The 225,316-nt window shown below is 38.8% G+C and overlaps 8 protein-coding genes, 4 long non-coding RNA genes, 1 other non-coding gene and 9 pseudogenes across 13 annotated transcripts; 11 read left to right on the forward strand and 11 right to left on the reverse strand.

Moving 5' to 3' along the window:
• Nucleotides 1-3,914: 3,914 nt before the first annotated feature.
• Nucleotides 3,915-7,359, reverse strand: LOC126630685 (heat shock 70 kDa protein 4-like; annotated as a pseudogene).
• A 481-nt stretch (nt 7,360-7,840) lies between these two features.
• LOC126630684 (heat shock cognate 70 kDa protein 2-like) lies at nt 7,841-11,522 on the reverse strand (annotated as a pseudogene).
• A 1,282-nt stretch (nt 11,523-12,804) lies between these two features.
• LOC126630687 (heat shock 70 kDa protein 4-like) lies at nt 12,805-31,104 on the reverse strand (annotated as a pseudogene).
• Nucleotides 31,105-38,227: 7,123 nt separating this feature from the next.
• LOC126628267 (uncharacterized) lies at nt 38,228-38,796 on the reverse strand. The gene is made up of 3 exons (XR_007625335.1): nt 38,745-38,796; nt 38,565-38,640; nt 38,228-38,364 (listed from the first exon to the last, which is right to left on the reverse strand). It is a non-coding gene; the product is annotated as an uncharacterized LOC126628267 (long non-coding RNA).
• Nucleotides 38,797-58,712: 19,916 nt separating this feature from the next.
• LOC126627799 (dof zinc finger protein DOF3.6-like) lies at nt 58,713-60,746 on the forward strand. The gene is made up of 2 exons (XM_050297353.1): nt 58,713-59,074; nt 59,255-60,746. The coding sequence occupies exons 1-2, from the start codon at nt 59,021-59,023 to the stop codon at nt 60,272-60,274; spliced, it is 1,074 nt and encodes a 357-aa protein (XP_050153310.1). The 5' UTR covers nt 58,713-59,020; the 3' UTR covers nt 60,275-60,746.
• A 17,016-nt stretch (nt 60,747-77,762) lies between these two features.
• LOC126630506 (heat shock cognate 70 kDa protein-like) lies at nt 77,763-88,303 on the forward strand (annotated as a pseudogene).
• A 9,290-nt stretch (nt 88,304-97,593) lies between these two features.
• On the forward strand, nt 97,594-100,044 carry LOC126630512 (uncharacterized; annotated as a pseudogene).
• Nucleotides 100,045-109,116: 9,072 nt separating this feature from the next.
• On the forward strand, nt 109,117-111,084 carry LOC126630515 (heat shock cognate 70 kDa protein-like; annotated as a pseudogene).
• A 1,834-nt stretch (nt 111,085-112,918) lies between these two features.
• Nucleotides 112,919-123,485, forward strand: LOC126630510 (KIN17-like protein; annotated as a pseudogene).
• Nucleotides 123,486-126,863: 3,378 nt separating this feature from the next.
• LOC126630516 (very-long-chain enoyl-CoA reductase) lies at nt 126,864-130,002 on the forward strand. The gene is made up of 4 exons (XM_050300635.1): nt 126,864-127,186; nt 127,458-127,497; nt 128,430-129,184; nt 129,722-130,002. The coding sequence occupies exons 1-4, from the start codon at nt 127,118-127,120 to the stop codon at nt 129,788-129,790; spliced, it is 933 nt and encodes a 310-aa protein (XP_050156592.1). The 5' UTR covers nt 126,864-127,117; the 3' UTR covers nt 129,791-130,002.
• Nucleotides 130,003-135,779: 5,777 nt separating this feature from the next.
• On the forward strand, nt 135,780-138,729 carry LOC126630511 (actin). Its single transcript, XM_050300633.1, has 5 exons — nt 135,780-135,942; nt 137,041-137,110; nt 137,245-137,638; nt 137,818-138,431; nt 138,532-138,729. The coding sequence occupies exons 2-5, from the start codon at nt 137,051-137,053 to the stop codon at nt 138,595-138,597; spliced, it is 1,134 nt and encodes a 377-aa protein (XP_050156590.1). The 5' UTR covers nt 135,780-135,942; nt 137,041-137,050; the 3' UTR covers nt 138,598-138,729.
• A 3,824-nt stretch (nt 138,730-142,553) lies between these two features.
• Nucleotides 142,554-145,908, reverse strand: LOC126630514 (uncharacterized). The gene is made up of 10 exons (XM_050300634.1): nt 145,702-145,908; nt 145,552-145,600; nt 145,248-145,354; nt 145,101-145,146; nt 144,703-144,837; nt 144,487-144,576; nt 144,225-144,353; nt 144,039-144,122; nt 143,796-143,860; nt 142,554-143,107 (listed from the first exon to the last, which is right to left on the reverse strand). Exons 1-10 carry the CDS (start codon nt 145,818-145,820, stop codon nt 142,921-142,923), a joined length of 1,011 nt encoding a protein of 336 aa, XP_050156591.1. The 5' UTR covers nt 145,821-145,908; the 3' UTR covers nt 142,554-142,920.
• Nucleotides 145,909-145,997: 89 nt separating this feature from the next.
• Nucleotides 145,998-146,070, forward strand: TRNAK-CUU (transfer RNA lysine (anticodon CUU)). The gene has a single exon. It is a non-coding gene; the product is annotated as a tRNA-Lys (tRNA).
• A 9,074-nt stretch (nt 146,071-155,144) lies between these two features.
• LOC126630517 (uncharacterized) lies at nt 155,145-156,107 on the reverse strand. The gene has a single exon (XM_050300637.1). It carries the CDS (start codon nt 156,010-156,012, stop codon nt 155,335-155,337), a length of 678 nt encoding a protein of 225 aa, XP_050156594.1. The 5' UTR covers nt 156,013-156,107; the 3' UTR covers nt 155,145-155,334.
• Nucleotides 156,108-160,936: 4,829 nt separating this feature from the next.
• On the reverse strand, nt 160,937-164,083 carry LOC126630508 (glucan endo-1,3-beta-glucosidase-like). The gene is made up of 2 exons (XM_050300632.1): nt 162,974-164,083; nt 160,937-161,280 (listed from the first exon to the last, which is right to left on the reverse strand). The coding sequence occupies exons 1-2, from the start codon at nt 163,991-163,993 to the stop codon at nt 161,107-161,109; spliced, it is 1,194 nt and encodes a 397-aa protein (XP_050156589.1). The 5' UTR covers nt 163,994-164,083; the 3' UTR covers nt 160,937-161,106.
• Nucleotides 164,084-165,217: 1,134 nt separating this feature from the next.
• Nucleotides 165,218-166,655, forward strand: LOC126630247 (uncharacterized; annotated as a pseudogene).
• A 2,941-nt stretch (nt 166,656-169,596) lies between these two features.
• On the forward strand, nt 169,597-170,363 carry LOC126630518 (uncharacterized). Its single transcript, XR_007626019.1, has 3 exons — nt 169,597-169,653; nt 169,788-169,909; nt 170,301-170,363. It is a non-coding gene; the product is annotated as an uncharacterized LOC126630518 (long non-coding RNA).
• Nucleotides 170,364-175,253: 4,890 nt separating this feature from the next.
• On the reverse strand, nt 175,254-178,080 carry LOC126630505 (glucan endo-1,3-beta-glucosidase-like). The gene is made up of 2 exons (XM_050300630.1): nt 176,991-178,080; nt 175,254-175,855 (listed from the first exon to the last, which is right to left on the reverse strand). Exons 1-2 carry the CDS (start codon nt 178,008-178,010, stop codon nt 175,415-175,417), a joined length of 1,461 nt encoding a protein of 486 aa, XP_050156587.1. The 5' UTR covers nt 178,011-178,080; the 3' UTR covers nt 175,254-175,414.
• Nucleotides 178,081-185,173: 7,093 nt separating this feature from the next.
• On the reverse strand, nt 185,174-187,886 carry LOC126630507 (glucan endo-1,3-beta-glucosidase-like). Its single transcript, XM_050300631.1, has 2 exons — nt 186,783-187,886; nt 185,174-185,658 (listed from the first exon to the last, which is right to left on the reverse strand). The coding sequence occupies exons 1-2, from the start codon at nt 187,800-187,802 to the stop codon at nt 185,314-185,316; spliced, it is 1,365 nt and encodes a 454-aa protein (XP_050156588.1). The 5' UTR covers nt 187,803-187,886; the 3' UTR covers nt 185,174-185,313.
• A 2,370-nt stretch (nt 187,887-190,256) lies between these two features.
• On the reverse strand, nt 190,257-191,292 carry LOC126629976 (uncharacterized). Its single transcript, XR_007625913.1, has 2 exons — nt 190,563-191,292; nt 190,257-190,454 (listed from the first exon to the last, which is right to left on the reverse strand). It is a non-coding gene; the product is annotated as an uncharacterized LOC126629976 (long non-coding RNA).
• Nucleotides 191,293-196,119: 4,827 nt separating this feature from the next.
• Nucleotides 196,120-197,035, forward strand: LOC126628214 (uncharacterized). The gene is made up of 2 exons (XR_007625319.1): nt 196,120-196,212; nt 196,810-197,035. It is a non-coding gene; the product is annotated as an uncharacterized LOC126628214 (long non-coding RNA).
• A 17,718-nt stretch (nt 197,036-214,753) lies between these two features.
• On the reverse strand, nt 214,754-215,993 carry LOC126629362 (uncharacterized; annotated as a pseudogene).
• Nucleotides 215,994-225,316: the final 9,323 nt, after the last annotated feature.

The raw sequence follows: 225,316 nt of genomic DNA on the forward strand, positions 1-225,316 counted from the left end.
AAACATACACCCACTACTGGTCCAAATCTGTAATCCTTATTTTAGATTGCTAAAATGAAACTGAAAATGAACGATGCTAAGTATACATGTATGCTGTATTTGCTTGCGAAACTCAAGCAGTTTGCAAAAGCTAAGAAACTCTATACTGAATAGAATTCTGTTTCGGAGACACTAGGGTTTCAAATATACTCCTTGCAGCATACATCAAAGAAAACCAAACGAAAGGACTGAAACCTTTCATAGTCGGATGGAGCAAAATATACTTCTTCCGTATTTTCCCTATGAAAACAACTTCAAAACTGATTATACAAATTAAAAATTTTCAAACATTCAATTACCTAGAAACCACAGTGGTGGAAATGAATTGAGCCATTACATGACAGTGTGTCTTCGAACCCCATCGGTGGCTAATCTAATAAAACTTATCGTTTGACAAAAAAAATTCAATTACCCAGAAACCAAAAATGGAAATTTTATTAAATTAAATTAAAATAAACTCATTGGCAAAAGGAACATAAAAATGAAAATTTCTACTAAATTAATTAATACAAACTAATGCACAAGAGGAGCATAAACAACCTTTTGAATTAATCTAAAGAGATACAAACTAAAACTACCGGTCTTGCCAAGAATCATGCAATTCAACACCATCAAATTAATCGTCCCATTAGGTAAAGTTTCCGGCTTTGCAACAAAACTCTATAGTGGTGGAGCCAGAAAACCAGATTAGGAAGGGCCTTTCAGTCATAGAAAGAAATTAGCCTTTAAAATATAATTAATGAAGAGAAATTAAAGGTTTTGTTTTTTGTATTGGCATGGAAAATTCTAATAAAACAAGAATGGTAGAACTTTACATTTTGTATAGAAAACTTAGTATTGAAATCATTATATCATATGAACAAAACTTGTTTCAAGCTTTGATAAAAAAATAAAAAACAGATTTGAACAAAAATCAACGATCATGACTTAAATTAGATTTTTCTCTAGACTATTTAGGCCTTTGATTTATATCAACTAGCTAAAAAAAAGTATGATTTTTATATGGTAAAACGAAAGCAAAATTATAACAAAAAAAAGGAGGGCTTAGTTTTATTATGGGGAAAAATAAGGCAAATTATAAGGATTTTTGCTTCCAATTTAATCACAGATTGGACACGTGTCCATCTGTAATGTGCTAGCAGCAAGAGCTGTTGCTGATTTTTTTAGCAGCCAAGTTTTGTTCTAAAAAAAAAATCTCAAAAGTGTTGGAGCACAAGCAAGTCTCCAACCGAGACCATTTGGATATGCAAAACGCCAAAATCCAATGAGCTGCATGCTCATTTTGGTAAAAGCTTGTAGATAGCATGTATATGAGCAACTCCACCCTTGGAGCCCTCCCCCTAGCAATCCACTATTGAATCCAGCCTATTGAACAGTAATTGACTTTAATGAATAGTAACTGTCATTAATAAACAGTAATTACCTTTTGCATCTCCACCCTTGGAACCCTCCCCCTGGCAATAGGTAATAAAATATTACTTTTTTTTGTTTGTTTAAATAATATAAAATAGAAAAAAACATGGAAATGGGGCTGCAGGCCCTCGGGCTGACACAAAAAAAATAAAAAAATGCTTGGCCCTCGGGCTGCAGGCCTGTCAATTCCCCGCCCCCCTTGTGCTCGTGCTCCCACCCTCACTCGGGCTCTCCAAGGCTGGAGGGTTGTCCACCGGGCCTTGGGCCCTTTCCTGGTGCCTGTCCCCCGAGCAATCCACAAGGGTGGAACTGCTCTAAGACCTGAAATTTTAAGATAGGCATGGGCCATCACTAGTCTCTATCTGGCTCCGCCATTGAAACTCTACAAACATAAAAATCATAACCCAATTTAGACGATAAATTTATGGAGGCATATAAATAGAGAAATAATTCACTATTTTAAAAAAATTCTATCCATGTAATCATATAATATGTAGCAAACCTCGTTGAGAAGAAATTACGAATTTTGTAAGATGAAGACTTTATGCACATTTATTTTTTCTGATTTCCTGGATTGAAATGAGATTTGTGGAAAGATATATCGGCAGTTTAGTTTGATAGAAGCTACGTTTTGCTCAACGTGGGTGCAGTTTTTCCATTTTTCACATTCAATTTTTTTTTATTGAGGGTTCATCACGTCCCTTTTTTAATTTTATTTTCATGTTTACAATCATCCTGCGTTTTTTTTAATTGTATTTTCTTATTATTATACATTTTATGGGATATTAATCTCTCTCCTAAAATGGAGGAGTGGGGTTAATCTCTCCTTAATCAGCATGTGTTAAATGAAAGAGCAGTGGGGCTAATCTTTCCTCAATCGGCATGTCTTCCCCCTTTTTTATTTTTTATTTTTTTCCTTTTTTTCTTCTAATAAAACGATTTTTTTTTCTTTACACAATTGCCCTTACCTTTTTTTTTTTTGATATACTAGTATATGCCCACAAACAAATTGCGAGAACTTTTTTTACTTTTGTTTTCAAAATTAAAGGAGAGAGGAAGAGAGTGAAAGAAAAATGTGGGAATGCGGAGAGGTGGACAGAGGTTTATTTTTTTATTTTTTTTTAAATTAGAGATGATAAAATCACATGTAGGTGTGGTTTAAACAAAAAAAGCAAAATTTTTATTTGTGAAATTACGTTATTGTCCTTACTTTTTTTTTTTGTGATGGAAAACAAATGTCTTTTCATATTGTTTTAGTTGACAAAGAAAGTTTCAATAATGTGGTATAGATTTTGTATCATTATGATAATTCGGTTTACAAGAGTTTTTAGTTCGAGTGTAATGATTGGGTTAAAGCGTAAAATTTAAGTTTTAAATCCCCTAAAAGCATTTCCAATCATTAGGTTTTATTAAGTCTTGGTGAGAAAAAAAACCATTAGCCCAAATTCCGCCCACAATTCAAGCCATAACCGTTGGAGGAAAAAAACTGTGTATGGGTTATCGCTTAAAATTTTAAGCTTTAACTCACATCATTGCACCTGGTCTTCAATTGGTTTGTAATGCTCATAAGCGTTTGTTCTACAAGTGCTTTCATAGAGAAACATTGGATCTTTTATTAAATGTTCAAATGCTTATTGGAAAATCACTTGGAAGTGCTTCCTAAATCATCCCTTGCTAAATGCGTTTCTCTAAAATGCTTCTATGACACATAAGTAGTTCACACATGCTTCTAATTACAATTTTCTTTCTCGACAACCATAAAGACTTCTGATTGCCTTTGTCAATATAATTTATAACCGCTTACGGGTCTTAGAAGTGTTTTTCCTAAAGAAGCTGCCATGTGATTTTTTCATAAAGTAGTTGGATTTTCAATAAGATTTTTAGAAGAGTTTTTCTAAAGAAGCTGCTATACAGGCCGTATTCTTTTGGATGATCTGCATCTGTACCACATCGTCTGCTAGATTGAGACGAGAATAAGTCCTTGAATCCGCGACGGACTTATCTAGCTTTGCTAATGTTTACGTCCCGACTACCATGAAAGCATAATCAAGTTATGGCGGGCTCCCCGGTGAATGTATGAGTATCGAACAACTAAAGCATGCAGAAGTATAAGCCGGACTCACAAGTCGGCAAACGCTCATGCTTGTACTCCGAAGGGAGTCAAGGGACTGCTGCTACAGAACTAACAGCCTCCTTAGCCTCAGCAGACTCAACTGTTTTGCTGACTTAGTTCTGTAATCGACAGCTTCCTTCCGTCACTCCCGACTGCCATGTAAGTCTCTCGCGCTGGTGAAGGCAAGTTTTAATGGTGGCAGGCCATTCTGTCCCTCCCACCCTAAGTGGAGCCTCTGAGAATCCCAATTGCTTGTGCAGGAGGAAGAACAGAGAGGATGAATTTGGAGAAGGTAAACAGGTAAAAAGAACAGAAAAGATAAAATTCAAACAGTGAATCTAAGAGAGAATTTAGAAAGAAAATAGGCTTCATTGGCAAAATACTGGAATACGATGTTGAACAAAAAGACCAAGATCACCAAATATCCTACATCTTGGATTTTAGAATCCCATGAAAAAAGTACCCAATTCCAAACCTTAAGCTAAGAAACACATCTTGGCTCAACAAAAACAGCTACATCGACTTCTTCCATCTTAGGACCAGCACCGCTGCCACCAGCAGGAGGAACATCTTCATCCATGGCACCACCGACATCAGGTCTGCCAGCCTTGGTGCACCTTGGAAATGATTGGATTGCAGATGCTCTCCAGCTCTTTCAGCTTGTCCTCAAACTCGTCAGCCTCAGCAAGCTTGTTTTCATCAAGCCATTGAATAACCTGGTTGGTCTGGTCACTCGCATCCTTGATCTTCTTGATCGTGTTCATCATGTTGACGACATAAATCACCAAAGTCTTCCTCATGTTGTAGGCATAATTCTCCAAAGCAATCTTGGCCTTCACCCTCTTCTTGTGCTCCTCATCTTCTGACTTGTACTTCTTAGCCTCTTGAACCATCTTCTCTATTTCTTCCTTCGACAATCTTCCCTTGTCATTGGTGATGGTAATCTTCTGCTCTGTAGTCTTGTTTTCAGCCGAGACGTTCAAGATTCCGTTGGCATTAATATCAAAGCAGACGGTGATTTGCGGAACACCCCTTGGAGCAGGAGGAATGCCAGAAAGCATCAATTTTCCCAACAAGTTGTTATGGTGAGTCCTTGTCCTTTCACCCTCATATACTTGGATCAAGACACCATGCTGATTATCTGAGTCGGTAGTGAAGACTTTATCCCTCTTGGTTGCAACGGTAGTGTTCCTTGGAATCAACACATTCATCACACCTCCGGCAGTCTCCAAACCAAGGGACAGAGGATTGACATCGAGAAACAAGAGATCCTGCATCTTCTCGTTACCCTCACCGATCATCATCGCAGCCTGCCCAGCGGCACCATAAGCAACAGCCTCGTCTGGGTTGATGCTCTTACAGAGCTTCTTGCCATTGAAGAAGTCCTGCAACAACTGCTGCACCTTCGGAATCCTAGTAGAACCGCCCACTAGCACAACATCATGGACCGAGCTCTTGTCTATTTTTGCATCTCTCAAACACTTGTCAACGGGCTTCATACACTTTCTGAAAAGATCCATGTTAAGCTCTTCAAACCTACCACGGGTAATGGTTGAGTAGAAATCGACACCCTCGTACAAAGAATCGATCCCAATTGTGGTCTGAGAAGTGGATGAGAGAGTCCTCTTTGCGCTCTCACAAGCAGTTCTTAACCTCCTAAGGGCTCTTGCGCTGCTGCTGATGTCCTTCTTGTTTTTCCTCTTGAACTCTTGAACAAAGTGATTCACCATTCTGTTGTCGAAATCTTCTCCTCCCAAGTGGGTGTCGCCGGCAGTTGCCTTCACTTCAAAGATACCCTCTTCAACTGCGAGCAGGGAGACATCAAAAGTGCCTCCGCCAAGATCGAAAATCAAGACATTCTTCTCCCCAACGCTGGTGCCCTTCTTGTCAAGACCGTATGCAAAAGCGGCAGCGGTGGGCTCATTCATAATACGCAGAACATTGAGGCCGGCAATGACCCCAGCATCCTTCGTGGCCTGACGCTGAGAATCGTTGAAGTAAGCCGGGACGGTAACAACGGCATTCTTTATAGATGAGCTAAGATAGGCCTCAGCAATCTCACGCATCTTGAAGAGAACCATGGAGGAAATTTCTTCAGCAGTGAACTGCTTCTCTTCGCCCTTGTATGTGACAACAATCATGGGCTTGTCACCGGGGCCGGAAATGACCTTGAAAGGCCAATGCCCCTCTGAACAGAAGGGTCAGAGAATCTCCTACCAATCAACCGCTTGGCATCTGAAAAATTAACCAAGCTCGTTAAAAAATACTAATTTATTAATAATTCATAACATAGAACAAGCTACAATATCAAGCTAAATCCATTAAAACTTATCAAAAATAAAAGTAACCAAACAGATCATGCTACAAACACAAAAAACTCGGATAGCTTTTTTAAATGAGTTTTTATCACAAACGGTCCCTGAAATTGATTCAACTCATCAAGATGATCCTTGAAATTGAAAATCGATCAATGTGGTATATGAAAATGGGGGGTCAGAAATCAATGTGATCATTTTGTCACAATTCCGTCAAACTCTATTATGTGTTGATGTGGCAGATAAGTGGGTCTTACAACACTAATGAATATTGCCATATGGATTAGAAATACTTAAAATAATTAAAAATATATATTTTTGGATAATTAAAAAAAAAAAAAAAAAAACAGTCATCTTCTTCTCCCACCCAAGGAAGCTGCACCCCTCCACTTCGGCTCCGAATCAGAAACTTCATGCCTGATATCTAGAAGCCCCAAAGCCCTTAATATCGCATCCACCGCACAATGAAGTGACACATCCCCATAATTCGAATACAAAATTCAAAAATTAAATCGAAAATGTAATAAAATAAATTAAAAAATATGAAATTACGGGAAGAAAAAGCAGATTAATGGAGGAATACATTCATCTTTTATTTTAATTTTTATTTATTTATAAGTTTTTAATTATATAAATAATTTTTTAATTATTTAAATATTTTAAATCCACATAGCAATATTTAATTATATTTGTGCCACAAATAATTTTTGACGTAATTGTAACGGAATGACCAAATTGATTAGCGACATCAATTTTCAGAGAATATTAACCTGCAAAGTTCAAAAATAAAATAAAAAATAAAAAATAAAAAATAAACCTGCAAAATTATTTATCGCACCCAGCCTCAAAAAGATAATTGCTTTCAAGGAAATTGAACTCTTTTTCTCAGAAATTCAGGCAATAGAAATCTAAAAACAGCAAAGTTTAAACAACCAGCAAATATTGACAGTAAAATTCATAAAATCAGCAAGACAAGCAGAGATCAAACAGTACGAGGCAAAAAAACAACATCACATAAAAAAATTTCGCAAGAAAAAGAAGGTATCTCGATTCTTGCCCAGGACGGTGTTGATGGGGTTCATTGCGCCTTGGTTCTTGGCCGCATCGCCGATCAACCTCTCCGTATCAGTAAACGCCACGTAAGACGGCGTCGTGCGGTTGCCCTGTTCATTAGCGATGATCTCGACGCGGTCGTGTTGCCAAACAGCGACGCACGAGTAACTAGTTCCGAGATCTATACCGATCGCTGGCCCCTCTCCCTTTACCGCCATTGCAACCGCTGATATTCAATCAATCAAACAAGCAAAGAACCGCAGAGAAAAGTAAAGAGCTTTTGAGATTTTTTGAGATAGGTAAAGAAACTTAGCCAGGACGAAATAAATTCAGTTTGTAAAATATTCCAGACACTATGCGCGGCGTGTAGAATTTTATTTTCTTTTTACATTTGTTGGCGCGTAAAGACATTCTTATAGTTATGATACAGTTATAATACGCTAAGTGCACGTACAATGTTTAATTTTAATATTTGTACTTGTCAAGAGATATTCTTTAATTTTAATTTTTTTAGCTACAAATTTGTATGAACTTTTGCACCGTTAAATTTAAATTAAGATTATGCAAGTCTCTCAACTTGAGAAAATCACACAAAACCTGTTAAACCATTATTTAACTAATAAATTAGTATACGATAAAGAAGTTAATAGAAAGGTAACCTATTGTAAATACAAACAGAATGACTGCACCAAAGCCTATTAAACCAAAAAGAAATGAAAAGAATGTAGGTAGGAAATTAATATTAGTATATGGGAATTAATATTAAGGAAAATTAATGAAAATTGGTTAAAAACTTTGAGTTTTAACGATAAAAACAAAATAAAAGGGTAAAGTAAATAGTACCAGGATCATCATACATAAAGGATAAAATTCAAACAAGATCAAACAGTGAATCCAAGAGAGATAATTTAGAAAGAAAATACGCTTCATTGACAAAATACTAGAAATACGATGTTGAACAAAATAACCAAGATCACCAAACATCCTGCATCTTGGATTTTAGAATCCCATTAAAAAAGTACCCAATTTCAAACCTTAAACTAAGAAACACATCTTGGCTCAACAAAAACAGCTTCATTGACTTCTTCCATCTTGGGACCAGCACCGCTGCCACTAGCAGGAGGAACATCTTCATCCATGGTGCCACAGATATCAGGTATGCCAGCCTTGGTGCACCTTGGCAATGATTGGATTGCAGATGCTCTCCAGATCATTCAGCTTGTCCACAAACTCGTCAGCCTCAGCAAGTTGGTTTTCATCAAGCCATTGAATAGCCTGGTTGGTCTGGTCACTCGCATCCTTGATCTTCTTGATCGTGTTCATCATGTTGACAGCATAAATCACCAGAGTCTTCCCCATGTTGTAGGCATAATTCTCCAAAGCAATCTTGGCCTCCACCTTCTTCTTGTGCTTCTCATCTTCTGACTTGTACTTCTTAGCCTCTTGAACCATCTTCTCTATTTCTTCCTTCGACAATCTTCCAATGTCCTTGGTGATGGTAATCTTGTTCTTCTTCCATGTAGTCCTGTCTTTAGCAGAGACGTTGAAGATACCATTGGCATCAATATCAAAGCAGACAGTGATTTGCGGAACACCCCTTGGAGCAAGAGGAATGCCAGAAAGCTCAAATTTTCCCAACAATTTGTTATCGCGAGTCCTTGTCCTTTCACCCTCATATACTTGGATCAAGATACCAGGCTGATTGTCTGAGTAGGTAGAGAAGACTTGTTCCTTCTTGGTTGGAACGGTCGTGTTCCTTGGAATCAACACAGTCATCACACCTCCGGCAGTCTCCAAACCAAGGGACAGAGGAGTGACATCCAGAAGCAATAAATCCTTCACCTTCTTGTTACCCTCACCGCTCAAGATGGCAGCCTGCACAGCGGCGCCATAAGCAACAGCCTCGTCTGGGTTGATGCTTCTGCACAGCTCTTTGCCCTCGAAGAAGTCCTGCAACAACTGCTGCACCTTTGGAATCCTAGTAGAACCGCCCACTAGCACAACATCATGGACCGAGCTCTTGTCCATCTTTGCATCTCTCAAACACTTCTCAACGAGCTCCATACACTTTCTGAAAAGATCCATGTTAAGCTCTTCAAACCTAGGACGGGTAATGGTTGAGTAGAAATCGACACCATCGTACAAAGAATCGATCCCAATTGTGGTCTGAGAAGTGGATGAGAGAGTCCTCTTTGCCTTCTCACAAGCAGTTCTCAACCTTCTACGAGCACTTGGGCTGCTGCTGATGTCCTTCTTGTGCTTCCTCTTGAACTCTTGAACAAAGTGATTCACCATTCTATTGTCGAAATCTTCTCCTCCCAAGTGGGTGTCTCCGGCAGTTGCCTTCACTTTAAAATTACCCTCTTCAACTGTGAGCAGGGAGATATCAAAAGTGCCTCCGCCAAGATCGAAAATCAAGACATTCTTCTTGCTAACGCTGGTGACCTTCTTGTCAAGACCATATGCAACAGCGGCAGCGGAGGGCTCATTCATAATACGCAGAACATTAAGGCCGGCAATGACCCCAGCATCCTTCGTGGCCTGAAGCTGAGAATCGTTGAAGTAAGCCGGGACAGTAACAACGGCATTCTTTATAGATGAGCCAAGATAGGCCTCAGCAATCTCACGCATCTTGAAGAGAACCATGGAGGAAATTTCTTCAGCAGTGAACTGCTTCTCTTCGCCCTTGTATGTGACAACAATCATGGGCTTGTCACCTGGGCCGGAAATGACCTTGAACGGCCAGTGCTTCATGTCACTCTGAACAGAAGGGTCAGAGAATCTCCTACCAATCAACCGCTTGGCATCTAAAAAATTAACCAGGCTCGTTAAAAAAATACTAATTTATTAATAATTCATAACACAGAACAAGCTACAATATCAAGCTAAATCCATTAAAACTTATCAAAAATAAAAGTAACCAAATAGATCATGCTACAAACACTAAAAACTCGGATAGCTTTTTTAAATGAGTTTTTATCATAAACGGTCCCTGAAATTGACCGAACTTATTAAGATGATCATTGAAATTGAAAATCGATCAATGTAATCCATGAAAATAGAGGTCGGAAATCAATGTGTTCATTGTGTTACAATTATGTCAAACTCTGTTATGTTCTGATGTGGCACATAAGTGGGTCCCACAAGACTAATTCATATTGACATATGGATTAGAAATACTTAAAATTATTTTAAAAAATATTTTTGGATAATTAAAAACTTAAAAAAAAAAAAAAAAAAAAAAAGCCATCTCTCCCACCCGAGGAAGCTGCACCCCTCCACTTCGGCTCTGAATCAGAAACTATATGCCTGATATCCAGAAGCCCCAAAGCCCCTAATATCGCATCCACCACACAATGAAGTGACACATCCCCAGAATTCGAATACAAAATTCAAAAATTAAATCGAAAATGTAATAAAATGAATTAGAAAATGTGAAATTACGGGAAGAAAAAGCAAATTAATGGAGGATACAGTCATATATATATATATATATATATTTTTTTTTTTAAGTTTTTAATTATATAAATAATTTTTAATTTATTTAAATATTTTAAATCCACAGAGCAATATTTAATTATATTTGTGGGACCCAGTTATGTGCCACAAAGAATTTTTGACGGAATTGTAATGGAATGACCACATTGATTTGTGACACCAATTTTCAGAGACTATATTGATTGATTTTCAATTTCATGAACCATCTTGATAAGGTAGATCAATTTAAGAGACAATTTATGATAAAAACCCTTTTTAAAATTTCATCCAACAATTTACAAGAAACTTAAAACCCAAATTATAATTTTGAACAGATTAACTAAAACTCGTGGCCGTGACCACCAATTATAATATTTGATAGTCCATTAATATTAACTAAACAAATCCTGCAAATAAAAATAAAAAATAAATAAACCGATCAATTCGCTATAAAAAGATTCAAGGCACAACAAACCCTGCACAAAATTAACCTGCAAAGTTATTTATCAGACCAAGCCTCAAAAAGATATTTACTTTCAAGGAAATTGAACTCTTTTTCCCAGAAATTCAGGCAATAGAAATCTAAAAACAGCAAAGTTTAAACAACCAGCAAATATTGACAGTAAAATTCATAAAATCAACCATACAAGCAGAGATCAAACAGTACGAGGCAAAAAAACAACATCACATAAAAAAATTTCGCAAGAAAAAGAAGGTATCTCGATTCTTGCCCAGGACGGTGTTGACTGGGTTCATTGCGACCTGGTTCTTGGCCGCATCGCCGATCAACCTCTCCGTATCAGTAAACGCCACGTAAGACGGCGTCGTGCGGTTGCCCTGTTCATTAGCGATGATCTCGACGTGGTCGTGTTGCCAAACAGCGACGCACGAGTAACTAGTTCCGAGATCTATACCGATCGCTGGCCCCTCTCCCTTTACCGCCATTGCAACAGCTGAGATTCAATCAATCAAACAAGCAAAGAACCGCAGAGAAAAGTAAAGAGCTTATGAGATTTTTGGGCGATAGGTAAAGAAAGTTAGCCAGGAAAAAATTCAGTTTGTAAAATATTCCCTCCTTTCTGCATGTGCGTATGAAAGACGCTACGCGCGGCGTGTAGAATTATATTTTCTTTTTACATTTGTTGGCGCATAAAAACATTCTTATAGTTACAATGCGCTAAGCGCACGTACAATGTTTAATTTTAATATTTGTACTTGTCAAGAGACATTCTTAAATTTTAATTTTTTTAGTTGAAAATTTGTATGAACTTTTGCACCGTTAGATTTCAATTAAGACTATGCAAGTTTCTCAACTTGAGAAAATCACATAAAACCTGTTAAACCATTATTTAACTAATAAATTAGTATATGATAAAGAAGTTAATAGAAAGGTAACCTATTGTAAATACAAACAGAATGACTGCACCAAAGCCTATTAAACCAAAAAAAAAAAATGAGGAGAATGTAGGTAGGAAATTAATATTAGTAAATGGGAATTAATATTAAGGAAAACTAATGAAAAAGGCTTGAAAACTTTGAGTTTTAACGATAATGATAAAATAAAGGATAAAGTGAATAGTACTAGGATTGACTTCTTGGTGTGAAAATGTGGTTTTTCGTTAAAGTGAACAGTATTGGGAGATTTTCATTAGAGTTCCCTTAATATTAATGGTCCAAATCTGTAATCCTTATCTTAGATTGCTAAAATGAAACTCAAAATGAACAATGCTAAGTATACATGTGTATGCTATCTTCGCTTGCGAAACTCAAGCAGTTTGCAAAAGCTGAGAAACTCTATACTGAATAGGACTTTGTTTCGGAGACTCTAGGGTTTCAAATATACTTCTTGCAGCGTACATCAAAGAAGACCAAACGAAAGGACTGAAACCTTTCATAGTCGGATGGAGCAAAATATACTTCTTCTGTATTTTCCCTGTGAAACCAACTTCAAAACTGATTGTACAAATTAAAAAATTTCAAACATTCAATTACCCGGAAACCAAAAATGAAAATTTTATTAAATTAAATTAAAATAAATCATTGGCAAAAAGAACATAAAAATGAAAATTGCTACTAAATTAATTAAAATAAACTAATACGCAAGAGGAACAAAGGCAACCTTTTGAATTAATCTAAAGAGATGCAAACTAAAAATACCGGTCTTGCCATCAAACAGTGAATCTAAGAGAGATAATTTAGAAAGAAAATAGGCTTCGTAGGCAAAATACTGGAATACGATGTTGAACAAAATGACCAAGATCACCAAACATCCTACATCCTTCATCGACTTCTTCCATATTGGGACCAGCACCGCTGCCACCAGCAGGAGGAACATCTTCATCCATGGCGCCACCGACATCAGGTTTGCCAGCCCTGCTGCACCTTGGCAATGGTCGAATTGCAGATGCTCTCCAGCTAGTCCTCAAACTCGTAGGCCTCAGCAAGCTGGTTTCCGTCAAGCCATTGGATGGCCTAGTCAATCGCATCCTCAATCTTCTTCTTGTCAGCGGCGTCCAGCTTGGAGGCAATCTTATCATCCTTGATCGTGTTGCTCAAGTCGTAGGCATAATTTTCCAGAGCATTCTTGGCCTCCATTTTCTTCTTGTGCTCCTCATCTTCTGACTTGTACTTCTCAGCTTCTTGAACCATCTTCTCAATTTCTTCCTTCGACAATCTTCCCTTGTCATTGACGATGATAATCTTGTTCTTCGGCCCTATAGCCTTGTCTTCAGCCGAGACGTTCAAGATTTCGTTGGCATCAATATCAAAGCACACATTGATTTGCGGAACACCCCTTGGAGCAGGAGGAATGCCAAAAAGCTTGAATTTTCCCAGCAAGTTGTTATCCTTTCACCCTCATATACTTGGATCAAGATACCAGGCTGATTGTCTGAGTAGGTAGAGAAGACTTGTTCCTTCCGTAAAAACTCAAGTACACTCAAGGTTTACTTCAATTGCATACATTTTCAATGAGAGGCTGCATGTATATATATTCCACTTCAGATTACATCAAGGAATGAAATCCCTATTTACAAGACTATTCAAAATTCAAAACTACAATAGAAAAGATTTAAACTTTGAATACACAGTAAACAAATATTTGAAAGAGTTTGAAACTAATCTAACTCTTGTTGGAAAACTCTTCTACTCGATCACAAACTTCTGAAGACTCGCAGAGACTATGACTTGGTCTGCATCCCCTGCAATGTCACATCCTAATCCCGGCTCCATCGTAGCACGATATTGTCCGTTTTGGACCCCGGCCATGCCCTCACGGTTTTGTTTCTGGGAACTCATGCAAGAACTTCCTAGTAGGTCACCCATCCTAGGATTGCTCTCACCCGAACTTGCTTAATTTCAGAGTTCCAATGGAGTCCGAAGCTAGTGAGCTCCTAAAAGACCTCGTGCTAAATGAAGATGGGCATGTACGTATAAGGCACATCACCCCCTATCCGTTGATTGATGTAGGATGTTACAATTCACCCCCCTTAAGAGCTCGACATCCTCGTCGGCACATTCGCACCACACGACAGAGTGGCTCTGATACCATTTTGTCACATCCCAGTCTCGACTTTGCTGTAGCACGATATTGTCTGCTTTGGGCCCCGACCACGTCCTCACTGTTTTGTTTCTGGGAACTCATGCGAGAACTTTTCAGTGGGTCACCCATCCTAGGATTGCTCTCACTCAAACTCGCTTAACTTCGGAGTTCCGATGGAATCCGAATTTAGTGAGCTCCCAAAATGCCTCGTGCTAAATGGAGGTGGGCATGTACATATAAGGCACATCACCCCCTCTTCGTTGGCCGATGTGGGATGTTACACGCAAGCTGATAGGTGGAGAGACAACTGGAAGCTTGAATACAAGAAGTTTGAACCGTGAAGAAGACAGTCATTTTGTAAACAAATTAGCAATCTGATCTTGAGAACAAATATAATTCACAAGTAACTGACCACAAACCACCTTCTCATGAACATAATGATAATCTACTTCCAAATGGTTTGTTCTGGAATGAAACACAGGGTTCGAAGAGAGTGCAATGGACGAGATATTGTCACACCAAATTGTTGGACGTTGAAGATGTAAATGCGGGTCGCAGAAAAGAGACCTGAGCCAAGATAATATAGCAGTGTGTATGCCAGTTGCCTATACTTAGCTTCTGAACTTGATCTAGACACCATTTTTTGTTTTTTAGAGCTCTAGGAGACAAGATTAGAACCCAACTAAATGCAGAAACCACCAGTTGAATGCCATGTGTCAGGATTCCCAGCATAATCAACATCAGAAAATGACATGAGATATGCAGTATAAAAAAGATCATGGTTTTATATGGCCTTTATATAATGAAGAATCCTCTTGACTGCCATCCAATGTGTATTCTTTGGAGAATGCATGAATTGACATACCTGGTTCACTGCATAAAAAAGATCAGGTCTTGTGATAGTAAGGTATTGAAGTGCACCAACAACACTTCTATACAATTCTGGATTGTCATGCGGCTCACCATCACAAGCATTCAACTTCTGGCCATAAGGAACGGGGGTGGAAATAGGTTTGGCATCCAAGAATTTTGTGTGTTTCAACAAGTCTAGCGCATACTTTGCTTGATTCAGATGCATCTGATCACCTACATATTTAACTTCAACTCCCAAGAAATAATAAAGAGGACCCAAATCTTTCATTGAAAACAAAGTGCCCAACTTCTTGATTAAGCGAGCCATTTGTCTTTGACTATTTCTTGTCAACAATATATCGTCCACTTATATATAAAAAATCAAGTATATACCTCTGTGATTGTAAACAAATAAGCTATAATCACAAGTAGATGCTTGAAACCCTAATTGGAGCAAAAATTCTGAGAAACGATGAAACCAAGCTCGGGGAGCTTGTTTTAAGCCATATATGCTCCATTGAAATTTGCAAACATAATTAAGGTACTGCTTATCAACAAAACCAGCAGGTTGTCGCATATACACCTCTTCATTCAAAAAACCATGCCAAAATGCATTTTGTACATCCAGTTGTTTGATATGCCACTTTTTGAAACAACAAGGCTAAGAACAAGTCTGATGGTGCTATGCTTCACCACAGGGCTGAATGTTTCTGTATAATCAATTTCAGGCTTTTGATGGAACCCATTTGCAACTAGCCTCGCCCTATGCCTTTCAACCGAGCCATCTGCAAGTTTTTTAATCTTGAACATCTATTTGTTTGGTAACAAATTCATGCGTGGATGATACGTAACAAGTTTCCAGGTACCACATCGCTGTAATGCGTTGAACTCTTGAACCATGGCATTTCTCCATTCCTGTTGATTAATTGCTTGACTAAAACAAGTTGGTTCAACTGGAAAATGATCAATGTTAACATGCAAAGCATATTTAGGATTACGTTTTTGAATGCCAGATTGGGAATGAGTGGTCATTCTTTGTGGTTGCAATGACTATTGGTGTGAGGAAGGAGCACCGTGATTATCAACTATCACGGTATTATTTATATCAGCAGATAGTACTGCCTCTTGCTCATTTGAAGGGTTGGTAGACCTAGGATTCTCTAAAGGCATGATGGCTGGTGTATTTGAAGGAACATGTAAAGTGGTGGATGCGGTTTGGTTATTTGAATTAAGATTAGGTATAGTGGATGAGGTAGTATTTGGTTGGGTTAAGGACTCTAGTGGTTGGCTAATAGGCAGCGGATTGGCATTATGTGGTGGAGATAATATTAGAAAAGTAAATAATAATTCAGGAGAAGTAATACTACATGTGTATCCAAGGCTTTCCAATGAAGATGTGAGTTCCTTAAATGGAAAAGTGTTCTCGTTGAATAGGACATGGCGAGACAAGTATATTCGTCTCGTAGATAAGTCCAAGCATTTAAACCCTTGATGATTCAGTGAGTAACCTAAAAACACACATGGTTTGGACTTTTGTTGGAGTTTATGTTGTGCATAGGGCATTAACCAAGGATAACACTAACAACCAAACACTTTTAGAGTATCATATTTTGGAGTTTTGTCAAACAACTTTTCATATGGTGACTTATGAGACAAAACACGACTTGGCAACCTATTGATTAAGTAAGTTGCTATTAAACAAGCATCAACCCAGTATTTATTTGGTATATTTGTATGAGAAAGCATGACAATACTAGTCTCAACAATATGACGATGTTTTCTTTCCGTAATACCATTTTGTTCAGGGTGTTTTGGACACGAAAATCTTTGGGAATATCGTGAGTTTTAAGGTAGTTTTGAAAAACATGACTCTTATACTCACCTTCTTCATCACATTGAAGAGTTTTGATTGAACTGTTAAACATATTTTCGACCTGTGCCTTAAATTTCACAAATATTTCAAATACTTCAAATTTATTTTTCATTGGGAAAATCCAAGAATATCTAGAATAATCATCCACAAACAACACGTAATAACGAAAGCCTTCAATTGAAATAACTGGAGAACACCAAACATCTGAATGCAAAAGTTGCAAAGGAAACTGATAGACTAAATGATAAGTTAGTACTTTTTCCTAGTGGACACGACTGACAAAACGTTACATTTGAAGCACCAAGAATTGGTACTTTCTTATTTGAAATAAAAAACTTGACAATAGATGAAGTAGGATGACCAAGGCGTGAATGTTATTTCTGGGCCGAGACTCAAATGCCTACACACATTGAAAGAGGGTAATTGAATTGTCCATTGCCACCTGAAAATGGGTATAAGCCATTCTCACATCTCCCATGGAAAAGCATCTTCCGGGTCATGAGGTCCTTGAAAAGAAAAAAAATGAGGAAATATAACTATATAACAATGGTTGTCTAGGGTAAACCTATGCGCATAGATAATGTTTTTGGAGGCAGTGGGGCATCTTAGGATATCTTTTAAATCAAATGAGCAAGAGTTAGTTTGTATTTTATTTGAACCAAGATGAGATATATAAATTCCAAAATAATTACCTACACCACCAAAATTCTCTTTATCGTTATACTCATTTGGATTAACCAAATTTTGAATATCTGGAGTGACATGTGCGTTGGCACCAGTATCCAGCAGCCACTGCCCATTGTCCTGACGATTCAGTGTGATTGGAGACATGGCAATAGCAGTGATCCTTTTGGCTGGAATCATTCCTTCATACTCAGAATTCATCCTTTGCTAGCAATCTAGGGCAGGATGCCCTTGTTTTCCACAAATTTGGCACGTAAGCCTTTCACCGGAAGCATTAAACCTCTCACCATTGCAGGCAAAGTTGGGCTTGACATTATTGTTGTGGGAATTGAAAGATAGCTGGTTTCCAGCAGTACCTCTACGAGCAGACGGAAACATTCATCGTCCATTTCAACGAAGTCGTCCACCACGACCTCTTGCAGTGCCAAATGCATTCATAAGAGTAGCCTCCACGAGTTGAGCAATTTGCTCAATCTTTCTCCTCTCTGTTGTCAGTAAGAGCGCCTCAAGTGTAGGGTACGTGATTTGAATATCACGTGCCTGAGCAGCGTTCACTATCATCTTATAAGCAGGACCCAGATTACTCAAGATAATCTGGACAAGTTCATCATCATCCACAAGTTTTCTAGCTAAGGTAAGGTTATCAGAAATAACATTTATACGATCTAAATAATTAGCAATCGACAAATCAACTTTCTTGGTTTGCAAAAGTTCATTACGAAGAAATAGATACGATTTTGGGGCATAGAGGCATAGCGTTGCTCGAGAGCCTCCCAGGTAGCACGCGAAGTCTTTTTGCTGGCCACGACTAAGAGCACAGATGGCGTGAAAGAGCCATTAATCCAGCTTAGTATCATTTGATCGTGCTGCACCCATATTGTGTACGCAAGGTTAGTGGTTGTACTTCCAAGAAGCTGTTTGGGAGGGCAAACAATGGACCCATCGACATAACCCATCAGGTCACGACTCTTGAGGATTGGTAGAATCTGAGCCAACCACAAAAGGTAGTTGGTACAATACAGCTTAATCTTGACAACTGTAGTCATGGAAGAGAAAAGGTTCTTGGTGGGATTGGAGTTAGTGGTTGTTGTGGTTGCAGCACCGTTGCTATAATAAGCCATAGGAAAAAAAATTCAAGATATGTGTCGTTAGACTACTAGGGCTCTGATACCATGTAAAAACTCAAGTACACTCAAGGTTTACTTCAATTGCATACATTTTCAAGGAGAGGCTGCATGTATTTATATTCCATTTCAGATTACATTAGGGAATGAAATCCCTATTTACAAGACCATTCAAAATTCAAAACTACAACAGAAAATATTTAAATTTTGAATATACAGTAACAAATATTTGAAAGAGTTTGAAACTAATCTAACTCTTGTTGGATAACTATTCTACTCGATCACAAACTCCTGAAGACTCGCAGAGACTATGACTTGGTTTAACACCTTCTTGGTTGGAACGGGAGTGTTCAGTCATCACACCTCCGACAACCTCCAAACCAAGGGACATGAGAGTGAACATCCATAAGTAATAAATCATTCACCTTCTTGTTACCCTTACCGCTCAAGATAGCAGCCTGCATAGTGGTGCCATAAGCAATAGCCTCGTCTGGGTTGATGCTCTTGATAAAGTTTGTTTGTTTTTTTAGTGTTTTTGGTTGATTGTTTGGATTAGTTTCTTAGGGTTAAAATGGCAGAGAATAGATGGGGCATTTTGGAGTGTGTTTTACGGCTTCAAGGCTGTGCAAAATGCAGCAGCATTGATTTCATTAAGTAAAGGAAAATATAGTAGGGTATAGTGCACTGCCGTGACCCATACTTGTTTTAGGGAGTGATTGACAAGAGACCTAAACAACTATTTTAGCCTTACTACTCTAGATTAAATCCTAGCCCTTCATTTGAGTTTTAAGTGATCTAATCTGGAGTGTACATTTGTCACTCACACACTCACACATACATTTTAACAAAAAACTAGTTGTTTGAGGTTTTAACCCTTCATTTCTTCTTTCTTCTTCGATCCAGACAACAGCCATGCTCGGGAGCTCCTTGCGGCCTTCGATCCCTCGACTCTAGAAGTTGTTTAGCTTCCAACACTCCCTTCTAAATTTCTTATGAGAGTCATTCCAACCAATCCTTTCAGGTAATTGAATCTCTCATTCGGTAATGCTTTTGTGAAAATGTCTGCGATCTGATCCTCTGTGCTGCAATAGATTAGCTTGATTGTGTTATCCTGCAATGCCTCTCTGATGAAATTATATCTTCTTTTGATGTGCTTTGTTCTCTGATTAAATACTATGTTTTTGGTCATGGCGATTGCAGAGGTGTTGTCACACATAAGTGGTGTGGCATCAACCTGCAATTCCTCAAAGTCTTTAAGTATAAACCTTAGCCAAATAGTTTGAGCTGTAGCTTTTGATGCACTCACATACTCTGCCTCGACTATGGCAGTGCAACACTTTGTTGCTTCACAGAGACCCACGAGAAAACCCCTAAACCAAAATTGAAAGCATAACCCGATGTGATTCTGCTATCATCTTCACTGCCACCCCAATCACTGTAACAAAATCCAATTAAGATAGTTGACTTCCCTATTTCATACTTGATCTCATAATCAAATGTTCATTGCACATATCTTTGAACTCTCTTTGTTGTCCTTATGTGTATCTTGCTAGGATTCTGCATAAACCTGGAAAGTAGGCTTGCTGAGAACATTAGATCTGGCCTTGTTGCAGTTAGGTACAATAGATCGCCAACAATTCTTTTGTAGAGACTAGCATCTGAAGGTTCACTTCCACCATCCCTATTAAGCTTTTCATTTGCAATTAGGGGTGTAAAGACTGGTTTACATCCCTTTAATCCAAACTTTTCAAGCAAAGTTTCAGCATACTTCCTTTGATGAATGAAGATGCTACTTGCTTCTTGAATTACCCCACTACCAAGAAAATAATGCAAGAGGCCTAGGTCAGTCATTTCATACCTCTTCATCATCTTTTCTTTGAACTCTTCAATCATTGCAGCATCATTTTCAATGTAGACAATATCATCCACATAGATTGAGACAATGAGTGTCTTGTTGTTGCTTTCTGTCTTGGTGTAGAGTGTAGCTTCACTAGGAATTTTCTGAAATCTGAAATCTTTTCTCAATGAAATAGGAATCAATCTTACTGTACCAAGCTCTTAGAGCTTGCTTTAGGCCATAGAGAGTCTTCCTTAGTTTGTACACCTTATCTGGAAACTCTTGATTTGTGAACCTTTGAGGTTGTTTTATGGTGTCTAACCTTGTTACTGGAGCAAAGGTTTCATTGAAGCCTATACCAGGCTTCTGTGAGTGGCCTTTAACTACCAATCTGGCCTTGTTCTTTTGCACAGAACCATCTAGGTTGAGCTTCACTTTGTACACACATTTCACACCAATCACATGTTTGTCATTTGGTCGATTTACAAGTTCCCAAGTGTCATTCTTCTCAATCATTTCAAGTTCTTCCTTCATTGCTTTCTTCCAAACTTTGTCTTTCTCAGCTTCATCATATGCTTCTGGTTCCACTACACAGTAGTTACATATAACATAGATCTCATCCAAGCTTCTCAACCTCACTGGAGTTGAACTTGGAGTTGTTATCTGTGATTGACTTGGTTGTGGACTCATGCTTGCTTGTTGTGGAGTCCCTTGTATGTCACCATTCTCTATGACTTCTTCTTGAACTGAGGTCTCCATATGCTCCATTGTTTTGCCTTTTGTCGAGGTCAAGTTGTAGAGAGACAATGTCATTCTCTACTACCTTTATTTCCCAGTTCCATGTTAAGTCTTCATCAACGATAACATTCCTTGATAGAATTATCTTCTAAGTTGACAAATTGTAAACTCTGTACCCTTTCTTACTGGTTTCATTACCTACAAAAACACCCTTGTTACTTGATTTCTCCAATTTCTGCCTTAGTTGTTGAGGGATGTAGGTGTAGCACATTGAGCCAAACACTCTCAGATGATCCATAGAATGCTTCCTTCCATTGAACACTTCAAATGGTGTCTTCTTATCCAGTGTTTTAGAAGGGCACCTATTCAATAGGTACACTAAGGTGTTTACAGCTTCACCCTAAAATGTTTAGGGCATGTTCTTCTCATGCATCATAGACTTAGCCATTTCAACTATTGTCCTATTTCTGCAATCCCATTCTATTGTGGTGAATATGCCATATTGAGTTGCTTCTCCAACCCCACATCTTCACATAATACATTGAACGCTTGTGAGGTGTACTCACCTTCCATATCACTTCTCAGTCTTTTGATTTGATATCCAATTTGAAATTCCACCATTGCCTTGAACTTCTTGAATATTGTGAATACCTTAGACTTGAACCTTTGTTTGGGCCCAAAATAATAGTTTGGGCCGAGGGTAGGATCACTCTCGGCCCGGGAGGCCATGCGGCGAAAGGGCCATGGATCTTTCAGCTCATGGGCTTCCAAGCCTAGGTCGGTTAAATCAGAACGCAAGCCGAGTCCTAGTACAATAGGGACTCTCGACGGGATCAGTAATCCAGAAGGCGAATCCAGCTCAGTTAAGGACTAGATTCGTAGTCCTAGTGGAGATAGGATTGGTCGATGTGATGTTGATCCAGAGAGGGAAACCTAGTCCGAATAGGATTGTAACTCGGGCTCGAGGACCAGCGCTATAAATAGGGGAAGCTGTGCATTAAGGAAGCCCCCTGCAAATCAATACAAAATTGCCCTGCGCAAATTCTCACAACTTGTGATTTTTCTTTTTCTTTTTTCGCTGACACATCTTCCGTTGGCATCAACAGCACTGTGGAAGCAACCGGTGATATCTTAAGTCGGCATAGATAGCTCTGTCACCGTAGAGTCAGTCGGTCTCGCAGTACCTTCCGTTGGCATCAACAGCACTGCGGCGAGAACGATTGATTACCTATCCAAGTCTCGGTCGAGAAGGGTTTCTAAATCCTTATTGGTAGAGGTCATCTCATCAGCCTTCTCGGCGAAGTGAGGTGTTACAGTTATTACATTCGGCACATTGAAAGCCGAATTTGATATTGAACTTCGTAAGAATAGTAACCTTGTCTTCAGGTTCGAGAGCCCAAGAGGCCGAGACGTGTTCTTTTCTCGGCCGCAATCGCAAGACGCAGAAGTCAGTAGCGCGACCCAACGCAACATCAACAAATTTACTCCTCGGCCGAGCTCGGCCGACGAGTTGGCACGCCCCGCATTCACCGAATGACGTAGTTAGCTTATAGATTACTCGGCCTGCGCGCCACGTAGGCTTTGTAGTTTCTAGGGTCAACAACCTTATAAAATACACCCAACACATTCGTGAATAGTCATCAATGAAGGTTAAGAAATACCTATTTCCACTGATTGTTGTTGTTTGCATTGGTCCACACACATCCGTGTCAATCAATTCAAGTGGCTTTGTTGCCCTCTCAGCCTTTCCAGCTTCAAATGGATCTTTGTGATGTTTGCCAAACACACACCTTTCACAAGTTTCATTGCATTGATCCATTTTTGGTATCTTTTGCACTATTTCATGCATTTGCAAATTTTGTAAGCTTGTCATGTTTAAATGATCAAGCCTCTTGTGCCATAGCTTCATACAACCTGTCACACTTGCTTTCCTTGCCACTTCCTCTAGGTACTTCAGCATAAGTGGGAAATTTCTGTTTTTCACTTCCACTCTAGTCACTAGGTTTGATAAGGACCTGTCATCATAGATCTCGACCACAGTTCCCCCAAAGAGTAGGAAATGGCCATGCTCTATCATTTAACCCACACTAAGTAGATTCTCATCCAATCCAGGCACTAGCATCACTTCCCTTATGCATCTTCTTTCTTTCTTGGTGTTAATGACCAGAGTTCCTCTTCCAATGGCTTTGACAATGTTTCCATCCCCCATTTTCACTTTTCCAGTGAAGTTTGTATCAATATGAATAAGTAATGACTCATGTGCAGTCACATGGTTGTTGTAGCCACTGTCAATGTACCACACTTCATTGTTTTTCTCCATTTTTGCACTGAACACATTTGCTTATTCTTCTACTTGATTTGCACAGTTCACTTATTGTACATTCTTTGATATGCAATCCTACATGATGTGCCCGAACCTGTTGCATTTGTGGCACCTGGGCTTGTCCTTGAACCAGCATTCTCCAATATGGAATTTGTCATAGTGCTTGCATTGCTGCTTAGTTCTTGGACCTTCATTTAAGTAGCTGCCTTGGTTAGGTCTAGAGTTTTGATACCCATTTCTTTCCCATTTCTTGTTCTTGCGCTTCCACTGTGGTTTTTGTTACTTGCACTAACTTGACTACTAGATCCAACATTGTGTGATTGAAAAGCTTTCTCAGGTGCAAAATCAGCATGCCTCTCAAGCCTTTGGTCAAAAGCTCTTAAAGATGCCATCATATCTTGCATACTAAGAGTTTCAGTGTCTTTGGTTTCTTCAATGACACTCACTATTAAATCATAAGGTTTAGTCAAACTAATCAACAATGTATAGACAATTCTTTCATTAGGCAGTTCCTCACCATATGTTTTCATTTTGTTTACAACATCAAATAGCCTAGTAAATTAGTCTTTTAACAGCTCATTCTCCCTCATTCTTTTATACTCGAAATCTCTTCTAAGGGATTGGAGTTTTACCTTTCTGACTTTGGTGTCTCCTATGTACTCTTGTTGTAAAACTTCCCAAGTTCCCTTTGCACTCTCTTTATTTGCTATCCTCGAGAAAATGGTGTCTGAGACAGCACCTTGGATGATTCCAAGTGCTCTAACATCCTCTATCCGGTTTTGGTTCAGTGTTTGGAGTTGTGTTTCTGTGAGGTCCTTCTCTAGAGCATCAACCTCCATCTCAGGTAGTTCATACCCGTATTGAACCATATTCCATATATCATAGGACTTGAAAATGGTTGTCATTATTATTCTCCAAAAATCATAGTTCTCCTCATCAAATATTGGAGCTTTTAGCTCACTGCTACTGCTGGATCCCTTCATTTGCAGGGTTGTTTGTTGGTTGTTGTTGTTGAGGACACTACGTAGGTGCTCCCAAAGATCTCAACTTGCACATATTACACCCAGAAAGTTGTAAGATCAAAAACTAAACTTTGAGGCCATGATAAAGTTTGTTTGTTTTTTGGGTGTTTTTGGTTGATTGTTTGGATTAGTTTCTTAGGGTTAAAATGGCAGAGAATGAAGATGACCTTTTGGAGTGTGTTTTACGGCTTCAAGGTTGTGCAAAATGCAGTAGCACTGATTTCATTAAGTAAGGGAAAATGTTGTAGTGTATGGTGCATTGCCATGATCCATACTTGTTTTAGAGAGTGATTGACAACAGACCTAAACAACTATTTTAGCCTTACTACTCCAGATTAAATCATAGCCCTTCATTTGGGTTTTAAGTGATCTAATCTGGAGTGTACACTTGTCACTCACACATACATTTAAACAAAAAAATAGCCTTTGGAGGTTTTTATAGAAACGTGATATAGCAGAATGCTTTTCACTAGTATTCACCGAATGCTAGGGTTACAAAATATATAGGAAACAGATACATTCCTGATCCTAATCTAATGCCTACAATCAAGGAAACCAAACTATAATAGGAAGCAAATAACTAATTACAGATTTACAATATTTACTATAATTAATCTTAGATATCTTCCTTAACACTCCCCCTCAAGTTGGAGTGTATGTTAATGACACCCAACTTGCTGAGCAATGTTTCAAACTGTGTGGAACCCAACGGCTTGGTGAAGATGTCTGCTGGTTGGTCATTTGTGCGTATGTATGCCGTACGAATCAGTCCTTCTTGAACCTTTTCTCTCACTAAATGACAGTCAATCTCTATATGCTTTGTCCGTTCATGAAACACCGGGTTCGAAGCAATGTATATGGCTGTTTGGTTATCACAGAACAACATGACTGGTTGTGAATGACTCACCTTTAAGTCCCTCAAAATGTTCTTGAACCATGTGATCTCACAACATGTGGCTGCCATGGAACGGTACTCGGCTTCTACACTAGAACGGGAGACAGTGGTTTGCTTCTTTGTTTTCCAGGATATCGGTGCTTGACCAAGTTGAACACAATAGCCTGTTATCGATCTTCTTGTGTCTTTGCATCTAGCCCAGTCAGCGTCACAAAATGCCCTTAACTGTAAGGATCCCTTAGATGGCAAAAATATGCCTTGTCCTGGTGCACTCTTGATGTATTTGAGAACTTTGTGTGCTGCTTCAAGATGTGGTTGTCTAGGCTTTTCCATAAACTGGCTTAACATATGCACAGCGTAAGCTAAGTCCGGCCTCGTTATAGTCAGGTAGATCAACCTACCCACAAGCCTTCTATAGGATGAAGCATCAACCAGAAGTTCTCCTTCTGCCTGTGTGAGAGAAACATTGGGCTCCACAGGAAATCGTGAAGGTTTAGCACCCAAAAATCCTGCATCATCTAATATATCCAATGCATACTTTCGTTGACATAAGGTGATGCCATTGTTAGACCGTGCAACCTCTATCCCCAAGAAATATTTAAGTTGTCCCAAGTCCTTCAATTTGAATTGTTGCGAGAGGAACTTTTTCGTTGCTTCAATTTCTTGCAGATTATTTCCTGCCAAAATTACATCATCAACATATACCAACAAAGCAATGAAGTTACCGTGCTGACTTCGGACGAACAAAGAATAATCAGACCACGATTGATGAAATCCAGCAGCCTTGAGAGCATTGGAAAGTTTAATGAACCATTGTCTGGAGGCTTGCTTTAAACCATACAAGGATTTGTGTAGCTTGCATACACGAGTCTCCCCCTTTCGACCGAAGCCAGGAGGTAAGTGCATGTACACTTCCTCATCAAGATCACCATGCAAGAAGGCGTTGTTGACATCGAGTTGGTGCAAATGCCACTGACGCACAGCCGCAACACTAAGGAGCACACGAACAGTGGTTAACTTGGCAACCGGAGCAAAAGTTTCACGGTAGTCAACCCCTTCTATTTGGCTATAGCCCTTGGCAACCAACCTGGCTTTGTAACGCTCGATGGTCCCATCAGGTTTAAGCTTAACCTTGTACACCCATTTGCACCCAATCGCCCTTTTGCGAGGAGGAAGAGGAACGAGAGACCAAGTATGGTTGGCCTGAAGAGCAGCAATTTCGTGTTGCATGGCGTCACGCCATTGTGGATGTTGGACAGCCTGCAGGTAAGTGGTAGGCTCTCGGATGGTGGTAACGTTAGTGACAAAATGTTTATGCATGGGAGAAAGGCGATTGTAAGATAGGTAATGAGATAAAGGGTGAGCTGTACCTGAGACCTGAACCAGATTCGAGGAAGGAGCAAGTCGGGACGGGAGAGAGGTCTCGACGTGGAAATCCTGCAAGAAAGAGGAGGGTTTTGTAGGACGTGTGCCACGACGAGGTGGCGGTGGTGCAGTGGGGAAGTGAGCAGCGGGGGGGGAAGGTGGAGGTGAGGAGGATGGTGCAGGTGAGGGAGGCGAGGGGGTTTCAACAGGTGGAGAAGAGCCTATGTCAGGAGAAGGTTCTATGGGAGGTGGAGGGAAGAGAGGAGGTGATGTATCAAAAGATGGCGAGTAAGGTTCTATGGGAGGCGGAGTGGGAGTGGTAGAAGAAGTAGCGGAAGTAGGAGGTAATTGATAGGGAAAATGATCTTCGAAAAAGGTGACATCCCGGGACACGAAAATCTGTTTAAGTGTGAGATCAAACAATCGGTAACCCTTTTGACCATGGGGGTACCCAAGAAAAATACATCGTCGTGCACGAGGATCAAATTTAGAGGGTTTTTGTGCATGGGTTGATGCAAAACATAAGCAGCCAAAAACACGTAAATGCATGTAATTTGGTGCTGTGTTAAACAACTTGTGATATGGTGTTTTCCCTTGAAGAAGAGGTGTGGGTGTACGGTTAATAAGATAGGCCGAAGTGAGAATGGCATCCCCCCAAAATTGTTTAGGCAGGTTGGCTTGAAAAAGAAGTGCTCGTGCAACATTTAACAGGTGTATGTGTTTGCGTTCAGCAACACCATTTTGTTGTGGTGTGTTGACACAACTGGTTTGGTGTAGGATCCCTTTGAGTTCGTAAAAAGAGACAAGTTTGAACTCGGGACCATTATCACTTCGAATCACCTTAACTGTTGTGTTGAATTGATTCTCAACCATGTGTATGAATTGAACAAGGATAGCTTGTGTGTCAGATTTGTGTTTCATCAAGTAAACCCAGGTGCACCGTGTGTAATCATCTACAATGGTGAGGAAATATTTTGCGCCTGAGAGGGAAGGAACTTTATAACCACCCCAAATATCAATATGTATTAATTCAAGACATGAATGAGTAGATATAGAACTCAAGGGAAAAGACAATCTGGTTTGTTTAGCCAAGGGACAAATTAAACATTGATGAGAATCACACGTTTTATTGTGCACAAATGGAAGTAACGAAGACACTTTAGATGATGGGTGCCCAAGGCGTTGGTGCCAAAAAGAAGAGCTCATGGTGGATATGGTGTTGCAGGATCCCTTCCTTGGTGGTTCGAGATAGTAGAGTCCCTCTCGTTCAATTCCCGTCCCAATCATCTTCCCCGAACGTAGGTCCTGTATGACACAAAATTGTTTGAGAAAAATGGTGATGTAGAGGGAATCATAGGCTAATTTGCTAATAGATATCAAATTTAACCTAAACAAGGGTACACATAAAACATTGTCAAGGATAAGGTTGAGAGAGAACACCACTTGGCCGACATGGGTTACGGTAGCAAGGGAACCATTTGGTAATTCAACACTATGATTTTCAACACGTTTTGAGGACGTGAGGAACTCAGGACTGCATACGATGTGGTCTGTGGCACCACTGTCCAAAATCCAAATGGTTTGCTTTCCATTACGCATGAAGGAAAATGCTTTACCTGAAAGGTCTTCATGATTGGAAGAATTACCCACTTGATTGGCGAAAGAGGATTTGCTCTTGTTCAAAAGCTGAAGAATCTGCTTGCAGTCCTCCGGAGAAAAGGGAAAGTTGGGCATTGTGTCCTTCTTGTCACGACCCGTGACCTGGTTGCCCTTGGAAGGCCGACTTTGGTCAGTTTCAGCCGCTGCCTTTCGTTTGCGGCAAAAGTCGAAAGTGTGTCCCTTCCAACCACAAAATGTACACTTGAGATGAGCACGACAATTCTTGGTGCTATGATTGGTCTTGTTGCATTTGGAGCATCGCTGACCACCATCTTCTGTCTCAGGTTCTCGACCCACACCTTTCACTGAAAACACGGCAGCCTCAGGTTGCATGGTGCTGCTCTTTCCGTTTGACACCTCAACTTGTTTCTCATGACGAAGAACAAGCGCATAAGCTTTGTTAACAGTTGGCAATGGATCCAGCAAGAGGGTGTTGCTACGAACCGTAGCATATGAGTCACTTAAACCCATGAGGAACTTCATTGTTTTCTGAGTCTCCACATATGATGTTATTTCATTCCTTGCTTCGCAATGGCACGTCGGGATTGAACATAAGGCATCACGTTCATCCCAAAGGCTTTTGAGTTTGGTGAAATAGGAACTCACCATCATGTTGGTTTGCACACAATTATGAATTTCGTTTTCTATGTGAAACAGTTGAACGATATTCACATGAGAAAACCTTTCTTGCAGGTCAAGCCACATCTGCCGCGCGTCCTTGCAGTGTATGACACTTCCTGAGATGTCTTTTGACATGGAACCGAGCAACCATGTTTTCACCAGATTATTACATCGGTTCCATTGCTGTAATTCTTCAACCTGCGCATCAGTTGGCTTTGTGATTGTTCCATCGACCAGCCCTAACTTGTTTTTGACCATCAAGGCCATGGTCATGGATTGCACCCATGTGCCATAGTTGTCTTCCACGAGTGGCTGCGGAACAAGGATGGCGCCAGGCTGATCCGAGTGGTGAAGAAAAAGTGGATGGTTAGGGTTTTCCCACTTTTGATGTAAAGTCATGCCTGAAGAGGTTGACTTGTCTGGTTTGTCACCCATGGCTATGGTTGCTAGGGTTTAGATTTCTGTCGTGGTTTGCCCAGATCGATCACTCTGGTACCATATAGAAACGTGATATAGCAGAATGCTTTTCACTATTATTCACCGAATGCTAGGGTTACAAAATATATAGGAAACAGATACATTCCTGATCCTAATCTAATGCCTACAATCAAGGAAACCAAACTATAATAGGAAGCAAATAACTAATTACAGATTTACAATATTTACTATAATTAATCTTAGATATCTTCCTTAACAGTTTTAACCCTTCATTTCTTCTTTCTTCTTCAATGCAGATAACAGCCATGCGAAGAAGTCCTGCAACAACTGCTGCACCTTCAGAATCCTAATAGAACCGCCCACTAGCAAAACATCATGGACCGAGCTCTTGTCCATCTTTGTATCTCTCAAACACTTCTCAACCGGCCCCATACACTTTCTGAAAAGATCCATGTTAAGCTCTTCAAACCTAGGACGGGTAATGGTTGAGTAGAAATCAACACCCTCGTACAAAGAATCAATCTCAATTGTGGTCTGAGCAGTGGAGGAGAGAGTCCTCTTTGCCCTCTCACAAGCAATTCTCAACCGCCTACGAGCACTTGGGCTGCTGCTGATAACCTTCTTGTGCTTCCTCTTGACCTCTTGAACAAAGTGATTCATCATTCTGTTGTTGAAATCTTCTCCTCCAAAGTGGGTGTCTCCGGCGGTTGCCTTCACTTCAAAGATCCTTTTTTCAATTGTGAGCAGTGAGACATCAAAAGTGCCTCCGCCAAGATCGAAAATCAAGACATTCTTCTCGCCAACGCTGGTGACCTTCTTGTCAAGATCGTATGCAAAAGCGGCAGCGGTGGGCTCATTCATAATGCACAGAACATTAAGGCCGTCAATGACCCCAGCATCCTTTGTGGCCTGACGCTGAGAATCGTTGAAGTAAGCCGGGACAGCAACAACGACATTCTTTTCTTTATAGATGAGCCAAGATAGGCCTCGGCAATCTCACGCATCTTGACGAGAACCATGGAGGAAATTTCTTCAGCAGTGAACTGCTTCTCTTCGCCCTTGTATGTGACAACAATCGTGGGCTTGTCACCGGAGCCGGAAATGACCTTGAAGGGCCAGTGCTTCATGTCACTCTGAACAGAAGGGTCAAAGAATCTCCTACCAATCAACTAGTTGGCATCTGAAAAATTAACCAAGCTCGTTTAAAAATACTAATTTATTAATAATTCATAACACAAAACAAGCTACAATATCAAGCTAAATCCATTAAAACTTATCAAAAATAAAAGTAACCAAACAGATCATGCTACAAACACTAAAAACTCGGATAGCTTTTTTAAAATTTCATCCAACAATTAACAAGAAACTTAAAACCCAAATTATAATTTTGAACAGATTAACTAAAACTTCTAAAACTCATAGCCTTGACCACCAATTATAATATTTGATTGTCCATAAATATTAACTAAACAAATCCTGCAAATAAAAAATAAAAAATAAAATGATCAATTCGCTATAACAAAAATTCAAGGAACAACAAAACCCTGCACAAAATTAACCTGCATAGTAATTTATCACACCAAACCTCAAAAAGATAATTACTTTCAAGGGAATTGAACTCTTTTTCTCAGAAATTCAGGTAATAGAAATCTAAAAACAGCAAAATTTAAACAACCAGCAAATATTGACAGTAAAATTCATAAAATCAGCAATACAAGCACATATCAAACAGTACAAGGCAAAAAAAAAAAAAAAAACAACATCACATAAAAAAATTTCGCAAGAAAAAGAAAGTATCTCGATTCTTATCCAGGACGGTGTTGACGGGGTTCATGGCGACCTGGTCCTTGGCCACATTGCCGATCAACCTCTCCGTATCAGTAAACGCCACGTAAGACGGCGTCGTGCGCGGTTGCCATGATCATTAGCGATGATCTCGACGCGGTCGTGTTGACAAACACCGACGCACGAGTAAGTAGTTCCGAGATCTATACCGATCGCTGGCCCTTCTCCTTTTCCCTCCATTGCAACCGCTGAGATTCAATCAATCAAACAAGCAAAGAACCGCAAAGAAAAGTAAAGAGCATTTGAGATTTTTGGGCGTAGGGTATTGGGAGCGAGAGTAGTGAACGTTGGTATAGTCAATTTACGATTTTTAGTGGGAGGGTGTCCAAATGTTCGATTTGACTACGGCCGTTGGATTTGATTGTTGTGGACGGTGGCGATTGGATATTTCTCGCGGGGTTGGTTTTCCTTATTTTTTTATTGACTCTTCGGGTCTACTTCCATGGTCGTCGCAAATTCGTCTTTTTGTCATTTTCATTGAACGGTGACGTTTTGCATTTGGGCTAGGACTTGACTTTTGGGCTTTCGAAAGGCTTTGGATCCACTGCGGTCCATATGGTGTGTGTGCAAAACATGATGAGTCGGTTTAGAAGTTGGTGAGCAAGGAAAAACTTTGGGCCATATTCCCCCAAGAATTTAATCCTTGGGTTAAGTATTTGGGCCCACTCGCTTACCCTACGTGACAAAGTTGTAGCCGTTGGGTCCCCGCGTTGACACATTTTCCGATCACTAGTTTTGAGCCCAATGACTATTTCCTTGATCCAACGGTTGGCATAATTGGGTCGTTGGTTTATCCAATGATTCAGAACCAAATTTTTTTTTCTTTTACAATTACATTAAATTGGACGGCTAAGATGAAATATGAGCAAACTTAAGGTAAAAAAGATCCGACGGCCTAAAATTAAGCCTAACAGCTAAATCAATTAAAAAATATTTTTAAATCAAATTTCACCTAAAAACTTAAAAATACCTATGTATTTATTTAAACATTCACACAAAATTAGGATGATCTATATAATGTGTAGAAATAGTTTTTCATATGTGTATGAACTTGTGTTTAAGAATGGCGTGGGTTGCCACTTAGTAGTTATTATGGTCTAGTGGTATTCCTCTTCACTTGTAAGTGAGAGGTCTTAAGTTCGATTCTCACCAAAGACAAATTTAAACTACATTATTATGGCTGAACCATTGTGAGGCTAAGCCCACTTCTCCACCCTTAAGGTAAATAATATCATTTGTTAAAAGAAAAAAATGAATGGAGTGGGTTGTGTGATTTTTCATTGTTTATCATAATTTTAATATTTTTTTAGGTTACAATATTCATAAAAATTAATTAGGATAATCTATATAAATTTTTTTAAAAAAAATTACCGAGAAAAAAAGTTAGTTTCTACGTTATGGCTTAAAATTTTGAGCTTTAACTCACACCATTGCGCACGATCTTACAACTGGTTTTATAATGCTCATAAGCATTTCTTCTACAACTGCTTTCATAGAGAAACATTAAATCTTTTATTGAATGTTCAGATGCTTCTTGAAAATCACTTGGAAGTGGTTCCTAAATCATCATCTGTTGGATGCTCTCTGGTTCGCAAACGCTTCTAATTAGATTTTTCTTTCTTAACAACCTGTTTGGACCCAAATTTACACCATCAGCCCATGTAATCAAGGCCGTTGAGTGAGCATAGTTATCGACCGTCAGATGGAAAAGTGAAGATATTTTTGTTAAAGGATAATATTATGATTTTTTTATCATAATAAGTACTTTTTAATGATGAATTATCTTGATTTTTTCCTGGTACAAGATGGATGAGATGTAAATGTAGTTCAATTTGATTTGGGATTCTTGGAGTTAAGACGCGTGGTGGATTGGGAGCATCAGAGCACGTTATTAAGAGTCCTAATACACTATTGCATTGTTGGCAAATGGAAATTGGCAGAGATATTAATGCTTGCATAAAGATGAAGATGTTAAATTGGAGATGGATAGCCACGTGTGAGTGGATTTGGTGGAGCCATGCATGCATATCATTATTTCAAGTTAAGATGCTTATCGGCACTAATTGGTATATGCTAATATGCTATTAATTAGCAAGAGGTGGTTACATGTTGGTAAGTGATAACAATCTTTTTGCATGAGATTGTTATGAAGGAGGACTTTGATGTTGGCGGCAGCTTTACAACGCGAGCCGTCAGGATGAGGATGATACTTATAAATACAGAGTCGCAAACAACGGGGAGGACCCCCACAAGAATCAATACAAAATTGCCCTGCGCAAACTCTCACAACTTGAGATCTTTTTCTTTTCCTTTTTCGCTGACACATCTTCCGTTGGCATCAACAGCACTGTGGAAGCAACCGGTGATATCTTAAGTCGGCATAGATAGCTCTGTCACCGTAGAGTAGGTCGGTCTCGCAGTATCTTCCGTTGGCATCAACAGCACTGCGGCGAGAACGGTCGACTGCCTATCCAAGTCTCGGTCGAGAAGGGTTTTCGAATCCTTGTTGGTCGAGGTCATCTCATTAGCCTTCTCGGCAAGGTGAGGTGTTACAGTTATTACATTCGGCACATTGTAAGCCGAATTCGGTTCGTGAACTTTGTAAGAAATAGCAGCCTTGTCTTCAGGCTCGAGAACCCAAGAGGCCGAGACGCGTTCCTTTCTCGGCCGCAATCGCAAGACGCAGAAGTCAGTAGCGCGACCCAACGCAGCATCATCAAATTTACTCCTCGGCCGAGCCTCGGCCGACGAGTTGGCACGCCCCGCAATCACCGAAGGACGTAGTTAGCTTAGAATATATTCGGCCTGCGCGCCACGTAGGCTTTGTAATTTCTAGGGTCAACATTTTGGCACGCCCAGTGGGACCCAGTGCTAATACTACGAAGTTCATATGTTATATCAAGATTCCAATCTGGCTCAACGTAGCCGATTGTACGAGCTCCTGGAGGAATTGAAAAAACATAATGAGGAATGCAAAAAATCTTTGGAAGCAGAAAAAGTTCTTCGTGGCCATAGAGAGATGCAAAAGTCATTCGCTTGCATGTTGAAAATAAAAGCTCCTGTTACCCTGCAAGGGCAATGGGTAAATGAAGACAGGGCTCGATTTAATGCCTGGCTAGATGAAGAACGTTTTCCTTACGTTTCTGATTACAGATCAATTCCATTTGAAAAATGGTTAGGTCCAAAGGCCGGGGGGCAATTTTTCGCTCCGGCCACAATCAAAATTCGGCCTCAAAAAATTGTTAAGGCGGCCGAAGAAATACTTAGGCCACCTGTTGTTTCGGTCGAGATTCAAAGTGTGGTAGGCCTAGACGAAAAAGTTGAAGTTTCTGAGCTAAAAATCGACTCAGAAAATGATTCGTCAGAAGAGTGCTCCAATGACGAACAAGACCAATACACGACTTCAAACCATAAAATCACATCGATTGATATGGTAATTGAAGACATAGGTCTAGCCGAAAAAATCACGCCAATTGATATGATTATTGGTGATAAAGCCGATATGGAGAAATCCCGTTCGGCTAAGTTGCTCGAGTTAAAAGCCGAAATTGGTGAAATAATTATGCCCGGGGGGCATAATACTTGTTCCACACATTCGGCGGCTGAAAATGCAAAATATTTTGCCGAGTCAAAAATATTTGGGAAAAATTCTTTATTCGGCCTAGAACGAAATCAATTTGAAAATTTTGATGCAAAAAGATCTTGGCTTGGAATAAAACATCGTTGGCCTCCTCCTGATTATGGTTCGGCCACTTTTATTTTCGTTTGCTAAAATATTAAATAAATTATTTTCTTAACTATTCGGCTTTTTAGGCCGATGCATAAACATAAAAAGGGGGTAGTATTGTTTTGACCGATTTGTGTTCGGATTTAAGATTTATTCGGCATATAACATATCATGCAGAAATTAATCATGGCATGAACTGTTCTAGCACGAAGTGTTACAGTTTGGCGTCAAAGCAGGAGTTGAATCATGGCATCTGCAATTAGAGTCTCGGCCAAAAGAGTGGTTGCCGAGCCATTCAATGCACATGGGATTGGTTTGGCCGAATATATATATATATATATATATATAAAAGAGTTTAGCCGAACTCTCGACTACCTTACAAAAGCCTCGGCCTTGGCATATATAAGCCTCGGCCAAAGCTGCATATATATGATTCGGCCAAAACTATATATATATATATATATATATATATATATATATATATATATATATATATATATATATATATATAAAGAAAATGGGGATTCTCGGCCACAACTATATATATATATATATATATATATTGGGGGGTTGTTTTTATTGAGGGCATTAGAGACTCGGTGGACGTCAAATCTTGGTCGAATGAGTGGGTCTGAGTTTCAATGGCCATGTGGGGTCGAGGGTTCATGATTTATCTTGGTCATGATAGATGAGTGATATTCAACTGGAGGAATTCAGCACAGTATTTTGCCGAATAAGTTTTTATTCGGCGGTGGTTTCTCCAATAAATCTCGGCCATATGTTTTTCTCGGTCACTCGGAGGTAGTCAGTCATCGGTATTATTATTGGTAAATCAGTATTATTGGATGATCAGACTTGGTGCATACAGCTGAGCTATCAGGGATAGGGCCGAGTAATCAACCGAGCTACCAAGAATTAGTCATTGCTGAGCCTTGCATATAGAATGATGGCTACGAACAATTAATTTCCTTAAATATTCGGCTTATGAGCCGAAGTTCAAGGAAATTGGGGGGCAATGTTTGGACCCAAATTTACACCATCAGCCCATGTAATCAAGGCCGTTGAGTGAGCATAGTTATCGACCGTCAGATGGAAAAGTGAAGATATTTTTGTTAAAGGATAATATTATGATTTTTTTATCATAATAAGTACTTTTTAATGATGAATTATCTTGATTTTTTCCTGGTACAAGATGGATGAGATGTAAATGTAGTTCAATTTGATTTGGGATTCTTGGAGTTAAGACGCGTGGTGGATTGGGAGCATCAGAGCACGTTATTAAGAGTCCTAATACACTATTGCATTGTTGGCAAATGGAAATTGGCAGAGATATTAATGCTTGCATAAAGATGAAGATGTTAAATTGGAGATGGATAGCCACGTGTGAGTGGATTTGGTGGAGCCATGCATGCATATCATTATTTCAAGTTAAGATGCTTATCGGCACTAATTGGTATATGCTAATATGCTATTAATTAGCAAGAGGTGGTTACATGTTGGTAAGTGATAACAATCTTTTTGCATGAGATTGTTATGAAGGAGGACTTTGATGTTGGCGGCAGCTTTACAACGCGAGCCGTCAGGATGAGGATGATACTTATAAATACAGAGTCGCAAACAACGGGGAGGACCCCCACAAGAATCAATACAAAATTGCCCTGCGCAAACTCTCACAACTTGAGATCTTTTTCTTTTCCTTTTTCGCTGACACATCTTCCGTTGGCATCAACAGCACTGTGGAAGCAACCGGTGATATCTTAAGTCGGCATAGATAGCTCTGTCACCGTAGAGTCGGTCGGTCTCGCAGTATCTTCCGTTGGCATCAACAGCACTGCGGCGAGAACGGTCGACTGCCTATCCAAGTCTCGGTCGAGAAGGGTTTTCGAATCCTTGTTGGTCGAGGTCATCTCATTAGCCTTCTCGGCAAGGTGAGGTGTTACAGTTATTACATTCGGCACATTGTAAGCCGAATTCGGTTCGTGAACTTTGTAAGAAATAGCAGCCTTGTCTTCAGGCTCGAGAACCCAAGAGGCCGAGACGCGTTCCTTTCTCGGCCGCAATCGCAAGACGCAGAAGTCAGTAGCGCGACCCAACGCAGCATCATCAAATTTACTCCTCGGCCGAGCCTCGGCCGACGAGTTGGCACGCCCCGCAATCACCGAAGGACGTAGTTAGCTTAGAATATATTCGGCCTGCGCGCCACGTAGGCTTTGTAATTTCTAGGGTCAACACAACCATAAAGACTTCTGGTTGCATTTATCAAACTAATTTGAAACCGCTTATGGGACGTAGAAGTGTTCTTTTAAAGAAGCTGCTATGTGATTTTTTTTCATATAGTAGTTGGATTTTTCCATAAATATTTCGAACTGTTTTTCCAAAGAAGCTGCTATGTGATTTTTTCATAAAGTAGTTGGATTTTCAATAAATTTTTGAAATGTTTTTCTAAATAAGCTGCTAAACAAGTTGTTTGCACCTAAAATGTACCCATTTTTACTTATTTGGGCAATTTGGGTAAAATATGGCATTTGGAGGATTAATGAGCAAGAAGACTAACTTGGAAGATATTTAGCTATCAAGTAGGATAGGTTGGCACTATAATATTGTTTCTCCCATTTGTTTTGGTGGTGGAGGTTTGCCAAGAGAGTTGTTTAATCAAGATAAGTGCATGTTTTTTCATGCAAGTGGATGTAAAGATACCATGCATGCTTTCGGGCAAGAATGTGTAGTGAAAGAAGCTAGTTTGCTTCTTTTAATTATTTTATTGCAAGTGGGAAAAGGCATGTGGTGGAGATGCAACTTGCTTCTTTTTTCATTGTTAGTTTATTACAAGTGGGGAGACATGTGCTAAAAACATGTGATGGAGATGCAAGTTTCCCTTTTAATATTGTTTCTACATGCAAGTTGGCAAATGCAATGCAAGCTGCCCACGTAATGAAATGCAAGCTGCCCAAGCTTCTTTCGGGCAAGTACAAAGATCTCAGCAAGGGAGCTCTTCCAAACCTCTATATAAAGAAGCAGATGCACAAGGATTATGGACACTCAATCAAACAAATAAATACAAGCACAAACTCTACTCAAACCAGATTTGCCTTCACGAAGCTGTAGTCAGCCCCCAAGCCTTTATCCTTTTTAGGATCAGCCCTCACAAAAGCCATCTTTTGTCTAGTTTATTAGCTATGCTACTCACTTGTAGTATCGATCTCATTTGTAGTCTTTATGTACAACTCATTTTCAGTCATTTAAATTACAAGCAATCTGCAATATTAGTCACTTTCCTCTGCAATATTAGTCACTTTCCTCTGTCAATTGCCCAAATAAGTAAAAATGGGTACATTTTAGGTGCAAACACAAGTATCACTTTTGGCACAATTAGCATCCCCTCTATCTCTGTGTTTGCAACCTTGCCTTGCCTGCAATCAATCAAAACATATGCAAGCAAGAAAGGCCATGAGATTACAAACAGGTTACAAGTGTAATTTACATATACTAGTGAAAAGGGTAACTCTCATTCACTTTTCACCAACACGGTATAAGTGATAGATTCACAAATATAATCTTCTAGGCTTAAGAAATAAAATAAATCAAGTAGAAGCCAAAATATAAAACAGACATGCTTAGTCGAAGAGAGTAGGGATATTTTCTGATGACATGATCACCGTCGGAACTTCTCGAACAGCCATTGATTCCTGTTCATATCCAAATCGCCCGATTAATCTCTACGTCAGCCATCAAAAACTTGTAATTCATTTATAAATCATCTGTTAATGATGATTAACAAGAAAGGTCTAACCATGATTTTCTTTAGCAGTTTGTATTTATGATCGAATGCACCTTCTTGCCCTGCAACCACCCGAAATACTCAAAGGTCAATAATTTGTTGGAAAATACATGTCTACTAATTGAAATCATAATACCTATTTCTTACCTTCTTTAATACCCTAATCCATTTAAGTCATTTGGATCATACAGAGTCAAACAAAAATTTTTGGCACAAAAAATCAAATCTATCAACCGTATCAAATCCAAACATAGCATGACAAGAAGTAACCATATAGATATGTATGAAGTATGATCTCCATGATGTATCTCATGTTGAGGTCATTCTTATATACATAACTTGATCAACAATTATTTTGGCTAGAACTTTCCAATATGGATCTTTAAGTGGATTCAACAAATATCTCTTTTTATTAAATAATTACTAGAATGTGATGAATTTCTTATTACATATGAACACAAATATCATACTACTGGGCCCTGCGCAGCAGCGAAGCTTTGAGGTGAAATTAGTGTTCATATCTTAGCATAAGATAGCTATGATGAGATTGAAGAATTATTTGTATACTACATTGTAAGCTTTGTAACATTTAACATGCGGTATCTATACAAAATAAAAAATAAATAAATGATGACGAAAAAGAAGCAGAGGGAGAGAGAGGAGAGAGAGGAGAGACAGGTGGGCCATCCTCCTTTCTTTTTTTTTAACGGAAGGGTTGAACCAAGTGGACCCTACTTTTACTTTATTAGCAGGTTAACCGATTTTGTAGCTTTTCAACCTTCATCTATTTTCACAACCGGTTAATTGCATGGAAGATTATTTATTTATTCTATTTTATTTTATTTTATTTTATTTTATTTTATTTTTATATTAAACCACAATCTTTAAGCGGGAAAAGCTAAATAACGTGAGAAGATCAAGGTTGGGATTTGTCTGCATGTTCATCTCAGATTTACAGGTTCTCAAATCCCTCTCCTTCTGACAAAACACGTATTATATTACAATGATAAGCAAAATAATTATACTAAAAGCAATAAAATTACAACACCCCATGTAATTTTAATGTGTATAAAGTGGGAGAAAGAGTCGACAGCAAGTGAACAAGTAATGGGTGCAAAAGCTGCATGGCTGAAGGCTACAAGCTTACCTTTGCATTTGCATAACTGTTACAGCGAGTACTAGTTGCTTTTTCTGCATGAAAATGAGTAAAAGAAATATTCTGCAAAGATTGATTAGACAGGGGAATTAGATTCCTACACCACCAACCTTAAAATTTTACTAATTTCCTAAATCTGTCACATGCTTTCGTGCTAACTGCTATAGATGATGTTTAATAAAAGTCAATGAGGTCTGATTGGTATGTTGCACGCACAAAAGCAAAATACAAAACAAAAATATGCAATAATTACTAAATAAATAAAACAGGTTCTCTTTGAACTTTTTTTCTCCATATACAGTATGGAAGTTGGTGCAAATTTGAAGTCCGGCGATCGTTTTAACATAAGTTAAAGGGTATTTAGATAGGTATCCATCAATTTATCCTCTGAATTTGTAAGGATTGGCTAATTTTCCCCTTCAACTTTAATTTTGGCCAATTTCCCTCATCAACTTTCATAATTGGTCCATTTCCCCCCTCAACTTTAATTTTGGCCAATTTCCACCCTCAACTCTCATAATTAGTTAATTTGCACCCTACTGTTAATTTTTTTTTATTTTTCATCTATTTTTTCGTTAAGTAGGTAATCCGCATGATTGCATTTGAAGGGCAAAAAAAGTCAATTTTCACCCTCCTGTCATTTTTTTTTTCAATTTGCACCCTATTGTCATTTTCCATTGAGTAGGTTTCCCTACACCTTACCAGAGGTAGACGAGGCCGAGGGAGGAGGCGACAGGGTGTGGGCAGTTGCAAACTGCAAAAGCAGCATATCAAATGGATTGGGCTGCAAACAATGGAGGAGGGAGGGCTCGGCTTGGAGAAAAGGAAGAAGAAGAGAAAGTACGAAGAAAAGGAAGAAGATAGAATGTGTAGGGAAAATGACTTTTTTGCCCATCAAAAGCAGTCATGTGGATACCTACTTAACGGAAGAATAGATGAAAATTTTTTTAAAAATTAACAGTAGGGTGCAAATTGACTAATTATGAGAGTTGAGAGGGGAAATTAGCCAAAATTAAAGTTGAAGGAGGAAATTGACTAATTATGAAAGTTGAGGGGGGGGGAACTTGGCCAAAATTAAAGTTGAGGGGGGAAATTGGCCAATCCTTATAAGTTCAGGGGGTAAATTGATGAATACCTCATTTAGATATGCATTCAAATTGTTGTTGTGACAATCCATCAACAAGTTTCATCAGTTAAAGCTTGATTTGTGACTGGTTTGGGGCTCTAAATTTGTGACAATCCATCAAGAAGTTTCAGTAGCTATGCATTCCAACTAAATAAATTTCCTTTTTATGATATGAGTCAGCCTCTTTTTATGAAGTTATTGCAATACTTTTTAGATACCCATTGAGAACCTTGAGTTGTTTAGAATTTAAATCTAGTAACTTATTGCACAATGATTAGAGTGCAAGATTTATGAGGTTGTGTTTGTTTCAGTTTTTTATTTACATCGATTTGACTTCAATTGCGAGCAAAAAACTTTAGAATTGTATTATGACACTTAGAGCACCAGGCCATGTTCCCGATACATATAAAAAATTTCTCTTGGATTAGATCAATACAATATCATGAAATGGGACCGGAAATGAAGGCCCTCTTTTTTAACAGTGCAATTAAAATAGAAATTTATGACTTGATGAATATGACAATTTCATATATATATATATATATATGTGTGTGTGTGTGTGTGTGTGGATGAATTTGTGACAGATCTTAGACAATGAACGTAGGTTTGAAAGGTATCTTTCAGGGGTCAATTTTTGTAGCCGTGTAAACAAAGGAAAAGAAGCTGTTATACCTCAATTAGTTTTCTTTCATGTTACTCTCTTTTATGATACCCCATTTCCCCAACATTCTATTCAGATTAAAACTATAGTAATTAGTACTTGGAATATATGTCCCCCTTAACCTTTAGCAAAAGTAATCACTTTATATTGAGCTCCAATTAGGAAAGCCTTAAGACTAGCTAGGGACGACTAGGTTGTCAACCCTGTGGGTACAAGAAAAGGATGCTCATGTTCTCATACATAATACACTACACATACTACACATCAGAGGCGGCGATAAGGGGGGGGGTAAAATGTGCAATCGTACAGGACCTCCAAATTTGAAGGGTCCCCAAATTTGAAGGGCCCCCAAAAAATTTTGGGTATCTTATATTTATTTTTTGAACAAATGATTATTTATACTAAGGGGGTGAAAAATGAGCTAAACCTTACAATGGATTAGCAATAATGTGGTTAAAATTCGCTTTTGGCGAGAATCAAACTTAAGATTTCTTACTTACAAGTGAAGATAAATACTACTAGACCGTAGTTTTAAGTAGCGGTATCTTATATTTATATGTAATAATGTTATATATTAAAAAAATTACATTTATTAGCTCTTTAAAATCTCATAGTGCACTTCTTATAAGTGTAAATTTTTTTTTTCTAAATATAAAAATTTGGGGTGCACATAAGAGATTAGAAGTGTCAATAACACCTTAAAAATGATTTTCTTTTCATTTTATTATATAATAATGCTATAAATTTAAGTGAAACTTAAAGTTAGAGTTTTTGAAGTTTTGTTTTTTTTTTTTTGTTCTTATTTGGTTGCCTAAGATTGAACTGCTTTTGTGCATTTAGTGAAGGTTATGTTTGTAACTCTTTTTACTTATTATTTAATGACATTTGTAAACTTACAATTAGTGAGTTATAAAGTTTGTTTTTATTTAAGTTATTACTTTCTAGTACCAATATATTGTCCTAAAAAGGAGCTATTTTATAAATTTCGCACAGAGCCCTCGAAATCTCAGAGACGGCCCTACTACACATGTTTTGAAAAGGGTACTTCGTTTCAAAATTATGACCCTCCTTTCTCATTTTTGTACATCCGTTCCGATACTATTTCAAGCTCATGTGCGTATAACTTATTTTTGCAAAACTGGCTTACACGCCCTGAACCGGCCTAAACCTTATACCGCCATATATGGGACTATGACCGAGACTTTTGCAAGAATATATCTGGCCTTGAAAGCCTAGGTATGAAAGGTAATGAGAGTGAATGAGAACAGTGAATGCTCAATAAACTTGTTACCCTAGTGTGAATATGACTGAAAATGTTAACAATATGCATACGCGCACGGAATGTCAAGATCGATCAATAGTAATCACAGAGGTGGAGGTGGTGGGCACTATCTGCGCCCTTCTTATCCTAGCTAGCTAGCAGATACATCATAATATATATATATATGTTTATTTATTTTTTTAAATGGAAGCACCATAGGGAGTAAGGAGAACATGTGTGAATGACATGCTTTAACTTAATTCACAAAGAATGAGTCCGAGCATGACCGGGGTGAAACACCAAATTGTATTAAAGTGCTTATTAATTTCTTCATGGTCACACACAATATATCTTACCACTACTAAAATTTAAGGAGGTCCCAAAATCAATGTTTTGTTTTGCTTTGTTTTGTTTTTTTTTTTTTTTTTTTTTGCCGACCATGAGTTTAATATATACCTTAAAATTGAATTGAAGATATGGGGTTGAGTCTGGTGAACGTAGCTAAAAAGCTAAGAAAGCAAACTGCCCCATGCCCTGATCCTTTTCATAAGAGCACATGACTAGGGGTCTTTTTTTTTTCTTTTGTCAATGACTTGGGGTCCATTTTGTGCAGCCTGAAAACATAAGATGTTGCACCTTAATTATTTAATGTACAGGAAAACCATGAATATATAGATATCACTGGCTGTAATGCTAGATGGTGAACCACCACATCACGCACTAAGCTGATATATTTCTGTTGAGTGAGATTACTACTAACTTCATGCGTGAAATTGACGGTTACATGTGTGAAATTGATGGTAATTACTAAAGTAAAACTTGAGTATTTTGGCCATTACTACAATAAACTATAGGAATATGGTTTATTGATCATACCTTTTTCTTTGCAATAAATTCTAACTAGGAATATGGTTTATTGACCATACCTTTTTTGTATTATAGTTGAATGTAACTTTGGAGTCAGAAGTGTACTATATATATTCAACTTCAACTTTTGATGTTTGCTGCAGTTGGTGTTAGGACCATATGATTCAAGTAGCTTCTTTGTCAATGAAAGATGAACTGGGAAAGCATGAATCACTGTCTCCTTTTCAGCCTTATCATGATATACATGTATCTATAAATGTAACAATTAATAAATCAACTTTTTCCCAATAATGTGTGTGTGAGAGTGCCCCTAAGGGCAAACCAAACAATTTTTCCAATATTTGAAGTTAACACATGCCCGAAGTTGATGTTTTTAATATGAGAGTGCATATACCAGCTAGTCTATCAACCTAAGGTCCTAAACACGTATCTTGCATTCCAGCTGTCGGTGTTCAAACTGGACGGAGTTTGGACTATGTTCAATGTGTATTTGTCCTAAGTATATTTTTGGTCTCAGTGTCACAAGGTGGCTCGAGAAAACAAGAATAGGCATGTCATTGTTGGAAACAGACAGTGTTAGTGTTTGATTGTGTGAAAGTTGCGCATTAATCTGACTTCTTAACCGAATGATTGTGCACCTAGTGGGGGTGCTGATTCAGTTTCTCATGTGCCTCGAGCAAACGATCGAGTTTTGTTTATGTTTGCCTACAAAGTAAATGAAAGCGAAATAGAAACTAAAACGAGGAACAAAATGTAATTATTTCATGACAGAGTTTTACAATTGTTTACAAAAGTAAAGTCTAGGCTGATGGGCAGAGATACATGACTTGAAATGTAAATTGACCGGAAACGTAAGGAAAGCAATAAAAACTCTAGCAAGATTTAGGCCATGAAGGGTATGATAATGCTAGAGGAGTCCACCGAGATCATTGGTGTAGGATTGGACTTAGTACAAAACATGCACCTAGGAGGGGAAATCAAGGTGGTTGGAATTGCACACCAACTGAATCATACCCTAGGGTGGTAGAGTTGTAAAAGTTTTAGATCTCAGGGATCGTAGGTAGTGTTTGCTTTGAATGAAGACTTTGAGATTGTAGCTAATTCTATAAGAGAGTGTGGGAAGAGTTAGTATGGGAATGCAGATAAAGAGAAATAGATTGAAGCAGCATGGCTTGATAGAGAGACTGCCCCTGAGGCTTTGCTTAAACCTTTTGTGTCTGTATAAGAAAGTTGTTTGGAAAAACAATTGGGTTTGTGCTGAAAAGCAATTAGGTTGATTAAAGAATCACTCAAGATTTTTGTTTAATTGTAGAGATTGAATTTGACGAAAGTCTTAAGCTTGAAGGCATGTAGCTCTATTTATATGCATGGGAGAATGATCAACCTCGATTATATCGCTGAGCTGCAAGAAGGGTAGATTGGTAATTTTCCACTGATAGTGATTGTAATTCCTAGTAGGTGACCTTCAACTATATCTTGAGGCGATTTGCACGATCACAGCAGTGACCTCAGCGTGGCAGATGACACATGCCTATGCATTTAAAGGGTTAAGATATTCCCGGGCTCTGGTCGTCTGTGTGGCAAATGCACTTCCAAGGGACTTCTGTCTGATGCCTCGGACAAGCTGAAGTGAAGTGAGATGTTTGTCTGAGCTTTGGTCTAGGCTTTGGAGTTGGTGGACTGAATTTGTGCAATTTTTACGTAAATAAAAATGAATAGGCCTTTGTGAACACGAAAAATTCCTGAAACGAAAGAGACAAGAACAACGTGCACAAACAAATATTTGTATTTGATGATTTTGGGTTACAATCTCTCTTAAATTTGATCCTCTGATTCAATCTCCGTAAGGTGTGTATTTGTGGATGTGCGATTAATCCAAAGGGCCGTTGGGCTTGATCTAAAGATGAACGTTCTTCAAGGGCCGTGGACTTGATCTTGAAGGTGGATTTGAGCGGATCTTCAAAGGGGGCTTTTGGGCTTGATCTTTGAAGAACAGTGATGAACAGATCTCCAAGGGCTTTTGGGCTTGATCTTGAAGAATGGTTGGACGTATGGATTTGTTGATGTTGTTGATCCAAGGGCCGTCGGGGCTTGATCTTGAATTGGTGGAAGTTCTTCAAGGGCCTTTGGGGCTTGATCTTGAATTGGTGGATGGTTGATCCAAGGGCCGTCGGAGCTTGATCTTGGAAGAACGATGAACGAGGAACGAAGAACACTTTCTTCAAGGGCCGTCGGGGCTTGATCTTGAAGGTTGACGGATGATTGTTGATCCAAAGGGCCGTTGGGGCTTGATCTTAGGATGAACGATGAACGAATAACGAAGAACGAAGAGAGCTTTCTTGATTCTTCGGGAACCTGGATGCTTGAGAGCTTCGGAGTTTCAGAGCTTCAAGAATTTTGCCTAATGATTTTGGTTCCCCAAAAATGAATGAAATGGGCTTGTATTTATAGAATTTTCCAAGGCCTAATTTTGAATATAATATCCCAGATGAAATAAGTCGTTTCTGCCAAGTGTTGACACGTGTACTGTTTGATAACTTTTCCAACTTATTTCGATTTTTTGTTTAGACACACGCCACGTGTAAAATTTATGTAATACATGAGCGTTGAAACTTTGATTTATCGGTCAACATTTATTTACCAAAATTTCGATGTCTACAAATGCCCCCACTTCAAGGCGCGTCGTATACATGTGCTTGTCATGTGTAGGAGATGTGTTTTGAAGTCCCTTATTGTAGATGTCGATCCAAGGGCCATTGGGGCTTGATCTTGAATTGGGCTGGAAATTTCTTCAAGGGCCGTTGATGCTTGATCTTGAATTGGGTTGGAGATTTCTTTAAGGGCCGTTGAGGCTTGATCTTGAATTGGGTTGGAGATTTCTTCAAGGGCCGTCGAGGCTTGATCTTGAAGGTTGAAATTGGACCACAAGGAGCTTCATGTGGTAGATGATATTTGGCTTTGGTAGTGGATGAATCGGCACGTATTTTGTTACGCTTGTTGACTTTCCACAGCTTTGATCTTGAACTGGGTTGGAGGATTTTCTGGATTCCTCCAATTGTTGATTTTCCACAGCTTATTCTTGAACTAGGTTTTGATTCAAGGGTGGTAGACACTTGATCTTGAATCGGACTTGTGATTTCTTCAAAGGCCGTCGAGGCTTGATCTTGAATTTGGCAGGAAACTTCTTCAAGGGCCATTGAGGCTTGATTCTTGAAGGTTAACTCGAACACATGGCAAGCAGGCACGAGGTGAAGGTGACGACTTGTTGCTTTGTTCAATCTTTCTAATTCACACCTGAGCAGTTTGGTCAATGGTATGATCTTCAAGATTGATGGGCTCTTCTTCCAGTTGGTGACTTGATCTTTAAGGATTTGATTCAAGGGTGGTGAATCGGCACGTGCAGCCCACAACGCCTAATAAGTCGACCCAAGAATTTGAGGGTCAAAACGAGTTCACCGTCCAGAGTGATTGCAACCCTGATGATATAAGATACTTTTGATTTTGAAGAAGTAGCGGATGACTTAGCACGTGCTTTGTTGCACTTGTCTCCACATGCTTCAAGGTATCATTTTCATTTCCTTTAACTGTTCCTCAGGCAGATGCGGCATCTTCTCGAGTTCTTCATCTCAGACTCATTCTGCTGAGTTGACTGTGCATGCTGCATTCTTCTCTGCTTGTTTCTTCAGGCAGATGTGGCAGCTTCTCGAGTTCCTCAGTTCAGACTCCTTCTGCTGAGTTGACTGTGCAGACCGCATTCTTCTCTGCTTGTTTCTTCTGCACGTTGTCTCCACATGCTGCAAGGTATCATTTTCACTTGCCTTTATCTGTTCTTCAGGCAGATGTGGTAGCTTCTTTGGAAGTACAGCAGCAGTGGGAGACAAGTACTCGAGAGCAATGCTAGGTAGGCAATCAGGGAAGGGTTCCCAGCAGTCGGTTCCTTACCCGAGTTTGAGTGGAAGTTCCGGCATATTGTTTTCTTTATCCTTGTCTTTGTAGGTAGGAACAAGGACAAAGGAAAGGACAGGGAGAACGCATGATATGAGATACTCTTGCTTTCTACCCTGGTGATATGAGATACTTTTGCTTTGGAGTCATTGGCTTGCAGAGGTACCCCAAGGAATAAGGAACACTGAGTGACCCGAGAGGCTTCGTTGGGAAGGCATTCTCGGAGATGAAGAAAGGTTCTGTATGTCTGCCTTGCTATGGAGGGTGAAGGTGGACAGTTATAGGAAATTCTTTAGTACCTGTAGAGGTACTATTCTTTTACTCGTGTCGTCAACCAATGCGTGATTGATCAGCATGGCTTCACGTGCTTTCTTCTTTATCAGAAATCTTCGACAAATTGTCCGTAATTTTCGTCAAGCTGAGTGTGCATGTGACAGGTATTGACGAGGCTGAAAAAGACTGGCGCCTCTTCGATATCTGGGATCGGCGCTTCGACAAATTGCCCGTGATTTTCGCAAAGCTGAGTTTGCGTGTGACGGGTGCTAACGCGTCTGGAAAAGCAAGATGCTTCTCCGCTTTCTGAGCTTGCCTCTTTGATTTTTGAATTGGCCTCTTCGAATTATGAGCTCGCCTCTTCGATCTTTGAAATCCCGTCGAGTGTTGATCTTTATAGAGGCACGCAGTTCGTTTCAAAGCACACTTGAATTTTCGCTTGTAGAAACTCCCTTCTTGCACTTCTAAGATCTTGATTTGTCCGATCTTTTCTTTCTTCAACACTTTGAAAATGTCTGGACCCTCCGACCGTCGTTTTGACTTAAACCTTGGTGAAGAGGCACCCCCGCCTTCCCCAGACAACATATGGCGCCCATCCTTTATATCCCCTACTGGTCCTCTTACCGTTGGGGATTCAGTGGTGAAGAATGATATGACTGCTGCGGTGGTGGCCCGAAACCTTGTCACTCCCAGAGATAACAAACTACTTTCCAAACGGTCTGATGAGTTGGCTGTTAAGGATTCTCTGGCTCTCAGTGTGCAGTGTGCAGGTTCTGTGTCTAATATGGCCCAACGCCTATTTGCTCGAACCCGTCAAGTTGAATCATTGGCGGCTGAAGTGATGAGTCTCAAACAGGAGATCAGAGGGCTCAAGTAGGAGAATAAACAGTTGCATAAGCTCGCACATAGCTATGCGACAAACATGAAGAGGAAGATTAACGAGATGCAGGAATCTGATGGTCAGATTTTACTTGATCATCAGAGGTTTGTGGGTTTGTTCCAGCAGCATTTGCCTTCGTCTTCTGGGGCTGTACCGCGTAATGAAGCTCCAAATGATCAACCTTTGGCTCCTCTTCTTCCTGGAGTTCCGCCGAGTGGTGTGGCTTCAAACAGTCAACCTCCGGCGCCTCTCATTTCTGGAGCTCTGCCGAGTGGTGAGGCGGCACCTGATCGTCCTTGAAGATCCCCTCTTGTAAATTTGATTTGATTTGATTTGATTTTTTTTTTTAAGTATGTATAATGCAAATTTATGTAAAATTTCCAGAAAAAATAAATAAAAACGGACTTTATTTCTCTCAATGCATTTGTTTTGTTTTTTTTTTTTTTTTTATTATTTTTTATTTTTTATTTTTTGCTGTAAACATACATATATTATGCACACACACATACATACATACATATTAATTTTTCACATGGACTGATCCACCATTCCAAAACCTTTTCCCTTTTTTTTTGCATGGTGCTAGCCACCAAGGATCCACTTTCTTCTTTTTTATTTATTTATTATTATTATTATTATTATTATTATTAATTTTTTAATTTTTGCAGATGGTGCCTGATGCATCATCCATTTATTATATATATATTTTTTTTTTCTTTGCACATGGTGCCTGATGCACCATCCATATATATATATATATATATATATATTCTTTTAATATTTATTTATTTATTTTATTGTTTCTTTTGTATGGTGCCTGATGCACCATCCATATATATATATATATATATATATATATATATATTATTTTAATATTTTTTTATTTTTTTATTGTTTCTTTTGTATGGTGCCTGATGCACCGAAACCCTTATAATTTTATTTTGTTTATTCTTCTTTCTTTTTCTTTTTTTATATATGGTGCTCTCTGCAAGCTGGGTTCGTGGGTGAAAACCCAGGCCGAGTCCGAGAGACGGAAGAAGGAGGAGGTAGTGCGTAGCGTCGAGGAGGAGAGGGATGCAATCCAAGTCCCACGACACAGCAGCTAGGCAAAGAAGGACAAACTCGAACCCAAGACCCTCGAACTGAGCGGAGGTAAGGCAGGGACAACCTCGATGGTGGAGGAGATGGTGACTCGGGCTGCATTTCTTGTTGGGTGTCCTGAGGAATTCCCTGGTTGAAGATCTTCGCACACATACTGGTCTGATTCGAGTAGGGTCTTGATGTCCGTTTTGTCTTGGGCTTTGAGGTCCACCTGTTGGGCTTGGGCCTCTGACGCCATAGCCTGGATGCAGACGTAACGAAGATGCCGTCGTTGATCTCGACGACACCGTAGAAGCTATGGCTCTCCGTATCAACCCTGTCGTCATTGTTGCGTCTCTGAGTTTCGACAACATATGTAGCAGCAACCATTAAAGGGGTTCTCTGCTCGTCGTCGACATGCGGCTGAGCTTCAAGATGGCGGTCCGAAGGTTGGATGAGGACCTCTAACATCTCGCTCCCGGCGATGCAGTTCTTGACGATTTCCATTTTTATCAGACGGTCCTGAACCTGCAACTCCAGTCGCAACAAAATTGCCACCAATATCTCCTTCTGCCGCTGCGACCCTACCTCTATGATCTCCACCAGCACCGTGACTTTATTAGCATCGGGTCTGGTTTTCACCGATGGAAGACTCGGCGTCGAAGGGACGGATGGTACAGGCGATTTCGAGCAGAACGGCAAGGAAATGACTGGGGCAGGTGAACCCAGATCTGAAACCGACAAGTTGTCACTCAATACGGTTCGGAGACGACGTCGAGCCACCTGATTCGAAATCGCTGTCGCGAGCAAGAGTGTCATCGGAGTGACGGTGTTGTGACGACGGAAGTGCTGTGCAGCAACGTCGTGGGCCTTCGCATCCGTTCAGTTTCTTCTGGAAGACTGACGGAGACGACGGTTGAGAGTGGTGGTTGCGGCGTGTGCATCCATCACTGCTATTGCTGGTGTTTGTATGAACGTGCTGTTTCGACTTAATGTCACGTGTTCCACAACCAACTTGATTTATTGGTCGATGACACCCTGCGGAAGATGAGGATTGTGCTTGACTTGAAGTACCAAAACAAGGATTTACATTGGTTCGTTTTCTTGAATCACTTGTTATGTTGACGGAACTGCCGCTGCAATTTTATCAGCATCCATTCTTGACTTTGCAATTTCCATCATTTTCCATGCTTTGTCGATATCACTTAAGCCACAACTGTCTCGATTTCTCGGTTGTTGACCACTTGTGGAAGATGAGGATTGTGCAGGTACCTTGGATGGTGCTGATGAGAGATGATGAATGTCAGGTGAGGGGGTGATGAGGATTTGGGCTTTAAGGATATTAGCCCGTGACCCAACAGCCGGCCCAAATGGTGATTGCCAAGGTGGGTCTTCTAGTCATCGCGGCAATGAAGTCATGGGAGTGGGGTTTGCGGACATGGATCCTGGCGTCGCAGGCCAAGCAGAGAAAGGCCCAGTAGGCCGAGTGCGGAGAAAAGCTTCCATCTTCTGATTTTATTTTGTTTTTTCCTTCTTTTTTTTCCGAAGAAACTGTAATTTAATTTTGTACAAAGAAAATTGCAAATTTTCTTAACAAAATAAATTTGTAATAAAATTGACCTTCTTTAATAAAACATTTATGCTTTTTATTTTGATGTGACTGAACTCGAAAAATTTGAACATTCGAGCTGCCTACGTACCCCTCCAAAGAAGAGATCAAGTAGTAACGTAGTTCAAATATATTTTTTTTTTGTGCCGTTTGCAGTTTCAGCTCATGCAGGCAAGGAGCGTTGGTGTTGCCTTTTATGCTCGTGCAGACCAGGAGCTTTGTGCCATGCAGTTTAGACTCGTGCGGGCGAGGAGAATTTGTTAATTTTGTCAAGCAATCCGGGAGAGGCGTTCCTCACAATTTTCATAGCAGGGAGCTTTGACCGCGTGATTGAAGAAGTCTTCGAGCAAGAAGTCGCGCATCGTGATGGCAACGGACGATCTTTGTGTCGCAATTTCACGTTGCTTTGAAGGTTGACAAGAGCTGCTTTGCCCCCTTTCCGATTGGCGGACTTGTGGAGGAGACGTATGCTTCTTGTGCAATTTCTTAGGAGTGACTTGAGTCCATCCTTCAACTTTGCTTGTCTTGAAGGATGCCCCCAGCGGTTGAGGTGAAAACTTTGAGTCGGAAGAGCCAAAAGTGAAGGTGGTATAGTTTGACTTCACCACATCGTCAAGATCTAGCTCGATGATTCCTTTCTAAGCCAGTTTCATGATGAGATCTTTCAGCACGAAACATTTTTCTGTCGGATGACTGATGAAGAGGTGGAATTTACAGTACCTTGGACTGTTAGTGCGATTCATCTCTTCTGGCCGTTTGCACTCAGGCAAACCAATCACCTTCTTTTCCAGCAAGTCTTCTAACATGGCAACCACATCAGAGTCGGGGAAAGGATAAGTCCTCTCCTCAAGCTCCTTCAAAGTGCGTCTACGCATCTCTTGATCACGAAAAGCTTCGGTTTAAATCGCCTTGCCTCGTGTAGGGATTTTGACGGGAGCTGTGTTGACTGTCATTGCTTTTTTGGTGGATTTCCACGTAGCCTTCTCCACCTTGTCTCAAGAACTTTGTCGTTCTTGTAGTTGGCGATTGGTTCCTTCTTCCCATGATGGGCGATGCTCAACTCCATGTCATGGGCGCGGGTGGCCAATTCCTCGAATGTCCATGGTTTAATGCCTTGAAGGATGTATTGCAAACCCCATTGCATCCCTTGGATGCACATCTCAATTGAAGAGGTTTCCGAGAGCCTGTCTTTACAGCCGAGGCTTAGAGTGCGCCATCTGTTGATGTAGTCAATGACTGGCTCGTCCTTTCACTGCTTTGTGCTCGTTAGCTCTAGCATGCGCACAGTGCGGCGGGTGCTGTAGAAGCGGTTGAGGAATTCCCGCTCTAATTGCTCCCAGCTGTTGATGGACTCAGGCTCTAGGTCCATGTACCACTTAAAGGCATTTCCTTTCAGCGAGCGCACAAACTGCTTGGCGAGGTAGTCACCCTCCGTCCCCGCGTTGTTGCAAGTTTCGACGAAATGTGCAACGTGTTGCTTTGGGTTTCATTTTCCATCAAACTGCATAAACTTTGGTGGTTGATAACCCCTTGGCATCCTTAGGGCATCAATCTTCTTGGAATAGGGCTTTGAGTAAAACAAGGAGGTATGTGAGCTCCCTTCGTACTGTGCCTTGATGGTGTTGGTGATCATCTCCTGCAGCTGCTGGATAGAAAGAGATCCCATGAGTGCCGCTGCTTGGTCTTGCTCCGACTTTCCATCGATTTTCTTCACTGGGGGTTCTTCGTCTCCGCCAGCTCCTCCCTTTAGTGGATCATCCTCTGGGTCGGGTTTATCGCCGTCCTGCGCCTCCAGTCGGTTGACTAGTGCTGCAATTTGCAAGTCTTTTTCTTCCACAGTTCGGGTTAGCCTTGCGATTGCTTCATTCATTTGAGCCAGCTGCTCATCGATTGAAGTTGCTCCAATGGTCATGACTTACATGGCTGAACTGTCACTTGAATCGGCATCGGAGAGCATGGATTCGGAGTATTTCCTTGGGCTTTCCCCCCTTGGTGCCTTTAGTGAGGCTAAGGTGATCAAAGGCTCGTGCCTTGGGTGCTTTTGTTCCCTTGGAAGAGTTGATGCAGAGGTGAAAGAGGCGGCAAAAGTAGCTCTTGCCATGCTTCGAGTCGTGATGCCCAAAGTGACACCAGTTGCGACGATGACGCTTTTGTTCTTTACGCCGGTTGCGGGAACAGTTTGAGCCTTCCTTAATGCCATTAATTTTGGAAGTGCGCTTGAATTTCTTGAACGGAGAAAGAGATGAGAGGCAGAGATTGTCCCACTGGGCGTGCCAATTTGTGAACACGGAAAATTCCTGAAACGAAAGAGACAAGAACAACGTGCACAAACAAATATTTGTATTTGATGATTTTGGGTTACAATCTCTCTTAAATTTGATCATCTGATTCAATCTCCGTAAGGTGTGTATTTGTGGATGTGCGATTAATCCAAAGGGCCGTTGGGCTTGATCTAAGGATGAACGTTCTTCAAGGGCCGTGGACTTGATCTTGAAGGTGGATTTGAGCGGATCTTCAAAGGGGGCTTTTGGGCTTGATATTTGAAGAACAGTGATGAACGGATCTCCAAGGGCTTTTGGGCTTGATCTTGAAGAATGGTTGGACGTATGGATTTGTTGATGTTGTTGATCCAAGGGCCGTCGGGGCTTGATCTTGGATGAACGGATGATGAACGATGGTGCTTTCTTCAAGGGCCGTCGGGGCTTGATCTTGAATTGGTGGAAGTTCTTCAAGGGCCTTTGGGGCTTGATCTTGAATTGGTGGATGGTTGATCCAAGGGCCGTCGGAGCTTGATCTTGGAAGAACGATGAAAGAGGAACGAAGAACACTTTCTTCAAGGGCCGTCGGGGCTTGATCTTGAAGGTTGACGGATGATTGTTGATCTAAAGGGCCGTTGGGGCTTGATCTTAGGATGAACGATGAACGAATAACGAAGAACGAAGAGAGCTTTCTTGATTCTTCGGGAACCTGGATGCTTGAGAGCTTCGGAGTTTCAGAGCTTCAGAGCTTCAAGAATTCCCCAAAAATGAATGAAATGGGCTTGTATTTATAGAATTTTCCAAGGCCTAATTTTGAATATAATATCCCAGATGAAATAAGTCATTTCTGCCAAGTGTTGACATGTGTCCTGTTTGATGACTTTTCCAACTTATTTCGATTTTTTGTTTAGACACACGCTACGTGTAAAATTTATGTAATACATGAGCGTTGAAACTTTAATTTATCGATCAACATTTATTTACCGAAATTTCGATGTCTACAGCCTTATAGCAGACTTTATTTTTATTCATGGCCCAAACACCAATAAGAACATAATTAAAATAAAAGAGAGATTTACATTTGAGAATTTTATTGCACTTTTGATGTGGTAGCAGGTAGGTTTGTGATCATTTTTCGAAAAATATTTTCGGTTGGAGGAGGAGGAGGAGGAGGAGAACTTGGTGGTGGAGACCAATTTGGGACACCTTTTTAAGATTAGGGAAGAAAAATATATCATTAGATGATAATAGCTAATTGAGGGCATTAAAGTGAACAAAAAATTATTTTATTAAATTAGAAAAAAAATCCAGATAACTGTGATGAATACGAGATTATACAAAAACATTTTAAGAACTCAATTGATGAAAAAAAAACCTCTAATTGATTTTTAATTCTGATAAAAGCCCGTTCAATGGTTATTATATTATTTAACTTTTTTGTGTGTGTAATGTTATCAAGAATTTGAATAGTCCTAATTATATTGTGTTATAGGTGTGTAGGAGGAATATTACTGTAAGTAAACGCGTAAGGGATCGATAAATATTGTTAGAGTGCATCTGAATCCTAAATTATTCATGAAAATCAAATCATCAAGGGTCTCTTTCTTTCCATCATTATACAGTGTTCCATCTCATGATCATCATCAGTTCAGTCGCCATATTGATACTGATGGGTTAAGCTGAGTGTAATCAGCATTGCTAGCTAGCTGGGTGACTGGCTTAATTGATTTATATATTTAAGACTCCTGATTAATGCTAATGTGTTTTTCTCACTCCAGCTGTTCCACATCTTCCTTATCCTCATATTTATGTTCTCGATTAAATCTTGGCCGCGTGCCCCTTCTTACTTGTATCATACATATCTCTTCGTTTTTATTATTTTCATACTATAAAGTATATTTTGACCGTATAAATCTGAGAAATGAAATCTGTTCATTTTTTAGTACTAACTAGTTATCATTCAAAATCACATTTACACATCTCTAACATTATTATACAGTGATATTTTTCTTCACTTATAAGTGAAGGGTCTTGAGTTCAACTCATTTGGGAGCGAGTTCAGTACCAATTAGCCAAAGTTTCACGCCCCTAAGTATAAATAATTAACGTTGTATTAAAATAAGTTACATCTACAAAATATCAATCAAATTAGAGATTGTTTTATCGTACATAACCATAAATCAAATTAGACATCGTTGAGCTGTATATAACTATTACTAACACATTCTGTTCGTTAAGTATTCATTAAGTTGTTTGATACATATACAAGACTAATGATTGTCTATTTGATTAATATTTTTAGAAAATGATGAATTGAGAAGATAAACAATGCCGATTATATTAATAGAATTAAAATACATCAATGCCAATTAAATATGTGTGATACTTTGGCACTGTGCATTTCCCACGTACGCTCAATCCTCCTTTAAACAAAAGAAAAGAAAAATCAAAATCACCATCAAGACATAAATATCACGCAAATCGTCAAGAACATGCATTGCATATCCAAATAATAGATCCATGCCTTAGAAGAAATTTTTTTAATTAATTGCGGGTACATAATTTAGTACACTAAATGTTATATGCAATTGATTAAAAATTTAAATTTTTTTAACAAATTGTAATTTTTTAACAAATTGTAATTATACACTTAGTGTATCGAGTTGTGTGTCCAACATCCTAAAAAAATCTCTTGTGCCTTAGGGCCAAATATATACATCACCATTTTCGTTGGGTACATTCAACAAATTAGTGCCCATCGGACGGTCGTAATCTGATGCTCGTTACATGAATAATATTTCTTGTTTACGTGAAAACTTCAATCCGTGGGGACCTAAAATTTGGATGATGAGGTTGCTTTTATAGCGACCCAGCAGGTGGAGAAAAGAAAACCCTAGAGAAAGATCGGAGCTTGGCTGCCGAAAAATCAGCAGCAACTCCTGTTGCTAGCGAATCATGGATGCACACGTGTTTAAGTAATTTATTTTTTTAATCATAACTTGAACACGTGTTCACTTTTGATTCGCTAGCAGCAGGAGTTGCCATTGATTTTTTCAACAGCCCAAGCTTTCTTCTCAGAGAAACAGATAAGAAGGTGGGTATGGGACCCACTATTAACTTACGTGGCAAATTGGTAATATAAAGTAAGAATACCCCGACCGCGAGCATCTGATCTGATTACGACCAGACCATCCAGCCCACAACCGCGGCTGGCTAGGCCACCACCAAGGCACCAACCCCTAGTCTTTCTTGATTTGCTTATTTAATTTCATAGTATTTGTTTTATAAAATGTACAATACTTTTTTTATGTTTTTCTCTTATGTACAATGCTTTTGTTAGTGAGGATGAGAAATTCAAATTGGATTTTTTTTTGTTGAAAAAGATGTTTATTCGAAGAAATGTCAAACATTTAGAAGGGAAAATATCATTCTATTATAAAAAACTTTCCTCAAAACTCTTTCATTTTAGAGAAATTTATTATTGTTATTCTTGCAAAAGTCATCAGCTTCCTTCAACAAATAAGAGTTTGAATTTTTTTACAACACTCCTATTAAGTGGTAAGCATTACCATCTCTCTTAAATTGCGTCACGTGTTTGCGACTTAACTACCATTAACTAGTTTAAATTTTTTTTATATAAATAACTAAATAGTTTAATAACTAAATAATAATCATCAATGCTAGTTATTTATAACGTTAAAAATCACCAATGTTAAAAAGTTTCTTAAAGCAGAGAAAACGAAAAAAAAAAAGTTAAGAGAAAACGCTGCTCCTTTAAAGATCGAAGAAGGTAAATTAATATATTACTAGTATTGGCGTTGCATGTGTTTGCAGCAAGCTTACCCCATTATTAAACTAAAACTAAACCCTTCAAATTAGTAATGTTAGATACACCATCTATTTAAGTCATATTTTGTAAATCATATGACGTGTTAATTTGTTGATGATTGAATTATTATTTAAATATTGATTAATGTGTTTATTTCATATTGATAACACATCATATAGTTTGCAAATTTGGTCTAAAATTTGAATTTACCTAACATTTCTCTCAAATTAATTAGACTAGTGAAGAATCAAATTAGCTAGCTATGGCCTATAGCTAGAATAGTACTAATTTCTGATAGATAAGTTAATAGAGTTAATTATCCTAAAAGCTTCCACAAGTATTTATTTTTTTAATTTATTATTATTAAAAGAGGGAGAGGGTTCCAAATTATTACAATAATTTAAGAGAGAAGAGAGGGCATTTCGAACTAGAGACGCATGAGTAGAAACCCAACATCCTATCCTATACATCTTTTTACGTAATTATTTTGGTTATTTTTCCATCAATTTTACTTCAACCTTTGATGGATACGAAATATTGCATAATTCTACTAGCAATAATACTTAAATCTCTTTTCACACTTCTGGTAAGACACTGTTTCAGTGTACATAGGCATACGCTTGTAGCATACATTTTATCTTATTTTACATTGGACGAGCAATTGGTAATACAAATTCCAAAACACTAATTGATAATAACAATTATGCAATTAAAAAAGTTTATACAGGAGGATACATTGGTTCTGTCTCTTATATTAATCTACGTACGTAAAGATGCTCGAAAAAAAAATTTGAAAAAAAATTTAAATTATATAGTAGTAGTATACATTTCCATGCAAAAGTAAAAACTATGCAAGGAATACATAGGAGAAACAAAGGTACATTTGATGGTGACACTTCCAACCATGACACCCCCACAATTACTCCCCTTTTCATTTTTAAATCCATGTAAAATATTATTTAATTGCGTAACTCATATTATATTATTAAAGTTCTACTAATTAGGGCTTCTATCTCTTTCTCACTCTGCATGGCCATTGGTCACTGATGTTTTTGGGTTAAGCAGCGTCAAAAAGAAGCTTAAAGACTGAGAAAAATGGTTCCTCACCTTCAAACCCTAAAATTAATAAAACAAAAAGCAAAAGAGAGTAGTGGGGGAATCGATGGGATGAGAGAAACAAAGAACAAAATAAATAAACACCCACCTCTTTATCTTTCCGTCTCCTTCTGATCTTTTCTCTCTTTCTCTCTGCAGCAGCAACTATCTCTTGTGGATGTGATTCTCCAACAAAATTACATCCTCTAAAAACCCACATCAAACTTTTACAAAGGAGAAAGCTAGCCATGGTTTTCTCATCCGTTCCCGTCTATCTGGATCCACCCAACTGGCAACAACAGGTAAGGGTTTAATTTCTGCAACCTTATATTTTGTTCTTTCCATAGCTAGCTTCTTCACCAAAAAAGTTGATTTTAAAGATAAAATATATTCCTACCCTTTTTCAATCTATGTCTCCTCTCTTGAATATACCAATTATTGATTTTAGTTTTTTGAACCTTTTTTCCTTTTTGATTTCATAGCAAACAAATCATCATCAACAAGGAGGTGGAAGTGATCAGAATAATCCTCAGCTTCCATTGGTGCCTTCTTCAGAAGCTAGATGCACTTCTGTAGATGGCGGCGGTGGTTTGGGCTCGATTAAACCTGGATCGATGTGTGATCGAGCCCGGATGGCCAAGCTGCCGCAGCCAGAGACAGCACTGAAATGCCCTCGATGTGAATCCACAAACACAAAGTTTTGCTACTTCAACAATTACAACCTTTCCCAGCCTCGCCACTTTTGCAAGACGTGCAGGCGCTACTGGACAAGAGGAGGAGCCTTGAGAAGCGTGCCGGTGGGAGGAGGCTGCCGGAGAAATAAAAGAAGCAAAGGTGGCAACAGCAGCAGGTCAAAATCACCAGGCGCAGCTGGTAATTCTAGCTCAAGTACGGTTAATTCTTCCAACAGCTGCAGCGCTAGTGATAATATCATAGGCCATTTGACACATCCACCACCACCACATCAATTGCCGTTTTTGCCCTCCTTACACCATCTTCCTGATTATGGTTCCGGGGACATGCTAGGGCTAAATAATTTTGGGATTAATCAACCTGGTGATGTTGAATTCCAACACCATCAGTACGGTTCGGACCGGTTCGGTGCAAGGCCAAATATTTTAGGCATGAATAATATGAGTAGTACTGAGCATTGGAGATCATCACTACTTCAACAGCAATTTCCTAATTTCTTGGTTAATTTGGGACAACCAACTAGTACTACTCATGGGTTGTACCAATTTGACGGTGGAGATCATCAAAATGTTGGCCAGCTCCCGATATCTAAGCCGTTGGATCATTCTGCGGGTAACGGAGTTACTACTACTCAGATGGCTAATGTGAAAATGGAACAGAATCAAGCACTGAATTTGTCAAGGAATTTTTTGGGAAGCCTTGGAAATGATCACCAATACTGGGGTAGTAGTACTACTGGTACTGGTGGGAATGCTTGGACTGATCTTTCTGGTTTCACAACTTCTTCTTCTACCAGCCATCTCTTGTGATATTTGATCATGGTCACTTGTGTTTAATTCATTGAATTACTACAGGTTCCAGAAAGAAATGATCAGGTACTCTCCAAGATATTGGAGTTTCAACCAATCGATCGATCAACCATACCTTTTCATGGGTTTTGAAGGTTCAAGTCCAAAAGTACGTGTGAGATGAAATGGGAAGGCGGAACAGTCTCATCATATTTTGCCAAAAAATCTTAATTAGATGGAATGGTAGGATTTTTAGTTTGAAATCGTTCGTTGTTTTTTATTGCTTTAGCTTTTTGGGAGGGTTTGTGTAGCTTAGCTATATATATATATATATATATATATATATGGTTAATCATGTTTCATGGAGACTTGGAGTAGTTTGTATCTGATATTTTTAAGGCCAAATTGTTATCATTCCTCGAATGAATACTATATGTGTAACAAGTTTCCTTCACTAATTTTATGAAATTGTGTCCACTTAAGTTTTGTTGAATCTTTACTCCTACTCATTAATTAATTTCAGTGAAAGGGTGGACAATTATATCAGAAAATTACATGTCAGCTCCCACACTCTCCGTATGCAACCAAGATTTAGTTCCAACGGTTGTCTAATAAATATGTCACATGTGTTAAAAAAGTGCACTATCAATCTAATAGAAGATTGTCAAGTGATGAATTGGTCGTCGTACCCAGTGCACAAGGCTCCCGCTTTACGCAGGGTCTGGGAGAGGTGAATGTCGGCTAGCCTTACCTCCATTTATGGAGAGGCTGCTCCCAAGTCTCGAACCCGAGACCTACCGCTCATGGGCGAAGGCACTTGCCATCGCACCAAGTGCGACCTCTTGTAAGTACACACACTTCCAGTGGGAGAAGCAATATTATCATTTCGATTTTAGCCAAAATTGCAAGCAGACTTCTTGAGTCTGTAGTACGTATTATTTGAATTGTTGCTTCGTTGTTGTTTGATATTTGAGGACATGAAAGAGTGTTCACCATATCTCCCCACTATCGACCTTGATCAAGTTTCTTTTAATCATAGCGTTAACTGCAGATATTTCGACCACATACTTTTGGGGATCTTTAACTCTTGATAGTCATTGCCCTAAAGTTCATGGCCTAGTTTTCAATTTAGACCAAGATATATATATATATATATATATAGAGAGAGAGAGAGAGAGAGAGAGAGAGAGAGAGGAGGGGGGGGGGACAAAATAGGGTTTAGTGTGATCAGAAGATCGACTTACGTTTGTAGTGTGCTATGACTAAAATGATTGTGCAATTATAAAAAATTGTCCAAAACGAGACTCTTCTGTTGGATGTGATTACAAAGAAACTAAGAGAAACGCCAAAATCCCACTCAAAACCATGCAAAAGAGCAAGCAATGAGTCCTTGGAATTTTGTCGGAAAATACTAACGTAAAGAGGCTCTTGGACCATACTAGCTATCTACTCATATCAGTCAAAAGCATAAGAAAGAACCAAAAGGAAGGAAAAATTCGAGAGCCTCTTTAACATTTGTATGGTTTTAGTTTTTAGTTCCTCCTTTGTAATTAAGCGAAAACAAGGCAAAAACAAAAAAAAACAAAAAACAAAAAAACTAGTGATTGTTATTTCTAAGAGAATGGAATCTGGGTCTGGATTTGCTTTTCCACTAACCAAGGTGTAGCAAATAAACCCGTCAACAAAGCTACTCCATGTCTCTGCCTTTCTCACTAGAGTGCAACAGTCAATATTGTTAATTTGGTCGGTCGTAGACTGCGGTAGGACTGTGATGTTTGAATTTTATATAATAACTCACGTAACTTAATTTTCAAGCTTTAGTTCTGAATTTTTATTGTTCTATATTCATTCAATTGGTTACTTGTTGTCCATTAATTGATAATTATTAGGCTATGCACTCATTCTGGACATTATATATGAAGTTGAGAGATTTGAACTCAAGATTTCAGGTGCAAGAAAGAAAACTCTTAAACAGCTGATGAAACTTATTAGTTATTAATGGAAAGAGTATATTGTAACAACTAACAAGGAAAGTATTATCCTCATCGTTTATAATCGACCGGAGTAAGAAGAAAATGAGAGCAGAAGAAAAAGAAAGAGAGGGAAAAGGACGGGTGCGTGGCTCGTAAATCCATGCTGTTACTAGGTAAAAATGTTGATGGCCACATCACATGTGATGGGCGTGAAGATGTTCTCTCTGTTTCCATGGCAGCTTTCCCTTTTGTGACGTCCTTGTCCGCTCTCTCTCTCTCGGTATGCTTTCTCAGTATGCTTTTTCATCAAATAAGTATTAGTGTTACTATGTTAGATCATCCTTTCAGTATGCTTTTTCATCAAATTTCTGTGTTATATTAGATTTTGATTTAACTTGGTTTGTTAGTAGGTATATTTTTTTTGTAACATTTAATGTAACTACATGTATAAAACATAAAAAAATGCTACTCTTACTACATTTTTCATACGACATTCGTCCCACCTCTTTAATACAGGTATGATCCATTTGTATTGGTGAGGTCTACCCCTATTAGAGAAGTGATACAAATGTGGTATGAAAATGTGATAAAAGCTATATTTATAATACATAACACACCTATCTAAAGCTCTAAACTTCGTGACACATCTCTCAGCGGAGAAGATAGTATATTACTTTAGGTGTGTTATTATTATAGATGTGAAAAGAAGAAAGAAAGAATGAGGAAAAGAAGTGGTTTAAATCTAATTACCAACTAGCTTTTAAATAATGAAGGAAGTTTGAATCTCCCGTCATCTTTAATAAAAATAAAAATAAAAATTTAATCTCAAACCTACGCTCAGTGAAAATTCAGCTATTCAAATCATGTTTGATAAATAAGTCATTTAGTACAATGATTGAGTGATATTCGTCTTCACTTGTAAGTGAGAGGTCTTAGATTTGATTCTCATAAAAAACGATTTTGAACTACATTATTGATAGCCCATTGTGAGACTTACCGTTTATAAAAAAAAAATGATGTTTGATAATAGACAAAAAAAAAAGGATTTTATGGAAGACACGTAAATAACCTTGTTGCTGAGGGAATCCTAAGAGAAGTTTGAGAGCACTTTCTTTCGCCAATTATCACGAGTCAATAGGAAAGACATGAACCAATAAACTCGTATATGCAGGATGACGCTGAGAATAATTATTGTATTAATAAAATTGGTGATTGATTGATTGATATATTATACTCCCTGCAATTTTATCTTGATCATTACATCATCTATAGCATAAAAATTAATAAAATCATATATGGAAGCTTGCGTTACCAAGCACTAAATTTCATTCAAAACTTTATATTTGTTGTTGTTTATTGAATTTTATTGAGCGAGGGACAGAAAGAGAGTCACTTGGGGGAGGAATGTTTGGCTAATATCAAGGAGAGTGGCCGAGGGTAACTCAGCCTTTATAAAAGTAAGAGATATGATGTGTGTGTTGGAGAGAGAGAGAGAGAGAGAGAGTGAGTGTGTGTGTAGGGTAGGGTAATACTGCTTGTTATGGATCAAGAGGAGGTATTTGTCGAAATCTCTCTAAACTTGTAACTCACTGCTAATTTACCTCAAATTTAGTCCGGGTACCACCCCGCCCCACCCCACCCAACCCACAATCTTCAATGGCGGGTCCCAAATTCCCGATTCAAGCAGTGATCTCCCTTTCCTTCGGAGGTAGATTATCTGCTCTTCCACTTTCTTTGTCTTTTTATTTGTGTGGTTACAGTGAAGTCACGTCAATATTTTATATTACTATTCATTTTTATCTTATTATCTTTATAAAAAAATAATATAAAATATTAACATAATTTAACCATTATCGCACAAAATAAGAGAGCACGAAAAATGAAAGGCCAGCGAATCTGCCTCCCGTCCCTTCTCCCTGCAAACCCACCTTCTCGCATGCAGCTCACCTACCGCCACACCGATAGCTCCTTGTTGCCCTCTCTCTCTCTCTCTGTACTGTTTTCAAAGCCCACGCTCACAGCCTACAATGGCAGGTCCCAGATGCTAATTCAAAAAGGCAAAAAATGTTTGGTTCAAACTGACGATTTTGCCCCCCAAACTAATGGAATCATGGATGAATGTGTGAGATTTAACGGAAGATGGTAATTTAGCCATAAATAAAAGTTTATGGAGGGAGGTGGATAATTGGTTGAAATTAAAGTTCTTAGAAAAATTGGCAGAAGGTTACAAATTCAGGGGGATTTCAACAAATAGGCCTTGGATCAATCCCAGTTTAGGGTCCTACTGTCCTACTTTTGATTTTTTAATTAATTGCATTTTTCAGTTTAATTAATCATAAATTTGATGATTTAGCCATTGCCCATTGGTTTGTAAGGGAAGCATATTTGCTCACCATCATAAACTATGATGCATGCTTACCATACACCTAATCATTTACCACATATCTTTTGGTTAATTTTTTATAAAATTAGAAAAATGAACATTTAATAAGTTAACTAAAGTTAGATGAAATGACACCTAACAAATGATTAGGTGTATGGTGAGAATACACCATAGTTATGTTGATAAGCGAAAATGCTCCCGTTTCTAAGAGATTGACCACTTAAACTAGAAGAACCATGAAATCTTGATCAATAATACTTCATTTCAATACAAGTTTTAATTTACTTACGTTGTTAATTATTTGGGTAAATTACATAGTAACCCCTTAGGTTTGAGGTCTATTACAACCCTATACAACATCTTTACACTACTACAAAATGGACTTATTGTGTCACTGGGTGATGTCACTTTAATATAATATAGTGACGGATAAGACATTTGCGACACCTACTGAACATGACGTTGGATTTTCTGTCGCTTATAAGCGTCATAAACTATCTATGTCGCTTTTAACCGACGTAAACATTTAATGTCGCTTATAACCGATATACATTTTAATAATTTTTAAATAATGGTGTCACTTTAAAAAAAAATAGTGTCGCTTTTAAGCGACATAAAATATTGGTGTCGCTTCTAGCCGACATTAATTATTGTTTTTAAATATTTTAAAGCCTACGTCGGTTCTGAGCGACATAAATTTTAGTTTTTTTTAATATTTTGAAACTCAGTGTCGTTTGTAAGTGACAGATTGATGGTCTTTGTATACTCTTCCTCGTGTTTTCTTCTTCCTCTCTTGCATCTTTCTTAAGGATAAGTTTATGAGGTGGCACATAACTAGACCTGGCAAACGAGTTGTGTCTGTCGTTTCGTGTAACACAGGTTATCTTCATGGGTCGTGTCGCGTCTCATCCATTATCTTAACGAGTCCTTAACAGGTTGGGTCACTTTAAAGTGACCCGACCCGTTATGACCCGTTAAGAAAAATATATTTTTTTCTTAAATTCGCACATACCACACATTGCCACATAAATATTACTTCAAAACATTAAAACACATTTGTCGTTTAAGTACTACATCTACACTCGAAAATAAGAGTCTAACAAACAATCATCCATACACTACTAGTCTATTACAAAATGTTAAATGTGCAATGATATGCAAAATGAAAGATTTTTTGTTTTCAAGGTTGTGAATCCTTCATCAAAAGTTTAAACCTTACCAATGGAACTCAAAGCTTGCATGTTATTCCTTTTACAAAATCCTCAATTTTCATCGATCATCATGAAATAAGATTTTGTGGTATCCACTTTTGTAAATATTTTAAATTGACGATCAAATTAGTTCATTGTATTCATATCAGATCAAGGAGTGTAATTGTAAAAAATCATCAAAATTGGAGTTAAAATAACCGTTAAATCGTGATTTTTCGTTTATAACTGTCAAAAAGTTTTGTTTCGTTACTTGATCTCTGAACGTTTGTTTTTTGCAATTTTTTGGCGTATGCGATCTCGAAGCATATATAAACAAGTTTGACGGTTGGATCGTTGAAATTAGTTTCGTAGAATACATATCCCATCAAAACGATAGATTCACTAACATTTAGAGTTTATTTATATTTTCATTAGGTATAACATAAGAATTTGTGGTATCCACTAGTGTAAATATTTTAAATTGAAGATCGAGCTTATTCATTGTATTCATATAGGGTCAAGGAGTGTAGCTGTAAAAAATCATCAAAATTAGAGTTAAAATCACTGTTAAATCGTGATTTTTTGTTGATAACCGTCGAAAAGTTTTGTTCCGTTACTTGATCTTTGAATGTTTGTTTTTTGCGATTTTTGGCGTATGCGATCTTGAAGTATATATAAACAAGTTTGACAGTTAGATCGTTGAAATTAGTTTTGTAGAATGCGTATCCCATCATAACGATAGATTCACTAATACTTAGAGTTTATTTATACTTTCATTAAGTATATAGTGTAAATATTTTAAATTGAAGATTAAATTCATTCATTGTATTCAGATAGGGTCAAGGAGTGTAGCTGTAAAAAAATCATCAAAATCGGAGTTAAAATAACCGTTAAATCGTGATTTTTCGTTTATAACCGTCGAAAAGTTTTGTCCCGTTATTTGATCTCTGAATGTTTATTTTTTACGAGTTTTGGTGTATACGATCTCGAAGCATATACAAACAAGTTTGACGGTTGGATAGTTGAAACTAGTTTCATAGGATGCGTATCTCTCAAAACGATAGATTTCAATAACACTTAGAGTTTATTTATATTTTCATTAAGTATAACATAAGATTTTTTGGTATCCACTAGTGTAAATATTTTAAATTGAATATCGAAATCATTCATTGTATTCATATAGGATCAAAGAGTGTAACTATAAAAAATAATCAAAATCGAAGTTAAAATAACTGTTAAATCATGATTTTTCGTTTTATAACCGTTGAAAAGTTTTTTCCTGTTACTTGATCTCTGAATGTTTGTTTTTTGCAATTTTTGGCATATGCGATCTTGAAGTATATACAAACATGTTTGATGGTTGGATCATTGAAACTAGTTTCATAGAATGCGTATCCCATCAAAACAATAGATTCACTAATACTTAAGAGTTTATTCATACTTTCATTAAGTGTAACATAAGATTTTGTGGTATCCACTAGTGTAAATATTTTAAAATTGAAGATTGAGTTCATTCATTTTATTCATATAGGGTCATTGTATTCATATCGATGATTATGCCATACCTAATTTGGATGATCGGATACTTGACAATGAAAATTTCCATACAAGGGTTGGCGTGGAAGAGACTCATTTTCATAAATCATTACCGTATGTGATGATATTAATTAGACTAAATATATTAATTATTTTATGTATTAATCAGACTATGTTTCAATTCGTATGTGATGATATTTTATCATAAAATTATATTTTTATTTTTTATTACGTTTTTATTTATTAAAATCTTACAATATTATATGAGATAACATTTAAAAAAAATGCTGGTTAATTTTTTTCTTTGGGTAAACATTTTTTTTTTCAAAATAGTTTTCTGTCGCTTTTATCCGACACCATTGGTAGGATTATTTGAAATACTGAGGCGGGAATTTTCCCGCTTGTATCTCTTAATTCGATGCCATGTGAGTAGTGTCGATTAAAAGCAACGTAAAGTGACTTGGGAAGAGAAATTCAATCAGTCACTTGGGAAGGGGACCGTCAGTCTATGTCAGATGTGCAGTCATTTTTAGTCGACGCTGAATCCATTTAAATCGACGCTGCATGTATTTCAATAAAGTGTATCAGAATCTAGTGTCGGTTATAACCGACACCAATGTTCATTAAAGCGACGTCGCTGAACTTCAATAAAGTTGGTCAGGCTTCATTTAATTCGACGTGCATATAGTAAAGTCTGACAGAAGTTTGTGTTGGTTTTAATTGACACTAAGCTTAATTTATTTCGACGTCATGTAGTCCATGTTGGTTTTAAGCGACGCGAACTCAGTATCCATATTTAAACCCCTTCTTCCCCATTTCATCTGTGCCTTCATTTATGTCTTTCTCCTTCTTCATCCGCATTTCATCCTTGCTCCATCTTCCCCGTGCGTCCCTTTCTTCCCCCGTTTCAGTTTTTCTCATTCTCCTTCCAGAAACTTGTGCTATGGATCAACATTTTGAAGATCAACATTCTGAGGAACTCTAATTCGAAGAGAAAGAGTTAGAGGGTGGCTCATTTTTAAATTATTATAATTATTAATTTATGTTTCTGCTTTGTAGTCTAACTAGTATTATGCTTAAATTGAAAATTTATTTTTTGTTTCTTGGGTTTTAACTGTTTTTTCTGTATTTGTAAGGATCAACTCAACGGAGACGCGGACCCTCAATTCTCAATTGGAAAGAACATCCTTGTTCATTTGATTCATCTGGAGAATGCATTATTGATAATTCTAGTGTGTTTTCTAGACATGTAGCGGTAGAGGTTAGAGATTACAGAAATATTCCAATGGTGAGAGATTGGCGTTTGATCAAGGAAGAAGACAAGGAAGTGTTCTGGAATAGAATAAAGGTATAAATATATTTTTTTACTTGAAGATTGTAGAATAAGTCAATGATTATAATAATAATTAATTAGCTCGGATTTTTTTGATGAATTTAAGACAATGTTATTTTTCAAGAAGAAGATATAGTAAAAATGCCGATGATCCGTCACGTGACGCTTAAGATTGCGGAGCATGTACATAAAGAGTACAAAAATAAATTTAAAAAAAACGTATTATACTGATAAACCAGTCGAGTTTGTTATGGCATATGAGTTTTTGTATGTTATGTGTGATATAAACTGTTTGTTATGGTAGATAATTGTTATTAATTTTCATTAGTGTTTGCTTTGGCTTAAAATATGTTGGGAATTATGTTTTATATAATTTTATTATTATTATTATTAATTAATTTAATTTTTTTATCATTAAAATATTTGGTGTCGCTTATGGACGACAACACAAGAAATATTTTATGTAACGAAATGTTAGGTAATGTCGGTTTGAACCGACAATATGTTTGATTAATTTATTATTTTAACTGTTGATGTCGGTTAGGATCGATAGTAGGTTTGATATTTTAATTCTTTAATTGTTACTTGACGTCGCTTAGAACAACCATCATGTCAGAAATTAACGTCGCTTCTAATCGACGTAATGTTGGATGTCGCTTTTAAGCAAAGTTGTTATTCTTTTTATTTTATATTACTTTGCTTCTTGGTGGTGCATTAAAAGGACTAATCGACGTCAGTACCCTTTTGGTGACTGTAGCAATGGTGTCGCTTCACCTTTCCGACATTGCACGACTTTATGCCGGATTTTTACAAAAAAATGTGACAGTAATTAGGTTTTATTGTCGGTTTTAACACCGCCAATGATAGCCTATTTTGTAGTAGTGTTAAAACATTTCATTTTCATACCTTACGTACTATTTTATTTCAAAATAATACCTCCGTTAGATTTTCCATCTATTGATTCGTTAAATGTTGACGTGGCTGCCAAATGTGTGTCATGTGGCATAAAAATTTCAATTTTTTTTTTTAAAAAACTTGAATCTTCTTAAAAAAAAAAAAAAAAAAAAAAACCAAAAACAAAAGCTAAAACACACCTCTTCGCAACCCTCAAACCCAGAAACCTTATCCCCCCCCACGACCTATGCAGACGCACCTCCCTCCCCCCTCCTCCTCTTCCTTTCTTCTCCCCCATCTTCACTTTCTTCCCCCCTACAACCCAGAAAAAAAAAGAAGAAAAAAAACCCCTTCAGTTCGTCTTCCCCCCTCCTCCTCCCCTATCTTCTCCCCCATCTTCATCTTCTTCCCTCGACCCCCTAACTACAACCCAGAAGAAAAAAAAAAACCCAGATCTTGTCTACGCCACCATCGCTGGGTTCGTGAGGTGAAAATGGGTGTGGATTTAAGGAGTGGGTGTGTAGAGGAGGGAAGAGGGTGCGTGTGCCAAAGGGGGGGAGGGGTGGGGGTGAAGAGGAGAAAGGGCTCGGGGAAGGTGGGGGTGGGGTGGGTTTTTGGATGGGAGGGGAGGTGAAGAGAGTGGAGAAGAGAGAGGTGGTTGGAAGGCTTGGGAGGGAGAAGAGGGGTGGGGAGAGGTTGTGGGGGTGGGTTCTACGTTTTCTAAGTTTTATTTTTTTAGAAGATTCAAGTTTTATTTAAAAAAAAATAAAAAATTGTTTTTTTGACACGTGGCACACATTTGGCAGCCACGTTAGCATTTAACGGATTAATGGATGGAAAATCTAACGGATGTATTATTTTGAAATAAAATAGTATGTGAGGTATGAAAGTGAAATGTTTTAAAGATGTTGTATGTGGTTGTAATAGACTTCAAACCTGAGGGGTTACTATGTAATTTACCTTAATTATTTTGTTTCATGCAATTTACTTCCGTACTTGTCTTTCAATTTTTTATTTTAAGCGTTTTACTTTTGGTTTTCAATTCTATTTACTTTTAAAACACTTTTATTTAATGCAATCACCTTTAAATTTATTTATTTTCTCGCAGCTAGAATAACTTAAGGGATAGTTTAGTTGTGGTCCCTTGTCCCTAACTCTTATAGACTCAAATTTTATGCATTTTAGGTTTTTGATTGAAGTCCCTCTCCTAGTCTCCAACCACATAAATGATATAATAATAAAAGAGATACAATAATACCAAGATTCAATGGTTTTTTTTGCTTTCATTTACACTACCAATTCAATTATTCAAATTGCTTATGGATTTTGATATAAAAAAATAAAAAATTGCTTAGGGGTGCATTCTAGATTATGAAAAAAAAGGGATTTTATTTTATTTTTATAAAATATAAGTACATTTATGTAAAAATTTTGGCTACATTTTACATATATAAAAAATTGGTACACTATAAAAATGTGGATACATTTTACATACAAAAAAACTGATAGATTTTATACAAAAAAAGGGGCACGTTTTATATAACAAAAAATAGGTGCATTTTATATAAAAGACAGTGGGTACATTTTATAAAAAAAACAATGGTACATTTTAGATTTAAAAAATAAATAGATTTTACATTAAAAATGAGTACATTTTACATAAAAAAAGGGTACTTACAAAAAAAAGGATACAATTTGCATATTATAAAGTGTACATTTGTAAAGAAAAATGGGTACATTATAAATAATTTATTGGTACCAAGAAAGGGTTAAAAAAATTATAAGTACTAATAACATTTAAAAAAAAAAGAGACAAAAATAATTTAATATATGGGTACAAATAAAATTTAAAAGAAAATTGGTTCAATTTAAAAAAAGGGTTGCAAATTAAAAATGGGCACAAACTAGAAGTAAAATATATATGATAACAAGTTTAGCCATAAATATAAATATACCAAATGAAACATTTTTAATTCGAACACTAAATGAATATATTTAAAAATAAAATTTAATTGTCTTGACATGTAAATATTTTATTTTTGAAATAATTAATTACATTTATTAAAACCCAAAGAACCTTGATCAAAAATTGAAAAAGAATAATGTTTAAATCAATAAAGTAAAAAAAAAAAAGTATGAGAACCCAATTTCTCCTTAATTTAATCTCTTTATTTACAATTTCTTTTACTTTCACGTCTACTCGTCTACATCAACCTATACATTTTATCACTTGGTTGTTTGCTCATAGTCTTGAATCTGAGGTCCCTTGCTCGACCGCACATCATTTGATTAATATTAAATTTAATGTGCAAACAGAATCACACTCACATGTTTTCTTCGTCAACCAATCTGGCCACATGGTGGCACGCCCATGCTTCAAACCAAATGACAAAAAAAATCCTTCCAGGACGCTTGGTCTAGCCGAAAAGAGAGAAACATGGTGTAATTCATGGTTACAAACATGTGTGCAATCATAAAGTAATTTATACAGTTACTAGGGCAATATAATTATGTTTCCCTCTTTTCGGCCGGGTCGGATTAAGAGAGGGATTTATTTTGTCCTTTTTCTTTGGAGCGTAGGCTTGCCACCCCCAAACCACGGATTTAGCTTGGATGGAATATGTATTTGAAGTGCATCGTGAAGCTTCTAAAAAAACGATTGAATCACCCAGCAAGAAACCTCTTCTAGACCATCTCCAATGATGACCTAAAATCTAAAAATATTTAACCCAGAAAATTTAGGTTTTAGCCCAGAAACAGCTTTTCTGCTCCAACCCTTCTGGCCTAAAATTTTAACTCGAGATTATCAAAGAATGAATTAAGGCTATTTTTTTTTAAATTAATTTTTTAAAAAAAAATTATGTATTTTAAAAAAAATTATGTAGACTATCCTAAATTAATTATATGAACATTTTAATCTAAAAATATTTAAATTTTGATAAATTTTGAAAAATCACTAAATCAATGCATGAAAATCATGATAAACCACATAAACTTAATACAATCAAAAACTCATAAACTACATAAACTTAGTAATGATATCCACCATCTTGACTTGGTGATAGACTTGGGTGATAGTCTTGAGATGAATCATCATCTTGAAATATACTCCTTGTGACATTCCTTCGTAAAATGTCATTTTGCTTACCACGCAAGTATTTCTTCATCTCTGGAGTGTAGTTGTCGAGGTCATCCATCATCAAATTAACTTCGAACCTTTCTTGCTCCCTATCCCCTTCTTCCTTCATGGCCAAACGCATTTGGGCCAATTCTTCTTGTCGAGAGATATGGTTTTCGTTGAATCTTACCATTTCACTAGCAAATTGTGCACATATCGGATCTTGGGACTTCCCTTTTCTCTTTGCTTCCTTTTGCTTATCTCTATCCGGGGGGCCTTGCAAAAGGAGAAGTTGGGGTCATTTGTTTGACACCTTCATTGTCGGCAAAATTCACACCTTCATTGACATCATTTGGGGGTGGGGCTTCATTATGAAAGAATCTTCCACATTGTTGGTTTGCATCGGTTCCCCACCTCGGACAATTCTTGAGGATGTTCCAAGCATGATGCAACTTAAAAGCTTGATTTTTTTGGTGTAGTTCTTGTCTTGTAAATTGCCATTGCTTTGTCACCCTATGCAACAAATACATAAAAACAATTAGTTGCAAAATACTATTATGTACATGACAACTAAAATATCAACAAAGAAACTCACAATTTTTGAGGCGCCCCTTCCACTAGGCATGTTAACCATGGCTCTCTCTAAGTTTCCCTTCCACAAAGTGCACGCTTTGTTGATAATCTTCCACCGATCATAAACACCACAAACTTCCCTTCAACCGGCGTTGGAGTTTTCATGGAACTTATCAACGATTTTACCCCACAAAACTTTTCTATTTTGATTGGTGCCGATGGCACCATCTTCGCTAACAGAAATCCATGCCAAACATAAGGCAATATCTTCATCAAAGGTCCAATTACGACCTCTAACATACTCTTTTGCCATCTTGAAAATTTTGGAAATGAGAAGAAATGATAGAAAGAAAAATTGAAAGAATTGTAGGAGAAAAGTGAGTTTTGTGTGGATCTTTGAACAAATACATAGGTATTTATAGAGTTTTTGGTTGAGTTTTAAGGTAAATAATTTTTTTTTTAAATTATTTTAGCCGTTGGATTTAAATTTGGACCGTTAGATTTTTTTTTTTTACCGTTAGATGTGATTATATTTGATTTAAGATGTTGGATTCAATAAATATATAAATATAAAACTAAAAAAATAATTGGAACCTGGACCATTGGATTAACCAACGGCCCATTTAAATGGAGCCGTTGGATGAAGAAAAGTAGCCGTTGGGCTACTTATGGATTTGACATTGGGGGAACAACCCCACGTGGGTATGTTTTTCTGGTGGGAAAGGCCTAGCGCGTGGGTGAGTCATGAATTGGGCAGTGGGCTTGACAACCCGATTTCAATCTCATTTGTTGGGGTCCACTTTGCTTTGTGGCCTAAATTTGGGCTGGTATTTGGGTTAGTTTTAGGTTTTAGGTTAGTTTTAGGTCATGGGTTGGAGTGGGTTTTGGGGGGGGGAAACGGGAAATTTTAGGTTATAAGCCATTGTTGGAGTTGGTCTTAGGATCAAGAGTGGTTAGAATGGATTTGTATATTTTGTGATTTTTGGGTTTATAAATGCAAAGAAATTTAAGGGTGCGGGGAATTAAAGTGCGATAATATAAAGAACGATAAAGTAAAGAACAAGAATGTAAGTGTGTAAAGTAAATCGACGTGAAGTAAAGTGCAATCGAAATAAACAAACTCAGCTAAAATGGAATTCAAATAACAAGATAATTAAAAGTGCTTTAAACAATAAAGCATAAAGCAAAAAACTTATATGAACTAAGAACTTGAAAAGTAAACTGCCCCCGGCCAGAAATAAAAACCTAGATAAAAAATGGCTATTGTTTGTCATTTTAGGTCCTTTTTTTTTAATCACTTTCGGATAAAAAATATTAGTTCATCCTCTTGAAGTTGAAACTCTTTGAATGTGATTAACAATCAGTCAAACTAATTTGGGCAGGTTATATCAAATATATTAGCTACTGGAGCTGTTGCAGGAATTGTTATGACCGCACAAATACATAAGGAATCGGGAGATAAAGATTACTACGTAAACAAATATATCAAGAGGTCACTTGCAGCAGATAGACTTGTCTTCATTGCCTTCATCTGCACTTTCATATTATCCGTCCTCTCTTCGTATGCACTCCCCAAGAAGGTTTATTATAATTAGGATTGAAGGGATATGAGGATTGGTAATCTATATATATCTTCATTTTGTAGTACTACTCTATATATTAATGTGTAAGTTGCCACTTAATTTAATTCAAAAGACAAAGGTGGAAGAACTAAACTGAAATTTTATTGGCACTTGATCTAAAAAGTTATCATGCACTTGTGTTATAAAGTGGAACTGATTTTCAACTAGTTCTATTTTTCTCCTCGTATACTCTTTAAATCAAATGAGGATTTTTTTTGAAGAAAAATCAAATGAAAATTAAAAGGCAAAAATAAGTGGATATAAGTTCAGAATAGAAAACAATAGTGAAAATTAGTACCCTTATAAAAACACAAGGGAGAAATTAATTCCCACTCGGATGAATACAATATATTTTTCTTGGTGGGCTGATAACAGCTCCCATTTGAATTTCATCCTCCAGATCTCAAAATTGAAAACAAGAGACCAATCAAGTTATACTAAAGTTTGAATGCTGAAATTAAAATTACTTGCTTCATCGAGCAAGACCCCATATAATTGCTAGCCTTTCAAAAAGCAGATCAAATAGCAAGGTCTCAAGTTGCAGTTCCAAAAATGTTCCCTTTACTGATGTGTTTTGGTGGGGAAAAATGAAGCAACAATATTTCCATTTTTTGTTCTTTTCTAAAAAAAAAAAGAAGGATAAATTACATAGTAACCTCTCAGGTTTGAGGTCTATTACAACCCCATACAACATCCTTAAAACATTTCACTTTCATACCTCACCTACTATTTTATTTCAATATAGTACATCCGTTACATTTTCCATCCATTGATCCGTTAAAAGCTGACGTGGCTGCCACATTTGTACCACATGGCTACCACCTGTGTGCCACGTGGCAAAAAAAAATATTTTTTTAATTTAAAAAAAAAAAATCATGAATCTTCTCAACAAAAAGAAAAAATTAAAAATTAAAAAAATAAAATAAAATAAAAAATCCTCTTCTTCTTCCCCACCCAAGCACATCCCCTTCTCCCATCCTCATCACCCACCCCTACCCGAGCCCACTCTCTTCTCCCATCTCCCATCACCCATCACCCATCACCTACCCTTCACCTAGCTAAGATGCCATATGTAGTGGGCGTGAAGCCGTCGGAACCCGTCGAGAGCGAGGACCACAAAGCGACCCAGACTGTGGGGTCGGGCGTGAGTTCTTTTATGGGATCTGGGTGTGAGTTCTTTTGTGGGATTTGGGTGTGAGTTCTTCTGGGCATCTGGCGTCGGGATCTGGATGAGTTCTTTTGGATACCTAGCAATGAGCTGTAGAAAACCCTAAATGGTGAACATGGTGCGGCTCTGCATGCAAGCCCATTTCAAATCCACATACAGCCTCCCGTCAACAATCACCATGCAAAACATCTCGTATTGCTTGGTGGTCTCCAAATGGGCGGCGGAGACTAGGACCCGGGCCCAGGGCTCTAGATCGTGGTGGATCCAACGGAAGAACTCGGGCATTTCGGGGCTTTTTTGCGGGACCATGGAGGATGGGATCGTTCAGGGACTTCGTTGCTTTTGTAGCGGCAGGCGAGGTAAGAGCAGTGGATGAGCTTGTACGCTCGGTCACATAGGGTCTCGTCGGTGAAGGTTTTAGGCGGGAAGAAGTGCCACGGTGTCGGCCCAAGGTTGTGGATGGCCAATGTCTTGATCTGGGTATGAGTTCTTCTGTGGGATCTGATGCCTAGCACATCCCGGCTTGCTAGGATTTCATGTTGAATGTGGCGGCGGAGTCGGGGTTAGGATTTGTGGATATTTCAATTTGGAGGTCAGGGGGAACTGAACAGAGTGGAGGAGCGGGGAAAGGAAGGGGAAGGGGTGGGTTTCTTTTTTTTTGTTTTTGTTTTTTTTTTTTGTTGAAGATTTAGGTTTTTTTGAAAAAAAAATTAAATTTTTTTTTGCCACGTGACACATATTTGGCAGTCATATGGCACAAATGTGGCAGCTATATCAGCTTTTAACGGATCAATGGATAAAAAATGTAACGGAGGTACTATATTGAAATAAAATAGTAGGTGAGGTATGAAAGTGAAATGTTTTAAAGATGTTATATGGGGTTGTAATGGACCTCAAACCTAAAGGTTACTATGTAATTTACCAAAAAAAAAAAAAGGGTCAAAGTCTTGGGTCCGTTAGTATGGCAGATGAAGTTGCAGCTCCAAATTCTGTATACTATTTTTGGGAACAAATTAAACCTGTGCCTTCTCTTAAAACGATGGCAATGCAGATACAGGGTCCTAATTAATCTTCCTTGTTTCTAAAAATTAAAAAGGCTATATCATCTATGGCCAAGAAATCGGAACAAACTTTTGTTCCAAAGGCTAGGACCCTGGACGCAGACACAGAGACCTTGATGGTGCTGAGGAAGCAAACATGAGAACATTAATGCTATCCTCCAAAACTGCCCGGATTACTACTCTTGTATTGAGGGTCCTGACCGCCGTAATACTGATTACATATTTCGTGCTCCTGAGTAACGGTGGCGAACTATAGATGAGCCCCACAATTGAGAGAACTCAGCAAACTATAGCGATAGTGTTATATGAATCATACTCAAAAAATGTTTGATTCCAAAATGTAGGAATGAAACTCAACTATTGTGGAAGACCTTCATATGTAACCATGTGGGTCAATCTTTGCATCGGATTTGCTTTTTTGTTTTATGGTTAATACACTGTTTTGGATTATGATTATGGGTAGTATTTTTTGTTGGATTATAAACCTGTTTATTGATTCTACATTCCCGAGTACTAACTTAAGATAGACACCATTGTGAACTCTCTCTTCCCCCACTGCACAGCAATTGTTGTTCCCTGCCAACGTCACTCTCCCTATTACTCTCTCTGCAACAGTTTGTCTTCCTTTATTCTTCTCTGTCATGTTTTCAAGATGAGAATGGCGGGAGACGAAGGTCACGCAATTGGGATTGATCTGGGGACAACGTACTCGTGTGGGAGCATGATCATGTAGAAATTATAGTGAATGATCAGGGAACAGGACCACTCCATCTTATTTATATGCTGTTTGTGTAACATAGAGCTGGGTAGCATAATAACATTTTTCATTAAACCAAGTCAGTCATTAATTAGTAATTAATTTACAGAGGCAAAGCGGTTAATTGGTAGGAGATTCAGTGATACACTGTACAAACTAATATGAAACTCTGGTCGTTTAAAGTCACTGAAGGTCGTGGTGGCAAGCCCTTGATTGTGGTTCTCATCAATGGTTCTAAAAAAGATGCGGTAGATTGCTGAGGCCTACCTCCACTCGACTGTGAAGAATGCAGTTATCACTGTCCCTGCTTACTTCAATAATTCACAACGTCAGGCTACAAAAAATGCTGGTTTCATTGCTGGCCTAAAGGTGATGCGTCTCATCAACGAACCAACTGCTGCAGCAATTGCTTATTGATAGTGTTTTAAAAAGTTGATGTTTTGTATGATTGTTTTGGAAAGATTTTAGGTTTTGAGAATGATGATGATTGCATAGAAATTGAGAAGGGAATGTCGGCTATAATGTCTGCTATTGCAGTAGCTCATATCACTCATATATATATGACATCAGTACGTTTTTAGGTGTGCACAGTCAACCCTTATCTCCATTAGAGCTAGCTGACAAAAGCTTACCAACCTTAATGGTACAAAGCTAATCTTAGCCCTTCATTGGAGCTTTTAATCTAAGCCTTACACTTGTCAAAAACTAGCACTAAAAACTAACTAGTCGTTGGCTTTCCTAGTGTAGTTGCTGCATTCCTTCTCGATCAACAGAAATGGTTTAGCATCCAACACTCCCCTCTAAACTCTTTTTGGTGTTGACTCCAAGCAAGCTTATGAGGTACGTGAACCTTTCTTTTGGTAGTGCTTTTGTAAAGATATCTACAATCTGGTCTTGAGTTATGCAATACAGTAATTCGATGACATTCTCGTGTAGTGCATCTCTAATAAAATGATACTTCCTTTTGATGTGTCTAGTTTTCTGATGAAATACCGGATTCCTTGTCATTGCTATGGCTAAGGTATTATCACACATTAGCTTAGTTGGTTCAACATGCAATTCCTCAAAATCTTTGAGAACAAATCTTAGCCAAATTGCTTGAGATGTTGCTTCTGCAGCACGCACATACTCAGCTTCGGCTGTTGATAGTGCAACACTTTGTTGCTTGATTGAAGCCCACAAGAATACACTAGAGCCAAAAGTAAATGCATAACCCTATGTGCTCCTCATGTCATCTTCACTACCTCCCCAGTCACTATCTCAGAAACCAACTAATATAGATGACTGTCCTTTCTCATATTTGATCCCAAAATCAATTGTTCCTTGCACATACCTGAGAACTCTTTTAGCTGTTCCTAAATGTATTTTGGTAGTGTTTGTACCATACTTGACCAATCCCGAAACTACCAAGTACCGGTCAACGTTATACCGTCAAGGACCCAGAAGAGTTTCCCTTCAACCAGGAGGCCAATAACAGAGTGACACGTGTCGACATCAGAAGCCAATCATAGCGCGACACGTGTCAACATCAGAAGCCAATCACAACACGACACGTGTCAATGTCAGAATAAGGCTAGAAACTCTCTTCTATAAATAGAGATCATTCTCTCACAATATTTCCTAATGTCATTTGTACTAAATCATTCACTAGTACTCACTAAAGGAGAGTTTGAACCTATGTACTTGTGTAAACCCTTCACAATTAATGAGAACTCCTCTACTCCGTGGACGTAGCTAATCTGGGTGAACCACGTACATCTTGTGTTTGCTTCCCTGTCCTTATCCATTTACATACTTATTCACATTAATGACCGGAACAATCTAGCGAAGGTCACAAACTTAACATTTTCTGTTGTACCAAAGTTCTCACTGATTTTGTGCATCAACATTTGGCGCCGTCTGTGGGAAACGACATGAAAATTTATGTCGGTTCTCTCTTAATTTTCACCTCTGCCGTGAATCTGCAAAACCTGCAAAATCCGTAAAAACCCAACAACCCAAAGCTTTCCCAGAAAAACCCAAGAAACCAATCCCATCTCTCTCTTCTCTCTTTCTACAGATCAGGAAGCAAAAAGAGATTGGGGTGAGAAGAAAAAGCAAGGAGAGCGAGATCAACAATTGGTAAAGTATCTAGGGTTTAGCTTTGTGTTACTGGTGATCCGACGACGTGATGGCATTTCCACAGTCGGAGCTATTTGCTAGGACGCCGAGTTCCGGTAGGGCTCTACCTCACCGCCACCAACCTCCATTTCCTTCTTGGCATGACTGATAATAAAGTCATCCAGGCAGAGTTAGGCAAGCTTGTCAACTGGAAGTTCGAGTAGGAGCCCATACGCGACGGTTTCCAAGTCAAGTTGCGAACGTGGTGGTCAAAGACGGGTGGACGAGAGCTGCGATGATTGACAACGTGCTTGTCATCGAGCTACTGCTGTGGCTCAAGCAGGCGCAGGCGATGGGGCCTCCGTCTTCGACGTTGCAGTCCCTTTTTTGACGCTCAACCCATTCCAGAGCCAGCCCAGAACCCTTGCACATTCTCGCGGCCTACAGACCTTCTCGCTGCCCGACCTTCCCTACGACTATGGCGCTCTGAAGCTTGCAAACAACGGCGAGATTATGGAGCTCCACCATAAAAAGCACCACTCCTCAGTAGGCGGCGAACCCAAATTCAATCCGTGTTTCCTGCATTTCGACGTCAATCGCCGCCAAGATAAGACGATACGGAGAGCTCTGTTGGAGAGCGACATTCTCGAAAAACCGCCATTCTACTGCCAAATCACTTGACCAAACACCATCACCCACCACTCCAACATAACCAAATGGCGCTGCAACATGACTTCCGAGCTCCAAACTCCGGTGGCTGTCACCGACCGAACCGATGACTGCTCTCCTTCAGTCCCTACACACAAAGTCACCGTTCACGACAGACAACGAGGAGTCTCCCACCAGTTCCTCGTCCCCAAGGACCAATACATATTGCACACAGCAAAGTTGCAGGACATCACGCTTCCATTCGATGCAGGTACGGTTGTTGTACCAGTTGTGCAGTATGCGTAAAATCTGGAGAAATTAGACAGCCTGAGGTACTAGGAATTTCTACCAAATTGAAATCAAATGGATATGCACTTCTCTGTGTGGGTTGTCCATCGTTTGATCTTGAAGTAGAAACGCAAGAGGAGGATGAAAACGGTATCTTTCCATCTTCATGGACCTTGGTTTATGTGCCATCTTTTCCACTGAGTGTACATCCAATGCTAAATATGATCGTTGCTTAGGTAATGTTCTCTTATCCTTGCTTTGCTGTCGTATTTTATACTTGTTTTGCTGTTGTTACCTCGGTTGCCTCGTTACAGAGACCTCTCGGTGAATGAAATCACCCTATACTGGATCCGTGGTGTGGGCCTTACCGTATGATCCACCCCATAATTGAACGGGCAAAGCAACATGTTGTAAACCTGCAATGCAGTAGAAAAAGAAAAGGAAAAGCAAAGCAAAGCAGAAAAAGAAAAAGAAAAAGAGAAGAAAAGCAAAGCAGAAAAGGAAGAAACAAAAGCAAAAGGAAAAGCAGAAAAGGAAAAGAGAAAAGCAAAAGATCTTCCTATTATTATTCCTTATGTCTGCCAGATGAAGAGACAAAGAGAGTGCAGCAGAAAAAACACTGCAAAAACAAGGAATAAACACCCCACTAGAATTATGTAATTTATTTTCCTTATCTTTCGGAAACATCTATATAAACCCATCAGAGGGTAATATGTATAAACCCCATCAGAGGGTAACTAAAAAAAATAAAATAAAATAAAATAGCAAAGCCCAAAACAAATAGGCTGGCATGTTGTGGAGGGCGAAGGCCCATAAGCCCGAAATAGCACCAACCAAGTGATCTAAAGTACGCCTAGTACTCCATAATTATTCGGCAACCTGCCGCTATTACCACCAACCAGGTGATCAAAAGTGCGCCCAGTACTCCCAAATTATTCGGTAACCTGCCACTATTACCACCAACCAGGTGATGAAATGTACAACCCGTACTCTAATATCATTTGGCAACTAGTCATTCATACCACCAACCAGGTGATGAAATGTACAACTCGTACTCTCCTTCATGCCACCAACCAGGTGATCATAAGTACGCCCAGTACTCCAAATTATACATGAGCATTACTCATGTCATTCATACATAAACATTCATGAGCATCACTCATGACAATCATACATAAACATTCATGACCATCATTCATGTCAACATTCATGAGCATCACTCATGTTAACATTCATGAGCATCACTCATGACAACATCCATGAGCATCACTCATGTCAATCAGCTTCAAAAGCTTCATTTACAGAGCTCTAGCTTTAAAAGCGTCATTTACAGAGCCTTAGCTTCAAAGCTTCACTTGCAAAGCTTCAACTACAAAGTTTCAGTGCAGGGTATACAAATACCACCTCCGAACAACCGCCACTTCGGCCCATACATGGATTCAATTTGAAGTCTCCAACCAACAGACTCTATTGACCGAAAACTTGGGGGACTACAATATGTACCATATATTGGGCCTTAACTGGGCCTCATGAAAAATACTTGGGGGACTTAGCCCATTACTTATGTATTGAGGAACGAGCCATTATTCTATAAAAGGGACTCCCTCACTTTCATTAGAGAGCACCCATTATTCATGTACTGAGGAGCGAACCCTTATTTTATAAAAGGGACTCCCTCACCATCATTAGAGAGCAACGCCGCCATCTGAGCAACTGCCTTGCCGCGAGCATCACTCATAACCCATCACTTATGTATTGAGGAGCAAGCCCTTATTCTATAAAAGGGACTCCCTCACCACCATTAGAGAGCATCGCCGCCTACTGAGCAACCATCTCGCCGTGAGCATCAACTCTAGCCCATCATTTATGTATTGAGGAACGAGCCCTTATTCTATAAAAGGAACTCCCTCACCATCATTAGAGAGCATCAACTCTAGCCCATTATTCATGTATTGAGGAGCGAGCCCTTATTCTATAAAAGGGACTCCCTCACCTTCAAACGCCGCAAGCCGAGCCAACCAAGGCAACATAAGCCACAAGCCGAGCAGCCTCGCAGCGTGTGCTACTTCTAGTTGAGCATCATTTCAGATTGAGCACTGCCTCATATTGAGCATGAGTTCAAGACAACATCTAGTTACTTTGGCCCATACATAGATTGACTTTCAAGTCTCCAGCCAACAGACTCTCTTGACTGAAGACTTGGGGGACTACTATTTATACCATATTTAGGGCCTCGTATTTAGACCTCGTATAAATACTCGGGGGATTTAAATGTAATTATGTAATAAAGGAAGGGGTAAATATGTAATTAGGGGATGAGCCCTTATTCTATAAAAGGGCCTTCTCACCCTCACAAACCCTAAGTCTCTCCTATCTAGAGCAAAGCTCTCACACTCTCTCCCTCACTTCTCAGAGAAATACAATACAATCAGTGTGGACGTAGCCCAAACCTTGGGGTGAACCACAATACATCTTGTGTTATTTACATTACTTGCAGATTCACGGTCGAACTTACGTTATTCCAAGACCTCCGGTTTTGTGCATCAACAGGTAGGATTGTGCATGAATCTTGATAGTAGACTTGCAGCATACACGATGTTTTGTGTTGTTGTTGTGAGATATAACAGGTTCCCAACAATTTTCTGTAGAGACTTGCATCCACTGGTTCACTTCCATCTCAACTCTTGAGTTTTCCATATGCAATTAAGGGAGTGCTTACTGGTTTGCATGCCTTGAGACCAAACTTGTTTAGCAGTGTCTGTGCAAACTTCATCTGATGAATGAAAATGCAGTCTGATTTTGGATCACCCTCATTCTAAGAAAGTGATGAAGTAACCCCAAGTCTGTCATCTCATATTTTCCCATCATTTCATTTCTAAATTCATCCACCATTCTCTTACTTTTTCTAGTAGAGATTACATCATCCACATAGATAGATACTATGAGTATTTCAAACCTGTTTTCAACTTTAGTGTAAAGTGTTGCTTCACTAAGGCTTTTCTTGAACCCACACTTAGTGAAATGTGAATCAATCTCACTATACCATGCTCTTAGAGCCTGTTTCAAACCATAAAGTGCCTTCTTTAGTTGATACACCTTGTTCTCAGACCTTTTGACTTCAAAACCTTGAGGCTAGTCCACATAGACCTTTTCCTATAGCACATCATTCAAGAAAATAGACTTAACATCTAACTGGTATAGCTACCAACCCTTATGTGCAATTAATGTAATTAGAGTTCTAATTGTATCCAGTCTTGCCACAGGTGCAAATGTCTCATTAAAGTCAATTCCAGGCTTTTGGGAGTAGCCTTTAGCCACAAATTTAGCCTTGTTCTTTTGCAGAGATCTATCCAAGTTCAACTTGGTTTTATAGACCCACTTTACACCAATCACAAGTTTATCACTTAGCCTGTCAACTAGTGTCCAAGTTCCATTTTTCTTTATCATTGAGATTTCATCTTTCATTGCTATCTGCCATGCTTTGCCATTCTGATATTTTTCAAAGGTTTCTGGTTCAATGACACAAAAATTGCAAGTAGTATAGATTTCATCCAAGCTTTTCATCCTAATTTGTGTTAACCCTGAGCTTGAGTTTAAGCTTTATTATTCTCCCTGTTGGGATATTGAACCTGCACTTAAGCTCTGTGAACTCTGATGGGTTTAAAATGATGAGTTCTGAGAATACTGCAAGTTTCCTTCTTCACATTCATGGTTTTCACCAACTCCATTCTGTACAGTTCTTTGCTCAGTGATACCAATTTGCAGTGATACTATGTCTTGTTCTACTACATTTGTTTCCCAATTCCACAATGTTTCTTCATCAAAAATCACATCTCTTATAGAGATTAATCTTCTGAGTTTTCAAGTTGTATAATCTATAGCCTTTTTCACTAGTTCCACATCCAACAAAGATGCACTTGTTGCTGGATTCTTGTAACTTATGTATGAGTTATGATGGCACAAGTGCATAACACACAGAGCCAAAAACTCTCAAATGCTTGACTGTAGATTTTCTTCCACTGAACACTTTAAATGGAGTTTGTTTCTCTAAAGCCTTGGTGGGACATTTGTTCAAGAGATACACAGCAGCATTCACAGCTTTTCCCCAAAATGAATAGGGCATTTTTCTTTTCATGTAACATGGACTTTGCCATCTCCACTATAGTTCTGTTCTTTCTCTATGCATTTCCATTTTGTTGAGGAGTGTATGCCATTGTGAGTTGCCTTTCTAGATCGATTTCTTCACATAAAGCATTGAATTCCACTGAGGTATACTTATATCCCCTATCACTCCTTATTTTCTTGATTTGATGCCCACTTTGTAACTCCACCATTGCTTTGAACTTCCTAAAGATGTTAAAGACTTCTTATTTGAATCTCATAAAATATACCCAACACATCCTTGAGTAGTCATGAATGAAAGTAAAAAAATACTTGTTACCACTGATGGATGCATTTTTCATTGGACCACACAGATCAATGTGAATTAGTTCTAGTGGTTTTGCAGCTCTCCAAGCCTTCCCAATTTCAAAATTGTCCCTGTGTTGTTTCCCAAGTGCACAACCTTCACAAACTTCATTCATATCATCTAGTTAAGGCAAGCCTTGCACCATTTCATATTTCTGCAAGTTTTTCAAACTCTGCACATTCAGGTGCCCAAACCTCTTATGCCATAATCTTCCTGAATCAATTGTGTTTGCCTTCCTTGCCACTTTTTCCAAGCATTTCAGCATTAATGGAAAGCTCATATTTTTCATCTCAACTTTCACAACCAGATTTGACAGAGTCCTATCATCATATATCTCAACAACAGTATCTCCAAACAGCAAAAAGTAACCATGTTCCATCATCTCTCCAACACTGAGAAGGTTTTCATCCAGACCTGGAACCAACATGGCTTCCTTAATGTGGCTTCTATGATAAGAATGCCTTTGCCAATTGCTTCCACAATGTTGCCATTTCCCATCTTTACTTTTCCAGTGAATGTAGTGTCAATGTCTGTCAACAGAGACTCATGGGTAGTCATGTGATTGATGCACACACTGTCTATATACCATACTTTATTGTCTTTTACAACACTGGCATTAAAAACACAGAAGACATTTGTTTCCTCCTCTACTTGGTTTGCAATGTTCACTTGCTGAGTAGTATATGATCTGCAATCATTCTGTAGGTGACCAAATCTGTTGCATTTGTGACATTTTGGTTTCCCCTTGAAACAACATTCACCAAAGTGTGCCTTATCACAGTATTTGCATAATGGTTTGGATTTACCACCACCACTATTGTTTCCACTATTATATTTGTGCTCCTTATTTGATTTTCCTTCCCACTTCTTGTTTTTTTTCTTTCCAATCTTTCTTTGGTCTGTTTTGATGTTGATTAGAGTGACTAGAAGACCCTATGTTTAGTGACTGAAAAGCTTTTTCAGTTGCACCATCAGCATGTCTCTCGACCCTATGTTTAGTGGTTCATCTTTCTCTTATGCATGTATATTCAAAATCATGTCTAAGAGACTGGAGTTTTACTTTCTTTACCTTCACATCTCCTCTGTATTCTTGTTGCAGAGCATCCCAAGTAGCCTTGGCAGTTTCTTCATTTGCTATCCTGGGAAATATAAAGTCTTAGACAACCCCTTGAATGATTCCCAACGCTTTAGCATCATTCATCCTATTCTTCCTTAGCGTAGCTACCTGTTTCTCTATGAGATCCTCTTCTAGAGCATCAATCTCCATCTCTGGTAGTTCATATCCATATTGAACCATTTTCCAGAGATCATACGACTTGAAGATGGTTGTCATTCGAATCCTCCAGTAGTCGTAGTTTTCTCCATCAAAGATCGGAACATTGAGGTCACCACCCCTAGATCCTTTAATCTTCGACTCGTATCGACACTTAGGGTTTCAGCCTTTACCTGAGTAACCCCACAAACAGATTCCACAAACGCCCAGATTTTAGTGATCAAGAACTAATCTTTGAGACCATGATATTGTTTTATAAAGTTGATGTTTTGTATGTTTGTTTTGGAAAGATTTTAGGTTTTGAGAATGATGATGATTGCACAGAAACTGAGAAGGGAATGTTGGCTATAATATTTGCTATTGCAGCAGCTCATTGCACTCATATATATATATGACATCAATACGTTTTTAGGTGTGCACAGTCATCCATTGTCTCCATTGAAGCTAGCTGACAAAAGCTTACCAACCCTGATAGTACAAAGCTAATCTTAGCCTTTCATTAGAGCTTTTAATCTAAGTCTTACAATGGTAAAAAACTATCACTAAAAAAACTAACTACCCGTTACATTTTTAAAGAAACTAGACGTTGGCTTTCTTAGTGTAGTTGTTGCATTCCTTCTCGATCAACCCATATATGCTTTAGCATCCCACACTTATGGCATTGACAAGTAGGCCAGCTGGTATAGCAAGAGAAGTGTGATGATATTTGATTTGGGCGGTGAGACCTAAGATGTTTCGTTACTTACCATAGGGGATGATGAGCTTGAAGTGAAAGCCACTGCTGAAGACACTAGCCATGGAGGTGAAGACATCAATAATAGAATAGTGAATTACCGTGTTGAGGAGTTCAAGAGGAAACATGATTTGGATGTTAGTGGAAACTCGAGAGCACTTAGGAGGTTAAGAAATGCTTGTGAGAAGGCAAAGAGGAGACGGTCATTTACTTTTAACACTGACATTGAAATTGGTTGCTTAGATAAAGGTACTGATTTCTCTACTACTATTACTTGTGCCAAGTTTGAAGAACTAAATAAGGATTTTTTCAACAAGTGTATGAAGCCTGTTGAGAAATGTTTGAATGATGGCATGGACACAGACAGCATCCATGATGTTGTTCTCGCTGGTGGCTCTTATAAAATTCCAAAAATGCAGCAACTATTGTAGGAAATATTCAAGGGGAAGGAGCTATGCAAGAGCATTATTCTAGATAAGGCTATAGCATATGAAGCAGTAGTTCAAGCTGCCGTCTTGTGTGGGAATGGGAATGGTAAGCTTAAAGACTTCACGCTCATGTATGTTACCCCACTATCACTTGGAATTGAGAGTGAAAGACCCGGTACTTCTGAGTTATTCATGAATGTTGCAATTTCAACAAACTCTACAGTTCCACTCATGAAGAAAATTAAAGTAACTACCGCTTATGAGCAGTTTTCCTTGTATATAAGGGTGAAAGTAGCATAGCAAAAAACAATAACTTTTTGGGTAAGTTTACTCTCAATGATATTCCTCCAGCTCCAAAATCTGTTCCTTCATTTGAAGTTTGTTTCAACATTGATGCTAATAGTGTTAGTGTGTAAATTGTGATCTGATGTGGCAGTTGCATTTCCAGCTTATATTGCTAGGATGTTTAGCTAAATTGGTTGTATGCTTATTTGTTTAAGTCTCATAGGTCTTATGTAAGTAAGTAGATATGTATCTTCATGTCATAGGGTGTAAGATGGAAGGCTGGGATTGTTTTGATGTTGTTGATGCACAAAATCAGTGAGGACTTTGGTACAACAAAAAGTGTTAAGTTTGTGACCTTCGCTAGATTGCTCCGGTCACTAGTGTGGATAAGTAAGTAAATGGATAGGGATAGGAAAGCAAACACAAGATGTACGTGGTTCACCCAGATTGGCTACGTCCACGGAGTAGAGGAGTTCTCATTAATTGTGAAGGGTTACACAACTACATAGGTTCAAGCTATCCTTTAGTGAGTACTAGTGAATGATGTAGTACAAATGACATTAGGAAATATTGTGAGAGAATGATCTCTATTTATAGAAGAGAGTTTCTAGTTTCATTCTGACATTGACACTTGTCGTGTTGTGATTGGCTTCTGATGTTGACACGTGTCGCACTATGATTGGCTTCTAATGTTGACACGTGTCGTGCTGTGATTGGCCTCTTGGTTGAAGGGAAACTCTTATGGGTCCTTGATGGTATAACGTTGACCGGTGCTCAGTAGTTTCGGGATTGGTCAAGTATGGTACAAACAGTGCTCCCCTAAGTTCCCGAGTGAAGAAAGCTCCTCGGTTGGGGACTTGCAAGATCCAAGCCGTTGAGTAATCATGAAACTTCTAAGTACCAAAGTGTGGTATCATTTTCACTTGCCTTATCTTTCTCATACGTAGATGTGCCATCTTCTCTGGAAGTACTTTTCCTCCATCCAGGGGTGGTACCTTTAACCGATGAAGATGCACAAGTGCAATACAAAACCCTATAGTAGGAGTCCCTCAAGTCGTCGAGCTAGGAGATTTGCTGAAAGAGGTAACAGATAAGGTAAGCAATCAAACTTCCAAGCAAGCAACTTGGATCGGAGGTTCAACTTCGGCTTTCGGTTGATTGTTCTCCTTCTCTTTGTGTCGTAAACAGCAACAAGGATAAGGAGAAGCAAATGGAGAAAAGATGATATGAGATACTTTTGCTTTTGAAGAAGTAACTTTCCACAGGCTTATTCTTGAACTGGGCTGGAGGGTTTTCTGGTTTCCTCCAGAGTATAAGGCCGACTCAAGAATTTGAGGGTCAAAACAAGTCCATCAAATCAAGAGTGCGTTCGACCTTGATGATATGGGATACTTTTGCTATTGACGAAGTAGTGGATGAATCGGCACGTGTTCTGTTGCGCTTGTCTCTACATGCTTCCTTGTATCCTTCTCACTTGCCCTATTTGTTCCTCAGGCAAATGTGGTATCTTTTCTGGAAGCATAAGATGTTGAAGATGAGTACTCGAGAGCAATGCCAGGTAAGTAGTCAGGCAAGGGGTTCCAGGCAGTTAGTTCCTGACTGGAAGCTTGATTCCAAGTGCTGACTGATTATTCTCTTTCTCCTTGTCTTGCAGGTAAGAACAAGGGCAAAGGAAAAGATAGGGAAAAAACATGATATGGGATACTCTTGCTTTTGACCTTGATGATATGAGATACTCTTGCTCTGGTGTGGCTAGTTTGCATAGGTATTATTGGGGGAGGGGGGAAGAAAGCTGAGTATTTCGAGAGGCTTCGTTGGGAGTGCCCTCTCAGATATGAGGAAGGGTTGAGCATTTTTACAGGTCTGTCTGTTCGTGGAGGATGGATGTTGACATATATAGGAGTCTCCCTAACAACAAGTAGCAATGTTATTCCTTTACCCTTCTTGGTCGTAGCGATGTAGTGGGAGCTGCAAGCTTCACGTGTTTTAACTTTGTCAGAGCACTTTGAAAAAGTGGTATGTGGTATCTGGAAAGCTGATGTTGTGTGTGAAGATTGCAAACAAGCTTTATCCAAGGAAATCTGGCTCTCGAAGTTCAGAGAGTGATGCTTCTTTGGTTTTCGAACAAGCAATTCTGTCGGGGATCTGGCTCTCGAGATTCGGAGAACGGTGCCTCTTCGATTTTTAAGAAAGCAATCATGTTGGGAGTCTGGCTCTTGAGATTCGGAGAGCAATGCCTCTTCGATTTTTGAGAAAGTAATCCTATTAGGAGTCTGGCTCTCGAGATTTGGAGGGTGGTGCCTCTTCGATTTTTGAGCAAGTAATAATGCTATTCATTTACCCTTCTTGATCATAGTAATGTAGTGGGAGCTGTAAACCTCACATGTTTTAACTTTGTCATAGCGCTTTGAAAAAGTGGTCTGTGGTATCTGGAAAGCTGATGTTGCGTGTGAAGATTACAGACAAGCTTTATCCAAGGAAATCTGGCTCTAGAAGTTCGGATAGCAGTGCCTTTTCGGTTTTCGAACAAGCAATCTTGTCAGGGATCTGGCTTTCGAGATTCAAAGAACGGTGCCTCTTCGATTTTTGAGAAAGCAATCCTGTTGGGAGTCTGACTCTTGAGATTCGGAGAACAGTGTTTCTTCGGTTTTTGAGAAAGTAATCATATTGGGAGTCTGGCTCTCGAGATTCAGAGAACGGTGCCTCTTCGATTTTTGAGAAAGCAATCCTATTGGGAGTGTTTTCTCGAATGTGAGTAAAGGTTAGGCATTTTTGCCAGTCTGCCTTGCCACGGAGCACGGAGGTTGACACACATTGGGACTTTCTAGTTATCAAGCAGTGATGCTGTTCTTTTACCCTTGTGGGTAATAGTAGGGTAGCTGGATCTTCAAAATTTATGTGTCTAAACTTTGTCAGAGATCTTTGGCAAAGTTATCTGTGGTACTCGAGGAGCTGATGTTGCGTGTGGAAAGTGGTGCCTCTTCGAAATTCGGAGAGTGGTGCCTCTTCGATTTTTGAACCAACGGCCCTGTTGCCCTTTCTTTTATAATGGCACCAATTGTGTGCAAGAAGTACATTCAGATAGTTATTGCTTGTAGGAATTTTCCCCTTACTTTAGATATTTATTGCACCTCATTTCTCCTTCATCATTTCTGAGAATGTCTGGCCCATCCGACCGTCGTTTTGACTTGAACTTTGGTGAAAAGGCAGCAATGCCTTCTCAAGACAACATATGGCGCCCATCCTTCTTATCTCCTACTGGTCCTCTTATCGTTGGGGACTCTGTGATGAATAATGATATGACCACTGCGATGGTGGCCAGGAACCTTCTCACTCCCAAAGATAACAGACTACTTTCCAAACGGTCTGATGAGTTGGCTGTTAAGGATTTTCTGGCTCTCAGTGTTCAGTGTACAGGTTCTGTGTCTAATATCGCCCAACGCCTATTCACTCGAACCCGCCAAGTTGAATCATTGGCAGTTGAAGTGATAAGTCTCAAATAGGAGATCAGAGGGCTCAAGCATGAGAATAAATAGTTGCACAGGCTCACACATGACTATGCTACAAACATGAAGAGGAAGCTCGACCAGCCGCAGGAATCTGATGGTCAAATTTTACTTGATCATTAGAGGTTTGTGGGTTTGTTCCAAAGGCATTTATAGCCTTCGTCTTCTGGGGCTGTACCGCGTAATGAAGCTCCAAATGATCAACCTTCGGTGTCTCCTCCTTCTGGGGTTCTGTCTAGTACTGAGGCTCCGAATAATCACCTTCTGGTGCCTCCTCTTTCTAGGGCTCTGCCAACTGCTGAGACTTCTCCTGAGCAACCTTTGTAAAGGCTCCCTCTTGTTTGTTTATTTTGATTCATGTATATGTACATATTTGTAACTTATCGGAGATATCAATAAATAAGCTTTGCTTCATTTCAACGTATTGTGTTAAATACACCAAGGCTTATATGTTGAAGCTTTGTGAGTGAAGCATGTAGGTTGAGGTAGTGCTCCCTTAATTTCCCGAGTGAGGAAAACTTCTCGTTTGGAGACTTGAAAAATCCAAGTCACTGAGTGGTCGTGAGACTTCCGAGTATCAAGGTGCAGTAGCATATGGTAGGAGTCCCCCAAGTCTCCGGTCAAGGGAGTTGACGAATGTGGCATTTCCTTTCTAAGTGGTAGCCCAAAACTCCTTCTTCATATATATTTGTTATGAAAGTTGTTAGGCCTAAAAAAGATGAGGCCTCGGCAATTTTTTTTTTCAATTTTTTGATTTTCTGAATTTTTTAATTTTCGAATTTCCGAAAAAAAAAATTAAATACATATATATATATTAAAGCTTTGTAGGTGAAGCTTTGGTGTTGAATCTATGTAGGTGAAGCTTTGTTGGGCACCATGAATTGATTTTGCTTGACACTATCTTGATCAAGATAGTGTGAAGCTTTTGTAAGTGAAGCTTTTGTGTTGAAATTTTGTAGGTGAAGCTTTTGTGGGTCAAGCTTTTGTGGGTCAAGCTTTTGTAGGTGAAGCTTTTGTGGGTCAAGCTTTTGTAGGTGAAGCTTTTGTGGGTCAAGCTTTTATGGGTGAAGCTTTTGTAGGTCAAGCTTTGTTGGGCACCATGAATTGATTTTGCTTCACACTATCTTGATCAAGATAGTGTGAAGCTTTTGTAGGTGAAGCATTTGTGTTGAAGTTTTGTAGGTGAACCTTTTGTGGGTGAAGTTTTGTGGGTCAAGCTTTTATAGGTCAAGTTTTTTGTGGGTCAAGCTTTTATAGGTCAAGCTTTTGTGGGTCAAGCTTTTATAGGTCAAGCTTTTGTGGGTGAAGCTTTTGTGTTGAAGCTTTTGTGGGTGAAGCTTTTGCATTGAAGCTTTTGTAGGTGAAGCTTTGGAGTTGAAGCTTTGGAGTTGAAGCTTTTGTTGGGTACCATGAATTAATTTTGCTTCACACTATCTTGATCAAGATAGTGTGAAGCTTTTGAGAATTTGTAGTTGTCCTCCATTGATGAAGCTTTTGTGGGTGAAGCTTTTGTGTTGAAGCTTTGTAGGTGAAGCTTTGAAGTTAAAGCTTTTGTTGGGTACCATGAATTGATTTTGCTTCCACTATCTTGATCAAGATAGTGTAAAGCTTTTGAGAATTTGTAGTTGTCCTCCATTGATGAAGTTTTTGTGTTGAAGCTTTTGTGGGTGAAGCTTTTGTGTTGAAGCTTTGTAGGTGAAGCTTTTGTGTTGAAGCTTTGTAGGTGAAGCTTTGGAGTTGAAGCTTTTGTTGGGTACCATGAATTGATTTTGCTTCACACTATCTTGATCAAGATAGTGTGAAGCTTTTGAGAATTTGTAGTTGTCCTCCATTGATGAAGCTTTTGTGTTGAAACTTTGTAGGTGAAGTTTTAAGGTTGAAGCTTTGTTAGGCACCATGACTTGATTTTGCTTCACACTATCTTGATCAAGATAGTGTGAAGCTTTTGAGAGTTGTGGTTGAACTCCTTTGATGAAGCTCTTGTTGGCACCATAAATTGGTTTTGCTTCACACTGTCTTGATCAAGAGTGTGTGAAGCTTTTGAGAGTTGTGTTTGTATTTCATTGATGAAACTCTTGTTGGCACCATAAATTGGTTTTGCTTCACACTGTCTTGATCAAGAGTGTGTGAAGCTTTTGAGAATTGTAGTTGCCCTTCATTGATGAAGCTTTTGTTGGAACCATAAATTGGTTTTTGCTTCACATTGTCTTAATCAAGAGCGTGTGAAGCTTTTGAAAGTTGTGGTTGAACTCTTTTGATGAAGCTCTTGTTGGCACCATAAATTGGTTTTGCTTCACACTGTCTTGATCAAGAGTGTGTGAAGCTTTTGAGAATTGTGGTTGCCCTCCATTGATGAAGCTCTTGTTGGCACCATAAATTGGTTTTGCTTCACATTGTCTTGATCAAGAGTGTGTGAAACTTTTGAGAATTGTGGTTGAACTCCTTTGATGAAGCTCTTGTTGGCACAATAAATTGATGAAGCTACTGTGTTCACCTCCTCCCTTTTTTTTAGGGGGAGAGGGGGTGCTGCAAGTTTGAAATTTGAAAAATCCCTAGCTTGTGTGGAAGTTTGAAGACTTTCCATATGGGGTTTTCTCATGGTTTGAATTTTGAATTTTGAATTTCTTTGGCCATGTTGAACCCTATAAGAATGAGAAGTTTTCACTATTTTCATTGTCTTCATTTGCTCATTTTGTAGTGATTTTTGGAGATAGAGTGCTCTTATAGTTGAGAAAGATTCCGGCATTGCTTTGCACCATCTTCAGGTTAGTAATCTTCTCCACTAGATCACATGCTCTCATTCTTGTTAAATTGTTTGAGTGTTCATGTATTTGGTTGAGAACATAATGAACTGATTGAGCTTTTCTCCACGCCCTAGGAACTTCCTTATGTTTCGATCTTTCATGTGGTGATAGAGTTTGTTTCTGTTTGTTGTAGATGTTAGAGTTTGGAAGTCCTAGTGATGGGGGCTCCCCTAACTCTAACTCTAGGTTTGAGCTTGCAATGTTGGAGTCTTCAAGGCCTTTGTTGGAGTCTTGTACAAAAAATTCAAGATTGGGTGATCCTCGCAATTGCCAAGCCTTAGCCAATATTGGTTCTTCCTCTTTAATGTTAATGGGTGAGGGGGTTGTTTATGACGCCAAACCCATATTTCGCTCTGAGTTCACAGCAGACCATTTAGTGCAAAACTTGTTAGATAGAGAAAAGCAGCTTGAGGCCCTAAGGCAGTCATGTAGTATCCCCCGTAGTGTAGGAATGCGTTTGGTGCATCATGAAGAATTGTCCTCTGAACCACCTAAGGGTCATGTTATGTTCTATACCCAGATATTATTAACTTTAGGGGTGAAGCTGCCTTTGCATCCGTGGTTGCAACGGATGCTGTCTTTCATTGGATATGTGCCTGGGCAACTCTACCCTGGTTTTTAGGATACCTTGATCGTGTTTTATATTATTTGGATGGAATGTGGGTTAGGTGAGCCTTCCTTTCATCAATGGCGCTACTGCTATAAAATGTGCCCAGTGAAAGCATGCACTAGGTATGCCGAGTGTGCATGTCGGAGTGAGAGATAGTGCATTGTCTTTGGTAAGAAAAAGGCGTATTGCACTTGGAAAAACCATTGGTGCTTTCTTTATAATGATTGGGAGTATGCTAAAGGTGTCACGACTGAGCGACGTGTTCCTACTCACTTCCAGACTGTAGGTTGTAATGTATCCATTATTTGCTATTTGTTGTGATTTTCTCTTGCTTCTAACATTCTTTCTTCGTGTAGTGACGCGAGGGACCATCAAGCTGTCTGGACGGGAGCTAGTGGTGCGAAAATTATCTTAAAACATAAATTTAACCCTCTTTTGACAATTGTAGTACAAGTGTAAGTAAGGATCGTTTTGGACCGGGGATTAGGAGGGCTTGCTAATAACCTCTAAACTGACTCAAAAACATAAAACTAAACTTAAAAACACTTAACAAGACTCACAAGACTCAAAGCCAACTTAAAATACTCAAAACAGCTTAAAACAACCAAATAAACTTAAATTAGACACTAGGAATGACTTTGGACGAAAATTGACTTTTACTTAAATCAAAACACTTAAAAACACAAACTAAAACAGATTTAAAACACTTTGAAACAAGAAACTAAAAGGGGGGTTTTGATTTGGATAAAGTTGAAACAAACAAACAAGTATGAAAAACTAGACGAATTGTAAAATGAATATGAGAAATAAGATGATGGATGGGATAGCTAGAGGCTTTTTCTCCACACATGACGTGTATGCAAATAACTCGATTTCCAGTTACTACTTCATTGAATTATGAACGACAATGCTTCAAATTAACCGTGACATCACTAGTTAACTCTCAGATTTTCCTTGTTTTATTGGATTGGATGACATCAATCGACAACCCAAAACATTCTTCTAAAGTTCCCTACATGACATCATAATAGAGATACAATCAAAGATCATTACGTTTAATGAAAATCATAAGCATTGACAAAGCACTTGGAACTATGACATCATGTCACTCATGCTAAGAATTGAACTTAACGCGATCGTTTATAAGCGACCTTCACTACATGTGAATATAAGTTTGTAACGATTATGTGAAACTTCCTTATATTCTAGCAACGGATTTATGCATGCCAATTAAGTGTCGACCCTTAATTAACAAATACAAATAAGTTATCAATCAAATAGTTAAGCTAATTGCATTCACGATTCAAGAGTTCATAACTGGAATTTATCAAATTATATTGCACACATAATCATGGATTTGAAATCACACCTAGCCAAGAGGGGTTTAGCCACTCATATTTACAACAAAACGAAAGGAAATGAATTTAAACATTAGAAACAAAAGAAAGAAAACACCTAAACGCTCCAACGATCCAAGTTGGACAACAAGCACATCTAAGCATTTTCCTTCCCTTCCTTTGCTACGGCACAAGGTGTTGGTGAGTGTTTGAAGGTTTGTTTGTATGGAGGAATGGCTGTGAAGATGAATGGATGTGTTTGGATGAAGGTTGTGTTGAAATGGGAGTGAATGATCTAACCAAGTATGAACTCCATTTATGTTACACACACTTCCTTTTATAGAGGAAGTACAAGGCAAAGCATGGGTAAAATGGAGTGGTGTTGAAATGATTCAAAGGTGAAAGTGAAGTAATGATGCAAAGTATGGGTAAAATGGAGTGGTGTTGAAATGATTGAAAGGTGAAAGTGAAGTAATGATGCAAAGCATGGGTAAAATGGAGTGGTGTTGAAATGATTCAAAGGTAAAATGGAGTGGTGTTGAAATGATTCAAAGGTGAAAGTGAAGTAATGATGCAAAGCATGGGTAAAATGGAGTGGTGTTGAAATGATTTAAAGGTGAAAGTGAAGTAATGATGCAAAGCATGGGTAAAATGGAGTGGTGTTGAAATGATTCAAAGGTGAAAGTGAAGTGATGATTGATGCAAGAATTAAACATGGATGGAGTGCACGGCAAAGGTTTGTTATGGTACAAGGAACCCTTAATTTATGTCCTAAAATGCATAGGAAACCTTCAATGTTGCTGGAACTTAGGGACATTTAGGATTTAGGAAAGATCAAACCAAAATAGGAAACCTTGGCTTAACTTTCCTACTTCAAGTAGGAATCCTCATCTTTAGATCTTTAATTTCGTCGATTCCTTTAGTTCCAAGCATGTGATATTTATTCCAAGCCCAAAATTGCTCCAAAAGGCTCCAAAATGCACATTTTTTGCATACTTTGTCCTTAGAACCTGAAATTGCACAAAAATGACTTTAAACACTAAAACTACTAAGGAATAACAACATAAATGCATGAGAACAAGCTAACTTAGTCGCATAAATATGCTCCTATCAGCTAGCTGACATAGAGAAGGTATTTCGAAAGTACGGTTTCCAGCCCCTAGTGTTGTAGTGCCAGAGACGAGTAAGTAAGTTGTGTCTTTCATTTCACCCCCTTCTTACATTTCTTACTTTGATTTTTCTTATTCAGTGGAGAAAGTGGGCAAGAAAGGGGAGACTAACGCCAAGAAAGGGAAAGCACCCATGTTAGTTCCCGTAGACGACATTTTGTTTCACAAGGGAGCTCGTAAGCACCGGGTGAGGCCAACCCCTAAACCTAAGTCACAAGAGGAGGTCCTCAAGATTGCTGCCTCAAAGAAGGCTGAAGCTGAGGCCATCGGGTGTGCTGCTACCATAGTTGCAAGGGAGAAGAGACGACTGTTGCCTCATCTTCTTACCATCAATCCCATATTTCCTCCAACCATGGAGTCTAGGGCTGGGTTCGGTTCGAAACGGTTCAGTTTTTTGCTAAAACCGAAACCAAACTGAAATTTCGATTCGGTTCGGTTCGGTCCATTTTTTTTTCGGTTCGGTTTTTTTCGGTTTCGATTTTTTTTCGGTTCGGTTTCAGTTTTTTTTCGGTTTTTTCCATGATTTTTTTTTTAAATCTGGAACAAATCTGCAACAGTTAGAGCATTGAAGATGCAGAAATTTCTGCATCAAATAAATACGAACTGGGACGATTGGCCATGGATCTGCAACGAACCCCTGTTCGAACATTGAAAAAATTAAAAAATCGAGTAACACAACCGACTAACCGAGTTCAGGGATTAGGTTGTATCGACTTGCTCATATTGCTTTCAGATAAAGTACTTTTTAAGAAGCTATATTAAATCCCAACTCAGATTGCATTATCTCAGCAAGTAAACAAACTTAAAGTGAATCAGCAATACTAAAAATACGAATAGAAGATAATGAGATACCGGAACACCAAAATATATAAACTCAAAACTTATCCATTCAACAGACGCAACAAAACTTAAAAAGTAAATACTCTCAACAAAACTTGAAAAAGTATCCATGGATCTGCAACGATTAATGACTGCCCTCGTCCGCCGTCAACTGCCCATCAGTCCCATGTTGTGCCACTGGACTGCTCCACTGCCACTCTGGTTTGGCTCTCCTCTTTGCTACCGTCGAAATCCACAAAGAGAGATAGTGATTTGGAGGAAGAGAGGAAGGGGAGAGAAAGAGAGAGAGAGAGAGAGGCAGAGAGGAAATAGCGGAGGGGAGAGAGTGCTTGAGAAAAGGAAAACTGAAATGGGATTGGGAGTGAGTGACGGCTAGGGTTTGTAATCTTAAGAAATTTTATAAAGCATTAAATATTAGAAACCTATAAATATATTATTGGTACAATTATAACAACACAAAGCCTACAGTCAAGTTGGTTTGAAGCAATTTTCCCCAACTTAGAGGTCAGGGGTTCAAACCCTGATGCCAAAATGTTTTTTAGTATTTATATTTGATTTTTTTTTTCGGTTCGGTTTCCGGACCGAAACCGAACTGGCCAGATTCGGTTCGGTTCGGTTTGGCAGTTTCGGTTCAGTTTTTTTTTCAGTTCGGTTTTTTTCGGCTTCGGTTCGGTTCGGTTGTCGGTTTTTTTCGGTTTTCGGTTTTTTGAACCCACCCCAAATGGAGTCTACTGACCAAGAAGGTGACCCTAGCTGTACCCGTAAGAGAAAGTACAAGGAAGAGGTTGGCAGCATTCATTGAAAGGACTTGAAGGTTGCCATGCAGCCAAGTAGTTTTAGGTATGTCAATAATTGCCTGGCAGGACGTCAATCCACTGTTGATGAGCTTGGCGAGCCGCTAGATGAGAACGAATCAGATCGTGACCGCATGATGAGGCTATCTTCTTATGTAAATGTTACTTTGTCATTTCTTTGCTTTATCCCCTCTTTTTCCTGGTAATGACGATTATCTTGTCATGTAGGTCATGACCGAGTACGATGACGGATTACGAGAAGTCGAGCGGTGTAAGGCAAAGTTTAAAGAGAATAAGCAGCTTGTGAATGACGCTAGAAAAATGAGCAAAGCTTTGGCTGATGCCATCTGCCTTAAGGATGAAAACTTTGAGAGTTTAAAGAGGCAGAATGGAGAGAATGTGAGGCTCAAGAAACAATTGGAAGCGACTAAGGAACAGTTGGAGACAACCATCCTTAAGGTTTCCAAGGTTAAAGGGGAGTTGGATAGTGCCTTGGTTGATGTTTCTGGGGTGAAGATGAGTATCCCAACTGAGAGGGATGCTGCTGTGCAGGAGTTCTTAGGTTCCCAGGCCTTTCACGATGCTTTTAGACCTCACTGCATCCGAGCGGCTAATTTTAAAAAAAGAAAATGGATGGTCGTCCTTGAGAGTTACGACAATGGAAGCATTATCCGAAAGTACCGTGATGAGATGGATGAGTACTGACAAAAAGGTGAAGCCTTCGTCCTCGCAGTTGATCCTAATAATGATGATGACTATGATAGTGAGGCTAGTATCAGTGAGCAGTCTCAGAAGAGTAAGGATGGTCCTGGAGATGCTGAGGAAGGTGGTGATGACGATGGGGTTGAAACGCAGAGTGATATTGTCAGGGGTTCGGCCTCAGATGAGGATAACTCGTAGTGCCCTCTCTTTTTGCATGTACTCTGGATGTACGAGTTTGTTGTTTGTGTGGCATGTGCCATGTACTCTAGATGTACTAGTTTGTTGTTTGTGTGGCATGTACCATGTACTCTGGATGTACTAGTTTGTTGTTTGTGTGGCTTGTGCCATGTACTCTGGATGTACTAGTTTGTTGTTTGTGTGGCATGTGCCATGTACTCTGGATGTACTAGTTTGTTGTTTGTTACCAAGTATTTGCACTATCATTGATGAATGCCTGGCTATGTTTGAGCAAATCCTTTGTTTAGATATAAGCCATAATTTGGATGTACTAGTTCTGTCCAGTACTGTTTGTTTATTTGTATAGTCTTGTTGACATATACTTAGACTTGATTTCCTGTTGGAAGCATTCATGTCGAAGCTTTTAACCCGAGTGTTTCATTGCTAGGAATGTAAGAGGATTATGACCGAGTTGTCTAAATCGCATCTTTATTGAATTCATGCCAAATAATCTTCGTTACATAGGATGCCAAACGGCTGAAGCTTAACACTTGTACAATGTGAATTTACTTGTAATAATATTTCAAGTGATCAGCGTTCCATAGATGGCCAAGAGTCTTGCCATCAGAGCTTCTAAGCTTGTAGGAGCCATGGCGACTGATGCCAACAACTTCAAATGGTCCATCCCAGTTTGGACTAAGTGTTCATTCACTCGGGACTCTGTCGCAGAGTAATCTTTTCTTCAATACCCAGTCCCCCACTTTGAAAAAACGAGGTTTGACCCTGGAGTCATAGTAGTTGGAGATGCGCTGCTTGTAGGCGACATTCCTCAAGTGAGCTTGGTTTCTGTATTCCTCGACTAGATCTAAGTTGAGGGTAAGTTGTTTGTCATTTTCGCTCTGCACGTAGTTCTGGACTCGGAACGTTGCTTACTCAAGCTTAACTGGGACAACTGCCTCTGTACCAAAGGCAAGTGAGAATGGGGTTTCTCCTGTTGATGTCCGATACGAAGTGCGGTATAACTAAAGAACTTGGGGTACAAATTCTGGCCAACAACCTTTAGCCTTGTCCAAGCTGGTTTTCAAAGTTAGCTTGATTATTTTGTTGATGGCTTCAACTTGTCCATTAGACTGGAAATGAGCTGGGGAGGCAAAACATAAGTTGATGTTGAACTTAGAGTAGAACATCCTGAACTTATTGTTGTCGAACTGTCGCCCGTTGTCAGTGACTATCGCATTGGGAATGCCGAATCTGTAAATGATGTTCTTCCATACGAAGTCTTCTATTTTTGCCTCAGTAATGATTGCCAAGGGTTCTACTTCGGCCCACTTTGTGAAGTAGTCAACTGCAACGATTGCATAGCAGACCTTGCCCTTCCCTGCAGGCATTGGGCCGATCAAATCAAGTCCTCATTGGGCGAAGGGCCAAGGGTTGATCATGGGAGTGAGCGGCTCGGGAGGGGAGTGAGGAATAGTTGCGTAGCGTTGACACTTATCACATGAGTGGGATATTTTGATGGCATCTTGGTGGAGTGTTGGCCAGTAATATCCTTGACGAAAAGCCTTGTGTGCTAGGGATCGAGATCCAGCATGATCTCCGCAGACTCCTTCATGTATTTCCCGAATGACAGTTTCCACCTCTATGGGCGTAAGGCATCTTAGGTATGGTAGGTTAAAACCCCGTTTGTAGAGTTGGTCATTAATGATCAAGTAACGGGTAGCCTTGTATCGAATCTGCTTAGCTTGGACTTTGTCATTTGGAAGGGTGCCATGAGTAAGGAATCTATAAATCGGGGCAATCCAACTATCCCCCTGGTGTATGTTGCACATTTCCACAGCCATGGTGCTTGGTACTGCCAACAATTCGACTTGAATTTTTATCCCAATCTTGTCTTCCACCGCTGAGGTGAGGCGAGGCGAGCTAAAGCATTCGTATGATTGTTTGCCGCTCGAGGAATTTGGGTGATCTAGTAGTGGAAGTGATGGAGCAACAATTGTGTTTGTGCCAGATATTGGGACCTGGTTAACCACCAATTAGGAGTCATTGAATATATCAATTCGTTTAAAGCCCAAGGCGTTTGGCCAAACGTAAGCCTGCTATAAGGGCTTTATATTTGGCCTCATTGTTCGACGCATTGAATTTGAAACGAATAGCCATACTCCATCACCACTTTGTCAAGGGTTATAAGGATTAGTCCTGCTCCACAACCCTGTTGGTTGGACGAGCCATCAACATATAAACTCCATGCTGGGGCTGTTGGTTATATTTTCTGAGCTTCCGAGGGTAATGAAACCACTTCTTTAGGCGTATAAACAATGTCAACATGATATGTGAAGTCGACAATGAAGTCTGCCACTGCTTGGCCCTTCTCAACTGGTTTGGTTGGTAAGAGATGTCAAACTCACCCAATGTTATTGCACATTTGATCATTCGCCCGGAAGTGTCAAGATTTTGGAGTATCTGTCGAAGAGGATGATTGGTAAGCACGATGATGAAGTGTGCTTGGAAGTAAGGGCGAAGTTTTCGAGCAGACATGACCAATGCTAGAGCCAATTTCTCAATGTTGGAGTATCGTGTCTCTGCATCTTGTAAGGCCTTGTTAGCGTAGTAGACAGGCCGTTCGACATTACCATCATTTCGAATGAGAACGGAACTTACTGCTGAAACCGATACCGACAAATAGATAATGAGAGTGTCACCAACCTTAGGTTTGGAGAGCAAAGGGGCTTTACTCATGTAGTCTTTGAGGTTCTTGAATGCCTCAACACATTCATCAGTCCATGTAATGTACTTCTTACTTCCCTTAAATGCTTTGAAGAAATGAGCACATCTGTCTGTGGCCTTAGAGATGAACCTAGTTAAGGCTGCCACCTTGCCAGTAAGGCTCTGGATGTCTTTTGAAGTTACCGGTTCCTTCATGTCGAGGATTGCTTTGATCTTCTCAGGATTAGCCTCAATGCCCCGTTGGCTTATCATAAAGCCTAAGAATTTGCTAGAACCTACGCCGAATGCACATTTATTAGGGTTCAACCTCATTCGATACCTCTTCAGAATGGTGAAAGTTTCAGATAGGTTGGTGATGTGTTGGTTAACATGTTTGCTCTTGACTAGCATATTATCAACGTAAACTTCCATGCTCTTCCCAATCTGTTCAGTGAACATTGAATTAACCAGTCTCTGATATGTCGCTCCTGCATTCTTTAGACCGAAGGGCATGACTTTATAGCAATATAGTCATCTATCAGTAGCGAAGGATGTGTGTTCTTGGTCCAGAAGGTTCATGAGGATTTGGTTGTATCCTGAGTAAGCATCCATGAAGCTCAGGAGTTCACACCCTGCCGTATAGTCTATAAGTCTATCTATGAGAGGAAGATGAAAGCTATCCGTCGGGCATCCTTTGTTTTGGGTCGGTGTAATCGACACACATTCTCCACAAGACCTTTTGGAGCAGGAGATTTTCCTTGGTCGGATTCTTCTTAACAAGGACAACATTTGCTACCCACGTTGGATAATTGACTTCGCAGACGAAGCCTATGCCTTTGAGTTTTTCAACTTCTGCCTTCATTGCCTCATACCGTTCAACGTCATAAGATCTTCGCTTATGTCTCATTGGCTTAGGTTTGGGGTCAATACTTAAGCGATGACAGATTATATCGGGAGAGATGCCTGACATGTCTTCGTATGACCAGGCGAAGACCTCAGTGTTCTCTTGCAAAAAAAAGATCAATGTCAACCGAATGGGTGGTGACAAGGTGGTACCAATCTTCACCATGTAATCTGGATAATCTTTTGATATAGAGACATTCTCCAACTCTTCAGCGGGTTGTGCTTGCTGGGTGAAAGAGTCATCTCGAGGATTGTCAGGTTGACTGTTGCCACTATGAAGATCCAAGTTGGCTTCGTCTGGGCTGGTCTTTATGACTTGGTCATGTATAGAAAGGGTTTCCTTGGGTATATGCAGGTGCTGTTGCTTGACCGAAGTGTTGTAACATGATCGTGCACTAAATTGATCTCCTCTGATGTAACCATTACCATAGGGGGTTGGAAATTTCATCAACAACATATGCGTGGATACCATGGCCTTGAGATCATTGATGCATGTGCGTCCGAAGATGACATTGTATGCCGTTGGGCAATCAACCACCAGGAAGTTAGTGGTAATGGTAGCTATGTAAGGGCATGTACCAATGGTGAAAGGTAAGTGTATGCTCCCCAAAGGTTGCACGATATCACCGGAGAAGCTTATCAGATGGGAAATCGAGCGGTTGAGCAAGTGTTCAGCTACATTAAGTACCCTGAAAGCTTCAACAAACATGATATTGACCGAAGCCCCCGTGTCTACTAGGATTCGTCGTACTTCAAAGTTAGCTATGTGAGCTTCCACGATCAGTGGGTCATTGTGAGGGTAGATAATACCTCTTTCTTCCTCAGGGTAGAAACATATTGGATCCCAGTTAGGTTTTGATACTTACCTCCCTTGATGTCTTCCACGTGAAACACTTGGTGGCCAGACTTTAAAGCTCGTTCACTATTTTTCATGGCCCTGTTGGAAGATTTAAACATAGGTGTGCCACCATTTATGGAATATATCACATTTACCTGGCGTTGGTTACGGTTACCCCTCGGAAGGTGAAGGAGGAATTGATCAATTTTTTCTTCATGTGCCAAAACTTCAATATGATCATGAAAGGTGATACACTTCTCGTCGTCATGGCCATTATGCTCGTGGTAGCAGCAAAACGTGCCCGTGTTCTTCGTGGGCTTGTAATCCGGGTGCCTCGGCTTTGGCATTGGTATCAAGTGTGCTATGCTGGGGTAAATGGCCATACATGTGGCGTTCAAAGGTGTGTATGCCTCATACCTCGGGGTAAGGGCTGTCCTGACACGTGTTTGACCCACTGTGTTGACTGCCTAGGGTCGGGGATTATCATGGCGGTACCCTTGGTTATCACGGTAGTGTCCCTTACTCTTTTTACTAAAATGAGACTGGTGAGGATGTAAATCTTTCCTTTTACCCTGAGATTGATATATCTATTGACTTGGCGAAGTATTAAGTAAGGCAGGGGGAGGCACCGCTGCCGTTTGGAAGGTCGAGGTCTTCTCATTTGGTTGGATCTGGCTTCCACTCCCTACTTGCTGATAAGGGGTGGTTGTGGGGGGTTTCCCTTGATATGTCCTTGCCTCAGCGAAAGCATGGTTGTAAGCCTGTGCCATCACCTCAGAGTAAGTCTTCCAAGTGTTGGCATTGATCATGTACTTGAAGAAACAATCACGTAAGCCTGTCGTAAAGGCCTTGAAGGCGGTCTTGTCATCTGCCTCAGCGCAGCGAGAATACTCATGGCTGAAACGACCAGCATACTCTCGTAGTGACTCGTCCGGTTTCTGGCGAATAGTGTACAAGTTATCTGCAGAATGCAAGCGATCGATCTGGAAGATGTGTTGAGAGACAAACAGTTTCCTTAGTTCCTCAAATGAGTCTACTGTCTCAGGTGGAAGACGGCAATACCAATTTAGAGCTCCGCCAGAGAGGGTGGAGGGGAAGAGAAGACATCGCTCTTCGTCTGTGTGCATCCGATATGCCATGGTGGACTCAAAGAGGTTAAGGTGTTCAATTGGGTCATCCTTTCCAGTATAGAGTTGTAAACCAAGCTTTTGTTTTGTCTTCGCTTAAAGGGGGTGTCAAGGATCCTCCTTGTGAGAGGATCAGGCCTGGGTTGGTTCCAGTCAGGTATCTCGGCCTAACGTTCGACCTTCAACTTGTTTACTTCCTCAATGAGCTGTAGGACAATGGGGTCATGAGTGGAGTTATGTACCACTGGAATTTTCTTTCGTAAGTCTCCATCGCCTCTTGGAAGTAAGAAAGTTTGAGTAAGGGCGTGTGGTTTTTTCTTGGACTCGCCGTATTGACTTCTAGGACGAGTCTGTCGGAATACCTCAAAGTCCCTTGTACCTTCATGTTCCTCTGGGACCTATTGTTCCTTCCCTAGATTGGCAGCAGGCTTAGGTCGTGGGAGGGGACCGAGTCTTTCAGAAACCCTTGGGTCATTGATTTTCGAGCATATGTGGAGGGGATTCTCTCGACGTTGCTTTAGGAAGTCTCGGTAATCACGATAAACGGCTTTCGATCCTTCCAACCCTTCTGTAAGGAGGTGTCTTCCTCCACTTCTCCTGCTTCGGGTCGAAGCATCTGGGTTGAGAGAAGTCTCATGTTGATCAATGTTTTGATGATTAGCTCACTCCTCATCAGGGATACCCATGTCAAAGGGAAGTAACCCTTCGTGTTGGGGGGTACCCAGATGATGGTTGATGTCCACAGGGGCAACGAGCTCGCGTGTTTGAGTACACCTAGTTTCATGGAGCGTCTCAAAAAGCTTCTCATACTGCTCCTGGAGGACCTCATTCTTCATTGATATCTTGTTGTTCTGAGCTTCTAGCTCATTAACTTTAGCTTGAAGAGCAACCCTCTTTCCTTATTTCTTTCGTTGCTTCGCACTAGGTGCAAGAGGGGTGTCATTCTGTGTGCTGTGGCTTCCTTCGCTCCCCATGTTGGAAAGGGATGTCTGGTCAAAAGTGAGTGTACGAATGGTGGAAACCAGCTTGACAAAGCTGAAGAGAGTGGGAATAAGTGTCGTTCCCACAAACGGCGCCAAATGTTGATGCACAAAATCAGTGAGGACTTTGGTACAACAAAAAGTGTTAAGTTTGTGACCTTCGCTAGATTGCTCCGATCAGTAGTGTGGATAAGTAAGTAAATGGATAGGGACAGGAAAGCAAACACAAGATGTACGTAGTTCACCCAGATTGACTACGTCCATGGAGTAGAGGAGTTCTCATTAATTGTGAAAGGTTACACAAGTACATAGGTTCAAGCTCTCCTTTAGTGAGTACTAGTGAATGATGTAGTACAAATGACATTAGGAAATATTGTGAGAAAACGATCTCTATTTATAGAAGAGTTTCTAGTTTCATTCTGACATTGACACGTGTCGTGTTGTGATTGGCTTCTGATGTTGACATGTGTCGCACTATGATTGGCTTCTAATGTCGACACGTGTCGCGCTGTGATTTGCCTCTTGGTTGGAGGAAAACTCTTCTGGGTTCTTGACGGTATAACGTTGACCGGTGCTCAGTAGTATTGGGATTGGTCAAGTATGGTACAAATAGATGTAATTTGAATACTGCCAAAAGTGTGCAACGGTTAGAGAAGAGTGGATTTTCCGTTCCTCTCTTAGATGAATGAAATGGTGAATGTGTGAAGAATATTCAGAGTCATATTCTTTGTTCTCTCTCTCTCTCTCTCTCTCTACCATCATCTCTTCCATTTTCGTACTGTAATTTCTTCTATTCTCTGAGGAAATCTGTGTAGTCATAGCTCATAGTTGCATGGCTAATTCGAACACTAACAAATAGTACCCTGACTGTCTCCGCCAAAGACAAGGCCACCGGCCAGAAGAAAGGGATTACAATTATGAGTGAGTTTTGAAGGAATTGAGAAAGTGAACTAAAGCCCTATATGGTCGGCTGGATCGGATTGTAGCATTAGTATTTGCTTAATAATCAATTAGAATTTAGTTGAATAATGGTGCGTTCGTTTTTTCTCTTTTGTTGAGTCTCTGCATTCCATTTTCAATACATTTGTTCTTGCAAAACTAGTTGAGCATTGGATTGAAGTTTTTTTTTTTTTTTTTTTTTTTTTTTTTTTTTTTTTAATGTTAAGTTGTTTCCAAAATTCAAGTGTTACATGTGTCTGCGATTGATAACAAAATGGTTTCAAGAATGGGGTGTAATATTCACACACATCTTTTTACTTCTCTTATACCCCTTATTAATTTCTAATCTTTAATATTCTTTAATTCATTCAATCTGACGGCCAAAAGTTAAGAGAATGAAAAGTAAAAAGGAATGTGTGGATAGCACACTTCTTCAGAAATTTGGAAGAAAAAACAAATGGGCTCCCTAATGAAATTAAGGTTCTACCATAAAACCAATTGGCAATATGGGAAGTGGCCCAAGACCATATAAGCACATAGCAAACATTGTCCCTCATCGATATGGGACAACTCTCAACATGCCCCCACACGTGTGGTTGATTTTCAAGCCTACACGTGGACAACAACTGGGTGACGTGGAACGTGTGTGGCCGTTTGGCTTTACACGAGGACAACCCGCTCTGATACCATGATGAAATTAAGGTTCTACCATAAAACCAATTGGCAATATGGGAAGTAGCCCAAGACCATATAAACACATAGCAAACCTTGTCCTTCATCGATATGGGACAACTCTCAACACTCCCTTGTTCAAAAAGGCTCATTCTTTACGTCTCTTCAATCCAAAATCCATACCATTACATGGTGCAAAAACTGAGTATGACAATCTTATAACCAAATTGGAGTTCGACTCCCATGGCGGGAGTACCCGATTTTGTGACTTATCATACCAGTCGCAACGCACAGAACCTAGCTACTCCATCTGAATAGCTCACTTCCACTTCCGAATCTTGGGCTATATCTTGTATGTGTCACCAATAAAAAATAAGCACATTAATCAATTATTCAATAATAAAAAACCACGTCATATAGTTTATTAAATGTGGTCTAAAAAGTTGGTTTTTTAGCATTACCACAAGATAAAAATAAAAGACAGACAAATATTAGGTTTTAGGTTATTACTTTTGATGTTTGTAGAAGAGAAATGTTAAGGAGGGATCTCTCAAATGTGGGACTCTCCATGGATTCTTTGTCACTTAATGTTTTTTGCACAATGTTTTATAATGTTGATATGAAAATTAACGTTAAACTATGAGGTAACAGAGAGTCCATATAGAATCTCACTTTGTAAGAGTTTTCCTTGGCCTTTCTCGTTTGTAGAATTCATAAAGCTCTACGGCAGCCAGGTAGCTGAAAAGTTGTTGAAGATTTAGTATATTAACATTTCAAATGTGTGCGTTGGCATTAATGAATCTCAGGCATAGAAAAAAAAACCTAACATAAATTCTGGAGACTCATTGCATTCCAAGGTGGTTTTAAAATGTGGTCATTGCATCCCCCAGCACTGCCCCTGGGTATAACTCCGACCTAACTAGTTTTCTCTGTGATCATTCGTCTTCTTCTTCTTCGAGTTTTTGGGCTGACTATGGCAGGAGAAGGCGGCCACGTAATTGGTATTGATCTGGGCACAACGTACTCGTGTGTGGCTGTTTGGCAGCACGATCATGTTGAAATCATAGTGAATGACCAGGGCAATAGAACCACTCCATCTCATGTTGCTTTCAATGATAGTGAGACATTAGTAGGTGATGCAGCATTTAACCAGGTCATTCGAAACCCTGTCAATTCCATCTTTGGTAAGTTTAACTTTGCCTTATGCACATCTAGACAAATATTTTTCCTTTTCCTTAGGTTTATAATCAAATGCATATCTCCTGTGATTCGGTGGATGTTGTAATTGTTCAGTTTATAACCTGTTTCTTTTTTCCCACTACTTCCGTTGTCCGATCGCTATATATAATTACATACACACACATTGTGTTCATTTATTCTAATTAATGGGATGGTTGTAATATGAATAATTGTAATGATGAAAAAGTCAGTGAAGTTTTAGTATATGCCATCACGATTTTTCTTGTTTTATTCAGCAATTTGCAGTTTCTCTTCAAAGTTACTTTGTTTTATTGTGTTTCTAAATGTGGCACCAATTTCAGATGCAAAGCGGTTAATTGGTAGGAGGTTCAGCGACCCTTCTGTTCAAAATGATTTGAAGCTCTGGCCCTTCAAGGTCACTAAAGGCGCTGATGATAAGCCAATCATTGTAGTTACATGTAAGGGCGAAGAGAAGCAGTTTTCTGCTGAAGAAATATCATCCATGGATGTGGCAAAGATGCGAGAGACAGCTGAGGCCTTCCTTGGCTCAATAGTTAAGAGTGCAGTGATCACAGTCCCTGCTTACTTCAGTGACTCGCAGCGCCAATCTACCAAAAATGCAGCTATCACTGCTGGCCTACAGGTGATGCATATCATCAACGAACCAACTGCTGCAGCTTTTGCTTATGGCATCGACAAGAAGGCCGGTTGGTACAGCAAGAGAAATGTGATGATGTTTGACTTCGGTGGCGGTACTTTAGATGTGTCACTAGTTACCATTAGTTGTGGTGTGTTTGATGTGAAAGCTACTGCTGGAGATACTCACCTTGGAGGCGAAGACATAGATAACAAACTGGTGAATTATTGTGTTGAGCAATTCAAGAGGAAGAATAATTTAGACGTGACTGGAAACTCCAAAGCTCTTAGGAGGTTAAAAAATAGTTGCGAGAAGGCGAAGAAAAGACTTTCCTTTGCGTCTACGATTGACATTGAAATTGACTGTTTGCATGAGGGTATTGATTTTTATACAACTATTACTCGAGCCAAATTTGAAGAACTCAATAGAGATTATTTTATAAGTGTATGGAGTCGGTGAACAAGTGTTTGGAGGATGCTAAAATGGACGTTAGCAGCGTCCACGATGTTGTTCTTGTTGGTGGCTCTTCAAGAATTCCTAAGGTGCAAGAACTCTTACAAAATGTCTTCAAGGGTAAGGAATTGTGCAAAGGCATTAACCCGGATGAGGCTGTAGCTTACGGTGCTGCTGTTCAGGCTGCAGTTTTAAGTGGGAAGGGAAATGAGAAGCTTCAAGACCTCACTTTGTTCGATGTCACACCTCTATCACTCGGGGTAGAGACTGGGTGCGAACGCGACATGACTCTTGTGATTCCAAGAAACACTAAAATGCCCGTCAAGAAGAATTATACTGTTACTACTCGCCATGACAACCAAGCAGTTGTTAGATTCGCCGTTTATGAGGGTGAGAGTACAACAACTGTGAATAACTACTTTCTGGGTGATTTTAGGCTCAAAGATATTCCTTTCAGCTCCAAGGGGTGTTCCTAAATTCAATATCATCTTTGATATTGATTCCAATGGGATTTTGAATGTATCTGCTGAAGACATGTTGACTGGGCAGACAAAGGGGATTACTCTCACCAATGACACAGCCTGTGAGGGAATTGAGAAGATAATTTAACATAGATCACGCCATGCTAAAGACTGAAACAGTATTTTTCTTTTACTTATGCCGGTCCTACTTTGTAATTCTTCTTGATAATTTGGTTATAATGTTTCAACTATTATGTTAGTTTTGAATTCGTGTTTCCACATGTTTCTCTTTGTTTAGAGAAATGAGTGCATGATGACATTTTTGGAGTGTCAAGAAAGAGCCAGTTGGTGATTTGAGATGTGGGTCAAAATCATGTATATATTTCTATCTTGAACTAGGCACAAATTAGTCCTTTGTTGCTATGTGCCAGCAGGGTCATGCTGAACTTGTCGAGGAATTGTCAGAGTCATGTATGGAAACTGAATCAATTAGGGTTCTTCATCGTAATCTTTTCGTTTTAGTGCATTCAACTAATCATGTCATCAAATTCCAAAGGCATGCTAGTTTTGGATGAAATGTGTAAGAGTAATGTTTGCATGTAAGTAGTTTTATATTTCATACAAACGATAGTGGGAGAAGGATGAATAGAACCTAGGACCTTAGGTGCAAGGATAAATGCTCTCAGTCACTTGACCAACTATTAATCATTTTTTAGTTCAGTTGATGCTACAATATTCAGAATTTGAGACGATAAGTTTAATTTGTGTTGAGTTGTATTTAATAGTAGAAATATTTTCTATTTGCTTTCTTGGTTGAGTAAATTTAGGAAGACCAATTTTTTAGACTAAGTTTTTAAACTATATGATGTATCACAAATAGATAATAAACACGTTAATGAACAAGTATCCAATCCTCAACTATCACGTCATATAATTTATAAAATATAATTTTAATAGTTGATATCCTTAACATTGTCATTCTCTATTTGGTCCGTTGACATTACACATTACCAAAAAAAATATCTAGAGACTGCATTTCCAATGAAAATTTATATCCAACTGCAAAAATTGTGTGAATGAATGCAAACACATTAATTCCTGGGAACGATAAATCTTGAAACTCCTGATACCATTTAGACTGTTTCCTCTTCCCCCACTTCTCTGTTCAAGAACAAACAAATGTGTTCTTTAACCTTTTACAATCACTCAAGCAAGAAATTTTGATGAGCTTATAAGATCACTTGCTTACAACATAAAACCTTTGTGAGCTTATAACTAAACCGCTTCCACACAATTTTAGAAATTTATTTATGTAACAAAAAAACCTTACGAAATAAGTAAATGAGTGTGAAGCTCAAAACTTTACTCAATAATTTAGTTCAGTTTAGCTCAATTACTTGAGAAATTACCATAATGAACATATTTTATTGATTAACCCCAAGATCTTATATATATATTATTTTACAAGGGGGACAACTGGTGGCAAGCTACTGTTATCCATCCCTTCTGAGAACCAAAAAGACTCATAAAGACATTTCAGGCTTCCCCTGGACACAAGTCTAGCTTCCATACGAGCAGCGGATTTCGAACCCGAGACCTCCAATTTTTAGTTTTAAGGAAGCCTCATAATCCGTCTTTTACCACTAGAGGCTTTCGTCTTTAAAAAGTTTTTTAAAAAAAAAAGGATTATTTCATTTTGCTTATCAAGAAAGGAAAAGGATTTGTCTTTTTTTTTTTTTTGTCAAACGATAGATTTTGTTAGATTAGAGGATATATTAGTCACTGACGAAATTCGAACTCACACCGTCATGCAAGAGCTAACACCTTTCTACCACTGTGGTAAAAGGCCACTTGCGAAAAAGATTTGTCTTTAATTAAACAATGATTTTTGGTTCCTAGGGTTTATATTCCCAAATTTCCAAAATCCACAATCCCAATTCAAATTGCATCAAAATCTCAGCAAATTTTGCCCTAAAATCCTCATGGGCAAGAACAATTTCCTCACACCGAAGGCAATTTCCAATCGAACTAAGGCCAAGGGACTCCAGAAGCTCCGATGGTATTGCTAGATGTGCTAGAAGGGATGCCAAGACGAGAACGGATTCAAGTGCCACTGCATGAGCGAGAGCCACTAGCAGCAGATGCAGATCTTTGGAAAGAACGCTAGTCATATCGTCAACGGCTACTCCGAGGAGTTCGAGCGGAGTTTCCTCGATTTGATGAAGCGGAGCCACCAGTTTAGCTGTATTGCCGCCATCGTGGTATACAATGAGTGTTAGTGTTTGATCAACTTTTGAGCTAGATTTCTCTATCTATTTGTAATCAATTCAACAAGAAATTGAAATGGATTAAAAGCTTCGAAGAACTTTCAAGAAGAGGAGTACGTTGTTCTCGTCGAATCTAAATTGGATTCGATCCACCAAAGTCGGCTTACATGGAGGGTTTTATAGCCGTTGCATACCCTCATTTGCATACACTTGCAACGTGACTATGATCACGTGCACAACACATGTTTTCATTTAACCTCTAACAAACTAGACACATGGCAGAATATATACCCTAGAGATGATATACTCATGTCCATTCATTACATTATTTGAACCTCAGCTATTCTAACACTTAGCACCATTTGAACTCCATCTTCTTCCCTCCATTCTTCAGTTGCAATGCTTCTGTGATCTAGCTGCCATGTTTATCCACCAACATTCCCTTATAAGTTGGTAGCTGGTTTTACTCCAAGCTTATCTCTGAGTGTGCAGAATCGATCTTTAGGAAATGCCTTGGTGAAAACATCAGCAAGTTGATCTTCTGATTTGCAATAGATTAGCTTGATGATGTTTGGCTGCAATGCTTCTCGAATGTAATAATATCTTCTTCTAATATGCTTTGTTCTTTGATGGAACATTGGATTTCTTATCATAGCAATGACAGATGTATTGTCACAATATATAAGAGTAGCTGCAGCTTGTTTTTCAACAAAATCTTGAAGCACAAACCTCAACCACACAACTTGAGTGGTTGCTTGAGTAACACTCAAGTACTCAACTTCAGCTGTTGACAGAGCAACACTATGTTGTTTAACCGAGGCCTAAGAAAAAACCATACTTCCAAATGAGAAGGCATATCCAGATGTGCTTTTCATATCAGTTTCGTCCCTACTCCAATCACTGTCACAATAGCCTGTGAGAATTGATTCTTTGTCATTCTCATACTCAATCTCATAGTCTAAAATGCCTTATGTATATCTGAGCACTCTATTTGCTGCTCCCAAATGCTTATTTGTTGAATGAATTTATCAAGTAAGCTAGTTGTAAACATGATATCTGGTCTGGTTGCAGTCAGATGCAAAAGACTTCCCACCAATTGCCTATATACATTCCCATCTGCTTTCTCATTCTTATCATCTTTCTTGAGTTTGTCACTCACCACCAATGGAGTATTAACAGGTTTACAGTCCTTCAACCCAAATTTCTGCAATAGACTAACTGCATATTTCCTTTGGTTAATGAAATTTTCAGATTCAGATTGAAGAATTCCCATTCCAAGGAAATGATATAACAGTCCCAAGTCTGTCATTTGATATCTTTTCATCATGTCACACTTAAGTTCTTCCAACAACTCGTGCTAATACCTGTGTAGATAATGTCATCTACATAGATAGAGACAATGATGCTTTCATTTCTCCCTTTGACTTTATATACAATGTTGCTTCACTGGGATCCAGAGTTGTGTAGATGAGCATCAATTTCTTCATACCAAGCCCCCTGAGCTTGCTTTAATCTATACAAAGCTTTCTTAAGCTTGTAGACTTTATCTTATGCACCTTGCACAATATAACCATCTTGCTGATTAATGAAGACTTCATCTTGCAACACACTATTAAAAAAAAGCTGATTTCACATCTAATTAGTACAACTTCCACTTATTTTGAGCTGCTAAAGCTATGAGTGTTCTGATGGTATCCAATATTGCAACAGGAGCAAAAGTTTCATTAAAATTAACCCCAGGCTTCTGTGTATACCCCTTAGCAACCAGCATTGCCTTGTGCTTTTGAATTGTCCCATCCAGATTCAGTTTAGTCTTGTAGATCCATTTTACTCCAACAATGGGTTTGCCTGATGGTCTATCAACCAATTTCCAGGTCTTGTTTTTCTCTATCATCTCAATCTTAGCATCCATTGCTTTCTTCCAAGCTATATCAGTGGCAGCATTAGTGAAATTCTCTGGTTCAATCATGCTTACATTGCATCTAGCATAGATTTCACTCAGTGATCTCTCTTTGACTGGTATAGCTTTACCTGTATTTGATCCATTCTCAGTTTGAGAATCAGTGAATTCATGTGTTACACACTTGCTCCCTTCTAGATGAATACCATGATCAATCTCAAGTAGATTGGGATTAACATGAAATGATAGCTTGTCACAGTTTTCTGCATTCCAATTCCAAGTACCTTTCTCATCAAATACAATGCTTCTTACATAAAGATCTTCTTGGTACTCAAATTGTAGATTTTGTATCATTTCTCCATTTTTCCATATCCAACAAATATACCTTTCATAGAAAACTCATCAAGCTTTTGACTTAATTGTCCAGGTATGTCTCCATAACAGATACACCCAAACACCTTTAAATGTAGAATACTTGGCTTCCTACCACTGAAGGCTTCAAATGGAATTTTGTGATCCACAGCCTTGGTTGGACACTTGTTGAGCAAGTACACAGCTATGTTAACAACTTCTCCCCATAATTCATAGGGCAAATGCTTGTCATGAAGCATACTCTTAGCCATTTCAACAATGGTTTTGTTCTTCCTCCCAGCAACACTATTTTGCTAAAGGGAATAAGCCATTGTCAATTGTTTTTCAACCCTCAAATATTCACAGAACTGAATAAATTCAAGATAGTTGTACTCTCATCATCTGTCACTTCTTAACTTTAGAATTTTGTAGCCACTTTGCAATTCAACCATGGCTTTGAATTTCTTAAACACTTTTGATTTGTGATTCAGAAGATAAACCCAACACATTCTGGTTGCATCATCAATGAAGGTTAAAAAGTATATGTTTCCTCCAAATGTTGTGACCTGCATTGGTCCACAAACATCTGAATGGATTAATTCCAGAGGCTTGCTTGCTCTCCAAGTCTGTTCTTTACTAAATGCATCTCTGTGCTGCTTTCCTGCAATGCACCATTCACATACTCCTGAAGACTTCTTGAGTTTTGGTAACCCCAACACCATTTCCTTACCTGATAACAACAGTAAGTTGTTAAAATTCAAATGCCTCAGCCTTTTATGCCATTCCCAAGCATCACCCTCATAACTAGCTTTTAGTGCAAAACCATTCATATCATTTGTTGATGCACAAAACCGGAGGTCTTGGAACAACGTAAATTAGACCGTGAATCTGCAAATAATGTAAATAACACAAGATGTATCGTGGTTCACCCCAAGGTTTGGGCTACGTCCACACTGATTATGTATTTATCTAAGAAGTGAGGGAGAGAGAGAGCTCTGAGAGTGAGAGCGTTGAGATGGGAGATGAGCCTTAGGAATTGGCCTCTGAGGGTGAGAGTGAGCCCCCCCTAATTGTGAGGGTGAGAGGTCCTTTTATAGAATAAGGACTCCTCACTTATTACATATTTGCCCATTCCTTTATCACATAATTACATTTAAGTCCCCTGAGTATTTATATGAGGTCTAAATACGAGGCCCTAAATATGGTATAAATAGTAGTCCCCCACGTCTTCTGTCAAAAGAGTCTTTTGGCTGGAAACTTGAAATTCAGTCCATGTGTGGGCCGAAGTAACTAGATGTTGTCTTGAACTGATGCACGATATGAGGCAATGCTCAATCTGAAATGACGCTCAACTAGAAGTAGCACACGTTACGAGGCTGCTTGGCTCGTGGCCTATGTTGCCTTGGTTGGCTCGGCTTGCGGCATTTGAAGGTGAGGGAGTCCCTTTTATAGAATAAGGGCTCGCTCCTCGATACATGAATGATGGGCTAGAGTTGATGCTCGCGGCGAGGCGGTTGCTTAGTAGGCGGCGATGCTCTCTGATAATGGTGAGGGAGTCCCTTTTATAGAATAAGGGCTCGTTCCTCAATACATAAGTGATGGGCTATGAGTGATACTCGCAGCGAGGCGGTTGCTCAGCTGGCGGAGTTGCTCTCTAATGGAGGTGAGGGACTCCCTTTTATAAAATAAGGGATCGCTCCTCAATACATGAATAATGGGTGTTCTCTAATGAAAATGAAGGAGTTCCTTTTATAGAATAAGGGCTCGCTCCTCAATACATGAATAATGTGCTAGAGTTGATGCTCTCTGATGACGGTGAGAGAATCCCTTTTATAAAATAAGGGCTCGCTCCTCAATACATAAGTGATGGGCTAAGTCCCCCAAGTATTTTTCATGAGGCCTAGTTAACGCCCAATATATGATACATAATGTAGTCCCCCAAGTCTTTGGTCAATAGAGTCTGTTGGCTGGAGACTTCAAATTGAATCCATGTATGGGCTGAAGTGGTGGTTGTTCGGAGGTGGTATTTGTATACCCTGCACTGAAGCTTTGTAAGTGAAGCTTTGCCAGTGAATCTTTGAAGCTAGAGCTCTGTAAATGAAGCTTTGCCAGTGAATCTTTGAAGCTAGAGCTCTGTAAATGAAGCTTTTAACGCTAGAGCTTTTGTAAATGAAACTTTTGAAGCTGATTGATATGAGTGATGCTCATGAATGTTTGATTGACATAAGTGATGCTCATGGATGTTTATGTTGATTGAAATGAGTGATGCTCATGAATGTTTATGTATGATTGATATGAGTAATGCTCATGTATAATTTGAAGTACTGGCATACTTTTGATCACCTGGTTGGTGGCATGAATGGTTAGTTGCCAAATGATATTAGAGTATGGGTTATACATTTCATCACCTGGTTGGTGGCATGAATGGCTAGTTGCCAAATGATATTTAGAGTATGGGTTGTACACTTCATCACCTGGTTGGTGGTAATAGGGGCGAGTTGCCGAATAATTTTGGAGTACTGGGCGTACTTTTGGTCACCTGGTTGGTGGTAATAGCGACAGGTTGCAGAATAATTTTGGAGTACTGGACGTACTTTTAATCACCTGGTTGGAGCTATTTTGGGCTTATGGGCCTTCGCCCTCTGCACAACATTCCAACCCATTTATTTTGGGCTTTGTCGTTTTTTTTATTTTTATTACCCTCTTATGGGGTTTATACATATTACCCTATGATGGGGTTTATATAGATATCTCCGAAAGATACGAAAAATAAATTACATCATTCAAAAATAAAAAGAGTAAACAACATCATTCTGTTGGGGTGTTTATTCCTTGCTTTTGCTTTCTCTTTTACTTTCTCTTTTGCTGATGGTTTTCTTGATCTCCATTTTCCATTTGCAGATGGCAGACAAAGAAATCATGTGGAGTGTCTCTTTTCCCTTTCTGTTTTTGCCGACAACATCAGTGGAGACCTCAGATTGCAGATGGCTTTTATTTTCTCAGGTGGCTAGGGAAGTAATAATGGTGAGGCAACAATAATAAAGAAAAAGAAAGAATCTTATCGTGCACCAGACTGATAAAGTAATAACGATGTGCGTCAGAGACAGTTGAAGAACGTGATTCTGGTCATAATTGAAACTGCTTTGAACTTTCACAAGTGGATGGTGTCGCGTAACCCCAGCAACAGAATCGAGAAATGCAGCTATTGAGTGAAACACGTGTCTTTGTATCTCGATATTGACACACTGCCTTGTTGTTTAATAATCAGGATAGGCTGTTAATAATCATACCCGACATGCGGCTGCCATTTCCTTTTCAGCGACCTCTTCTTCTTGGTGAAGAGACCGACGCCGCATTCCATGGAAATCTTAGCGAAGAAAAGGTTATCAACGAACCAATCTCTCTCTAAACTCGGTGTCCCTCTCGGATTTGGCTTTGTCGGCGACGACGGATAGGTGGCAGAGGTTGTGCTAGGCCGCGGCGAGGTCCTCCTTCTAACTGAACCAGTGAGGGCTGTTGCTGCAGGAAACCCGCGCCAGGATGCCGTAGTAGCAGCTCCCAAATGTGCATACTTTGGGTTATCGGGGTTTTTCAAGGTTCCTTTAACATTATAGCCTTTACCCCTAAAGTTTTTACCCCCAAAGCAAAGTTCACCTCGTGGAAGCTAACCCTGAATCCAGATTCCATATGTGATTTGTTCGTCGGAAGGAGAAGGCTAAGAGAACCTACAATCGGTGGAGGCTTTTGTAGCTAAAACCATAGGATAATCTCCAGGCTTCATGCCCAAAAAATCATGGGAGATGGTGTTCTTCCCCTGCTGCTGCTCCTCTAGCTTCTGCTTCTGCGGCTACTGCTTATCTCATTGGAAGAAGTGAACCATCTCAGACTGAAACGAGGAGTTGAGTCAGAATCGGTCAGCCGAGTCAAGTAACATGTCTCGGAAAGATTGAACTCGGCGGCCCCAGCCCGTAACCACTGGTCGTCTCCCTCTTCCTCCAGCAAGCAAACCGCCGCTGGGTTCTCTTTGAAAGCCGAGTCTGTGAACGCGTCCACCTTGGTTTGTGAATGTTCAAACTCTCAGAAGCACCGCCATGAAAGCTTCCCATTTTAGATCTAAAGCAGCAACAAGAGCAAAAATCCTAAAAAAAACGTTTCCCCAGATGCAGGGTTCAAACCACTACTCCGGTTCAAACCATTGGGTTCAAACCTAAAGCAGCAACAAGAGCAAAATCTCACGTCTTCAATCTCTCACTGCTCCAGTTTAAAACACAGGGTTCGTCATCCTTGACTCTCCACTGGGTGTGATCAGGGGTCAGGTGCAGGGACAACCGCTGGATGCGGCGGCTGACGGCCTGGGTGGCGAGGGTGGAGAGGCAGAGGGATTTGTAAAGTGTGTCTTGGCATGCCCAATGGGCTGTTTCTAGAACTTGTTTTTTAATGTGGTTTTGGAAATGGATTTTTGGGCCATTTCTGGGTTTCTAGAGAGAGAGATGGGACTGGGAGTTTGGTTTGGTGTTTCTGCATATTCACGGCAGAGGTGAAAAATTGAAAGAGAACCGACATAGTTTTTCGTGTCGATTCCCACAGACGGCGCCAAATGTTGATGCACAAAACCGGAGGTCTTGGAACAACGTAAATCCGATCGTGAATCTGCAAATAATGTAAATAACACAAGATGTATCGTGGTTCATCCCAAGGTTTGGGCTACGTCCACACTGATTATGTATTTATCTGAGAAGTGAGGGAGAGAGAGAGCTCTGAGAGTGAGAGCGTTGAGAGGGGAGATGAGCCTTAGGAATTGGCCTCTGAGGGTGAGAGTGAGCCCCCCTAATTGTGAGGGTAAGGGGTCCTTTTATAGAATAAGGACTCCTCACTTATTACATATTTGCCCCTTACTTTATCACATAATTACATTTAAGTCCCCTGAGTATTTATATGAGGTCTAAATACGAGACCCTAAATATGGTATAAACATCATCCATAAGTAGTGGAAAACACCTATTGCCAGTCATTTGTACTATAACAATATGACTTTCCAAACTTCTATCTTCAAATATTGCAACATGATTATCTCCAAATAATGGAAAATAACCATGCTGCATCATTTGCCCCACACTTAAGAGATTTTCATCCAGTGCTAGCACAAGCATTACTTATTTAATGTGTCCGGTACCCTTCTTGGTTTCAATCACCAAGGTTCATTTCCCACAAGCTTGAACAATATGTCCATTCCCCATTTTGATTCTTGTTGTGATATTTCTGTCCAGATTAATCAACATAGACTCATGTGAAGTCATGTGATTGCTACATCCACTGTCAATATACCAAACATGCTCACTTTTAACAATTGCAGCAGAATTACAAGCAAAGAACTTTGAGGTTTCCTCCTCTATTCTCTGTGCAACTTGAACCTGTTGAACTAGTTTACTTCTACAATCTCTGGCAAAATGATTGAATCTGCCACAGTTGTGACACTTAGGCTTCCATTTGAATCTGCATTCAACATATTGTATATTTCCACAGATTTTACATGCCTCTCTTGTGTTCTCCTTGTTAAACCAAGGTTTGACAACATTTTGAGGCCTATCATTACCCTTAAAATCACCCTTCTTATCTCTAAATTTGAAAGGTTTCTTCCCCTTGTACCCAATGGTCTGTGATCCACTCTTAATTTGGATACTAAAGCTGCTAAATGCCTTATCACTCATTTCCTCATCTTCAATATGTCTCCTCAATCTCTGCTCAAATCCTTTCAGAGTTGCAACAACCGCATTTGGATCAATCTCATCCAATTTCGTAGTTCCCTCAATAACAGAAACAATATTATCATATGTAGGAGTTAAACTAATTAGCATTTTCTCAACTAATCTCTTGTTTGGCAAGGTTTCACCAAACATCTTCAACTTATTCACAAGGCCAGATAATATAGCTAGATAATCAGATAGGGATTCATTATTTCTCATCCTAGCATATTCAAAATCACGGCTAATACCTTGTAATTTCACAGCCATGACTTGAGCATCACCCTTGAATTCTTGCTTAAGAACATCCCAAGCATCCTTTGCAGTTTCTTAATTTGCAATTCTGGGAAAGATCTCATCACTCACAACTCCTTGTATCAGTCCCAACACCTTTGCATCTGTGGAGATGATATCCTGATTAGCAAGGATTTGCTTCTCATTCATCTCCTTCCCTTCATTAGACAATGACATCTTCAACAAAGCTCCACAGATTATGAGACTTGAAACTTGTTTTCATCCTGATACACCAGAATTCATAATTGACTCCAGTGAATACTGGTGCAAGAAGATCGATGCTAGATCTAGCCATTTTCAAGCTTCTGAGTTCTTCGTTGAAAACCCAGATGAACACTCACAAATTCACAGATTCACTCCCAGATTCAAATCGAACCTGGCTCTTAGGCCATGTTAGTGTTTGATCAACTTTTGAGCTAGATTTCTTTATCTATTTGTAATCAATTCAACAAGGAATTGAAATGGATTAAAAGCTTGAATATCAAAGAAGAACTTTCAAGAGGAGGAGTACGTTGCTCCCGTCGAATCTACGTTGGATTCGATCCACCAAAGTCGGCTTACATGGAAGGTTTTATAGCCATTGCATACGCACACTCGCACACACTTGCAACGTGACTATGATCACGTGCACAACACATGTTTTCATTTAACTTCTAACAAACTAGACACGTGGCAGAATATATACCCTAGAGATGATATAATCCTATCCATTCATTACATTATTTGAACTTCAGCTATTTTAACACTTAGCACCATTCGAACTCCATCTTCTTCCTTTGATCATTCTTCAGCTGCAATGCTTCTGTGATCCAGCTGCCATGCTTATCCACGAACAACGAGTACATCAACGACCGCCATCAGGTGCATATGAATTCGACCGAGTGGCGACACTGACCGAGTTCAGTGAAGTATTTGGGGAGGACTGGGAAGTGTACGGTTGACGAGACGCGGAAGGGTTGGTTCATTATGTATATTGATCGGGATTCCGAGACACTTTTTAAGGAGAGGTTGAAGAACAAGCGGCCTCGAGCAGATATGGCGGATGAGAAGAAGCAGGAGAGGGAGATTAAAAAGCAGATTGAGAGGGTTTGTCAGTCAATGCAGGTGGGTAATGGGTCTGATCAGGTCTCGGAGGCTGAGGCCAATCAGGAAGTGAAAGTGAATTTGGACCCTGGGGTTAAGATTGGTTTTGCTCTTGGGTCCTCAAAACTGGGACCGAAAGAGAAAGGGGGGAGTGCGAAATTGGTGTTCGATGAGGCCGAGGATGAGATGAATGATAGGAAGGTTAAGAAGGCGAAAAATGGAAGTGGCGGTGACGCAAGGCGCTTGTCGTTGGAGGAGTTGATGAGGAAGGAGGAGAAGAAGAAGGAAAGGATTAATAGGAAGGATTATTGGTTACGTGAGGGGATCGTTGTTAAAGTCATGACTCATGAGTAAAGCCTTGGCTGATAAGGGTTACTATAAGCAAAAAGGGATTGTGAGGAAAGTGATTGATAGGTTTGTTGGGGAGATTGAATGCTCGAAAGCAAGCATGTTTTGAGAGTTGACCAGGCAGAGCTTGAGGCCGTGATTCCGACTGTTGGGTGCCTTGTGAAGATAGTCAATGGGGCTTACAGAGGATCAAATGCAAAGTTGCTGGCAGTCGACAAAAATACTTTTGCGCTAAGGTGCAGATAGAGAAGGGCGTGTACGATGGTAGAGTGCTTAAAGCTGTCCAGTATGAAGATATTTGTAAACTTGGCTAGTGAATTTGATAGAATACTTGGTTTTGTGAAGATTGAACTATATTGTCTATGATGATCATCTGCATTTTAGATTGTTGGAAAATATTAGTATTTAGGTTTAGTATAATGTTTTGGTTTTTTGAGCTTAGCTCGTTAGAATTAAGGGTTTTTTTTTTTTTTGTTAGTTTATATATATATATATATGATACTTTTTAACTCTATAGAATAATTATAGAATAACAAGTTCATCATAATGTAATCTCTTTATGTTATATATTCGTCTCGGTTAATATGTAGTGTTTCTTTGTCTTTCAGTGATAGTTTTGTAATTTGTTTGTTTGTGTTATGCATCTAATTTTCAAATTGATATCAGAGCAGGTTTGATCCTGCTATTTGATCGTGAAAATTGTCCGTTGTTCATTGTAGTCCAAAAAAATATATAATAATTGTTGTTCATTGTTATTTGTTTGTTCTTGTCCCGTACTCCGTACTCCAGCGTTTGCCCTGCACCCATGCAACCTGTCTGACGAACCTGCACCTGACCCGCATCGTGCACCGTTTCCTCATCTGGATCCATCTCTACCGTTGTGACCACCTACCTGCAGTTGAACCCACCGCATTGCACCTGCCCTGTCCCTCACGATATGACTTGATGAATCACCACAGACCCGCCGCCATCCCTCTGAATCGGAACTCGTTGGAACCACCACTGCTTCTTGTTGGATAAAGACGAGATGACCCGTTTGAATCTGCACGACCTATTAGAAACCACAGCTGCACCCTCTTATCTTACTCGCCCCCACTTGTCAACCCGACGCCTGCAATTTGGAACCGCAACTGCGATCTAGAGAAGACCACTGCGATCTGGAGAAGACCACAGGTAAAAGCTAAGGAAAAAGGAAGAAGAAAAAAACGAAGAAGGACGCAGAGAAAATGAGAAGTAATTGTATAAATATGTGGTAAGAGTAGTATTTTTGTAAAATGAAGGAGAGAAAAATGAAAAAAAAAATTGGCCTTTTGTTTTATAGCTCACACGGTCAAGGGAAAAAAAATTGGTTAAGCATTTTTGAGGCCCACACGGGTTGGTGGCTTATTTGGAAGTTTCGTGTGAATGTCACTTGAGTGGTCAATGTTATTCAAGTGCTTAGATTGACCACTTAAGTGACGTTGACCTAGTGATAGATTGGAATTGTCTATTTGTTTGTTGATGTGTAGTTGAGATATAGGAACTTGTCCATTTCGTGATAGGGTCCATACTCCCATCTGTCTTCTGGAAACAGAATATGTCTACCTGAATCTATTTGTCACCCGCCATATGAGTCTATATCCATCTACCATATGTCTGAACTTGCCTGCTTGTTTGCTTGTAGCAGAGCCTGCCTATTTTTCTGTCTATTCACGCAACAGAGCCTGTATGGATGTCTCACTAATGGAGTTTGCATCCACATTTACTTGTTGGCAAACTCATGTTGTTTACCGTCATGAGTTTGATGAGAAGTGTTGGAAAGTATTAGTATTCAGGTTTATTTTAATGTTTGCTTTTTTGGGCTTAACACGTTATAATTAGGGTTTCGTTTCCTTGTCTATAAGAGTTAGGTTAGTTTTCTATATATAATAATACTTTGTAACACTACAGAATAACATGTATGTTACAATGTAGTGTCTTTGTGTTATGTAACCATCTTGGTGAATTTGTAGTGTTTCTTTGTCTTCAATAATAATTCATGTTTTGTAATCCATTTGCTCATTCGCCTGTGTTATACGTACTTTGATTTTCAACTCAGATATGTTACCCTGTTTTATGGTATTGCTTCTCTCTCGTTGTATGTTTCCTGTTCATGTTGAGTACTGGGAAGCATTCCTTGAGAGTTTGGAGATTTTTTTTGCAATTTTAATCACTAACAGTTCTGGTTTATATAAGTTTGTCTACACACATAATAGCTTGATTGCGACAATCCTCTTGTCAATTGTTTATTCGTACTGGTTATATACATAACTAGTGTAATTACGCGTCGATATTATACGGAAATTTACACTGCATATAGCATTCGCATATGAAATTTTTTTTACAGTACTTAGAAGAGACGAAGAAAAGTAGGAATTTCAATGCGATGTCTGTGATGATGTGCCTACTTTCTAGTGACCAATCCATCGGACCAGACATTGCAGAGTTTCCTTGTTAGTTATATAATGTTTCAAGCTCAACCAATTATGAGGCTTCATGTATTCTCATTAATCATTACTGGGATGAACATATCATACCTGTGTGCTTTATTTGGTAGTTATGTAACTTCTGCTTTGTTAGTATGAGGCTTTCTTTGACTCAATTCTACCATGCCTGCATTCTTGTTTGGTCAGTTATGGAACCGAGTCTTCAACCGGTTTGATGTCTGAAGATTAGTGTTTCGTAATGGAAAGGTTGAAAAAGCATATGTATTGTAGGATGAGATGCACTGAATCGGGAATTCGTATAGCGATTTTGTTTAAGAAGGCATGGAAAAGTTGCACGGTCTGGTTCTTTTTGGCACTTTAGATCCAGAAGCTGTGGATGTTTTTCTGCTTTTGGAAACCAATGGTTCTTATTGCACCTGCAGTACATAGTTTTTTCTTTTTATACAATTTCTAGGCACACTGTTACATTACTCTTTCTAATATAGACAGGCTGTGGATTGTCAAAGTACCAGTGTCAGTGTTAATCCCCAGCTTGTCGATCCACAAACCCTAAGGAGTTCTTGTCTAGTGTGCGGCACCCGTAAAGGGCAGCAAAATTCGAAGGTGTGAGACCAGTGTGGGGTTGGGTGAGATTAAATACAGGCGATCGCAATCTTTTGTGAGGAGGATCAGATTGATCACGTCGTCCGTCAGTCGTACGTAATCGAGGACTTTCCACCGATAAGTGGCAACTACCTCATAAGTCATAGGCAAAGCCGCAGAGGTGACTGGGGGTCCTCTTTAAAAATGTCTTTTCAAAAAGGATGATGGTCCTGCAGGCTGCAGCACCTTCCTAGTTGGTACTCCTACCATGCCATTACTGGTATGGTAGTAGCTTAACTAATGTAATTGCCATTTAGTGTTTGTTAAAAGCAATAAATCTACAGATTTTAGTTAGAATTTGATTAATTATAATTCATTACATAATCAGCATTTAGCCATAGATTTAGATGATGAGTATATATTTAAAGTTCTATCGTCAACATTAACCGTTGTAAGGAAAGTTACACTATGCTTACCAAGCACGATCGAGTAATTCATGACTTGTCATGGTTTTTCACACATAAAAGAACTAAAAAAATGAAAGGGTTGCACATATAATATAGAGTGCATTTCTGCTCACCCGGGATTATTTCATACCTGAACAATCATGTAACAAATTATCGTGAAATAAGTACTTTATTCGATAACTAAACAACTATATTTAACAACCTGATATTATTCTGATTCATGACTTCCTTCATTTTAAATAAGTAAACATGCTCAGAGATCGGTCATAAACAATAAAACAGCACGTGTCGAAATTGGATAGGTTATTAAAAACGTGGCCCTATCACGTAGACTAGTCACTAGTGTACGTTTTTACTAGGAGTTTGGGGTTTAGTGTTGTTCGTCAGCCTTGATAGTTTAGCTATCATAATTTCCTACCCCAACCACACGCCATTAATATTATACCATCCATCCGATATCCACCAAGCTAACTCCCACACTCGAACAACATTTCACGTCGGTATTAAAGAGAACGAGCCCATTTCCGGATCTCACTCTCATTTCTCTTTCTTTCTTCCGAGTTCTGATTGATTCCCAACTCTCTGAAATTCGAATGGAAATTGCGAGAATTTGCTGAAAGAATTAAAAGGGTTTGCTGCTTGATCGATTTGCTCGAGTGGGTCGCTCTCACTTGCTCTCGACGATGAAGGTGACCGTAGTTTCGCGGAGTGGCCGAGAAGTTGTCAAGGGCGGCCTTGAGCTCAGCGATTCTGTATGCTTCTCTTTTTCCTGGAAATTTTCTTCTTTTTTATCTTATAACTTTGTGATTCATCGAAATATCTGTTGCATTTCTGAGAAAACAAAGCAAATTATCTTCGAACAAGAAATTATTTGATTGCACTGGATGGGAAATTTCGGATTTGGGTTCTGTTCAGTTTAGTTAAAGATTCAAGTTTTGGATGAGAATTTTGAATTTGGGTTAGGTTCAGTTTAGTTAATTGTTAGCTTTTCTGAGTTTGTTGGTGTCACTGTTTGTGTTGCAGGCCACAGTAGCTGATCTGCAGGATGCAATCCATAAGCGAAGTAAGTGTTCTGATATACTTCTTTTTCCCTTGAACTTGTATAGCTGAATAAGTAGTCTGTTGAGAATTGAAAGTGTTTTTTCTGGTTGATTAACGTCTTTTAACGAAAACGATAAGATTGTTTGAGGGCTATATCTATAGCTTGCAAATTGTGATTTGAAGGCTTGTTGCTCTGCATCATATTTGCTTAAGTTTAGGAATAGGGTTTTGCACATGCATCTTTAACTAGTTACATTATTTTTTGTATACGCAGTCATTTAGTATTGTCTTTTCATGAGATTAGGAAGTATTCCTCTTCTTATGAAAATATTACATTATTATGGAAAACAAACTATACGGTAACATCCCTTAATCTATTTGAGTAATAATGTATAGATGCTAATGTAAGAATTTAAAGTATGAAGGCTTGTGGAAAACTGAATTTAGGATCAATGAAAAGTTTGAAGAACCTTGTCTAAATGCCAATAAGATAGCTGCTTCACCTCAATATCCACACTTTAAATGCCTAAAAGAGAATGTACTAAACAAGAGTTATTTGTTTTGCAGTTATTTGAATACCTAAACTATCTGATATACGTCGAGATTAATATCATTGGAATTTGAAAGAAAATGAAGAATAAATTGTGAAACTTTGGTGTGCAGTTCACTTTCTTTGTTTTAGAAATAGAACTATTTAAACCCGTAAGATCTTTTAGATTTGTTAGCAAGATCAGAACTTTGGTACCTGGCCTTAATTATTTGTTGTTTACATGTGTTATTTTTCTAGGTTGGTTATAGGCGGTTGGTTTATGTCATTGCTGATGCTTGGTCATCCTTAATCCTTATGTGCCTTGGCCCATTACAAACTTCAAAAAGAAATTTGTGTTTCTATAGGTGGCTCTATTTACTGTAAGATTATTGGTTTTTAAATGATTTCATGTCTTATGTCAACAGCCAAAAAGTTCTATCCTGCAAGACAGCGGCTTACTCTCCCCGTCCAACCAGGATCAAAAGAGAGGCCGGTTGTCCTTAGCTACAAGAAGAGTCTCCAAGATTACATCAGCGGAAACTCAGACAACGTAACTGTGGTGTTCAAGGACCTAGGTCCACAAGTGTCATACAGAACACTCTTCTTCTTTGAGTATTTGGGCCCTTTGATCCTTTACCCCATCTTTTACTACTTCCCTGTTTACGATTTTTTGGGCTTCAAAGGAGACCGTGTCATCCACCCTGTCCAGACATATGCCCTATACTACTGGTGCTTCCACTACTTCAAACGTATTATGGAAACATTTTTTGTACATCGCTTCAGCCATGCAACCTCACCACTCTCCAATGTATTCCGGAATTGTGCTTACTATTGGAGCTTTGGTGCTTTCATAGCTTACTACCTGAATCACCCGCTTTACACCCCTGTTAGTGACCTCCAAATGAAGATTGGGTTTGGTATTGGGATAATATGTCAAATCTCGAACTTCTATTGCCATATCCTTTTGAGGAACCTGCGAAGCCCTGATGGGAATGGAGGATATCAGATCCCACGTGGTTTTCTGTTCAATATTGTGACATGTGCAAATTACACTACAGAGATCTATCAGTGGTTGGGCTTCAATATAGCAACACAGACAGTTGCTGGCTATATCTTTCTCATAGTTGCTGCTTCTATCATGACCAATTGGGCCCTTGCCAAGCACCGCCGTCTTAAGAAGGTAATCATATAAACTTTTGTGCTCTACAAATCAAAATCTTTATTCTTACATGCATCCTTATTCTCTAATAAGGTTCTTGACGAAATATTTGTATCTCAGTGTGCGGATAATTGAGTTCTTAATTAAGGACTTCGTCTGAAGTCCTTGTTAGAGAACAACTCTATATATAGTTACATTACATACTTCTATGTGATAGTTTCATGTTTAGATTGTGTATCACTGCACGGATGGGTTAGTTTGCGTGCACGATTAATAAATTACTCCATAAACTGAACTTCAATGGGATGTGATATCAAGATTGTCGGTTCTTATTATGTTAAATGAGTGCTTTACTTCGATTGGTTCAAAATTAGCTTTGGTGACAAACATACAATTGCCTGCCGCTATTGTTCTATTTCTATTTTATAGGAATGTGGAAAACCATATCCGATGGATGAGCATATTTAACATTTATAGGTTTCATTCATGGTGTCGGAATGTTGTGATACGAGTTTGTATCGAATATGAGTGCATTTAACACGATTTGTGCCATCGCAGATATTTGCCGGGAAAGACGGAAGACCCAAGTATCCACGCCGATGGGTGATCCTACCTCCATTCCTGTAGAAGCCATTGACTCCTGGATTGCACCCACGCCGGATTGGTGATGGAACTTGAAGAAGTTAAAATCAGAGTCGATTTCAGACGATCTTAGCATTTCATTTGAAATGTAGGATTTGCTTGTCGATCTATGAAACATAGGTCATCTTGTTCTTCCCATTTGAACTGTTGTAATTTGAACTTCTAGACCATCTATGACATTTCTCTATTTTTTTTCTTCTTAAATTCTTATTATATTAATCGTAATCAATAATTTTAGAAACAACTTGCACGAAAGCTCAAATCTTTTTCTCTGTAGATTATAGTAGCTTAGAATCTTGCTTCGGTCCACGCTATAAGAACACATTGAAGAGGAACATGGCGGCCTAGCTGGTGACACTGAGGATTTGTATTCTGCCAACAACATTTGTGTGACCTTTAAGTGGATCCTCCTTGACATCTAAAATGCTGTTCATAGAATTACCTTTTTACTCAATAATGTTTTTTAATGTTGCCCAACGTTACAGCTTTCTGAAATATTGTTCAAGTTGGCAAGCAAACCACATCGGTATGAAAAGCGTGAAGAGCATGAATTCAGGGAGAGTGATGATGTGTTACTTGTGTGCATTCCAAATCTAATCATTTGCCAGTATGGCATCACCAATGACAAATAGATTCCTTATTGCACATTCAATAGGACCATTTGTTAAGACTTATTTTAAAATAAAGTGGTTCCACAAAGCATTCCACAAACCTGCAAAAGTGATTCCACATAGAATAAGAAATAAAAAGAATTCTGCACTTGTTGTAGTGGTCATCGTGGAAATGTGCACTTGTTGTGCTAGTGGTTATCTTTTTCTATTTAAGTTGTAAGCTTTGTTTTTCAGAAAAAGAACAATAAGAAAACTTGCAGTATTGCACTGTGAAAATATCTGTTCAAGCATCCTTTTAACGTTTAAGTAAATTCCAGTATCCAACATCTGGTATCAGAGCCCTTCTGGGCTTTTTAAAAAAAAGGAGAAGAGATTGTGACTTGCAGCAGCAAGAAACGATGGCAACTGACAAAGCCACTGAGAGTTTTGTTCAACCAGCTATTCCACGGTTTGATGGTCACTATGACCATTGGAGCATGCTGATGGAGAATTTCCTCAGGTCAAAGGAGTACTGGAATCTTGTGGAATCAGGGATTGACGCCCCAGCAGAGGGAGTTGTGTTGAATGAACAACAACAAAGGAGGGTTGCTGAACAGAAGCTGAAGGACTTGAAGGTGAAAAACTACCTTTTCCAGGCACTTGATCGATCTATCTTGGAGACTATACTCGAGAAGGAGACCTCCAAACAAATATGGGATTCTATGAAAAAGAAATATGAAGGGTCAGAGAGGGTGAAGCGTGCAGTGCTTCAAACTCTAACAAGGGATTTTGAAACTCTACAAATGAAATCAAGTGAGTCCGTTACTAATTTCTTTGCTAGAACCCTGGGAATAGCAAGCAAGATGAGATCCAATGGTAGCACCATGGAAGAAGTCAAAGTTGTGGAGAAAATTATGAGATCATTGACTCCAAAATTTGACTACATTGTCTGCTCAATTGAGGAGGCAAAGAATGTTTCCGAATTACGAGTTGATGAACTGCAAAGCTCTTTGTTAGTGCATGAACAAAGACTTAACCGCACCACTGCCAGTGAAGAACAAACAGCACTGAAAGCTTCCACATCTTCTGAGCCCTCAAGTTTTCGAGGAGGAAGAAGTCGAGGAAGAGGTGGACAAAGTAGAGGAAGAAGTGTTCGAGGCCATCGTGGTGGTGGACGGTTTGGACATAGAGATGACAGCAAGTCACCTCATGTTTTCAAAAGAAATAATGACTTTGAAGAAAAAGGAGCCTACCATTTTGATAAGTCAAAAGTGGAGTGCTATAGGTGTGGAAATTTTGGGCACTACAAGAATGAGTGCTACACGAAATTGCCAAAAGAAAAAGGAGAAAAGTCAAATTTTGTGGAGAAAAAGGAGGAAGAGACACTGTTGATGACTTTTCATACACTTACAGAAACTGACAAGGAGACATGGTATGTGGACACGGGTTGCAGCAATCACATGAGTGGATGTAAGTCTTCCTTTATTAATTTGGATGAAAGCTTTCACACGGTGGTAAGTTTTGGTGACAAATCAACAGTGAAAGTGATGGGTAAGGGAGATATTCAAATCAGAACTAAAAATGATTTTATTGAAACTATTTCAAATGTTTTTTATATTCCTGATTTGAAGATAAATTTGCTGAGTGCTGGTCAATTACAAGATAAAGGTTACAGGATTACAATCTATGAAGGAGAGTGTGAAGTGTACGATCCAAAAAGAGGCTCAATTGCTGTTATAAAAATGTCCTCCAACAGATTGTTTCCTTTAAAGATCAAGAATGTGCAAGCTTGCCTGCTTGCCAAAGAAAATGACCCATGGAGATGGCACTACAGATATGGCCATTTGAATTTTAATGGCTTAAGAACACTTCACCAGAAAGGGATGGTCACTGGCTTACCTGAGATAACTCCTCCATCAAAGGTGTGTGAAGAATGCATCACTGGGAAGCATCAAAGAGACTCTTTTCCAAGTGGCAAGGCAGCAAGGGCTAAATCAGTCCTGGAGATGGTTCACTCTGATCTATGTGGACCAATCAATCCCGTCTCCAATGGTAACAAGAAATATTTCATCTCATTTATTGATGATTTTAGTAGAAAGACATGGGTATATTTCTTGCAGGAAAAATCAGAAGCATTTGAAGCATTCAAAAGCTTCAAAGCTTTAGTTGAAAATGAGTCAGACAAGAAGATTAAAATACTAAGAACTGATCGTGGGGGAGAGTACTGTTCAAAGGAGTTTGATGCATTTTGCAATGAAAAAGGCATCAAGAGACAGCTGACCACTGCCTATACACCACAACAAAATGGTGTAAGTGAAAGGAAGAATCGGACCATTCTCAACATGGTTCGAAGTCTGCTAGTCAAAGGAAGCATTCCCAAAAAGTTTTGGCCTGAAGCTGTGCTATGGTCAGTCCATATCTTAAACAGAAGTCCCACATTTTCTGTTAAGAATATGACTCCTCAAGAAGCTTGGAGTGGACGGAAACCCTCAGTGGATCACTTTAAAGTGTTTGGGTGCATAGCATATGCACACATTCCAGATGAGAAAAGAAAGAAGCTGGATGACAAAAGTGAAAAGTGTATTTTCCTTGGTGTAAGTGAATTCTCAAAAGCTTATAAACTGTACAATCCAGTAACAAAGAAGATAGTGGTGAGTAGGGATGTAATATTTGATGAAGACGCCATATGGAATTGGTCTGAGAACAGATTGGTTCAACTACAAATTCCAGTCGATGATTCAGACAAAGAAGATATGGCAGCTCCTGAAACTCAATCCCAGCAGCCACCTCAACCTGAAGTTCAATCATCTCAACAATTTGAAGAAGGAAGATACAATTTGAGAAATGAGAACATAAGGAAGAGACCAGCATGGATGATGGATTACGATGTAAGTTATTCAAGTTCTGATGATGAAAATGCTCACTTTGCATTATTTGTAGACAGTGATCCAATCATGTATAATGAGGCTGTTAAAGAAGAAAAATGGAGGGAAGCAATGGACAATGAAATCAAGTCCATTGAGAAGAATCAAACCTGGGAATTAACTGATCTTCCAAATGGAAAGAAAACCATTGGTGTAAAGTGGGTGTTTAGAACAAAGTTGAATGAAAAAGGTGAAGTGGACAAGCACAAGGCTCGTTTGGTAGCAAAAGGGTACAAGCAAAAATATGGTGTCGATTACAAAGAAGTGTTTGCCCCAGTTGCAAGGCATGACACGATCAGGTTGGTGATCTCTCTTGCAGCCCAAAATTCCTGGTTAATTTTTCAGTTAGACGTGAAGTCAGCATTCTTGCATGGCAACATACAAGAAGAGGTGTACATTGATCAACCACCTGGTTATGAGAGAAAAGGAGAAGAAGAAAAGGTGTTCAAACTAAAGAAAGCACTCTATGGTCTGAAACAAGCACCTCGAGCTTGGTACAGTCGTATAGATGCTCACTTTGCAAAGCTTGGATTTCACAAATGTCCCTTTGAGCACACTCTTTATCTTTATGTCAAGACTAAGGAAGAAGGTAAAATACTCATGGTATGCTTGTATGTTGATGACTTGATATTCACTGGAAATGATGCTAAAATGTTTGATGAATTTAAGAAGTCTATGATGACAGAGTTTGAAATGACTGATCTGGGATTAATGCATTATTTTCTTGGATTGGAAGTCATTCAAACTACTGCTGGTAATTTCATCTACCAGAAAAAATATGCGCAGGACATTCTTAAAAGGTTTCAGATGGATGATTGCAAGCCATTTGGAACTCCAGTTGAACTCGGCTTAAAGCTATGCAAAGACAAAGGTGGGAAGGAGGTTGATAGTACTTTCTATAAACAAATCATTGGCAGTCTCATGTACTTAACCTCCACAAGGCCTGACATCATGTATGCAGTAAGTCTAGTGAGCCGATATATGGAAAAACCAACTGAAATGCATCTAAATGCAGCAAAGAGAATTCTGAGGTATGTAAAGGGAACAACTGATTATGGTGTGTTTTATAAAAGGAAGAATGGTTCTGGTTTTGTTGGGTACACAGATAGTGATTATGCAGGTGATATAGATGATCGTAAGAGCACTTCTGGGCACACGTTTCTGCTCAACTCTGGTGCAGTATCGTGGTCCTCAAAAAAGCAACAGATTGTGACACTTTCCTCAACCGAAGCTGAGTTTGTAGCAGCAGCTGCGAGCTCCTGTCAAGCTATGTGGCTTAGAAAAATGTTTGAAGTGCTTGATAATGTTCAAAAGGGACCAACGACCATCTACTGTGACAACATATCAACTATCAAGTTATCAAGGAATCCAGTCATGCATGGAAGAAGTAAACACATTGATGTTCGTTTTCATTTTCTGCGTGATCTATGCAGAGATGGAAAAATTGAACTGGAATATTGCAAGAGCGGGGAGCAGGTTGCAGATATCTTAACTAAGCCTTTAAAGCAGCCTGCATTCGAGAAGCTGAGAAACATGCTGGGAATCTGTTCAGTTCGTGACATTGATCAGGAAGGTGATTATGTGATGGTGCAGAGACCCTAAACTACTTTCTGTAGAAATTAGTTTAAGGGAGGGTGTTAAGACTTATTTTAAAATAAAGTGGTTCCACAAAGCATTCCACAAACCTGCAAAAGTGATTCCACATAGAATAAGAAATAAAAAGAATTCTGCACTTGTTGTAGTGGTCATCGTGGAAATGTGCACTTGTTGTGCTAGTGGTTATCTTTTTCTATTTAAGTTGTAAGCTTTGTTTTTCAGAAAAAGAACAATAAGAAAACTTGCAGTATTGCACTGTGAAAATATCTGTTCAAGCATCCTTTTAACGTTTAAGTAAATTCCAGTATCCAACACCATTTGCTTATACCACGTTGAAGGTTAAACGTTTTGAGTTTACGTGTGTTAATCATATTGAGTATAAGTTTATACGCAAATGAATGCTGAAATGACTTTGAATTCAAAAACGACGTTCATGAAACTACGTAGCTCATTTCACAGAAGTAGACTCATCTGCTCATGTACTAAGTGTTGATAGTTAAACGTTTTGATGTGAGGCTTATAAGTAAAATGAAAGTCTAAGCTAACGAGTCAAACATGTAGGATAAGTTATTAAGATGTTGTCACGTCGTCACGTCGTCACGAACAAAGTTGAATTAACTGTAATGCGAGATAAAGAAACAGAGAAAGGGGCCAACTTTCCCTACTGTAGTCAAATAATTCCATTTTTCATTGTTTTTCATAAAAAAGGGTAGTGGTTAATGAGGTAGTGAAATAATGAAAATAGGAATAATAGGGGCAGAATGGTCAAACCAGATGAGAAAAATGACTGGAACAACGGAAGGCGAGGGAGCCCAACACAACCCATTGGACGCGGTCTGAAGTCTTCTGCATTTCCACCAAAATCCAACGGCCCAAATTTGAAGTCGGCCTCCCTTCTTATTACCACTCCACCCTCCTCCTCCTCCTTCGCCCACTCTAAACGCCACTCTGTCCGTCCCTGACACTTTGTCTCCTCTCTCTCTCTCTCTCTCGCCTTCGATCTCCCTCGTCGCGTTCACAGAAAAAGGTCAATTTTCTCACCCCCTCTCGGTTTACTTCTCTGATTCATGGTGCTTTAGATATTGGTTTATGGGTTCCTTTTTTTTTTTTTTTTTGTTGCATCTTGCATGTGCGTAATTTCTTTATGATTACATTGCTGCATTGTTTGTTGTGGTAGTTTTTGAATACTGGTTTTGAGTGTTGTGGGGTTTGATCGCGTTTCAGACTGAAAAACTGTTCTTTTTCTTCAATTGTTCGTATGCTGAAATGGTGACTTGGGATTTGCCCATTTGCCTTTTTTGCTGAAAAAAAAATGGGTGTTAACATTTGATGGGTTGTGTATGCTTTGAATCATGTTTGGATATATGATGTAATATTCTTGCCACCATGTAATTACAACAACATTGTTTCATTTCATAACTGGTACTGCAGAAAACGTAAATAACTGAAGATTTTGGAAACATGAACCCAGAATTAAAAATCAGCAATGCCCACAAAAAGAGATAACTTAGCAGTGTTGTTGTTGTCCCTTTGTTTATTTTTTTGAATAACTTTTAGTCCATATAGATTTTTATCAGTATTTTTTATTACAAGTTCAATGGGTGATTCCAGACCCCATGAAGTCCGGTCTCTTGCCTCTTGTTTTGTTGTTGCATTGAGATTTATTGGTACATGTTTCACCTTCGGCCATTTGATCTTGTTCAGTATCTTGGAGCATTTCATTTTTGTTTTGGATGTGATTGTTTTTTACTAGTCTTGGATACTTGTTGATTGCACTCGGGCTTCTTACATCTTGCAAACATTGTTTCAAGAACCGTATTATTTTCGGTTTATGTTTTTCTGGTCTGCTTTTATGCTACATCATGGTTGTGTATTTGTGTTCCACTTGTAACCTTGACTCCCTGAATTCCTTTCCATTGCTTTCAAGCAGTCTTTCATTTGGATTGACGGAACTCTTTGTTAAGTTTTCTATATTTAGCTGCAAGAGAAAACTTTCGGTAAAGCACTTGGGAAAATTTTGGCGTGGTGCTGTATTGTCTGTTTCTTTTCTTTTCATATGAGGAAATTGTTTCTTGGCCTTAAACATGGAGGGAACTGATGTAATTGATTCTTGTGTGCCTAGCAGGTAGAAGAAGATGGCAGAAGCTGAGGACATTCAGCCACTCGTGTGTGATAATGGAACGGGAATGGTCAAGGTATTAAAATATGTTTATTTCTGTTTGACTAGAATTTAAATTTGATGTGCAGATGGTTTGGATGATTGTGCCTTTTTTTCTCTTTCTTTTCTGGACATTGTATTTTAACGCTTGTTTTTAATGTTACTGTTTAGGCTGGATTTGCTGGAGATGATGCTCCACGAGCTGTGTTCCCTAGCATTGTAGGCCGCCCTCGTCACACTGGTGTCATGGTTGGCATGGGCCAGAAAGATGCTTATGTTGGTGATGAGGCTCAGTCCAAGCGTGGTATTTTAACTTTGAAATACCCTATTGAGCATGGTATTGTGAGCAACTGGGATGACATGGAGAAGATTTGGCATCACACCTTCTATAATGAGCTTCGTGTTGCCCCAGAAGAGCACCCAGTTCTTCTAACTGAGGCACCTCTGAATCCTAAGGCCAATCGTGAGAAGATGACCCAAATAATGTTTGAGACCTTTAACACTCCTGCTATGTATGTAGCCATTCAAGCTGTTTTGTCCCTGTATGCAAGTGGTCGTACAACCGGTAAGTATATTGATTAGTCTTCCCTTCAGAAAGGGTGTTAATTTGAAATTGTCTCCAATAACCGAAAAATGGCATGCATGATTGTTTGTCTTTACATGTTGACCTGGGTTTAAAATATGTTATCTAAATCATCTTCTTCTCGTCTCTACTGACGGGTGTGTTTTGGCTTTGCTGTGAAGGTATTGTACTTGACTCTGGTGACGGTGTCAGCCATACAGTCCCCATTTACGAGGGGTATGCCCTCCCCCATGCCATCCTTCGTCTTGACCTTGCTGGTCGTGACCTCACTGATCACTTGATGAAAATTCTTACGGAGCGTGGATATTCCTTCACTACCACTGCTGAGCGTGAAATTGTTAGAGACATGAAGGAAAAACTCTCTTACATTGCCCTTGACTATGAGCAGGAGATGGAGACTTCCAAAACCAGCTCTGCAGTTGAGAAGAGCTACGAATTGCCAGATGGGCAGGTCATTACCATTGGTGCAGAGCGGTTCCGATGCCCAGAAGTCCTTTTCCAACCATCAATGATTGGAATGGAAGCAGCAGGCATTCACGAAACCACTTATAACTCCATCATGAAGTGCGATGTCGATATCAGGAAAGACCTGTACGGAAACATTGTACTCTCTGGTGGTTCAACCATGTTTCCAGGCATTGCTGATAGAATGAGCAAGGAAATTACTGCCCTTGCCCCAAGCAGTATGAAGATCAAGGTGGTGGCACCACCCGAGAGGAAATACAGTGTCTGGATCGGAGGCTCAATCTTGGCTTCCCTTAGTACCTTCCAGCAGGTTTGTATTCATTTCTACATTTCTGCGTTTCTGCATCCTCTTCCAAGTTGATCTTGGATGATTACTAATTCGAGCTTTCCGTTTGTTTTCTTGATTGCAGATGTGGATTGCAAAAGCAGAGTACGATGAGTCTGGGCCATCTATTGTTCATAGGAAATGCTTTTAAACTTTACGACAATAGATTCATGGAGAGAATTATGTCTAACGTTGTTATCCCTCTATGCTATTCACTTATCACTGCTATAACCTTGAGAATCTTAGGAGTCAGATTTGAAATGGGTCATTTCTTTCGATGTTATTCGTTTTTCTATGGTTTATTTCCATGCTGAGTTTATATTTCTGCTATCCCTCTTGCCGATTCTTTGGTTAATATCTTGCAAATTGGTTTTATCTGTTCGTGGTACTCGTTTCCGTTGGTACCACTTGGTTGTTGTCCGGATTTACGATCACTGAACATGTATGTATATCCAACTGTATCGAAACATATACAACTAGGTTATCTTACACACAGCACCGGGACTTTCGGGCTTCTTTTACAGTCGAAAGAAGGGACTCTGCCGTCCGATGCTCACCCTCGCAAAATGGGTGATCCCCTATGTCAATATTAATTTCAGGTTTTGAGATGTCGTGATCATCATTTTGATGCGGTTTCTCCATCTCTTGTTTCGTTACGAACCTCTGTTTGAGCCGAAGAATTTACTTTCATGACTTTGATGATCGTTGTAGTGAGAATTACGCCTCATACGTTTCAGAAGACAAGTGATTCAAGCTTTAATCTACGGAAGAAAGCTGCAGGCTCCTTATTAGGACAATCACCGTATAAAATAGGCATAAAACAAATAGGGGGACAAAATAATCTCCAATGAATCAGAAAGTGAGTCTCTAAAGTATAGGGACTCACTGGATACGTAGTGTATGTCCTTACATATAAGGACTGTATAGGGACAACCTTGAGTGGAAAACATGACCCACAATCTTGATTGAAGCTTTTAAAGTTTTTAATGCTTTTGATTAATTAAAAATGATTAACATAAACAAAAAAATGTGCACCTTAAGTGGAAAACAGGACCCATAATCTTGATTGAAGATCTTAATGGTTTTAATTTTAATGCTTTTAATTAATTAAAAAAGGCTTTTTATATTAGCACCCTACATTAAAATTTAATATTAATGACTAATTTACTCACTATTTAATGACAATTTTGACTTTATTAGGTTTAAAAAATAATAAAATTTTTATAAATACATCACAAATCACTTTTAACGTATTATTTATCTATTTCAACTATCAAAACCCCTCCTATTCTCCATTGTTGAATAAAACCCTAAGCAATGAAACTACAAACATGTTGATTGAGAAAGATAATTTTTTACGAATGGAACACGAAATCGGTGTTTCGAAAGCTTTGAAATCATTATTATTGTTATTGAAAAACGTTCAAATGAACCTAAACATTTTTTGAAATCATTCGGCAAACTAACGTTCAGATAGTTTGAAATCATTCGGCAAAATAAAAAATGAGTGTTATAAAATTTGAGAAATGTGGGGTGTCTAGAAAATATAAGGTGTATATTAAGAATGTGGGGTGTGAGGGTATTATGGTGAAGGAAGTGGGGTGTATTAAGATAATTTTTAATTGAAAAAGTAAATGTGGGGTATATTAAGTATGTGAGGTTTATTCAACAATTTGTTGGGTGCTAATATAATAAGCCTTAAAAAAAGGTTAACATAAACAAAAAATGTGCACCTAATCAAATTAGGTTTTTTAACCAAAATGGTCATTGAGATTTGCATAACACATCACTTTGATCTCTGCGATTGAAAATCAATAGAAATGGTCCCTGAGATTGTCCACCATCCATTATTTTGGTCATTCCGTTAAAAACTCCATTGAGTGTCCCGGAGCTCTTGGCCGAAAGTTTAGGCAATTTTCAAAGCTTCGTAACTCAATCGTTTCTTAACCAAATTCGACCCATAATATATCAAAATGAAGATAGGAAAGTGTAGAAGAAGATTATACCATTTAGAATCCCAATGGTTGCCTGATATGGCCGGAAAATAGCCTGAAATTTTGACTGGTCCACAGGAAAACTGAAAAACTCTCCCGAAACTGGGTAAACTTTAAACGTTCATAACTTCTTCAATACTCAACAAAACTGAGTCATTCAAAATGAAAATCATACTTCTCGACGAGACGAAGAGAATGATACCTTTTCCAACGGTTAGATATCCATGTTTTGGCCAGAAAACGGCTCGAAAGTGTATGTCTTGGTCTCAAAGTAGCCACTTTCGAGTCGTTTTCCTGCCAAACCACAATGAATTAGTAATCGAGAAAGGTACCATTCTCTTTGTCTCATTGAGAAGTATGATTGTCATTTTTGAATCACTCAATTTCGTTGAGTATTGAAGAAGTTATGAACGTTTAAAGTTTACCTAGTTTCGGGCGAGTTTTCCAATTTTCCCACGGACTAGTCACCTTTCAGGCTATTTTTCGACCATCTTCCGCAACCATTGGGCTTCCAAATGGTATAATCTTGTTCTACACTTCCCTATCTTTATTTTGATATATTATGGGTCGAATTTGGTTAAGAAACGATTGAGTTACGAAGCTTTGAAAATTGCCCAAACTTCCGGCCAAGACCTTTGGGACACTTAATTGAGTTTTTAACGGAATAACCAAAATAATGGATGGTGGACAATTTCAGAGACCATTTCTATTGATTTTCAATCTCATGGATCAAGGTGATGTGTTATGCAAATCTCAGAGACCATTTTGGCTAAAAGCCATCAAATTATCACATAAAATCATAAAAACTTCAAATTTAGGGACTTTACTATAAGGACTCTACTATTGGAGGCAATATTCTTTTTGAGACACAAAGATTCCCTTTAAGTCCTTAAATGAGTACTTAAAAATGGTGGTGAGAGTCTCTAAATAGGGACTTCCATTGGAAATGCACTTAGATTCCTAGCTCTGGCCCTCTCTCCCCTGAAAAACACCTCATCTTCAACAAGTTTTAGTACTCTTTTCGATACTTCCTCAGGCTCAACCCCTAGTTAAACCTGGGGTAATGCTAGGGAGATTAAATTTGGAGACTAAATTTGTAAACTAAATTATGTGTAACCAAACACGAACTCATGAAACGATGAATGCGGATAATAATGAAGGATTAAGACAGCAAACATGATAAATAATTTTATTTCTAATACCGAGACATCGTGGAATAAAACTTCACACTTGCTAATTAAATTGAGAACCGTACCCATCTCTTTGAAATTAGACAAATCTCTTATGTAGAATGTCCACAATCCTGCAATAATCATCAATTTCGAAGGCAGCCCTTGATATTACTCCATCGGTACGTGTGTCCGGTGGCCATGGATTCTCATTTGTGGCTTCTGTCATTATATAAACTCCATCCACATGAACTCTCATTAAAAATTCAAGTCTAAGATCCCACATAAGGAAGGAAGACTATGAACAAAGCATGCATGTCGATCGTAAAACACCAGAGGGTCACAGTGCTTGACCCCCGGTCAAGCCGGCTTGAAGGTACTCAATCTCCCCACTTTGGAACCTTGAGCTTCCTCGGGATATTAAACCTCCAAAACAACCATCCTTCGAGAAATTGGTCATTTGTTCCGCCTGCAACAACTACGCTTTTACAACAACTCCTTCCGTGGTGATATGTTGAATGGAACATCACCATACAAGTAGTATATATTCGAGTTAATTGCACCAATTTAGAAGATTATATATTGATAACGATAATTTTGGAGGAGCGCTGCCGGAATCAAACAGCAATCTCTCAACAAAGCTCAGGCGAATGACATTTGACACCTGCTTTGTTTGGATGACATTTAAATTTGATGTTCTTGTTGAATTTTGTGATTTTCTTGGTCGAAAGGCTTACGCCCCACCTTACGGGTACATGAAATGCCTCTACACAAGCTTTCGTGTTTTAACTGGCCAGTTCTAACCAGATGCCAGGCTACTTGCATCGTAGCAAAGACATTCCTCCTTACCTGTAAATCACAACCTTTCAATAAGCGATGGCTTGTAAATCATGACCATTCAAGCCACCGGTAGACTGCAGTTAAGCAGAAATTGCTAAGCCAAATTATGTTTCAGAAAGTTTTGCAGTCATGACCATTCATAGAATCATAGTCGTACAAGTACTATATTGTTAACATGTAAACCAATCGTTCATAAACGTACAAGTTTAGAACTTTCAAGCTCGTTGAAAAAGGGACACTATTGTGAAGTTGAATACGTAAAATGTATGATTAGAAGAAACTGGAGTTGTCCCCCAAATGATTTTACTTACTAAAATCGCGGTGGTTAGATCATGACTTTGCCCAAAGAGGCTTTGAAATAAAAACCCTCTATATTTTCTCTCTTCAAAGGCTTTGGAGGGAAAGGAACCAGGTGCCTTGTAGTTGTCTAATGAGTATTTGCTTTCCGCTGGCGTTTGATAAGTACAATAATCAGCTACGAATTTTCCACATGCCGGTTCTATATCCAACAGACATGAGCACAAGCTCCCAAAGCATATTTGGGATGCTCAACGGGTTCACCTTGGATCCAGGAATTTCAGACCAGCTTACAGATATCTCAAGCATTGGAATTTTGAACCATTTGCACAGGTAAACCACCTCAACATCAAAGCACCATCTGCAGAAAGTCCGCTTCCGATCAGTAAAAAAAAATCTCTAATATCATAGAAGCACAGAAAATCAGAATATATTAGTCATCCTACAAGCCGCTTTGACAACATTAAACACATCAAAACAATGAACTGATGCACCTATCAGATTTCAAAATTGCGCACCACTACAAAATATGTGGCCTTCTGCATGCATTTCATACTAAATTTTACCAAATCCTCTAGAAGGTATTCATCAATTCAATCACCCACAATAGCCCAAAATTATACCAACCAAATGAGACCATACCACCACGTGAAAGCTCCAAACCTACTTAGATACAATACACCCTATATGTGATACCCTATGAATGCATTTATTATTCTCACACTGAATACTTCACCATCTTCTAAGCTCAGTTTTCCTCTTTTTTCCCCTTCCCTTTTTTAGAAAAATGAAGAAACTCTATTAAATGGCCAACCTGGAAATCTTAAAGTTTTGAAAAAATGTGTACTCACAGCCAGCCTTCAACTTCCAAACCTCTAAGCAGCATAAGCTACACGGCACTCAATGAAAAATAACATGGACCAGTAAAATAATGCTTGTAATTTAATTGGGGAGCAACAGAAGTGAGCATAAACTATGGCACTTTTCCATATTTAGTGCAGTTCCCTATTCAAACAAATTGCCATATATACAATCTAATGCAGATTTACCTGTTCAAACGGATGTTAGTGAAAAGCTTCCTAGCAGCAGCCCTAGTGAACATCTTAAAACCACACTGTCAAGCATGAAGAATACCATATCAGGATTGACAGCTACATGCCTTATTTAAAACCTAGTAGGCTATCTATAAGAAAAAGCAAAAACTAGTAAACATGTGCGCTGTTCTCAAACTGGAAGAAGAAAAAATACAAGAAAGCACAAAATATATGTAAAAACAGGAGAAAAAGTCATACCTGTGTATCCCGAATCCCGGGACCAGCAGCCAAAAGTACCACAAGATGAAAACCTTTCATCAAAAAATTGCGGTACCACTTCCTCTGAAACATTAACCAACCGAATCAGTTAAAATATTTAAAAAATTAAGCATGGTGAGAATTGAAATATACAGATAGCTGCAAGCAGAATAGGCAAGACTCAACTGTAGCCAGGGCTTTCCCCTCAAGATGAGCACGAGAACCAAATGCAGCAATGGGGATATCAGATATTCTAAAACTTGAATTACCAGCAGAAGAGTCCCTAAACTTATCCTGTTCGGCAACTGCATGAATCTGGAATGAAACAAAATATCGTCACGCTTTAGAGTTCCCAAGGTAATATGTAAGAGTTTTGTTAGAATTTCATCAAGACTTGGAAGCAATGTCGGTTGGAAACCTGTTTTATCTAGGATGGTTTGGTACAAACCTGTTTTTCAAGTTTTTCTACATCATTAACCTTGGTTGCTCCATCAGCATCCAGCATTAGAAGTAGCTCACCACGTGAATGTAGCATTCCCTGTTTTACAATGCTTTCACATACGTAAAAAGCTTCAATCAATTATCGTCACGCGTAAGGGGAAAAAGATGGGCCCTTTAATAACATCCGATATAATTACAAGGGCCTGGTTCAGATTAGACTCACTTTTCTAATAGCTTCTCCCTTCCCATGATTTCTACCGAGAAGGATAATCCTCACATTATCCACACTGTATTTCTTTACAAATTCAAATGCTACTCTTTTTGTCCCATCAACACTTCCATCATCAACAATCACCACCTGTCCACAAGAACATATCTCAAGTAAAGCAAAGGAGCTGAACAAAGAACCAGGCATGTAATGTATCCGTGTTGTGAAGTGTTTACTAATCAGTAACTATTACTACTAAATTTTAGTAATATTGCAGTAGTTACCAATGAAATTTTGAATATCTAGGTACTTGATGGGGGTAAAATTATATGAGTTCATCGTATCATTACGCTATCAATTAGGGTGCCAAGGAAACAGCTGCCAAAATGGATTCAAATGAACCAAGAGAGTACCTCATAAGTAAAAGACTTATCCTTAGCAGTACGTTGTTGAAGATAACTACAGAGTAAGGTTTAAACGTCATTACAATATAATATGATCACTCTATCAAACACCCATCAATATGATCATCAAATGCAATTAGCTAAACTTCAACTTACTTCATGGTTTCGTCAAGTGCTCCGGGAAGCCTAAGCTCCTCATTGAATGCAGGGACAATCATAGATAAATACTTCTCCGCCGGATCAAAAATCGAAGGGCAAGGAACCTAACACAGACACGCCTCTAGAAGATTCAGTATCACATCAAAGACCATTTAACAATTGAAATCGAAAGGGTTGACTTGCAAAACCTTGGAACAAAACCCAAATCCAAAGTTTCCATCAACATCCACAAACCCTAATTGAAGCAAAAAACATGAATTTTGAACCATGAACCAATTGAATGACCGCAATCTAAATGTACCTGTTTCAACGAATTGGGGTCTTCGAAGATCGCGGGAGCTTCAACATGCCTAACAAAATATAAATTAAATACATCATATTTCAGTCAAAGAAGTAATCTTTTTGCAAGGATTAAGAGGGAGGGAATTAAAAGGGGGATTGCAGAACGTACGCATTGTTGTTTTTTCTGCGATAAGCTTCAAAGAAGACGGCAGAAATGAAGGCTGTGGCGACGACGACAATGAGGGCGAGGAGGAGCTCCACCATCGCCCATACAATTACAAACTCCATTGTTGTTGTTGGTTTGAATTTTGCAGGTCCAAAAGTGGGAGACGGTGGCGGCTTTGCTCATTCGTTTCGAGTTTAAAAATGCAGTCCTGCACCAGCAGCCTCTCCGCCAATTTGATGTTTGACCAAAAAAACTTGAAAAGAAAAACAATATAGAGAAAATGGGTTTAAGTTCAACAAGCCCGTCTAGCTCAGTTGGTAGAGCGCAAGGCTCTTAACCTTGTGGTCGTGGGTTCGAGCCCCACGGTGGGCGTTTCCAATTTTTTATGTTTCATTTTCCTTGAAGTTCTTATTAAAAGTGAGTGACAATACATTTTTTTGATTATCAAAAGAGTAAGAGAACGTTTAGTCTAATTGTGTCCAACGAGATTACTCGTCTTTTTTGTTTTTTTGGCAGTCAAATTAAAATTGATCTAACTCGCATGTGTTTTTCCAAGTGCTTTTAACTTCTTGTGATTTTGTGACCTTTGTATCTTGGTCAACTAACTTTTATTTTATCTTTGGGTGATTTTGTAACCTACTCACTGCTCTGGCCCTTTAACTGATTCCTGAACCTTGACTTTAGAAGCCTGTGGACTATCTTTACAAACTAGTTAAGGACTTCTTTGTCCTTTTATATATGAGCTGCTTTCTTCTGTTCCAACAGAAATTAGCATACAAACAAGTAATTACCATTTCTTCTGGTTTTCTTTGCATTTCTGTGTTTGTATAGCAGGCTACTAGGTGTATCAACACGAAAAGTCCACATGTTTGTCAAGTTTAGATGTTAAAACCACAAACAATGCACCGGCAATAATCTTACCAACCTTTTATAACTTGGTATTCTCTTTTCTTTTCCATACCAGCAATATGGGGATGGTGGCATTGAAGATATGACATCACCGTTCATGCAACAGAGATGATACTATGACGGTAAAACGTACTTTGATATGAGAAAGTTAAAATATATGATCGTGACTTACAATTCAGCCCAAATGATATCTCTAAAATATATAAATAAGTGTTTTTGTTTTCAGTTGCAGATATGTTTACGTTCTTAACTAAGCTACAAGTCTCTTGGTGTAAGAACTTTTATGTGGATGAAGTATTGCATGTGACACCATATGATATCTTATGCCCTAATTATGAGTCCAACATAGAGGTGGTGTAGAACACTTATTACCCCCACGCATATGTGTTACATATATGTAGCCTTATACATAAAGCAGCTCAATCCAGTAAAAGTTGGCAACAATGGAGGGGACAGAGATGTCCACGATTCCTTCGAAAATAAAGGTAGTTGAGAAGATGGGCCTTCTCTCAAGGAATGGTCATGATTAAAGCCACAAGAATAGAAAGTAATTAATTTTAGGGGGAAAAAAAAAGGAGCAAATAGGCGGAGAAATTGGCCCTTCAACCTTCAAACCCTACCCCATTTTTCTTGCTTTTTCCATCGTGCCAAACAGACCTTTTACGAACCATCCTCATCACTCATCACATCATTAACATCACATTCACATCCATGATCATTCATGCACCATACATTGGAACTTATTAATAACTAAATTATTGGTTTTTATTTATATAGAGGAACATTTTAAGCTTTAACCTCTCAAGAAATTTTTGCCGTAAATATAATAAGATAAAAACAGAACGTTGTTCTAAACCAATGGGCAGGATGTGTGGCTTTGTAGCTTCGATGCTTAGTTCACGGGGGTTAAAATCTGGGGACAACAACAACAACAACAACAACAACAACAAAGCCTTTTCCCACTAAGTGGGGTCGGCTATATGAATCCTAGAACGCCATTGCGCTCGGTTTTGTGTCATGCCCTCCGTTAGATCCAAGTACTCTAAGTCTTTTCTTAGAGTCTCTTCCAAAGTTTTCCTAGGTCTTCCTCTACCCCTTCGGCCCTGAACCTCTGTCCCGTAGTCACATCTTCGAACCAGAGCGTCAGTCGGCCTTCTTTGCACATGTCCAAATCACCAGAGCCGATTTTCTCTCATCTTTCCTACAATTTCGGCTACTCCTACTTTACCTCGGATATCCTCATTCCCAATCTTATCCTTTCTCGTGTGCCCACACATCCCACGAAGCATCCTCATCTCCGCTACACCCATTTTGTGTACGTGTTGATGCTTCACCACCCAACATTCTCTGCCATACAACATCGCTGGCCTTATTGCCGTCCTATAAAATTTTCCCTTGAGCTTCAGTGGCCTACGACGGTCACACAACACGCCGGATGCACTCTTTCCATCCAGCTCGTATTCTATGGTTGAGATCTCCATCTAATTCTCCGTTCTCTTGCAAGATAGATCCTAGGTAACGAAAACGGTCGCTTTTTGTGATCTTCGCTAGATTGCTCCGGTCATTAGTGTGGATAAGTATATAAATGGATAGAGATAGGAAAGCAAACACAAGATGTACGTGGTTCACCCAGATTGGCTACGTCCACGGAATAGAAGAGTTCTCATTAATTGTGAAGGGTTTACACAAGTACATAGGTTCAAGCTCTCCTTTAGTGAGTACGAGTGAATGATTTAGTACAAATGACATTAGGAAATATTGTGGGAGAATGATCTCGTAATCACGAAACTTCTAAGTATCGGAGTGTGGTGTCGTCTTGACTTGCATTATCTGTCTCATAGGTAGATGTGGCATCTTCTCTGGAAGTACTCTTCCTCCATCCAGGGGTGGTATCTTTAACTGGTGGAGATGCACAAGGTAATGTATCAATTTCACTTGAAGCTTACTTGTAGTTTCAGGCTTGGTCAAGCGCGATACAAACCATGTAGTAGGAGTCCCCCAAGTCGCCGAGCTAGGGGGTCTGCTGAAAGAGGTGACAGACAAGGTAAGCAATCAGAGCTCCGACTGATTGTTCACCTTCTCCCCATCTTGCAGCAGCATGAAGGATAAAGAGAAGAAAAATGAGAAGAGATGATATGAGATACTTTTGCTTTTGAAGAAGTAACTTTCCACAGGCTTATTCTTGAACTGAGTTGGAGGGTTTTCTGGTTTCCTCCAGAGTATAAGGCCGACTGAAGAATTTGAGGGTCAAAACAAGTCCATCAAATCTAGAGTACGTTCCACCCTGCTGATATGGGATACTTTTGCTTTTGACAGAGTAATGGATGTATCGGCACGTGTGCTGTTACGCTTGTCTCCACATGCTTCCTTGTATCCTTTGCACTTGCCCTATCTGTTCCTCAAGCAGATGCGGAATCTTCCCTGGAAACATAAGATGATGAAGATGAGTACTCGAGAGCAATGCCAGGTAAGTAATCAGGTAAGGGGTTCCAGGCAGTCAGTTCCTGGCTGGAAGCTTGATTCCAAGTGCTGACTGATTGCTCTCTTTCTCCTTGTCTTGCAGGTAAAAACAAGGCCAAAAGAAAAAACAGGGAAAAAGCATGATATGGGATACTCTTGCTTTTAACCCTGATGATATGAGATATTCTTGCTCTAGTATAGCTTGTTTGCAGAGGTATTATCGGGGGGAAAGAAAGCTGAATATTTCGAAAGGCTTTGTTGGGAGTGCCCTCTCAGATATGATGAAGGGTTGAGCATTTTTGCAGGTCTGCCTGTCCGTTGGGGATGGAGGTCGACATATATAGGAGTCTCCCTAACAACAAGTAGTAATGCTATTCCTTTACCCTGCTTGGTCATAGCACGGTAGTGGGAGCTGCCAGTTTCACATGTTTTAACTCTGTCAGAGCACTTTGAAAAAGTGGTCTGTGGTATCTGGCTCTCGAGATTCGGAGAACGATGCCTCTTCGATTTTTGAGAAAGCAATCATGCTGGGGGTCTGACTCTCGAGATTCGGAGAGCAGTGTCTCTTCGATTTTTGAGGAAGTAATCATGTTGGGAGTCTGGCTCTCGAGATTCGGAAGGCGGTGCCTCTTCGATTTTGGAGCAAGCAATCTTGTTGGGAGTGTTGTCTCGAATGTGAGTAAAGGTTGGACATGTTTGCTAGTCTACCTTGCCACGAAGCACAAAGGTTGACACACAGGGACTTTCCAATTATCCAGCAATGGTACTGTTCCTTTACCTTCTCTTCGATTTTGAGAAAGTAGTCATGTTGGGAGTCTGGCTCTCGAGATTCGGAGGAAGGTGCCTCTTCGATTTTGGAGCAAGCAATCTTGTTGGGACTGTTTTCTCGAATGTGAGTAAAGGTTGGGCATGTTTGCTAGTCTACCTTGCCACGAAGCACAGAGGTTGACACACAGGGACTTTCCAATTATCCAGCAGTGGTACTGTTCCTTTACCCTTGTGGGTAATAATATGGTAGCTAGACCTTCAAAATTTATGTGTCTAAACTTTGTTAGTGCTGTTTCTTTGCTATTCTTTTACCTTTCTTGGTCAGAGCGATGTAGTGGGAGCTGCAAGCTTCACGTGCTCAACTTTGGCAGAGAACTTTGGCAAAGTGATCTGTGGTACCCATGAGTTATTGTTGCGTGTGGGAAGTGGGTGATTGAATAGTAAGATTCATGTGCTTTCTACTTCACCAGAAGTCTTCGACAGAATGCCCATAATTTCTGCAAAGCTGAGTGTGCGTGTGACAGGTGCTGACAAGGCTAGAAAAGTAGGTGCCTCTTCGATTTCTGAGATCGGCCCTCGTGGTCTCTGAGCAGCCCAACTTTTGAGAAAGCGAGCGCCTCTTCGATTGATTCGGAGAACGGTGCCTCACCGATTTTTGAGAAAGCAATCATGCTGGGGGTCTGGCTCTCGAGATTCGGGGAGCAGTGTCTCTTCGATTTTTGAGAAAGTAATCATGTTGGGAGAGTGGCTCTCGAGATTCGGAGGGCGGTGCCTCTTCGATTTTGGAGCAAGCAATCTTGTTGGGAGTGTTTTCTCGAATGTGAGTAAAGGTTGGGCATGTTTGCTAGTCTACCTTGCCACGAAGCACAGAGGTTGACACACAGGGACTTTCCAATTATCCAGCAATGGTACTGTTCCTTTACCCTCTCTTCGATTTTTAAGAAAGTAGTCATGTTGGGAGTCTGGCTCTTTAGATTCGGAGGACGGTGCCTCTTCGATTTTGGTGCAAGCAATCTTATTGGGAGTGTTTTCTCGAATGTGAGTAAAGGTTGGGCATGTTTGCTAGTCTACCTTGCCACGAAGCACAGAGGTTGACATACATGGACTTTCCAATTATCCAGCAGTGGTACTGTTCCTTTACCCTTGTGGGTAATAATATGGTAGTTAGACCTTCAAAATTTATGGGTCTAAACTTTGTTAGTGCTGTTTCTTTGCTATTCTTTTACCCTTCTTGGTCAGAGCGATGTAGTGGGAGCTGCAAGCTTCACGTGCTCAACTTTGGCAGAGAACTTTGGCAAAGTTATCTGTGGTACCCATGAGCTATTGTTGCGTGTGGGAAGTGGGTGATTGAACAGTAAGATTCATGTGTTTTCTACTTCCCCAGAAGTCTTTGACAGAATGCCCATAATTTCCGCAAAGCTGAGTGTGCGTGTGACAGGTGCTGACAAGGCTGGAAAAGTAGGTGCCTCTTCGATTTCTGAGATCGGCCCTCGTGGTCTCTAGGGAGCCCAGCTTTTGAGAAAGCGAGCGCCTCTTCGATTTCTGAGATCGGCCTTCGTGGTCTTTGAGCAGCCCAACTTTTGAGAAAGCAAACGGCTCTTCGATTTCTGAGATCAACCCTCGTGATCTCTAAGCAGCCCAACTTTTGAGAAAGCAAACGCCTCTTCGATTTCTGAGCAGGCGCCTCTTTGATTTCTGAAGCTCCGTCGAGTGCAGATTTTTATAGAGGCTGGCATTAAGTTCCAAAGAACACTTGAATCTCCACCAGTAGAAGCTTCATTCTTGCACTTCTAAGATCTTGATTTGTCCGACCTCTTCTCTCTTCAACACCTTTGAAAATGTCTGGCCCCTCCGACCGTCGTTTTGACTTGAACCTTGTTGAAGAGGCAGCCCCGCCTTCTCCAGACAACATATGGCGCCCATCCTTCGTCTCCCCAACTGGTCCTCTTACCGTTGGGGATTCCGTGATGAAGAATGATATGACCGCTGCGGTGGTGGCCAGGAACCTTCTCACTCCCAAAGATAACAGACTACTTTCCAAACGGTCTGATGAGTTAGCTGTTAAGGATTCGCTGGCTCTCAGTGTTCAGTGTGCAGGTTCTGTGTCTAATATGGCCCAACGCCTATTTGCTCGAACCCGCCAAGTTGAATCATTGGCGGCTGAAGTGATGAGTCTCAAACAGGAGATTAGAGGGCTCAAGCATGAGAATAAACAGTTGCACCGGCTCGCACATGACTATGCTACAAACATGAAGAGGAAGCTTGACCAGATGAAGGAAACTGATGGTCAGGTTTTACTTGATCATCAGAGATTTGTGGGTTTGTTCCAAAGGCATTTATTGCCTTCGTCTTCTGGGGCTGTACCGCGTAATGAAGCTCCAAATGATCAACCTCTGATGCCTCCTCCTTCTAGGGTTCTGTCCAGTACTGAGGCTCCAAATGATCCCCCTCCGGTGCCTTCTCTTTCTGGGGCTCTACCGACTGCTGAGACTTCTCCTAAGCAACCTTTGTGAAGGCTCCCTCTTGTGTGTTTATTTTGACTCATGTATATGTACATATTTGTAGCTTATCGGGGATATCAATAAATAAGCTTTCCTTCATTTCAACGTATTGTGTTAAATACACCAAAGCCTTCTTCGCTAAGTTCTTTGAATTTTCTTTTGTTGAAGCTTGTATGTTGAAGCTTTCTGAGTGGAGCATGTAGGTTGGGGTAGTGTTCCCTTAATTTCCCGAGTGAGGAAAACTTCTTGGTTGGAGACTTGGAAAATCCAAGTCACTGAGTGGGATCGGCTATATGAATCTTAGAACGCCATTGTGCTCGATCCTGTGTCATGTCCTTCGTTAGATCCAAGTACTCTAAGTCTTTTCTTAGAGTCTCTTCCAAAGTTTTCCTAGGTCTTCCTCTACCCCTTCGGCCCTGAACCTCTGTCCCATAGTCGCATCTTCTAATCGGAGCGTCAGTAGGCCTTCTTTGCACATGTCCAAACCACCGTAACCGATTTTCTCTCATCTTTCCTTCAATTTCGGCTACTCCTACTTTACCCCGGATATCCTCATTCCTAATCTTATCCTTTCTCGTGTGCCCACACATCCAACGAAGCATCCTCATCTCCGCTACACCCATTTTGTGTACGTGTTGATGTTTCACCGCCCAACATTCTGTGCCATACAGCATCGCCGGCCTTATTGCCGTCCTATAAAATTTTCCCTTGAGCTTCAGTGGCATACGGCGGTCACACAACACGCCGGATGCACTCTTCCACTTCATCCATCCAGCTTGTATTCTATGGTTGAGATCTCCATCTAATTCTCCGTTCTTTTGCAAGATAGATCCTAGGTAACGAAAACGGTCGCTCTTTGGTATTTCTTGATCTCCGATCCTCACCCCTAACTCGTTTTGGCCTCCATTTGCACTGAACTTGCACTCCATATATTCTGTCTTTGATCGGCTTAGGCGAAGACCTTTAGATTCCAACACTTCTCTCCAAAGGTTAAGTTTTGCATTTACCCCTTCCTGAGTTTCATCTATCAACACTATATCGTCTGCGAAAAGCATACACCAAGGAATATCATCTTGAATATGTCCTGTTAACTCATCCATTACCAACGCAAAAAGGTAAGGACTTAAGGATGAGCCTTGATGTAATCCTACAGTTATGGGAAAGCTTTCGGTTTGTCCTTCATGAGTTCTTACGGCAGTCTTTGCTCCTTCATACATATCCTTTATAGCTTGGATATATGCTACTCGTACTCCTTTCTTCTCTAAAATCCTCCAAAGAATGTCTCTTGGGACCCTATCATACGCTTTTTCCAAATCTATAAAGACCATGTGTAAATCCTTTTTCCCATCTCTATATCTTTCCATCAATCTTCGTAAGAGATAGATTGCCTCCATGGTTGAGCGCCCTGGCATGAACCCGAATTGGTTGTCCGAAACCCGTGTCTCTTGCCTCAATCTATGCTCAATGACTCTCTCCCAGAGCTTCATTGTATGACTCATTAGCTTAATACCCCTATAGTTCATGCAATTTTGTACGTCGCCCTTATTCTTGTAGATAGGCACCAAAGTGCTCGTTCGCCACTCATTTGGCATCTTCTTCGTTTTCAAAATCCTATTGAAAAGGTCAGTGAGCCATGTTATACCTGTCTCTCCCAAAACTTTCCACACTTCGATTGGTATATCGTCTGGGCCTATTGCTTTTCTATGCTTCATCTTCTTCAAAGCTACAACCACTTCTTCCTTCCGGATTCGACGATAAAAGGAGTAGTTTCTACACTCTTCTGAGTTACTCAACTCCCCTAAAGAAGCACTCCTTTCATGTCCTTCATTGAAAAGATTATGAAAATAACCTCTCCATCTGTCTTTAACCGCGTTCTCTGTAGCAAGAACCTTTCCATCCTCATCCTTGATGCACCTCACTTGGTTTAGGTCCCTTGTCTTCTTTTCCCTTGCTCTAGCTAGTTTATAGATATCCAACTCTCCTTCTTTGGTATCTAGTCGTTTATACATATCGTCGTAAGCCGCTAACTTAGCTTCTCTGACAGCTTTCTTCGCCTCTTGCTTCGCTTTTCTATACCTTTCACCATTTTCATCGGTCCTCTCCTTGTATAAGGCTTTACAACATTCCTTCTTAGCCTTCACCTTTGTTTGTACCTCCTCATTCCACCACCAAGATTCCTTTTGGTGTGGGGCAAAGCCCTTGGACTCTCCTAATACCTCTTTTGCTACTTTTCGGATACAACTAGCCATGGAATCCCACATTTGGCTAGCTTCCCCCTCTCTATCCCACACACATTGGGTGATTACCTTCTCTTTGAAAATGGCTTGTTTTTCTTCTTTTAGATTCCACCATCTAGTTCTTGGGCACTTCCAAGTCTTGTTCTTTTGTCTTACTCTTTTGATATGTACATAAATTTACTAAATAGCTGTGTCAAGTTTCAGAATCAGAAATATTTATATAATTCAGGTACTAATTATCATGCAAACACTTCAGCTAATCCTCCATAATTTGAGTAAAACTTACCTGCAATCTCTTGTCACATTCTCACTATACGGGATCAGAGATGCAAGGGTATAAAATACGTTGTATGCAAGGTTTTCTCATGTAATTTGAGCTAAAATATGAAATTATAGGACTTGAACTACAAAGATGGACTTGAACTACAAAGATGGACTTGAATTTTTAAATTTTAATATCAATAAAAAACTGTTGCAAAATCTGTCACTTACCTCTGCTGAATTCAGAATTCTGCAACAGCATGTGCCGTATACAGTGAACACCGATATATGAACATATAGGGAAGCTCAATTCACTATAACAGAATTCTTTATTCATACTAAAATACACAATTTGCTTCCAACAAAATTAACGATTTAATATCCTCAACAAATAAACCAATTTCCCCCATCATAATAAAAAAACCCAATTAAGCGAATTAACACCCTAATAGAAGATAATAACGTTCATGAAAAAAGAAGTTAAAAATATGAAAATTTTCCTAGTGAGCCATGGCCACAGGATGAGCATTTGCATAGCTAATGGTTCTCTGGTTAGGCATGGCAAGCATAGCAGTGTGATCCAAGAAATCTTGAAGCGCCACCACAGACTGCAAAATTGTTCTGAGATCATCAGCACTTGAGAAACCCAAGTTTCCAACTTGCCTGACTGCATACACATAAAAAGTAATGCACCCTTTTCTGAATTTAAACCTAGCCATCTCACAGCCACTCAGCCCTCTGATGAGCCGCTTGTTCACTTCCCCAAGTGGGATTTCCGGCTGCCAAAGGCGGTCCACGGCGGTCTTCATGGCCTCGGTTTCGAAAACGAACAGAACCACCTTGGACTTCTTGGTGCCAAGGCCTAATGTGAGAGTGTGCCAAGCTTGGTGCGCCAAGATAGTGAAGTTTGTGGGGAGAAAAGCTGTGGTGGAAGGAAAAGGAAGCTTATCTTTGCTGGGTTTGCTGGGTGGGAATGAGAGGAGTTGGAAAAGCTCCAACGGCCTTGCTCGACGGATTGTGAAGGATTTGACGACGAACTGGCCTCCAAAGCGTAGGCCTTTGACTTCAGAGCTTGGCTTGAAGGAAAATTCTGACGCTGTTTTTGTTGTTTGGTCATTTGGATGTTGGTGTTTTTGCTTCTTGGTTTTGTTGTTGATCTTCTTCTCTTTCTCTCCCATGATTTGTTTGTAGAGGAGGAATATCTCGGGTTTTTGGTGGGTGATGCTTGGTGGGCTTTTGTTAGTGTATGATAAATATAGTTTTGGATGGTATATTGTATTGGAGTTTTAGTGTTTCTTTTTAGTTTTGCTAATCCAATATTAAATAAATGCGATTAGTTTCTTTTATTCAATCAACGGAAAAGAATAATAAATGGGTGATGATGCTGCCACTGCATCTTTAGATTGAGACTCAAGATTTTCTCATGCAACTAAGTTTACTTTCAACGACATTATTATTTAATAAATGTTTGTCATGTATTCAAAAAGTGCATCGTTCATTCAATACATAGTGAGTTTGTGAAATGAAGGTGTAGACATTGAAATTTCGTAAATAAATATTGACTGATAAATCAAAGTGTCAACGCTCATGTATTACATAAATTTTACACGTAGCGTGTGACTCAACGAAAATTGAAATAAGTTAGAAAAATCATCAAATAGGACACGTGTCAACACCTGGCAGAAACGACTTATTTCATCTGGGATATTATATTCAAAATTAGGCCTTGGAAAATTCTATAAATACAAGCCCATTTCATTCATTCAAGGAGGAACCAATTCATATTACACCTTGAAGCTCTGAAGCTCTAAAACTCCGAAGCTCTCAAGCATCCAGGTTCTCGAAGAATCAAGAAAGCGTTCTTCGTTCTTCGTTCATCGTTCATCCTAAGATCAAGCCCCAACGGCCCTTTGGATCAACAATCATCCACCAATTCAAGATCAAGCCCCAACGGCCCTTGAAGAACTTCCACCAATTCAAGATCAAGCCCCGACGGCCCTTGAAGAAAGCACCATCGTTCATCATCCTTTCATCCAAGATCAAGCCCCAACGGCCCTTTGGATCAACAAACATCGACAAATCCACACACATCCAACCGTTCTTCAAGATTAAGCCCAAAAGCCCTTGAAGATCCGTTCATCACTGTTCTTCAAGATCAAGCCCCAACGGCTCCTTGAAGATCCGCTCAAATCCACCTTCAAAGATCAAGCCCACGGCCCTTTGAAGAAACTTCCAACAGTTCATCCAAGATCAAGCATCAACGGCCCTTGGATCAACAAAACATCCATCAATCAACACCTTACGGAGATCGAATCAGATGATCAAAATAGAGAGAGATTGTAACCCAAAACTATCAAATACAAATATTTGTTTGTGCACGTCGTTGTTCTTGTCTCTTTCGTTTCAGGAATTTTCCGTGTTCACAGAAGGAATCTCCCCTTCATTAGGGGATCAATTATTGGATGACACAGGATAACCAAAATCTGTTTATCACCAGTTGTATACAATTACATGTCTACTTCTCTTATTACTTAAACTTCATATTTTCTCCTATTTGTATCTTTGATTCTTTACATGGAGACCCCTTCTAGAGGGGATGGGTGATGCGGAATAACCATTAGTCATAAAAAAAAATCTATCATATCACCTATTGGATACAATTATGTGTCTATTTTTCGCATTACTAAATTACATAAAATTGTCATATGGTAATTAGGACATTTTTCTCTAATAATGTACATGATGAGAGAAATGAATATACAATTATAAAAATTGGTGATATATACGACACATTTTCTCCGAAGAAAACATATCCATTGCTTTCTATATATGTTTGATGATGCCACAAGACATTGTACATGTATTATGTAAACGTAAGATGTATAATTTATGTACACATTCTTTACAGTGTTATGTTCATGTAAAGTTGGAATAGGTTATAGGTCAGGTTGGTCCTTGAATTATATAGGGTTTGGCTCACCAAAATAGATGGCATGGATTTTGGCAAGACACCAAACTGATCTACTTAAGATCAGCTGACTTCTCTCTGGTGAACCAAAAGGCAGTTATTCTTTTTCTCCTTTTACTACGATTCAGAAACATAACATGAGCAACTAAATAGAAGATTTTGGGTTTGTAAATGATGATTTACCTTCCTATGTTTCACAAGTGAGAGGAATAGGACCACATTTTTTAGACCCCTCCAATCATAATTGCACCCATTTGCTCAAATTCATTTATCGTCAATCCCTAATTTCAACTGCTAATGCAATATGAGATTCACATACATGAATTAACATTTCTTTTTTAATAGGATGTTCGGTTTTTTAATTAAGAACTAACTATTGATATTGTGTTGATAAGACGTCAATAATGAATATTAGTGTGTTATCGATACAAAAATTCATCATTTAACAAAAAAAAAAGACGATCGCCCTGTACAGATAATTTCTATACATAGTAGTTAACAAATACGACAATTTGCTTAAAAACTTCTGTTAGCATGAGAGGAAAGATTTATATTCAATGAAGAATATTTAACATTAGGTAGTAGAGAGATAAGGTATGGTTGCCTCATATGTGACTCATATGATGACAACCCAAAAGTCTTCCCATTATATTAAAGTGGTTTCCTTCCAAAGTCACCGTTGCCTTCAATCAATTCGTGAGAAAGATATGCTAGACTAGAGCTTATGAGAGGACCAACTAAAACAAACAATTCTTACAAGATATTCCGACAGGCAATAAGGGGGCCTAGCAAAATTTCTTTTGATAGGTTTGTCATTTTGAAGCACTACAAAGAGTACAATACGTGTATAAAATATTTATAAAAATGAAACTCAGAAGTTAAATGGGAGTCTATCTGTCAATGGTGCATCCACCTTTTTCAAACAAAAGAAAAAGATAAAGAGATATCATATAAGAATGGATGTCGAGGTAGTGATTTCCACTCCCGTTTTTCTTTCTCACTTCGTCTTAAGGCAAAACTATGGAACGGAATGATAGTGATATGATTTGGTAAGTGAATATTGAGATTTCATGGGTTGAAGATGATTCTTCAATACATGTAACCAAAGTATAGATATACACGATTCGTCTTAATTATTACTCTACTAATATAAGTTTAATGATAGAGCACTTACTCACAACATGATAAAAACTCAACTCTTATCCTCTCTTGGAGTGACACATAAAGGAACATTATAATCGGAAAAAAAATGTATAAGAAATATAACAAAAATAGAAATACTACGTCCAAATATGCACATAAGTGCATGATACTTCCTACCGTGATCAAATTACTTTGCATAGATCGAAACCTACCGATTTGATATATGCAGTATTTATGTTCTCTTTTTCCAAATTAATGTATGTGAAGAAACATTACATGCTTTTCTTTTTTTCTTTTTTCTTTTTTTGAGTAAAGAAACATTACATGTTATATACATAAGATTGTGTACTAGATATCCTCATAATTTTCTTTTATTTATTGAGTTGGTAAATTGATTGCAAGAGTACCAGCTATGAATATATATCCTGTGGAAGAAAAATGATGAGAGGCATGCAGTTTACAATCCTAACAAAGTCATCTCAGATTAATTGAGATCGACTTACCAAAGAAGCATTTTATGTCTGTAATTGCTTAAAACACAAGAAACCAACATATAATAATAACAATCAATCCAGAAAACAACTGGCCACTTACATAGAAACTATTCCTGATGATGCCAAGTACAATACAGCATGAAAATTAGTCTGCAACTGTTAATCCAGTTTAGGATTAGATTTCCATCATTCGATGGCACTCTTCGATGTCGACAACATGGAGAAGAAACTTGAAAGCAATAAATCATTCAAGGGAAATTAGTGAATGAATTTGTATGATCCATATAAGTACATTATACAGAGACAGAACTGTAGGCTGCAGGTTGGATGTTGTTATCACGGGGCCCTTGGTTTGTAAGCAATATATTATATGCTTTCACGCACTATTTACTTTCATTTATCGCATGGTGATTCAAACTTGAGATTTTTTTCCGACATCCTAGTTCCTATCATTCACAAGTAAGTGATATTTTCTTTTAGTGTCCATTGGTCTAAATGTTGTCAAAGCCCAAAGACAACTCTTGTACCAAGAGTCTTGGCCGGGCCAAGACCTGCTTAATTCTCAAGAATGGCATTTGAGAACTGGATTTGGCACAGCCCAAAATGTGTTTTTGTTGCTTTTAAGATTTTTTTTTCTTTTCTTTTAGCGATGTTGCTTTTAAGTTTAAGTTGTTAATTTTTTAGGCAGATTTGTAAGAAGTAATTCTTGATTGCTTTATGTTCATTCTTTTCCAATCATAAGTACGGAAAGAAAGACCAGAACTTGAGTGTAGAGATGAAACATTCTATTTAGCCAATTTGACTACGTTAGGGTTTGAAATTTGAAACAAATACAAATAATTTCCCATTTTTTCACTCTTTTTTTTTTGTCCAAAAATTTTGTTTCCGACAATTACAATAAGAAAGATCTCAAATTAATAGAGCCTCTCAAATTGTTTTGTAATATAAAATTAAAGAATAAGTTACGTTTTATCATCTTAACTTAGAGTCGCATAACAAATTAATAATTTATTTATAAACATTACAATATTATACATCAACTTACGAATTCGTTGCAATATTCGACTTCGCTCAATTTTTATCAATTTGATTGTTAAATATAATGGTGTAGGACGTGGAGCCCACTCTCTTGCTCAATTTGATTGAAAAATTAATTAAGTATTAATAAATTAAGATTTTTTTATCTGAACAAAAATAAAATTAATTAAAAATAAACTCTTTCCCTCTTCTCTCTCTCCCCGCTTCTCTTCTCCCCATATCACACCAGGAAAAATAGAAGCAGTGTCAGTGACTGGGCCCTCTGTTTTTAAATTAAATTGTATATTATTTTATCAATCTTTAATTAATTTTTCAATTCACCTAGGTGAAGGAGTCACATCAGCAGTTAATAATTAATTTAACGCATATGAAATAGATATTGCAACGAATTCGTAAATTGATATATGATATTGTAATGTTGAAAAGATGAGGTATGAATTTGTAATGTGACTCAAAATCAAGATGGTAAAGTATAATTAACTAAAAATTAAATCATATACTAATTAATTTCCAAACGCATCATAGTCACCAACTTTCCCAAAAATTAAAAAATTTGAAAGAAAAAAAATAATGGTCCAACACCATTTCTTCTGTTCCTCAAATCATCTCCTCAAGCTCAAGCGTTGTATTTACTGCTTTTTGCCTCCTGCTGCGGGTGTTGCCGGCTTTGCTGGTGTTGTTGATTTTGCTGATCCAGCAGGCTTTCCCTTTTTCCCGCGTTTAGGTGCAGCTGGTGTAGTTGGTCCAGTTGGTGTAGAAGGTCGTGTTGGAATTTGCATTGTTGGTCCAGGAGTTGCACCACCCTAAATCATACAACAATTTAGTATACATAGGACAATATCATTCTAGCAATAACAATAATACAATATGCGAGTTAGGTCAGTGTGTTATGACAATATATTTGTCATATTGCACTCAAAAGTTCAAAAAAAAAATTTGTAATTGAGTGTAAATTGAAATATCGATTAAAATACATCTTCTTAAATTGATACGATGAGAATTCTATTTGGTTAATTTGTACCCTAACAAAGAACATGAAGTAACTACTAAAATTATACGTTTGCATCAAATGCCAATTCACTTTCTAAATTTTGTGTGTAATTACTTGGATATCCACAAATACTGTTCAACAAATAATGTTTAGTACCGATGCGTTTTATTTGGTTCTTATTTTGACTCATTATGAAACATAATTATCTGAGAAATATTAATGGGAATTTCTCAAAAGTGAGACTTTACATTTACTCTCTATCACCTCATGTATTTTGTACGATATTTTATAATGTTAACAAGAAAATTAACGTTAAACTATGGAGTAATGCTAGGAAGACTAAATTTTATAAATTAAATGACATAGAAGTTGATTATTTGATTATTACTTAATCGTTGATAAACGTGCTCATTTTCTATTGGTGACACCTCATTTTGTTTGTTAATTTAATCTCTCTAGCATTACTCTAAACTACGAGATGTTAGAAAGTCTCACAATTAAAAGAGTCCCCATAACATTCCCCTAATTATTTACATTAAATTAGAAATTTACACATAAATTATAACTAAAAAACTGATTCTCCCCCTTCTCATTTGATGTAACTTTATTTTTTCAATTCAATAAAACTGATCTCGTAATGTTGAAATTTTTCTAAGGAAATTATTATTAACATTCTAAAAATCTTATTTGGCACTCCAAACTTTGTATAATTAGAAAGAAAAATACACTTATAAAAAATGTAAAATGAGATTTTTGAAATGCTAATAACAGTTGCCTTTTCCTAAAAAATAAAAAACAAAACCAAAAACCAATGTCATCGGTTCACTTTAGACATTTTTTTTTGTTAATTATATTATTTTCCACATTTTTTAGTCGGATGCAGAAACGTCCCATGCAACATTATTTAATTTACACTACGTTTGGATGAAGAAATTTAAGATTACTAAGGAATTTAAAAATGATGGAAATTGAAATGACGAGATTTTATTTTCTAGAATTTGTAAATTTTCTTGTTTGGTTAACCCAAAAAAACAATGGAATTGTATATAGAATTTGTTATATTTAAACTTTCAATCATAGAAATTGGGAAATTACACCTATTTACATGGAATTTGAACTCGGGAATTGGAGGTCCCAAATTCCAAGTTTTTTTTCACATAGAAATTCTAAATTTCTATGTTTATGAATCCAAACAAGGAAATTGGTGCATGTCAATTTATAAATTCCGACTTTTATCAAAATTCTAAGTTTATTTTCTCCATCCAAACATAGTGTTAAGGAAAAGTTGAAATAGGTTCAATTTTATAGGCCGACTTTTGAAATATGTCTAATTTTTAATGACGTTTTAATTTTGAAATATGTCCAATTTTTACTTTGGACCCATATCAAAAGAGCCTAACACAACGAACAAAACACCGAATCTAGAAAACTTGCTTAATCTAATGTACAGGTGACGGATCAAAAAAGGTATCAATTAAAAATTAAATATTTAATCAAGAACCAACCTGTTGATTGCGCATAACCCCAGCATTGTAAACCGGAGTCATGTCTGGTTTGAACAGCCCAAAGTTCTTCTCCGCGGCTGGACCAGGTTTCTGGTTTTCATTAAACAGAGCAAAGATGTAAGTCTCGAACTTCCGGTTTGGCATCAAAGGCGTACCCCTCCCGTACTCAATATGGTTGATCAAGTGACCGTTGTAGTCCACAGCGTTCTGAACCGAGCAGACTGGGAACTCGCAAGCTGAAGGCCAACCGGTCTCGGCCGCGATCAAGTTCACATCACCGAACCCAATTGCCTTGGCAGCTGAGTAAACCGCGTCCATCAACCCATCGAACATGTTAGTGTAAAACTTGCCAGTGAATTTATCGTGCACACCATTGTTGGGTCTAAAGAGAGCGTAGCTCTCCTTTTCGGGTGACCACCCGAAATATGGGTACGGGTTAACCATGAAAGGCGACTTGGTCTGGCGACAGAATCGGAGCATTTGGGTCAGGATTGGAATCACCTCCGGTCTAAACCGGCCCATGCTGGGCGGGTCGGAAGACAACATGATTCCGAGCGAGTGAGGGGTCGAGACCTTGACGTCTTTGATCCCCTCGCGGACCAAAGCGTTGTGTAAGGTCTTCATGGCAGGGACGAGATTCGACTTGAGAGCATCGTCCCCCCAGTGAAGCACCTCGTTGCCCATGGCAATGTATTTGATTTTGCTTGCGGGGTAAAACGGCTTGACATGATCAACGACCCAACGGCGAGCGATGCGTAGCTTTATGAGTTTCGGGATGTCTCCGTTAGGGATGGTAATCGTCAAGGAGATGTTGGTGTTGGCGAAGGCCTTGATGATGTCGGGGTTGGTGTCAAAGATTTTGACAGCGTCGATGTTGGTTTGGGTTTTGATGAAGTCGGCGACTTTGGCTGGTGGCGGGAGGTTGTCACCGAGAGTACCGTAGTTTACACCGATGGAGTAGGCTGTGGCGGCGAGCTGGACGAGGAGGAGAAGGGAGAGGAGGAGCTTGGTGGTAGCCATAGTTTTTTTTTTTTCCCTTTTGTGGTGGTGTTTTGGGAGATGGTGGATCCTCTCCTTTTCCTTTGGAGGATTGGGGAGTTGGTGGTCAAAGTATTTATAGGGGGGAAAGAAGAAAGAAATTGAGGAGGAATTAAGAAGATAAGGGATGAATGTGATCGTGGCATGTAGTTGGTCAAATATCAATTTTATTTGTGATTTCTATTTACTGCCAAATTCTGTTGGATTTTCTTGATGTATGCTAGTTATTAGGAGGAATTTGATCTTTTTATTACACATCAAAACCTAAAAATAACTACCCTAAAACGAATTATCTATTTGGTCTTGTTATCACATACAAATAATTTATCAGATAGCTAAAATGAATGTATATTTAAGTTTTTTTAGCTCTCTCATCATCTCTTAGTATCACGTAAAGACGCCATAAACTTGTTTTATGATAATTTGCTTGATTTTGTTGCTTGATTACCCTGAACCCTAATACAGCTATGCTACCAAGGGCTAAGCTACCTAAGGCCCAGAGGGGGCATCCGCTCCCACTCAGATTTTTGGGCGATGAAAAAAATTGTCATGACAATTAAAACAACAATTAAATTTTTGATTTTGGTTCCGAATATTTCACGTTTTCTAACCTAAATCAAACTCAATTGAACTGGAGGTTTCATAAATAGATTGGATTCAACCGATGAAGTATCATAACTTGATATAAAAATTTTACTCTGTAAAGTATTTTATATGAATTTACTTCATCCATTCGTTTGTGGGATTACAATTTAAAATTTAACTTTTTAATTTAGAGATTTTTCATTGTACCTGACCCTCAACAACTTAACACCCATTATTTTACTTGGTTGTTTTAGGACGCCTCCAGTCAAAAAACATTTCTAGCTCCGTCCTTGTATGCTACCTGTAATTTGTATACAAAATTGTTCGGGGGCTCATAACATTTGAAAAGGCTTAAGGTAGAATGAAGTTCAGTGCAGAGAGAAGCATCTCTAGCAGATGTTGAGAAATTGAAATGATGCATGCCAACTCATCTTTGGCACTTGGCTAGGGACAAAACGAGCCGTCGTTGTAGGACTGAAAACATCTTTGAGTCATAATAAAATAAGAGAAGGGCTCGGTCTTATGTTCACGGGCGTTGGAAGAGCGCAAGGTGCAATCGCATAGACCCGAAATTTGAACAAGTTTATTAAGATATTTGCTATCTAATATTTGTAAGCAAGGATGAAAATATCGGTAATATCGGAAATATCGGTAGTCCGAAAACACTGAAATATTGATGGAAATTATCGGGATAATATCGATATCGATAAAAATTACATGGAAACCACGGAAATTGTAAGAAAAACTTGGAAATTTTTATTGAAACTTTGTAGGATGTTTATTTAGTCAATTATCTATTAGTTTATCACAAAAAATTGGAAATAAATGCATTGCATGATGGATTTAACATTATCAAGTTGATTATATAGCGAGCTGACAAACATTGTGAGTGTAGAAAATATGTAGTAATTAATGAAAGAAGTCTAAACACACCATAATCATTTATATATAATGAATTAGTACAATATTTTACACTTTATATATTTTACACTTTAGTACAATATTTTACACTTTATACTTTAGTACAATATTTGGATCATTGGATCAGAGAGCTAGAGACAGGTTTTGAATTATTTGGATCATTGGATCAGAGAGCTAGAGACAGGTTTTGAATTATATGGATCATTGGATTCTTTTTTTTTTCTCACACGCCACCACACACACACAGATCGAAATTCAAGACCCCCCCACACCACACACGTACACAGAGATTGAGCTCAGTCTCTCGATCCTTCCTTCTCTCTTCTGAGTCTTCTCCCTTCCCTTCTCCAGTTCTCCCACACACACACAGAGACATCATCTCTCGATCCATCGGTGCGATCCTCCTCGTCCGCGTCTCCCTCTGCTCATCCCGCGACCTCTACGTCCTAGTGTTTCGTGACCCAAAAGCTTGGGCAAACGCGTACAGAGCCTGCGAGTCCAAGATCGTCGAGCAGTGCGAGGCTGGTGCCAGGATCGCGTGAGCCATTAATGCATCGGAAAAGTGTAAGCCCCCGTGGTGGCGAGCTCTGATTGGCCAGAAAGTCACAGCCTTGAATGACTTGAAGCAGAGGGAACAGTGCGAGGAGAGAGAAATGGATGGGTGTTTGACGACGGCGAAAGAGAAGTGCGACGGGTTCGCGAAGGAGAAGTGCTTGAAACCCTTCAGAGAAGCGAGGATTGCAGGGGTGAATGTGAAGCAGGCTGAGAGATTGGTCTACTGGGGGACTCTGGCGGATCCGACTTCGTGGCTCAACTTGATTGGATTGGAAAAGTTGGGGGTTTTGGGTTCAGCGATGAATTATAAGGCTGGTGAATTGTTTGGTTCGGATAGTGAGTCCCGCGACCTCTACCTCTCCTCCATCGGCGTCGTCGTCTACTCCATCGGCGTCGGCGTCGACTTTCAAGCAATGTCGCGATAATATCGCTAATATCGCGATATTAGCGATAATATCGATATTATCTTGATTTTTTTGACGAAAACCTATTGGATGTGTGTGTAAATATCGGACTCCGAAAAAAACGATAATATCGGCGAAATATCGCCGATATTATCGATTTTTTATACCCTGTTTGTAAGTAATAATGTTAAGAATTAATCTCAGTTTATTACCTTGAAGTTTTTTTTTGTTTTCAACATTTAGTACATCAAGTTTTTTTCATCTTGAAATGGTACCTGAAGTCAAAATTTTAGGATAGTTTTATACATCTGTTAAGGTTGTTGTTAAATTAGCCATTAACTGATGACATGGCGCCCACGTGGACAATGACTGGACACCACATGGATATTAAAAAAATTTAAAAATTAAAAAAAAAAACAAAACAAAAATTAGAAGAGAAATATTCTCCTCTCTCCCTTTAATCTCCACCATCAAGAGGAGAGTGTCCACCATCTCTGCCGCTACACCCTTGCCAACCCACACATCCCTTCCTTTTTCCTCTCCCCTCTCTCTCTCTCCCACTTTTTTCTGTTTTCTCCTCTACAATTTCTCGTTCATAACCCTAAAACTGAAGACGAAGCAGCAAGAGCTCCTGATGGTGGAGATCCAAGGGCGATGGTGATCGAGAACTTGGCGGCGCGTTCAATTAGAGTGAGCTTGTAGGGAAATTTAGGCCAAAATTGAAAGGGGGTTGCTGGACGTAAGCCGGAATTGAAAGGGGGTTGTTGGAGATGGGTTTGAGGCCTGATAATTTTAGCCTTGTTCAGGTTTTATCTGCGTGTGGGAGGTTAGGGGATATAGGCAGTGGGGAATGGATTGATGGATACGTAACGTAGATGGGTATAGGGAAGAATGTGTTTGTTGCTACCTCTTTAGTTGATATGTATACCAAATGCGGAAATATGGAGAAAGCTCGTCGCATCTTTGATGTGATGCCCGAGAAGGATATAGTTTCTTGGAGCAGCATGATTAAGGGATATGCATCAAATGGGTTTCCTAAAGAAGCCATAGACCTCTTCTTTCAAATGCAGGAGGAGAATTTGAAACCCAATTGCTATGCCATGGTCAGCGTACTTTTTGCTTGTGCAAGATTATGAGCGCTCGAATTAGGGGACTCGGCTAGCAATTTGATGGATAAAGCTGAATTTTTCACTAACCCAGTTCTTAGTACATCTCTAATTGATATGTATGCGAAATGCAGGAACATGGTCCTGGCTTGGGAAGTCTTTTAACGTCATTTCCAACCAAATGGTCCAGAAGGTCAGATGGTCGAAAATAGTCCGAAAACCGTCTACAACCAAGGGCTAGGCCAGAGGGCTCGTGGGTCCCATGAAATCTGAAAGGGCCAAAGGGTTAGCCACAAACAGCTAGCCAACCAAAAATTCATAGCAATCCTGTCAGTTATAACTGACATGAGTATATTTAATATAAATATATTCTTATCGGTTATAACCGACATGATAGCTTAAAGAAAATTTTGAATCCAACGGCTAGCTGACGTCAGCTAGCCGTTATTTTTTAATATTTTTTTTTACAGTTTTATTTATTTACAAAAAATTTCCTATAACTTCTATTTTTTTTTCTATAAATTCTATTTTACAAAATTTGTTTCATATTTTTTTTAAATTATTATTTTTTTCCTATAACTTCTATTTTACAAAATTTGTTTCCTATTTTTTTTTAAATTCCATTTTTTCCTATAACTTCTATTTTACAAAATTTGTTTCCTTTTTTTTTTTAAATTCCATTTTTACTATAACTTCTATTTCACAAAGTTTGTTTCATATTTGTTTTAAATTCTATTTTTTTTCCTATAACTTCTATTTTACAAAATTAGTTTCATTGTTTTTTAAATTCCATTTTTTCCTATAACTTCTATTTCACAAAATTTGTTTCATATATTTTTTTTAAATTCTGTTTTTTTCCTACAACTTCTTAAGTCATTATACAACATTAAATTAAATTAAGTAACATGAAACAACATTAAATAACATTAACCAATATAAAAATTATACAACATAAAAAAAACATTTAACAACATGAAATTTAAACAACATTTTTAAAAACATTTAACAACATAAAACTTAAACGCCTACTCCATGCTTCTTTTGGCCCAAAGATGTGCCACAAAATCCTGTTATAGGTACTTGTTTGTAGCACGAGAACGTATTATTCTATAGCGCCGCATGTACTCATTTATAGAGATACTATCAGTTCTTGGATTGAAAGGCAAATTAGGCCCATCATATATTTTTGCACGAGCCCTTCTTGACCTATTTGGATCTTCTTGGTCGTTATCGGACCCTTCATCAATATACCCATCTCACTTGTGGATGCAATTTCTTCCTCCTTGATCTTGGACAATTTTGCACCTACAAAACAATTAACACCTTAAGTTAAGGCCAAGAGCCTCACGCGCCCACGATGAATGGGAAGGCTTTGGCCGATGAATCTCCGATGCCAAAGTTAGAATTTAGAGAGAAAGAGTGTTTAGAGAATTTTGGGATTTTTGCCAAAGTGTTGGAATGATTTTTTGGTGAAAATGAGAGCCTATTTATAGGGCTAGGGTTCTTGATTTAGGTTGAATTTAGGAGTTATGGAGTAATTAGCTAATTAAAATAATTCTCTAATTAATTGGCTAATTATTATCATAAAAGGGAAAAGATGTGGTAAAAAAGGTAAATGGTATGGCTGATTTCCTTGGTGTGGAGGATAACCGGCCTTTATGGTGTTGTTTGGATATAATGCATGGTTTAATTGACAATTAATGGGTTAATTAGGCAATAAATGTCACAGCCCGTTCCGGATTTTTATATATCGGGGACGTGAAATGACGGAATTACCCTTGGCGGGTATTAAGGTATGTGTGTGTGTGACATATTGGACTAAATGCATTCATTCCTAAACTTTTGGAAGCATAGTTTTAGTGGGATTAAAAATTGGGTTGTAATTTATGTGGTTAGGGATTAAAGGAATTGGATTTTTTTAAATTGTTTTGGTTGGACCACACGGGGCATCTCCCCCTTTCTCCCTCGTGTTCTCTCTCTCTCTCTCTTCTCCGTTCAGTCTATCTCTCCCTCTCGAATTGTACGGACAAGGGTCAATACCCTCGAACTTTCACGGATCGACGCCAAAAAGGTATGGTTTGTCATCCTTTCGACCTCCTGAATCGTTTGGTACTAGTTTTAGGACGTGAAACCTTTGAAATCACGTGAAACCCGAACCCCCATTTTATGCCACTATTCATGCAATCGTAATATGTCGATTTTCAGGGAATTCTAAGCTTATAGTGAGCTTAGTGAGGTCCCAAGGAAGCTCGGAGTGCTTCGTTTGAAGGTTTTGGACGTCGGGATCACTGGGTTCGAATTTGGCCGGTTTTCTTGGAATTTCTCCGGTGAGATTTTGTAGTTTTTAAAGCCTTAAAGTAGTATAACGTGAAACTACATGCTTAGGGCTTCATTTTGATATAAAATACGAAGAAAATGGTTGAGAAACGACGGAAAACAAGGAGATTGAAAAATCTCCAGTTTTCCGGCCACCGGAAAAACCAGTCCGACGAGTCGAGGTAGGAGACGCGCGTGGGGGGCGTGTGGGTCCGTGCCCCTCCCAGCGCGTGGGGGCGCGTGCGGCCTCAGAAAAGTTTTCTAAAAATTTCTCGACGTCCGTGACGTCGGGTAGGTCGATGTGGTATATTCATATACCCAAATTGAGCACCATATGAGAAGTTATTTCGAATTATCGGTTATGTGCTTAAATTAATGTTTTTATAGTTGTTTCGCATATAGGTGACACCTATCCCGAGGACGAGCGCATCCAGGGACGTCACGGGGGTTACGACCCATCGACTTACCAGTGAGTAGGCAGTTTTGTTTTTAGTATATACCTATATACTATTGATTTTCCCAGAAATTGAATTTATATGAAAGTATGTTTTCAAATGACATGCATGCATATTATGAATTATATGAATTGATATTGATGCATATATATATATATATATATATATATATATATATATATGAATTGGTGTTGTAGACGCACATGTGAGTATCAGGTGAGTTTTATGTTACTCATGTGAATCATTGATGATGTGAATTGTGTTGAGAGCTCATAACCTGCACCCCTGGTGTTAGTGCTTATATTATTCACCGCACCGCATGCTCACCTTGGATCCAAGTAGGTGCATGTCGTACAGGTCATGAGAGGGTTCCGACATGCTAGTCGTACAGATCACTAGAGGTGGTTCCGACTAGTAGGTGACCTTAGATTATGCGCGCACATGATTGATGAGAGAAGCACTATAGCGTATCATTACACCATTCTTGTCATACAGACTACTTCAGGTAGTTCCGACTTATGTGCAGAGTAGTGCCGTATAGGTCACCGTGGTGACTCCGGCTGGGTTGGATATTGAGCTATGGAATTAACCGTACAGGACCAACTGCAGGGTCTCCGGTTGATTCATTATGTCACCTGTTATTTTGATGCATCCATGTTTTGTTATTGACATTTATGGCATGGCATATTCCTGGATTTGTGATAGATTGGTGATTTGTGACGTATGAGGTTTTATATACTATTATGTTATTTTTTTGGAAAGTATACAGGTTTTACAGTGAGGGGTTAGAAATGTTTTAAATGAAATGTTTTGGAAAACTTTGGTTTTACTGACCCACTCAATTTTGTTTTTGCGCCCCTCCAGGTTCTAGTTAGCAGTTGGTGGCTCATGAGGTTTTCTTCGGCGTTCTGACAGACTTCCTGCATGTAGGACTTACCTGCGGGTGTTGTAATTTAATTATAGTCCTACTTGACTACACCTAGTTTTTATGCTCTAAAATTGTGTACTGCACACTTAAACTCACTCTAGCATGCTAGTTGGATATTACTGCTAGTAGTTGGTTTTGTATTCCTTCGATTTCTCATATCCTTTGCTTCCGTATCACACTTTTGGTTACGTCACACTCACGTGACCGCCAACATGCCTTGATTCTAGGATCGGGGCGTGTCAATAAACCCATTAATTAGCCAATTAACATAATTTAAAAGGAATATGTTTGGGAATTACCTTGTAGAAAGGATTTGATGTGGTTGGATGAAATAGGTTTTGAATTGTTACCTGTTTTAGGCTCTTTTGACTTGGTTGAAAGATGATTCTCCACTACTCGAGCGTAGGAATCCCGATATGCCTTAAGGGTATTCTTGTCATTTTTTATCCAAAAATCTATGTGTCGCCTTGTGATTATTTTTGGCTCCATATCACTCATCATCCACTATCATATTGTGTAATATGATGCAAGACATCATGATGGAGTCCAAATTTTCTCGACTCCACCCTCTTACCGGTTTGCTGATGATCTTTCACCAAGTTTGTAGAATACCAAAAACTCTCTCAACATCTTTCTGGTATGCGTCTTAGTGTAAGGTAAACAACTTTTCCACGTCATTCCTAAGGTTTGGAATTGCTTGGACAAGTGTGGCCCACTTTGGGTAGATGCCATCTGCCAAGTAATACCTCATATTGTATTGACGGTTGTTGATGTAGTAGTCAAGTTGAGGTGTTTTACCTTTCGTCAAGCGATTGAAGAGGGATGAACGCCCAAGAGCTGTAATGTCATTTTGGGATACAGGGACTCCAAAGAAAGCATGCCAGATCCATGTGTCATATGAGGCAACCGCCTCTAACACAACAGTTGGCTTTCTCAACCTTCCGCTAAAGCCTCTTTGCCATCCGGTGGGACAGTTCTTCCAATCCCAATGCATGCAATCTAATGACCATATCATGCCCAGAAACCCACGGTCTTCAGCTTTGCGAAAGAGCCGATTAAGATATTATTGATTTGGCTCGCGGAAGTACTTGTCTTTGCAAACCTGAACAATTGTGTCATAGAATTGTTCAATAATATCAAGGCATGTAGACTTAGACATACCATGGGTTTCATCCATCGAATCGGTTAGGGAGCCATAGGCCATCATTCGGAGTGCAACAGTAACATTCTGATGAGGTGAGAAACCAAGACGGCCTGCTCTGTCCTACTTTTGTCCAAAGTATGGATTAACCTACTGGACATCACAAATTAAACGCTCGAAGACATGACGCCTCATCCGGAAGCGATGTCTGAAATCCTTTTCTTTTTTACACCGAGTTGGGGTTGAAGTAGTTGTTCATCAGATTGGCATGCATCATCGTTCTGTTTTGTGGTTTGTAAGAGGGACAAGCAACAGAGCCACCTCATTGAGGTTGTTCCTCAGTTAGCTGACACACCATTGTCGCAGCCATGGCTGCTGTTCTGTTTTGTTTGTTGCGCCTTACTTGAACTTTTTCATCAGACTCCTCATCTTCTCATCTCATTTGCACCCATTTTTCTTCCAATTTGGAAATAGATAAGGACCCTCAGTTCGAATCCAAAGAGGATCCAAAGTTTGAATTCATTGCAAACTTGAATTGAAATAGATTGAATTCAAAGTTGTGTGAATTATAGCCCAATATCCACCCTATTTATAGCCCAAAAAAAAAATTCAAATCCAACGGCTAGTTGACATCACTTAGCCGTTGAATTTGAATTTAAGTGGTAGTTTTTAAATAATAAATTATATTTGGGCCTATGGCCCTTTGGCCTCGATTGGAGACGGTTTTTTTGTAACAGGGCTAAAACGAGCCCTATGACCCTTTGGCCCTCGGTTGGAGACGGAGGCAAATATGACCATGTACTGTTCATTACAATATTAATATCTTGGAGGACCAGAGGGCTAAAACGAGCCTCTGGCCAGCCCTCGATTGAAGATGGCCTAAGGGTAACGTTCTCTGGCGGCACAGTCATGAGTCGATAAATTTCTTCCTCGAACTGGAGGGACTCGACCTTGAGTCCTGGTAAAGGGGATACTGATGGTGGAGATCAAAGGGGGAGAGAAGAAGATTTTTTTATATATTTTTGGTATTTTTTAATTTCTAATTTTTTTTATAATTTTTATAATTTCTAATTTTTATAATTTTTTAATATCCACGTGGCGCACAATCATTGTCTACATGGGCACCATGTCATCAGTTAACAGCTGACTTAACAGCAATCATAACGGATGTATGAAACTGTCCCAAAATTTTGACTTTAGGTACCACTCTGGGATGAAAAAAACTTGATGTAATAAATGTTGAAAACCAAGAAAATTGAGGATAATAAACTGAGATTAACCCTAATATTAATATGATATATATTTAAAATTGCTTTTATTTATTTATTTTTTGTGTTTTGTCAACTAATAGATTTTTGTTAGATTAGATGTTAGATTAACTTACGATAGGGTTTGAACCCATCCCGTCTTGCAAAAGCTCAACAACTTTTCACCACTGGGGTAAAGGGCTACTTGTAAAATTGCTTTTATTAGCACCATAAAATTTCATTGTGCACTCTTTATAAATATGATTTTTGTTTTCTTCTGAATATAAAAGTTTAGATTGCTGAATGAGATATTTAGATTGTCAATAATAACACCCTAAAAACGATTTTTTTTTCAAATTTTTTGTATAATAATGCTATATATTTAAATGAAACTTTAAAATTAGAGATTTTGAAGCATTTTTTCTTGTTTGGTTGTTTAAGATTGAACTGTTTTTTTATTATTTAGTGAAGGTTATATTTATAGCTCTTTTTACTTATTATTTAATGAGATTTATATACGTAGTCTCAGTCAATAAACATTAGTAACTAGAGACGGGGATATTAATTTTTTCTTTATTATTTTTTACAAATGATAAGATAATTTATATTGAATTCATCTAAGAGAGATCCAAACATGGGACCTCGAGTGTAGGGGTGGGTTCGGTTCAAATCGGTTTGGTTTTTTGCCAAAGCCGAAACCAAACCGAAATTTCGGTTCGGTTCATTTTTTTCGGTTCGGTTTTTTCCGGTTCGGTTTCGGTTTTTTGTTTTTTTTTTCCTTCAAAAAATGAAAAACATTGAAAGTTTAAATTTTAACATCTCCAACACAATCATAACATAAGCATTCTAACTAGAATCAAAGACAATGAAAATAAACATATAAAGTTGAACTAAAATCATCAATCAAGTCTTCCAAAGTCCAAACTAACAACCTCACAACACAAAAATCGTATAAATGACTTAGAAAAGTTAAATCTTATGATGTTGTTCAAAGATCAGGGTTGTATGCTTGTAACTGCATGTCGACAACTTGATTAGTAAAAGTAATGCGTGGGTGGATTTATTTAGTGTGTGTTGGATTCTTTTCCATCACAAATTACGCAAGTAATCTACCCAAAATAAATGTTTATGGTTTATGTTACATGATATATGAGAATAGATTTGGAAAAGAAAGCTGGGGCAGAAGTAGACAGTGCTATGGAGATGGATGTAGGTACTTCAGGAGGAGTTTTGGTTCCGGAACCTTATATGGGGGAGAAATAATAGGTTAGGGTTTAGAGTTTTTATAGGCCTTTTTTTAATATTTTGAGTTTAAAGTTTGGCAACACATTGAGTTTAGCACATTTTAACTTACAAATTGGGTTTAGAAAATAATACCCAAAACAAATAATTAAATAAAAAAATTAATTTAATTAATTCGGTTCGGTTCGATTTGTTTCGGTTTCTTGATCACTAAAACCAAACCGAACCAAAAGAATTCGGTTCGGTTCGATTTTTTTGTTCGGTTCGGTTTTTTCGGTTTCTGTTCGATTTGGTTTTCGGTTTTTTGAACCCACCCCTACTCGAGTGCATGAGCAAATGCTCTTAACAAAAAAACCATAGTCATCAACATTTCACAAAAAAATTAATTTCCAAAGAAACCATAGTCATCAACGTTCCACAAAAAAATTTAAAAACTCAGAAAGAAAAAAAAAACACCAATGGTCAACACCATATCTTCCGTTCCTCAAATCATCTCCTCAAGCTCAAGCGTTGTATTTACAAGGGCCGCGGCTTGGGTCGGTGGTAGTGATTTGTCCGGACCCAGAGAAATCACAGTTAAAGTTGTGACGGCCGTTAGCCTGGTAATAAGCATTCATGAGATAAGACGCGCGAGCTCTAATGTCTTTATCGAAGCAAGCGCTGCCTGGCTGGATGGACTTGCAGTCAACTCCGGTGCCGCAGACGTAGTTAATGTTTGATTGCAATGCTTGGTTGCTGGCTGCTGGTTTTGCCACGCACCACTTCTTGCCGCCGTTGTTGTTGCCTCCTGCTGTCGGTGTTGCCGGCGTTGCTGGTTTTGATGGTTTTGGTTGTTTGGCAGGCCTTCCTTTTTTCCCCTTTTTGGGAGCAGCTGGTGTAGTTGGTCCAGCTGGTCTAGAAGGTTGTGTTGGAATTTGCATTGTTGGTCCAGGGGTCGCACCACCCTAAATCATGCAACAAGTTAGTATACATAAGACTAACATTATTCTAGCAATAAGAATATAATATATGTGAGTTAGATTTACGACAGTATGCCCATCATTTGATGAGCAATTTAATTCAACAAATTGGATGAATTTACGATTATTATTTTTTTGTGAATTATATTATTTTTCATTATTTTTTTAGTGGGTGCAGAAATGTTTCATGCAACATTATTTAATATAACACAAGAAACAAAACACCGAATCTAGAAATTTTGCTTACTCTACGGTGCATGTGCCCGACATTTTAAATTTAACAATTACTTTTTGAACAACAGAACTATCTACACTAATGACACATTTACGTAACGGTAATGAAAATATGAGGAATTGAATTAAGGATGAATTGAATTGAAGAGGAGTTGGAATGATGAGAAGTTAGAATCGAATTCCTGTTGAAACTGTTTACTTAAATGTTCTGAAATCGAAGTAGAATTTCATAAAGCTGTTTACTAATTCAGCAGAATCGGAATATAAACCAGTATGATTACTAAAATGCCCTTGTCCCAAATCAAATATTTTATATACTTTAATGAGTTTATAAAGGATAGTCTTGGAAATAAAAAAAGTGAGTGAGGGCATAAAGGGAACAAAAGTGTCATTCCGATTACCCAAACAATCAAGAATTGAATTACCACCTATATCTAGGGAATCCAATTCCACCGATACAAGGAATTGAATTCCAAAATTTGTGTGGACCCCACTGCTTTTTTAATTCCTCCATGTTTAGTAAACATCGGAGTATTCCGTAATCGGAATTCAATTCCACATTCTCATTCCGATTACGGATACGTAAACGCGCAGTTGAGCCTCACAATCGACTAGCCTTAATAATGTAGTTTAAATTCGCTTTTGGTGAGAATCGGCCCTAAGATCTTTTACTTACAAGTGAAAAAAAAATATCACTATATAATAGTACTACCTAATTAGATTTCATGCATGCAATCAATCAATTTAATACTCTACTTAGTTATAAGCCTACACTACTAGGCTCAACATTTAACAATTAAGTATTTAAGACAACAATGATGAGATGGGCTAAATAAAGAAACAAAAGCAAAATGGAAAATCAAAAGACGATTAATCAAGAACCAACCTGTTGATCGCGCATAACCCCAGCATTGTACACCGGAGTCATGTCCGGTTTGAATAGCCCCCAGTTCTTCTCAGCAGACGGACCGGGTTTCTGATTCTCATTAAACAAAGCAAAGATGTAAGTCTCGAACTTCCGGTTCGGCATCAAAGGCGTACCCTTCCCGGACTCAACATGCTTGATCAAGTTACCGTTGTAGTCTACAGCGTTCTGAACCGAACACACTGGGAACTCGCAAGCCGAAGGCCAACCGGTCTCGGCCGCAATCATGTCCACATCACCGAACCCGATTGCCTTGGCAGCTGAGTAAACCGCGTCCATCAACCCATCGAACATGTTAGTGTAAAACTTGCCAGTGACTGTATCGTGCACACCCTGATTGGGTCTGAAGAGAGCGTAGTTCTCTTTTTCGGGTGACCACCCGAAATACGGGTACGGGTTAACCATGAAAGGCGACTTAGTCTGGGTACAGAACTTAAGCATTTGAGTCAGAATTGGAATCACCTCCGGTCTGAATCGGCCCGTGCTGGGCGGGTCAGAAGACAACATGATTCCCAGCGAGTGAGGGGTCGAGACCTTGACGTCTTTGATCCCCTCTTGGGCCAAAGCACTGTGGAAGGTCTCCATGGCAGGAACTAGGCTCGACTTGAGAGCGTCGTCCCCCCAGTGGAGGACCTCGTTGCCCAAGGCAATGTATTTGATTTTGCTTGCCGGGTAAAACGGCTTGACATGATCAGTGATCCAACGGCGAGCGGTTTGTAGGTTTTTGAGGCTCGGAATTTCTCCATTGGGGACGGTAATCGTCAAGGAGATGTTGGTGTTGGCGAAGGCCTTGATGATGTCTGGGTTGGCGTCGAAGAGTTTGACGGCGTCGATCTTGGTTTGGGTTTTGATGAAGTCGGCGACTTTGGCCGGTGGCGGGAGGTTGTCGGCGAGAGTACCATAGTTTACACCGATGGAGTAGGCTGTGGCGGTGAGCTGGACGAGGAGGAGAAGGGATAGGAGGAGCTTGGCGGTAGCCATGGTTGTTTTTTTTCTTTTATTCGTGGTGTTTCGGGAGGTGGTGGATGATCTCCTTTTTCCTTGGAGGACTTGGGAGTTTATGGCCGAAGTATTTATAGTGGGGAAAGGGAAAAGAAATTGAGGACAGGAAATAAGAAGATAAGGGACGAATGAGATCGTGACGTGTAGTTGGTCAAATATCTATTTTATTTGTGATTTCTATTTACTTCTAAATTATGTTGGATTTTCTTGATGTATGCTAATTATTTGGAGGAATTTTATCTTTTTATTACACATCAAAACCTAAAAATAACTCCACGTCTAGAGTCCGAAGGTTGATATACTTTTATCAGTCTTCTTTGTATCTGAAAGTATAGATTGTCGTGGTGAAGCCATTAACTGATCTTCTTTATTATCTATTTAATCATGTATTAGCATTAAAATAACTTATCAAGTAGTTAGAATGAATGTACATATAACTTTTTTTATCTCTCGTACGTCAATATCACATAAAGGAAAAAAATACGTAACAAACTTGGCTTACGATAATTTCGTTTACTTTTGTTGCTTGATTACCTTGAATCCTAATGTAGCTAGGTTACGTGTAATTTGTTGTCAAAATTGTTTGGGGCTCATAACATCTGAAAAATGTCAACTGTTTGGGGCTCATAACATCTGAAAAAGCTTAAGGTAGAGCGAAGTGCAATGCATAGAGAAGCATCTCTAGCAAACGTTGAGATGTTGAAATGTTAACTTTTGGCTTTGGGTTGATGACACATGCCAACTCATCTTTGGCACTTGGCTAGGGACAAAACTAGCTAACATCCAGAACATTTGTCGCACGTAAGATAGTGTTGCTAATTTTTTTTTTTTAAATATTTACAATTTGATTGACGTTAGTGATAATTTTTAGAAAATGTGTATGCTTATTAACACTATATCATAAATTTATAAAGCTTCATTCACATCGTCCATTCATATTATGCTACGTGAGTTAATGGCGTCACATAATTGTATTAATCTCACTCATCAAATCCTATTACATAGTTCCCCAACCATGTATGGTTAATTAAATAAACATCTGAGTGGCATGAGTATCCATATCTCAACAGAAGTCATACTTCGCCAGTACCATAAGCTTTTTTGTACTAAGGCCTAATCGGATAAATGGTTCTCGTGGTCATAAGGTATTCGGATGATAGCCCATGTGGTAAAAAAATTCGGATTTAAACCCCTGTGGTCTAAATCTGTTAGGATTTATGCCCTTCTGTTAAATAATGCTGACGTGGCTACCACATATATGCCACGTGGCTGCCAAATGTTTGCCACGTGGCAAAAATAATAATTTTTAATTTTTTTTTAAAAAAAACCTGAATTTTTACAAAAAAAAAACCTAGATCTGCAAGAAGAAGAAGAAGAAGAAGGAAAAGGGAGAGGGAGGAGGGTCGCGCGGGAAGAGGGCTCCGGCGAGGGGGGGAGCTGGTCTCCAGCGGGAAGAAGAAGAAGAAGAAGAAGAAGAAGAAGAAGAAGAAGAAGAAGGAAGAGGGAGAGGGAGGAGTCGCGCGGGGAGACCGGCGGGAAGAAGAAGAAGAAGGAAGAAGGAGAGGGAGGAGGGTCGCGCGAGGAGAGGGCTCGCCGGGGGGGGGGGGGAGCTGGTCTCCAGCGGGAAGAAGAAGAAGAAGAAGTCCGACGGAAGGGGGGAACGGGCGGAGGGCGGGGGGAGCTTCTGGGTTTTTTTTTTTTTTTTTTTTTCAGGTTTTAAAAAAAATTAAAAATTATTATTATTACCATGTGGCAGACATTTGGTAGCCACGTGGCATATATGTGGCAGCCACGTCAACATTATTTAACAGAAGGGCATAAATCCTAACAGACTTAGACCACAGGGGTTTAAATCCAAATTTTTTTATCACAGGGGCTATCATCCGAATACCTTATGACCACGGGACCATTTATCCGATTAGGCCTTGTACTAAACCCTAAACCCATCTATGTTTTTCTGTACACCTTCCCATGTTTTTCCAAAATGAAATTAAAATGGGACACTTTGGAAGATAAACAGGGAGACCCAGGGAGCAGGATAAGAGAGGAAGGAAAAGAGATTGAGAGTGCGGCGTCCAGAGGCAGCGGAGGGTAGGAGGGATGGTTGACGGAGCTTTGGTGGACGGCGTTGTTCTTTACTTTATTTTCCAATTTTTTATTTTATTTTCTGAAAGGGATAAAATGAATTTCAAATCCAGCTATTAAAATAACATACACATGTTAGATTTTGAAATGAAAATATCACCGTCCACGTGGTGATACATCTAATAATTTCTTCGGAAGGTGAGGGCCAGTGTCCAAGAACACACAGGTCGGGTCCCATTTATGAAATAAAAAACAAAGAAAATAGAGATTGGGACCTTAATATGCCTGTCTCGCTGATTTTTGTTGCTAGACGTGGGACCTGGCTTTTCTGCCCTCTCACTTTCTATACAGTCTCATTCTCTTCCATTTATGCGGTCATGGTTAAATCATATCAATATTTTATATTATTATTATTTTTTGTCTTATTATCTCTATAAAAAAATCAATATAAAATGTTGACGTGATTTAACCGTGATCGTACAAAATAGGAGAAGATGAAAATGTATGAAAAACGAAAGGGTAGAGAAGCCAGGCCCGCTAGACGTGACCTAATTTTCACTACCCAAGTAAGAAAATTGCAAAATTATGTGACGGATGTAATCTCATTTTTCAGCTCATTTCATAATACTTCAAATATAAAAGCTTCAAGAAGGATAAAACACCCCCTGAGAATGCTCTAGCACACCAAGATTACAAGGCACCTACTCTTGTTGTTTGTGTATTTTCTATTTGTCTACCTCCGTCATAATATTTTGAGCAGTGTGTCTTTTAAAGATTTAGTTTTTGTTTTTATTTATCAATAATCATGTTTCGAGTGAGTTCAATAATAATTTGTGGTCATTTAGTACTACGGTCTAGTTATATTTCTTTTTATGTGTAAATAATTTGAATCACATTATTACTAGCACATTATAAGATTAAGTCCACTCTCCTTCCTCATTAGTATAAATAATATTATTTATTAAAAATAATAATAATAATTAGTGGCCCCTGTGACTTGTTGTGGATGAGATAACCACCTCTTCTTTATGTGTATTTGCAGATCTCCAAGTAAAAAATAGAGTGCCAAAACATTCCCTAGGTAAGCAATTTAGAATCATTTTATTGTGATGGTTAAACTATAGTCCTTTTTCTATGTGTTATATATAAAATGGTTTTTTGAACAAAAAATATATATATAATGGTTTATACCAAACCTTGTCCATTAAACTATAGTCTTTTTTTTGGTTGAAAAAAAAAAAAAAAACTATAGTCCGTTTTTCATGTTAATATTTTATATGGTTACATGAGTGAATTAATAACACAAAATGATTGTCTGGTTAGTCAAATAAAAGAATTACTGTCTTAAGCTTGATTCGAAGAAAAAAAATCTATAATGAGTAAAAAAGAATTCGCTATCCTTCACTGACAATAGCCTTATTACATGAATAACACGTGACAAATAGACATGAGGAAAATGATATACAAGGATCGCATCATAACCCTTCAAACCAATCTAACTCTCTCACCTGATTATTAAGATTGTTGTGGTGGTGTAGTCCTATGCACTACAAGCACATACTAATGTTTGATTCGAAGACATAATTTGATGATTTAAGCAAACACTTTAACGCTCAAGCCTCATTGGTGAAACGATTGGGAAAACAAATTGAGGGGAAAAGTTGTAGAAGTAAGAGGAAAAGTAATGAAAAAAAACACAATGGACCAATATGTGGGGATACAAAAGCATTCAAGGAAAATCCAGGTTCGGAATTGTTAATTATCATTTGATATCTAATACCTTAACCCTTTGATGTATATATACAATATCATTAAAGGTAATCAATTTTGCACGCTTTTTCTTCTTCTGTAAATTTTTATTTATTTGCGTCTCTTAATCTTTTTATTTATTTATTTAATTTAAATTATAAAAAAAGAAGTAAAAATTATTTCCTTATCTCGAATTTGTACTCAGTTTTGGATTTTAACTCATTAGTTCTTTAAAACTAAAAACTGGAGATCTTGGGTTCGAAACCAGTTGTTGGTGTGGAAGCCAGACTTGTCATAGCCCGTCCCGAGATTCTATTTATCGAGGTTGTGAAATGACAAAAGTACCCTTGACGGTTACTAAGGTATGTGTGTGGCATGTTTTGAATAATGCATATTTTCCTAAGTTTTGGAAAATTTAAGTTGGATTAAAGGATGTGTGTATATTTGTGTGGTTAGGGAATTAAAGAGTGACTTGTTTTGGGTGGACCACACACACACACACGGGACAAACCCTTTCCTTCCCCGTGCCCTCTCTTTCTTCCCTCGCAGTTCTCTCTCTCTTCCTCTCGAACCCGTACGGACCAAAGCACCAATCCCTCAATTTCTTCGCGGATCGAAGCTAAAAAGGTGAGTTTCTTCATCCTTTTAACCTCCTGATTCGAATGGTGTTACTTTTAGAACTGGAAACCTTAGAAATCGCGTCGAACCCGTAACCCATTTTGAAATCACTGTTCATGCACACGTGAATTGTTGAATTTCAGGGAATTCTAAGCTTACAGTGAGCTTAGTAAGGTCCTAAGGAAGCTCGGAGTGTTTAGTTTGAAGGTTTTGGACGTCGGGATCGCCGAGTTCGAAGTTGGCCGGTTTTCTTGGAATTTCTCCGGTGAGATTTCGTATGTTTTTTAACCTTAAAGTAGTGTAACATGATTCTACACGCTTAGAGCTTCAATTTGATATAAAATGCGTGAAAAATGACGGAGAACAAGGAGATTGAAAAATCTCCAGTTTTTCGGCGACTGGAGGAAGAAGGTGACGCGCGTGGGGGCTCGTGGGTCTGTGCCCCTCCCGGCACGTGGGGGCGAGTGCGGCCTCGAATTTTTTTCTAAAAATACCTCGACGTCCGTGATATCGAGTAGGTCACTGTGATATATTCATATACCAAAATTGAGCATCGTATGAGAAGTTATTACGAATTGTCGGTTATGTGCTTTAAATAACGTTGTTTTAGTTGTTTCGCATATAGGTGATACCTATCCCGAGGACGAGCGCATTCAAGGACGTCACGGGGGTTACGACCCTTCGACTTATCAGTGAGTGGGCAGTTATTTTCTGTTATTACCTATATACTACTGAATTTCCCAGAAATTGAATTTAAATGAAAGTATGTTTTTAAAATGTCATGCATGCATATTATGAATTATATGAATTAGTAATTGATGCATATATATGTGAAATGGTGTTGTGGACGCACATGTGAGTATCAGGTGAGTTTTATGTTATTCATGTGAACTATCGATGAAGTGAATTGTGTTGAAAGTTCAAACCTGCACCCCTGGTGTTAGTGCTTATATTATTCACCTTGCACCGCACGCTCACCTTGGATCCAAGTAGGTGCATGTCGTACAGACCATGAGAGGGTTCCGACATGTCGTACAGACTACTTCAGGTAGTTCCGATTTATGTGCAGAGTAGTGCCGTACAGGTCACTGTGGTGACTCCGGTTGGTTTGGATATTGAGCTATGGAATTAACCGTACAGGACCAACTGCAGGGTCTCTGGTTGATTCATTATGTCACCTGTTATATTGATGCATTCTTAATCTGTTATTGACATTTATTGCATGGCATACTTTCTGGTTTTGATAAAGATTGGTGATTTGAGATATTTGAAGAAGTATATGCATATTATGTTATTTTCTGGGAAAGTATACAGATTTTACAGCGAGGGACTAGAAATGTTATTAATTGAAATGTTTTCAAAAACTTTGTTTTACTGACCCACTCAATTTTGTTTTGCGCCCCTCCAAGTTCTAGTTAGTAGCGTTGGTGGCCTACGAGGATTCCCACGGTGTACTGACATACTACATAAATGTATGACTCACCTTCGGGTGTTGTAATTTAGTTATGGTCCTACTTGACTGCACCTAGTACTTATGCTCTGAATATGTGTGTTTCACACTTAAACTTACTCTAGCATGCCAGTTGGATATTATTGCTAGTATTTGGTTTTTATTTCTTCGTATTTCTCTTATCTATTGCTTCCGTGTCGCACTTTTGGTTACGTCACACTCACGTGACGGCCAGTACGCCTTGATTCTAGGATCAGGGTGTGTCAAGACTTGTGGCCAGGAAGAGGCTGAAATACCTCTGTGAGTCTTTCCAACCTCCAGAAGAGGTGGATAACCGTAGCTTGCCACTAGTTGTCTCCTTTTTTAAAGAAAAAAAAAAGTATATAGTTATACCATGAAAATATATTATAAAATAAAAAAAAAGAGCAATTTTTATCTCTAATTCTATGAAGATAGTCAACTTTAGAGGAACTTTAGTCTTCAAGCTAATTCCCATGACAAAATATTCTATTTAGTTCTCTCAAATTTTTATATTTGATTTTGTAAAGAAATATAAAAACTATTTTTTTTTTTTGGCCAAAAAACTATTTCCAACATAATGTATTGATCTGAGCCTATCACTTATAGGAAAAATGCAAATGGAAAGTCCAATTTGATGAACCAAAATAGTACTGTGAAGATTTAACTAAATCAATTTGATAAACCAAAATCTTACTGTAAAGATTTTACTAAGTCATCAAATGATTAAATATCAAAACACAAACAATTACATTCATGTTGCACCACTTGTCACAGTTTATTTATTTTTCATTCTAAAATTATCTCCATTTCCATGAAACAAGAAAGATTTTGTAATACAGAAGTTGTAGTGAAGATGGCAAGAGAATATCAAGAACAGATAAGCAGCTTCCACTCCCCATGACTCGTCGGACGACGTCTGAAGGCGATGCGATCATTGACCTTTTAGCGTAAAAATGTAATTTTTCGTTAAAATATACGAAAGCTTTTCGTTAAAGTTCTTTTTTATCAATAAATAAAATATCTTGATCTTTTTATTAGTACATCAATATTTTTAGTCTTCTTTAAAAAAAAAAAGATTTCAGCCCTATTTTAGCTAATTAGGGACCAGAACAAAAGTTTTCCTTTATTTTTTTAACAAATAATAAGATAATTTTATTGAATTCATTTAAACTACGAGAAGAGATATCCAAACACAGAACCTCATGCGCATGAACGAGAATGCTCTTAACCATCATATACTAATTAAATTCCAAATACACCATAGTCATCAACATTCCACAAAAAAATTAAAAAAAAATTAAAAAGAAAAAAAAGTCACGATCAACACCATATCTTCCGTTCCTCATCATCTATTCAAGCTCAAGAATTGTATTTACAAGAGCCGTGGCTTGGGTCGGTGGTGGTGATTTGTCCGGACCCAGAGAAATCACAGTTGAAGTCGTGACGGCCGTTAGCCTGGTAGTAAGCATTCATAAGGTAAGACGCGCGGGCTCTAACGTCGTTATCAAAGCAAGCGCCGCCTGGCTGGATGGACTTGCAATCAACTCCCGTGCTACAGACGTAGTCAATGTTTGATTGCAATGCTTGGTTGCTGGCTGCTGATTTTGCCACGCACCACTTCTTGCCTCCTGCTACCGGTGTTGTCGGCGTCGCTGGTGTTGATGGTTTTGCTGGTCCGGCAGGCTTTCCCGGAGTTGCACCATCCTAAATCACACAACGATTTAGTTTACATAAAGACTAACATCATTCTAGCATAACAATATAACATATGTAAGTCAAAATGTTTAAGACGGTATGTCCGCCACTCTGAAATATCGATAAAAATACATCTTCGGTACAAATTCAAAATTTGTACGATGACAATCCAATTTGGTTAATATGTAACCTAACAAAGAACATGAAGTAACTACTAAAATTATATGTTTGCATCAAATGCCAATTCACATTCTAACATTTTTGCGTGATTACTTGTATATCCACAAATTTTGTTCAACAAATAATGACAATGTTTTATTTGTTTCTTGACTCATTATGACACATAATTATTACATTTAAATTAGAAATTTACACATAATTAATAACCGAAAACTGATTATGTCTCTCTAACTAGATGTAATTTTTTATTTTGTGATTCAATAAAGTTCACCTCGTTCGGCTTAGATTTTCCTAAAAATCATAACTTAAAACTAGGAACATTTTTGCTCCCCACTCTAAACTTTTATGCATGGTTAATTATTTGTCATGTGTCACTTAATCATGATTAATGTTTTTCACAAAATAAAAAAGTAACATTTAATATAAAAGTTTACTAAAATTAAATGAAAGAACAAATGATAAATGATTAGACGTATTCATGAACATGCATCTTAATTATAATGGCGAGCAAAAGTATTCGCCTAAAAGCTGAGATCATTTGTTAACTTTACACGTTATTTGGTGAACAATTTAATTCAACAAACAGTATGAATTAAATTAATTTTTTTTTTTTAATTAGATTTTTCAGTGTGACCAATATAGTTCATATCGCTAAACAAATAGTAAGATATGTATGCTAAAAAGTTAATAATTTATAAAATAAAATTTACCACTATTCTTATTAAAATAAGTAATCTACCATCTATGTTCCTTAAAAATTTCTTGATTTGATGGGGTGCAGAAACGTTCCCTGCAACATTATTTAATTTAACACAAGAAACAAGACACCGAATCTAGAAAATTTGCTTAATCAACGGTGCATGTGACCGACATTTTAAAGTAAAAAGCCTACGAATTAACAAATAAATATTTAATACAGAAAAAGACAAATAAATATTTAATCAAGAACCAACCTGTTGATTGCGCATAACCCCAGCATTGTAAACCGGAGTCATGTCCGGTTTGAACAGCCCAAAGTTCTTCTCAGCGGCCGAACCGGGTTTCTGGTTCTCATTAAACAAAGCAAAGATGTAAGTCTCGATCGTCCGGTTCGGCATCAATGGCGTACCCTTACCGGACTCAATATGCTTGATCAAGTTACCGTTGTAGTCCGCAGCGTTCTGAACCGAGCAGACTGGGAGCTCGCAAGCCGAAGGCCAACCGGTCTCGCCCGCAATCAAGTTCACGTCACCGAACCCGATTGCCTTGGCAGCTGAGTAAACCGCGTCCATCAACCCATCGAACATGTTAGTGTAAAACTTGCCCGTGAATTTATCGCGCACACCACTGTTGGGTCTGAAGAGAGCGTAGTTCTCCTTTTCGGGTGACCACCCGAAAAACGGGTACGGGTTAACCATGAAAGGCGACTTGGTCTGGCGACAGAACAGAAGGATTTGGGCCAGAATTCGATGCACCTCCGGTCTGAACCGGCCTGTGCTGGGCGGGTCGGAAGACAACATCATTCCGAGCGAGTGAGGGGTCGAGACCTTGACGTCCTTGATCCCCTCGCGGATCAAAGCGTTGTGGAAGGTCCTCATGGCAGGGACGAGGCTCGCCTTGAGAGCGTCGTCCCCCCAGTGGAGGACCTCGCTGCCCATGGCAATGTATTTGATTTTGGTTGCCGGGTAAAACGGCTTGACGTGATCAATGATCCAATGGCGAGCGGTGCGTAGATTTATGAGGCTCTGGATGTCTCCGTTGGGGATGGTAATCGTCAAGGAGATGTTGGTGTTGGCGAATGCCTTGATGATGTCGGGGTTGGCGTCGAAGAGTTTGACGGCGTCGATGTTGGTTTGGGTTTTGATGAAGTTGGCGACTTGGGCCGGTGGCGGGAGGTTGTCGGCGAGAGTACCGTAGTTTACGCCGATGGAGTAGGCTGTGGCGGCGAGCTGGACGAGGAGGAGAAGGGAGAGAAGGTGCCTGGTGGTGGCCATGGTTGCTTTTTTCTTTTTGTGGTGGTGTTTTGGGAGGCGGTGGATCCTCTCCTTTTCCTTTGTAGGATTGGGGTGTCGTTAACTTGGTAGTCGTATTTATAGTGGGGAAAGGGATAGGACATAAGGGGAAAGGGATAGGACATAAGAAGATAAGGGACGAATGGGATTGCGACACGTAGTTGGACAAATATCACTTTTGTTTGTGATTTGGGAAATGAATCTAATGAAAATTTAAAAGTAAAAGACATGTAAGTTGATGATTTGTTTATTACTTAAATTTTGATAAATATAAGACATATTATTTAATTTATAAATTTTGTTTTTAAATTTAGTTCCACTTTCTTTATCCTTATTATTTTTATTTACTGCTAATTATGTTGAATTTTCTTGATGTAAGCTAATTGTTAAGATGAATTTGATCTTTTTATTGCACTTTCAGAACCTGAAAACAACAAACCCTAAAACAAATTATCTATTTGGTCATATTACCATATAGATGATAGAAAAAAATTTATCAGACAGTTAGAATGGATATAATCAGAGAGCTTAAGGGGAGGGATCCCCATTTTTTGAAAAAAATTGGGATTAGGTGTGGAGCCCACTTCACATCAAATTTCAACGATCCGGACCGTCTGTTTTGTTAGTCTCGATTCATAGATCATCCTTGCAAAAATTCAATTCAATCCGAAACCATTTGCCTATTTAATTATCAATATCAAATTTCATATTTTCTTATATAACAAAGTATTCGTTTATTTCCTTGAACCCAATTAGATGTCTTAAATATTTCCAATTTAGCTAATATTTTGCAAGGATGATCTATGAATCGAGACTAACAAAATAGACGGTTCGGATCGTTGAAATTAGATGTGAAGTGGGCCCCACACCTAATCCCAATTTTTTGAAAAAAATGGGGATCTCTCCCCTTAAGCTCTCTGTGGATATAATATCACTGTTCTTTTTATCTCTTGTCTCTTATTATCAGGTAAAGAAAAAAATACGCCATAGCAAGTTCTCAGAGCCGTTGTTTGAATCAAAAAGCTCAAGGTAGAATCAAGTGCAATGCATAGAGAAGCATCTCTAGCTGCTGAGAAATTGAAATGTTAACTTTTGACTTTGGGTGATGATACATACCAACTCACCTTTGGCAGTTGACTGGGACAAAACTAGCCGTTGTTGTAAGATTCAAACATCGTTGTATTATACCCCATGTTCTTTTGGCAAAGATGGAATATGATATGATTTTTATATTGATGGTATTGCCACATTGTTACACTGCAGTGTTGTGAGTTTCTTTTGGAATATTTGTTTAAAACATCATTCAGATCGTCCACTCACAATACTATGCCTATAAATTAGTAACACCATATATGATATTAATTTCACACTCATCAATTTCTGTTACATAATCCCTAATCATATATGGTTAAATATATAGGAATTGGATATGCTCCGGACCTTAGTGTTCGGAGCCTAATGATCAATCCATCTAAATCGTTGATTGGTGTGTAAAAAAATCAGAATTGTTGATTTGTATGTAATAGGTCGGAAAAATAAGTTAATAAAAACCGTTAAATTTAATTTGTGTGATCCAAATTAGTTAATCCTTTATGCTTGGAACATTAAGTTCCAGAGCGGATTCAATTCCAATTATATAAACATTTGAGTGGCGTGTTTGATGATGGGTAGTCAAAAACAGATGTCATACTTGACCAGGACCAGAAGCTTTGGCATCCGATACCTCATCGTCATCCTTCCACCATCTTTGATACCACGCGTTTAAATCTCAGAGTGAGCAAAGCATCTCCAAAACTTCGATGTTCCAACTGGAAAGGATCTCTCTGGATCCTCTCCACCAAGTCTACCAAATCTACTCATTCGAGTTATTGAAATTTAATTTAACGATTAAAGTTAGTATAATTTATAAAACCTTCCTGTTTATAATTGTTGGATCAAATTTTCATAATCTGGATAGATGAATTTGGTGAATTTGGTGAAAGAATCTTTCGTTCCAACTGGGAACACGACAGAAATCTTTTGACCTAAACTTGCCCGTGTAGACACCGTGTTGGATTTCCATTGGCTGCCCAGAAAAATAATTGTCCAAAAGATGGGGCCGCGACAGAAAAAAATACGCTGGAATTGCGCACATTGATTTTGTTGTCATTTTACTTTTCTTCTTTTGTTGTCAGGAAAGCAATAAAGTGATGTGTTCCGAGTCTGTTCACGCGGTTTCTAGTTTGTAACGTTGTAGACTAACGAGCGGGTGATGGTGAGGGCTAAAATGTCCAGAACACAAAGGTCGGCACGCATTTAGCACACAAGGCACTTACTCTTATTATTTTTCTGCAAGGTACCAAGAAACAGTTTCATTTTTTTTTTTGTCAAGTTAGATATTTTTTTACTACGTTAAAAATAAATTTAACAAAAAAAAAACTAGTACAAGGCCCCAAATAAAAAACCATGTAAACAATTCCAAATAAAGTAAAAGGTCAAAACAAAATGAGAGTTGCAGTCCAAGATACAACAAGAAACTCACACAAGCTTAGGCCCAAAGGTTGCAAAAACAAACAACAAAAAAAACCTAATCTCTACTAGCATAAACCACACTGTCGCCGCCGTCACATTCTCAGAGGAAACCAAACTCTGAACCTGAGAGAGTATACATCATATCAAAGTCTCATTCACGAACTCCTGCAAATATATACAAACAAAATATCTTATGTGTAGAGACTGGCGCTAAAGGGGTATTTTACATACCAAACACTTGGCCTTGATGGGGATCCGACATGCCAATTGGGGGAAGGACAATGGATATGATATCCAATTTCTTATTGAAGCATACTGATCTTAGCACATGGTGGGATGGGGATGAAGTATCACAGCTAGGGAGGAGGGAGCAAGGAAAATTAAAAGATAGAAAGTAATAAAAGCAAGCCAAAAAGGCTAGATAAGGGGCATGAAGCTTGAATCTGAGACAAGTTCAGGGATAGTTGAGATCCAGCTTAGGAAAAACTGAGATAAAATTAAAGAGATAACCAATAATGAAAACGAAGGAAGGAGACTAGAAAGGGGGAAGGAAGAGGAGGTGGATGCAAGGAGGGGGAAGGGGCAGAGGAGATGATAAGAGAGGAAAAGGAAGAAAGGCCAAAGAAGAAACAAGGGAATGAGAAGTAAAAAGAGGAATAGCGGGCTGCCACCTACCCGAGCAAGAGCAAGGGGCAGCTTCTGAAACTTCAAACTAGGGGGGTGCTTATGAATCTAGAATTTGGAGTTCACATAGAGAGAAACTGCGTAACTGCAGCCCGCTTCGCCTTGTTTTCTTGTTAAGAGAGTTTCTATTTAGGGTTTCATAATTTTGTAGCCCGATTTGGATCGTCAGCCCAGCTGCTTAATATAATGGGATTGATTGGGATGATTCTGGTTGTTTATATGGTTTTTGGATTTAGTCCAATGCTGCCCTTGACAAATAAGAGCGACATGGATTTTGCTTAAACGAAATGAATTACAATAATGCTCAAGAAATACAACTCCAAAAGAAATAAACTTTGATTAACCTTAAGTTTAGACTTATAATTAGTCGTCTTCATTCTTTTTAAAGAGCATGAACAAATGGCTGACATGCAAACTATTCAGCTTGTTTTGGGGTAGCGCGTGATTATAGTAAACTTGGTGTGTATGACACCACATAAATTACATGCACACAATTTATGTCTTAGAAGGAGTTTATACCTTGTACATATTTGAATGACAAGGCATTTGCCTCCTTTCAAATGGAACATTAGTGTAAAACTCTAGCTTGGTTTTGTCTTTGTTTTTGGAAGTCATTGCATTACATATAGTTTTGATTGTTTGTGTGTATTTTCTATTTTGTCTAACTCTGTGATAATTTTTTAACTAGTGTCTTTTTTATTTTATTTTATTTTATTTTTTAAATGTAGTTCTTGATTTTGACAATCACATTTGGAGTGAGTTCTATAATAATTGGTGATCCCGAATGACTTGTTACGGATGAGTTAACAACTTCTTTTTAATGTGTAAGCTGTGAGCATGGTAAAAAGAATTAGTGAAGCGAAACTTCCACAACTCTCTCTCTCTCTCTCTCTGAAAAAGCTTCAAAAGAAAACCCTTCTCAGCCACCGACCCTAGCCTTTGGCTTTTGGGTCGGTGGCAGTCCTTATTCTCTCTTGCTTTCTTCTGCTTTTCCTTCTTCTCTTCCTTTTCTTCTCTGTTTCTCTGTTTTTTTTTATGAGCTCTGTCTCATCTTTCTGAGCTCTTGTCTCAATTTTGTACCCGCTCCTCAACCAACTGTTGCTCACCGCCATCCCCCTTCTCCCTCCCCATCACACCCTTTTCTCCTACCTCATTCTTCATGCACTTCATCTTTTCCAACTCATAACCAGGAATTACATTTCGGAGTGTTGGGCTCTATCTTGACACGAGGCCTAACCTTCAAAGTTCACTATCAATCCAGCTTACCGGAAAAATTGGGCGAAGTGTGGAACAATTCACGTCAGAATAAGGGTGTTTTACACACCCCATTCGCCCTTCCCTTTCCTCCTATTACTTGTGGTGACTTTTATTGCAGGCGTGGCTATGGAAACTTTGGCTCTTGGTGGATTGACTTTGCGTAATACTCTCATGTCTAGTTTTTGGTTCGGGTGCATTTTTCAATTTGGTGTTGTGGAGCCAAAAAATAATCAAGAGGCGACACATGGATTTTTAGGTGAAGAGGACAAAATTACCCTCGAGACACACCGGGTTTCTTACACGCGAGTAGCGGAGAATCATCCATCAACCGAGTCAAGAGTGCCCAAAATAGGTAACAAGTTCAAATTTATCTCATCCATTTTTACTCCATATCCTCTACAAGGAAATCATTCCATAACCTTCAAAATCTTCCATATAAATTAAATTAATTAGGCTAATTAATGGATTAATTCCTAATTAATCCATTAATCATCAAATTAATCACCATTACACCCCAATGCTCTATACATAGGACTCCATTTTCTTTGAAAGACTAAGTCCACACTCTTGCAAAACTCCAAAAACTCTCTAAACACTTTTCTCTCTAAATTCTAACTTTGGCATCAGAGGTTTTTCGGCCAAAGCCCCCTCATTCATCGTGGGCGCGTGAGGCTTTTGGCCTTGACCCGAAGGTGTTAATTGTTTTGTAGTTGCAATATTGTCCAAGATGAAGGAGGAAGAAATTTGCATCCACAAATTGGTACTTTCATTGAGAGTTGACTCCACACTCGTAGAAGACTCTCGCATCTAAGGTTTTCTATTTTCTTGTTCATTTGTAGATTCCTCGTACATTCTTATTATTAGAATTTTTTATTTGCAAAAATTCTTTGATAAAATGTAAAAGAGAAGTAAAATGGCTAGAAATTTAGAGAATTCAACAAATGAAAATTTCAACATTCAAGAGATGGGACCACAACGATCCACGAGGCTAAATGTGACAATAGGTGGAACGACACCACCACCATGAGTTTCCACCACGAGAACCACCACGATGGCCACCCATGGCGAGGTCCATGGTGTCACCACCATGACCCGAGACGTGCCATGCAAGACGTCTCACGACACTAGGGCCACGACCCGAGCCATGTCACGCCACGCCCAACGCAAGCTCAACACGTTGCCAAGCCGAGCCCAAGCCTCGCACCCGCGTGCGTCATACGCCAAGCAACCTACTCTCGTGGCCTAGCCTGCTCCCGCGGCTCAGCCTACTCCTATGGCCCAGCCTGCTCCCGTGGTATTCCAAGCAGCCTAAATCGGCCCAAGACTATCTCAACCATCCGAACTAACCATCGAGCCGGGGGCATTTTCACCATGTTTCTCCGCGGATTTGACATTTCCCAATTCAAATCTCGTGCTCGAAGCCTACCACACTTCCACTGCTCAAGGAGGCACATTCCTTCCAAGCTCTTCCAATCCAAATGGCGAACAACACTTATCTCGCCATAGAGTTGACAAGCATTCTTGCACAACAAACGACCTTGGTGAATCAACTTTTGCAAAGCATCGAGATCCAACGTGCCCCGGACGAGGTGTCCCGAAGTAGGATAAGGGCAGACGAACCTTTCCAGTAGCGTCCCGGTAAGTAGCCACGAGCCAAACGTTCGGGTAGTATACATTTCTGATTAGGCTCTCGAGATAGCGTATACTCCCGTTTTAGTGTGCAGAGAAGCATGTACTCTCGACTAGGCCTGATGAAAAGTATATACTCACGGTTGGGGCCACACTCCGATAATCAACATGAGCAGCCTTCCAGACAAAGCATTCATTCGCGGCTAGGCTCGCAAAGAGTGTCCTCCACGTCACATCGGAGTAGGCAACATGATGGACAGAGACAAGCAGTCACTCAATCCGGCTCAAGTTCAACTGGCAGCATGCGAAAAATTCCCTCGTTTGCCAGGTGTGGACCACATGCACCCCGCCATAGTGTAGACGCGCCAAGTACCAGAAAGACACACTAGCCCAACCACAAAAAACCGGGGGTAGGCTAAGGATTATTTCGGTTGTCCCAGCAATCCATCTTTCCTCAGCTGCACTCACGACAATGATTTCCATGCTCTCCAGTGCGAGAGGATAAACTAATTGCTATCCAGTGCGAGAGGGTAAACCAATTCCCCAACACCCATATGGGTTTGCTCTCCAGTGCGAGAGGGTAACGAATTCCCCAACACCCATATGGGTCTGCTTACCAGTGCGAGAAGATAAATTAATTGCTCTCCAGTGCGAGAGGGTAAACCAATTCTCCGGCACCCGTATGGGTCTCCTCTTCAGTGTGAAAGGATAAACTAATTGTTCTCCAGTGCGAGAAGGTAAACCAATTCCCCGACACACATATGGGTCTACTCTCCAGTGCAAGAGGATAAACTAATTGCTCTCTAGCGCGAGAGGGTAAACTAATTGATCTCCAGTGCGAAAGGGTAAACTAATTGCCTCCAGTGCGAAAGGGTAAACTAATTTCCCGACACTCATCTGGGTAAGCTTTCCAGTACGAGAAGGCCATATAGTTTAAAAGATCGAATGTTTGAAGATCAACTAGGCAGCAAATGGTCAGGGGGCAGCAGTTGAAAAGTGACATGTTTGTTACGTTATTGGAAAAAAAATTTAGATTTCCATATTTACTTGTCTTATATGGGAAACTCATTAAATGACCATTCTATTGCATGCGTTTTGGGGTGAAGGGAAACAGGTGAAATGTGAGGTGCACTGCTAGCGTAACGTTTATGTGGACTGCTATTGTAACGGTTATGCTTGGTCTATATCAATTTATGTATTAAATCTTTACAACCGATTTTGTCCATATATGGAAATGGTGTTATCTAAATTTTGGATTCGTAATTATCTCTAATTTTGCACAAGTGCCCGTTAAGTATAAACAAATTAGCAATTTGCCCTTAATTTTCTCTATTTTCAAATAAAAACCGATATTGATCCTAGCTTCCAAAAAACACCCCTATGTTGGTTAAAGTGCCTTCTCAAATATTTTTTCAAATATATTCCTAATTACTAGGTAGAACCTATATCATGAATTTTTTTTGTTAAGTATATTCCTAATTTCTTAGGTAGAATACTATTCAGAGTAGTAAAGATTAACCCTAAAATAAAATTATAAATCAAACATAGACAGAGAGTGACAACAAGTATAGATTTAAAGCGTTTTTAAAATTTATTATTTTTTTCATTTGCCTATAACCGTACAAGTACTGTTTTGGAAGTTGTAAAACCGTACAAGTGGTTAGCCGTCAAAGCCGAGTGCTTTTATAATAAAATCTTACCTAGAAGTTTCAAATTGTTACATGTGAGCGTGCTAATATTACGGCATGCCATATGCATGAACTCTTTTATTTCATGTACTAACGTGCGCTTACATTACTTATACTTCTGTAAGTACGCCGATATAAAAAAGTTTGGATCTACTATTCACTCATCTCATGCCACTAAGTTAAAGCTCAAAAACACTAATGTATGCTTAATTAAAAGCTAACATGCAAAGAGCAATAAGTGATTGAATAAACATATGTGGTATGTAGTGAATATTAATTTGTTTTGCCAATATATTTTCCAACCCCATATGTAATTTTCATATGTATTATTCGTGGTAAATAAACACAAGCACCCATATTATGTAGGTTAATATTTTTCTGGCCACTTGGATATTTAGCAAATAGAACAATATACCAAGGGCATGAACGAAATCAAACTTTTATAAGGTACTTAGTGGCAAAGTTGACAACGAATGCATTTACACATTTGGATATAAATAGGGGATGGGGGTTGAGTAACTCAGAACCGCACCATAAGCTCTAAAAGAAGATGTGCACCAGAGAAGTTGAAGTAGAAGATGCACCATATAAACTGATCTGATCTTCAGCTTCAACTTCTACAGGTACGCATCTTTTATTAGACCTTACAAGAAAGATGCAGCGACTTCTATTAGACACAGACGGGATATAAATAGGGGAGGGGGTTGAGTTACTCAGCGAAGAACCAAAAGCTCTAAAAGAAGATGCACCATAAGCTCTGATCTTCAGCTTCCACTGCTTTTGGTGCATCTTTTATTAGACCTATAACAAAGGTGGATCGACTTCTATTAGATGCAACATCTAGACGCAGCAACCACATATAAGAAAAAGGAAGATATAGTAGTTAGGAAGTGGAAGATGAATCAATAGAGGAGGGACAATTGAAAGAAAAAACGGTGATGGTAAAAGTAAAGATGGAGACAGCAAAAATGGGGGAGCTAGAAAACTGTTCGATGAAGATGATGATTTACAGAGGCTGCTGTGCGGTGAATGCCCTGGACATCTTCATCTTCATTGAACTGTTCTAGCGCACCCATATTTGTTGTCTCCCTCGGTACTTCTACCATCACAGTGTCCTCTCTTAATTCTCCCTCCTCTAGTGATTCATCTTCCACTTCTCCCTCCTCTAGTGATTCATCTTCCACTTCCATTTTAACTACTATATCTTTCTCTTTTTATAGGGGAGGCGAGGAGGAGTGGCGCGAAGCCCTTTACGTACATCCACCCTCTACGTACGTATCTTATGAGTTATGAGGACTCTAATGGCCTTCTGAATTAGGGCAAGATTAGTTAATTGTTAGTGTGTTTTTCTGGGACGACAGGTGATAGTGAGTTTTATGTACTTTTGTACTCTGTAACCAAAAAAAGAAAATAAGAAAAAGACTATGGTTTGTAGGCAGAAGCTAAGCCTGTTTGGTATCTTACCAAAAAACTTTGGTTGTTCTTAAAAATAATTTTCAAATAACATCACTTAAAAATAGTATTCTTTTAAGTCTCAAAATTTCAAAAATCTGTTTGGTTGAATTTTTAAAAATAATGTTTTTAGTTTGAATTCAAACTTCCTTGAACAAAAAATGGAGGAGAGAAAGAATTGGGAAAGAGAAAAGAAAGAGGAAATAGTTGGTGAGGGGAGAGAAAGACAAGGAGAGGACGAGGAGGATAGGGAGAGCAAAAAATTACGGTGAGGAGATGAGGAGTGAGAAGAAAGAGAGTGTAATGAGAGAGAGACAAGACAAAGGCTGAGGAGAAAGAAAAAACAAGGTGTGACGTGGGGAGAGAAGAAAGAGAGGGTTGAGAGCGAAAAAAGAGAGGGTTACGAATGAGCAAAAGAAGATGTTGAGGAGAGAGTATAAAAACTCTAAAAACTCACTTTTAGTGTTTTTAAAAAATAGCTTATGCTTTTAAATTAGTTTTGAATCCAATTTTTAAAAAGAGTTCTACCAAACAATAATTCAAAATCTAAAACTCAAAAAGTGTTTTTGAGTTAAAAAATTGAACTTAAGTGGAATACTAAACAAGCCCTAATGTTCTTTTCCTTATTATTTCATCAGGACATCAGAATGTGAAGCACATGTTTTTCAGGTGATGGTTTTCATCACTTTCCTTCATTTCTTTGTTCTCTTTAATCTTTACTCTACAGCCGCATCATTTTTTTTATTTCTTGGATATGCAGGTGCATCTGTGCACATAAATTTGACATAATTAAACTCATTTTTCTTCTTTTTTATTTCTCTCTCTCTCTCTCTCTCTCTCTCTCTCTCGTCTTCTTCTTTTGTGAGTTTTTCCTCCTGTACTGCCGCAGCTTTGAGATTTCCTGGTTCTTTTGGTTGTCCTCGCCCTAGATTCTTTTTGAAAAACCAGCGATCATGGACAAGCTTGTGGCTTCAGTTTTGGATGCCTCAGACTTGAGCTTATTCAATCCGTAAGGATTGAATTTCATTATAATTCTTACGGATTAAAAAATTATATTTAATGCCATTCTTTTGATGTACATTCATTGTTCTCAACATATAAAAAGTTATAAAATTTTACACACATATGAACTCAATCTGTCGTTTAACAAAGAATAAAAATGTAGTTGAGTTGGTGAATTGTCATTCTATCGCTTGTGAAGTCATGGATTCAAATTTTTCGATAGACGTTATTTCTATTTTTAATTGAAATATTAATATATAAGCCGCCACCAATCAAGGCAACCAGAAAAGTTTCCGGTGAATATTTATGCGGCCAAAAATTTCCTTGACAAAGATTCAGGTGACCGTGCTAGGTAGGTTGTGGTTTATGTGCAATGAGGGCAAAAATATTAATGTATTATTTTATAATTGTCTTAGCTCACAAAGTGTGGCTTTATCCAAATAAAATGAGTTGGAGTTGTAATCCTAATTCACTTAGATTATCTCCAACTCTTGGAGCCCAAAACATTTAGGGGGTGTATTCAATTGAGATTTTAATTCTTTTAATGAATCTAGGGGTATTCAATCAGGATTTTAAGTAATTTTCTGAAATTCAAGGTGTATTCAATTAGAATTTTAAGATAGTTTATTAAAATCCTTAGAAATCCGGGTGTATTCAATTAGGATTTTGAAGAAGCTTATAACATTCCAGATGTATTTAATTAGAAATTGATTTTAAAGAATTTGAGAAAGTTGAGGAATTACAGGGAATTGGAGAGATTTCGTAGTGTATTTTAAGCATCCATAAATCTCACCTCTCCCCATGAGATTTCGAGGGAATTGAATCAAAATTTTATATATAATCTCTACAAATCAATTAAACTCCATAAAAATTCATGGATTTATAAATTCATTAAAATCTCTCAAATTCTCAATTGAATACACCCCCTAGGTTTTAACTCATAAACAAGTTTTTTGCTCCAACCCTTCTAGGTTAAAATTTTAGCTCCAGATTATTAAAAACTAAATTTAGACTAATTGTTTTCTTATAAAAACTTTTCTTAAAATAACTTTTTAAAAAGAAAAAAATTATGTAGACTATCCTAATTTAATTTTATGAACATTTTAACCTAAAAATATTTAGATTCAGATAAATATTAAAAAATCACTATCCGACACCATGAAACTCGTGAAATACTATGAAAAAAATATGAAACACATAAAAGGTTTTTTTTTTAATTACTTTAGCCGTCGGATTTAAATTTGGACTGTTAGATATTTTTTTACCGTTAGATTTGATCAAATTATATCTTAACTGTTGGCCCAAAAATAATTTTTGAGTTTTAACTCATATTTGCTTCAAGGGTTAGAGTAAGTTGGGGTAAGTTTAGAACCTAAAATTTGAGTTTTACTCCAAGGATTGGAGTAGGTCTTAAAAGAAGTGACACAGAAAGTTAAGGTTTTTTTCCTAAAGATATTTTACTATGTTTACAAATGGTGTGTTAATTATAATTAAGTAAACTTTTATTTAGAAAACTTCATTTTAATCATTGACAAAGATGACTTTTTGATTAAAACCATGAGTAAGATCAAAATCTAATTTTAGTCCCTTGATACATTAATAACCTCATTTATTAATTATATTTTGATTTTTTAATTATTTATCTTTTTCTTTCTAATTTTTAATGTATTAATTTTATTTCATTATAATTTTTATTTTCATTTCATTCATCGTAATATATTTTGTTGTGAACATTTGGATAAACTAATTTTTATTATACAATATATTTTGATGTACTTTATCTTCTTCATTTAGGTATATTAAATTCATTATAATACATTTTGGTGCATACATTTAGGTACACACATTTCGGTACATACATTTCGATACAAACATTTAGGTACATTAATTCAATATTAATACATTTCGGTGCATATATTTAGGTACATACATTTCGGTACTAACATTTAAATATATTAGTTCAATATAATATATTTCGGTACTAACATTTAGGTACATTAATTGAGTCTTTCAAGTTTGAAGAATGTTAAATAAAATTAATAAATTAAAAAACTCTTTTTTGGTCAAAAAATAAATTAAAATTTGTGTATTAGTAAATTTAAATATTTAATGGGAGACATTAAATAAAATGCACATGAATTATTTTGAATTAAGGGCACATTAGGGACTAAAATCAATATTTAATCTAACACCAGGTTTTTTTTTAAATTTTAATCTTCTTGAGGGATTAAAGTTCAAAAACCCCCCAATTTTATTCTTTCCTATATTTTTTTTAATTTCTTCTTACATTGAATTTCTACAAAGAAAACGGTTGTAACATTCGTTTCAATGAATTTGTAAGATTCCTTTCAATGTCAAGTAATTAATGTAAAGATAAGGATGAGCCCCTGTCAAATAAGTGCGAAAAAACAAAACTAGATATGTGTATCAAAATTTAATACCGCACATAGATTTTGACAAAACTGTCATTCTAGATTTTTTATCTTCATATATTTACCTTCTAAAGCATGTCGATTCACATCATCACCTTTCTTCTCCATCATATAAATTCACAAATATTATGTGGTCTTCTCTTGACAAAGGTTTTAGTTTACTCTCTCTCACCAAATGGCGAATAATGGTGGTCAAGAAGTTCATTTTGAATTTGAAAGTCATTGTTTGTTGCCAGTATCATTGGTAGCGGCACGCAAAGTGAGCAAGGGGCGAAGCCCTTTACATCCATCCTTAATAACCATATCTCTAGTAAATATAGTTGTTTGCTTTCCGGCTGGATTGTAAAGAATAGGATAATGATGTGAGCCGGCAGGCTCGACAGGTAATATGGAAAGTGAATGTAAAGGGTATCACATCATTACCCTTTCCTCTATAATCCACCCATAGTCAATTATTTATGAATGGTGTGGTCATAGAGGGTGGATGTAAAGGGCATTGCCTTGTGCCTCCTCCCCCTCCCGCGTACCTTCGGTTCAACTTTTCGTACAATTTCCAATGACATTGGCAAGAAGCAGTGATTCTCATGTTCAAAATTCGCAGGGCTGCGGCGGATTTTAGATCATATGTTGGAGTGGCGGATTTTGTGGCGTCACATGTTGGAGCGTAGATGTGCAATTTTGTCTGGGTCCATAGACCCCCATCTTCGTTTGTTCGTGTACTTAACAAGGATGGTCTCCCTTGCCCTCCATCATAGTTTTTTGTATAACGGGTTATAGGTGACAGGAGGATGTCTTTGTGTCGTAGCTTTACCTATTTCTTGTTGCTGTTCTTTGTTGGCCCGCGGTGGCTTTCTGTACTTCTTTGATCTCAAATCCTGGTTATGCTATTATCCAGTTTCCAAAAAAAAAAAAATGAACTTCTTCACCATCATTAACCTCAATTTGGTGACCTCAAGTTCTTCTTTCTTCTCTATGTTTTCTGGTTGAAGACTTCCAAGTTCAATAAGACCTTATGGTCGCTCGAACGAATCATAATAGGCCTTTCATCACAAATTCAATAGTGGATCAATATGTTGAATTTTCTTTATATTTTTTCTTAGGAGCTAGGGAGGAGTGCATGATCACAGAGCTGATTTGGTTCGAGGAACCCCTCAATTTTATTAGTGATGTGTTGGTTAAGGATTGTATTAGTGATGTGTTGGCTAAGGATTGTAACAATTGTTGCTTGTACCCTACTGCCCATGCTAGCCTATTATCTTGTATTCATCTTCAATCAATGAAATTCGACCAACTCTTCCTAAAAAAAAAAAGGATGAGTGCATGATGAATTTTATAGAATGCTAATAACAATTTTTTTTCATGGTTTACAATTCAGTTGATAAGATATCTTTAATAATACATACGATATTTATTTATATCAAGGGACGGGAGAATGAGCTAAATCTCACAATAAACTATAATAATTTTGTTCGAACTGGCTTGGTGAGAATCGAATTTAAAACTTTTTTTTTTTTTTTGAGTTTTGTTCGAATTCAACTTTCTAAATTTTTATCACCTCTGTTAAAATAAAAAATGGATCGATAGTTCTCATATATATATTCATCGATATTATGAGCCTCCTTTTTGTTGTGAGTTTGTTCAACTATTTTTGATCTCTTCTTAGCCAACACCTTCTTTAAGAAGAGAGAAGAACATGTGATCACCTACAAGAGTGGATCGTCAAAAACACAAATAGATTTTCTTCTAATGAGGAAAGGGGATCGTATAACTTGTAAGGATTGCAAAGTTATACCAGGAGAGAGCGTGGCTAATCAACATCGCTTGTTGGTGATGGATGTACATATCAAAAGAGTGAGACAAAAGAACAAGACTTGGAAGTGCCCAAGGACTAAATGGTGGAATCTAAAAGAAGAAAAACAAGCCATTTTCAAAGAGAAAGTAATCACCCAGTGTGTGTGGGATAGAGAGGGGGAAGCTAGCCAAATGTGGGATTCCATGGCTAGTTGTATCCGAAAAGTAGCAAAAGAGGTATTAGGAGAGTCCAAGGGCTTTGCCCCACACCAAAAGGAATCTTGGTGGTGGAATGAGGAGGTACAAACAAAGGTGAAGGCTAAGAAGGAATGTTGTAAAGCCTTATACAAGGATAGGACTGATGAAAATGGTGAAAGGTATAGAAAAGCGAAGCAAGAGGCGAAGAAAGCTGTGAGAGAAGCTAAGTTAGCGGCTTACGACGATATGTATAAACGACTAGATACCAAAGAAGGAGAGTTGGATATCTATAAACTAGCTAGAGCAAGGGAAAAGAAGACAAAGGACCTAAACCAAGTGAGGTGCACCAAGGATGAGGATGGAAAAGTTCTTGCTACAGAGAATGCGGTTAAAGACAGATGGAGAGGTTATTTTCATAATCTTTTCAATGAAGGACATGAAAGGAGTGCTTCTTTAGGGGAGTTGAGTAACTCAGAAGAGTGTAGAAACTACTCTTTTTATCGTCGAATCCGGAAGGAAGAAGTGGTTGTAGCTTTGAAGAAGATGAAGCAAAGAAAAGCAATAGGCCCAGACGAGATACCAATCGAAGTGTGGAAAGTTTTGGGAGAGACAGGTATAACATGGCTCACTGACCTTTTCAATAGGATTTTGAAAACGAAGAAGATGCCAAATGAGTGGCGAACAAGCACTTTAGTGCCTATCTACAAGAATAAGGGCGACGTACAAAATTGCATGAACTATAGGGGTATTAAGCTAATGAGTCATACAATGAAGCTTTGGGAAAGAGTCATTGAGCATAGATTGAGGCAAGAGACACGGGTTTCGGACAACCAATTCGGGTTCATGCCAGGGCGCTCAACCATGGAGGCAATCTATCTCTTACGAAGATTGATGGAAAGATATAGAGATGGGAAAAAGGATTTACACATGGTCTTTATAGATTTGGAGAAAGCGTACGATAGGGTCCCAAGAGACATTCTTTGGAGGATTTTAGAGAAGAAAGGAGTACGAGTAGCATATATCCAAGCTATAAAGGATATGTATGAAGGAGCAAAGACTGCCGTAAGAACTCATGAAGGACAAACTGAAAGCTTTCCCATAACTGTAGGATTACATCAAGGCTCATCCTTAAGTCCTTACCTTTTTGCGTTGGTAATGGATGAGTTAACAGGACATATTCAAGATGATATTCCTTGGTGTATGCTTTTCGCAGACGATATAGTGTTGATAGATGAAACTCAGGAAGGGGTAAATGCAAAGCTTAACCTTTGGAAAGAAGTGTTGGAATCTAAAGGTCTTCGCCTAAGCCGATCAAAGACAGAATATATGGAGTGCAAGTTCAGTGCAAATGGAGGCCAAAACGAGTTAGGGGTGAGGATCGGTGATCAAGAAATACCAAAGAGCGATCGTTTTCGTTACCTAGGATCTATCTTGCAAAAGAACGGAGAATTAGATGGAGATCTCAACCATAGAATACAAGCTGGATGGATGAAGTGGAAGAGTGCATCCGGCGTGTTGTGTGACCGCCGTATGCCACTGAAGCTCAAGGGAAAATTTTATAGGACGGCAATAAGGCCGGCGATGCTGTATGGCACAGAATGTTGGGCGGTGAAGCATCAACACGTACACAAAATGGGTGTAGCGGAGATGAGGATGCTTCGTTGGATGTGTGGGCACACGAGAAAGGATAAGATTAGGAATGAGGATATCCGGGGTAAAGTAGGAGTAGCCGAAATTGAAGGAAAGATGAGAGAAAATCGGTTACGGTGGTTTGGACATGTGCAAAGAAGGCCTACTGACGCTCCGATTAGAAGATGCGACTATGGGACAGAGGTTCAGGGCCGAAGGGGTAGAGGAAGACCTAAGAAAACTTTGGAAGAGACTCTAAGAAAAGACTTAGAGTACTTGGATCTAACGAAGGACATGACACAGGACCGAGCACAATGGCGTTCTAAGATTCATGTAGCCGATCCCACTCAGTGACTTGGATTTTCCAAGTCTCCAACCGAGAAGTTTTCCTCACTCAGGAAATTAAGGGAACACTACCTCAACCTACATGCTCCACTCACAAAGCTCCAACAAAAGAAAATTCAAAGAACTTAGAGAAGAAGGCTTTGGTGTATTTAACACAATACGTTGAAATGAAGGAAAGCTTATTTATTGATATCCCCGATAAGCTACAAATATGTACATATACATGAGTCAAAATAAACAAACAAGAGAGAGCCTTCACAAAGGTTGCTTAGGAGAAGTCGCAGCAGTCGGTAGAGCCCCAGAAAGAGAAGGCACCGGAGGGGGATCATTCGGAGCCTCAGTACTGGACAGAACCCTAGAAGGAGGAGGCATCAGAGGTTGATCATTTGGAGCTTCATTACGCGGTACAGCCCCAGAAGACGAAGGCAATAAATGCCTTTGGAACAAACCCACAAATCTCTGATGATCAAGTAAAACCTGACCATCAGATTCCTTCATCTGGTCCAGCTTCCTCTTCATGTTTGTAGCATAGTCATGTGCGAGACGGTGCAACTGTTTATTCTCATGCTTGAGCCCTCTAATCTCCTGTTTGAGACTCATCACTTCAGCCGCCAATGATTCAACTTGGCGGGTTCGAGCAAATAGGCGTTGGGCCATATTAGACACAGAACCTGCACACTGAACACTGAGAGCCAGAGAATCCTTAACAGCTAACTCATCAGATCGTTTGGAAAGTAGTCTGTTATCTTTGGGAGTGAGAAGGTTCCTGGCCACCACCGCAGCGGTCATATCATTCTTCATAACGGAATCCCCAACGGTAAGAGGACCAGTAGGGGAGACGAAGGATGGGCGCCATATGTTGTCTGGAGAAGGCGGGGCTGCCTCTTCAACAAGGTTCAAGTCAAAACGACGGTCGGAGGGGCCAGACATTTTCAAAGGTGTTGAAGAGAGAAGAGGTCGAACAAATCAAGATCTTAGAAGTGTAAGAATGGAGCTTCTACTGGTGGAGATTCAAGTGTGCTTTGGAACTTAATGCCAGCCCTATAAAAATCTGCACTCGACGGAGCTTCAGAAATCGAAGAGGCGCCTGCTCAGAAATCGAAGAGGCGTTTGCTTTCTCAAAAGCTGGGCTGCTCAGAGACCACGAGGGTCGATCTCAGAAATCGAAGAGGCGTCTGCTTTCTCAAAAGTTGGGCTGCTCAAAGACCACGAAGGCCGATCTCAGAAATCGAAGAGGCGCTTGCTTTCTCAAAAGTTGGGCTGCTCAGAGACCACGAGGGCCGATCTCAGAAATCGAAGAGGCACCTACTTTTCCAGCCTTGGCAGCACCTGTCACACGCACACTCAGCTTTGCGGAAATTATGGGCATTCTGTCGAAGACTTCTGGTGAAGTAGAAAGCACATGAGTCTTACTGTTCAATCACCCACTTCCCACACGCAATAGTAGCTCATGTGTATCACAGATAACTTTGCCAAAGTTCTCTGCCAAAGTTGAGCACGTGAAGCTTGCAGCTTCCACTACATCGCTCTGACCAAGACGGGTAAAAGAATAGCAAAGAAACAGCACTAACAAAGTTTAGACACATAAATTTTGAAGGTCTAGCTACCCCATATTATTACCCACAAGGGTAAAGGAACAGTATCACTGCTGGATAATTGGAAAGTCCCTGTGTGTCAACCTCTGTGCTTCGTGGCAAGGTAGACTAGCAAACATGCCCAACCTTTACTCACATTCGAGAAAACACTCCCAACAAGATTGCTTGCTCCAAAATCGAAGAGGCACCGTCCTCCGAATCTCGAGAGCCAGACTCCCAACATGACTACTTTCTCAAAAATCGAAGAGAGGGTAAAGGAACAGTACCATTGCTGGATAATTGGAAAGTCCCTGTGTGTCAACCTCTGTGCTTCGTGGCAAGGTAGACTAGCAAACAGGCCCAACCTTTACTCACATTCGAGAAAACACTCCCAACAAGATTGCTTGCTCCAAAATCGAAGAGGCACCGCCCCCCGAATCTCGAGAGCCAGACTCCCAACATGATTACCTTCTCAAAAATCGAAGAGACACCGCTCTCCGAATCTCGAGAGCCAGACCCCCAGCAGGATTGCTTTCTCAAAAATCGAAGAGACATCGTTCTCCGAATCTCGAGAGCCAGATCCCTGATAGGATTGCTTGTTCGAAAACCGAAGAGGCAACACTTTCCCAACTACAAGAGCCGGATCTCCTTGGATAAAGCTGTCTGTAATCTTCACACGCAACATCAGCTTTCCACATACCACAGACCACTTTTTCAAAGTGCTCTGACAGGGTAAAGGAATAGCATTACTACTTGTTGTTAAGGAGACTCCTATATATGTCAACCTCCATCCCCAACGGACAGACAGACCTGCAAAAATGCTCAACCCTTCCTCATATATGAGAGGGCACTCTCAACGAAGCCTTTCGAAATATTCAGCTTTCTTTCCCCCCGATAATACCTCTGCAAACAAGTTATACTAGAGCAAGAATATCTCATATCATCAGGGTTAAAAGCAAGAGTATCCCATATCATGCTTTTTCCCTGTCTTTTCCTTTGGCCTTGTTCTTACCTGCAAGACAAGGAGAAAGAGAGCAATCAGTCAGCACTTGGAATCAAGCTTCCAGCCAGGAACTGACTGCCTGGAACTTACTTACCTGGCATTGCTCTCGAGTACTCATCTTCAACATCTTATGCTTCCAGGGAAGATACCGCATCTGCCTGAGGAACAGATAGGGCAAGTGAGAAGGATACAAGGAAGCATGTGGAGACAAGCGTAACAGCACACGTGCCGATACATCCATTACTCTGTCAAAGCAAAAGTATCCCATATCAGTAGGGTCGAACGTACTCTAGATTTGATGGACTTGTTTTGACCCTCAAATTCTTCAGTCGGCCTTATACTCTGGAGGAAACCAGAAAACCCTCCAGCTCAGTTCAAGAATAAGCCTGTGGAAAGTTACTTATTCAAAAGCAAAAGTATCCCATATCATCTCTTCTCATTTTTCTTCTCTTTATCCTTCATGCTGCCTGCAAGATAGGGAGAATGTGAACAATCAGCCGGAGCTCTGATTGCTTACCTTGTCTGTCACCTCTTTCAGCAAATCCCCTAGCTCGGCAACTTGAGGGACTCCTACTACATGGTTTGTATCGCGCTTGACCAAGCCTGAAACTACAAGTAAGCTTCAAGTGAAATTGATACATTACCTTGTGCATCTCCACCAGTTACAGATACCACCCCTGGATGGAGGAAGAGTACTTCCAGAGAAGATGCCACATCTACCTGTGAGACAGATAAGGCAAGTCAAGACGATACCACATTCCGATACTTAGAAGTTTCGTGATTACGAGATCATTCTCCCACAATATTTCCTAATGTCATTTGTACTAAATCATTCACCTGTACTCACTAAAGGAAAGCTTGAACCTATGTACTTGTGTAAACCCTTCACAATTAATGAGAACTCCTCTATTCCGTGGACGTAGCCAATCTGGGTGAACCACGTACATCTTGTGTTTGCTTTCCTATCTATATCCATTTATATACTTATCCACACTAATGATCGGAGCAATCTAGCGAAGATCACAAAAAGCGACCGTTTTCGCTACCTAGGATATATCGTGCAAGAGAACGGAGAATTAGAGAGATCTCAACCATAGAATAGAAGTTGGATAGATGAAGTGTAAGAGTGCATCCGGCGGGTTGTGTAACCGTCGTAGGCCACTGAAGCTCAAGGGAAAATTTTATAGGACGGCAATAAGGCCAGCGATGTTGTATGGCACAGAATGTTGGGCGGTGAAGCATCAACACGTACACAAAATGGGTGTGGCGGAGACGAGGATGCTTCGTGGGATGTGTGGGCACACAAGAAATGATAAGATTGGAAATGAGGATATTCGAGGTAAAGTAGGAGTGGCCGAAATTGAAGGAAAGATGAGAGAAAATCGGTTCCGGTGATTTGGACATGTGCAAAGAAGGCCTACTGACGCTCCGGTTCGAAGATGTGACTACGGGACAGAGGTTCAGGGCCAAAGGGGTAGAGGAAGACCTAGGAAAACTTTGGAAGAGACTCTAAGAAAAGACTTAGAGTACTTGGTTCTAACGGAGGACATGACACAAAACCGAGCGCAATGGCGTTCTAGGATTCATATAGCCGACCCCACTTAGTGGGAAAAGGCTTTGTTGTTGTTGTTGTTGTTGTTGTGCGTTTATTTTGCAAAGTGCCCATTGACCAACTTCTTCAGGCATAAAAGAAACAAAATCAGCATGCTTGTGCTAAATAGCTGATTCTCTCACATGGTAAGGCCAAAAATAATATCATAAAATTACACGTCATCAAATTTCATAATTGTGCATATTCTAATTGTCCTGGGGAAGTTATGCAGCTCAACATTTGCAGAAAAGAAAAACAAAAATAAGAAAGATACAGTGACAAAACTTCCTTGGCCCAGAAAAATTAGGGAAAAAGGATACATTCAGAGGATATCAGTTACTGTTTGGTACGCAGACGGGACGGAACAGGATTGGACGGGACGGAACAGGACGGAACAGATGATGTAAATATTGAAAAAGATAAAGAGAAATTTGTCATAAAATGTTATAAATTTGTGTTCCACAGATGTGGAACAGATCGTTCCAGGGGAAAGAGGTGGAACGAAAAATCAGCCAAATTTCGTCCTATGGGACAACCCGTTCCACAGTTTTTAGGTGCACCAAACGTGGGACGAAACGGCTCGTCCCGTTCCGTCCCACGTACTAAACGGTACCTCAAAGAACAAAAAACAGATACGATTGAAAAATTGTTGCACAGTAGTCAAGCAAGAACCGTTACCACCTTGATTGGCCATTGACGCTCTCGGACTTAACCAGCAGAAGTTCCAAAAACCCGATGGTGCTGCTTGATGCGAGTGCAAAGTAAAAGAAAATGAAAGGGCTCCCCAGCAAGAACGAACAGTGAAAAGTTATCAACTATATAGTATGCCTTATTGCTATTCATGTTGGCCTTATGAACCTGGCCATCTTTCTGAATCTCCGATTCACGCTTATTTAAGGTCTGGGAAAACAAAATTCTGAAAAGCCGCAATACAATTAGGGGTGTGATATCTGTTAACCATAGTACTGTTATCTCTATTAATGCATCAGAAGATCAGAACACTCAGAAGGAAGAAGAAGATCTTAGAGTAAAGAAATAGAGAGAGAGAGACAGAGAGAGAGAGAGAGATAGAAATAAAATTCTTTCTGTATATTTTCCTTGTTTCCTTTCTGATGGTTACATTCACTTTATATCCTTTTACACGGGTTAGCCTTGGACTAACTAACTAACTAACTAATTCTTGTATTCTATCCTTTCACCTTTTGACACATGTCACAATCCTGATGGCTTGATTATGTATACTCTAACATCCCCCCTCAAGCTCATGGGTGGAGAAACCAAGCGTGAGGTTGCTGCAATGGGTGAGAAAAAGAGGTGTACTGAGGCCCTTAGTGAAGATGTCTGCAAACTGTTCGGAGGAAGAAACAAATTGAACCTGGAGCTTCTTGTTGGCAACCCTTTCACGCACAAAATGAACATCAACTTCAATGTGCTTTGTGCGCTGATGATTGACTGGATTAAACGAAAGTGCTATAGCAGACAGATTATCACAAAATAACATTGGAGGATCAGAAGTTTGTATCTGCAAGAATGCAAGCAGTTGTTGAATCCAATCTAATTCAGCCGTTGTAGTAGACATGGCTCTATATTCAGCCTCAGTGGATGAACGAGAGACAGTTTGCTGCTTCTTGGAGGACCAAGAGATTGGATTATTGCCAAGAAAAACAACCAAACCCGTAGTTGAACGTCTATCATTGGGATCCCCGGCCCAGTCAGCATCACTAAAGGCTTTAAGAAGTAACTCTCCTTGACTATAAGTAATGCCTTTAGACAAAGACCCTTTGAGATACCGTAATATCCTTTTAACTGCAGTGAAGTGGGAGAGCATTGGGGCTTGCATAAATTGACTAACCTGATGAACAGAGAAACCAATATCAGGTCGGGTGAACACAAGGTATTGTAAGGCTCCAACCACACTCCGATAGAGACCGGGATTATTGAATGGCTGACCATCATCTTTGAGGAGTCTATTATAAGGTAAACACGGGGTGACTGCAGGTTTGGCATCTGTCATGTCAGTCTTCTTCAACAAATCCACAATATACTTTTCTTGGGAAAGAAACAAACCGTGAGCAGTTTTGGAAATTTGAATGCCCAAGAAGAAATGCAAGGGACCAAGATCCTTAAGCTCAAACTCATTGGTTAAAGCTGCAACAACCTGTTGAATAGCAGAGGATGCATTTCCAGTAATTATGATATCGTCCACATATAAGAGAAGAACCACAAGAGCACCATCAACAGGTTTAACAAATAATGACGGATCTGAAGTAGTGGTTTGGAACCCCAACTGTGGTAAGAACTGAGTAAACCTATCATTCCAAGCCCTTGGTGCTTGTTTAAGACCATATAGGGATTTTTGTAACTTGCAAACCAGATAAGGAAACTGAGGATCCTCAAAACCTGGAGGTTGAGACATATAGACCTCCTCATTCAAAACGCCATGAAGAAAAGCATTCTTCACATCTAGTTGACGCAATGGCCAATTATAATGAGCAGCAAGAGCAAGGATGAGTCGTACAGTTGTTGGTTTAACAACCGGGCTAAATGTCTCACCATAATCCAAACCTGCTTCCTGACTAAACCCTTTGGCAACCAAACGAGCCTTATGTCTGGCAATACTCCCATCAGCATGTCTCTTCACTTTAAAGATCCATTTACACCCAACCAGATTCTTGTTGGGTGGAAGATCAACCAAACTCCATGTTTTCTGAGAATAAAGAGCATTCAGTTCCTCCTGCATTGCATTGAGCCAAACTGGAACCTTCAGTGCAGACTTATATGTTGCAGGTTCAGTGGTAGTCAAATCAACCACTGTTGAGGTGTGTGCAGCAGCAAAAAACACCTTTTTCTTCACAATTCCACTCTTGGAACGAGTTTGCATTGGATGGAGATTGACTGGTGGGATATCAAGTACTACTTGTAAACTTTCTGGAGTATGATCAGGAACCACAGGAGCAGGAGAACCTTGTGCAGCAATGAACTGGGGTGAGGATGATGACTGAGAAGAGGGAGAAGGTTCATGGGCTAGAGAAGTAGGAGAGGATGAAGAAACAAGAATATTGTGCAAGGTTGGCAGCACAACAGGTAGGGTTGATGTATTATTATCAGGTTTTACACTTGAAGACTGTGAACACTTTGACTTAGAACTTAGAGCACTGTATGGAAAGTCAAGTTCATTAAAAATGACATGTCTTGAGATATATATCTTTCCAAGAGTCAGTTCAAAGCATATATAACCCTTATAGTTGGATGCATATCCCAAAAATAGACATTTTGCAGACTTAGGTTGTAATTTGTTGCTGTTATAGGGTTGTAAAAGTGGAAAACAAGCACAACCAAAAACCCTTAGATGCTGAATTTCAGGAATAGCTGAATATAAGAGTTCAAAAGGTGACTGATTTTGAAGAATGGAAGATGGCATTCGATTGATCAAGTAGATGGCAGTTTGGCATGCAAAGGACCAAAATTTAGAAGGTAAATGGGCATTTTGTAACAAAGTAAGAGTTGTTTGAACTACATGTTTGTGTTTTCTTTCAGCCAAGCCATTCTGTTCAGGTGTATAGGGACATGACTTATGATGAGAAATGCCATGTTGAGCAAGAAAAGACTGCATAGGTTTACAAATATATTCACCCCCCCCATCACTTTGTAAAATCTTAATTCTTGCTGAGAATTGAGTAAAGATAAAATGGTAGAATTTAACAAACACTGAACACAGATCAGATTTATTTATTAAGGGAAATAGCCAACAGAATCTGGTACACTCATCAACAAAGAGGACATAATACTTGAAACCATCGACAGATACACTAGGTGCAGGTCCCCACAGATCACTGTGTACAATTTCGAATGGGATTACAGATTTTGTAGAGGTATGAGAAAAAGGAAGTTTACTAAATTTCCCTTCTAAACAACTTTGACAAACAGTAGGTGACACATCTGTTTTAACAGCAACTTTTGACTTTCGAAGAATAAGAGACACTATGGGATTAGACGGGTGACCTAGTCTGCAATGCCATAAGGTTGAAGTCACAGTATGTCCAAGAAGAGCAACAGGTGGATGAGCTTGGAGATGAGATGATGAACCTGATGATAAACGAGGAAATGAAGGAATTGGATACAGTCCATTGCTGCAGTGACCTTTATACAATATTCTCCCTGTGGTTTTGTCCTGAATCCAAAAACAATAAGCATCGAATATTAGCCAACAATTGTTGTCAAGACATGTTTTATGAACTGACAACAAATTATGAGACAATTTTGGAATGTAAAGAACAAAATTTAATCTGAGAGGCTGCGATGATGGCTGAATAATAGAGTTCCCAATATGAGAGACTTGCAAACCTTCCCCATTTGCTGTTTGAACAGTCTCATTAGTTGGATATGGAGATGCTAGAGACAAATTACTGAAATCATTTGTCATGTGATTAGTAGCCCCGGAATCTGTCAGCCAAACTTGTGGAGTTGCAGAATTAGATAGGACAGGATCATGAGAAGTTGAGGCATGCATATAGACAGGGGCATACGCACTAGAAGTGGCCATATGTGCAGAAGGTGGAGGATTTGATGCACAATTAGAGGACATCATATTCATCATAGTGGACATGGGAGGAGAAACCACAGGCATCATAGAAGACATATATGGAGTTGGCATATAACCAGGAAACGTAGCTTGCATAGCAGTCATTTGTGAAGGTTGAGATCGATGCTTATTCCTATAAAAACAGGTTTTGGCAGTATGATTACTACGATCACAGATTTGGCATTTCTCAGAAGTCTCAGATGTGTCAATGGTTCTATACACACATGTAGCAGCACTGTGTCCTTGTTGGGAACATAATTGACATACAACATGATGAAACTGAGAAGGATTACCAAGAATTCCAGGAGTAAAATCATGAACCACAGGTTTCGAGTTGAAATACCTTTGTCCCTGATTGTTAAAATATTTCTGACCCTGAAAGTTCCCAGCTTTGCCTTTACCCTTGTACTTAGACTTGTGACCACTATTAAAGAACTGAGAGGAACCAGAGTTCCCATGAAAACCATTTGAACCCTGTAAACCAGAATTAAAGACTCCCTGAGATTCAGAAAATGCACCTCCAGCATTAGAACCTTGATTCGTAGCAAACAATGCAGTAGGAAATTGTGAACTTTGACTGTGCTCAATAATTGCTTCTTCTGCAAGCAATTGAGCCCTGAATTCTTTAAGAGAAATCACATTCTCTCTACCACGAATTACACACCGAAATGTGTTATACTCCGCTGATAAACCATTCAAAGCCAAAATTACAATGTCTTCATCTTCAAAGTTAACCCCTGCAGCTACAAGATAGTCCCGTGCCTCTTTAATTCTCTGTAGATACTGAGTCACAGAATCTGCCCCTTTCTTGATGGTCTGAAGATCAGACTTGAGTTGAAAAATCGAAGTCTTGCTAACCGTGGAAAACCGTTCTTGAAGACGAACCCACAAATCTCTCGCACTGATACTCCCAATCGCACAAGAAATAGCAACAGACGATAGCGTTGCAGTGATAAGCTGCATAAGTGCCCTATCATGCATCTTCCATACTTTGTAATCATCCGTCTCAATTCTTGAACCAACACCACCAGATAAACCTTCAGAATCACATGAGTATTGAGGTGGACAACACGTCGAGCCATCAATAAAACCCATTATCCCATATCCTTCAAGCATCAACTGCATTTGAAAATGCCATGGAAGATAGTTAGAATCATCCAACTTAACCGACACAGAGGATGATACATAGGAAATCAACCCAGTAATCGGAGACTGCAAGATTTGTAGTTGAGAAGCTGTAACCATTATGACAAATTGTCTCTGAGGAATAAAAACAAACACTTGGTAGGCAAGAAAAACCCAACCAAGTCAGAGACCGTAAGAGTGAAGAGAATGCCCAGAAAATCACAAAGAAGTCACACAGAGAAAAGAGACGACGCGGAAGCACAATAAACCAGAAACGAAGAAGCTGTCTAAGCAATTCGGGCGATTGATACCATGTTAACCATAGTACTGTTATCTCTATTAATGCATCAGAAGATCAGAACACTCAGAAGGAAGAAGAAGATCTTAGAGTAAAGAAATAGAGAGAGAGAGACAGAGAGAGAGAGAGAGAGAGAGAGATAGAAATAAAATTCTTTCTGTATATTTTCCTTGTTTCCTTTCTGATGGTTACATTCACTTTATATCCTTTTACACGGGTTAGCCTTGGACTAACTAACTAACTAATTCTTGTATCCTATCCTTTCACCTTTTGACACATGTCACAATCCTGATGGCTTGATTATGTATACTCTAACAATATCTACACACCCATTTTAACTTCTCCCACATCTTTTTAATTTTCGACCGTCGGATTGGATGAATTGAAGAAGATCAACGGACAGAAATTAACCAGGAACGTGTGAGAAGTAAAAATAGGTGTGTGGATAGCACATCCCTACAATTAAGTCTCTTCACGATCTCTCGCTTCAAGAGCAGAAAAATGTACATTCTAAGGAGTCCTGAAGAAAGAGTGCCTCCGTCTATCGGGCTTGTGCCTTCTAATATGATCGTTACAGTCTATCTGCTTCAATTTCAGACTGAAGCAGAGACTGCAGCATCTTCAAATGTGCACTGCATTTCTTGTGGTCAAAATTGTAGGAACCATTAACATTCTGTTCTTCTAGATTAAACTGTCTCTGGTATGGTGACTGCCATTTCTGCAAGCGATCTCCACGGAGGAAGAGGCGTCGAATTCTGCTTTAGGGAAGATCTAGCAGCTTCAGCCATAACTTGAAGGTACTGTTTCAGCCTAGTCAAGGATCCCACATAAACAACTGGTAGTGAATTCAATATTCTAGCATACGATTGGACAGCTCTAGCTATTTCAAAGTGGCTCCGGAAATCAAGATCAATTATGATACGCTCAGAGCTCCCCAAATTATTGTAGTTCACCACATCAATATATTCATGATCCCCTGCACAAAGATGATACGAAAACAAACTCTCAAAATGACTGAACTCGAAAATTCCTACACCTCAATTGCAATCAGAAACCTATCGGACCCTGTTAAATTGAGCGGACAAGATCTCACAAGCCTATGAGACATTTTCTGATGCATTTTCTACTGAATGCTGAACAAAGTTCGTGGGATCATAGAATCGGCATATTGGTAATACAGATATAAACAGAAAGTGTTTTACGCACCCAACAAAGGAACAACTGCAGGAAAGAACAACCTAAAAATTCTAAAAATTAAGGTTTAGCAGAATTGAGATAAATGGCATACCTCCGGGGACCTTGCCACTGCCTTGCCACCCAGCCGCGCACACGGCAGCGTCATAACCTGAAAGCCTCAGGAGCTTAACCAGAGCAAACTTGATTTATTCCATCTCTTAACCTGTTATAAATAGGCAGTAGTAAGAGAGATAATCTTTGCTAGGAACAGGAATGAATATCACATTGTTTCGTTTCATAACTATAATACAAAAGGATTGCAGGTAAAGAAATGAACGGAGGGATGCTGATATTATTGCTTTCACTTCTTTTCATTGCTGAGTATTGTGTGTTGTGATCACACACGGGGTGCTCTTTAAATAGAACCACACATGTGAAAACTTACAAAGATGAAATGATTGCTCTTTGAAAAAACTCATACAACAACAACATGGTCACTATTCTAAAGTCTTCCTCTCCTTTTGGCTAAAAATTGTGGGCATTCACTTCCACAACTTTTACAACACTCATCCTTGGATGCCCACATATCAATATCAGTTGCCTCATTAAAACCTTGCTCGGAAAAATCTAATGGGAAAAAACCGTAACGAAGGAAAAAGAGTACAATAGGCATGTATCATGGATGCTCCCCCTAATATGTATTTCCTCCTAATTCTACACTTTTCAAATTTAATTGATTAGTAAACCGACGTAATCTGATACTATGCATTAGCTTCTGAAACGTGCACTTTGGTAAAGATTTGGTGAATAAGTCTGCCAAATTTTCATTGGAACGAATTTATATGACTTCAATAACTTTAACCTTCTGAATCTCATCTGCACTGAAAAACTTTGGAGATATGTGTTTAGTCTTATCGCTTAGTATGATTTTAGTGGCTACTATGAATGAGAACATGTTGTCAAAGATTATTTCATTTTGATCCCACAATTCATTAGTACATGCATAATTTATAAAAATTTCTTTGCTTTCATGTACTTTTGTCTCTTCAAAGACATGTGTCTCATCAAAGACATTTTGTTTTTTTGAAAGTACAAAATCATGAATTGTGGATTTGTCATTCATTTCCTTTTCCTGAATGATTTCATTTGGATTCAGTTGTGCTCTCATCTTTCTCTTTCGAGGGGCTGAATCTTTTGAACCTGGGAGTCTACCACGCTTCAGGCGAGCACCGGATGAATCATTCATTGCCACTTTATTTTGTCCAACAGGGACATCAATTCTTGCAGGCGCATTTGCAGCTGGTATATGTGATTTTGCCACTTTCGTAGCATCATTAAATACATATGGCATTTGATTAACAATACTTTGAAGATGAACGATCATTTTCACTTCATTCTCACATCACGAAGCTAGAAAGTTCTTCTAATGGAGACAACCCGAAAAAACAAATAACAAAACCTTATTATAGTATGGCTTATACACAACATGATAATGAGGATGATTTCAAATGATATCACAATTTCAATGTTATAAAAATTTTAGTGTAGTAAATAGAAAGTGGGAAAATGAAGAGAACAATATTAATAAATGAGAGGCGAGAGAGGGATTTTTTTTGTTTAAATGAGGAAACAAGAACAGCTTTGCTAATGTAATATTTGATGTGAGGTATATTTGATAGTAGATATATGTACTTTCTTCAAATATAACAAGTTTATGTATATAACTGCAATCTGAAACTTAACAAATTGCTTGAATGAGGCAGTGGGCCTTCATTAGTTCCGTTCATGTCTCACACAAAATGGCATTGGAAACACTCACTTATACACAGGGCGTGCCTTAATACCATTTTGTGAACATTTCATCAACCCTAACAAGCGTAAGACAAATCCTGTCCTCCAGGGGCGGAGCCACCAAGGGACTAGGGTAGTCCCCGGCCCATCCTGACTTTATCTGAGGTGTGAACCTCATGGAAGAAGATGAAACAAACAACGTCGTTAAGCTGTTTTGATTTTAAATCTTTTCGGTTGTCTAATGAAATGATAAGTTTGGCAGGGAAGTTTTAAAAGAGATGCGCAATTTGAAATGAAAAAAGCAACCCCACTTCTGGTTTGATTCCCTCAACAGTAATATACCCCTATAATTTTCTAAAGCAACCCACCTTCTTTATTTGCAGACCTCTCCCCCTTTTCCTTCTTTTTCTACTTCTTTGTATTTTCTTTAGCCTTCCACAACCTACCTCTTACTTGGTTGTCTTGGTTTTTACATTTTTTTTCTTCTTAGTATTGAATTTAAGAGAATTTTTTCAGTTTTGTGAGGATTACACAAATTGCATATGTCAACATGTTATGAATTCAACTTTTTACACACACATATATATACATATTTGTGAAAGGCCCATCCTCATTCAGAATTCTGACTCCGCCACTTCTGTCCTCGCCACTAATGCCATTTGATTCGGGAGGATGTTGTCCACAACCAGATTTGTCCAACAAACCAAAGAGCTAAGTTGAAAGAAAATTTTGTAGTGCGGAATCTTCACTAGCAAAGGCAAAAAGATTATCAATCAAGCTGTCATCCAAACCAGCACCGTTCGACATGAAACACAGAAGAGTTCAAAACTTGTACTCTTGGATTTGGATTTTCCCTTGAAACCAAAGTGTTGGAATTCGTTGGAGCCGATCAGGCCATTGTTTTGTGACCCAAATCAATGAAAGCAGCTGAGACAGTACCAGATAATTGGTAATGGGAGTTTAGGTTATTTTATTGGGAGCTTCAAATGGTGTTCTCAAACGTTTTCTTAAATAAAAACCGTCTAATAATTTTATTTAATAAAAATAGCTTGAAAAAATAGCTTGAAATTTAATGAAAATGACAAAAAATATACACAAACAAGCCTAAGTCTTAAAACCCACGGGTTGAAGGCAAAGTTCAACATGCAATATATTGTCACATGTTGAAAACAAAATTCAACACGGAATACATTGTCACATCGTCGCTTGCGAAATCTTTAATTCATCAAAGTATGATTATCTTCCCTTCTATTACCATCCTTTTTCATCTCATCCTCTCACACTCTTTTTTTTGTCTTATTCTCTATATAAAAAAAATTCAAAACAAGATGTAAATGTGACATAATTGCAACTGTTTAAATAAGAGGGGATATAATCCTACTCTTTATTCATCACTTCTTTCTGGGTAATGTTAGGTAAACCAAATTTTTTAAATCAAATGAGCAAACCAAATGATATGATTGTAGATAATAATTGGATTATTAATTAAGTGTCAATTAACGTATTTGTTTCTTATTAATGACACATTATTTCATTTATAATTTGATTTAAAATTTTTGATCTTCCTAACATTATCTTCTTTCTTCTTTTTTTTTTGGCTTCTTTCTTTGTATTTTTTCCTCCTCTCACTCTAACTCGTCCACACCATTATTTTCACCTACAGGTACTTGTCAGACACTCACTCCATTACTCCCCAGGCACAAACATCCATAGAGCCATAATATGTTTAAATAAGGAAAAAGGAAAATATAAACCTTATTATTTTGGACTCATCTTTTTATTAGGCCAACTACAACCCAGAGCTTAAAATTTATTTTTCCCCATATATTCCCCCCCCCCCTCCCAAAAATCCAATCCATAGAGCCATGATATGTTTAAATAAGGAAAAAGGAAAATATAAACCTTATCATTTTGGACTCATCTTTTTATTAGGTCAACCATAGAGCCATAATATGTTTAAATAAGGAAAAAGGAAAATATAAACCTTATCATTTTGGACTCATCTTTTTATTAGGCCAACTACAACCCATGGCCTAAAACCTATTTTTCCCCTTCTATTCCCCCCTTCCAAAAATCCAATCCATAGAGCCATAAAATGTTTAAATAAGGAAAAAGGAAAATATAAACCTTATCATTTTGGACTCATCTTTTTATTAGGCCAACTACAACCCATGGCCAAAAACCTATTTTTCCCCTTCTATTCCCCCCCCCCAACCCCCGAAAATCCAATCCAACCAAGGTTCTAATTTGGACCTAAAACCTAAAGCCTAAAATAAAGCCAAATACCAGCTAAGATTTAGTTTAGCCCAAAATCCATGATGGAGCCCAGCTATGCACATGGACGCGCTAGGAAAAAACCCAGTCTCGGCCCACCAACGTGCGCCTCATCTCTCACGTGTTGACACGCCATCAGCGCCTGATAGCCCATTGTCAGGGCAGCTGTCGACCACCATCATAAGCCCAATGGCTCTATTTTAAATCAAACGACTGATGTACTAGGACTGTTGGTTGATCCAACAGTCCAGATTCAAATTATTTTTTATAACAAAATCTAATTTTAAAAAACATTGAATCTAACGGTTGAGATCAAATATAATCAAATCTAACAGTAAAAAAAAAAGATCTAATGGTCCAAATTTAAATCCAACGACTAAAATAATTAAAAAAAAATATTTAACTCAAAATTCATCCAAAAAAATCTATAAATACCTATGTATTTGTTCAAATATCCATACAAAACTCACTTTTCTCTACAATTCTTCCAATTTTTCTTTCTGTCATTTCTTCCCATTTCCAAATTTTTCAAGATGGCAAAAGAGCATATTAGAGGTCGTAATTGGACCTTTGAGGAAGATGTTGCTTTATGTTTGGCATGGGTTTCTATTAGCGAAGATGGTGCCGTTGGCACAAATCAAAATAAAAATGTCTTGTGGGGTAAAATCGTTGATAAGTTCCATGAAAACTCCAACGTTGGCTGAAGGGAAGGTGCTGGCGTTTACGATTGATGGAAGGTTATCAACAAAGCGTGCACTTTATGGAAGGGAAGCTTGGAGAGAGCTGTGGTTGACATGGCTAGTGGCAGGAGAGCCGCAAAAGTTGTGAGTTTCTTAATTTGTTGATATTTTATTTGTCATGTACATAATATTATTTTGCAATTAATTGTTTTTATGTATTTTTTGCATAGGGTGACAAATCAATGGTAATTTACAAGACAAGAACTACACCAAAAAATCAAGCTTTTAAGTTGCATCATGCTTGGAACATCCTCAAGGATTGTCCGAGGTGGGGAACCAATGCAGACCAACAATGGGGAAGATTATTCCACCGTGAAGCCGCACTGACAAATGATGTCAATGAAAGTGTCGATGAATTGACCCCAACTTCTTCTTTTGCAAAGGCCCCGGGAAAAGATAAGCAAAAGGAAGCAAAGAGAAAAGGGAAGTCCCAAGATCCGATTAGTGCACAAATTGCTACCGGATTTGCAAGATTGACCGAAAGCCATAGCTCTCAGAAGGAAGAAGCGGCCCGAATGCGTTTGGCCATGACGCAAGAAGGGGATAGGGAGAAAGAAAGGTTCAAATGTAATTTCATGATGGAGGACCTCAGCAAATACACTCCATAGAGGAAGAAGTTCTTACGTGATAAGCAAAAGGAAATTTTGTGAAGGCATGCCACAAGGAGTATATTTCAAGATGATGATTCATCTCAAGGCTATATCCCAAGTCCACCACCAAGTCAAGATGGTGGATATCATTATTAAGTTTATATAGTTTATGAATTATCAATTGTATTAAGTTTATGTGCTTTATGTGGTTTATTAATTCTCGTTTGTATTAAGTTAATGTAGTTTATTCATTGTTATTTATATTTAGTTTATGACTTATTAATTATCGTGTGTATTAAATGTATGGCTTCTTAATTATTGTTTCTATTAATCTAGATGCCTTCAATAATTATTGTATTTATTATTACACACTTTGAAGTACAATAGATGCCTTCAATAAATCAAACGGTCTTCAATAATTTTGACAACATACTAGACAAAAGACTTGTCACAAGAAGACATTTCAATTTATTACTAGAAAATATCAACATAGTACACTTAAAATTATTACATAAAATAACAACATATCACACTTAAATTTAACACAAGAACACATTAATACAGCAACATCATCAACATTCTCCTTCTCAGGCCATATATGCTCAACCAAATCCTTGAGGAGTGTGTCATAACCTTGAGGAGCTGGAATTCTATTTAAACATCTCATATACTCACTCAGTGTGACCGTATCCTGTTGGGTCTCATATATGGTTGCAGCGAGATATTCAATATCTCTTGTCATAGCTTCCGTATATATTGGTTGGTCATTATCCACATCTTCGTCAAAATCTTCTTCAATTTCTACGTACTCATCTTCTACAATCATGTTGTACAAAATTATGCATGTCATCATGATTGAATGGAGGTCTTCGGCATGCCACAATTGTGCAACCCCTCTAACAATGGCCCATCGAGCTTGTAGGATCCCGAACGTTCTCTCCACATCATTCCTGTAAGACTCTTGTTTCTACGAAAATAATTTCGTCTTCGCACTATCGGGATGAGAATAACTTTTCACAAAGGTAAACCAACTAGGATAAATATCATCAGTTAAGTAGTAACCTAGCTCATACCTATTACCATTTACCTTGTACCTCCATTCTAGTGCCCATCCATTGACAACATCACCAAACAGAGGAGAATACCAAAGAATGTTGATATCGTTGTTTAATCTAGGAGCACCGAAGAATGCATGCCAAATCCATGTGTCGTAAAACGCCACAGCCTCGAGCACAATGGTTGGCTTGTTGTGACGGCCCTTGATTTGGCCAGCCTAAGCAGTAGGACAATTCTTCCACTCCTAATGCATACAATCGAGACTTCCTATCATGCCAAGAAAGCCTCTTTTGTTTGCCTTGTGTAGAAGCCTCTTCAAATTTTCACGGTTAGGCTTGCTAAGGTATGTGGCTCCATATATGGCCTCAATTGCCTTACAGAAGCGCATGAGGTTCTCAATAACAGTATTCTTCGCAAGTCGACAATATTCGTCGGTTGAGTCTGCAGAGCACTCATTAGCTAGCATCAGAAATGCAGATGTGTGCTTATGATGAGGTGATAGACTTTGTCAGCCTACAACATTTATCTTCCTTGCAAAGTAGTGGTCATGATGGACAATGTTGGAAATGTGCCCTAAAGCCAATCATGTGATGATACTTTACGGACATTTCACATGTTAAACTAATCTAGTTTTACAAATAAAGGGCAAAGATTATTGTTTGAGCCATCTCATATAAATGTTATATGCTTAAACGATAAAGTTCAAGGAATATGTGATTGGGAGAATGCAATCTAATGAAGTTAGATTCATGAGACCATTCTTTCGTAGACACATCCTAAATGTTCCTGATCATAGGATTGTCAATTGGGCATTGACAGTCCGTTAAGATCGGTACGTACTATGTCTTCTCTCAGGGAGAGTGATTAGTCTCGAGTCATTGGTGTGTGTGACATCAAGACAAGTACGTAGGTGCTCAATAGAGAATGAGTCCACTGAACGTGATCAACGAAGAGTTCTTATATTCCATGTCACATGAGAACTCATGGTTGGGATAATGCAAAGTAGTCCTTTGACCTGAGGCATCACAGTTGTCTTGTGGTTAAGTCCTTAATCTTTGATTATGTCTAATTCACCCCCTCGGGGTGTCACGGCATCGTTGGGGTTAAGCCACTTAGTCATGGAGACAAGTGAATGCGCAACAAGGGATCTCTAACCTTCAAATAGTTGAGGGAGAATACTCTATGATATGATTTGGAATCTCTAGCCAGAGTATGAATGAGATTAGGGAATGCGTTCCAAATCACATTCAAAGAAATCATATAAGCAAACGATTCACATTGGATAGTAGACATGAACAAATAAACTATCAAATCAAACAATGTGGTCAAGAGTATTAGATTAGAGAAAGACCGTATTGCATTTGTAATCCCGAACTGAATAGGTTCTCTAACCTCTTCTGATTAGCTTGGGTAACCATGACATGCTGCTAGGCGTCAACCATGGTTTGTGGAAGCCCTATACGTGTATAACCACTAAAGGGAGAATTGAAAATTGTTTCAATTCACAATCGATGTAAAATGGTTTTAATCGCCCACTGCCTCGCTAAAAGGAACCTAATGGATCGCACACCATAAAAGGTGGAGATTGAAGATTAAACGGAAATGAGTAAGAATGATTAAATGGTTTAATCATTTAATTATGGCAAGGATTAATTAATATGTTAATTAATCAAACGAATAAGTTCGTTAAAGACCTCGGGATAGTTTTGGACCTTAAGGCCCAATGGGCTTCGAAAGTCAAGCCCATTGACTTAAGTTGTATGACAACTTAATGAATAAAGATTCACAAAGGCCCAAAAGCCCAAAAATCCATAGGTAGGCCGGCCATGTTAGATGAATTAGGGTTTTGGTTCTTTAGGTCACTTATTTGAAGGGACTATATAAAGGACTTTATAGCCAAATATTCATAAAAAGTGAAAAAGGGTTTATTTTGGGGGAAAATTGGTGAGAATTGTCTCTCCATTTTCTCTCTAAAGAGGCCAACACCTTGGAGGGTACATCTAGCAATCCTACTACTCCAAGGTCACTCATTTCTTCTACAATCAAACCTTGGTGAAGAGACTTAGAGGTTCCCTATTTTGGGAACTTGGAGAAACCTATTTTTCCATCCAAATCCATGGATCTAAGAAGCAAGGAATGAAGGCCCTATCTCTTTGGGTGATTAGCCTTTGCTTATGCAAAGAGGAATCTACAAAGGTAATAATTTCAACTCACTTTGTTTTGAGTTGATTATTGGTTCACCAATCTACTAGGCTTTGAATTTCATGGTAATGTTTTGTTTTTGAGTGCATGCAAGCATGATTCCGCCTTTAATTGTTAATTGCATGCTATATGATGTTGCTCAAATGAACATGTTTTTCAAAATAATTCCTTCAAGTGGTATCAGAGCCTAGGTCTAGTAGTTGGTGAATCCTTTTGGGTTTTGTAGTTCATAAGTTTATGATTTAAAAGTTGTAATTGTTACAAGCTTTATTCTTGCTTCTTTGAATGTAAATTTTGTTTGAAAATTTGCCATCTCAAATGTTGTAGATGTAGTTCATATGAGGATGAATATTGGAGCTAAAATTTGGTGCCATGATTTTAGGGATTTTCGGCCAAATCCAAAGGGTGATTTTTTGGGTTCATGTTTGTCTTGTTAAAAATGTTTTAAGGTGACTTTTGGAACCCCTAAGTACCCTAGGATGTTAGCCTCATTTTGAATGATAAAAATTTGAGTTTTATTGCATGAAAACATTCATGGAGCTCTTATGGGTTTTCATGGATGTTCTTCATATGTTCTTGATGTTCTTGCCAAGAACACAAAGGTTTGTGTTTTGATTCAAAGTTTTGATTTATTTCATAAAGTTTATGATATATGTTTTTCAAATGATTTATCATGTATTTAAAGTGTTAAATATTTGTATAAATGATGATGGAAACATCAATCATCAAAACATATATTATTTTTTATGAAAGTATTTAAAGTGTTAAATATTTGTATAAATGATGAAAGAAATATCAATCATCAAAACATATATTATTTTTATGAAAGGTGAAAGCACTACTTGATTGTTTTTTGACAAAACTAATAAATCAAAA

The sequence above is a fragment of the Malus sylvestris genome, chromosome 7, assembly GCF_916048215.2.
Source record: "Malus sylvestris chromosome 7, drMalSylv7.2, whole genome shotgun sequence".
In the NCBI taxonomy this organism is placed as follows: Eukaryota; Viridiplantae; Streptophyta; class Magnoliopsida; order Rosales; family Rosaceae; genus Malus; species Malus sylvestris.

Coding starts and splice junctions, on each gene's coding strand:
- LOC126627799 (XM_050297353.1), top strand. CDS start 59,021: ATGGTTTTCTCATCCGTTCCCGTCTATCTGGATCCACCCAACTGGCAA. Junction 59,075..59,254: donor CACCCAACTGGCAACAACAG/GTAAGGGTTTAA, acceptor TTGATTTCATAG/CAAACAAATCATCATCAACA.
- LOC126630516 (XM_050300635.1), top strand. CDS start 127,118: ATGAAGGTGACCGTAGTTTCGCGGAGTGGCCGAGAAGTTGTCAAGGGC. Junction 127,187..127,457: donor GCCTTGAGCTCAGCGATTCT/GTATGCTTCTCT, acceptor TTTGTGTTGCAG/GCCACAGTAGCTGATCTGCA. Junction 127,498..128,429: donor GGATGCAATCCATAAGCGAA/GTAAGTGTTCTG, acceptor TTATGTCAACAG/CCAAAAAGTTCTATCCTGCA.
- LOC126630511 (XM_050300633.1), top strand. CDS start 137,051: ATGGCAGAAGCTGAGGACATTCAGCCACTCGTGTGTGATAATGGAACG. Junction 137,639..137,817: donor TGCAAGTGGTCGTACAACCG/GTAAGTATATTG, acceptor TTTGCTGTGAAG/GTATTGTACTTGACTCTGGT. Junction 138,432..138,531: donor CCCTTAGTACCTTCCAGCAG/GTTTGTATTCAT, acceptor TCTTGATTGCAG/ATGTGGATTGCAAAAGCAGA.
- LOC126630514 (XM_050300634.1), bottom strand. CDS start 145,820: ATGGAGTTTGTAATTGTATGGGCGATGGTGGAGCTCCTCCTCGCCCTC. Junction 145,601..145,701: donor CGCAGAAAAAACAACAATGC/GTACGTTCTGCA, acceptor ATATTTTGTTAG/GCATGTTGAAGCTCCCGCGA. Junction 143,108..143,795: donor ACTAACATCCGTTTGAACAG/GTAAATCTGCAT, acceptor GACTTTCTGCAG/ATGGTGCTTTGATGTTGAGG.
- LOC126630517 (XM_050300637.1), bottom strand. CDS start 156,012: ATGGGAGAGAAAGAGAAGAAGATCAACAACAAAACCAAGAAGCAAAAA.
- LOC126630508 (XM_050300632.1), bottom strand. CDS start 163,993: ATGGCTACCACCAAGCTCCTCCTCTCCCTTCTCCTCCTCGTCCAGCTC. Junction 161,281..162,973: donor GGGTTATGCGCAATCAACAG/GTTGGTTCTTGA, acceptor TGTATGATTTAG/GGTGGTGCAACTCCTGGACC.
- LOC126630505 (XM_050300630.1), bottom strand. CDS start 178,010: ATGGCTACCGCCAAGCTCCTCCTATCCCTTCTCCTCCTCGTCCAGCTC. Junction 175,856..176,990: donor GGGTTATGCGCGATCAACAG/GTTGGTTCTTGA, acceptor TGCATGATTTAG/GGTGGTGCGACCCCTGGACC.
- LOC126630507 (XM_050300631.1), bottom strand. CDS start 187,802: ATGGCCACCACCAGGCACCTTCTCTCCCTTCTCCTCCTCGTCCAGCTC. Junction 185,659..186,782: donor GGGTTATGCGCAATCAACAG/GTTGGTTCTTGA, acceptor TGTGTGATTTAG/GATGGTGCAACTCCGGGAAA.